Below are 288,358 nucleotides of genomic sequence, written 5' to 3'. Positions count from 1 at the left end.
CGGTAGCGTATCTCATATGAATATATCTTCGATACGATAGTATTTGTCCATCTGAGTATTTGTCCTGACAGCATCTCGATCGAGTGCTTGGTGCTCCGTATATACCTCAAAGTGGTATCCCCAGTGAATTGCCAGGCACACTTTTATGTGGTTGAGTACTTTTGTTCTTTCTTCATAAGTTAATGACTTGTGTATAAAATGACCTGTACCTCATTTATAAACTAACTCTTTTATAACTGCAGAAACTTTCTCTCGAGGTCTAGGGACGCCAGGACTGGTGCCTTCACAAGTGCCTTATTTAATATAATATATAATATTTGTTACGTCGGCGTATTAGTACCCGAGTTCTGGAAAAGTACTAGGGCCGAGGGAGAGGCATCCGATGTTCAGGCACCAGGTTGCCAGCGTAAGCTTGTCGTATTTGGTCGTGGGATCTGGGTAAGCCTCTCACCTCTCCAACATAACGAGAATAAATATTTGAAGTACCTGTACAAATAATTACATTCGTACCGTTCGTCAGTCCTCACTGCCCCACAAGCTTAGCTGTCTCTTGATCGTAAAACGATCGGGCAATGTTATAGCCACATTCCCTCCCCTTTACACGTCCGTGTGTCAAATGATTCGTCTTGGGCCGCTCAATACGATCCCTTTTTGTCAAGGTTATCCATCAGACGTTATGTCATAATTTTTGACCTACCCCACTTCTCGCCTCGGCACCCCTTGTGAAAAATGTTCACCTACTTATTTTGTTGTAGTTAAATTAATAATATGCTATTATTGATTAAAATATTGCTGGCTAGTGCCACGTGGAATATAAGATAATATAGATCTTAAGATGTAATATACAAATGATCTAAGAAGTTAATAACAATTGTCTTAGCGGAGAGTATCGAATTCACCACCGGACCACGGTGCACACGTTAACAAAAATTGTTGGCTATTCACGACTATAAACGTCGCTCTGAGGGCTCTTATCTTTTCGTATCAAAAACAAGGCGGATACTCGCCGCTGAGAAGTTTTTTTCATTTTTACCCATGACATATATTGCCTTCGAAGAGGCTAACAATGAAATATCCCTTATGCCTAATCCCTTTTGGTTACCTCTATTACAAGAATATGTATATAATATACTATTGATATTGATCGTAAGAAAGTAAAATTGGCACGAAAATATATATAAATTAATTTATTAGTAGTGGGTCAGGGGACGGTCCCCCGCTGCAGTCACTGCACTTTGGCCGGTTGGCCGATGAGCGTAGCCCACAGGTAGCGGGCGGTCGTTTCTCGCTCCAATTGGAGATCGCTAAGAGCGCTTAGCCGGCTGGCTGTAGTTCCTATGTTGGAATGGGAATATTATGTTGGAAGGGGAACTACCCTTCTTAACTGCTGGCCTAGAGACACAGTCAGTTTTCAAAATGATAGAAGATATTTAACGGCTGTTGCCAGAGTAACTAGCTCTTTATTAGTAGAGGTCTCGCTTATAACTGAATACAAAGCATATGGAAAATATGAATTTACCCTAGCTCCAATGCATCACGCCATAAGCTCATGGTCGGCAAGCCGACTCAGCATTTATGCAGCGCAGTTCGGTGCCCCGGCTACTGGGTGTCCGATTGCTGACCGTTCTTAGCGTGGAGCGCTGAACTTAGTTTGGGGGCATCATAATTTTTTATATGAAGCTACTTAGTTGCTAGGGCATTATAAACGTGAACTATGTAGCTGCTTTTATATTGGTCGCTCTATCAGTTGTAAACTACTCCCCCCCTCAAATTATGACCGTCCTCGGTTATATTAAGTTTATCGATGGTTTGTTGTATCTCGACGGAGGCTCGCCTTTTCCTTAATGCCAAAAAAAGGAGGAGTGAACAGATCAGACCAACGTTCAGGATTACTCCAGCCACGGACCAAAGTTTAGGGGAACCCGCGGCGTCAACCTCGTCCTTGAACCCTTGGATAAAGCGCAGGTTGTCGTTGTTCATGCGGTGTAGCAAGGGCATGCTCAGTACCGGGTCGTGGCCGACGATGTGAAGTAGTGGTGATCTTACTATGCCAGGCTGCTTGTCTATTGTTTTCCGGAAATTTAGGAATTCCGTTCCGTTGATGGTAGCTGATCGCTCGAAACTTACCAGATGCGTTCCTTTGACGAGCACCTCTGGGACGCCGTCTGTGCTGACGCGGGCTGTTGCCTCGTGAATAATAACAATGCCGTCATCTATAGGCATTACTGCCCTCAGGTGGCTGGGTTGAGTATGGCATTGGGCTGTGCTTCCCGCATGGAGCGAGCTAGCGCAGGTTTCGCATCGAGACCGCTCGCAGAAAGTGTTGTGCGTGGTCTCCATGTACTCGGTGAAAAGGTGTCTTCTTCACATTCTGCCAAGGTGTCTTCGTTGAGTCGTAGGATTACTTGATAATGTTATACTGGGTACATGAGGACTTTTTTACATCTGACCATGACTCTAGGATAGGCTATTAGTATATGGATAATGTTATCGGACTGAAGGACCCTAATTTTAGAGGCTTCTAATAAACTAACTACTGGGGTGTCTTGTTCAATTAGTGATTTCAGATCGACATGATCAAGGATAGTGGGATTTATTATGTAAGCTTTCGCCAATGTTACAGTGAGAATTAAATTTTCAGCATTCTATTTCTCGCTAGTAGTGCCTCGTACAGATGCGGAGTGTCAACCAAATCGTTACTTCGGGCTTTAATAATTTTGTTAATGGTGTCGGTCAGTTTGTTTATCTGTTTTTGAGTTTCGGAGTTTATGTAAATCTGCCTGGAGTTTGAGTCCACTAGCTGGGCTTCTGTCATTTTGATTTTTAGGAAATCTGAGGCGTCAGGAGTTCCCGCAACTATCTTAAGAGCAGTACCCAAGAAGTCTAAACTTCTTGCAATTCGGTGCTGTATTTTTAGAACGGACAACAAGTTTCTAAGATGATTTGTATCAACATCTAATAATTTGCGCATATGGGACTGTGGAAAAGATTCGGACAATTTTTTTGTCTCATCTACCATGCTAATATATTCAGATAGGTTTCTCGAGTGCCTCAGGCAGTCACGATGTTCATACACCAGTAGATCTCTATCTACGACGGGAATTTTTGTCGTGAGAAAAGTCGCCACTGCCAGGGTGATGAGCGTTATGAAGGCGAACCTGCAATCCAAACGTAGAATGAGACCACGACGTATTTACTTAAATCTGGCTTACTGTTAAGGAATATGCAAATTAAAAGTGGGAATTGTCCTTGTGGACATTATCTCCTTTTATTATAATTTCTCTATTTCTTATGCCATTTTGATTTAAAACCATTTTTGATAGTTTCCAAGTTAAAATAATATTTCGCTCTATATAAATTACTCCAAGATTATTATGGATTTTAGAATATCTGCAATCTGCTGGTGTTTGATTTAGTATAGAGGTAATACACTTATTTAATATTGTTTCTCTGAAGTATTGTTTATAAACTTCATTATTTTGAATGTAAAATTTATCATGAACATCTTCTATTAGTATTTTGTTATCTTTGTCTGGGTATGGTATAATATTAAAAAGTGCTGTTTTAATTATATCTCTAGGAATATGGGAAATAATAAGTATTTCATTTGAATCGACCATGTAGAAGTTTTAATGTTCAACAATTCTTCGGAATTTACATGTGATAAGGGATCGTGTTTCAATAATTTGGGGTTAAAAATGCCTAGTATTGTATGTTGCATACCGAGTTCTATCTCTTCAATGTATTCCGCCAAATGTTGCAAATTGAATATTAAACGCCCTAAAATTACGCTTAATTGATTTATTACTTCAATACCTCTATGATTTTTTGTTCAAATTCTTCTTTATCATTCTCATCTAACGTGCCAAAAAGATATTTATATGCGGTACCCATAATATTAATTAAACCACGATCACTGCTTTTTATTATTCTTATTCCATTTCCATTTATTCATTTCCCTATCTAATTTTTCTGTTAAATATTGTATTTGGGCTATACTGCTTTAATCTTCAGTTTCTTTAATTGAGTCGTTAAAAGTTTGTTCAAGTTTTGTTAAATTTATGGACAAATAGTGATATTCATACTTAATAGGTACGTTAATTGATCCTGTGGTTAATATTAGATATCCATTCTTAACTTGTATTGGGTTCACTCTAGGTTTTGACCGCGGACGATTTGGACAAAACATATTATGAGGGTGTAGTGACCAACTTAACTTTACACTGCAAAAACTCTTCAAGACACCCTCGCCCTAAATTATAGCAGCTTTTGTGTAAAACAAAAAGCGAGAGAATTGTCTTAGACTAATCAGAACAGAATATGATCGTACGATTATACAGTTAGGAAAAGAAAAGCTATAACAGCGACCACCAGCATGCAGCTTCCCAGAGCTTAAATGATTGTCTGATAAAACGTCGTGGCGAACGCTCACAATTTTTGACGCTGCCCATTTAAACTTCATACACGTGGAAATATAATTTAGTTATATATATCCAATCTCATAAAAACAAGAGTTGGGATATTTCAATAAATTTCCGTGTTCGATTTGTGTGAAAGTGGCAACGAGATTCGACCCCAAGGCGTAAGGAAGGCCCGGTCTATATAAGAGCATTTGATTGCTCTACAGCCGACTACCCCCCGTTTCGTCGACCCCCGCATCAGCTCATGGTTTAAACCCCGTCGCTCCCAGAAGAGGCCACGAGGCGACATAACCTTCAGCAACAAGTTACGCAACCGGCCACCTGCCGAATGATAACTGGCCAAATATATTGGAAGGCTAGAGTTCATCCAGATTATTCAGCTATACAGAAGTTTAGACGACCGGAGCAGATTTAATTATATTTGAACATCATCATCGTCACGCAGTGAAGATCATCTCCTATGACCAACGGAGGTCTAACTTTGTGATTTCGTCTTATCGCAACGCAGCGTAGCAACCAGCGGTTTCCTAAGGTCTTATCGCTGCAGCACTGCAGTTATATTTCGTGTTTTGTTTTGATTCTTGATTTTCTTTTGTATTGCGATTAATAATGAATTAAATACTCGCAGATTGACGGAACTTTTGGCATTTGAATAGGAATTTAACTTAGAACCTTTAAAGTTTGACCTACAGCTCGACAATGTCAACGTGAACTTGGGCCCAACCTTACGCACATCATGGAGTGGATATTTAAGGTCGTGAGTACTACAACAACAATGATAAAAATCTTATTATGAATCACCTATAATTAAAATTCTAACAAAATGCCACTCGAACGTCTAATTAAAATAATATCTGCATTTGAGTAAAGATTATATAATTATATTTGTTAATTTTATATTCAATTACTTATATATATTTGCTTTATACTTTACTTTTATATACTTTATTTTACCCATTGAATATAAACAAAAATGAAGAGTTAGAGAATGACTAGGATAATTATGCGTAGGTAAAAATATTGTTAGTTTGTAAAAGAGATTTAATGAAACCGCTTATTAAACTGAATTTATATAAATGGAATTATGATTGAAGATATATTGAAAAATAATGAATTGTGAATAAATAGATTTAATGGTTTGTCGAGTACTTATGTTGAACACTTTCTAAAATATGTGGTAGAGTTATTTTGAACTTGGCCAAGGGACAATGTAAATATTTTAAGTAGCATTGTCATGGTAGGGAGGGTAAAGACTTAGGGAATCATTAACATCCAAAATTCCCAATACTTATCAGAATCTGTAGCTTATCTTCACACGTGTCGGCGTGTATCATTAGTATCAATATAAAGCCATTTCTTTTATTAATCGGTAGTCCAGTTTTGAATATTGTTTATGAGTAAGACGCACTTATTAAAATGTAGTAGCGTTTCGTACTATCCTAAGCTAAAAGAACCCCGACCTACGGCGAGCTAGACCCGAGCATAGCAAGAGTGCGCATCCCTACTTTTATTAATATACTTAATTAATTTTAATTAATACTTTTATTAATTTTCTTTTGTTTCTTGAATTTAGATTTGTAATGCTCTATTTTTATCCCAGCCATCGATGAATTTTGTCAAAATGGACCCATAGTTGACGTAGATTCTCCACATTTCAAATCCACTGAATACTTGGACTTAATAAAGACAATATCTAACAATCAATCAAGATTTCCCGATCTACAAATCAGGGATGGATATATTTACAAAAGAACTACTTTTGTATCAGATGATATAAAGCAAGAAAATCCATGGAAACTATGGATACCTTCAGCTTTAGTACCCGATATATTGTTTCAGGCTCATGATGCACCAAGTTCATCTCATTGTGGCATGAGTAAAACTGTAGAAAAACTAAAAAGATATTTGTTTTGGCCTTGCATGGTTACGCAAATACGCAACTATATATCTAATTGTGTAATTTGTCGTACCACGAAAAGTCCAAACACGGTTCTAAAACCGCCAATGGGTAAACCATTAACCTCAGACAGGCCATTCCAAAAATTATATATTGACCTCTTAGGCCCATACCCTCGCACAAAAAAAGGTCAAATAGGTTTGTTGATTGTCGTTGACCATAACACCCGTTTCCACTTTTTGTTACCTCTTAAGAAGTTCACCGCTCCTAAAATCTGTGACTACTTAAAGGGGGCTATATTCTACACGTTTGGCGTTCCAGAAGTAATACTTTCTGATAATGGAAGTCAGTTTAAGTCAAGCTATTTCCAAGCTTTCCTTACTAGTTTTGGCGTACAGCAAAAACTTACAGCCATATATTCTCCACAGGCGGATGCGAGTGAAAGACTTAACAGATCGGTATTAGCCGCTGTAAGAGCTTATATAGGGAAAGATCACACAAATTGGGATGACAACTTAGACGCTATTAGCGGATCTTTAAGAGCATCGTTGCATAGAAGCACAGGTTCGTCACCTTACTTTTTGACATTTGGACAAAATATGATCCTTAACGGCAAGGACTATAGTCTCCTGCGTACGCTAAATATGTTAGCGGACGACACTCGGTTATCTAAACCGGAGGCTTTAGAACTGCAGAGACGGCAAGCTAAACTGAACCTAAACCGATCCCATGAAGAAAACGCGAATAGATACAACCTACGCACACGGCAGATAGAATTTAAAAACGGCGATTTCGTTTATGCCAGAAACTTTACACAAAGTAATGCCGTAAAGATATTCAGTAGTAAATTGGCACCCGTATTTATACCAGCTAAAGTTTATAAGAAACGTAGCTCGTACTACTATGAATTAGAGGATGAGAGAGGAAAGAAATTAGGAGTATTCCATTTGAAGGATATACAAGCTAGAAAACAAGGAGTTTCTTCAGATAAGGCTTCCTTGAAATAGTCTCGTTACCCTTATCTGTGGTGTAGTGACCAACTTAACTTTACACTGCAAAAACTCTTCAAGACACCCTCGCCCTAAATTATAGCAGCTTTTGTGTAAAACAAAAAGCGAGAGAATTGTCTTAGACTAATCAGAACAGAATATGATCGTACGATTATACAGTTAGGAAAAGAAAAGCTATAACAGCGACCACCAGCATGCAGCTTCCCAGAGCTTAAATGATTGTCTGATAAAACGTCGTGGCGAACGCTCACAATTTTTGACGCTGCCCATTTAAACTTCATACACGTGGAAATATAATTTAGTTATATATATCCAATCTCATAAAAACTAGAGTTGGGATATTTCAATAAATTTCCGTGTTCGATTTGTGTGAAAGTGGCAACGAGATTCGACCCCAAGGCGTAAGGAAGGCCCGGTCTATATAAGAGCATTTGATTGCTCTACAGCCGACTACCCCCCGTTTCGTCGACCCCCGCATCAGCTCATGGTTTAAACCCCGTCGCTCCCAGAAGAGGCCACGAGGCGACATAACCTTCAGCAACAAGTTACGCAACCGGCCACCTGCCGAATGATAACTGGCCAAATATATTGGAAGGCTAGAGTTCATCCAGATTATTCAGCTATACAGAAGTTTAGACGACCGGAGCAGATTTAATTATATTTGAACATCATCATCGTCACGCAGTGAAGATCATCTCCTATGACCAACGGAGGTCTAACTTTGTGATTTCGTCTTATCGCAACGCAGCGTAGCAACCAGCGGTTTCCTAAGGTCTTATCGCTGCAGCACTGCAGTTATATTTCGTGTTTTGTTTTGATTCTTGATTTTCTTTTGTATTGCGATTTATAATGAATTAAATACTCGCAGATTGACGGAACTTTTGGCATTTGAATAGGAATTTAACTTAGAACCTTTAAAGTTTGACCTACAGCTCGACAATGTCAACGTGAACTTGGGCCCAACCTTACGCACATCATGGAGTGGATATTTAAGGTCGTGAGTACTACAACAACAATGATAAAAATCTTATTATGAATCACCTATAATTAAAATTCTAACAAAATGCCACTCGAACGTCTAATTAAAATAATATCTGCATTTGAGTAAAGATTATATAATTATATTTGTTAATTTTATATTCAATTACTTATATATATTTGCTTTATACTTTACTTTTATATACTTTATTTTACCCATTGAATATAAACAAAAATGAAGAGTTAGAGAATGACTAGGATAATTATGCGTAGGTAAAAATATTGTTAGTTTGTAAAAGAGATTTAATGAAACCGCTTATTAAACTGAATTTATATAAATGGAATTATGATTGAAGATATATTGAAAAATAATGAATTGTGAATAAATAGATTTAATGGCTTGTCGAGTACTTATGTTGAACACTTTCTTAAATATGTGGTAGAGTTATTTTGAACTTGGCCAAGGGACAATGTAAATATTTTAAGTAGCATTGTCATGGTAGGGAGGGTAAAGACTTAGGGAATCATTAACATCCAAAATTCCCAATACTTATCAGAATCTGTAGCTTATCTTCACACGAGTCGGCGTGTATCATTAGTATCAATATAAAGCCATTTCTTTTATTAATCGGTAGTCCAGTTTTGAATATTGTTTATGAGTAAGACGCACTTATTAAAATGTAGTAGCGTTTCGTACTATCCTAAGCTAAAAGAACCCCGACCTACGGCGAGCTAGACCCGAGCATAGCAAGAGTGCGCATCCCTAGCGAAGGAAGTACAAGTTCCTCTTTATTAGTAATTACCACCCACTATTAAAAGACCCACTAGTTAAAAATCTATCGAACTACGTACACTACACATTTTTGGCGCCCAACGCCAAAGAAATACACTACACATTTTTTGAAGCCCAACGAGTGGAGCACGACAAGTACTATACACTTTCGGCTCAGACGTGAAGCTCGAAAAGTCCGTAACTTGTTATAGCACACTAAGCTCTAAAGTAATCCATCCACAGTTAAAACACAATATAACTAATTCCAATAAATTAACATATTGGATTGAGAGTATCTATTTGGAAGGGATAGTAAAACTTAGGAACATGCGATTCAATTTGAAAGAGAATTGATCGACCAAGTGGAACTGTTTCGAATCCACAGAAGCTCATCACCATACGTTTCTTTACTCAACTTTATTTACAATTTGATTTTTCTGGAATACATTATACTTACACTTCAATAAGTCCGTATATTGTCCGATTTTCAAATGAATAAAAGCATGAGGCAATAGACCAGCTACAATCCACTAACAAATAGAGATACAACTAAGATTCTGATAGAAGTGATCGACATAAAGAAAGACAAACCAAATAATTACAACATATCTTAACAACAATAATATGGCAGCCAAGAATAGTGCAGGTAATGCAGTTGAAGTTTCACAAGGCGTTGAAAATAGCTGTGCCATATGTAAAGAAATCTTAGCACCAACCGTTTTGTCAGCAACAACATCGTGCAGGCATACATTTCATAAAAAGTGCATTATAAACCACTTAAAAAGTACACAAACATGTCCAATTTGCAATGCAGATTGCAACGAATCGAATTTATCTCACTCTAATAACACTCTGTTCGCTGAATTAGATGCTGCAACAGCTGGCACATCCGGCGTAAGCGAATGTCAAGATAATAATGATATTTTCCCATTAAGGAGAAATACCAGATCAGGCAGGATCCGAGGTACACCTCCTAGACGAGGAGTGTCTACCAGAAATACTTACAGAGGAAATTTGGATAGGATCTTAACAGAACCACCAACGAATTCCAGTATGGCTCTTAGTACTCAACCAGAGTTGATGAACTTTATACAGTTTACTGTTAGCCAACAACAGGCTCAACTCATGGATAACCTTACCTCTTATTTAGGGAAGACTATAGAGACATCTATTAAAAGTCATTTAGACAACTTACAATTATCTCAGCCCACACAGACAAATTACACACCTGACAGTGTCCAACCAAATACAGATTTGAGCAGGAACGATTCCAATCAAAATCGGTATTCTCAGAATTTAGACAATAATGTAGAAGAAAGAGGCGGAAACAGGAGCAATGCAAGCTCATATGTTAGCCCGGAAAAAGTATCAGGAATCATTCAAAAATGGGGATTAAAGTTCGACGGTAGCAAAACAAGCATCAGGATAGATGAATTCATTTACAGGATATGCTCACTCACCAAACAAAATCTAGGTAATGATTATGGACTTTTATGTGACCATTTGTACCTTCTGTTTGCCGGAAAAGCAAGCGATTGGTATTGGAAGTTTCATCGAAACAATCCAAATTTCGATTGGAACACATTTTGTGGCGAATTTAGGAAGAGATTCGAAGATATAGAGACAGATTATGATATTTGGGAGGGAATCCGAAAACGCAAGCAAGGAGAAAATGAAGCATTTGAAGATTTCCAGGAAACCATGGAACGGTTGATTGACAGACTGCAAAATGGAGTTTCCGAAACACAATTAGTTGAGTTATTGGTTAGAAATTCGAAGCCTAGCTTACATCATGAGTTGTTGCATCTTAAAATCCCAAACAGAACACAACTCCGATACGAAGTGCGCAGGCATGAACAGTTTTATAACAATCTCAGGACGTTTAAGCCGAAACCTTATCGCTCCTGCGTGGCAGAATTAACCACCGAAGAAGAGGAAACAGGTTTAGTAAGAGTAGGTGAAGAAGTAAACCAAATTCAACGTCGAAACACCACAACTTGTTGGAATTGTGACAAACAAGGCCACAGATTCGATGATTGTATGGCTAAAAGAATTATATTTTGTTACGGTTGCGGACTTAAAGAAAAATACAAACCGACTTGTCCAAACTGTAATCCGGGAAACCGACAAAAGGATGTTTCTCTGAGCAACAAGATACATCCGTAGATTCAGAAGTTGCTAAGTCGAAATCAACCACTGAAGCCCGTGAATTTCAGGAGATAAAACCTTTAGGTCAGCCTGATATTCATTTTTCTTTTATACCCTTACACATAAGAATTCAAAATTACAATAATAAGCGCAGAGAAATATTTAGTAAAGTAGCTAGTATAGGAATTAATTTAAAACCCAGACGATCTACTAGCCGATTGAGAGAATTTTGGAAGAAGGTTCGTCGTGACCGACAGAAACTTATTTCCGCTATAGTACTTAGCTCTGACCAAAGACTCTATACGGATATCAATATCGAGGGTCAAACTTACAAGGCTTTATTAGATTCTGGAGCAACAATAAGTTGTGTAGGCGGATTAGCTGCTCAGAACTTCCTTAAACACAACAACGTAAAAAAATGTTCTGGCGAAATTCGCGCTGCGAACGGAACAAAAAGCAAAGTAGCGTCAAAACTTATAACTTCCATTAAGTATGGAGAGACGATAGATAATCTTGAATTATTTATAATTCCAGAACTTCAACAGGATGTATATTTAGGCATTGATTTTTGGCAAAAGTTCGGATTATTAAATAAAATTACGAGCAATCCGACCATCGCTGAATTAGACATCGGTACTTTGGATGATGAAGATTCTCCAAAATATCATGAGCTGAACGAAAGAGAAAGACTTCGGCTGGAGACAGTAATAAAAACATTTCCATCCTTTGCTTCCGAAGGTTTAGGTCGTACTACCTTGTCCACACATAGCATTGATGTAGGAAATGCGAGTCCTGTTAAACAACGGCATTGGCCAGTTTCACCTGCCATTGAAAAGCTGATGTTCGCTGAAGTGGATAACATGCTAGCCTTAGATGTTATCGAAGAGTCAACTAGCGCTTGGAGTAGTAATTGCGTGTTAGTAAAGAAAGGAGACAAGTACCGTCTATGTCTTGATTCTAGAGAGGTAAACAAGGTTACTCATCGAGACGCATATCCTCTACCTCATATAGACGGCATCTTAAACCGGTTACCACCAGCTAAATTCATAAGTGGTATCGACATGAAGCATGCATATTGGCAGATACCGCTCGACGAAAATTCTAAGCAATACACTGCGTTTACAATACCGAATAGACCGCTATATCAGTATAAAATGATGCCCTTTGGTCTCTGTAACGCGGCCCAAACTCTTTGTCGTCTTATGGATCGAGTCATTCCAGCTCATCTTAGGAATAGAGTATTTGTTTATCTTGACGACTTATTAGTTTTGTCTGAGGATTTTGAATCTCATATGCTTTTACTACAAGAGATAGCTTTATGCTTACGTAAAGCAAATCTCACTATCAATGTCAGCAAATCCAAATTTTGTATGAAGGAGATCATATATCTCGGTTTTATAATTGGGAATGGACAAATAAGAACCAATCCAGATAAAGTTAAAGCGATAGTAGAATTTCCACAACCAACTTCGATTAAGCAGTTACGAAGATTTCTAGGATTAGCGGGATGGTACCGACGGTTCGTAGAAAACTTTGCCACTATTAGTTTTCCTTTAACGGAACATCTTAAAAAGAAGAATACGCTCGAATGGAACGAAGAGGCTCAAACCGCTTTTGAAAACTTGAAATCATGTCTTACTGCTTCACCAATTCTCATAACACCAGATTTTTCTAAGCAATTCATTTTGTTGTGTGACGCCAGCTCTTTTGGTGTTGGATGCGTACTAGCTCAGGAACGAGATGGAGTAGAACTTCCGATTTCGTATATGTCCGAAAAATTGTCCAAAGCACAACGTAACTATTCAGTTTCCGAATTAGAATGTCTTGCCGTTATAAAAGGAATTTAAAAAATTCCGCGCATATATTGAAGGACAGGATTTCCTAGTCATAACAGATCATGCAGCCCTTCAATGGCTAATGGTGCAGAAGGATTTATCAGGAAGGTTAGCTCGATGGTCAATGAAGTTGAGAGCGTTTACGTTCACTATAAAACATCGTAGCGGTTCTCAGAACGTCGTTGCAGACACCTTATCCAGACAGAACGACCCAGCCATCGATGAATTTTGTCAAAATGGACCCATAGTTGACGTAGATTCTCCACATTTCAAATCCACTGAATACTTGGACTTAATAAAGACAATATCTAACAATCAATCAAGATTTCCCGATCTACAAATCAGGGATGGATATATTTACAAAAGAACTACTTTTGTATCAGATGATATAAAGCAAGAAAATCCATGGAAACTATGGATACCTTCAGCTTTAGTACCCGATATATTGTTTCAGGCTCATGATGCACCAAGTTCATCTCATTGTGGCATGAGTAAAACTGTAGAAAAACTAAAAAGATATTTGTTTTGGCCTTGCATGGTTACGCAAATACGCAACTATATATCTAATTGTGTAATTTGTCGTACCACGAAAAGTCCAAACACGGTTCTAAAACCGCCAATGGGTAAACCATTAACCTCAGACAGGCCATTCCAAAAATTATATATTGACCTCTTAGGCCCATACCCTCGCACAAAAAAAGGTCAAATAGGTTTGTTAATTGTCGTTGACCATAACACCCGTTTCCATTTTTTGTTACCTCTTAAGAAGTTCACCGCTCCTAAAATCTGTGACTACTTAAAGGGGGCTATATTCTACACGTTTGGCGTTCCAGAAGTAATACTTTCTGATAATGGAAGTCAGTTTAAGTCAAGCTATTTCCAAGCTTTCCTTACTAGTTTTGGCGTACAGCAAAAACTTACAGCCATATATTCTCCACAGGCGGATGCGAGTGAAAGACTTAACAGATCGGTATTAGCCGCTGTAAGAGCTTATATAGGGAAAGATCACACAAATTGGGATGACAACTTAGACGCTATTAGCGGATCTTTAAGAGCATCGTTGCATAGAAGCACAGGTTCGTCACCTTACTTTTTGACATTTGGACAAAATATGATCCTTAACGGCAAGGACTATAGTCTCCTGCGTACGCTAAATATGTTAGCGGACGACACTCGGTTATCTAAACCGGAGGCTTTAGAACTGCAGAGACGGCAAGCTAAACTGAACCTAAACCGATCCCATGAAGAAAACGCGAATAGATACAACCTACGCACACGGCAGATAGAATTTAAAAACGGCGATTTCGTTTATGCCAGAAACTTTACACAAAGTAATGCCGTAAAGATATTCAGTAGTAAATTGGCACCCGTATTTATACCAGCTAAAGTTTATAAGAAACGTAGCTCGTACTACTATGAATTAGAGGATGAGAGAGGAAAGAAATTAGGAGTATTCCATTTGAAGGATATACAAGCTAGAAAACAAGGAGTTTCTTCAGATAAGGCTTCCTTGAAATAGTCTCGTTACCCTTATCTGTGGTGTAGTGACCAACTTAACTTTACACTGCAAAAACTCTTCAAGACACCCTCGCCCTAAATTATAGCAGCTTTTGTGTAAAACAAAAAGCGAGAGAATTGTCTTAGACTAATCAGAACAGAATATGATCGTACGATTATACAGTTAGGAAAAGAAAAGCTATAACAGCGACCACCAGCATGCAGCTTCCCAGAGCTTAAATGATTGTCTGATAAAACGTCGTGGCGAACGCTCACAATTTTTGACGCTGCCCATTTAAACTTCATACACGTGGAAATATAATTTAGTTATATATATCCAATCTCATAAAAACAAGAGTTGGGATATTTCAATAAATTTCCGTGTTCGATTTGTGTGAAAGTGGCAACGAGATTCGACCCCAAGGCGTAAGGAAGGCCCGGTCTATATAAGAGCATTTGATTGCTCTACAGCCGACTACCCCCCGTTTCGTCGACCCCCGCATCAGCTCATGGTTTAAACCACGTCGCTCCCAGAAGAGGCCACGAGGCGACATAACCTTCAGCAACAAGTTACGCAACCGGCCACCTGCCGAATGATAACTGGCCAAATATATTGGAAGGCTAGAGTTCATCCAGATTATTCAGCTATACAGAAGTTTAGACGACCGGAGCAGATTTAATTATATTTGAACATCATCATCGTCACGCAGTGAAGATCATCTCCTATGACCAACGGAGGTCTAACTTTGTGATTTCGTCTTATCGCAACGCAGCGTAGCAACCAGCGGTTTCCTAAGGTCTTATCGCTGCAGCACTGCAGTTATATTTCGTGTTTTGTTTTGATTCTTGATTTTCTTTTGTATTGCGATTAATAATGAATTAAATACTCGCAGATTGACGGAACTTTTGGCATTTGAATAGGAATTTAACTTAGAACCTTTAAAGTTTGACCTACAGCTCGACAATGTCAACGTGAACTTGGGCCCAACCTTACGCACATCATGGAGTGGATATTTAAGGTCGTGAGTACTACAACAACAATGATAAAAATCTTATTATGAATCACCTATAATTAAAATTCTAACAAAATGCCACTCGAACGTCTAATTAAAATAATATCTGCATTTGAGTAAAGATTATATAATTATATTTGTTAATTTTATATTCAATTACTTATATATATTTGCTTTATACTTTACTTTGATATACTTTATTTTACCCATTGAATATAAACAAAAATGAAGAGTTAGAGAATGACTAGGATAATTATGCGTAGGTAAAAATATTGTTAGTTTGTAAAAGAGATTTAATGAAACCGCTTATTAAACTGAATTTATATAAATGGAATTATGATTGAAGATATATTGAAAAATAATGAATTGTGAATAAATAGATTTAATGGTTTGTCGAGTACTTATGTTGAACACTTTCTTAAATATGTGGTAGAGTTATTTTGAACTTGGCCAAGGGACAATGTAAGTATTTTAAGTAGCATTGTCATGGTAGGGAGGGTAAAGACTTAGGGAATCATTAACATCCAAAATTCCCAATACTTATCAGAATCTGTAGCTTATCTTCACACGTGTCGGCGTGTATCATTAGTATCAATATAAAGCCATTTCTTTTATTAATCGGTAGTCCAGTTTTGAATATTGTTTATGAGTAAGACGCACTTATTAAAATGTAGTAGCGTTTCGTACTATCCTAAGCTAAAAGAACCCCGACCTACGGCGAGCTAGACCCGAGCATAGCAAGAGTGCGCATCCCTAGCGAAGGAAGTACAAGGTCCTCTTTATTAGTAATTACCACCCACTATTAAAAGATCCACTAGTTAAAAATCTATCGAACTACGTACACTACAAGGGTTATTGTGATTAGCTGTTTAATTAGGTTCCATTTGGGTTTCGGGTGTTGAGCTGGAGTTGTATTTACTTTTATTAATTTTCTTTTGTTTCTTGAATTTAGATTTGTAATGCTCTATTTTTATCCCTCTATTTGTTTCCTCGCAATGTTTAACATCTGTTTATTCTGTTTGCCCTATTTTCTTAAAAGAGTTAGTAGTTTTACTCTTAACTAACGGTGCTTGTCTATATCTAGTATCTACTTCGTAACTATTGTAACATATCTACCCTACCAATATAGTAAATGATTGGGTATAACTTAGCGTCAATACATTGTGACAGCTCAAGTGGTCAAGCTATACATAACATATGCATGCCTTCTGCATACATATGTATATGTATATATGTAATTAAGAATACAGATATAAGCATTGTATGTGCGGGTTAGCTGAACCCAACATCAGCACTCATTGAACATTAAAATAAAGAAACTCAAACAGAGCAGAAGCTCTTCGCTCTTTAACAACAAAATACACTTTTATCAACTATCATTCGTTACATGGCGCTCGTGACAATGTTCACTAGTCCACAGTGATTGTGTTGTGCCAATAATTACAGTCGACTGACCTTAGTTCGACTATAAACTAATTAAATAACTAAATAAATAACAGAACGGCTATGAAAACGGCTATAACAATATAAAAAAAAAACAATAATTGATGGCAGAGGAGCCACAATTCTCGACGGCTGTGCCCACCTAACAGAGGGACTTGCCGACGCTGAAAGAGGCCTTGGAGGAAAATCCAGCCGATGGACCCCGCCCACTCACAATAACTGAGTACCGGGCCGGAGTACCGGAGTACCGGAGACAGGAGAAGAAGGCACCCCAAAAAACACAAGAGAAGTGGACAACAGGTAAAATTACTACAGCAACGGCGACTGGTCAAGGAGATGACCCAGTTGGCAAAGGACGAGGCATCCCGACAACGCTACAAAGAGCGTCTCGAAGAAATAGAAAAAAAAGTTTCGCAAAGGTGCGAAACAACGCAAACGGGCTGCATAAAAGCCAATGCCCCAATTTACCTTACTTTAATTTCCAAAATCCAAGCCGAGACGGGAAACCGCTGCTTGGAAAATACTAATATCTGTTAGGCTTTTTACTAACAATGCGGTTGGACAATTTTTTTTAATTGTAAACAAATATGTTAGCCAACCACATTTATTAACAACTAATATTTCCACGTCTCTGGTACTGAGTATATATATACTCAGCTGCAAAATTTTTTGTGAAATATGTGAAAATATAACAATTCTTATCTTCATTAGTATAAAAAAATTTTACTTTTATTTTTGATTTTCAAGAAGAAAATACATATAATTTTTCTTTTAACGATACGTTTCATTGAATATATATAAAACCACATAATGGGATGACTTAGCGATTCTAGCGAATCAAAAGATAATACTGCCAACGTAGTGAATAACGTCAAAATAATAGATCACTGGGACGACATAAATTCGTCGTGGATCTTATTATTGATCATAACAACAGTGTTAGTTTTCAATTTTTGCTTACAATTCATGTTAAGCACAATAAAATTATTAAGAAGCGTTATATAGGTAGAGCAAACCATTTAGATCATATTTAAAAAAAAAACGATGAATAAGAAGAAAGCTTCAGAAATTCCAATACAAGAATGGAATGGAGTGAAATAGCGAAACGTATAGACGAATTTCGCTACAAGTTTGACAAATCATATAAATGCATAAGTAAAGATGCAGGAATAAAAGCAGAAACGTTGAAAAACCATACAGAGATAGTAGTAGGAGAATACAATAATATAGTTACCTTAGTAAATAGCTATAAAAATAGATTCACTCCTGAGCACTGTAACAAATGTTTAAGGGTAATAAAATCCCTAAACACAAGATTAAATAATATCAGAAAAAGAAGACATATTCTGATTAATTGGTCAATTGGTAGAATTCGATCCCAACCAGTTCAAAGGACTAGACGAATCTATTCAATCAAGCGACGCTGAATGCGATAGTGACATTGAAACACTAGAAGGAAGCGATCGAATTGAATATAAGCCAGAAACAATAACAATTTCCGAAATGGCACAGACATTAGCAGAATTTATCAGCCTAGCCACATCTCTGATACCAGAGTTTGATGGTAGGCACGAAAATGTACGAAGTTTTTTAGATGCTCTAAGTCTATTAGACACCTTAAATGACACGCGTGAGACGACAGCGATAAACCTTATAAAAACTGAACTTAAAGGCAATGCAAGGAATCTTATAAGTAATGAGCGGACAACTGTTGCAATCATTACTCAACTGTCAAGTGCAGTAAAAGGAGAATCGGTAGAAGTTATATCTGCCAAGCTTCTCAATCTGCAACAGAAAAATAAAACGGCTAACCAATACACCCAAGAGGTGGAGAAACTGACAAAGGCCCTTGAAGGCGCCTATATCAGTGAAGGTCTCAGCCAATCCCTTGCAAATAAATACAGCACTACAACAGCTGTAAAAGCCATGACACAAAATTGTTCCATTGATAAGGTAAAACTTATCATGCAAGCAGGCACATTCATAAAAATGAATTATGCCATTTCTAATTTCAGGTCAAAGTAACACTGTACTCTATTATCGACGAGGTGCAAATAACAATAATAGAGGAGGCCGAGGTTATAATTGTTCTAGAAATAGCTACCACAACAATTACAACCGAGGCATCAATTACAACAATAACAATAATAATAAGAGACCGAGGTAACTCCAACCAGGGCAACAATAACAACAATGTGAGAATGGCGCAAAATACGTCGGAAAACTCACAGAACCCTTTAGGAAACAATCAATAAATGCAAAAGTTCACTCCATTAATTATAGTCTTAATATATTCGTAACTTTCTATAATCATTCAACTAACATTCCTCATAGATACTGGTGCAGATATCTCACTTTTAAAAGTAAATTCTGATAACTTCAAAATTCAGGATGAAAAAATAATAAACATCCAAGGCATATGCCAAGATGTAATAAAGTCTCAAGGAACAACCTCAATAGAACTTCAATTAACAAAATATATTATTCCACATGAATTTCATTTGGTAGACTCAAATTTTTCAATACCATGTGATAGAATAATAGGCATTGATTTTATAAAAAAATTAAATTGTCAACTAGATTTCAAACCAAGTAAAGACTGGTTTATAATTAGGCCCCAAAATTTATATAAAAAGCTACAGAAGCCCGCATAGCCATATTGACGAAATTCAAAAACAAGTAGGGAAATTAATTATCGACAAAATCGTAGAACCGTCTGTATCTGAATACAACAGCCCACTCTTGTTAGTTCCGAAAAAGTCATTACCAAATTCAGAACAAAAGAAATGGCGATTAGTAATTGACTATCAATAAAAAAACTACTTTCTGATAAATTTCCTCTCCCAAGAATTGATGACATTTTGGATCAACTTGGTCGAGCCAAATACTTTTCATGCCTTGACTTGATGTCAGGGTTCCATTAAATATAATTTGAAGAAAACTCAAGAAATATAACATATTTTTCAATGAGCAATGGCTCATATCGGTTCACGCGATTACCATTTGGTCTTAAAATAGCACCAAATTCATTTCAGAGAATGATGACTATATGATTCTCTGGTTTAGAACCTTCTCAGGCATTCCTTTATATGGATGACTTAATGGTGATAGGATGTTCCGAAAAACACATGATTAAAAACCTAACTGATGTTTTTAATGTATGTAGGAAATATAACCTAAAGTTGCATCCAGAAAAATGTTCATTTTTCATGCATGAAGTGACATTCCTAGGTCACAAATGCTCCGACAAAAGAGTATTGCCAGATGACAAGAAATATGACGTGATCAGAAATTATCCTGTCCCTTATGATGCGGACAGCGCAAAACGATTTGTAGCATTCTGCAACTATTATCGTCGATTTATAAAGAACTTCGCCGAAAAGAATGTTCCTTTTGAATGGTCAAGCGAATGCCAAAACGCAATCGAATACCTTAAAGAAAAACTCATGCACCCCACATTATTACAATTTCCTGATTTTCGCAATAAATTTTGCATTATAACGCATGATAGTAAACAAGCTTGCGGAGCGGTTCTAACTCAGAACCGTGACGGGACTCAGCTCCCAATAGCTTATGCATCTCGTTCATTTACAAAAGGGGAACAAGAACAAGAACAAGAACTAGCGGCAATTCATTGGGCAATTACCCATTTTAGACCACACATTTATGGCAAACATTTCACTATTAAAACGGACCACAGACCATTAACGTATCTATTTTCTATGACTAATCCCAGTTCTAAATTAACTCGCATGCAGCTAGAGCTTGAAGAATGTGACTTCACTGTAGAATACCTAAAGGGAAAAGATCATTTTGTAGCAGACGCACTTTCGCGTATAAATATAAAAGAACTCAAAGACATGCAACATAAAGTCCTGAAAGTCACTACCATGCAACAAAGTAGACATGATAAAAACTGTACAGTAACAAATAAGGAACAAAATATATCTAAGGCCAATGTACACGAAGTCATAACAAATGATGATGTACGAAAAGTAGTGACCTTGCGAATAACTGATTCTATTTGTTTACTAAGACGACGAAATAAAGTTATTGCAAGAATTGATGTTGACGATTTATATACCAATGGAATTCTAGATTTAGGTCAGTTCTTCCAAATTGGCACCGAGTGAAAAAATCTTTGAATCCATTTCAATAGATACTTTCAAAAATATGTGCAACAAGAAATTTAAATCATTAAGAGTAGCGCTACTCCAGCCGGTGACCATTATCCAAACTGAAAAAGAGATACAATCAATACTGTCTATATTTCATGACGATCCAATTCAAGGAGGTCATACAGGCATTACAAGAACGCTAGCGAAAATAAAAAGACACTATTATTGGAAAAATATGACTCGTCATATAAAAGAGTACATACGTAGATGTCATAAATGCCAAATGTCGAAAACAACGACACATACAAAGACCCCAGAATATGGCAATGAATACATCGTCACACTAATATATGATCTAACAAAATATCTAGTAGCCATACCAGTAGCAAACAAGAGCGCAAATACTGTCGCGAAAGCTATATTCGAAAATTGTATACTAAAGTACGGTCCAATGAAGACGTTCGTTTCGGACATGGGTACCGAGGTAATTTTAGATATGTGTAAATATATGAAGATTGAAAATCTTACATCCACCGCATATCATCATTAGACTTTAGGGACAATAGAAGGAAGTCATAGAACATTCAATGAATACATTCGTTCATACATTTCTGCAGACAAAACTGATTGGGACGTTTGGATACAATATTTTACCTATTGTTTCAACACAACACCATCAGTCATGCATGAATACCGTCCATATAAACTAGTCTTTAGAAGATTACCAAGACAGATTTTAATAAATCAGATAGAATAGAACCACTATATAATGTAGAAGATTACTGTAAGGAAATAAAATTTAGATTAGAAATAGCATATAACAGAGCTAGACGTATGTTAGAAAAAGCTAAGTCTTATAGGAAACAAAATTACGATAAGAAAACTTCAGATTTTGAATTAAAAATAGGAGATAAAGTTACACTAAGAAACGAAGCGGGTCATAATTTAGATCCAGTATATTTAGGTCCTTATACGGTAGAAACCATAGAAGACAGAGATAACATTATAATATTATAATTAGAGATAAAAAGCAGAAGAAACAAAAAGTACATAAGGATAGGTTAAAAATATATAATCAATGAAACGTTTCATTTAAGAAAAGGTCTGATCAACCCACAAAAAAAAACCGAAAACAAAAAAAAAATATTCTTCTAAGAAAGTTAAACATAATACAAAACATAACGTAACCGAATATACACAAAAAAAAAAAGTATATAAAAAAAATTTTTTTTTGTCATTACACACAAATGCTTTGAGACAAAACCATTGCTAATAATTAAGTATATAATAAGAAACAAATCAATATTAATTCAAAAAAATATATACTTTTTAGCACAATATATTAACACTAAAACAAAATGACTACATGTATTAGGTCATTTCTTTAAAAAAGGAGGTGTTGCATATCTACCCTACCAATGTAGTAAATGATTGGGTATAACATCAATACATTGTGACACTTTGTCATAATAAATACAAATATTCAAATACCCAAATGACCTATAACTACATAGGCATTCCAGCGCAAGTAATATGATCTAACGCTTATATGTACATAAGCCGATCGCGGAGCGTGAGAATGTTGAGCATGCAAGTTAACAACAGAAACTTGTTACTCCCCTCGACCGATACAATAAATTACTAGTACTTTGCTTGCAAGAATTGTGCAACAAAGTATTCTAAGAAAAACAAGAGTTCAAAATCCTAAAACAACAATATTGTAAACATCCGCCGCGACGAACCCACGCAACGCCGAAATGGCAGAGATTGCAATTCGATCCAGTTCAATCAAGTTCAAACCACTCCAATTCTTCGCCTAGCTGCCGATCACGCCATCAGAGTCGACGCCAACGTTCTGCCGACGCCGCTGCCAGACACCCACAGCTAGCTCAGGACTTACTTTAAAATTCAATGTTTAGTTCTTATTTGGAATCCGTAATAAAAGGTCATCTTTTACGAATTGGACTCGTGTTTTATTTTGCAAAGTAAAACATTAACTGGCGCCCGAACAGGGACCTGATGAGTAGGAAATCTTGTTAAGTCAGATTAGTACATCAGTACGACTCCATCAGTCTCAAAACCTCTGTTGCATTCTTTGGTACGCGGATTTACTAAAGGCAACCCATAGGCGGACTACGCGTTCTGTCAAGGTCCGACCGCAGAACACCCTCTACGTGTGTGCATCGCAGGATCCCGAGTAAATAAGTAAAAACGACAACATCCGGATCACCAGGAGGAGTAGCCGTATCAAGTTAGCAATGTAAGTAGAGTTAAGTGAACCTAATTATCTAAAGTGAAATAAGAAATTAAGAAAACTAAGGCACGAATAATTCAAAGTAAAAATAGTGATATGTTAAAAGTAAAACAAAGTTAAAGTGATTAAAGAAATTGACGAAAGTTTGTGAACAAATAAATAAGCGTAAAGCGATCAAATAAAAAAAAAATCACTGCACTACAAATAAATAAAGCAGTATATCAAGCTCAATCTTGCGAATCCCAAGGGACCCTCCAAGGTAGAAGAGCAAAACCAGACACTGGTTTTCAAAATTAAAATAAAATAAATTCACTCTAAACAAAACACAGTTCTTCGATCACGTTCCTTTTGCTAAAGTAAATAAAGTAAAATTCGAAATTAAAAGCAACTACAATTTATGCAAAACTAAATAAGTTTAAATAAGTTTTATAATTCATAATTTAAAGTAAATTTCAATTAAATAGAATTTAATGCGCGACTAAATTTTACTATTAATTAAAATTAAGCTTCAATTTTAACGTGCTATAAACTTTGCTATTAAACATTATTGATTATTAAATAAGATCTAATTAAGTCGTAAAATCAAACACAAATTAACTAAATAATTGTAAGGATTTATCAACATATCTTAAGTGACACAATCTAAAATATTTTGATTCCCGCATTCATTTTATACACTTAAATAATTGATCCCATTGCTATAACCATACTTAATTACGCGTAACTTGCCTTTATGGCAAATTTCAACAATTTAATTAGACCACCAGTGCTCAACTTAGAAACAGAATCTTAGGCAGTAAACCGAATAGAACCTAACACACATAATTTAATACAACAACACAGACAAGTCGCAAGACAAGAAACACACCAACAAAATAGAAACATAATGGCACAGCACGAACAACTAGCCGAAATCATTCGCCAGATTCTGGCTGAACAACTCCCAACTCTCTTGCAGCAAAGTCAAAACTCTAGCTTCGATTTCGCAAATGTAGATAGCCAGGGTATTAACCCAGAACACCTACATAATTTACAAGATTTAGACAAAGTCCACGATATTGTAAAATTTTTGCATGATTTTTCCGGTGACCCAGCTGAATTCGGTTCCTGGAAAAAGAGTGTAGATAGAATACTAGAAACTTATGCTCACACCATAGGTACAGCAAAGTATTTTGGTATTTTGCACACAATTCGAAATAAGATAAAAGGCAACGCTGACATTGCCCTCGATTCTTATAATGTCCCGTTGAACTGGGCAGCAATCTCAAAGTGTTTAACACTACATTATGCAGACAAACGAGATCTTGCCACTTTGGAATATCAAATGACAACAATATTCCAAAAGCCCAATCAGACAGTTGAAGAATTCCATCAAGTCGTTTACAGACATTTGTCTTTAATACTCAATAAAATAAGTTGCATGGAATTGGGCAGGGAATCAGAATTGCTTATGACCAAGTTGTACAGGGATAAAGCCTTAGATACCTTTATCCGGGGTCTCCGTGGCGACCTCCCACGTTTGCTGGGCATTAAAGAACCCACTGACTTGCCATCTGCTTTGCACCTGTGCTTGAAGTTAGAAAACCAGACTTACCGTACCCATCACGCTTCGGCCAAACTTCAACAGAACACCTTTAGAAGCACACCTCAAGGGCCGCTTCCACGACCACTACCTATACCCAATAAATTGGGTTACCAAACCAGACCAATGCTACCCCCCAGACCCATACCAGTAGGAGTGTCTAATGCTAACTTTGGACACCCACAATACCGACCAGCACCGAATAATCTTGGGCAACAATTTCGACAAGCTCCGACAGCACAAGCCCCATCGCACCAACCGTATCCACCACCTCGTCCGATCGCAACAAAACCCCAACCACGACCAGAACCAATGGACGTGGATAGAAGCCTTCAGTCTAGACAAATTAACTACATGAACAGACCTCAACTTGACACCTCTGGTAAACGACCCTATGAACAAACACTCGGTGAATACACAGAAGCGGTTGACAGCAATGACCAAGAACCACAACCTGACTATTCCTATCTCAATTTTTTAGAGTAACTGACTCCTCACTACCATACTTCGAATGTAAGGCTCTTATGACACCGGCTCTAATCGAAATTATATTCAACCAAAACATGTCTCAAACCCGTTACCAAACAAAACCATATTCAATGCTGTCTCTGTAGGTGGCGATATAAAAATAACTCATCACAAAAACACTAATTTGTCTAACGATCTAAATACAATAGTTACATTTTTCCTATTACCAACTCTCAAAACTTTTGACGCGATATTAGGCAATGACAGTTTAAGAGAATTAGGCGCAGTCATTGACACAAAAAACAAAATAATGCACTTAAAAAGTGGCACAAATATTCAAATTAAAGAAAAAAAATTTGAATCAGTCAATGTAATAATACCAAGGTCGGATCACCTTACACACAATCAGCGAATCGAATTAGGTCGCTTACTCAAAAATTACCCAAACTTATTTGCCGAACCGGATGACAAACTGACCTATCTCACAAACGTGAAAGCCGAAATACGAATAACTACTGACACACCTGTTTACTCTAAATTTTATCAGTACCCAATGGCCTTAAAAGCTGAGGTTGACAAACAGGTTAAAGACCTTTTAGAAAATAACATAATACGACCATCACGTTCCCCATACAATTCACCTGGGTGGTGCTCCCAATGTAAAAAAATATAGAATGGTCATTGATTATAGAAAACTGAATAGTGTAACAATACCCGACAAATACCCTATACCTGACATAAACGGAGTCATTGCACAGTTAGGTAATAACAAGCTTTTTTCCGTTTTAGACCTTAAAAGCGGATTTCACCAAATTCCATTAAAGGAAAAAGATATAGAAAAAACAGCATTTTCCGTAAACAATGGCAAGTACGAGTTTACCAGGCTCCCCTTTGGTTTAAAAAATGCCCCTTCAATATTCCAACGCGCCATTGACGACATCCTTAGGGAACACATAGGAAACATTTGCTACATTTATATTGATGACATTATCGTTTTTAGCAAAGTCGAAGAGTCTCATTGCAAAAATCTGAAAACCATTTTTGAAAAACTAAGTGCAGCAAACGTTAAATGCCAACTAGACAAGTGCGAGTTCTTTAAGAACAAAGTAGAATTCTTAGGATTCGTTATATCGGATAAAGGAATAGAGACTAACCCAACAAAGGTAGAAGCCGTAGCTAACTATCCAAGACCAAAGACCTTAAAGGAATTAAGATCCTTTCTTGGGTTATCAGGATACTACAGGAGGTTTATACTGGGCTATGCTATAATAGCCAAGCCACTGACTGATTTGCTTAGAGAGGAAGACGGACGCATTTCAAAAGGAATGTCGTCAAAAAAATTGATTCACCTAGACGATAAAGCAATAAGAGCATTCGAACAGTTGCGCAGTAAACTAATATCCAAAGACGTAATACTCCAATACCCAGACTTTGATAAGGAATTCACACTAACCACAGACGCCTCTGACTATGCGATAGGAGCAGTATTATCGTAATCCAACAGACCAATTGCATTTATATCTAGAACACTTTCTAAAACTGAAGAACAATACGAAACGGCAAAGAAAGAAATGTTAGCCATACATTGGGCTGTTAATTTCTTTAAGGGATATCTTTACGGTGGTTCAAAGGTAAAAATCTATACCGATCACGAACCACTCACACACGATTGCAATTGGAAAGGCGGAATAGCTATTAGAAGGTGGAAGTCTTATTTAGATGAATATAATAAAGAATTGCTCTACAAGCCAGGGAAAGAAAACGTAGTAGCAGACGCACTATCGAGGGCACCAAGGCAAGTTGAAATTAATTCATTGACAGCAACTCAACATAGCGCTCAAAGTTCTAGCCACAATTTGATATCAAGTGTTGAATCTCCGATTAATGTTTTTAAAAACCAAATTTTTATACTTAAAGAAGAACCACCTGATTACAAATTTACCCTTCCATTTCCCACATTCCATAGGCATACAATTACTCAGTTGACATATTCGGACGACGATATAATACAAATTTTAAGAAAACACCTTTACCCCACAGTCATTAATGGCATTCATACAACAGAAGATATAATGGGTCAAATACAAAGAATTTATCCAGACAATTTTGCATCTTTTAAAGTCAGATTTAGCCGAAAACAAGTAGAAGATATAACTAATCAAACAGAACAAGACGAGCTTATTCTAAAAACTCACAATAGGGCACATAGAAATGCTGAAGAGAATAAAATTCAGTTAGTCGAAAAATGCTACTTTCCCAAAATGAAATTTAAAATTGTAATCTTAGTAAAACAATGTCAAGTGTGCAAGGAAGGAAAATATGATAGGCATCCCACAAACCCAGAAATAATGGAAACCCCAATTCCTGAGTTTCCGGGACACACAATTCATATAGATATTTTCTCTACAGAAAAAAAACTGGTACTTACGGCAATTGACAAATTTTCGAAACTTGCGCAAGCAAAATTTATAAATTAAAAATCAATAGAAGACATAAGAAAACCTTTACATGACATCTTATTCTATTTTGGCATACCAAAATACGTCGTAATGCATAATGAAAAATCTTTTAATTCCGCTACAATAGCTTTTATGATGAGAGACCAGCTGGGCATACAAATTTTTAAAGCACCCCCTTATAAGAGTTCTGTAAACGGACAAATAGAACGGTTTCATTCCACCCTCGCCGAAATTATGAGATGCTTAAAAACCAAACAGGTACACCGAACATTTGAAGAACTATTAGATTCAGCTGTCTACGAATACAACTTCACAATTCACTCTGTAACAAAAAAACGACCATTAGAAATATTTTTTGGCAGAAATATAACCACTGACCCAGGAAAATATGACGAAAGCAGACAAGACAACATCGAAAAACTGAAATCAAAACAGGCAATAGACTTAAAAAGCCATAACGAAAAACGTAATAAGATCAAGGATTATGAGCCAGGGCAAATAGTGTTTATAAAACAAAACACAATACTAGGTTCTAAACTGTCCCCACGGTACAAGAAAGAAACAGTAAAAGAAAATAGACATACAACTATTATCACAGAAACAGGTAGAATTGTTCACAAGAGTAACATAAAACAAGAGTAATAATAATAACATTTTTTTTTTCTAGTCCGATACTGCCTAGGGAAACATGTCCATATTCGACTGAAGTAAGAAACATAAAATGAAATGAACATTTTATACAAACTATCCTCTAACTCACAATTGTTGTCCGCTTACGGGTATCGATCCGATCGTGAGGGATCGGCCCATACCCTCAAAAAAACTAATTCGTTCACCGAATAAATGATTGTTTTTTCTTCCTCTCCTCCCTTTCCCCATTACAGAATTTTTTTAATTTTAATGCTTCTGCCATTAGCATTGGCAAATATGGAAATCACTAATTACACCGACGCTCAAACCATCTCAGTGTACAAAGGATTAGGAAAACTACAGATATCATCAACTAAACTAATCCATATAATAGACCTAGAACAGCTAGAAACAGAATTGTATAAAATACGAGAACACACAATTAAAGACTTAAAGGAAAGCTATCTCTACCATACACTAACACACTAATATTAAATATGCAATTCAATGGGCTAAAATTAACGTAATTAACACACTCCTTTTAAATGAATTTGAATTAAATGAAGTAAATAAACTTTTTCAAAAAAACAACATAACCTCTTTATCAATCGAGGAAATGCTAGAATTTTTTGATGTTTCAGTATTACACAATAAAACAGCAATTATCTATATAATCAAAATACCAGAACTAGACCCCACTACTTATAAAGATATGTTAATAAAACCCGTTATAAAAAATAACTCCATTGTACACTTAGAAACGAACGAAATATTTGTAACACAAAACGAAATTATTAATGTACCCAAAAATTGTAAAATATCCAATTACTTAAAAATATGTAAAAAAGAAAACACTGTTAATCTTAAACAAACAAAATGTCACCCATAGAAGTGGAAAGACTTAAAATTTTATCATTAGAATCACTGGAGGCCCTCAACATCAAGAACACAAAGCACCTAAACAACATAACAACACATTCTACCATAAACCGCATCGCAATCTTGTGCTTACTGGCCACTATTATACTTTTTTCAATAATCTCCAAAATTTGTTTTAAATCCAGAGACAAAGTAACCCTTCAAATTCAACAAGAGCTTCCCACGCTCAATAACAAACTTAAAATAAATAATTTAAAGCCAACGCCGATACAACCCGAGTTTAACAATATTCCATATTTCTAACACCCACTTGAGGACAAGTAGGATTCTGAGGGGGGAGAGTTAACAACAGAAACTCTTGTTACTCCCCTCGACCGATACAATAAATTACTAGTACTTTGCTTGCAAGAATTGTGCAACAAGGTATTCTAAGAAAAACAAGAGTTCAAAATCCTAAAACAACAATATTGTAAACATCCGCCGCGACGAACCCACGCAACGCCGAAATTGCAGAGATTGCAATTCGATCCAGTTCAATCAAGTTCAAACCACTCCAATTCTTCGCCTAGCTGCCGATCACGCCATCAGAGTCGACGCCAACGTTCTGCCGACGCCGCTGCCAGACACCCACAGCTAGCTCAGGACTTACTTTAAAATTCAATGTTTAGTTCTTATTTGGAATCCGTAATAAAAGGTCATCTTTTACGAATTGGACTCGTGTTTTATTTTGCAAAGTAAAACATTAACTTGCACTTTGCAGGTCAAGTGGTCAAACTATACATAACATATGCATGTCTTCTGCACACATACCTGTATGTATATGTATATATGTAATGAAGAATACATAGATATAAGCATTGTATGTGCGGGTTAGCTGAACCCAACATCAGCACTCATTGAACATTAAAATAAAGAACCTCAAACAAAGCAGAAGCTCTTCGCTCTTTAACAACAAAATACACTTTTATCAACTAACATTCGTTACACTATGTCTATTTTCATTCAGCTTATCTATTCTATTGATATTTTCGTGCTGGGTGTCATATGCGGGTGTTCTTGCATAAATGAAGATATCAGCTTGTGTTTTACCAGTTGTATTATGTTTAGTTTCATGATTATAGAAGTTGTGTTTGGAGGGCACACACAGCGGTGGGCTAGAGTATAGTTTAATTTCTGGGTCGGACTCACTATTTATGATTCTATACTTTTCGTTAATAGTTTTATGGAACCTTTCAATGTCAGAAATTCCATTTTTACTTGTTGTGACATTTTTGTTCACATTTTCGGACTTTAGCCAATAATGTAACACATGAATGCTGAATCTTTATTGGCTTTTATTTCGGGCGGTTTTCCCATGTCATTAAAGATTTTGAGTAAAGCTTTTTTTGCTTAAAGCCAGTCTCTAGAGCTGACTTCAATTAAGGCGGCGTATTTGGAATAAATGTCTGTCCCGGATCGAACATTGTAATCGATAATCAGTATTTTTTAAGTGAACTTATGTTGTGAACCAGTTTAAATGTGATAGGATTTGTTAGCTAAATGGCCACTGTTTTATCGGCGTCACTAGTTGGAAATTAGCCGGAAAAAATTAGCATTTTCATTGTCGTGCGAAAGTTTGGAGGACACACTGCGGTGAGCTAGAGTTAAGTTCGTTCCAATTGTTATAACCATGAATTCTTACAGAATAAAGCGAGCGGCCTATTGCGAATTAGTCTCTCCCTTTCTTCCATGATCCATGGTGGAGTAGCCGTTTAAGGCAACTCCGTTCGCGCGACGACAATGTCAATGCATGACAAAAATGTTTTTTTGTCGATTAAATAAAAATCGATAACATATTTTTTTCTTGGACTAAAAATTTTTGAAGTTAATTCATAACTAAGATTAGTGTCTATATATTCTGTATTGCACATGTTCTGTATTAACTTTTGGTAATCTGATGTTGCATTCTGACGGTGATCGATAGCCGCGGCGAAACAAATATCGCCCAGAATGAGCACCTAAAGTAGGTTGGTATGGGCGAAGGGGAAATCTGACCCAGTAGGCGAAATTGGCAATCCCACGAGGAGAGGGGAAAGTGGAAGGCAACCAGAGCGCCCCCTCCGTCCACACCCCAAAAAAACGGGAAAGTGTGGATGGTATGTGCCATCGGGATGGGTAAAACATGTATGGAGTGCATCCACACACACTAAGATAGGAGCGGATCGATGGCCTTGGAGTCGGTTCTCGACCTATGGGAGAGGGAGAGGAATGAAAAACAGGGGAAGGGAACCGCCAGAACCGAGTCCATATATAGGGCAAGGTGATTGCCATGCGGGAAAGGTGATTGCCATGCGGGCAAGTTCAAAATTTGCAACCGAACGAACCGCCGCCAGGAAAGGGAATATACACGGGCGTGAGAAAATCCTCGCGGGGCACAAGAAGAAAAAAAACTTGTGAGTTCGCGGCGTTAGTGGAGGTGAAACTCCTAGCTCCAGAGAAATTAGTGAGGAAAACCCGATCTAGAGATCGACGTGTTAACCAGGACAGGAAGAGACTAGGCAACCGGGAGAAAAAGGCAAAAGTGAGTCCGTTCCGAATGGAATTCAGAAATAGGAATAAGAAGAGTTATCTGGGTTTCAGAGGCAGAACCGCCTTCCAGCGGACCGTGATAGGCTCTTTTGTAGCCGGGATGGTTCCTTTTTGAAGTCCAAGAAACAAAATTAATTTTAAAAATCTAATTGTCACTATACAACATATATGTATATATTCGCAAGAAGACCGATCCTGTGTGTGGTTATGAGTATTGATTAAAAGCCACCCAACCCGTCTCAGCCTCTTATCCACATTGGAGCTCCAGTTAGGGTGGAAGCTCTGAAATGAAAGTAAAGGTTAATTTATTCCATTAATATATATTTAATTACACGTTCATAATATCCGTATGTCAAAAAAATATAATTTTATTTGACCGAAATATTACAATTGTTCTGGGATTTAGTGACAGTTTTATTCTTATCTATGGGCTGAGTACATAAAGGGTAGTATGGGGTATGCTGATTTACAATTGTGAAGTGTAGGGCAGTATTGGGAAGTATTGTTGTGTGTGTAAATAAGTAGGCATATACTTAAGTCTAGGGACTTATGGATATGTCACTCCCCCAACGATTCTTTTTGGCCTGTCCTCAGGCCACTAAATTTGGACAATTTGGGTATAACATGTGATTGAATTAAATTGTTTTCTGATTGAATATTATCATTAGTTACTGGTGGCGGATCTTCTTTTGGTTTACAATATTTTACCATTATTTTCTTAGGAATATTTTTAAACTTATATGTTGAGTACAGAATTAGGCTTATAGTTGTAATTACAAATGTTGTCACACATATTATTTGGAATACATTGTAATATTTTACATGTGAATTTATTATTTCCTTGGTTTGTAAATACTCTATAGGTTCTAATTTTGTAACATTATTAGTAATGTAAATTGTTTGTGTGAAATCTGCTAGATTGTTTGAAATTATGAGTTCATCAATTTGGATTGTACAATTTTTAATCTTTACAATATTATTTCCTGATATTACAATTTTGTTGTTAGTGCAATCTTGATTGATAGTTGTTTCTGGTAGATTCCATGTAATTAGTATATTTGGTTCTATGTAATTGATCTGAAAATTTTTATGAGTCTTAGTGTATTTACACTGAGTTTCTTCTTGTTTGATTAGTCCAACTATGCATTTGTCATATATTACTAACTCTGTATCCTTATGGTATACTTTATTATTGAAAATATAGAACTTATCGAATATTTGCTCGGTTAGAATATTATTATGTTCATCTGGGTACGGGACAACTTGAAAGATTGGAACTTTTGTGACTTCACTTGGAACATGAGAAATAATTAAAATTTCGTTTGTATCTGTTTTAAGCCAAGTTGATGTTTTTATTTTTAACATTTTTTCTGAGTTTAATTGTTTCAAGTAATCATGTTTTAATAGTTTCGGGTTAAAGATTCCTAACCTAGTTAGCTGCATTCCTAATTCGATATCTTCTATATATTCTGTGAATTGTTGTAAATTGAATATTAATATCGCGATCTGTTGGTTCTTTCTCTACTCTGAGCTTGTTAATAATGTCTACTCCGCTGTTGATTACGTCTATAACCATGTTTAAGTCATGGGTTTTCACGGAATTTTCTGAAAGGTTATTGATTTTTTCTTCCAACTCATCCCTATCGTTCTGGTCTAAGGTGCCAAATAAATATTTATACGCTGTTCCTACTACATTTAAAAGGCCTCTTTTACTTCGTTTAATTATAATCCATTGATTTCCCGTTTTAATTTCTCAACTAGATATTGAATTTGGGGTACATTTGGAAAAAAGTTTGCCTCTTCTACTAGGTTCTCAAACGTTAGCATTGTCTTCGTTATGTTTATGCTTAAGTAATGGTATTCGTAACTTATCGGAATTTCTATTGTTCCTGTTTGGAATATAAGGTATCCATTCTTGGCATTGAGTGGGTTTACTTCTATATTACTGGATTGGACCATGGTGATAAAGGGTATCATACAAATAAGTAATATGGGAAGTATATGGCATCGCTTAACTCTCTTCGGGTGGTCTGGAATTATCGTATTTACTATTATTAATTTTCTTCTGCTTTTTGAATTTTGACTTATAGTGTACGATTTTCCTACCGCGATTTGTCTCTTCGAAATGTTTTTCGTCTAATTGTTCGATTTGTCCTGTTTTCTTGAATGGGTTGGTTACTTTGCTTTTTACAAGTGGGGTTTGTCTATATCTCGTGTTAATTGCGAACTCATGTCTCTTCTCATTAAGTTTATTAATTTTGTCAATTTTGTTTTGTTGGACATTAAAGTCTGGGCTTCCTGCATATAAAAATATGTCTGCCGGAGTTCTTTTGGTAGTGTTATGTTTAGTTTTATGATTGTAAACGAATAGGATTGTTTCAAATTTTGTACATCTATCCTCTATATTTTGTTCGCTGCCAATGATTCTTAGTTTCTCGTTTACTGTTTTATGGAACCTTTCTATATCGGATACTCCGTTTTAACTTGTAGTGACGGATATGTTTACGCCTTCAGATCTTAACCAATTCTGCAGAGCTATGCACATGAATGCTGAACCTTTGTCCGCTTTTATTTACACGCTTCCTTTAGCGGTTGCCTTGACAGGGCGTCCGCGATGACGTTCAGTTAGCCCTTCCTATACGAAATATCGAAATCGTACTGTTGAAGTTCCAGTGCCCACCTTGCGATTCTTCCGGACGAGCTCTCGATGCTATTTAGCCATTTCAAGACCATGTGATCCGTTATCACTTTAAAATGGTAACCCTCCAGGTACGGTCTTAATTTCCTGACGGCCCACACTATCGCTAAACATTCCTTTTCCGTTGCAGAATAATTTCTTTCCGCTCCGTTCAGCGTTCTTCTGGAGTAGGATATCACCCGCTCGCCTTGATCGGAATGTTGTGTGATGATAGCGCCAAGCCTATAGTCGCTGGCGTCTGTCTGCAACACGAACGTCTTCGAGAAATCCGGGCATGCAAGGATTGGGTCGGCAACCAGCCTGGATTTGACGGCCTCAAATGCTTCTTGGTGAGCGTCTGTCCACTCCCACCTTGCCAGCTTCTTGAGGAGCGCATTCAGTGGCTGTACCAGCGTCTCAAAATCGACGCCACTCCCAGGTACTGCTTCAGCTCCTTCACGTTTCCTGGGAGCTTCAGCTACGCTATTGCTGCTACCTTTTCTGGGTCCGTTCCAATACCTTGATCCGTCACGCGGTGACCCAAGTATTGCAGCACTTTCCTGAAGAATTTGCAGTTATCCGCATATACTTTCAGGTTCACCACCCGCAGCATCCGTAAAACTTCCTTCAAGTTGCGCATATGGTCTTGCAGTGTCCGTCCGATCTTTATGATATCGTCCTGATATGCGGAAGCGTGCGGCATTATCTCGGGTCCTATCACCTGGTCCAACGCCCGCTAGAAGGTTGGAACTCCCACAATCACAGTTGGGCGCCAGATGTAACGAACTGTTTTCCTTGGTTCTGCTCGCTACGAATTGCAACGGCTAGCTCAGAGAGTTTGTTTGTTCGTCCCACCAAATTTATGATTTTTGTGATTGCCCGACCAAAGAGAAGACAGAGTTTTAGGGTAGAACAGCTTTATTTGTAGACTTCTCGTCGTCCTTCCTTTGTTCACGATCGCTTGCCCATGTCGGCTCGAATGGAGCTTAGGATGTTATGGTGGAGAGGTGTATCGCCTGTTAGGTCAAGCTGACGTTCTTCCCCGAACCACATTTTCCGATCACTGACCCTTCTGAACGTGTCCAGTTTTCCACTTGCAGGGACCATCCTCCTGTGCCTCTCGCGTTCTCACTGACTATTCACTTATCCCAGGGTACAGCTCTTCGCGTACTCTGTGCCCTTGGCCAGCTTGAGTCCAAGGTCCAGCGCGGTACCATTCACGGTCTCTCCGCTTTGCTCGGGTCCAAGGTCCATCATTTCCCGTTTGACCTGGTTGCCCTTGACTCCTACTCCATTGCAGCCTTCTTTGCTGTTGCTTTGCAGCTCTCCCGTACCTCGATTTGTGGGGAGTTTTAAGACTCCTCACATGGATGTGTGTGTCATTAGACCACAGCACAGCCTCTAAGTAATATTACCATGGCTCCTGTATCTATTCCATATGCTTCAGCTAGTTCCCCCATCCTAATGATAAAATCTTCTGGGACACCAATGTTGTCGTATTCCTCTTACCAACTGCGTATTGTTCCCATTCTATCTTGAAGTGGGTGCTGCAACCGTATTCTCCATGTACGTAAATGATGTGCGCTTGGTATTGGGTTGTTGGGGCTTCTGCCTCGCATCGCTCATTTGCCGTTTGGATAATGCGATTATTTGGTTGGCACCTAACTTGTTCGGGTTGTGGTGATGGGTGTCATTTTCTCGTCTGTTGTTTATGAACTCCGACCTCTGCCTCTGAATATTTTCACACAGTGATTCTGCTTTTATCCCGAATTCGTATTTATTGTGTTTTGCAAGCGTTATACAGCAACCTTGTTAAGGCAGGTATTAAATGATTTTATGGTCTCTGATTTGGACACCGCCTGTTTGACAACTGGCTCTCTTATTTATTTCTCTTATTATTATTATTTATTATTTCTCTTATTGATTCGACATTCCAGATGTTTACCACAGGGTGGAAAAGAAATTAGTATTCTAGGAATGTAGGCGTGCTTTGGTGAGTATTGTATCCGTTCTACGCTACTGCTGACGGGGTTCTTCGTTTTATGTAGGACGTTTCGGCGCTGTGGCAAGGCTGATTATTGCAGGTGAAGACTATGTCTTGATGCCGTTGAAGTGCTGAGCTTTGTTCGTCGGTGACGACGTAGTAGCTTCGTCCTAGCAATCGTCCTTCGTCCTAGAATTAGCATCGTTAATTGACGTGGCAAACATCGTTAGTTTCGACCTACCACTAATCCTTATCGTTTCCGGGTCGTGAGTAGAACAACTGTATATTAAGGAAATTGAAGGTAATTTGATTCAGACATTTGATGATGTCAACATTCGCTTATCATCAGCGTGCAATCCGGCACTGTACCCAAACGTCTTAAACTCTCGATATTCGCTGGGGGTTATGATCATTTGTTTTATTTTTATTCTAAGTTTGCTAAGATCATAACCATGATTTAACCGATATTGCATTATTTTCGTCAAAAGAGTGATTTGCGTCCTGTGGTGGGTTGCAATTTTAGAGCATAAAATAGCATTTTTTCCAAAATATGGATTGGTTTCCATTTTCCCTATCCATGAACAAATTCCTCGTTTCGAGTGTTTCGAAACTTTCATCACCTTTGTCATTGTCATCTGATGATTCGATATGCTTATTTTGATTTTGTTAGGATTTACGTTAAGGAATTACAAAATATAGCACATAAGTATTAAATTAATTTGAATTGATATTTCGCCCTACGTCTTAGGACCGCACTTCTATCTTGTTAATCGTCGTTATTCGGCTTCTTTATGAAACCCAATATGGCTTCCTCGTCGTTCTCATTTCGCCTTCGTCGATCTCTCTGCACCACGAAGCAAACACACTCCCCACATATTTATATGTATGTATGTATGTGTATATGTATATAATATATATTTACGAATTCAGACCGAGGGTTTAATAAAAAAACACACGATTGAGTTTTATGTTTATTTTCGCTTGATATTATTCTTAATATTTTCGTATTTAGGCGGTGGTTTTGGTTATCTTCTTTTTTTTTTTTTTTGTTGTAGCGTGCGTTTATTTATTTAAGATCTGTCCGAGTGGACAATAATTAAATGGTTTGGCGGGTGACTTAACTTCAGGGATACTACTAAGCGATACTATACTATGTATTTGGGGCGGGTTTTAAATTCATTTGTTATTGTTGTGGTAGGTCAAGGGGATGTCTCCTCACTAGTCGTCTGCTGGTTTGGCTGGTTTATGGTGAGGTGGTTGGGGTGGTTCCCAAGCCCTTTAAGGTATCTCTCGCTGAGCCTGGAGATTTCTTCTGAGACTGATGGGATTCCAAGTTATCCATGTATTGCAACGTTCTCGTGGTAGGGATGCGCATTACAGGCGATTCTCAAGCACCTGTTCTGGAACCGCTGTATTATCTGGCGATTCGAATGGCTTGCTGTGCCCCACAGCTGTATCCCGATTGGCTTGAGAATTGCCTTGTACACCAGGCAACTCAGAGGTTCTTTTGTTCTTCTGCCAATGGGATTATGCAGATCTCTTATAGTGTGCCCCTGACTGCAAAGGTCTTCGATGATTTCGTCACGGTCAGTGGAGTGGTGGAGTCCTTTGATGACTACCTTGTAGGCTCTTTCGTCTTTCGGTTGGAAGGTACGATGCCTTTTATTTTGAGCCACAAGCTGGTGACGCAGAGCAGTGTAGGACTCCTTGTCCGGCATCATGACTCGCACGTTGTTTCCGTTCACGGCCTTATATGTGAAATTGTTCCTCTGGCCCACAAGCGTCGTGATCATCTTGATGAGTGCCGAGATGTTGGTCACATCAGGAATAATTATCGGAGGTGGTTTGATAATCTTCGAGGTGGGTTTTGTTTTTTCGGGGGTCTTGGGTTTAGTTTCGTCTTTAGCAGGTCCGAGTTCATCCTCAGAACTTTCTTGGTCGTCATCGTCTTCTTCGCTCGAAAGCATAGCAAAGGTGTTGTTGGCCAGCTTTTTGCGCAGCGCTGCGCTAGTGCTTGGCTTGTCATCCAGCTCCTCTCCCTGCGTTTTCTTAGCCGGTTTGCTCTTGATCTCGCCCGGCTCTGAGTGTGCGGTGCTTCCCTCTCTGCTGGAGCTGCTTTTCCGTACTCTGAGAGCCTTCTTGCATGGTGTTGTTCCAAGCTTGTGGGTGCGCGGAGGTGCCTGCCAGTCCATCCTCTCCAAGGTTGGCACGGAGTGAGGAGGGGGAGAAGTTGGGCACCGTTAGCCGGTGTGCCATCTTCCTACAAAACGACGCTATGCATGATTAGTTTGGATATTGCGTTCAACAGTTATAGACGTGTAAACATGGAGTTCGTTAAAGGCAAATCGGCCAGAGAAACGTTCCGTGAGATTAATGGTGTTTTGGGGGATGGTACTCTATCACTTCGAACCGCGGAGGAATGGTTTCGACGATTCAGAGCCGGTGAAAACGACACCATGGATAAGCCAGCCGGCGGAAGACCTGTGACGACAAATACCGATCAAATCATGGAATACATCGAGTTAGACCGGCATGTGGCATCTCGTGACATCGCCCAGGAGATGGGAGTTAGTCACCAAACCATTTTAAACCATCTGCAGAAGGCTGGATACAAAAAAAGCTTGATGTTTGGGTGCCGCATGATTTGACAAAAAAACCTTCTGGTGGTCGAAGGCCGGTGAATCGTCCCAAACAGTGGCCAAGCCGCTATTGACGGCCAGGAAGGTTTTGCTGTGTGTTTGGTGGGATTGGAAGGGAATCATCCACTATGAGCTGCTCCCATTTGGCCAGACGCTTAATTCTACCATCTACTGCGAACAATTGGACCGCTTGAAGCAGGCGATCGACCAGAAGCGTCCAGAATTGGCCAACAGGAAGGGTGTAGTGTTCCACCAGGACAACGCCAGACCACACACTTCGTTGATGACTCGTCAGAAGCTACGGGAGCTCGGATGGGTGGTTTTATCGCATCCACCATATAGCCCGGACATAGCGCCAAGTGATTACCACCTGTTTCTGTCCATGGCGAATGCCCTTGGTGGTGTAAAGTTGAACTCAAAAGAGGCTTGTGAAAAGAGGCTGTCCGAGTTCTTCGCAAATAAGGAGGGGGGCTTCTACGAGGGAGGTATTATGAAGTTGCCGTCTAGATGGAAACAGATTATCGAACAAAACGGCGCATATTTGAACTAAATCCGATCACTGTAACACTTTTTATAAAGCATTGAATAAAGAGCAAAAAAAGATATTTGCCAACCTATTATTATGTGATTGAATTAAATTGTTTTCTGATTGAATATTATCATTAGTTACTGAGTGCGGATGTACCTGGATATCCTGGGATGGATGTACCATTATTTTCTTAGGTATATTTTTAAACTTATAAGTTAAGTACAAAATTAGGCTTATAATTGTAATTGTCACACATATAATTTGGAATACATTGTAGTATTTTACATGTGAATTTATTATTTCCTTGGTTTGCAAATGCAAATGTTCTAATTTTGTGAAATTATTAGTAATGTAAATTGTTTGCGTAAAATCTGCTAGATTGTTTGAAATTATGAATTCAATTTGGATTGTACAATTTTTAATCTTTACAATGTTATTTCCTGATATTACAAATTTGTTGTTAGTGCAATCTAGATTGATGACTGTTTCTGGTAAATTCCATGTAATTAGTTGTGAGGAGTCTTAAAACTCCCCACAAATCGAGGTGCAGGAGAGCTGTGTAGCAACAGCGGAGAAGGCTGGAATGTTGAAGGAATCAAGGGCAACCAGGTGAAACGGGAAATAATGGACCTTGGACCCGAGCAAAGCGGAGAGACCGTGAACTAACGGTACCGCGCTGGACCTTGGACTCAAGCCGGCCAAGGGCACAGAGGTCGAACGGGGACGGTGGGGACTTTGGACAAGCACAAAGAAGACGCACCGTGAACTAACGGGACATCGGTTGGATCTTGTACCCAAGCGGGCCGTGCGCAAAACGGGGAAATGACGGGATCCGCGCGGCCTATAAAAGGGTCTGCGCAGGCGCAGCTCGAGACTGTCAGCTACATACGCGGAGGTCGTAGGTGCGAGCGGTTAATCGACACTCAGCTAAATACGCGGAGGTATATGTGCGCCATAGCGAGCGCTCTAGGGATCAAGCTGGAGGGCTTGGTCGAGAAAATGCGGAAGACACTGTCAGAATTCTTCGAACAGACGGTAGACGAGCCCGAAACGGTCGCCGTACTGGAGGCTCTACAAAAGGAGTACGGGAAGAGACCGGCCGTAGAGGTGAATGTCACCGGCGTTGAGGGGCTGGTGAGGAGCCTCGATTTCACCAGCATGATGGAGGCCAGCGGAGGCAGATCCGAAAGGCAAGTCATGAACGGCGGGAAAACAGCCGTTCGAGGAGAGAGAGTCGGGAGGCCAGCCGGGATCGTCGGGATACCACAAAAGCAGCCCCCAAGATTACGCAAAGGTGGCGAAACAGGTGCGAGAGTGGAGTTTCCGGTACGGCGGGCACGAAAAGCCGATGGAATTCCTGGAGCCTTAAAGTGGTGCATTGCCAACAACAGGTTCTGGGAGACATGGGCAGAGTTCATGCAGAGCTCCCAGGAATTCTTCCTGCCCAGAGGCTTCATGGCGAAGCTGGCGAACCAGGTCAGGCAGAGGAAGCAGCGACATGGCGAATGCTTCAAGGACTACATGGTGGACATGCAGACTCTCATGGGACCCTTGGGGTTGTCGCAGAGAGAGACACTGGAGCGGGTAAAGGAAAACAGCACCCCAGCCCTGCGCATGTTTGTTCGTCCGTACGAGTGCCGGAACCCTAAACGGCACACATAAGCGACTTGAAGCCGGGAAGCGCGGGCGCCGGCGGGCCAGAGGACACCAAATGCTGATGTAGCGAAATAGTAGCGAAACCCCTTCATCACGGGGGGGAAGACGATACGGGGTATCGAAAGCGCATATGAAAGTCACTCTACACATACAGCCGTTGGAGCGCGAGAGTGGGACAGGGAGGATATGCAGCTGCAAGCACCGTTAGCGGTTAACGCACATAGCTGCAAATTCCGTGGGAGGCAGGAGATCCCGTTACCGGTATGGGCCTGGCGGAATATTTGCAGTGAGAACGCGAGCGGCGCAGGAGGACGGTCCCCGAGAGTAGAAACAAGGCGCGATCAGGAGGGTCAGTGGAGTCATTGGTCGGTCAAGGTGATCCGAACTCACGGACGATACACCTCCCCACCATAACATCCTAAGCCCCAAGCCTAAACACGGGACCGCGGTCGAGGACACGGCAGGACAAGGAAGGGCGCCGGCGGCGCGCAGGAACCTAGCACGGTCAGAAGGGTCAGTGGAGTCATTGGCCGGTCAAGGTGATCCGGACTCACGGACGATACACCTTCCCACCATAACATCTTAAGCCCCATTCGAGCCGACACGGGTGTGAAGCAAAGGAAGGACAACAGGAGAGCGACACCGCGCAGGAGAACGGCGAGAACCAGGAATCTGTCATTAAGGAAGTCTGCAATAAAGCTGTTACAACCTAAACTCTGTCTTCTCTTTGGTCGGGCAATCACACAAATCACAAATTTGTTGTTGATATATAAATTAACTTCCTCGTACATCTCAACAGTTTCGTGAAATTGTTAGGGCTTATGATTTCAGTGAATGCCCTTTGGAAAATTAGAAAATCTTCATCATTAGGGATGTAAGTTGCACTTTTCTTTGTGCGCACATATTTCTTAATGAGAGTCTTGGCGAGTTCAAGTGTCATTTCATTATAGATTATTTTAATCTTTAGTTTTTGGAAAAAGTGATTTACACTTGTTGTGTAACTGTCACCTTTTTCTATCTCTATTTGTCTAGAGAAGAAATTGATTGGTCTTTCCGTTATGGATATATAGTTTAAATTATCTTCATTGGCACTATGTATGGTTGCGTCTGCGCTGCCTGCGACTTCGCCAACCATAACTTCTTCTATCTTCGTGCGGGAAAGAGCATTCGCGACATAGCTTTCTTTGCCTGGAAGATATTTTATTTTATAGTCGAATTCGTTTAATTTTTCACCGTTGTAATTTCATATTCGACTCTTTGATATTATTAAGCCACACGAATGGTTTGTGGTCCCTCATTATTTCAAATGGCCTGCCAAATAGGTATGACCTCCCCCCCGCTGCAGGCCCTGTACTTTGGACGGTTGGCCGATGAGCGTAGCCCACAGGGCGGTCGTTCCTCGCTCCAGTTTGAGATCGCTAAGAGCGTTTAGCCGGCTTTCTGTAGTTCCTATGTTGAAATAGGAAGATTACGTTGAAAGGGGAACTACCCTTTTTAACTGCTGGCCTAGAGAGGCCTAGAGTCAGTTTTCAAAATGATAAAAGATATTTAACGGCTGTTGCCGGAGTAGCTAGCTCTTTATTAACAGTTAACATTGACAGTTATCTTATTGAGATTTCTGTAATCAACTACGAACATAAACTTGTTCATCCCAGAGGCGTCTGTCTTCTTGGGGACCACCCATACAGGAGAACAATAGGGAGACTTTGATTTTCGTACAATCCCTTGCTCTATAATTTCTTTAATTTGTTTGTTGACTTTTTGGTCAACGCTTTGGGGGTACTTATAGGGTTTACGGTATACTGGATCCTCATGCAGAGTCTGGATGACATGTTTAATAGTACTTGTGAAGGTCAAATTTTCGCCCTCTTTGTACTGAATGCCTCTATAATCGTATAGGACCTTCTTTAAACACTCAACTTCCTCTACATTTAGATGTTCTAATCTATATTCGTTGCATTCACGTAACTCGTTGTTGATCGCGAAGTTAACTATATCGTTGTCAACGGACATGGGGTTGAGATGTGTTACACCGTTATCCACTGTGTCATTAACAACTTTTGAACTGAGGCATTTTTCGAAAGCGGTCTCCTTCTCTTGTTGTATTGAAGTTCATACTAGGCTGGTTTGGATTAGTGAGTCATGTATTATTCTGGTATGTTCCAGGATAATGTGTGTTGAAATCATAGTTTCTGTCGTTGTGATGTCTTTGATTGTTATTTTGGCTATGATTTCCCCTGTTTCTATGTCTGTTTCCTTCTGATTTGTTAGAACTTCTATTTTCTGGACTAGCATCATAGAGTCCTAGATTCTTTGTAACTTGTTTTAATTTACGTATAGTGTCAATATCTTCGCGTGCCAGTGACATATAAATTCTATCCGGCAAATTTCGACTTATTACGGTCTTAACAGTTCTTCTTAGCATTTCAGTATAATTTATTTTATTAATGGGATCGCTTTCTAATTCTAACTTATCATACATATGGTATGGGAGGTATGGGATGCAACAAATCCGTTGCTGGCGGGCCAAGCCGTTAAAGAGTCCGCTATCATAGGCATGAGACCTGCAAGACAATGACAAGGAACGTTTAGAGGCGGTGAAGAAGGAGTTCTTAGCTTTCGAGCACGTCGGTCTGGGCAAGACATCGGTGGAGACACATCGGATCCAGCTCGTATAAGGCGCAGAGCCGTTCAAGGGTCGGCATTATCAGGAGTCGCCAGCGATGCTGGAGATTGTGTGGACCGAAGTCGATAAGATATTGGAGCTTGGCGTGTTCGAGGTCAGCGAGAGTCCGTGGAGTAACCGCACGACAGTGGTGGGAAGGCCGGACAAAAATAGGTTCTGCTTGGAAGCACGGAAGCTAAACAACCTTACCGTGAAAGACGCTTATCCGCCACCATGCATGGAGAGAATACTGCCCAGAATCGAGCAAACCACTATATATCAAGTGTGGACTTGAAATTTGCATTCTGGCAGGTGGAACTGGACCCCGAAAGCCGACCGTACACGGTGTTTACGGTTGCCGGGAATCCCTTGTACCAAGGCGTTAAGGCTCTGTCGCCTGATGGACAAGGTGATTCCCGCGAAGTTGAGATCGAACGTTTTTGTCTACCTTGACCATCTGCTCATCATCGTACCGGACTTCGAAACCCATCTGATGTACGGCATGCCTGAAAAAAGCAAATTTATCTATAGGTCTTAAGAAGTCAAAATTTTGCTATAAGGCGTTAAAATACCTCGGATTTATAATCGGTGGAGGTACACTTCGGATGGACGTGGACAGTATTATCGCAATCCAGAAGATCCCCGAGCCGAAGTCGGTGAAGGAGCTACGAAGGTTCTTGGGAACGTCGGGATGGTATCGCCGGTTCATCAAGGACTTCGCAACCATGGCGGCGTCGCTCACCGATGCCCTGAAAAAAGGAACCCCTGACCTAAAAAAAAGGCGTCATCGGTTCGCAAGGCGGACGATTCCTGGTACCGTCTATTCCTGATGAATAGAGTTTCAAGTGCGATGTGGTTCCTCAACCAGCACGCCAAGGCCCATACGATTGCCGGATTCCTTCAAAGCAGCGTCCTTGGACCCATTCTCTACACCCTGTTCACAGCAGACCTCCCAATAATAACCTCCCAATCATACCCTCCCGTAGCCACCTATGCAGACGACACCGCGTTCCTTGCCACCGCAACAAACCCACAAGAAGCATCAGCCATCATCCAGAGACAACTGGATGCTCTGGACCCATGGCTGAAACGTTGCAACATTATGGTGAACGCGGAGAAATCCTCCCACACAACAATTTCGCTACGCAGAGGAGAATGTCCCCCCGTTACGCTCGACGGTGACACCATCCCAACCACCAGCACCCTTAAATAGCTAGGGCTAACCCTAGACCGAAGGCTCACATGGGCCATGGTATGATACATGGTATCTAGGCCAACATAGGCCCCCAACTCCACTGGCTCATTGGAAAGAAATCCAAACTGCGAGAGAAACTCAAACTGCTCGTCTACAAGACTATTCTCAAGCCGATCTGGAGTTAGGGAATCCAGCTGTGGGGCGCTGCAAGCGCTTCGCCCCGAATAAAGATCCAGCGTTTCCAAAACAAATGCTTGAGAATAATCTCCAACGCCCATCCCTACCATGAGAGCTCCATCATCCATGAAGAGCTCGGGATTCCATGGGTGAAAGACGAGATCTATCAACACAGCGACAGATACGCAAGAAGACTGGACAACCACCCCAACCACCTGGCTAACAAACTTCTGGACAACAGCCAATCCCGTAGACGTCTGCTCAGAACGCACCCTCTTGACCTCACCCAATATTAAATTTAAACCCTACACAAGTAGGTACTCCCCTTATGTTAAACTCATATAATCTGATTTGCCACCATTGATGTTTCATATTTGGTTCCTTTATTGAATCGAGCCATACTAACGGCATGTGATCGCTTAAGATCTTTCTACCAAAGTGATAATGTAACAAACTTTTTTTTCTTTAGTTTGGCTCGCTACGAATTGCAACGGCTAGCTCAGAGAGTTTGTGTGTTCGTCCCACCAAACTTATGATTTGTGTGATTGCCCGACCAAAGAGAAGACAGAGTTTAGGTTAGAACAGTTTTATTGCCTTCTTTAATGACAGATTCCGGGTTCTCGCCTTCGGCTGCGCGGTTTCGCTCTCTCGGTGTCCTTCCTTTGCTTCACGACCGTGTCGGCTCGAACGGGCTTAGGATGTTATGGTTGGGAGGTGTATCGTCCGTGAGTCCGGACCACCGTGACCGAGCAATGACTCCTCTGACCCTTCTGACCGTGCTAGGTTCCTGTGCGCTGCCGATGCCATTCGTTGTCCTGCGGCGTCCTCGATCGTGGTCCCGTGTTTAGGCTTGGGGGTTAGGATGTTATGGCGGGGAGGTGTATCGTCCGTGAGTCCGGACCACCTTGACCGACCAATGACTCCACTGCCCGTGCTTTGTTTTCCACTCTCAGGGACCGCCCTCTTGCGCTGTTCGCGTTCTCACTGAAAATTCGCTTGTCCCGGGGCATAGCTCGTTGCGTACTCTCGCGTATTCTCCCTGACTGATTGGATGTCCTCTGGCACGTACGGCTCTTCGCGTGTTTAGCTGACTGTCTGCCCGAATATCCTCTTGCACGTATGACTTCCGCGTATGAGCTGCGCTTGCGCAGTCCCTTTTATAGACCGCGGGGATCCCGTTATTTCCCCCTTTTGCGCACGGCCCGCTCGGGTCCAAGGTCCAACCCAGGTCCCGTTAGTTCACGTGGAGTCCTCTTTGTGCCTGTCCAAAGTCCGCACCGTTACCGTTCGACCTCTGTGCCCTTGGCCGGCTTGAGTCCCGTTTCCTGGTTGCCCTTGACTGCTTCTATATTCCAGCTTTCTTCGCTGTTGCTAGGCAGCTCTCCTGCACCTCGATTTGTGGGGAGTTTTAAGACTCCTCACATCTCCCCCTTCCTTCGGAAGTTTTGAAAAGATGGAGCCTCCGGCGGTCCTCCGCTTCGGTGTCTCCTCGCATAGGCAGTTTCCTCGTCTCTCCTCTCGTCGACCCTGCGCCTTTTGTTCTGGCCCCCAGCCTGGAAGTCTCAGCCTAGTAGACCCTGTCGTTTAGCGTCTTGACTTGGCATCTCGATCCTCGATATAGCTCCTGGCTCCTCTCGTCGACCTGCGCTTCCTTGATTTCAGCCCGGCAGTCTCAGCCTAGTAGACCCCGTCGTTTAGCGTATTGACTCGGCATCTTGATCCTCCCGCCCTTCTCCAGCTTCCTTTATCTGATGCCGTCTGCTCCTCGTCACCAACTCTGTACTTAAACTTCCCGCCCCCTTTTGAATTTTACACCCCTTCGTGTCCGGCAACTCCGACGACCCTCACCATTATCTATATTGGTGGCCGGCGTTGCCTGTTTATGTCGATATTCCTGGGGTTGCCATGTTGTGCCGATTGTTGCCAATAGTGTGACCACGTGTTGAAAACCTATGTGTATCCAGTATTTTTTTTCCCTATCGATCTCACTATCGATCGACCGCACTATCGCAGCGCTCTCATCCCGATTTTCTCAACATGTGCTTTCGGTGTTGCAGCTCAATGGAGGTATGTATTGCGGTTTAATGCGTAAATTTTCCGCCATCCTTACCAATCCTCTTTTTCGATTGCAGCTCCACCGTCCATGGATGCCCCTTCATGCTCCGGGGTGGCTGGCCCTGGACCCAAGCGCCCCGGAGGCCTACTTGCAGCAAGAGCCTCCCTTCGTTCTCGCGCCCGCGGCTGCATCGCGTCGTTCTGCCGGCCTGCGTGCCTGGCCGCGCGTCAGCTCCCCTCGCGCTCATCGATCGCGCTGCTGCGGATGACACCCGCACTTTTTGTTATTGTGTAGTGCAGTGCCACCCTTACCCTCCCCTGACCCAATCAATACACATTGATTAACGTCCGCCAATTTATTCGGCCCTCAAAACCTTGGCCTCCCCTCCCCTCCGCACCTTGTGGCGGTAGCGCTGGCCGTCGTGGAGGAATAGTTTGGCCCAGCAGTCCTTCCTAACTCGTGCCGCCTGTGCCTCCTCGGCCACTTGGGGTGGCCAATTCTCCCTCGGCAACTGCCTGCGGGGGCTGGGTCGCCGCGGTGGTGGGCGTGCCTCGGGGCACGAATCCTGCCGTGAAAGCTTCAGCGGCGGCGGCGCCTCCTGTGGTGCGGGCCACACCCACGGTCCCTTCTCCGGGCTCTCCTCCTCTGGGCTGTCGTCGACCGGCCGGGCGCACAAACGCGGACCACCTTCTCCCACACACGGGACTCCGGCTTCTCCTCCGCCGGCGCGGGCCACGTCCACGTCCTGCCCGACGTGCGCCTGGTCCACCTCCCAGTACTGCTGGCGCTCGCACCGTGGCTCTTCCTCAGCCTGGGTCGGTGGCGTCCGGGGTGACGGTGTGGGTGTGCGTGTCGGTGGCGGTTGCGTCGGTGGTGTCCGTGAAAACGGCGACGATTGCGGCAACGGCGGCTGCGTCGGTGGTGGTGGCGGTGCCTGCGGCTGTGGCGGCGGTGGTAGTGGTGCCACAGCGCCTCCTCTTCCTCCTGCAGCCGGGCCAACCGCTCTTGCCACACGGCCCGGTCGGCGGCCGCCTTCCGAGCCTCCACTAGCTGCTGCAGCCGTCGCAGAGTGGCGTCTCCATAAACCTCCGCCGGGTCCTGGCCCGCGCCACGCGTACGGCATCTTCCACATCCGACGACACAACCGGGGTGACCGTCTCACCCCCGTCGTCCTCCTCACTTTCGGAGGAGAGGGTGACGTTCTCCACCACTCCCTCCGTCTCCGTTGTCGGTTCGTCATCCGACAAACGCACGTCCGGAATCTCCGCCGGGTTCTCCAGCTGGGATGGGGATGGGGCTGCCGGTCTCCCGCATCACTCGGTCGTTTGCGTCGCCACGTGCTGCCATCTCTTAAGATCGATTTTGAAAAGACGGACTCGAGCCACCCTCTCCGCGAAGAAACCCCGTTTCTCCCATCTGCTCCTTGTGCCGTTATTCCGCGGTGCATATACCGGTAACGAGATCTCTCCTCCGTGTACCTGCCTCCCACGGAATTTGCAGCTATGTGCGTTAACCACTAACGGTGCTTGCAGCTGCATACCCACCCTGTCCCACTCTCGCGCTCCAACGGCTGTATGTGTAGAGTGACTTTCATATGCGCTTTCGATACCCCGTATCGTCTTCCCCCCCCCGTGAAGGGGTTCCACTACTATTTCGCTTCATCAGCATTCGGTGTCCTCTGGCCCGCCGGCGCCCACGCTTCCCGGCTTCAAGTCGCTTATGTGTGCCGTTTTCACCTTCTTGATTGCCGCGTGTTCCAGGATGCAGATAACCGGTGAAGTGAACTTTTTTATCGTGAACGGCCCGTCGAACCTTGGCGCCAACTTCGCTGCAAAGCCATCGCTTGCCTTCGAAAAATGGTGCTTCTTGGCCGACACTGTGTCCCCCACCTTGGGTTTCCACGGCCGTCTCCTGAGATTAAAGTGGCGCGCTTGGTCCTGCGCCGCCTTCTCCATATTCCTCCGCACCAACTCGAAAATATTCTTCAGCTTTTCCGCGTTTTCTGCAGGCGTCTGTGTACACCGGCCTGTCCCAGTCGTATGCTCGTCAAACAACGTGTTCGGCAGCCTTGGTTCCCTTCCCTGAGTGATAAACGCTGGCGAGTATCCGGTGGACTCCGCCACACTCGTGTTCACTGCCAGCTGCAGCTCCGGCCAGTTGTCGTCCCACCTCCTTCGATCGGCCCCCGTGAAATCCGCGATCATTGTTTTAACGGTCCTGTTAGCCCTTTCCGTGGGGTTTTCTTGAGGGGTATATGGAGTCGTGAGCTGGTGTCGCACCCCCATCTCCTCCAGAAACCTCTAGAATGCCCTGCTGGTGAACTGCACTCCATTATCCGTTATCATGACCTTGGGCACCCCGTATATGGCCACTATTCGCTCGCGAACAGCCTTTCGTAACGTTTCGGTGGTTGCCCTCCTCATCGGGACGATCTCGGTCCATTTGGAGAACTTGTCCAGCAGGACCAGCAGCATCGAATTCCCGTGCTTCGACCGTGGCAAGGGTCCCAAGAAATCCGCACACACGGTGGCCCATGGCCCCTCCGGCACCTGGGTCAGCATTTTCCCGACTGCCTGTAGTTGGTTCGGCTTATACTTCATGCAGCTTTCGCAGCTCCGCACGGTAACGGGCTGCCACCCAGGTGTCCAGCCGTTGGTATGTCGTGGTTCTCGGCCATGACGCGCTGCCTCTCCTGGGACGGAACACACAGCTTCCATGAGGCCACGTCCTGCGGAATGTGGCGGTACAGCCGGCCAGCCTCCTCCAGATAGTCCTGGTATTTCTGTGGCTCCTGCTGCACTTTCCTCCGCATCCCTTCCGTCCACCTGCATCCCTGCTGCTCGTCTGAGTGTCCGTTGTCCTCCGTTCTTACCCTTCGGCACGCTTCCTTTAGCGGTTGCCTTGACAGGGCGTCCGCGATGACGTTCAGTTAGCCCTTCCTATACGAAATATCGAAATCGTACTGTTGAAGTTCCAGTGCCCACCTTGCGATTCTTCCGGACGAGCTCTCGATGCTATTTAGCCATTTCAAGACCATGTGATCCGTTATCACTTTAAAATGGTAACCCTCCAGGTACGGTCTTAATTTCCTGACGGCCCACACTATCGCTAAACATTCCTTTTCCGTTGCAGAATAATTTCTTTCCGCTCCGTTCAGCGTTCTTCTGGAGTAGGATTATCACCCGCTCGCCTTGATCGGAATGTTGTGTGATGATAGCGCCAAGCCTATAGTCGCTGGCGTCTGTCTGCAACACGAACGTCTTCGAGAAATCCGGGCATGCAAGGATTGGGTCGGCGACCAGCCTGGATTTGACGGCCTCAAATGCTTCTTGGTGAGCGTCTGTCCACTCCCACCTTGCCAGCTTCTTGAGGAGCGCATTCAGTGGCTGTACCAGCGTCTCAAAATCGACGCCACTCCCAGGTACTGCTTCAGCTCCTTCACGTTTCCTGGGAGCTTCAGCTACGCTATTGCTGCTACCTTTTCTGGGTCCGTTCCAATACCTTGATCCGTCACGCGGTGACCCAAGTATTGCAGCACTTTCCTGAAGAATTTGCAGTTATCCGCATATACTTTCAGGTTCGCCACCCGCAGCTTCCGTAAAACTTCCTTCAAGTTGCGCATATGGTCTTGCAGTGTCCGTCCGATCTTTATGATATCGTCCTGATATGCGGAAGCGTGCGGCATTATCTCGGGTCCTATCACCTGGTCCAACGCCCGCTAGAAGGTTGGAACTCCCACAATCACAGTTGGGCGCCAGATGTAACGAACTGTTTTCCTTGGTTCTGCTCGCTACGAATTGCAACGGCTAGCTCAGAGAGTTTGTTTGTTCGTCCCACCAAATTTATGATTTTTGTGATTGCCCGACCAAAGAGAAGACAGAGTTTTAGGGTAGAACAGCTTTATTTGCAGACTTCTCGTCGTCCTTCCTTTGTTCACGATCGCTTGCCCATGTCGGCTCGAATGGAGCTTAGGATGTTATGGTGGAGAGGTGTATCGCCTGTTAGGTTAAGCTGACGTTCTTCCCCGAACCACATTTTCCGATCACTGACCCTTCTGAACGTGTCCAGTTTTCCACTTGCAGGGACCGTCCTCCTGTGCCTCTCGCGTTCTCACTGACTGTTCACTTATCCCAGGGTACAGCTATTCGCGTACTCTGTGCCCTTGGCCAGCTTGAGTCCAAGGTCCAGCGCGGTACCATTCACGGTCTCTCCACTTTGCTCGGGTCCAAGGTCCATCATTTCCCGTTTGACCTGGTTGCCCTTGACTCCTACTCCATTGCAGCCTTCTTTGCTGTTGCTTTGCAGCTCTCCCGTACCTCGATTTGTGGGGAGTTTTAAGACTCCTCACATGGATGTGTGTGTCATTAGACCACAGCACAGCCTCTAAGTAATATTACCATGGCTCCTGTATCTATTCCATATGCTTCAGCTAGTTCCCCCATCCTAATGATAAAATCTTCTGGGACACCAATGTTGTCGTATTCCTCTTACCAACTGCGTATTGTTCCCATTCTATCTTGAAGTGGGTGCTGCAACCGTATTCTCCATGTACGTAAATGATGTGCGCTTGGTATTGGGTTGTTGGGGCTTCTTCCTCGCATCGCTCATTTGCCGTTTGGATAATGCGATTATTTGGTTGGCACCTAACTTGTTCGGGTTGTGGTGATGGGTGTCATTTTCTCGTCTGTTCTTTATGAACTCCGACCTCTGCCTCTGAATATTTTCACACAGTGATTCTGCTTTTATCCCGAATTCGTATTTATTGTGTTTTGCAAGCGTTATACAGCAACCTTGTTAAGGCAGGTATTAAATGATTTTATGGTCTCTGATTTGGACACCGCCTGTTTGACAACTGGCTCTCTTATTTATTTCTCTTATTATTATTATTTATTATTTCTCTTATTGATTCGACATTCCAGATGTTTACCACAGGGTGGAAAAGAAATTAGTATTCTAGGAATGTAGGCGTGCTTTGGTGAGTATTGTATCCGTTCTACGCTACTGCTGACGGGGTTCTTCGTTTTATGTAGGACGTTTCGGCGCTGTGGCAAAGCTGATTATTGCAGGTGAAGACTATGTCTTGATGCCGTTGAAGTGCTGAGCTTTGTTCGTCGGTGACGACGTAGTAGCTTCGTCCTAGCAATCGTCCTTCGTCCTAGAATTAGCATCGTTAATTGACGTGGCAAACATCGTTAGTTTCGACCTACCACTAATCCTTATCGTTTCCGGGTCGTGAGTAGAACAACTGTATATTAAGGAAATTGAAGGTAATTTGATTCAGACATTTGATGATGTCAACATTCGCTTATCATCAGCGTGCAATCCGGCACTGTACCCAAACGTCTTAAACTCTCGATATTCGCTGGGGGTTATGATCATTTGTTTTATTTTTATTCTCAGTTTGCTAAGATCATAACTATGATTTAACTGATATTGCATTATTTTCGTCAAAAGAGTGATTTGCGTCCTGTGGTGGGTTGCTATTTTAGAGCATAAAATAGCATTTTTTCCAAAATATGGATTGGTATCCATTTTCCCTATCCATGAACAAATTCCTCGCTTCGAGTGTTTCGAAACTTTCATCACCTTTGTCATTGTCATATGATGATTCGATATGCTTATTTTGATTTTGTTAGGATTTACGTTAAGGAATTACAAAATATAGCACATAAGTATTAAATTAATTTGAATTGATATTTCGCCCTACGTCTTAGGACCGCACTTCTATCTTGTTAATCGTCGTTATTCGGCTTCTTTATGAAACTCCTCGTCGTTCTCATTTCGCCTTCGTCGATCTCTCTGCACCACGAAGCAAACACACTCCCCACATATTTATATGTATGTATGTATGTGTATATGTATATAATATATATTTACGAATTCAGACCGAGGGTTTAATAAAAAAACACACGATTGAGTTTTATGTTTATTTTCGCTTGATATTATTCTTAATATTTTCGTATTTAGGCGGTGGTTTTGGTTATCTTCTTTTTTTTTTTTTGTTGTAGCTTGCGTTTATTTATTTAAGATCTGTCCGAGTGGACAATAATTAAATGGTTTGGCGGGTGACTTAACTTAAGGGATACTACTATTTGGGACGGGTTTTAAATTCATTTGTTATTGTTGTGGTAGGTCAAGGGGATGTCTCCTCACTAGTCGTCTGCTGGTTTGGCTGGTTTATGGTGAGGTGGTTGGGGTGGTTCCCAAGCCCTTTAAGGTATCTCTCGCTGAGCCTGGAGATTTCTTCTGAAACTGATGGGATTCCAAGTTCTCCATGTATTGTAACGTTCTCGTGGTAGGGATGCGCATTACAGGCGATTCTCAAGCACTTGTTCTGAAACCGCTGTATTATCTGGCGATTCGAATGGCTTGCCGTGCCCCACAGCTGTATCCCGATTGGCTTGAGAATTGCCTTGTACACCAGGCAACTCAGAGGTTCTTTTGTTCTTCTGCCAATGGGATTATGCAGATCTCTTATAGTGTGCCCCTGACTGCAAAGGTCTTCGATGATTTCGTCACGGTCAGTGGAGTGGTGGAGTCCTTTGATGACTACTGACTGTAGGCTCTTTCGTCTTTCGGTTGGAAGGTACGATGCCTTTTATTTTGAGCCACAAGCTGGTGACGCAGAGCAGTGTAGGACTCCTTGTCCGGCATCATGACTCGCACGTTGTTTCCGTTCACGGCCTTGTATGTGAAATTGTTCCTCTGGCCCACAAGCGTCGTGATCATCTTGACGAGTGCCGAGATGTTGGTCACATCAGGAATAATTATCGGAGGTGGTTTGATAATCTTCGAGGTGGGTTTTGGTTTTTCGGGGGTCTTGGGTTTAGTTTCGTCTTTAGCAGGTACGAGTTCATCCTCAGAACTTTCTTGGTCGTCATCGTCTTCTTCGCTCGAAAGCATAGCAAAGGTGTTGTTGGCCAGCTTTTTGCGCAGCGCTGCGCTAGTGCTTGGCTTGTCATCCAGCTCCTCTCCCTGCGTTTTCTTAGCCGGTTTGCTCTTGATCTCGCCCGGCTCTGAGTGTGCGGTGCTTCCCTCTCTGCTGGAGCTGCTTTTCCGTACTCTGAGAGCCTTCTTGCATGGTGTTGTTCCAAGCTTGTGGGTGCGCGGAGGTGCCTGCCAGTCCATCCTCTCCAAGGTTGGCACGGAGTGAGGAGGGGGAGAAGTTGGGCACCGTTAGCCGGTGTGCCATCTTCCTACAAAACGACGCTATGCATGATTAGTTTGGATATTGCGTTCAACAGTTATAGACGTGTAAACATGGAGTTCACTAACGCCGAAATTCGCGCTATTTTAAAGTTTTCCTTCGTTAAAGGCAAATCGGCCAGAGAAACGTTCCGTGAGATTAATGGTGTTTTGGGGGATGGTACTCTATCACTTCGAACCGCGGAGGAATGGTTTCGACGATTCAGAGCCGGTGAAAACGACACCATGGATAAGCCAGCCGGCGGAAGACCTGTGACGACAAATACCGATCAAATCATGGAATACATCGAGTTAGACCGGCATGTGGCATCTCGTGACATCGCCCAGGAGATGGGAGTTAGTCACCAAACCATTTTAAACCATCTGCAGAAGGCTGGATACAAAAAAAGCTTGATGTTTGGGTGCCGCATGATTTGACAAAAAAACCTTCTGGTGGTCGAAGGCCGGTGAATCGTCCCAAACAGTGGCCAAGCCGCTATTGACGGCCAGGAAGGTTTTGCTGTGTGTTTGGTGGGATTGGAAGGGAATCATCCACTATGAGCTGCTCCCATTTGGCCAGACGCTTAATTCTACCATCTACTGCGAACAATTGGACCGCTTGAAGCAGGCGATCGACCAGAAGCGTCCAGAATTGGCCAACAGGAAGGGTGTAGTGTTCCACCAGGACAACGCCAGACCACACACTTCGTTGATGACTCGTCAGAAGCTACGGGAGCTCGGATGGGTGGTTTTATCGCATCCACCATATAGCCCGGACATAGCGCCAAGTGATTACCACCTGTTTCTGTCCATGGCGAATGCCCTTGGTGGTGTAAAGTTGAACTCAAAAGAGGCTTGTGAAAAGAGGCTGTCCGAGTTCTTCGCAAATAAGGAGGGGGGCTTCTACGAGGGAGGTATTATGAAGTTGCCGTCTAGATGGAAACAGATTATCGAACAAAACGGCGCATATTTGAACTAAATCCGATCACTGTAACACTTTTTATAAAGCATTGAATAAAGAGCAAAAAAGCGGAAGGGAGATATTTTCCAACCTATTATTATTTAGCCATACAAGTGGCCTATGATCGCTTAATATGTCGAATTTTCTACCGAATAGGTAAGATCTAAAATATTTTGTTTCCCATACTATAGCTAATAGTTATTTTTCTATTACTGAATAGTTAAGTTCGTGTTCGTTTAAAGTTATGCTTGCTTAACAAATAGGTTTATGTTCTTGAGATAATACAGCGCCTATAGCTATATTACTTGCGTCTGTCGTTAACGAGAATTTCTTTTCGAAGTTGGGGTATAAAAGGATTGTATCGGACGTAATGAGTACTTTTAGTTTCTCGAAGGCGGACATGTAGTCATTATCTTTTGTGGGATGGGGATGGGGCTGCCGGTCTCCCGCATCACTCGGTCGTTTGCGTCGCCACGTGCTGCCATCTCTTAAGATCGATTTTGAAAAGACGGACTCGAGCCGCCCTCTCCGCGAAGAAACCCCGTTTCTCCCATCTGCTCCTTGTGCCGTTATTCCGCGGTGCATATACCGGTAACGAGATCTCTCCTCCGTGTACCTGCCTCCCACGGAATTTGCAGCTATGTGCGTTAACCACTAACGGTGCTTGCAGCTGCATACCCACCCTGTCCCACTCTCGCGCTCCAACGGCTGTATGTGTAGAGTGACTTTCATATGCGCTTTCGATACCCCGTATCGTCTTCCCCCCCCGTGAAGGGGTTCCACTACTATTTCGCTTCATCAGCATTCGGTGTCCTCTGGCCCGCCGGCGCCCACGCTTCCCGGCTTCAAGTCGCTTATGTGTGCCGTTTTCACCTTCTTGATTGCCGCGTGTTCCAGGATGCAGATAACCGGTGAAGTGAACTTTTTTATCGTGAACGGCCCGTCGAACCTTGGCGCCAACTTCGCTGCAAAGCCATCGCTTGCCTTCGAAAAATGGTGCTTCTTGGCCGACACTGTGTCCCCCACCTTGGGTTTCCACGGCCGTCTCCTGAGATTAAAGTGGCGCGCTTGGTCCTGCGCCGCCTTCTCCATATTCCTCCGCACCAACTCGAAAATATTCTTCAGCTTTTCCGCGTTTTCTGCAGGCGTCTGTGTACACCGGCCTGTCCCAGTCGTATGCTCGTCAAACAACGTGTTCGGCAGCCTTGGTTCCCTTCCCTGAGTGATAAACGCTGGCGAGTATCCGGTGGACTCCGCCACACTCGTGTTCACTGCCAGCTGCAGCTCCGGCCAGTTGTCGTCCCACCTCCTTCGATCGGCCCCCGTGAAATCCGCGATCATTGTTTTAACGGTCCTGTTAGCCCTTTCCGTGGGGTTTTCTTGAGGGGTATATGGAGTCGTGAGCTGGTGTCGCACCCCCATCTCCTCCAGAAACCTCTAGAATGCCCTGCTGGTGAACTGCACTCCATTATCCGTTATCATGACCTTGGGCACCCCGTATATGGCCACTATTCGCTCGCGAACAGCCTTTCGTAACGTTTCGGTGGTTGCCCTCCTCATCGGGACGATCTCGGTCCATTTGGAGAACTTGTCCAGCAGGACCAGCAGCATCGAATTCCCGTGCTTCGACCGTGGCAAGGGTCCCAAGAAATCCGCACACACGGTGGCCCATGGCTCCTCCGGCACCTGGGTCAGCATTTTCCCGACTGCCTGTAGTTGGTTCGGCTTATACTTCATGCAGCTTTCGCAGCTCCGCACGGTAACGGGCTGCCACCCAGGTGTCCAGCCGTTGGTATGTCGTGGTTCTCGGCCATGACGCGCTGCCTCTCCTGGGACGGAACACACAGCTTCCATGAGGCCACGTCCTGCGGAATGTGGCGGTACAGCCGGCCAGCCTCCTCCAGATAGTCCTGGTATTTCTGTGGCTCCTGCTGCACTTTCCTCCGCATCCCTTCCGTCCACCTGCATCCCTGCTGCTCGTCTGAGTGTCCGTTGTCCTCCGTTCTTACCCTTCGGCACGCTTCCTTTAGCGGTTGCCTTGACAGGGCGTCCGCGATGACGTTCAGTTAGCCCTTCCTATACGAAATATCGAAATCGTACTGTTGAAGTTCCAGTGCCCACCTTGCGATTCTTCCGGACGAGCTCTCGATGCTATTTAGCCATTTCAAGACCATGTGATCCGTTATCACTTTAAAATGGTAACCCTCCAGGTACGGTCTTAATTTCCTGACGGCCCACACTATCGCTAAACATTCCTTTTCCGTTGCAGAATAATTTCTTTCCGCTCCGTTCAGCGTTCTTCTGGAGTAGGATTATCACCCGCTCGCCTTGATCGGAATGTTGTGTGATGATAGCGCCAAGCCTATAGTCGCTGGCGTCTGTCTGCAACACGAACGTCTTCGAGAAATCCGGGCATGCAAGGATTGGGTCGGCGACCAGCCTGGATTTGACGGCCTCAAATGCTTCTTGGTGAGCGTCTGTCCACTCCCACCTTGCCAGCTTCTTGAGGAGCGCATTCAGTGGCTGTACCAGCGTCTCAAAATCGACGCCACTCCCAGGTACTGCTTCAGCTCCTTCACGTTTCCTGGGAGCTTCAGCTACGCTATTGCTGCTACCTTTTCTGGGTCCGTTCCAATACCTTGATCCGTCACGCGGTGACCCAAGTATTGCAGCACTTTCCTGAAGAATTTGCAGTTATCCGCATATACTTTCAGGTTCGCCACCCGCAGCATCCGTAAAACTTCCTTCAAGTTGCGCATATGGTCTTGCAGTGTCCGTCCGATCTTTATGATATCGTCCTGATATGCGGAAGCGTGCGGCATTATCTCGGGTCCTATCACCTGGTCCAACGCCCGCTAGAAGGTTGGAACTCCCACAATCACAGTTGGGCGCCAGATGTAACGAACTGTTTTCCTTGGTTCTGCTCGCTACGAATTGCAACGGCTAGCTCAGAGAGTTTGTTTGTTCGTCCCACCAAATTTATGATTTTTGTGATTGCCCGACCAAAGAGAAGACAGAGTTTTAGGGTAGAACAGCTTTATTTGTAGACTTCTCGTCGTCCTTCCTTTGTTCACGATCGCTTGCCCATGTCGGCTCGAATGGAGCTTAGGATGTTATGGTGGAGAGGTGTATCGCCTGTTAGGTCAAGCTGACGTTCTTCCCCGAACCACATTTTCCGATCACTGACCCTTCTGAACGTGTCCAGTTTTCCACTTGCAGGGACCGTCCTCCTGTGCCTCTCGCGTTCTCACTGACTATTCACTTATCCCAGGGTACAGCTCTTCGCGTACTCTGTGCCCTTGGCCAGCTTGAGTCCAAGGTCCAGCGCGGTACCATTCACGGTCTCTCCGCTTTGCTCGGGTCCAAGGTCCATCATTTCCCGTTTGACCTGGTTGCCCTTGACTCCTACTCCATTGCAGCCTTCTTTGCTGTTGCTTTGCAGCTCTCCCGTACCTCGATTTGTGGGGAGTTTTAAGACTCCTCACATGGATGTGTGTGTCATTAGACCACAGCACAGCCTCTAAGTAATATTACCATGGCTCCTGTATCTATTCCATATGCTTCAGCTAGTTCCCCCATCCTAATGATAAAATCTTCTGGGACACCAATGTTGTCGTATTCCTCTTACCAACTGCGTATTGTTCCCATTCTATCTTGAAGTGGGTGCTGCAACCGTATTCTCAATGTACGTAAATGATGTGCGCTTGGTATTGGGTTGTTGGGGCTTTTTCCTCGCATCGCTCATTTGCCGTTTGGATAATGCGATTATTTGGTTGGCACCTAACTTGTTCGGGTTGTGGTGATGGGTGTCATTTTCTCGTCTGTTCTTTATGAACTCCGACCTCTGCCTCTGAATATTTTCACACAGTGATTCTGCTTTTATCCCGAATTCGTATTTACTGTGTTTTGCAAGCGTTATACAGCAACCTTGTTAAGGCAGGTATTAAATGATTTTATGGTCTCTGATTTGGACACCGCCTGTTTGACAACTGGCTCTCTTATTTATTTCTCTTATTATTATTATTTATTATTTCTCTTATTGATTCGACATTCCAGATGTTTACCACAGGGTGGAAAAGAAATTAGTATTCTAGGAATGTAGGCGTGCTTTGGTGAGTATTGTATCCGTTCTACGCTACTGCTGACGGGGTTCTTCGTTTTATGTAGGACGTTTCGGCGATGTGGCAAGGCTGATTATTGCAGGTGAAGACTATGTCTTGATGCCGTTGAAGTGCTGAGCTTTGTTCGTCGGTGACGACGTAGTAGCTTCGTCCTAGCAATCGTCCTTCGTCCTAGAATTAGCATCGTTAATTGACGTGGCAAACATCGTTAGTTTCGACCTACCACTAATCCTTATCGTTTCCGGGTCGTGAGTAGAACAACTGTATATTAAGGAAATTGAAGGTAATTTGATTCAGACATTTGATGATGTCAACATTCGCTTATCATCAGCGTGCAATCCGGCAGTGTACCCAAACGTCTTAAACTCTCGATATTCGCTGGGGGTTATGATCATTTGTTTTATTTTTATTCTAAGTTTGCTAAGATCATAACCATGATTTAACTGATATTGCATTATTTTCGTCAAAAGAGTGATTTGCGTCCTGTGGTGGGTTGCTATTTTAGAGCATAAAATAGCATTTTTTCCAAAATATGGATTGGTATCCATTTTCCCTATCCATGAACAAATTCCTCGTTTCGAGTGTTTCGAAACTTTCATCACCTTTGTCATTGTCATATGATGATTCGATATGCTTATTTTGATTTTGTTAGGATTTACGTTAAGGAATTACAAAATATAGCACATATTTCGCCCTACGTCTTAGGACCGCACTTCTATCTTGTTAATCGTCGTTATTCGGCTTCTTTATGAAACCCAATATGGCTTCCTCGTCGTTCTCATTTCGTCTTCGTCGATCTCTCTGCACCACGAAGCAAACACACTCCCCACATATTTATATGTATGTATGTATGTAAGTGTATATGTATATAATATATATTTACGAATTCAGACCGAGGGTTTAATAAAAAAACACACGATTGAGTTTTATGTTTATTTTCGCTTGATATTATTCTTAATATTTTCGTATTTAGGCGGTGGTTTTGGTTATCTTCTTTTTTTTTTTTTTTTGTTGTAGCGTGCGTTTATTTATTTAAGATCTGTCCGAGTGGACAATAATTAAATGGTTTGGCGGGTGACTTAACTTCAGGGATACTACTAAGCGATACTATACTATGTATTTGGGGCGGGTTTTAAATTCATTTGTTATTGTTGTGGTAGGTCAAGGGGATGTCTCCTCACTAGTCGTCTGCTGGTTTGGCTGGTTTATGGTGAGGTGGTTGGGGTGGTTCCCAAGCCCTTTAAGGTATCTCTCGCTGAGCCTGGAGATTTCTTCTGAAACTGATGGGATTCCAAGTTCTCCATGTATTGTAACGTTCTCGTGGTAGGGATGCGCATTACAGGCGATTCTCAAGCACCTGTTCTGAAACCGCTGTATTATCTGGCGATTCGAATGGCTTGCCGTGCCCCACAGCTGTATCCCGATTGGCTTGAGAATTGCCTTGTACACCAGGCAACTCAGAGGTTCTTTTGTTCTTCTGCCAATGGGATTATGCAGATCTCTTATAGTGTGCCCCTGACTGCAAAGGTCTTCGATGATTTCGTCACGGTCAGTGGAGTGGTGGAGTCCTTTGATGACTACTGACTGTAGGCTCTTTCGTCTTTCGGTTGGAAGGTACGATGCCTTTTATTTTGAGCCACAAGCTGGTGACGCAGAGCAGTGTAGGACTCCTTGTCCGGCATCATGACTCGCACGTTGTTTCCGTTCACGGCCTTGTATGTGAAATTGTTCCTCTGGCCCACAAGCGTCGTGATCATCTTGACGAGTGCCGAGATGTTGGTCACATCAGGAATAATTATCGGAGGTGGTTTGATAATCTTCGAGGTGGGTTTTGGTTTTTCGGGGGTCTTGGGTTTAGTTTCGTCTTTAGCAGGTACGAGTTCATCCTCAGAACTTTCTTGGTCGTCATCGTCTTCTTCGCTCGAAAGCATAGCAAAGGTGTTGTTGGCCAGCTTTTTGCGCAGCGCTGCGCTAGTGCTTGGCTTGTCATCCAGCTCCTCTCCCTGCGTTTTCTTAGCCGGTTTGCTCTTGATCTCGCCCGGCTCTGAGTGTGCGGTGCTTCCCTCTCTGCTGGAGCTGCTTTTCCGTACTCTGAGAGCCTTCTTGCATGGTGTTGTTCCAAGCTTGTGGGTGCGCGGAGGTGCCTGCCAGTCCATCCTCTCCAAGGTTGGCACGGAGTGAGGAGGGGGAGAAGTTGGGCACCGTTAGCCGGTGTGCCATCTTCCTACAAAACGACGCTATGCATGATTAGTTTGGATATTGCGTTCAACAGTTATAGACGTGTAAACATGGAGTTCACTAACGCCGAAATTCGCGCTATTTTAAAGTTTTCCTTCGTTAAAGGCAAATCGGCCAGAGAAACGTTCCGTGAGATTAATGGTGTTTTGGGGGATGGTACTCTATCACTTCGAACCGCGGAGGAATGGTTTCGACGATTCAGAGCCGGTGAAAACGACACCATGGATAAGCCAGCCGGCGGAAGACCTGTGACGACAAATACCGATCAAATCATGGAATACATCGAGTTAGACCGGCATGTGGCATCTCGTGACATCGCCCAGGAGATGGGAGTTAGTCACCAAACCATTTTAAACCATCTGCAGAAGGCTGGATACAAAAAAAAGCTTGATGTTTGGGTGCCGCATGATTTGACAAAAAAACCTTCTGGTGGTCGAAGGCCGGTGAATCGTCCCAAACAGTGGCCAAGCCGCTATTGACGGCCAGGAAGGTTTTGCTGTGTGTTTGGTGGGATTGGAAGGGAATCATCCACTATGAGCTGCTCCCATTTGGCCAGACGCTTAATTCTACCATCTACTGCGAACAATTGGACCGCTTGAAGCAGGCGATCGACCAGAAGCGTCCAGAATTGGCCAACAGGAAGGGTGTAGTGTTCCACCAGGACAACGCCAGACCACACACTTCGTTGATGACTCGTCAGAAGCTACGGGAGCTCGGATGGGTGGTTTTATCGGATCCACCATATAGCCCGGACATAGCGCCAAGTGATTACCACCTGTTTCTGTCCATGGCGAATGCCCTTGGTGGTGTAAAGTTGAACTCAAAAGAGGCTTGTGAAAAGAGGCTGTCCGAGTTCTTCGCAAATAAGGAGGGGGGCTTCTACGAGGGAGGTATTATGAAGTTGCCGTCTAGATGGAAACAGATTATCGAACAAAACGGCGCATATTTGAACTAAATCCGATCACTGTAACACTTTTTATAAAGCATTGAATAAAGAGCAAAAAAGCGGAAGGGAGATATTTTCCAACCTATTATTATTTAGCCATACAAGTGGCCTATGATCGCTTAATATGTCGAATTTTCTACCGAATAGGTAAGATCTAAAATATTTTGTTTCCCATACTATAGCTAATAGTTATTTTTCTATTACTGAATAGTTAAGTTCGTGTTCGTTTAAAGTTATGCTTGCTTAACAAATAGGTTTATGTTCTTGAGATAATACAGCGCCTATAGCTATATTACTTGCGTCTGTCGTTAACGAGAATTTCTTTTCGAAGTTGGGGTATAAAAGGATTGTATCGGACGTAATGAGTACTTTTAGTTTCTCGAAGGCGGACATGTAGTCATTATCTTTTGTGGGATGGGGATGGGGCTGCCGGTCTCCCGCATCACTCGGTCGTTTGCGTCGCCACGTGCTGCCATCTCTTAAGATCGATTTTGAAAAGACGGACTCGAGCCGCCCTCTCCGCGAAGAAACCCCGTTTCTCCCATCTGCTCCTTGTGCCGTTATTCCGCGGTGCATATACCGGTAACGAGATCTCTCCTCCGTGTACCTGCCTCCCACGGAATTTGCAGCTATGTGCGTTAACCACTAACGGTGCTTGCAGCTGCATACCCACCCTGTCCCACTCTCGCGCTCCAACGGCTGTATGTGTAGAGTGACTTTCATATGCGCTTTCGATACCCCGTATCGTCTTCCCCCCCCGTGAAGGGGTTCCACTACTATTTCGCTTCATCAGCATTCGGTGTCCTCTGGCCCGCCGGCGCCCACGCTTCCCGGCTTCAAGTCGCTTATGTGTGCCGTTTTCACCTTCTTGATTGCCGCGTGTTCCAGGATGCAGATAACCGGTGAAGTGAACTTTTTTATCGTGAACGGCCCGTCGAACCTTGGCGCCAACTTCGCTGCAAAGCCATCGCTTGCCTTCGAAAAATGGTGCTTCTTGGCCGACACTGTGTCCCCCACCTTGGGTTTCCACGGCCGTCTCCTGAGATTAAAGTGGCGCGCTTGGTCCTGCGCCGCCTTCTCCATATTCCTCCGCACCAACTCGAAAATATTCTTCAGCTTTTCCGCGTTTTCTGCAGGCGTCTGTGTACACCGGCCTGTCCCAGTCGTATGCTCGTCAAACAACGTGTTCGGCAGCCTTGGTTCCCTTCCCTGAGTGATAAACGCTGGCGAGTATCCGGTGGACTCCGCCACACTCGTGTTCACTGCCAGCTGCAGCTCCGGCCAGTTGTCGTCCCACCTCCTTCGATCGGCCCCCGTGAAATCCGCGATCATTGTTTTAACGGTCCTGTTAGCCCTTTCCGTGGGGTTTTCTTGAGGGGTATATGGAGTCGTGAGCTGGTGTCGCACCCCCATCTCCTCCAGAAACCTCTAGAATGCCCTGCTGGTGAACTGCACTCCATTATCCGTTATCATGACCTTGGGCACCCCGTATATGGCCACTATTCGCTCGCGAACAGCCTTTCGTAACGTTTCGGTGGTTGCCCTCCTCATCGGGACGATCTCGGTCCATTTGGAGAACTTGTCCAGCAGGACCAGCAGCATCGAATTCCCGTGCTTCGACCGTGGCAAGGGTCCCAAGAAATCCGCACACACGGTGGCCCATGGCTCCTCCGGCACCTGGGTCAGCATTTTCCCGACTGCCTGTAGTTGGTTCGGCTTATACTTCATGCAGCTTTCGCAGCTCCGCACGGTAACGGGCTGCCACCCAGGTGTCCAGCCGTTGGTATGTCGTGGTTCTCGGCCATGACGCGCTGCCTCTCCTGGGACGGAACACACAGCTTCCATGAGGCCACGTCCTGCGGAATGTGGCGGTACAGCCGGCCAGCCTCCTCCAGATAGTCCTGGTATTTCTGTGGCTCCTGCTGCACTTTCCTCCGCATCCCTTCCGTCCACCTGCATCCCTGCTGCTCGTCTGAGTGTCCGTTGTCCTCCGTTCTTACCCTTCGGCACGCTTCCTTTAGCGGTTGCCTTGACAGGGCGTCCGCGATGACGTTCAGTTAGCCCTTCCTATACGAAATATCGAAATCGTACTGTTGAAGTTCCAGTGCCCACCTTGCGATTCTTCCGGACGAGCTCTCGATGCTATTTAGCCATTTCAAGACCATGTGATCCGTTATCACTTTAAAATGGTAACCCTCCAGGTACGGTCTTAATTTCCTGACGGCCCACACTATCGCTAAACATTCCTTTTCCGTTGCAGAATAATTTCTTTCCGCTCCGTTCAGCGTTCTTCTGGAGTAGGATTATCACCCGCTCGCCTTGATCGGAATGTTGTGTGATGATAGCGCCAAGCCTATAGTCGCTGGCGTCTGTCTGCAACACGAACGTCTTCGAGAAATCCGGGCATGCAAGGATTGGGTCGGCGACCAGCCTGGATTTGACGGCCTCAAATGCTTCTTGGTGAGCGTCTGTCCACTCCCACCTTGCCAGCTTCTTGAGGAGCGCATTCAGTGGCTGTACCAGCGTCTCAAAATCGACGCCACTCCCAGGTACTGCTTCAGCTCCTTCACGTTTCCTGGGAGCTTCAGCTACGCTATTGCTGCTACCTTTTCTGGGTCCGTTCCAATACCTTGATCCGTCACGCGGTGACCCAAGTATTGCAGCACTTTCCTGAAGAATTTGCAGTTATCCGCATATACTTTCAGGTTCGCCACCCGCAGCATCCGTAAAACTTCCTTCAAGTTGCGCATATGGTCTTGCAGTGTCCGTCCGATCTTTATGATATCGTCCTGATATGCGGAAGCGTGCGGCATTATCTCGGGTCCTATCACCTGGTCCAACGCCCGCTAGAAGGTTGGAACTCCCACAATCACAGTTGGGCGCCAGATGTAACGAACTGTTTTCCTTGGTTCTGCTCGCTACGAATTGCAACGGCTAGCTCAGAGAGTTTGTTTGTTCGTCCCACCAAATTTATGATTTTTGTGATTGCCCGACCAAAGAGAAGACAGAGTTTTAGGGTAGAACAGCTTTATTTGTAGACTTCTCGTCGTCCTTCCTTTGTTCACGATCGCTTGCCCATGTCGGCTCGAATGGAGCTTAGGATGTTATGGTGGAGAGGTGTATCGCCTGTTAGGTCAAGCTGACGTTCTTCCCCGAACCACATTTTCCGATCACTGACCCTTCTGAACGTGTCCAGTTTTCCACTTGCAGGGACCGTCCTCCTGTGCCTCTCGCGTTCTCACTGACTATTCACTTATCCCAGGGTACAGCTCTTCGCGTACTCTGTGCCCTTGGCCAGCTTGAGTCCAAGGTCCAGCGCGGTACCATTCACGGTCTCTCCGCTTTGCTCGGGTCCAAGGTCCATCATTTCCCGTTTGACCTGGTTGCCCTTGACTCCTACTCCATTGCAGCCTTCTTTGCTGTTGCTTTGCAGCTCTCCCGTACCTCGATTTGTGGGGAGTTTTAAGACTCCTCACATGGATGTGTGTGTCATTAGACCACAGCACAGCCTCTAAGTAATATTACCATGGCTCCTGTATCTATTCCATATGCTTCAGCTAGTTCCCCCATCCTAATGATAAAATCTTCTGGGACACCAATGTTGTCGTATTCCTCTTACCAACTGCGTATTGTTCCCATTCTATCTTGAAGTGGGTGCTGCAACCGTATTCTCAATGTACGTAAATGATGTGCGCTTGGTATTGGGTTGTTGGGGCTTTTTCCTCGCATCGCTCATTTGCCGTTTGGATAATGCGATTATTTGGTTGGCACCTAACTTGTTCGGGTTGTGGTGATGGGCGTCATTTTCTCGTCTGTTCTTTATGAACTCCGACCTCTGCCTCTGAATATTTTCACACAGTGATTCTGCTTTTATCCCGAATTCGTATTTACTGTGTTTTGCAAGCGTTATACAGCAACCTTGTTAAGGCAGGTATTAAATGATTTTATGGTCTCTGATTTGGACACCGCCTGTTTGACAACTGGCTCTCTTATTTATTTCTCTTATTATTATTATTTATTATTTCTCTTATTGATTCGACATTCCAGATGTTTACCACAGGGTGGAAAAGAAATTAGTATTCTAGGAATGTAGGCGTGCTTTGGTGAGTATTGTATCCGTTCTACGCTACTGCTGACGGGGTTCTTCGTTTTATGTAGGACGTTTCGGCGATGTGGCAAGGCTGATTATTGCAGGTGAAGACTATGTCTTGATGCCGTTGAAGTGCTGAGCTTTGTTCGTCGGTGACGACGTAGTAGCTTCGTCCTAGCAATCGTCCTTCGTCCTAGAATTAGCATCGTTAATTGACGTGGCAAACATCGTTAGTTTCGACCTACCACTAATCCTTATCGTTTCCGGGTCGTGAGTAGAACAACTGTATATTAAGGAAATTGAAGGTAATTTGATTCAGACATTTGATGATGTCAACATTCGCTTATCATCAGCGTGCAATCCGGCAGTGTACCCAAACGTCTTAAACTCTCGATATTCGCTGGGGGTTATGATCATTTGTTTTATTTTTATTCTAAGTTTGCTAAGATCATAACCATGATTTAACTGATATTGCATTATTTTCGTCAAAAGAGTGATTTGCGTCCTGTGGTGGGTTGCTATTTTAGAGCATAAAATAGCATTTTTTCCAAAATATGGATTGGTATCCATTTTCCCTATCCATGAACAAATTCCTCGTTTCGAGTGTTTCGAAACTTTCATCACCTTTGTCATTGTCATATGATGATTCGATATGCTTATTTTGATTTTGTTAGGATTTACGTTAAGGAATTACAAAATATAGCACATAAGTATTAAATTAATTTGAATTGATATTTCGCCCTACGTCTTAGGACCGCACTTCTATCTTGTTAATCGTCGTTATTCGGCTTCTTTATGAAACCCAATATGGCTTCCTCGTCGTTCTCATTTCGTCTTCGTCGATCTCTCTGCACCACGAAGCAAACACACTCCCCACATATTTATATGTATGTATGTATGTAAGTGTATATGTATATAATATATATTTACGAATTCAGACCGAGGGTTTAATAAAAAAACACACGATTGAGTTTTATGTTTATTTTCGCTTGATATTATTCTTAATATTTTCGTATTTAGGCGGTGGTTTTGGTTATCTTCTTTTTTTTTTTTTGTTGTAGCGTGCGTTTATTTATTTAAGATCTGTCCGAGTGGACAATAATTAAATGGTTTGGCGGGTGACTTAACTTCAGGGATACTACTAAGCGATACTATACTATGTATTTGGGGCGGGTTTTAAATTCATTTGTTATTGTTGTGGTAGGTCAAGGGGATGTCTCCTCACTAGTCGTCTGCTGGTTTGGCTGGTTTATGGTGAGGTGGTTGGGGTGGTTCCCAAGCCCTTTAAGGTATCTCTCGCTGAGCCTGGAGATTTCTTCTGAGATGGGATTCCAAGTTCTCCATGTATTGCAACGTTCTCGTGGTAGGGATGCGCATTACAGGCGATTCTCAAGCACCTGTTCTGGAACCGCTGTATTATCTGGCGATTCGAATGGCTTGCCGTGCCCCACAGCTGTATCCCGATTGGCTTGAGAATTGCCTTGTACACCAGGCAACTCAGAGGTTCTTTTGTTCTTCTGCCAATGGGATTATGCAGATCTCTTATAGTGTGCCCCTGACTGCAAAGGTCTTCGATGATTTCGTCACGGTCAGTGGAGTGGTGGAGTCCTTTGATGACTACCTTGTAGGCTCTTTCGTCTTTCGGTTGGAAGGTACGATGCCTTTTATTTTGAGCCACAAGCTGGTGACGCAGAGCAGTGTAGGACTCCTTGTCCGGCATCATGACTCGCACGTTGTTTCCGTTCACGGCCTTAAATGTGAAATTGTTCCTCTGGCCAACAAGCGTCGTGATCATCTTGATGAGTGCCGAGATGTTGGTCACATCAGGAATAATTATCGGAGGTGGTTTGATAATCTTCGAGGTGGGTTTTGTTTTTTCGGGGGTCTTGGGTTTAGTTTCGTCTTTAGCAGGTCCGAGTTCATCCTCAGAACTTTCTTGGTCGTCATCGTCTTCTTCGCTCGAAAGCATAGCAAAGGTGTTGTTGGCCAGCTTTTTGCGCAGCGCTGCGCTAGTGCTTGGCTTGTCATCCAGCTCCTCTCCCTGCGTTTTCTTAGCCGGTTTGCTCTTGATCTCGCCCGGCTCTGAGTGTGCGGTGCTTCCCTCTCTGCTGGAGCTGCTTTTCCGTACCCTGAGAGCCTTCTTGCATGGTGTTGTTCCAAGCTTGTGGGTGCGCGGAGGTGCCTGCCAGTCCATCCTCTCCAAGGTTGGCACGGAGTGAGGAGGGGGAGAAGTTGGGCACCGTTAGCCGGTGTGCCATCTTCCTACAAAACGACGCTATGCATGATTAGTTTGGATATTGCGTTCAACAGTTATAGACGTTAAATTCGCGCTATTTTAAAGTTTTCCTTCGTTAAAGGCAAATCGGCCAGAGAAACGTTCCGTGAGATTAATGGTGTTTTGGGGGATGGTACTCTATCACTTCGAACCGCGGAGGAATGGTTTCGACGATTCAGAGCCGGTGAAAACGACACCATGGATAAGCCAGCCGGCGGAAGACCTGTGACGACAAATACCGATCAAATCATGGAATACATCGAGTTAGACCGGCATGTGGCATCTCGTGACATCGCCCAGGAGATGGGAGTTAGTCACCAAACCATTTTAAACCATCTGCAGAAGGCTGGATACAAAAAAAAGCTTGATGTTTGGGTGCCGCATGATTTGACAAAAAAACCTTCTGGTGGTCGAAGGCCGGTGAATCGTCCCAAACAGTGGCCAAGCCGGTATTGACGGCCATGAAGGTTTTGCTGTGTGTTTGGTGGGATTGGAAGGGAATCATCCACTATGAGCTGCTCCCATTTGGCCAGACGCTTAATTCTACCATCTACTGCGAACAATTGGACCGCTTGAAGCAGGCGATCGACCAGAAGCGTCCAGAATTGGCCAACAGGAAGGGTGTAGTGTTTCACCAGGACAACGCCAGACCACACACTTCGTTGATGACTCGTCAGAAGCTACGGGAGCTCGGATGGGTGGTTTTATCGCATCCACCATATAGCCCGGACATAGCGCCAAGTGATTACCACCTGTTTCTGTCCATGGCGAATGCCCTTGGTGGTGTAAAGTTGAACTCAAAAGAGGCTTGTGAAAAGAGGCTGTCCGAGTTCTTCGCAAATATGGAGGGGGGCTTCTATGAGGGAGGTATTATGAAGTTGCCGTCTAGATGGAAACAGATTATCGAACAAAACGGCGCATATTTGAACTAAATCCGATCACTGTAACACTTTTTATAAAGCATTGAATAAAGAGCAAAAAAGCGGAAGGGAGATATTTTCCAACCTATTATTATTTAGCCATACAAGTGGCCTATGATCGCTTAATATGTCGAATTTTCTACCGAATAGGTAAGATCTATAATATTTTGTTTCCCATACTATAGCTAATAGTTATTTTTCTATTACTGAATAGTTAAGTTCGTGTTCGTTTAAAGTTATGCTTGCTTAACAAATAGGTTTATGTTCTTGAGATAATACAGCGCCTATAGCTATATTACTTGCGTCTGTCGTTAACGAGAATTTCTTTTCGAAGTTGGGGTATAAAAGGATTGTATCGGACGTAATGAGTACTTTTAGTTTCTCGAAGGCGGACATGTAGTCATTATCTTTTGTGTTAATTATTGCTCCTTTTTTCAATTCAAGTGTCATGGGTTGTGCTATTTTTGCAAAATTGGGAATGAACTTACGAAAGAATCCGCAGAGTCCAAGGAAAGATTTTATTCCTTTTGTAGTTTTTGGATAGGAAAATTAGCAATTGCATTTATTTTGTTAGGGTTTGGTTACCGTCTGTCGTGATAATGTGACCGAGAAATTCTGTTTCCTTCTTCAGAAATTCACATTTATCAAGTGTTCCTCCAGTGAAGTGGAGTAAACGATAATATCATCTAAGGATACTAAACAATCCTTATAGATTAAATCTTCTAGAAGGTTGTTCATGCAACGTTGAAAGGTTGCTGGTGCATTTTTCAAACCGAAGGGCATACGGGTGTATTGGTATGTTCATGTTTTGTTGAGAATGCGGTTTTAGGTATTGACTGTTTGAATTTGAATTTGATGGAAACCTTTAGCTAGATCAATAGTTGTGAAGTATTGACAGCGTCCACGCTTGTCTAATATTTCATCCATTGCGGGAATAGGGAATTTGTCGTCAATGATTATTTCATTGAGATTACGATAGTCAATGACTAATCGAAATTTTGGTTTGCCAGAAGCATCGTTTTTCTTTGGGACAATCCAAATTGGAGGGATTTAGATTTCATAATTATTTTTTGTTCTATCATTTCATTGATTTGTTTATTAACTTCATGGTCAAATGCTTGGGGGTATATATTATGGTTTTTTGTAGATAGGGTCTTCGTGCTTTGTGTGAATAGAGTGTTTAATCGTACTTGTAAAGGTCAAATTTTCACCTTCTTTGTACTGAATATCACTGTATTCGAGCAAAACGTGTGAAAGTTGTTCCCTTTCTTCCGTATTTAGATGTTCTAATCTGAATACGTTGGATTCTCTTAACTCGTCGTTTAAAGCGTAGTTAGAGGATGTTACTAGAAGGGCTTCTTCTATGTAAGGGGTAATAAGACGGCTTTCCTCAGATTCAGAAGATTTGAGACACTCATTGGTAGTCTTGAATTCTTCCGGATTAGATGGCTTTGGCTCATCTGGTTTTAAGTGGGTTTTCCGCTTAATTTTACGTATGTAGAGGGGTTTCCTCTATGTTAGATGACTTGGGGTACTCATTGGTAACCTTTGACTCATCTGTTTGGACGTGATCGTACCACATTTTAAATGGGTAGCCATTTATGTTGACTGTTTGTGTTGAATAGTTAATTTGAGTGTTGGTTGACTCTAAATAGTTTCTGCCTAATAATAAATCATATTTTTCTGAGAAATTGTGAATAAAGAATGTTTGTTTAGTCGGACAAAGTTTGCTTGAATGCAATAAAACGCTTTGGTTCAATACTATAGTGCCATTTATAGTGTGGACTTTCATTTTAGAGAATTTGATTGGGAAATTAAAGAAACTTTGTTTCATAATATTGATAGACGAACCAGTGTCTACTAGGCATTTGAGAGTAATATTATTTAATTTAATTTTTAGGAATGGATTACCTACTCCTCTGGATCGCTTTCTGATTCCGAGGCTGGTTGAAGAAAATTTTCGCTTGTGTCCATTTTGTATTGGTCACTAGCACTGCCGTTTGGTGGGTTTGGAGGGTTTGGTGCCTTACTATTTTGTTGTGGGTAATTTAAAGGGTTCTGGGCTCTACCCAGATTTAGCTTTTGCTTAAATTCATGCATAATCTGCTGGTTTGATACAATAGGTTTTGAATTATTGTTTGGATTTGATTTATTTGTGTTGTGAATTATTCGCGAAATTTTGATAATTTCCTTTATTCTTAGAAGTTTGGGGTGGATTTGTGTTAGAATTGGAGTTATTTTGGTGTTTCGTTCGGTCATTGAAGGTTATTTCTTATACACCTTCTTGTTGTGCTATTTGTTTGAGCTTAGATACTGTCGTCATGTCATGTCTAGCAAGAGTCATAAATAACCTATCGGGCAATTTTCTCATGATCACATCTTTAACTGTGTTGTTTAATGCATTTGTGTATAATAAGGTGTAGTTAACGTTATTTTCTAGCATAAGCTTATTTGATATAGTGAGTGATTTAGTCTTCCGTTGAAGGGTGTATTGTAGAGGCGACGGAGTAATTCTTCACATGGTATTTGCGTTTTATATTCGCTGATGAGTGCGTTCATTAGAGTTGGCCAGGTTGTTGCTCCAGATAATTGTGACACTCGTTGAGCATCTCCTGCGAGCTGCATCTCTATTGCGCTGAAGAATACATGTTTTTTTCTGGGATCCGTTGTTGGATACAGTTGGAGTATGAACTCTATCCTTCGTATAAAGGCACTGAGCTCTTGGGTGTCTCCACTGAATGAAGATATTTGCCTTATTTGACTTAAGGCTTGACTTGATTCAAGTGAGATTCTGATAATAGTTGGATTTGTTCAGTTGCCATAGTTGATTTCGTTTCTGTAGAGTTTTTTTGTTTTTTTTGTTTTTACACTTTTATTAATCGTATGCTGTAGGTTGACTATTGTGTGACAACCACCGATTATACATAGTTCTTTTGCGGATAAATAGAGCTTATTGTATTACGATTTACGTTTACTTAGCGCGAATTCGCGTGGTTCAATCATTAAAAGATACGCTCGTACAAGGATCTTTTGTCACTAGATTGATATTTGTAAACGAGTCGTACAACTTTTTCTTTTTATCGCCGGCTGCGCCATTTACGAATTCAGACCGAGGGTTTATTAAAAAAAACACGATTGAGTTTTATGTTTTATTAAACCTTTTTTTATTTATTCCATTTAAGGAAAGAACTAGAGCCTTTTGATTATCACTAAGTTGAAAGTTTAAATTGGCTTTAGCGGAGTTATCGCGGTTGATAACGTACTCAGTACTGAACTGCTGCATGGAGGCATGCTTGCTGTTTTATAGGCCATTTGGGGAAGCCAAAGAACGAAGTTTAAGAGAGTTGGGTTGTAAACCTCTATTTTCCTGTTCTGAGAAATAGGGATAATTGGAGATTTCTGGGACAAGTGCGTAGGCGTAGGCGCCGATCGCGAAAGTTTATTATTTTAGTTAGCTCGCCAAGTGGTCGAATGCAAATAATTAGGCGACGAGAATCTATGTTTATAAAGGCGACAAGTGTCTATGTTTATGATAAGGCGATCTGTGAGAAAAGGTGGCTTTGGAACATGACGCTGTGTACAAGGTTAATCGAAGGGCTCTTGTTCTTTATATACATTTTGTGCTTAGACTTAAATATTTTGTGTTTATACTGTACCCAAACGTCTTAAACTCTCGATATTCGCTGGGGGTTATGATCATTTGTTTTATTTTTATTCTAAGTTTGCTAAGATCATAACCATGATTTAACTGATATTGCATTATTTTCGTCAAAAGAGTGATTTGCGTCCTGTGGTGGGTTGCTATTTTAGAGCATAAAATAGCATTTTTTCCAAAATATGGATTGGTATCCATTTTCCCTATCCATGAACAAATTCCTCGTTTCGAGTGTTTCGAAACTTTCATCACCTTTGTCATTGTCATCTGATGATTAGATATGCTTATTTTGATTTTGTTAGGATTTACGTTAAGGAATTACAAAATATAGCACATAAGTATTAAATTAATTTGAATTGATATTTCGCCCTACGTCTTAGGACGTTCTAGTTTGCCAGAAGCATCGTTTTTCTTTGGGACAATCCAAATTGGAGGGATTTAGATTTCATAATTATTTTTTGTTCTATCATTTCATTGATTTGTTTATTAACTTCATGGTCAAATGCTTGGGGGTATATATTATGGTTTTTTGTAGATAGGGTCTTTGTGCTTTGTGTGAATAGAGTGTTTAATCGTACTTGTGAAGGTCAAATTTTCACCTTCTTTTTACTGAATATCACTGTATTCGAGCAAAACGTGTCGTCGTTTAAGGCGTAGTTAGAGGATGTTAGAGGATGTCTTCTATGTAAGGGGTAATAAGACGGTTTTCCTCAGATTCAGAAGATTTGAGGCACTCATTGGTAGTCTTGGATTCTTCCGGATTAGATGGCTTTGGCTCATCTGGTTTTAAGTGGGTTTTCCGCTTAATTTTACGTATGTAGAGGGGTTTCCTCTAGGTAAGATGACTTGAGGTACTCATTGGAAACCTTTGACTCGTCTGGTTTTATGTGGTGTTTCCGATTAATTTTACGGAGGGTTTTCTTCTTTTTTGGGGTATGTAGAGGGTTTTCCTCTAGGTTAGATGACTTGGGGTACTCATTGGTAACCTTTGACTCATCTGTTTGGACGTGATCGTACCACATTTTAAATGGGTAGCCATTTATGTTGACTGTTTGTGTTGAATAGTTAATTTGAGTGTTGGTTGACTCTAAATAGTTTCTGCCTAATAATAAATCATATTTTTCTGAGAAATTGTGAATAAAGAATGTTTGTTTAGTCGGACAAAGTTTGCTTGAATGCAATAAAACGCTTTGGTTCAATACTATAGTGCCATTTATAGTGTGGACTTTCATTTTAGAGAATTTGATTGGGAAATTAAAGAAACTTTGTTTCATAATATTGATAGACGAACCAGTGTCTACTAGGCATTTGAGAGTAATATTATTTAATTTAATTTTTAGGAATGGATTACCTACTCCTCTGGATCGCTTTCTGATTCCGAGGCTGGTTGAAGAAAATTTTCGCTTGTGTCCATTTTGTATTGGTCACTAGCACTGCCGTTTGGTGGGTTTGGAGGGTTTGGTGCCTTACTATTTTGTTGTGGGTAATTTAAAGGGTTCTGGGCTCTACCCAGATTTAGCTTTTGCTTAAATTCATGCATAATCTGCTGGTTTGATACAATAGGTTTTGAATTATTGTTTGGATTTGATTTATTTGTGTTGTGAATTATTCGCGAAATTTTGATAATTTCCTTTATTCTTAGAAGTTTGGGGTGGATTTGTGTTAGAATTGGAGTTATTTTGGTGTTTCGTTCGGTCATTGAAGGTTATTTCTTATACACCTTCTTGTTGTGCTATTTGTTTGAGCTTAGATACTGTCGTCATGTCATGTCTAGCAAGAGTCATAAATAACCTATCGGGCAATTTTCTCATGATCACATCTTTAACTGTGTTGTTTAATGCATTTGTGTATAATAAGGTGTAGTTAACGTTATTTTCTAGCATAAGCTTATTTGATATAGTGAGTGATTTAGTCTTCCGTTGAAGGGTGTATTGTAGAGGCGACGGAGTAATTCTTCACATGGTATTTGCGTTTTATATTCGCTGATGAGTGCGTTCATTAGAGTTGGCCAGGTTGTTGCTCTAGATAATTGTGACACTCGTTGAGCATCTCCTGCGAGCTGCATCTCTATTGCGCTGAAGAATACATGTTTTTTTCTGGGATCCGTTGTTGGATACAGTTGGAGTATGAACTCTATCCTTCGTATAAAGGCACTGAGCTCTTGGGTGTCTCCACTGAATGAAGATATTTGCCTTATTTGACTTAAGGCTTGACTTGATTCAAGTGAGATTCTGATAATAGTTGGATTTGTTCAGTTGCCATAGTTGATTTCGTTTCTGTAGAGTTTTTTTGTTTTTTTTGTTTTTACACTTTTATTAATCGTATGCTGTAGGTTGACTATTGTGTGACAACCACCGATTATACATAGTTCTTTTGCGGATAAATAGAGCTTATTGTATTACGATTTACGTTTACTTAGCGCGAATTCGCGTGGTTCAATCATTAAAAGATACGCTCGTACAAGGATCTTTTGTCACTAGATTGATATTTGTAAACGAGTCGTACAACTTTTTCTTTTTATCGCCGGCTGCGCCATTTACGAATTCAGACCGAGGGTTTATTAAAAAAAACACGATTGAGTTTTATGTTTTATTAAACCTTTTTTTATTTATTCCATTTAAGGAAAGAACTAGAGCCTTTTGATTATCACTAAGTTGAAAGTTTAAATTGGCTTTAGCGGAGTTATCGCGGTTGATAACGTACTCAGTACTGAACTGCTGCATGGAGGCATGCTTGCTGTTTTATAGGCCATTTGGGGAAGCCAAAGAACGAAGTTTAAGAGAGTTGGGTTGTAAACCTCTATTTTCCTGTTCTGAGAAATAGGGATAATTGGAGATTTCTGAGACAAGTGCGTAGGCGTAGGCGCCGATCGCGAAAGTTTATTATTTTAGTTAGCTCGCCAAGTGGTCGAATGCAAATAATTAGGCGACGAGAATCTATGTTTATAAAGGCGACAAGTGTCTATGTTTATGATAAGGCGATCTGTGAGAAAAGGTGGCTTTGGAACATGACGCTGTGTACAAGGTTAATCGAAGGGCTCTTGTTCTTTAATTACATTTTGTGCTTAGACTTAAATATTTTGTGTTTATATAATAGGTTGGCAAATATTTCCCTTCCGCTTTTTTGCTCTTTATTCAATGCTTTATAAAAAGTGTTACAGTGATCGGATTTAGTTCAAATATGCGCCGTTTTGTTCGATAATCTGCTTCCATCTAGACGTCAATTTCATAATACCTCCCTCGTAGAAGCCCCCTCCTTATTTGCGAAGAAGTCGGACCGCCACTTTTCACAAGCCTCTTTTGAGTTCAACTTTACACCACCAAGGGCATTCGCCATGGACAGGAACAGGTGGTAATCACTTGGCGCTATGTCCGGGCTATATGCTGGATGCGATAAAAGCTTCCGTAGCTTCTGACGAGTCATCAACGAAGTGTGTGGTCTGGCGTTGACCTGGTGGAACACTACTCCCTTCCTGTTGGCCAATTCTGGACGCTTCTGGTCGATCGCCTGCTTCAAGCGGTCCAGTTGTTCGCAGTAGATGGTAGAATTAAGCGTCTGGCCATATGGGAGCAGCTCATAGTGGATAATTCCCTTTCAATCCCACCAAACACACAGCAAAACCTTCCTGGCCGTCAATCCCGGCTTGGCCACTTCTTGGGACGATTCACCGGCCTTCGACCACGTCCGTTTTTGCTTGATATTGTCGTATGTGATCCATTTTTCGTCGCCAGTCACCATCCGCTTCAAGAATGGGTCGAGTTCGTTCCGTTTCAGCAACATATCGCAGGCGTTGATTCGGTCCAGAAGGTTTTTTTGCGTGAAATCATGCGGCACCCAAACATCAAGCTTTTTTTTGTATCCAGCCTTCGATCGCCTTGTATCGCGGTTCGAAGTGATAGAGTACCATCCCCCAAAACACCATTAATCTCACGGAACGTTTCTTTAGCGGATTTGCCTTTAAGGAAGGAAAACTTTAAAATAGCGCGAATTTCGGCGTTAGTGAACTCCATGTTTACACGTCTATAACTGTTGAACGCAATATCCAAACTAATCATGCATAGCGTTAGGTTGCATAGGTTATGTCAAGACCTTTCAAATAATGTATAGTATTGCCAGATACGAGCTCTGTAGCGCTTTGTACATAGCCGCGAAATTCAAAAGACAAAAAGGCGGAAGTGTGTGTTGCTTATAATTATCTTATCGTGAGTTGTGGGTGTAAGAATGGATATGTTACTATATGTATGTATGTATGTTCGTAATATTCAAAAGTCCAAAAAAATTATTTTTATTTACAGAATAATTACAAATCTTTATTTTGAAGAACACCGAGCTTTTTAATTTGGCTATTAAACTGAACTCTGCTTATTGATCTAGATTGATTGACATTCAAGCCTCGGTTTCGATCTTTTCAGATATGGACTTTGGGTTTTAGGATTTAGAGATTTTGTTTATTTGAAATTTAAAACTTTTGTTTTCGAGTCCGAACTTTGAACGTGGGAACGTGACAATTATGTGAGGGTTTAGGCAAGGAAGGTGTTCACACATGAACACGAACATATTTAAAGGCCAGCTCCTTTAAGCATTGCTAAGTTAATCTTGCAGCTAAAGGTAGCAAAAATAATTGACTCTTGTTTCCCCCTACCAAAGGTAAGGAACAGAGTATAAATATAAAAGCAAAAAGATACAAAAGAATCTTTTATGTTTTAAATAAAACAAGCACCTTATAGTCTATAGCTAAAGGTTGCTTTGTATACCATTATAAATTGTGGTAAGGCGTGTTGAGGCCATACATCAGCAATTGTGAATTTTACATTTGGTCAATCGAGCCTTAAATCGACTCTGCAGTTGTCACAAGCCACGGGATGTGTACAGACCCAGACATGGTAGCAGCCATAGCCCATATAGAAGCACCCTCGTCGGTCAGTAAGCTAAAACAATACCTTGGAGGTGCGTCATGGTACGGAAGTTTGCTGCATGACTTTGCGTGCATCGTGAAGGCACTCAATGATCAGCAAGCCGTTTAGGAGTTGAAAGACTGGTTACAGTCCCAATCCTGGGTTGCCCCGACTTCGAAAAGATGTTCATTCTGCAAACGGACGCCAGCGAATACGTAATAGGCGCTAATCTCACACAGCATTTCGAAGAGGTCGAAAAAGTTGGCCAATACTCTATCCGGACCCTAAATGGTGCTGAGAAAAGTATTCAACAACAGAGAAGGAGTACTTGGCAATTGTTTGCGCGATTTATTAAAAAAAAATTATTTATGCAGCTCCATTTTTGTAAATTTTTATAAAAATAAGACATTTCTATTTTGGTACTATTAATTGGTACACATTCACCAAAACAAAATAAAGATGCATGAAAACTTTATCTTTAAAGCAATAGCGTGGCCCATTTTTAATTTTAATTTGGACTTGGCCGTGGCTAGTTTTATTATTGTAATAATTAATTTATAAACATAGACTGCAAATTAAGACTTAAAAACCTACCCGTAATGGCCCTAACCATTATGTAAATCTAGTCCACTATCTTTTAGTGAAATTCAAAAATAGGAAGTGACAAAAGCGGTAACTCAGGAATCATAACATATTTTAGTATGTTTGTGCCATTTTTTCTTATTTCTACTTTTTAAATTTAACAGAATTTAACAGAGCAAGCATACGTCGCGTACTTTCCAGGGACTGAAACGAAAAATAAATTGTTACCACTTTTACAGAAAATTTCTATACGTAAAGGACGGTATAAGCATTATGTTTCTAAAAAAATTAAGAACATATATTTTGTAAGAGGTTGAGTTAATATTAAAATATTCCTTTTACAGATATGTTAATAACGGAAGAATAAATACCGTGTTTTTTTTAATTTTGAAGACATTTCAGCATATGTTTCAATTAGCATTTTTTCTACCCTTAAATTCTATTGTTTTGTAAAATTCGTATATTATTCTCCGTGACAGAAAGTTTGCACTACGAAGACAGTAACAGAATGTGCACAAGTTCTCTAAACGCACAGACTGATAGATAGGCGAGCAAGGGGACAGACAGACAACGGATATGCTATGTTGTTTAAGATAATGATGTTGTTCATGTATTACAGTTAAAAGCAGTCTACGTAGTGATTCCAAGGATCATCGCTGGCGTCGGTGGCGCTCTGGTGCAACCGAGGCTGCCACGACATTGACCCCGACTACTGGTTCTTTTTCGAGCGCCTATGGATCCCCAGATGGGATACACACCCGCTTCCAAACTATTAAGCGCAAGATAATACCAGGCGCTTCTCCAAATTTTGAGAGGAAATAAGTTAACCCGGTCAAGAAGGATGACATCAAATCGTTTCGGATTTCTCGCGGACACGCCACCTAACTTAGAAGCTGACCTTGGAAGCGACGAGCAGCCCAGCACTAGCCGCCAAGATGCTATAGCTGCGCAGCAAACGGCTGCTACTAGCAAAGCGCAACCAAAACCACCACCAATTGTGCTTGAAGGCGTCAACGACGTCAATTTGCTGATGTTGGGCATTAAAACAGTGGTAGATATTAGCAAGGTCGAAGCTAGAGCATCACTGGATGGTGTCATGCGACTTTACGCTGCGGATGCAAGCACGTTTCGTAATATTGTCAGCTGGCTCAAAGACGAGAAATACGAGTTATACGTGCAATACGAGCAATACAGTCATTGAAGAAACTCAGGACCAGTTAACAGAAGCGCTTCAAATAGATCTACCAATCACGCCGTTTGAACCTTGCGGGATAGCCGATATCATTGCGAGCCAGAGTAACAATAGAGCACCAGGACAGGACGTTATCTGCAACGACACATTGAAGGCACTGCCCAGTCATGCGTTGGTTTTTCATGCTTTTGTGAGGTTGGAATACTTCCCCCATCAGTGGAAGCTCAGGATAATCTCCATGATCCACAAACCTGGCAAGCCGAAAGTCCTACCAGCCGATCAGTCTTCTCCAATCAATTTCGAAGGTGTTTGAGAGACTGATTGCTGCCCGTATTGTAAGGATCATGGAAGCCCAGGGGATTACTCCTGAGCACCAATTTTTCGTGCTAGCCACTGTACTGTCGAGCAGCTCCATCGGGCCGTCGAGCAAATTCTGACTGCTTATTAATAATATTCCTTATTGTCATTATTGCAACAGTCTCTTCTTGGACATTCGAGAAGCGTTTGATCGAGTGTTGTACATTGGACTCCAACTAAAAATTAAACAGACGCTACCTGCTCCATATTTTTGCTTGTTGAAATCATACCTGGAAGGAAGGCGATTCGTTTCCATTCAGCACTTTCCACCGAACATAATGTGGCAGCTGGAGTTCCGCAAGGTAGTGTCCTCGGCCACCAGCTTTACTGCCTGTATAGCCACGACATCCCGCAGCCAGATGTAAGCCTATACAGGAAATCTATGTTGGCCACATTGGCCACTTACAGGTCCCGACGCGAGCACGATGCAGCCGATGGTGTCCAGAACTTTGCAGATCGGTTCTCGGTATGGAGAAGGCGTTGAAACATCGGCACCAACGCCTGCTGTACTCTAAAGCGGAGATCGCCACCGACCGTCCATATCGAGGGAGCCCCCGTACCACAGCCGAACGCAGCAAAGTACTTTGGAGTGCTGCTGGACCGCAGACTCACATTTGCCAAGCATGTGACTGCCATCAGAGCACGCTTACGTGCTAAGGTGGCGAAGCACTATTGGCTACTCTGCTCGCGCAGAAAACTGTTACTCTCCAACAAGCTGACAATTTACAAACAGATCATAGCACCAAACTGGAAGTACGGGTGCCAGATCTGGGGCTTGGCATGGCAGCCAAATCAAAAGGATCCAGGCTATCCAAAATAAGGTCGCAAGACTCATCACCGGCTGCGAGTGGTTTGTGCGAGACACCACCCTGCACAGAGACCTCAAACTCGCGACGGTATTTGACGAGATAAACCAGCACTCGAGACCATGATAGGCTGGAGCGCCACAGAATTCGACTTGCCAGCGCTCTAAACAGATCTCGCCCACCAAGGAGGCTCAACAGAAGGCAACCGAGGGATCTCATTTCCCGATCTCATTTGACTAGGGCCAGCAGAAGCTGACCCTTATCATAAATTATTTGTTATCTGTGATTGTTTTGTTATTGTTAAAATTTTGTTAAATTGATTAAGCTAACTAGACTATAGTTAGCCGCGCGCCCAAATGGGCTGAATCAATAGAGAAAAAGGACATAAAGGGATTCCCAGATTTCCCCGTACGCCTAAATAAAGCTTTAAGAAAAAAAAAAATCTCAAATGGCATAGAGTCTTCACTGCTAGGATCGCTTGTTATTGGCCTCAGCGGCAATATTGATGAAGAATATATTGACTGGCTTATTTGTGGGAGTGTCAGGCTCGCTGCGCTTTAGGGGCGTATGTACATCAAGCACCTTGTGACCAACTTTTTCAATCTCTTCTTTGATCTGGCTGGACAGTGTGCTATGGTGAAGACCTTTTATGCAGATTTTGAGATCGAAAATACTCAAATCGAGATCGTTAAGAACGGTTTATTCTCTGCAAACCAAAATACCACAAAAAATAGGTGGGAAGTGCTCATAAAAATGCTAACAACTTTTTTGCATGCTTTTAGGAAGTAATATTTTCCATTGCATACTTTTACCAAGGGTATATTTCCCATTGCATACTTTTACCAAGAGTAAATTCTACAGCATCTCCAAGTTACTTTTAGAGAGCGCCCAAATTGGCTGAATCAATAGAAAAAAAGGACATAAAGGGGTTCCCAGATTTCCCCGTACGCCTCAATAAAGCTTTAAGAAAAAAAAAAAATAAATAAAAAAAAAATACAACTTTTAGGGAGTATTATTTCCCATTGCATACTTTTACCAAGAGTACATGTCCCGTTGCATACTTTTACCAAGAGTACATTCTACAGCATACCCCAAGTTACTGTGAGGTGCCCAAAGGAATAAAATAATAAATAATAAACAAGAGAAAATTATTCCTTTGCGCAAACCTTTTCTTTTGAGGGAAGAGTTTTTTCGTCGACTTCTACTTCTCGCGCACGTATAGCGCCGGCTCTCGAAAACCGATCAACTGTGCTCGGAAAGAATTAATTGTGCGGTGTCAACCAATGGTCAATGAGTTGGGCAGGTGCATATAGAGATATCAAGGTCGAGTACGATAGTGACGACGGGTGGGATTTAGAATCAGAAGGCTTTCGTCCTACTACGACAGATAACATTACAGACATGGACGCTGCCCAGTTACAGGCAATTATATCTGGAGCTGTAAGCCAGGCTTTAGCCCAGCAGGAAACTAGATTGAAGCAGGCGTTCCAGTCACAATTGGACGAGGTGAAACAACAAATGTAAAACTTGCGCGTGGAAGCACCACAAGTGGAAGCTTACTAGAAAATAACCGTAGACCCAAGCATTCGGTGTGAAGTCAAGCTTGACATCGTTAAGACCATGCTAGATTTTACGGGAGAACAGGATGACTATGTATCATGGCGGCAGTCGGCCGTAGATGCATACGAGATCTTCAAGCCGTATCACGGCAGAGAGGCACACTACCAGGCAGTGTCGATCATCAGAAATAAAATCAGGGGAACGGCAAGAGGGCCACTGGTTGCGCATAACACAGTCTTAAATTTCGATGCCATTATTTCTCGATTAGACTGCACTTACGCGGACAAAACGTCGTTGCGTGTCCTTAGACAGGGACTTGAAACAGTTAGGCAAGGAGAACTTAGCCTAATGCAGTACTAGGACGACGTAGAAAAGCGATTGACGTTAATAACGAATAAAATCGTTATGACACACGAACCGGATAGTGCCATTCTGTTTGATAATGAAGTTAGAGAGGATGCTCTCCATGCATTTATTGCTGGCCTTAGGAAACCCTTGAGGGTCGTAGTCCCTCAGCTTTGGCTTTAGCTAGGGAGTCCGAGGCTACCATAGAGCGCACTACCTTTGCAGCCACATATGCAAAGGCTTTGGAGGACAAGGCACTCACCTATGAGCACCGAAAAAATTAAAACCGCTCAAGGGAAAAAATAGCAGGGCCGAAGATGGCCAAGGGAAGAACCCCCATTTTTACAAAAAACGTAATAGACCCCAACAAAATAGTTCTGCCCAAAACGCGGGCAGCTATCGTAATCAGTCGCCTGAGCCTATGGAATTAGGCTCTACCATGACGCAACATAGGCAGCCGACTTCCTTTGGAAGCGGTCAGCCTACAAATACCAAGGCCGAAAGTGTTCGGGGCCATAAAAGATTTGGATCCGCACGTATGACCGGTCAAAGGCTTCAGAGATTGCAAAACACTATGCAACAGGCTGACGATAAAAATGACAGCGAATATGAGGGCGCGGCCGCAGCGGCCGTGACCGAGATAGACGATGAGTCTGAAGAAAATGATTTTTTAGGGAGCGCTCCCGACTGCCGTTCATTGAACGCCAGCTGCAAGGGAGACAACTAAAAATTTTAATCGACACAGGGGCGGCAAAAAACTACATCAAGCCCGTAAATGAGCTTAATAATATGGTGCCAGTCGATTCCCCTTTCACAGTTAGTTCCATTCATGGTTCTAACAGAGTTCACCAGAAATGTTTAATGAATATTTTTGGAAAAACATCTCCGTTCTTTCTTTTAGACGAGCTGACCCCATTCGATGGTATTATTGGATTTGACCTCTTAGCTCAGGTGGAAGCAAAACTCGACGCAGAGAAAGGTACAATAAATTATGGTTCTCTTTCTGAAAAGCTTCAGCATCATAATTGCGACAATGTAAATTTTACTAACATAAATGACATCGTCGTACCGGAACGTGTAAAAGTTCAATTCCGAAACATGATCGCAAACAGATCTAAGGCATTTTCAGCTTCTAACGAGGCACTGCCGTTTAACACTTCTGTTGTTGCCACAAGTCGCACAAGCGATGATAAGCCGGTATATTCCAAATTATATCCGCACCCCATGGGTGTATTTGAGTTTGTTAAGCGAGAAATCGCAGACTTACTGCAGATGCCTTTATTACAACCTCAAGGTCATCGTACAACAATCCAACATGGGTTGTGGACAAAGAAGGCCATGATGAGCTGGGGAACAAAAATAAGCGTTTGGTTATAGACTTTAGAAAACTTAACGAAAAAACCATCGCTGATAAGTACCCCATGCCAAACATTTACAACGTTAGATTTGAAGTCCGGCTACCACCAAATATACTTGGCCGAGCATGACCGTGAGAAGACCTGTTTTTCGGTTAACAGCGGAAAGTATGAATTTTGGTCGATTACCGATCGGGTTGAAGAATGCGGGAAGCATCTTCCAAAGAGCGATCGACGACGTCTTACGGGAGCAGATTGGCAAATCGAGCTATGTTTACGTAGATCACTTTTTTTTTTACTGAAAATGAAAACGACCATGTTAGGCACATAGATTGGGTTTTAAAAAGCCTGTGTGATGCCAACATGAAGGTATCCAACGAGAAGACGCACTTTTTTAAGCAAAGCGTTGAATATCTGGGATTTATTGTCACCAATGGAGGTGCAAAAACCGACCCAGAAAATGTAAAGGCCATAAAGGATGTAGTGACCAACTTAACTTTACACTGCAATAACTCTTCAAGACACCCCCGCCCTAAATTATAGCAGCTTTTGTGTAAAACAAAAAGCGAGAGAATTGTCTTAGACCAATCAGGACAGAATATGATCGTATGATTATACAGTTAGGGAAAAGAAAGCTATAACAGCGACCACCAGCATGCAGCTTCCCAGAGCTTAATTCATTATCGGATAAAACTTCGTGGCGAGCGCTCACAATTTTTGACGCTGCCCATTTAAACTTCACATACACGTGGAAATATAATTAGTTATATATATATCCAATCTCATAAAACAAGAGTGGGATATTTCAATAAATTTCCGTGTGCGATTCGTGTGAAAGTGGCAAAGAGATTCGACCCCAAGGCGTAAGGAAGGCCAGGCCTATATAAGAGCATTTGGTTGCTCTACAGCCGACCTACCTAAAGTTTGACCTACAGCTCGACAATGTCAACGTGAACTTGGGCCCAACTTTACGCACATCATGGAGTGGATACTTAAGGTCGTGAGTACTACAAACCAACAATGATTAAAACCCTTACCTATATTAAAATTCTACAAAATGCCACTCGAACGTCTAAATAAAATAAGATCTGCATTTGACTAAAGATTATGTAACTATAATTTTATATTCAATTACTTATATATATTTGCTTTATACTTTACTTTTATATACTTTATTTTACCCACTGAATATAAACAAAAATGAAGAGTTAGAAAATGACTAGGATAATTAAGCGTAGATTAAAAATTGTTAGTTTGTAAAAGAGATTTAATGGAAACGTTTACTAAACTGAATTTATATAAATGGAATTATGATTGAAGATATATTGAAAAAGAATGAATTGTGAATAAATAGATTTAATGGTTTGTCGAGTACTTATGTTGAACACTTTCTTAAATATGTGGTAGAGTTATTTTGAACTTGGCCAAGGGACAATGTAAATATTTTAAGTAGCATTGTCATGGTAGGGAGGGTAAAGACTTAGGGAATTATTAACATCCAAAATTCCCAATACTTATCAGAATCTGTAGCTTATCTTCACACGTGTCGGCGTGTATCATTAGTATCAATATAAAGCCATTTCTTTTTTTTAATCGATAATCCAGTTTTGAATATTGTTTATGAGTAAGACGCACTTATTAAAATGTAGTAGCGTTTCGTACTATCCTAAGCTAAAAGAACCCCGACCTACGGCGAGCTAGACCCGAGAATAGCAAGAGTGCGCCTCCCTAGCGAAGGAAGTACAAGGTCCTCTTTATTAGTAATTACCACCCACTATTAAAAGACCAACTAGTTAGAAATCTATCGAACTACGTACACTACAAGGAACCTACAAATTTGTATGAGCTAAGGTAATTTTTGGGTCTAGTCAGTTATTACCGTTGCTTCATTAAAGACTTTGCGGCGATCGCGAGGCCTTTGAGAGGCTTGATGAATGGAGAAAACGGCTCTGTCAGCAAGCACATTTCCAAGAAGACTCCTATCGAGTTCGGTGATGCACTCGAGAGACTGAGAAATGTCTCAGATACCCTGATTTCAGGAAGCCATTCGATCTATCGACGGATGCTTCCGCGAACGGTATTGGTGCGGTTCTATCGCAAGATAAAAGACACATCACTATGATCTCTAGGACCCTAAAATAGAGGGAGTCACACTACGCCACGAATGAAAGAGAATTATTGGCCATAGTGTGGGCTTTAGGCAAGTTACAACACTACCTATACGGCGCTCGCGATATTAACATTTATACGGACCCGCTGACTTTCGCGAAGATAAAAAGGTGGAAAGCGTATATTGATGATCATAACGCAAAACCCACTACAAACCCACTACAAACCGGGTAAAGAAAACCATGTGGCTGACGCTCTTTCCAGGCAGAACATTAATGCCCTACAAAATGGGCCTCAGTCAGACGCTGTGACTATTCACAGCTAACTGTCACTGACCTACACGGTCGAAGCGACGGACCAACCAGTAAACTCTTCAGAAATCAAATTGTTATAGAAGAATCACGTTTCCGACTAAAGCGAAGCTTGGTGTTGTTTCGTAGTAAAACTCGCCACTTAATCAATTTCGCCGACAAAAGCACCATTTTGGAAATGCTGAAAGAGATCGTGAACCCCGAAGTCGTAAATGCGATACACTGTGATCTGCCCACCCTGGCAAGTTTTCAACATGATTTAATTGCTCATTTCCCGGCTACGCAGTTTCGATACTGTAAGAATATTGTGATAGATGTTACCAATAGAAACGAGTAGTTGGAAATTATCACGACAGAACACAATAGAACACACACGACAGAACAATAGTGGAAGTCACAGGGCCCCCGCTTCAACTCGTAAATTTGATCCCCAAAATTCAAACAATATATTGCGACAATGAAGCCGCCTTTAATTCGGAAACTATCACCTCGTTACTTAAAAACAGCTACCATTGACATTGTGAACGCGGCCCCGATGTATAGCTTGTCGAACGGTCAAGTAGAACGATTCCACATCACCTTGACAGAAATAGCCAGGTGTCTTAAGTTAGACAAAAAAAAATCAGCGATACGACAGAACTAATATTGAGGGCAACGATAGAATATAATAAGACCCTACATTCTGTCACTCAGGAGAAACCGGTCGAGATCCTCCACACGGGTTCCGATGATCGCGGCCTAGGCATTAAAGACAGGTTGATAAAGGATTAGCAAAACAACATCGAAAGATGCAACCCAGCCAGAAATAACCGTATTTTTGAGACGAGTAGGAGACGAGGTTTTTGTCAAAAACAATAAAAGGTTAGTGTAAAATCCCAAATGAGAAGACTTTACTCGTTGAGTTTTTGTAAGAAACTGATTTTATTTGGAAATATCTTCGGTTTAAATAGGTGACATGAGAATCGCATCTTAGAGTAAATGGCCTACGCAGAGGCCTAAGTAAGTAGTCCCCGCCTTATCGAGGTCCCACGCTCCGGCACGTCTGCCTATCTTGAGCGGCGAGGACCTTATCTGTGGTCTCCCACTAAGGGACTATTTTAGGAGGCGGGGAACGATCTCAAGTGACTGACTCAGGTAGTGTGCACTTAGATTACATGTTATTGAGCACTGCACCCATGTCGCCTTAGATAACAAAATCCTAAATATAAATGATCGCTCTCGATTCATTTACATAAGATATGAACGGAGCCCAAAATTGTAAGTCTTTAAATATATTCGTGTTCATGTGTAAACAGTTAGGAAACAAACTAACTCCATTGTGCACAGAACAAAAAGTGCAGGCAGACCTGGGAACGTCTGTTCTTATTCAGGGGAAGGGTGGTCCATAATGACAACCTCAAATAAGATTCCCACTTTTAATTTGCTAATACCATATTCTTTAATAGTAAGCCAGATTTAAGTAAATACGTCGTGGTCTCATTCTACATTTGGATTGCAGGTTCGCCTTCATAACGCTCATCACCCTGGCAGTGGCAAGTGCACGGATTACCGACTTTTCTCACGCCAAATACATTCCCGTCGTAGATAGAGATATACTGGTGTTTGAACATCGTGACTGCCTGAGGCACTCGAGAAACCTATCTGAATTTATTAGCATGGTAGACAGAAAAATTGTCCGAATCTTTTCCACAGTCCCAAATGCGCAAATTATTAGATGTTGATACAGATCATTTTAGAAACTTGTTGTCCGTTCTAAAAATACAGCACCGAATTGCAAGAAGTTTAGACTTCTTGGGTACTGCTCTTAAGATAGTTGCGGGAACTCCTGACGCCTCAGATTTCCTAAAAATCAAAATGACAGAAGCCCAGCTAGTGGACTCAAACTCCAGGCAGATTTACATAAACTCCGAGACTCAATAGAAACAGATAAACAAGCTAACTGACCATTAACAAAATTATTAAAGCCCGAAATAACGATTTGGTTGACACCAGATGTAAAAAAGTCCTCGTGTATCCGGTATCACATTATCAAGTAATCCTACGACTCGACGAAGACACTTTGGCAGAATGTGAAGAAGGCACCTTGGAGACCACGCACAACACCTTCTGCGAGCGATCTCGACGCGAAACCTGCGCCCGCTCCCTCCATGCGGGAAATACAGCCCAGTGCCATACGCAACCCAGCCACCTGAGAGTAGTAGTGTCTATAGATGACGGCATTGTTATCATTAACGAGACAACAGCCCGCGTCCGCATGGATGGCGTCCCAGAACGCATCTGGTAACCTTCGATCAGCTACCATCAACGGAAAGGAGTTCGTAAATTTCCGAAAAACAATAGACAAGCAGCCTGGCGTAGCAATATCACCACTACTGAACATCGTCGTCCACGCCCCGTTACTGAGCATGCCCTTGCTACACCGCATGAGCTACTCCGGCACTTGGCCGTAAAAATGCCATTTGTTTATATTGAACATTCTCGCTGAGCCAAAAGGCCAGCGATGGACCAAGGGGGCAAAGTCACATCCTCCATCCTAAACTCCATAAGAAGTCATCACTCTCTGGCTTAGCAGCCGGACGCACCGTGGACTCCGGAGGAAGACATTCCCAATTCATCACTCTCTGGCTTAGCAGCCGGACACACCGAGGACTCAGGAAGAAGACATTCCCAGCGTCTGGAGTCGAAGAAGACATCCGGACATGAGGAATAAGCTAATTTATAGGCACGCCGAGCGCGAATCGAGAACAGACCCGGGCGATGGCCCGTCAGTCCGATAGTGCTTGAACAGACAGACCCTTATGCGTGGAGGGATTGTGGTGATGTCCCGGTCGACAATTGCGGAGATTTCATAACGTAAACCGGGCGGTTTCCCGAACTTTTGTAAAAGACGAGCAGCCGTTGTACCCACGCGACCGGTCAAAGCAGACGTGGAATTGACGTGTTGTTGTTTCGCCCCTTGAAGACGCAGCCATTAGCTACCTTGAGTTCGTGTATGACAGCAGTTTCTTGCCTAAGTTTCCAGCAGCCAGCAGCGCAATCCGCACTATCCAGGACGACGAAAGATTTGGAGAAGATACAGAATGATACAGCCTTGACGTTTAGTTAATCAGCTTCACCTTAAGAAAACAAAGTTATCCAATTGTGTTATCGGAGTAAGCGATTCTGGTTTTGAAAAAGCTGGCTTTCAATACGGAATACTTGACCGGCATCACTGACGTTATAGCCTCCAATATTACCGAATATCAGCCCAGCTTTAACATCACATTTGCAGGTACTTTAAAATATTGAGCTAGTGGATAATGGTCTCGGCGCATAAATTTATTGATTTGCGCCAGTCTCTTCCACGAACGGCTTCTATGTCAAGTTTCTACCGGGATTGATTGTAATTCATGACTACATCACTGCTCTTATTGCATCTGATATTACCAAACGTCAGCCCGGCTTTAACATTGACATTTGCAGGTAGAACAAACCATAAAATCTTAGGCTAGTGGATAACGTCCTCAGGCCATAAATGTATTCATCTTTTACGAACTGCTGTTCGTTGGTAAAGTCAAGATTATTTTTTTAACGACATTAGGGACTTACAGAACAAAGGAATAGTACAGACATCTAGTTCGAGTATCATGAGATGCAGGGGAGTGCATACGTGTTTTTATTGTGCTCTGCGTCAAAAATAAGAAAAAATATACAAATAAGTAAAATATATTTAACAAAAATTATAAATTAAATGTCATCGAAAATAAACCTTTAGTGATTTTAAATTGCTAAACTATATATTTTATTGTATGTTGAAAGATAAAAACATAAAAAAAACCCGAAACGCACTGAGAGCGTCTCTCTTAAGGACTCCTCATTGAAAACGGCGGTAAACTCTGTAGCTACCAGTACAATAAACTCAATATGTCAGGAATATAATCAGCATTAGAAATTATTGAGAAATTATTATATAAAGGAGAAGAAGAAAGGAAAAAAGAGACGCAACCACTTTAAAGTCCAAATTGAACCATACAGTGCAGTGCACCAACAGCGTACTGCACCCTAAAACCTATGTGCGTCGTTTATAGCGACGCTCACAATACCATGAACTGTCCTAAGAACAAGGATGATGACATTGCTTACAGGGAAGTTAAGAGTCGCCTTATCAATCGAGTGATTTTAGCTAGAGATCGTACCACACTTATAATAATACTGAGCCATCATAATCCACGCCGAAATTAACATTATCCAGCTACATGTTAATCATTGCGCAGCTGCTTAGGGCCTGCTGGCTCAGACTGCGACGGAGCGCGATGTAGACATCTTGCTCTTAAGCGAACCCTACGCCAGCAGCTACTTGCTGCTTCAGGAATTGGCTGGCAGCTGCTATGCTCCGTCCAGCGACAGCCCTGACCAGTTCGAGGAGATGCTGGAGGTGCTTGTGAGCCATAATCGGAAGATTATTACTGGAGATTTTAATGCCTGGGCAATAAAATGGGGCAGCAGTGTATCCAACCCCACAGGTCGAGCCGTGATAGACGCTATGGAAATGATGGACATGATACTGCTGAACGACGGACGGAAGCCGATGTTTAACAATGATAGAGGTACTTAATTTATTGACATTACGTTTATCAGCAGGGGGCTAGTGGCTAACTCTAGCTGGATAGTCCATAACGTTGTTACGCTGAGCGACCACCCCCTGATTTTCTTCAGCCTTTCACCGGTGGGCACGACTTGGAGACGGCGGAGAAGAACAGTCGGGCCAGCATGGAACACTAGGAAAATCGATTAGGACATGCTGGCATACCAAATGGATTTCCTGAAAATCGCAAATGGTCACGCAGAGACTATGACGGCTGACCTTGTTCATAAGCAATTTGTAGCAATTTGCGGCGCAATCATGACTAGGTGGAAAAAGGAGCAGCGCAAACCACCTGTATACTGGTGGAGTGCAGCTATGGTCTGATTGCCTCAGGGCTAGCAGAAGGGCGCAACGAGCCAAAGGTCTCATGGTGTCTTTTTAAAGGAAACGCTTAGAAAATTAGAATTCAAGCACCACATAGCGGCTGCCTAAGCGCGTGCCTATAAGGAACTGCCGAATAGCGTAGACAACGATACCTGTATCCTTCCCTATAGGCTCATAACCAACAAGTTAAGGAAGAGTTGGGTAACGCCATTGTACTCCGATGCCCTGCCTAGCATTGTAGTGGAACTATTCCCAATGTAGACAACTTCATTGCGGCCAACAGCACAAGCCCCTGTCTTTGAATTCTCGAGTCGTCGAAGCAGCCAGGCGAATCAAGCCCAAAAAAGCTCCTGGCTTGGATTGAATTTCTGGAGCAGTTGCCAAAACAGTGGCTTTGGGTACCACCTTTCAGCAATGTCTTTTGGAGGGGATCTTTCCCGCGAGGTGGAAAAGCGAGAAACTAGTCCTGTTGCCGAAAGGCAAGGAACCAACACATGCTGCAAACAGCTACAGCCCATTGTGCGTGCTGGATATCCTTAGAAAATTATTCGAACGAATCCTGTATACTCAAATAGAGTAAATAATCGAAAGTATCAACGGCCTAGGAAGTCAGGAATACGGAGGAAGGGCACAAGGACGCCTTCAATGCCAGATGGTCCGAAGGGCAACGCTGATATATGGTGCACCAGTCATGTCACTTAGGCTCATTAGAGGATTCAGGACTATATCCGAAGACGCATGTGCGTCCGTCTGTCCGTATGAACGCCTCGACCTCAGGAACGACAAAAGCTAGAGTGTTGGATTAAGCACGCAGCTTCCAGAGACATAGACGCAGCGCAAGTTTGTTTCCAAAATGGTACAACACCCACTCTAACGCACACATACAGCACAAAACTGTCACGCCCACACTTTTGAAAAGTTGTGTGATATTTTTTTCATTTTTAAATATATATTGTAAATTTCTACAGATTTGCCAAAAAAAATTTTGCCACGCCCACTTCTACGACCACAAAGCGCCCAAAGCTGTCACGCCCACACTTTAAAAAAATGTTGATATTTGTTCACTTTTTTATATAATATATCCTGTAAATTTCTTTAGATTTGCCAATATACTTTTTTTGTCACGCCCACTCCTACGCCAACAAACCAGAGAGGTATATGAGGAGTAGGATGAGGAGGAAGAGGAGGAGGAGGAGGAGGAGGAGGAGGAGGAGGAGGAGTATTATTATTATTATTATTATTATTATTATTATTATTATTATTATTATTATTAATATTATTATTATTATTATTATTATTATTATTATTATTATTATTATTATTATTATTATTATTATTATTATTATTATTATTATTATTATTATTATTATTATTTTATTATTATTATTATTATTTTTATTATTATTATTATTATTATATTATTATTATTATTCATTATTATTCTTATTATTATTATTACTTATTTTTATTCTTATTATTACTATCTTTTCTTACTTCTTATTCATTCTTCTTATTATTAATTCATTATTCTTCTTCTTATTATTCTTCTTCTTATTCTTATTATTATTACTTATTCTCTTCATTATTATTCATTCTTCATTATTCATTCTTCTTATGATTAATTATTACTTCTTATTTATTATTATTATTATTAAATTTATATTGCATATTTATTTTATTATATTTATTTTTATATTTATTTATATATTTTATAATTTATATTAAATTTATTAAATTTCTATAAGTTTGCCAAAATACTTATGCTAATCCCACTCTAACGCCGACGATCGTTCAAAACTCTGACGCCCACACTTAAATAACTTTTAAGTTTTTTTTCATTTTATTATTTTTTTCACAACTTCTACCGATATTCAAGAAAATTTTGAAATTTCTGTTAGCACTTCCACGACCTGAGTAACGGGTTTCTGATAGTCGGGGAACTCGACTATAGCATTCTATCTCGTTTATGGTTCAAATTATACCTCCATTTCAGTAACAGATTATTTATTAGAGACTACATAATTTGATTTTACAAGGGACATTTTAAGTGAATTACTCAGTAATAAAGTCTGGCCAATATGTAGTATTTTTGTCAACACCATTAAGTAAATGATCCTCCAAATGAATATTTGATTCTACCTCAGATTCTTCAGACAGTTCTCGTTTCAGAAACTTTCCGACTTTCGGAACCTCCTTTGCGTCCAAAAGTTTTTGTGTAATCTTTAATACTCTCTGCAGCTTAAGGGATATTACAAAATTTAATATTTGAACAGAATAAAACTCTACACAAAACCAAAAATTGCCTCATAATAAAGGCAATATTTAAAAAATTTAAAACAGAAGAGAACGCAATATCCGTAACTCAGCTAGTGGGAGTGGGAGCGATAAACTTCAACAATCTCTTTGTCATATCAATAGAAATTGGAAAAAAAAAAAAATTTAAATAAAAAAAATATATAAATATATATATATATAAAAATATAAAAATATTCACAATTCTCCGCTCCGAATTTATTTTGCTTTTGCCAAAACCAGCCAAAACCAAAAATTATTCAATAATTATATTTTGTACACACAATTAATAAAACTCCGTTAGCTTGGCGAGTGAATCTCTTTTGTTTTGTGCACTATTTCAAACAAATGAATTAAGCCTTTGGTTTTTTTTTAGCTTTCGGTTCTGTTTACTTCCTTTTTTGTGCGTTGTCCATAGTGCTGTTTGGTGTTGTTTTCCAAACAAACGCCGTCAGCTAATAAAGCCTGAGCCAACGACTTGTTGGCTGTGTGATAAAATGGTAAGATCGCAGCTAATCCTCAAATATTGGCAACATCGGCAGCTAAAAAATATTCGTTTCATTCCGTTGTAGAGGTAGCCCAATTTGGGATTACTAGAGATTCAGATTTGTCGGCACAGATTTCTTAACCAGGAATTCCACCTGTCCTGTTAAGCTTACGAGTATAAAGGAATATTGAAACACAGAAACACAATCTGCAGTGCCAAAACCCCTCATGTTGGTTCCACTAAAGAATCAAATTTTCGTTCATCGGCTTTTCCCTGATCGAACATCATCTGATGTATTGTCTTATATACCGGAAAAGACAAAAGCAGAAACATGAACGTGGAACAATTTTATTTTTCAAGATAACTGACCGTCTTTCAACTGTCCCTAATGAGCTACTTTCGACCATATGTTCTGGTGATTTTTTGGGCGGAAGTTAAGATCAAAAATAAAAAAAAAAAGGGGTCGTTAGAATTAAAATAAATTGTATTAAATTGTATTCTGATTGCCTTTCCTTTGCCAGCCATATCATTATGTTTACAGAGACTGGGTTAAAGCCAGAGACACTTAACTCACGTATGTACAGGCACAAACGTCCCTCCAGGCGGAAAGGATGAGTCTTAATTGTGGTTAGGTCTACCCTCACGTCAGAGGAGGTATTTTTTTATGAGTTTCGTAACGTAGAATTCATATGCGTAAATATGCCATTTTCCGATATTCCGGTTGTACTTGGCTCTCTTTCACCCTTCATTGACCAATTTGGACTTCTTCGAGTAGATGATTGCCTGAAAAAATCTTTATTGGATTTCCATTTTAGTCACCCACCTATTGACATAGTTATTGTAGGCCATTTTGCAACAACCCCTTTGCGCACAAAAGACCTCCTTTAAAAGGCTAGGAACGAGTTGGTTGAATTATGACGCCTAGTCTTTAGCGATGTGTGCTGTTTGGTGCCTCGGTATGGTATGACACCGCCGCACAATTAGCTGCCAGGAGGCGACTGGCCTCCTGCCATAGGCTGATCCTGCTTGGATGCCTATCGGTATGCCGAACAGTGTCCACAGCGGCATTGCAGGTTCTTGCTGGAGCCACCATGCTTGACTTGGCTGCTAAGAAATTAGTGAAAGAAATACAACCTAAAGCGTGGATACCCGCTGGAACGACTGGCTCTATGGCGAGGACATTGCGTGTCTAAGTCGGGAGCAGAAAGAGATTCGCCTAGAGGAATGCTTGCTACTGAATTGGCAAAGCCGATGGGACGACAACAGCGAACCAGGACGGGTGACGCACAGGTTCATCATCTTGTCTATCGGGATCCAAATTTTGGTTTCTTGCTCACTGGGCACGGGTCGTTCAACGCATTTCTGCACGGGAGAGCCCTCAGCGATACCACTGCTTGCGCATGTGGTATCACCCATATCTCACCCATACGAGAATTTGATGCATGTGTTGTGCGCTTGCCCCTATATGAAGGTTTGCGAGACCTCGATGGACTTGGAGTGCAGCGCGTTGGCGAAAACTAGACTTTTGAAAGAATCCTGGAGGATCGGGAGAGAACCCAACGGCTTGCAGAGTTCGCTGAGGAGGCGAAGGAGACTGACGCTTCGCCGTGTGATTAGTGGGCGAGAATACTGCCACAGCTTGCCGCAGCTTGTCGTAGGAGGCGACTAATACGGCAATAGGTCACTCCGCCCGTGCTTGTCGGAGCCAAAGAGTGAGGCCGACCGAGCCTCTAATTTTCGGTACCACGGGTTGAGCAGTTCCAAGACTGCTCATTGAGGTCGGCCCCCTTGTGGGAGTCGCTGTTAGAGCCTTCGTGTTCGACGTTTGAGTGACGGCGCTGTTTGCCGAACACTCGGGTGCTGTAATCCATAGAACAGTAAAGATTTTAGGTAGATCTCGCTCCTCAGCAAGGGGGAGTGCTTGCCCGGCAAGCAAGCACTCGAATTGCTACCGGGGTGGTTGCTATGTACATAGCTATAGCTTCCAGACCGGGACGTTTGTCTAGCGTATCTAGACACACGCATCATATGCTCACTTGTGGGTGTAGAGGGTGCCATGGTTGTGGAACACGACACCCTTCAATCTGTCCCTATCTACTGTCATACTGTCCCTATCTACTATCTAGCGAAACCACAGCCAAGGGAACGGGCTTGGAATAATTAGCGAGGAAAGAAGACCCTTTTGAGCTTGACTCTAATCTGGCAGTGTAAGGAGACATAAGTGGTGTAGAATAAGTGGGAGATATTAGACCTCGGTTTGGTATCGTTAATGAAATACCACTACTCTTATTGTTTCCTTACTTACTTGATTCAATAGAACGTGTATCATTTTCTAGCCATTATACGGATATATTTATTATATCTAATGGTATTGGGTTTTGATGCAAGCTTCTTGATCAAAGTATCACGAGTTTGTTATATAATATAATCGCAAACAAATTCTTTAATAAAACGATGCTTTCATGTGTTTTTCATTTGAAAATTTAGTATAACTCCAATTACTCAGGTATGATCCAAATCAAGGACAGGTAGGGAGTTTAACTGGGGGGAGTTTAAACGGAGGTGTCCTAAGGCCAGCTCAGTGCGGACAGAAACCACACATAGAGCAAAAGGGCAAATGCTGACTTGATCTCGGTGTTCAGTACTAAATCATTGTCGAATTTTTGCCTGGCGGAAGACATAAAGTCGCGTCTTATTCCTCCTCGATAACTTCGCTTTGTCGGTTGTTTAAGTGTGCAGTGAAGAAGGCCAAACCTAATTTTAAAGTGCTTCAGTTCGGATATTCGATACACTGAGATCCATTTCTTGCCACATATATGCGGCAATATAAATTTCAGAAAGCCCTGGCGATCTCGATGTTTTAAGTCCAGCACATTTTTGGATTGGTGGCCAGCCTTCGTCGTTCATTGAGCCGGATGGGACAAAAGAATTTCAACCGCTAGTATGGCTGGCAGCGCGTCTCATCCAACATAGGGGATAATGTCGAGTTTCGTAGTCGCCATCAGATCTTAAATTTATTTGTTGTAAATATTACAACCTTTTAAACACAATTATGCTCTACGGCATCTCAGCTGTGGAATTATATAATTTCTTATCTACGTAAAGATGCAGAGGAGCTGCGGGAGCATCTAAGCTCGCGTTCTATCTCTCTCCTCCTCCCGTACTTTCGAGCTTGCACTATTGCCTTATCGTTCTGCTGATCGCTCTGCAAAATAAAGTCCCTCATATCATACGCTTTTCTAACCTATCCATATGAACATCGCTGCTAATAAATCAATTTTTTAATTTCAACCATAGCTTTTATAATTATACTATATAAAATTTAAATAAAATATAGAATCAGTTATAAATCGTTTCACTGCCTAAGTAGGGAACGGTCCAAATAATTTTGCATAGAAACGTCTGCCTTGCAAATCAGTGTTGTCTTATGGTTCTCAAATTTTCATTCATTTTCATTCTCAGTACCTTTGTCGAATGTCATAATGGCGCAACCCCAGACAGAAGCACAGAATACGAAAATTCTGAAGACGCCACAATGTACTATTAGGTAATATTAGGAAAACTAACAGAAAATTAAAGCTTTATGCACGAATTTTATACTACGGAACGCATCCACTAATTAATATTCACACACGATCTCGACCTTTGCTTATTGTTCCCTAGCATTGTGGGCACATGTCGTTTTAAGTTATTTGAAATCAATAATTTATGGTTCTACCGCAATTCAAATTATACCTACATTTTACTAACGGATTATTTATTAGAGATTACATAGAATAAAATTAAAGTAATTTGATTTTACAAAGGATTTATATTAAGTAAATCACTTAGTAATAAAGTCTGGCCAATAATTTATGTAGTATTTTTGTGTTCTTCCATCAAACAATCGCTCAAGCCAATTGTCAAGACCATTAAGTAAATTATCCTCCAAAAGAATATTTGATTCTGCTTCAGATTCTTCAGAGACTTCTCTTTTCAGAAACGTTCCGACTTCAGGATCCTCCTTTGCGTCCAAAAGTTTTTGTGTAATCTTTAATATTCTCTGTAATTAAACAGGTGATACAAAAATTTAATATTTGAAAAGATTAAAACTCTATTCAAGCCCACGAAAATTGCCTCATAATAAAAGCGACTAATACTTAAAAAATTAAAAACTACTCAGCTTGTGCAAGCGCGAAACTTCAGCAGTCTTTTTGGCATATCTATAGAAATTGGAAAAAAACAATAAACTTACAAGAAAATTAAGAAAAAATCATAATAAAACTTCTGACTTCAAAACGAACAGTCGTGTTCTTTCTCCGCTCTGAATTTATATTTCCTTTGCCAAAACCAGCGGTGGTTTTTAATAAATTCTTTAATAATTCTATTTTTTACAGATCATTATTAAAACACAGTTCCCTTTGCGAGTGAATCTCTTTTGATTGTGCACTATTTCAAACAAATTAATTAAACCTTTGTCTTTGTGTTCTGTTTACTCTCACTTTTATGCGTTGCACGCCGTGTTGTTGGAAATTTAACAGCTCTATTGCAAGTTTTGATTTTGTGTCGTTGTACAGTGGTCTTAATCAGAAAACTAATCTTGCCTGTTTGAGCAGCCAAAAATGTCTTATTGGCTGCGTAATAATATGGTTTTAAGTGCGCTGGTTTTAGCGGCCAAACAAATTTGGGATTGCTAGAAATTCCGATTTGTCTGCACTAATTTCTCAATCTGTGATTCCCACCTGTCCCGATTTAAAGGAATATTGAGTGCGGACTACCGGCGCAAGGTGGTCCTTCAAAAACTCAATCTGCAGTGCCAAAACCCCTAACGGTGGTTCCTTTGAAGAAACTAATTTTCGTTTTTCGGCTTTTCCCTGATCAATCATCATTTAATTTACTGTCTTCTATACAGGACAAGGCAAAAGCCGCGCACAGATCTTACGAACGTTGCGGGCATCCGCCCGGTTTACGGTCTTCTAGCTCGATGTTGATTTTCACTGTAGCTTCCTTGATGCTAAAGTTTCTTCGTCATGTTTTAACTCCTCAATGCGAATAGACTTGTTTCTCCTAAAGCCTTCTCTTAAACTGAACACAGTGGTTAGGAAAGACGACAGTTAACCACAGCAGGATTCTTCCTGTTCAAAATCATTGGCTAAGGGGGACGACAGATGCCTGTTTGTTAATTGAAGTAATTACTCAACTAGTTTCCACCACTCACGATTTATTAACTGGCGCAGCCGGAACACATATAAGGACCAAAAAGTGACGGAAAAGTTATATAAATTAAATTATTATTAAATAATTAATTAATAAATTAAATAATTTTATTAAATAATTAATTAATAAATTAAATTATTTTATTAAATAAATAAAATTTATTAGAAAATAAGCGCAGGTAATTAACCTTAAGCAAGAGTAAAATATATTAATCAAATGTATAAATTAATATAAGTAGAGTGCTGCAGGGGGGATCCCTCGCCACAGTCACTAGTATATTGCCGTTTGGCCGATGATCTCCAGGTGTCCCTCGTACGGAAGCGGGGGGTAGTGAATTCACTTTCTTTTGGCTTCTGGCCTAGGGACTCAGATATCTATGGTAGTTTATAATGATAACGACAGATGTCGGAGTAAGTTTTATGAGCTTGTGCACTTTATTATTGGATTGACCTAAACGAACTGACTTAAAAGCTAACATAGAAAAAACTTCATAGCGGCCTCTGCCAATGTGCAGAGCTTCTGCCGGCTATGTGCGAGCTTGCGGCCAAATGCTTGGTCCACAATTTGGCCGGTGCTGGTGAGCGGACGATCGGTCCGGTTAACTTAGTTAACTTATATATACAGTGGACGTGAAAAAAGATTTTTGGTAAATCGATTGAAATTTACCACACTAATAAAAAAATGAAAAAATATCAAAACATTTTTGAAAAATGTGGGCGTGGTTTTGTGGTTTTGTGCGGTAGAGTGGGCAATGAGTGGCACAATGATATTTGGCAAATCGATACAAATTTACAAGGCTAATCATAATCATAATACATCATCTAATGTATTGCCTTATATACAGGAGAAAACAAAAGCAGGCTACATAAAAGTGAAAAAATTTAATTTTTCTAACTGATGACATTTCATCCCTACTGAGTTATCTTTGACCATATGCTCTGGTGATTTTTGGGCGGATAGTATGGTTGTGAAAGAGTTCGAAGCTAAGATCAACAAGAGAGAATGCTATAGTCGAGTTCCCCGACTATCAGATACCCATAAATCAGCTAGTGGAAGTGCCAACGATAAATTTCAACATTTTCTGGAATAAAAAGTGACAGTTTTGCGCGGCTTGTAGGCGTTAGAGTAGGCGTGACAAAAAGTTTTTAGGCAAATCTATAAAAATTTAGAAATTATTTAAAAAATAACACATTATTTAACAAAACTGCGGGCGTGACAGTTACATGCGGTTTGTGGGCGTAGGAGTGGGCGTGGCACAACGTTATTTGACAAATCTATAGAAATTAAAAAAAAAAAATATATAAAAAAAAAATGTAAAAAAATTACAACTTTTTTTTAACGTGTGGGCATGACACTTCTGGGTTTTGTAGTTCCTGAGATCGAGGTGTACGGACAGACGGACATGGCCAGTTTGACTCGGCTATATCCTGATCAAGAATATGTCTACTTTATATAGTCGGTAACGCCTCCTTGTGCCTGTTACATAGTTTTCAACGAATCTAGTATACCCTCTTACTCTACGAGTAACGGGTATAAAAATAGGAAAAAAGGGCCGTGAGTATTATACTTCCCTCACTTCTTCTTACTCTTCTTCAAAAAACGAACATCTAGCCTCACAATCTACTATTACGCTAACTACATTTTATTCTGATAGCCTTTCCATTGCCTCTCATATCATTATGCTTACAGAGACTGAGTTAAAGCCAGAGACATTTAACTCTGAAGTTTTTCCAAGGTATGCACACTTAGTTGCGGTTGATGAATCCCGTAACCTAGAATTCATAGGCATAAAGCTGTTCTTTTCCGATAACTCTGTTTATATTACGTGCTCTTAGATTTTGGCGTCTTCTACGTCCCAAAATATATATTATTTAAATCTTCTCTCTGCTATCTAAGCCGTCTCAAATAAGCTGTCCGAGAGGGACAAGTTGGTAGCTCTAGATGATTTTAATATACTTAATGGTCCACAGAAGAAAAATTGAATATCCTTCTCCCTATCGCACAACACGACTTTATTGACGGCTTGCTCAACTTATCGTTGTCGCTTGTTAATTATATTCAAGACACTCTTGATCGAATTTTGGGTTTATGTCTTGTAACAAGTCCTGAATGTGTGTTTCTGTCCAGAGTAGCACTCCTTACTCAACTAAAAGATCCATATCATCCAACTTTTGAGATGACAATCAATACAGTTACCGTAATAAAAGAAAAATCAGAGAAGTCAACCAAGCGATTATCGTTTTCGCAAGGCAAACTCTCTGAGTCGAAATAATTTTATCTGGCTTTAATTGGTCCGATTTTTACTCCTGCAACATAATGGCAATCAAATCATTTGTTAACTCTTGTGTTCCGATGTACTATCCGTCTATATCCAATAAAGAGTTGACACACCTAAAGATATTCTAAAATTCAAAGATACCGGTTCTCAGTCTATGTTTTCTAAATATTTAAGGGCTCGTTTAAATTTTACCGTGATTAATGCTTAGTTCTAGTAACAGAACTATTTAAAATGTTGTAAGTTCCAGTTCGCACAGGATCGAAACAGCTTTATAATTTCTTTGACACTAAGCTCTGCGGCCTTAAAATTGGTTCTCTTATCCGAGTTATTCCAGCGGCGATCCTCTCCGGCTGATAAAGTTCCTAATTGCCCTCAGGCACGAGGCGGTGTCTAGTGAGTGCGCCACATACAAATGCACTGCCCTTATAGAAAGGCATTGAATATGAATATGAATATGACACCCCAGCGCTTCTCACTTCGGCGAACGACCGTGACCAATTTTGGCGCGAAGTAGTCAATGCCCACATATGTGAAAGGGCGGCTAGACGAGCGGCTGGCACGGCCGCCATTTGGGGTAGTCTGGCCCGGCGCTCTCAATCCTACACCTTGGGCAGGATTTGCGAATATTTTTGTAAAGAACGCGCAACCGTGGGATGTAAAAGGTTCTTCGAATTCGGGTTATGCACTTCCATTTCGCGTTATATAGTTCCTATATGGTAGCACAATCTGTTGGCTGTTGTTTAAATTTTCCGCCCGACCGCGGATTCGTAATAGCTTATCGTCGTCTAGAAAGATGTTTAAACATATTAGTTTTTGCATTTACCTTGATCCAGGCTTTGGGTGTCCTTGGCAAACTCGGATGAGTGCGCGTAGCGCCATAATATGATTTTGGCCCGTTGTACCATCTGTCAAGAAACGCTTTGTTTTGGTGTCGTCTTGCGAGCTTTAGCTTGAAGCCGCTTGATATATAGTAAGAAAATCGATATAGCGCGATATAATCTCCACCAGTCGGACATATATTCTGCGTTTTGTCTTGTAGTAGGAATTTTGGACCGTTTAACCACTTGTCGACGTTCTTTAGATCAGTGGATTTCGTTGCAGGATCGGCGGGGTTCACTTGGGCAATTGATTCACGTTTGTGGTTTCTAACACTTCACCAACTCGATGCTTTACGTACTACTGAAATTTTCGTGGATCCATGCGAAGCCAACTAAGACGGTTTTGAAGTCGGACCAGTAGGGACCGATAACAGACTAAGCGGCGCAACTTTCGCCTCTGACGCTACAAAGCAAAGGTATGTTTCCTTCCCTTGGCATACTCGTAGGTAGCAGACTGCAGCGTATGCCATTTCGCTGACGTCGACAAATGTATGTACGTTGCTTTCAGGGTCTCCTTTATTGAAGTAGCACCGTGAGACTTGTATGGTAGCAATGATAGGTAGCGAGCGTTTTCATTGTGTCCATTTGGGTGTGAGATCTTCAGGTAGGTGTCAACCCCAGTCAATAGAGCTTCACTATACGTCTTGTAAAAGGATTTTTTGAACGATTGTGTAGCATGAGATAAATCCAAACTGGTCGTACATACACATTAGTACTTGCAAGAGCTCATATTTGGTTGGTGTCTCATCTCCTTCCAGTACTTTGTGTCTCAGCCAATTAGCGAATTTGAACTGAAAAACTAACTCGTCGGGCTCCGGCATCCAATACAGACCGAGCACCTTTTCCGTGGTCGTAATTTCAACTTGCTTCAACTCATTGGATGTCCAGTTACGTATCTTAAGGCCTCCCGATGCGCAGTAAAGAGCGCTCAATTCCAAAGGTAAAGCGCTCATGGAGTACGATATACGCTAGGCGGTTTTGTGTCGTCGCCGCGATCCCACCATAGAAACCTTTGCGGGTCTGCTTCAGTGGGTCTCACCCTGATCTGATGAAACATTTCGGTTATGTAGCCACAAACTCTGAATGAGATTAATAGGTCGAAAAGGTGTTTCGACAAGTCGGGTCCTCGGAAGCACTCAAGCCGGGGGAAAGCGCCGGGGGAAACAGCTACCAGTGTTTGCAAGTGGGGTTGATGCATCCTTAAAATGAAGACCGACTTCGTATCGGCTGTCTTTGAAGACAGCAGTTGATTGTAGGTGGTAAAAAGCTTGAGTGTCCCCTCCCGATAGCATTTCCCGTGGAGTTGATGTTTCTATGTAAAACGTTTGGTTTATCGCTTCGTGAATATTGCTATCTAAATGGCTGCAACTGCAAGTGTGTATGTTAACACGCCCCAGTGTTGTCTGACTTACATTGCAGCTTTGTGGCGTTCATCCTAGTCGGGTTTTCGATGCTATGGGTTGGTTCTATGCTCCTTCGCGTATCTTTAGAGGTTAGATTCCAGCGTTCTAAAATGATTCTATAGGAAGACCTTTTAGGTACCGAAATCTCAGAATCTACCGAAATACGTAAGCTGTGTACGTCCCGCAACTTGTACTTAGTCCGGTGCGAGCGTTGGATATGTTGAGTCGTCGGTGTGCGTAGAGTGATTTGTCCACCGTAGGCACAGTGTTTGCCTGACTCCCCTAACACCTAACCCCTAACGAAAATTGGTGTTATGCATATGATGCACATACCTTCGAACTCTGGACAATCTTGCACTTTATGTTCCGCCCTTTGGCAAGCTGCGCACTTTGGCATGTAGATCTATGGCTCACATCTCTCCATATGGTGTTGTAGAAAGGCACTGTGACCTGGCTCGCTGCCTCAGCGATTTCATATAACCAATCACTCAAGATCTGCACGGAGGATGCTTTGCCGTCTGTGGTATAATATATATCGCCCATAGTAGCTTTAGTTGGGTGAGCAGCTTGTCCACCAGCTCTTGCACGAGCATCGCAAGCTTTCATCGTCAGGTAAATATTCCGTACGCCCAGCTTATCCCTGGGTGGCGGGATTTGTTTGACCTTGCTTACTAAGTGGTTTAAGCCTGTCGGGGTTATGTATGTATTTGGTGGCAATCCCTTGTAGTGTACGTGATAAAGACGCTTATAAAAAGACGCTTCTAATAGCAGCATTGTGAAATTTTTGTCTGGCGAAGGAAATTGTCTGGCGTTTCATTCTTTCTCGATCGATGCTGTGGGCTCCTCCATTCTGACCTTCCATGAGCTGAGAACTCTTCTTTGACAAATATTTGCAGTAGTTAATTTTCCACCTTTATAAAAGATTTCAGAAAGCCTTGCCGATCTCGATGAATTTTTTGAAACTTAAAAATCAATCGCTTCCCAATGAAAGTGGCGCACTCCTAAAGCTGGTTTTTGTGGATGACGTGGTCTTGTTAATAATAAGAACTTGCCATCCATGAAGTGGCCTTTAGCGAGAGTCGTTGATTTCACGAGTGCCGGACCTATACTATTACCTAACGCCCATACTATAGCTAACAATTCTGCTTTATTTGTGGCATAAAATCACGTAAAATATAAGAGAATAGGGTTGATACCACTCGCGGGCGCATCCGTTGTCAAATCGAATTGTTTCTTGACATCAGGGTATCTGAGAAGATAAGACATTTCTCAACCTCTCAAAGTCCTTAAAGAAACATCAGTAATAACTGCCTAGACATTAAAATAACCTAGATTCATACAGATTTTTTTTTGGTTCTAGTGAGGACAAGTGTCCATAAGCATGGGTTTTACTTTCAATGTTTCGGTCTTTGCACCCCAGTTGCTTCCTATGAACCCAAAGTATTCAAAAAATTTCTATGAACCTTTGCTTGAAAAAATTGTCTTCTTGTTGGACACTTTAATTTAAGAATCATATAGGCTTTTTAAAACTTAATATTTTTCCTTAACATGGCCTTTTTTATTCTCGAAAAAATAACCACATCATCAACGGAAGTCCACAAATCTCATATTTTCCGATATTGACTGATTCTTCAGTCCTGGGAATATGTTTACCTCAGTTTAGCGTACTATTCTGAATTGACGAAATCTAGTTGGCGTGTGGAAATTTCTAAATTGCAGCAATAATATTGAGCAATTGTGGTCTCTATCCAACATTTCCCTATGCACAGAATTCGGCTAACATTAGCATATTATCTATATCCTGTTGCCTATAAATACCGTTAGGTTTACTGAATAAAATCAGTTACAGTTTTCCCCACAAAGAAAAGCTTAAGTCATTGCATTCAACAGAGGCTGTCGCTGAGCTGTCATATGCCATATACACAGTCCAACTGGTATATGTTCTAGTTGCGACGTCCTAAAGCAGACGGTTTATGTACTGTATGCCATGCATCTAAACCGACAAATCTGAGTTTTGGAAACCCCGACAGGTTTCCGTACCAATTGTTGAAACCAACCTGATAACTCTTTCTCAACGACAATTTGAATGATTTTGTTATCATTAACTCCGTATCCAGATGGAACACAATATTAATTGCCATAAAAAAAGTCATTGTCTCTCCAGTTATCGATTGGTAACAGGAAGATAAATTTCCAACATAATTGGATTTGTCATTAATAATGTTTGTTTTTATAAATCTATTTATATCGGTGCGGTTAAAGTTTGGGGTAGTTATTAAGGGCGAGTTGTTGCTTCTTTAGCTGCGGTGTCTGCTTATTCATTGCCTTTGATGCCGATGTGACTGGCGACCCATAGAATTTTGACTTGACGAGCATATTTAATAAGTAAGTCACGGATCGTTGAGATGTAGAATGTTGTATTGCGTATATTGGTAATTGATTCTACTGTGGAAAGGGAGTCGGAGCAGATTCAGCTTTTCCCTCTTCTTGTTAAGACTATTTTTAATGCTTCCAGAATGGCTATGGCTTCTGCTGAGAATACTAAGGAGTAGATTGGAAGCACTGCTTGTTTCAGTGTCTCGTCTTCTGTAGTTATTGCAAAGCCTATCTTGTTTCGAGAAGCATCTGTGTAAAATAGTGTATAAGTGTTGTTCTTAAGTTGATCCTTGATTTGTAGAATTGTTTATTGTAGATATCCTTGTTTGTGTTTGCATTTTTTAGGCTGCATAGTTGGGTGTCTATTGACTTTATGTCGAAAGACTAGGGTGGATTAGTTGATTTGTGTTTATAAGGTAGAGAGGTGATTAAGTTAAGTTAATTAAGTTAAGTTAAGTTGCCCTTGTCCGTCTGTCCGTATGAACTCCTCGATCTTAGGAACAACGAAAGCTAGAATGTTGAGATTAAGTATGCAGCTTCCAGATACATTGTTTCCAAATGTTGCCACGCCCTCTCTAACGCCCACAAGCCGTTCAAAACTGTCATGCCAACACTTTTGAAAAATGTTGTGATCCTTTTTCACATTTCTTTATATCTTGTAAATTTCTATAGGAAAAAAAAAAATTTTAAGTTTTGTTTTATTTTTTTCCCTATTTCTACCGATACTCCAGAAAATTTTGAAATTTCTCGTTCGCACTTCCACTAGCTGAGTAACAGGTATCTGATAGTCGGGGAAGTCGACCATAGTATTTATCTTGTTATTATGTGCACCATGATATGTGGGTGGCTATTGTATCATAAATATTTGATGATGCTTAGCGATTTGTTTAGCGACTTATGTAGTTTTGTTAGGTGAGGTTTAAACTTGTATTTTGTGCCAAAGAATAAACCTAAGGGAGTGAGTTCGTTCACATTCTTAATATTTGTTGTTGGTGTTGAAACTTGGCATGCACATTGTTTTTTCCGGCAGATGTGTATATGTCTGCATTTTGTAACTGATAGCGTCGGTCCCGACTTTTGGGTCCATTCACCTATTTCAGTAAGAAGGGGATCCAAGTTAATAGATATATGTTTTTCTTTCTTGAAGTCGATGATTATGTTATAGTCGTCTGCATAGGCTGTGTGCTTGAGAGTTTCTCATATACACATACTCTGATTTTCCTGTTGGTCATGAAATTTGGGACATATTTTTTTATTATTGGTCCACAACCCCAAACCGTGAGCTGTTTGATGATTGTGTGTAACCCTACTATCTCAAGGGCTTTCGCAAAGGCTAGAGAGATGATGGATAAATGTCTCTTTTCGGAAAGGGCTCTGTTAATAAGAGCGTCTACATATAGTAGACAATCCATAAACAGTGCATTGTGTTTATTTTTCATTTCTCTTGCATAAATGACGGGGGGAATTGAGTATCTTCTGAGAGTAGGGACCAGTGGGTAGCAAATGTGTTGGATATTTCTTCCAGGCAAGTAAGGAGGTCTGAATTCTGAGATTCATGGATTGAATTCATACAAATACGTGTATTTGTGTGGAATTGTGAAGCCCACAGAGCTTTGTTATATTACTCCAAATTACTTCTGGTTTTGATTGTGGTGAGATTGTGGAAGTGAATTTGAAGAGACTCTCGGACTTACACTCTTCTCTTCTATATTTTTAGATTTCATGACGAGAATAAATTTTTGGAGTTTTTCAATTTCTACTACGTTTTGTGATCTGAGGTTTTCAAATGTCATTTTCGTCGATTCCTCTAAGATCGCTTGAGTTAATAACCCCTTTAACACAATTAAGACTTTGGTGTTCTGGTATTTTAATTGGTATATTGACGTTGGGGGTGTTTGAAGGCAAGCTGATAAGGTTTTTAGTTTCTCTGCTTGCAATATGTTTTTTGTTTGGATGAGAAGTTTTCCAACTTTTGATTTTTAGCAGTCTTTAACCTCACCTTGGATTATGAAGTCGATTGTTTGATTTATTATAAAGGGAGAGATGTTTGCCAGCGATTCCTCATCTGTTCTAGACGGTACTAGGAAGATACCGTCCGGAGGTTGCTTCCTCCAGATGTCTGGCGGGTCAGACACGTTAAGGGTCCCCAAACTTAAAGGCTTCTTAAGAGCTGCCGAAATTGAGCGTCACTCTGAGCAGAATGCAAAAAAGCACTCTGTATCTTTCGTTTGTTTTGGGTTTGGATTCGGATTTGCATGCAGCGCTACGAAAACGTCTCGCGGAAGAGCGCGACCGATGGCTTAGGCTGTCGAATGTGAACTGAAAGTCACGGGTAGTGTTTGATGTTTTATACAAAATGGCGAACTCATTAAATGACATATTTCATACTGCACCCAATGTCCAAAATAAGCTATTTGCAATCTTTATCCGCTTTTAAACCGACAAATATGTACGTGTTCACAGCGGAAAAATAGAAAAAATGTATCGCCAGGTGTGAATGCACCGCAATCACCAGTTTTATTAACTAATCGCCTGGGGGCATAAAAAACACATCTAAAGAATTGAATTGCCTTACTCGAGCAAACAGCGTAGTGGAAGCAGTCAAAATGCAACAGGAGTTGCACAAAATATTGTTTACCTCCGGATCCAAGCTGTGGAAATGGATCTCCAACAATAAACAGGTTCTTGCGAAATGCCCAATGAGGAGAAACACGTCGAAGTTCACGGTCCACTGTGGACAGCCATAACCAAGCGAGTGGTAAGCTCCGAATCAGAAAAAATTTGATTCATTGGGCGAAGTCAAAGATATTTATGCAGACGCTATGGGGACTGAACCAGCGATTTACTACTCGTTGGTCAAACAATTCTGAAACATTTATATGTACTTCTGCTGACTTTATCGGTATGACATCACTGCTGATTTCATCAAAATGTACAGACACTTCCAGACAATATTCTTTGCACGTTCGATTAAACACTATGACATACGGTACTGCTTCAGCCTTGCATCATCTCACTGAGATTCATCGTAACGGCTTTGCAGTCATTACATCGTCATTTTACGTGGATGATATGATCACCGGACCATTTCAAGTAATTGAAGTAATTCAATCCATTCAAGTAATTTTTGCCGTGGCCACTTTCACTTAACTAGGTGTTATTCCAATCACTCTGATTCTATGGAAAGACATGCAAACAATGATCTGAGCACACATCAAGACGAAGTGACAAGCTTCTGGCGTTCCAGCTCCACGGATTTTGCGAGTAATCAATTCAATTCGTAAATAGTTCTGGCTGACCTAACAGAGGATCCAGTTGAATTGTATCTTGATGCAGTCATCTGCAACTTGGTCACCTTAAATCGTAGACACTGATGCGGACGTCGTCAAATCAGAACACAGAAAAAGCACCTCTAGCACAACAGTTGTCTATAACTATGTTCTTTTAAAGTTAACGAACATTAGCTCGTACATTCAGTGTTTACGAACAATCACATACGTGTTTCGTTTCCTACGATCTACAAGGGGACCACAAATCTTAGCATACAAAAATCTTTATCAATTGCATAGCTTCGGCGCACATCGTTCTTCATGAATTCTACCGTCGTCATTTGTATCTGTGGAATTGGACCCAAGGGTCTATTCGAACGCTCCTGGATGGAATCAACACCTGTCGAACAACCTAGTCGTAAAATCTTGTTTCGTAAAATAGATAGGGCTGAAAAAAAAACGTCTTCCATTAGTACATTATTTCATTGCGATTTCAGGGGACTCTCTCCAGCTGACGTGCTTATCTCATATAAATTAAACATAGGTCTGAATACTTTCACTGCTGTAATTGGGTAAGTCTTCCTTGCTTCTATACTTAATTGTTTGGTTAAGGATTCCGGGTTATCTGTTTTTTTTTTTGTTGTAATAGTTCGTTTGGGATGTCAGTCTTCCTACTCGGCTAAATTGTTCGTTACGGTTGTGAGTATTCTTTTTTGATCTGCTTTGATTGCAGTATTGTTGTTCTGTTTCTGATTTTAGAGCTTCTTTACTGGACCTATTTACTGCATGTCTTTCCTATTTTCATTCTCCGCAAATTTAGAATGAACCATTGAAGTGAGCATACTTTCTGCCGGAATGACTGAACTTAGCCACTAGTGTTCAGAGCTGCACAATATAAATGCAAATAAGCCTGTAGAAGCAGGAAAAAATATAGTAAATCATTCTAGGCAGCTTGGATCATCATTTGACGAATGTAGCAAATTGTATTTGGTAAGCTTAAATAGAAATATGCGGAAGATGTGAACAAATTGTGATGAGGTCAAATGAGAACGTATTTATGATGTTACATTAAAACCAAGCATCCATTCTTGACACTACTATTAATGTAGTCAAGAACACCAAATCTGCTAACGGTATCCCTCCTACAAAATTAAGTTTGTGGTTATTGAAAAGCTTCGGGAAGCTCAAACATTCGATGAGAAATATTTTGAAATTTAAAAATTTGAAATTCATTCAAACGAGATCATGATTATCGGGTTTGAATATGTATGTATTGTAACGATTTTGTCAGCAAACCGCTGCTGTTGCCCAAAAATGCTGAGCTAGATATTTTTCCCATCCGCTACATGCCGATTCTGTTGCAATCGTCGGGGGCGTCAAACTAGGGGTTAGGCCATATCTGGATGGCCAATTCTGGAGTGGTCGCTGAAAGTGTCGTAGGGTCTTTGGGTAAAGGGATGGTAACTATGGTAACTCGCGTTTCGCAAATTCACTCCCACTCATCCTTTGCTGACGGCATTTCGTGTGATTGTGGTCATCAGCAGCGTTCATTCCGGACTAGGGCACCGTCGCTACCCCCTCTTGAGCTTCCAAAATTCGCTGAAGGCTATGCTAGCTGGCTAGACTACGATTATAATAGATCTACGTAATCTACGAATCTGTCTGAGGGACAACGGCTTTGGAAACCATTCGCTCACTGGAAATTTCGGAGGACAACTATACTATAGCTCTGGAATTGTTACAAAACTGATTTTCTAATCGCAGTTTATTTTTTCAGGCGCATTTCATTGAAATTCTGGGTAGTGCAGAGTGGTTCGGTTTCAATGCTTCGTGAGATGTCGGATAAATTCACCGCTCATATTCGTGCTCTAAACGGAATCGGCTCTACGAAACAAATCCCTGGATGCATTATCGCCCAAGTACTTGTCCAAAAGTGCATCTCCGGCGATTCAGGCGAGAACATTTGGAGGACTCAGTCTTCAAAAATTCAATTCTAACGTGGGAATCCATGTAATCGTTTCTGGAGCAGCGATGCAGGTCGCTGGAGAATATGGAGTTCGCCATGGCACGCTATGCGCCAGGCAGTCGATGGATGTAACAGAATATCTGATTTACGTAGGTCGGCGCTTCTTGCTTCAAGTCTCAGCCCTTCGACCTGTGCGTTCTGCAATGATTCAGGGCTCTCAATATATTGTTCCCAGAGCTTCAAAAACGAAGAAACGCTTGCCTCTGACTCACATCATGCCGAAGAACCCTCTGCATTGCCTGGAACGTCTGCGGCTCTTCTTGCACAGGATCTCAATAAAGATTTTGTGCTCCTAGCCACTGCCACCGTATTAGTGCAGAACCGTTCAGGAATCTTCGTTCCTTTCCGTGCTCTGCTCGACTCTGGATGTCAACTGCACCTAATAACTTCCCAGCTTCAACGAAGGCAAAATCATCATTATGAACGGAGACATTACTATTTGGAAGGATTTTCAATACCTAAAACATTCAACTAACCTTACCACACTCTGCAATAGTAGAAGAAACAAAACATCTGCAAAGCCATTTTCCGCAGTGGCCTATATTTTTATACCCGTTACTTGTAAAGTAAAAGTGTATACTATATTCGTTGAAAAGTATGTAAGAGGTAAAAGTAAGCGTTTCCGACCATAAGTATATATATCCTTAATCAGGATCAATAGCCGAGTCGATCTGACCTGATCTGATAAAGGGATTAAGATTCCAGGCATATAGATTCCAGACGCATCGCAAGCTTGTTGACCCATACGGGTCAATATTGCCACGCCCACTCGGACGCGCACAAACCGCCCAAAGCTGCCACACTTACACATTTGAAAAATGTGTTGAAACTTTAAAATTTTATTATTTGTCTTACCAATTTCTATAGGTATACCAAAAAATGGTTTGCCATGCCCGCTCTAACGCCCAAAGCGGCCATGCTAACACTTGAGTTGAGTTGAATACGTCTTTCTTTACCACATCACATATTCTCTGCAAAAGTGTTTAGAGTTTTAAAGTGTTAGAGTTTTGGAGTTCTTGATAGGACAGCGCCTAAACCGAAGGAAGAAGTATCTGTTGTAATTGTGTTGTCTTCCTGTAATCTGGGCATAGCAACATTACATTTTCGAATACCTAGCGCTGAAAGTATAAAGCCCATATATTCGATACTTTCTTTTCTTTGGAAAAAAAAACAGTTTTTTACGCAAAACTCTCAGATTGGTACAATTAATGTAACACCTCTTGTTTTCTGTAAAGATAATCACGTCGTCGGCGAAGACATAACCATGTCGGGACTATCAACTTCACCACGAATCAGGTTACAAATAAGAAGGTAATATAAGGTTTGCATCCCAATTTAGGCGCCGTAAGGCAAACAGTAAGACTTTTTTTTGAACTGATTCAATGCGGTATGCGGTCCAAATATCACGTTATCCAAATATTACATATTTGAAAGCTATTTAGATCGGATTGTAAGTCCGAATGGCAAGAAATGTCCTTTCACTGCAGGCATAATTTAACATCGTCTGCGTACATAAGAACACGCAAAGTTTTATTGCTAAGGGAACATGTTAATAAATAAGGTAACAAGTAGCGGACCAAGATGGCTCTTGACAAGAAAGAGAAGATTAAGTGGAAAAATTTATTAAATCAGTTTTCCTAACCAAAAGTGAATAATTAAAAGAGTCAAATGATTTACTAGTCAGTGTAGATGACATCTGTTGAAAATTATTTTTGAAGCCCTCTATTACTAAGGAATATAGCTCCAAAAGGTTGGTGGTTGTTGATCTGCGTTTCATAACTGCAAATGAGGAGTGATAACATTTTCAAAAAGTTTAGGAATAGCCGACAATTTAAAGATTCATCTGTAATTGCTTGCTTCCAATTGGTTACCTTCTTTAGTACAAAGTAATCCATCCATATAGGGGGGAACTATGAAGATTCCAGAGATAAGATAAACAGTTTTAGTAGAGGCTAACACAAGGTTTTCGCACAGAACCTAAGCACACAGCCAGGAACTCCGTTGGGACCTAGCGAATAGACAGTCTTAACACGCTGAAAATCGTATAGCAGTAAGCTTTTGCTTTTTGCTTTGAGACAAAGTAGCGTGACAGAAAATATTATTATTAAAATTCGACTTTGATACCGCGTAAGAGTAAGGCTGTTCGGAATGAGGTCACGTAGAAAATGTGTATTGAACAAACTGCGCAACTAAATGGGAGATTGCCTGATTCGATCTTACAGTTGTACTTTTAAAAAATAATGAGGAAGGGTAAGAAACTGTTTTGAGCTTAGTGTTAACGAAATTATAAAGCTCTTTCGGATCCTGTGCTAACTGGAACTTACAACGGCTTAAATATTTATTGTAACACTGAGCATTCAAATTTAAACGAATACTTAAATATTTAGAAAACATAGACTTAGAACCGGTATCTTTGAATTTTGAGTAAAGTCTGGACGTAGGTGTGTAAACTACAAGCACATTACACATACACAAGCATTAACAAATGATTTGATTGCGGTATAAAAAATATTTATGGCATCCGCCTTTATGTTGCAGAATTAAGGACCAATTAGCCAGATATCAAATTATTTAGCCTCAAAAAGCTTGCCTTGCAAAAACAATGAATTCGATTTGTTGACTTCTCTGATTTTTCTTTTATTACGGTGTCTGTGTCGATTGTCACCTCAACAGTTAAATGATATGGATCTTCAGGTTAATTAGAAAGTGCTACTCTCTTACAAGACATAATTTCGAACTTCGACCGAGAGAGTTTCGAATATAATTAATATGCGACAACGATAAGTCAAGCAAGGATACTCAATTTTCCTTCTGTGAACCACATATATTAGTATATATTATAGTATATATAATAAACTTTTTAGGTGATAGATTTAATTAAAAAAATGTTTTTTTTTTCTTGTTGTAATTTTATTTTATTGGATTATTATTATTTTATTGGATAAGTTTCACCAGAGGTCAGTTATGAACTGATTTACAAATGTAATCTTTCGGCCCAGCAAGCCTTTTACAGAGGATTAACATAAGCCTTTTAAGTTCTACTTTGCTTTATAAGTCAAGCTTACCGGATCATTAAATTTGTTACCGTTAAGAGGTTGATGTCTTGGGAGAATGTATGAGGCTTTTGAAGAGTGGAGCCTTCCAAAAGATCGGCATTATCTTTTTATATGAAGAGTGAATAAAAATCACCTAGAACTACCAACTAGTGCCTGTCGGACAGCTTATTTGAGACGGCTTACAGAAGATTTAAATATTTTGGGGAATAGAAGACGCCGAAATTTAAGAGCCCGTAGTATAGCAAGGGGAAAACTTGAGAGTTCAGAATCTCTGTCTTTAACCCAGTCTCTGCAAACATAATGATTTGGGAGCCAATAGAAAGGCTATCAGAATACAATTTAGTTTAATTAGCTTGCTACGCAAGCCTCTTGCATTTTGATAGGAGATAGCGAGACTGGATGTAAGTCTTTTGAAGAAGAAGATGAAGGAGAAGTAGAGAGGAGGCAGTGGACTGGCCATATAATATATGTATATAGTGGATATAGTTTTATTCCCACTGAATTTTTTCATCTTTCACCACAATCCGCCCAAAAATCATAAAAAAAAAGCTCATTAGGGACAGTTATCTTGAAAAATGAAATGTCCCTAGCGTAAGAAAAGTTAAATTTTTCCACTTTTATGTTATCGGGTTTTGTTTTGTCCTGTATATAAGACAATACATCCAGATTATGTTTGATCAGGGAAAGCCGAAAATTTGCTTCCTTAGTGGAACCATCATGTGGGGTTTTGGCACTGCAGATTGTGTTTCTGTGTTTCAATATTCCTTTATACTTGTAAGCTTATCAGGACAGGTGGAATCACTGGTTGAGAAACCTGTGCAGACAAATCGGAATCTCTAGTAATCCCAAATTGGACTACCTCCACAACGGAATGCACGAAATATTTTTTAGCTGCCGATATTGCCAATATTTGAGGCATTCCCCTTAGGCAGCCTACCAAAAACGGCTTTCTTGCGCTTTGGCGTTTCCTCTAATAGCTTAGGGCTATTAAGCTGCGAATCTAGCGTGGAAAGGAGATCATCAGCTAGACAAAACCTATCTCTAGCCACGCCAAAACTGCGAGATCAGTCCTTTCAAGCCACCTTTAGTTTGGCGCATAAACGATTTCATCTCGCGCATCAAACAGTATTTTAAATTTAGGCCCTTAGCTGCTATGGCTAAAATCAGCGCATTTAGTGTGCACCACACAGACAACAAGTCATTGGCTCAGGTTTTATTACCTGACGGCGTTTGTTTTGGAAGCAGACAAAATTAGTTTTCATGTTTTTTTTTTATTCATACCACTGTAAAAAGATACGAAATCCAAACTTCTACGTGAGCAGTTAGCACGCATACAACTTGGATTATGTGTGGGATAGTGAGAGAGCGGGTGCACAGTGCAGTTAATTTGCATACAAAAACAAAACCAAAGAGCACTATGGACAATGCACAACAAAAAAAGAGTAAGCAGAACACAAAGCTAAAAAAAAACAAAAGGCTTAATTTATTTGTTTGACATAGTGCACAAAGCAAACGAGATTTACTCGCAAATCGAACGGAATTTTTATAATTATGTGTACAATATAGAATTATCAAAGAATTTATTAAAAACTACCGCTGGTGTTGTCAAAGGCAAAAAACAATTTTCAGAGAATTTCTTTGGTATTGGTAACAATATAGGTACGTTAATACTTTTATAGACAATGAGCGGTCCGTTGCGATAACACGACCGTTCGCTTTGAAGTCAGAAGACTTTTGCGTAGTCCCGCAAAAGATGTTATTAAAACGCTAACATTTAAAAACTTACCTTTGTTCCCTGAACAGACTCTGGATGCTTAGCATGGTACATACAAAAATATTTCCGGTGACCATTTAATGCCAGAACAGTACCAACGCAATTTCGGGGATTGACTTGCAAATGTCGATTTTTACTTAATGATAAACGAAGAATTTCAGCAAACCAAGGCAATCCTTTTTCAATTACCATATGCCCAAATAATAATGTTTTGGATTTCCTGTACGGCCAAACTGCCTTGTGAAAGTACGGAATAAGTTTTTGCCGACTTTGACAATCGGTGATAAGAAGTATGGTTCGGCATCCGGGCTTTAGTAGGCGAACCATCCCATTATATTTTTCAGCTCTTAGCTCATATAATTTAAGTTCCGGAAGCAAATTGTTGTGGCGCTGACCTGAAATTGAGAAAATGAGTTTTGTGTAAGAGCTCAGAGAAAACTTGTATATTTTAATGAGCCTTTATTGTAGATGGTTACCCAAAAGTATACCAGCAGTGCCAAAAATCGCCGTATCATTAGCTGAAATAACCAGCCTCACATTAGCTAGACGTTTTATCAGAAAAAAGTTGACGTATAATAAAGACGGTTTTAATATAGATTTATTGATTTGCCCTTCAGAATTATCCTTTTTCATATGGCCCTAATAAGAGCACATCAAAACATTTTAATTTCTTGATTGCTAATTTCTTTTCCTCCACCAAAAATTTACAAAAATTGTAAGTGTGGGCGGGACAGATTTGGGCGGCTTGTGGGCGTTAAAAGAGGCGTGACCAAAATGTTTTTGGGTATACCAATAGAAATTGGCAAGACAAATAACGAAACGAAAAAAAAACCCAACCATTTTTCAAACCCGTGGGCGTGACAGTATTAAGCGGTTGTTGGATGTTAGAGTTTTCGTGGCAGCATCTGATAACAAACTTGCGCTTTTTCTATGACTTTGAAGTCTGCATGCTTAATCTCAACTTTCTGTTACATGTATGTATTTTTTTGTACTCGACTTATGGATTGGCAGAAGCTATTAGTAAAACAAGATAGAATGCTATAGTCGAGTTCCCCGACTATCAGATACCCGTTACTGAGCTAGTGGAAGTGCAAACGGAAAATTTCAACATTTTCTGGAATATCGGTAGAAATTGGGAAAAAAGTAATAAAATTAAAAAAAAACTTAAAGTTATAACTTTACAAGTTATAAAGAAATGTGAAAGAGGATCACAACATTTTTCAAAAGTGTTGGCATGACAGTTTTGGACGGCTTGTGGGCGTTAGAGAGGGCGTGGCAACATTAGGAAACAATGTCTCTGGAAGCTGCATACTTAATCTCAACATTCTAGCTTTCGTAGTTCCTGAGATCGAGGTGTTCATACGGACAGACGGACATGGCCAGATCGACTCGGCTATTGATCTTAACTTAACTTACTCTCTACCTTATAAACACAAATCAACTAATCCACCCTGGTCTTTCGACATAAAGTCAATAGACACCCAACTATGCAGCCTAAAAAATGCAAGAGTTTTGTGCGGTTTGTTGGCGTTGCAAAAAGTTGTTTGGCAAATATTTCGAATAGGAATTGAGTTAGCTCAAGTTTACGTTGTGGAACACTTTTGGCGTTCCACATAGCTATACGTAGGGAAGATCATTATTTGTGATACAAGCATTTCAGGAGGTTTTGGTATCGCATCATGTCTTGCATGATAACGACATAATATCGATATAAACTCCATCATGAATGAATCTCGTATCTTTTTAGGTGTTTGGTTTCAGGTTCGAGCTCGACCTTAAAGAGTGGTGTGTTTAATTTCGTGGATTGTGCCCTTTACTAGTGAAGTTATGTGAAAATTGTTCTTTCCAATGAGGTCAACCAGTTGATTCACTACAGCGCTTGAGCTCTATTGTCACGTATGATTTTGGTTTGTTCCCCGTCTGCAAGGTCGACCCTACGTTACAAGCATTTCAGGAGGTTTTGGTATCGCATCATGTCTTGCATGATAACGACATAACATCGACATAAACTCCATCATGAATGAATCTCGTATCTTTTTAGGTGTTTGGTTTCAGGTTCGAGCTCGACCTTAAAGAGTGGTGTGTTTAATTTCGTGGATTGTGCCCTTTACTAGTGAAGTTATGTGAAAATTGTTCTTTCCAATGAGGTCAACCAGTTGATTCACTACAGCGCTTGAGCTCTATTGTCACGTATGATTTTGGTTTGTTCCCCGTCTGCAAGGTCGACCCTACGTTACAAGCATTTCAGGAGGTTTTGGTATCGCATCATGTCTTGCATGATAACGACATAATATCGATATAAACTCCATCATGAATGAATCTCGTATCTTTTTAGGTGTTTGGTTTCAGGTTCGAGCTCGACCTTAAAGAGTGGTGTGTTTAATTTCGTGGATTGTGCCCTTTACTAGTGAAGTTATGTGAAAATTGTTCTTTCCAATGAGGTCAACCAGTTGATTCACTACAGCGCTTGAGCTCTATTGTCACGTATGATTTTGGTTTGTTCCCCGTCTGCAAGGTCGACCCTACGTTTTTGTTTGCATTTAGCTGAGGTGGCTACGCTGCAGTTTCGTTTTGTTTGTATACATAAGTTGCGGTTGCTGACCCAGTGAGTTCTGTTGACGAAATTAGGTGAGCTGTCGCAGCCGTTTCCGTTATTGTTATAACTGCCTTTGCGGTAGTTATGGAGGTCATTGAATTAGTCACTGTCGGTAAGCGAAGTGCAATTTCGGGAATGTTTAGCGAAGTTTTTGGAGTAGCTTTCAGTTGCTGTGATTGGTTAATGAGGGAGGGTAATGAGGTAATGAGGGAGAACAAGGTCGTGCTCTTTCTTGCTTTGTTGGTAGAAGTGCAATTGAAGAAATTCCACACCAACTCCAACGAATCCACTACTCCTGAAAGTATCAGGAGACTCATGTAAAGTCTTCATTTGCCGATTTGAGATCGCTGGCCGTTAACCGTTTCCTGGCAGCATGCTTCTGATTTCTACTCTTGCGCACATCCAGCAGAACAGCAACAGCTGGTTCCGGCAGCCTCTTGCTTCAGTTTGGTTTTGACCCTAGTTGCCCCCTGGTGTTGGTCCATGGTGTCTCTGGGCCTCCACAGAGTTGCGTTCTGTCGCCTGGACTAGTTCGGGTTAGATTGTACCCTCTGCTCCTAGGGGTGTGTTTCTTGCCCATCCGTTTCCTTACACCTTCTACACGTGACCTGTGCTGCAGCCGGGGTTTTGCTTCGATTAAGTTTGTGCTCTTCCGCGAAAGCTTCCCTTTCCTTGTGCATCTCCTCGTACTCCTCTGCCAAAATCATGAGTGCCTCTAGGTTGTCCACGTGATAGGATCTCAACGCCCTCTAGGTTGTCCACATGGTAGGATCTCAACGCTACACGTAGGTCTGGCGTGATTTTCATTGATGATCTCTAACGTCTCCTCCTTTCCGAATCCCTTTAAGGCCTTATTAAGATCTGTATCTCAGCCATTTAATCCTTGAATGGTTCCCTTTACCCTTGCTTCCTTTGTCTCACCTCGGCGTAATCCGGCTGGCTGGTCTGGGATCTCTTTGAACATGGCTTTCATTCTGTGCTCGACTCTCTTCCCTTGCTGCATTTCCTCCATGCTCAGACTTGCAATGAGGACTTTGCCCTCGGGGTTTGTCGACCTTATGCTCGGAACTGGTCCGTCGGGGTATGCGGCTTGCAGTTCTGTCCAGATTTCAGCGAACATAATATTCAGCCAAGACCTTTCAAATGTCTTCTGTTCTTTCCGACAGCGATGCACACATTATATTTTTTTTGTATATTTCGCGATTAGTTAAACATCTTTTTTATAGGGGAGAGTATTGAAATTGCCACCGTGACAATGCACACGTCAGCAAGGCTGCTGACTATTCACGATCACAAACGTCGCTCTGAGGGCTTCCTTTATTTTTATTGCCATTTAAAAATGCATAGCTATTTTTTTTGATTTGCTTTTCTTTATACTTAGCTGTAATTATTTGAGTTTAATTTAGTGGCTTTTATTTATTAATGCCACTACACTGTTTAGCGGCCACTTTACAGATTTCTTGTATGTATCGTTAAAAACACTAACACTATGACGATGAAATTAAGAGTGTGCTGCAGACCTTGTGGTCTATTACATCCACAATATTGGCGGTGATTTCGGAGGCCATGGATTGCTTGCCGCCCATCTTGGAACTTTCTCTCTACCGGTTCAAAATGTGGGATGTCCCTCAACTTTGTCCTTTTGCGATCCCTTCTGGACACGAAATTTTAGTCCCTCAGAAGTCGGTGTCCCTTCTGGACTTGAATTCTTTTGTCCCTTCGATTTTTAGTGGGCTGAGGTATTTTATACTGGCCTAGAGTTTTTCTTTTTTTGTATACTCCCGTAAATAGTTTTAAGGACTACCTAGGATTAATATTTCACTATTTCGCCCTTTTTTGGGGATCAATGCCCAACTGATGAACTTTGCCAATTACTGGAATAGAATTTCCATTTGAACGACTGTGGCAGTTGGACTGGTTGTTTGACACTTGTTAATTTTCGTGCTGCATTTTCTTTGTTGCTATCGGTCTGATTCGATATCATCCACGACAAAGTGAAATTTAAATGACCCACTTTTTAAAAGTGTGGCGTAGCAGTTTTGGTCGGTTTGTGGGCGTTAGGGTGGGTGCGGCGACATTTGAAAACAAACTTGCGTTGCGTCCATGTCTCTGAAGCGAAATGCGCATCTCTTTTGCTTCTATAGTTCTTGAAATCGAGGCGTTCATACGGACAGATGAACGAACCGCCGGATATAGATCCTGACCAAGAATATATATGCTTTATATGGTTGGGAACCCTTCGTTCCGCCTGTAACATACTTTTCAACGAATCTACACTACCCTTTTTGCTCTACGTGTAACGGGTATAATAAGTGGTATATCGATAAAAATTGAGAAAAAGAAATAATTAAATTAAAATAAATACAAAAATATTAAAAACTGTGGGAGCGGCAGATTTGGGCGGTTGTTACTACGTCTGTGGAATCTGCATGCTTAATCTCAGCTTTTTAGCTTTTATACGGACAGACAGTTAAAAGGGCAGATGGACGGACATGGACATTTGACCCTATGCAGAGCAGAATGCAAACCACTCAAAATGTTGTGAAAAATTCTAAGAAAGTAACGGCTACAAAATTATGCACTGAAGGAGGTACAATAAGGTTTGCATCCCAATTTAGGCGCCGTAAGGCAAACAGTAAGAAGTTTTTTTTGAACTGATTCAATGCGGTCTAAGTGAACTCCGTATTGTGGACTCCAAGCATGTGATCCATACTCAAGAATCGGACGGGCTTGCGAAATGAATAAGGTTTTAGTCATGTAAGAATCATCAAATTCCATTGACCACCTTTTAATAAAACCAAACACACCCCTTGCGGTATTGATAATAGACGAAATATGGTATGAAAATTTTAGTTTAGGGTCTAGAAGAACAGCTGGAATATAGCGACGAAAGAAGATCATCAGCTCGTCGAAAACTATCTCTAGCCACTCCAAAACTGCTTATCAGTCCTTTAAGGCCACCTTTATTTTGGCGCATAAACGATTTCATATCGTTCGCATCCCCTAGGCAAGCGAAATGATCATCTCAGGGCTATATGCGACAATGACTACAATGGCTACAATGACTACAATGACTACAATGACTACAATGACTACAATGACTACAATGACTACAATGACTACAATGACTACAATGACTACAATGACTACAATGACTACAATGACTACAATGACTACAATGACTACAATGACTACAATGACTACAATGACTACAATGACTACAATGACTACAATGACTACAATGACTACAATGACTACAATGACTACAATGACTACAATGACTACAATGACTACAATGACTACAATGACTACAATGACTACAATGACTACAATGACTACAATGACTACAATGACTACAATGACTACAATGACTACAATGACTACAATGACTACAATGACTACAATGACTACAATGACTACAATGACTACAATGACTACAATGACTACAATGACTACAATGACTACAATGACTACAATGACTACAATGACTACAATGACTACAATGACTACAATGACTACAATGACTACAATGACTACAATGACTACAATGACTACAATGACTACAATGACTACAATGACTACAATGACTACAATGACTACAATGACTACAATGACTACAATGACTACAATGACTACAATGACTACAATGACTACAATGACTACAATGACTACAATGACTACAATGGCTACAATGACTACAATGGAAACAATGGCTACAATAATTACAATGACTACAATCACTACAGTGTTAAATTGGAAATTAGATTAGAAAATCTGATTTGTAACAATTCCAACTCTGTAACATAGTTTCCATCTGATATTTCCAGTGAACGAATGGTTTCCAACGCAGTGTCCCTCAGACATGATCGTAGGTGCTACAGCTTTTATATGTTTGTGAGGTCGGAATGGCTATCTATAATTATAGTAACGATAGAATCATAGAAACAAAAATCTTGACAATTAGAGTAGTCTTCAGCGAATTTTGGGAGACCAAGAGGGGGCAGCGACGGTGCCTTATACCTAAGTGGACGCTGCAGATGGCCATAATCGCACGGAGAAGTGCGAAGGTTGAGTGGGAGTGCATTTGCGATGCGCGCTTTGCATTCTGCCCCCGAACGGAGGACTTAAGCGTAACTAGAAAGTCAACAAACTTCTTACTCAGGTTACTTTCAATTTATTCAAAATCCAGTTTTTCGAGCTCGTCGAGAATTTTTCCGAATGTTTTTTGTGGCTCAACGATCAGCTCAAACCTCACATGCAGGATATGCGCAGAGCTTGACAAGGAACCCACTAACCGCTACACTCAATTAAAAATTGCAAACGCCTTGCTCCTTAAATATGTCACACATTTTTTTCGAAACAGCGAAAACAGCAAACCGACAGAAACAGCGACTCGAAATCGGTTCAAGCGGGAAGATGAGCGCAAAGAATAATTAGCGGTCTTATGTACATGCCATCTTGCGTAACCAGCGGAATTACTTATAATGTTCACTGCCTTTAATCTTGTCTGAATATTGCAGACACAAATTCTTGTTCAGCCAACGCACTAGCAACCACAGTGATTTAATTAAAGTTAAAGCTATAAACAGCTTTGTATGATTTGTACTACGTATTGTTCATGCACAAATCACGGTGGGGGTCACCAAATGTTGAGCTAATTTGCTTTTTTATTAGATATTTTTTATAGAATAAAAATATGCAGCGACACAGGTTGATGACTAAAATACATACCTTGTATATCGAAAAGTTGCCCTTGCGCCTTAAGATTTTCCTCTTCAACTCTTACGAAGTAAATCAATACATATCCAACAGCAAACATAAATCCAAAAGTTCCTAAAAGCGAAAAAACCGCAAGGAGGTGCTCTTCTTCAATATTATCTGATAGGTAATCGACCACATATAAGAACTGAGAAATCCATTTAGTTATAATTCCTTCTGAATGCTCGTTAATTAAACTCTGAAATATGTAATTTATTGTTAATTTAGATAAAGTTACAATATGATATTATGTACCTCTACAAATGCTTCGTTGCATAAAGCTTCAGAATTTTTTAATAACTTTTTAACTGTATTGGAAATTTCGTTTTTCGTTGAATTTATTAAGTGTCCAGGTGAACTGCTACCATTCTGTTTGGCGACGTAGACCCATTCGTACTTTATACGTTTCTTATCTCGCCGCCAAATAATGACAATTTGTACAAGACTGTCCATAAACGATCCTTTGGAAATTGCTTTAATAAAATCCGGTTGACTTTCCTGAAACGCAAGTTACATTCATTTACTTGTCTCGTTTTGTTTCTCGTTGTAATGGATTTTTATAGATTTAATTTAATATTTAAAAAAAAAATAGAAGCATTAAAATAAATAGCAAATTTTAAAATGTAAAAATTGTGTTACTGTTACAAAAGAAAAAAAAGGCAGACCACAATAGTCGAGTTACTATCAGATTTCCGTTATTCAGCTAGTGAATTCCAGTAGCAAGAAATTTTAAGAAATACTGACAGACTGTCGCTGGAATTTTTAATAAGACTGCTCGTTAGAAACATAGCTCTCAACAAATCACAGGTTGAAAGAGGTGCGAAGATGCAAGCTCGACCATGATGGTGAAAAAGAAGACAACTACATAATTGATAAATATCTCTACCAATATTAATATGTCTACCTATTAAACCGTATAAATTACAATCTCGACCAAAGCTTACCTGTAGCCTGGCAACTGTCAAATTGGAACTCTCTAAAAGGAACGAGCCAAAAGTTAACCTTCTTCACGTTTCCTGCAAAGGGCTCATTTCAGTGACAAGTAATTTGGACAACATTCTACATCTGATGCGTTTCATCGAGTCCTGGACCAGGTAATTAAATCGAAAATATCACCCCATGCCTTCTCGTATCCCGTCAACGGTCCGAGGGATATTTAGGCATTGCGCGACTTCGCTTCGTAAATCCGCTCAACGCGTAAATCCGCTCAATTGAAGTGAAACTAAAGCAAGAGATTCCACAGGCTTTATTTTGGCGCAGTAGAGGGATGACGGCAAATAGATCTTTTTATATTCCACGATCTGACAACAGAGGCGAGAAGAATTATTTTACGATATAAAAGGAGTGCTTGTGATTGTCTGCGCAATACGAGTATTAAGGCCATAGCTGGAGGACTTCCATTTTAAGATAGTGTTGAACCACATGGCACTGAATTAGTAACAAAAAGTAGTAGTAGAGCCGCCAGATGGGTGCTAGAGCTGCAGCAGTACGACTGATAGCAAATACGAATAATAGAGAAAGAGACAAAGTCGAAAACAGAATACAGATAGGTCACGAATATGCGCAGAAAGAAAACCACAGATACTCGAATTAGAAGTAACCGTTTTATTGTTAAACGTTCTGATCGTAGGAAGCATTGTTTAAATGATCACGGAAAATCGAAAGCTACCCGGCTACTTTTACCTTACATAAGCCCGGAGCGTCTGCTTGAGCTAAGCAGGCGTGGTAAGCTGGACAATAAATTGGAGCAGACGTGAGGTTAACGTTCCTTAACAAAAAAATATATAACAACAAAATTAAAAATATTTTAAAGTTGTGGACGTGAAAATTTTTGGCGGTTTGTAGGCGTTAGAGTGGGCGTGGAGAAAGTTATTTTTGGAAAATTATTCGCTGTTCTGCGCTTGTAAGCCACGAGAATGTTGCTGATGTCAGGCGTTGTGGTAGCACGAAGCACCATAAAATCACTACTGCTCCCAAGCTCCCAATAGTTCTGATATGTGCAGCAATATGTTTGACTTATGTGACCGCTTCACCGGTCAAATATGTTTTTGTACCCGTTACTCGTAGAGTAAAAGGTTAAAAAGTTCGTTAAAAAGTATATAACAGGGATAAGGTATTCTTGATCAGTATCAATAGCCGAGTCGAACTGGCCATGCCCGTCTGTCCGTATGAACGCCTCAGTCTCAGGAACTACATGCTAGAATGTTGAGATTAAGCATGCAGCTTCCAGAGACATAGGCTCAGTGCAAGTTTGTCTCAAAATGTTGCCACGCCCACTGTAACGCTCAAAAACCGCGCAAAACTGTTATGGCCACATTTTTGAAAAATGTGATATTTGTTCACTTTTTTATATATAATATCTTGTAAAATTCTTTAGATTTGCCAAAAAACTTTTTGCCACGCCCACTCCAACGCCCACAGGACGACCAAAACTCTTACGCCTACACTTTTAAAAATTGTTGTATTTTTTTTCATTTTATTATTGTTTTCCCACTTTTTACCGATATTTCAGAAAATTTTGAAATTTCTCGTTTGCACTTCCACTAGCTGAGTAACGGGTATCTGATAGTCGGGGAACTCGAGTATAGCATTCTATCTTATTTTTTTTTTTAATTAGCTCTACCTATGGAGAACTAGTGGACATCGACGACCTGCTTCCAGACCCTACAACTATCGCTCAAAAATGCCAAAAAGAAGCTGTTGTTTTCTTCAGCTTCTTTTTAGCTTCTAATGCATCTAATGGATGACTTAATTCCTCCGGATTTAATCAGTCGGTTTAAATCGGTTTCTTTCAAATCAGTGCTTAGATCTGCCTACAGCTATCGCTCGAAAATGCGAAAAAGAAGCTGTTGTTTTCTTATTATCTCATATCTCATTAAGTCATCCATTAGACGGGACATCGTCGAGGGGGCATTACATAAGCCAAAAGGCATGACCGTAAACTGGTATAATGCTCGACTTGGGACTCTAAAGGCGGTCAATGGTTTCTCTTCCTTTGTCAACGAAATTTGCCAGTAACCATCTGTAAGATTCAGCCAGTGTTGCCTCGTCTATATCTGCTCAATGGATGTTCGGCATTCGATAGCTGGGCTACTCTTTGTTAATGATATTTTAAACGGGAACGGATTAATTCTTACAAATATTCCAGTAAGAAGTTTCGCACCTTGGTCTCATTTAATGAAGTCACCGTCAGGATCATTTATGCGCGAAATGAACACATCTTTAGGGCCTTGCGCTTATTTAACTCTTTTCCTGCAAGCATTCGCTTTCGTTGGGGAGCTGATAGGCTTAAGTTCAAAGAAGATCTTATTAAGTATTTTTTGTAAGATAGATGCGTAATGAATATTTGTAAGTAGCCAGATAAGGATCTATCTTTCCATTGGCGTAAATAAATACAAAGTGCAATACGTAACTGCTTAGGGTTGTTACGAACCAAGATTAGGCAGTCGTGGTAATTTCTAGTATAATTTGTTGCAAAAAGTTTCTAAGGTTTTTTTTATTTTATTTTATATATAATTTTTCTGTTGATTTATTTGTGGTGATCAAATCCCGTGCCAGGGTCCGGCGGTGAACCTCAAACTGCTGATCCTTACAAGCATAATAAATCAGCTATTTGGATAGCTTCCACATCTTTTTTTTTACAGCCGAGACCGCTTGAAGATCTTATCATTCTGTATCACAATTTGTAAGCGAACAGCTTAGCTACAACTACAATTAAACTCAAACTAAACAGGCGGATGACGTAACCTTCCGGGACAGGAGGTTACAGCCAGCACGGCTAGCCTTAATACCTGAGGCAGCAAACATCACCCAAGCAGGGTTAGATCCCGCAGTGGACAAATCATTCCAAATATACCACGAGAGATAATAAAGACCGTTGAATCTGAAAACTGCAAAGTATTGTTACTGATATGCAGCCAATGGCACATATGGGAAAGAAAACCGTGACATTCTTACTTTGACTCCGACGACATTCATCTGAATCATTCATAGTCCAAAGGAATTATCGCGGCCGATTAAGTGCTCGAACTATCGTTAAGTCGGGAACTCTTTCCGACCGATACGAGGAAAAGGCTCAAAAAAAAAAGGCTATAAAAGCACGACCGCTGACACTGAAAGATCACTCAGCTACAGACAGCGATCTAAAGTGGTAAGCCTGTACCTTGCCCAATGTGTTGTGCGTTATGTATTGTAAATTCGACAAAATATACCCTTTACTTTATAGGTTCTTGGAATTTAAAGCTTTATTATCTTTAATCGATTGCCACAATAAAAAAACTCGTATTTTGCATTGCCTTAACATGGTAATAATTTTAAAGCAGTATAGAAATAGTAACGGCTATATATACAGAATAATACATATTAAATTTCATACAATAATTTGTGTTAGAATTATTGCCATAAGAGTATTCAGCTTGCGACGTGTGCAAAATATGGGAAAGGCAATTTTTTAAGGTGCTTTTGACCTCCCGTCTTGCCTTAAGAAATCAATTTTGTAATTAAAAGTGTTGGGTCAAAACCCAATTATTATAATTTGTTAATATTTATAACACTTGTTATAATGTTGCTGCCAGCTCGTAAGACTGATTGAATTTTTTTTACATATGGCACTATCCAATTATATATTATTCAATAAATTTATAATGTGAAATGAAATATATGTCAGAATAAGTTATTTTACAGGACAACGCACTACTATGCAAACGTATCAAATTGGCGCCCTAACGAAATAACTTTTCGTATTTCGTATTAAGGAGTAGTGTTCAACACTTCTATTTTGGAATCGATTTTTTGGAAAAGTTTGACCTAACATTCCTCAGGAAGATAGGACAAGAGTTTGCGCCTCTAGAAGTTCGAACCAAGAGGGATCTTAATTAAGACTTGGATATGGTTGACACTCATACGCCACTACCGCCTACACCCCACATCATCTCACATAAGTCATAATTTGGAATCACAACATCGTTGCCTGCAGCATATAATGGACTTAACAAATAAGGATCTACCGATAAAGCAACGTCATTATCAAATATCACCAGCAAAACAAAAGTTGCTATATGCTCAGTTTGATCGCATGTTATGTCTTGTCGTGATCGAAGCCGATCCCGAACCCTTAAAGATGCATACCCTTTGCCATATATTGACGCTCTATTAAGTCGAATAAATGAAACTTAATATATTTCTGCATTTTGGCAAATACCACTAGAACTCAAAAGTAGAGAGAAGAAGGTAAATTAGTTTACTGTCATTCCGTCCTGCTTATGCAACGCCGCACAAAGAAAGTGCCGACTAATGAAAAAAGTTATTCCGGCAGCGCTACGCGATCATATATTTGTGCAGCTTGACGACCTGCTATTCTCATGGAATGTCCTTTAATGTAATTACTGAAAACGCAAATCTAAAATAGCTTATGAACCAAAGGGATCTGTCTGGGAGATTAGCAAGATGGAATATCAAATTACATGCATTCGACTTCACAATTGAACACCGCCGAGTCTCACTGAACGGGGTTCTAGATGCGCTATCCGGAATCCATATGAATGAAGTACAAAAAACCTGACGCCGAAGATCCAAACATCCACATCGAGCTATAATCTACCTTCTTCTATCCCCGGAAAACCTTAAACTGATACAGGACCTCGAATTTAACGCCCGGATATTCAAACATCAGCAGGATTTTTTGCAAACGAATGGGTTTTCGCAATAATGACGCTATTACGATGACAGAGTTTTGAAGCTCTGGGTACTCTCAGAAACGACGACTGCAGGGGATGGGGCTTTACACAAATCCTTATTAAAATTACGAATGGTTTATTATTGGAATTCCGTTATTTTTGTATGACTTGATCATTTTTCGAAATTCGTTTGGTTACAGCCTATGAAAAATGCAGTTTTAACAGAGGTAGTCAAATTCCTTGAAACAAACATCAGTATGCCGTACCCGAATACATAAACATCGATAAAAGAAAACAATTTGTTTCCAAAGCATTTACTAATGACTATGGTATCCAACATATAAGAACCGGGCTCTATCCCCCAACAGGCCAATACTGTAAACCGATCAGCGCTGCAAATTCTACTGGCTACAATTACAACTATTCACAACTCCGCCGAAATGAATTTAAATTATGTTTTAAGTGTTTGCCCTGTCGTGTAATTCGCGCCGCACTGCTGGGGAAAGGGGGGTGAGGGCGTCTGCTCCGCTAGGGCTGCTGTCGGAGACCTTCTTCTTCGGGATGACGTAATCGTCGATGTAGCCGGCTTCTCGGCTAGGTAGGGTGGTGCGCTGGCCGATGCGCGGCGCCGTTCCTGAATATGATCAGTATGGTGGGAGAACTTTCTCCGTTATTATCGGTTTAGGAGCGACTGCTCTTTATTACGATAAAATCCAAACTGAACTTATTCTATTTTACTCCAGCTATTCGCGGCCGGCAAGTCGACCGCTCGTCCAGCAAAGTGCTGACACTAGCAAAAACTGCATATCTCCCAATACTGGGAAACCGTTAGGAACCAGGCACGGCCCCTAAGGCTTTTATGCTGAATCTGCATATAAAATACTAGGGTAGCGACCCTGAACTTATACCGACTTAAGTTTACTCATTAACCGGGTTAACTACTCCCCCCTTGAAGTATGACCGTCCTCGGTCATCTGGAACTTGTCAACGACCTTTTGTATTTCCCTCGCATCTCGTCTCCTCCTCAACACCAAGATGAGCAGGATGGAGCAGCTAATGAAGACGCTGATTCCCACGCCGACTGCAAACCAGATGTCAGTAGATCCAGCCGATTTTACTTCCTCCTTAAGCCCTTGGATAACCTCCAAGTTTTCGTTGTTGATCCTTTGGAGAAGTGGTATGCTTAGCCTGGGATCGTGGCCGATGATGTTTAGCAATGGGGACGCAGCCATGCCCGGTGTTAGTGCAGTGCTCCCCGCGTGCAGGCCTCGAGCGCAGGTATCGTGGTTAGCCAGCTTACAGTACGACGCGTAAGTTGTTGATACGCAATCGGTGACTGCCAGAACGTCGTTGTTGCATTCCGCTACTATGTTCTCCGTTAGTTGCAGAATGATGTGTTGGTGTGATACAGGAAAAATTGTGACCTTTCTACAAGTGGCTTTAGTATTAGGATATGCAATTATCACATGGATAATACTATCGGACTGGAAGACAGTGTGACGGTAAGCATTAAATTTTGAATATCGGTTATTAATATTCTGTTTCTAGCCAAGAGTACCTCGTACAAGTGGGGAGGGTCAACCATATTATTTTGTTTTGCTCGAATGATTTCGTTAACTGCTTCTGAAATTCGTTAATCCTGTTTTGAGTTTGCCTATTAATGACCACTTGCCTATTATTTGACTCTATTAATCGAGATTCGGATATTTTTAGCATTTCAAAATCGGCTGCATCGGGGGTGCCTGCTATTACCTTAAGTGCGGTGCCTAGAAAGTTTAGGTTTCTGGCAATCCTATGATGTACTTTCAATACGGACACTAAACTTCTGAGATGGTCGGTATCGACGTCTAACAATTTTCGCATATGCGACTCTGGAAACAGCTCGGACAACCTACTAGTCTCTTCTATCATCATTTCGAATTCGGACAAATTACTAGAATGCCTAAGCCAATTTCTCTGTGCAACACCGTCTGTTATGGGGATGTAATTAGCATGAGAGTAGTCCGTAACCCTAGCGTTAACTATAGCTAACGTAATTAAAATGATTCCGGCAATCCTTTAAGAAGGGGGAAGGATAAATTGAATGGGCATCTAATAAAGATAAGTATTCTTAAATATAAGGTGCATGAATAAAGACATAAAAATTGTGGGAGATGTAAATTCAAGAGGGTATTTTTTATCTAAGGTTGTCCTTATGGACCACCCTCCCTCTAATGAGGACAGACGTTCCAATGTCTGCTTCTACACGCTCTTCTGTATAGAGTGCGGTTAGTTTATTTCCTAACCTTTTATTGTTTCTGAGGTAAACCTTTTCACCTACCTCAAAAATTCGGTTTTGCCTAGTAGGGTTACACCTCGCTAGCTTAGCCTGTTGCGCTTTTACTGGTTTTTATTGCCAGCCTCTGAGCGTCGCTTGCAGAATGTAAGGCATGTTTAGGTTGCAAATTTGTGACTGAGTGTAACGTTTTGTTATACTCTACCGTGGCTCTCATGATGAGCTCGACGGTGTCGTCAACTTTTTTGTCAATTTTAATGCACCTAGCTATTTCCGATAGGGTGCTGTGGAATCGCTCCACTTGCCCGTTGGAGCAGCTGTGTAAAGGGGGTACATTAACGATGTCAATGTCATATTGGTTTTTCAATAACGAAGTTATGGTCTCCGAATTGAAGGATGCCTCATTATCGCAGTATATGGTTTTGGTATTTGGAAAAAAATTTACCAATTGTAGTATGGGGCTGCGTACGTCAACTATGGCCCTAGAATTTAATGGCTGTACTACGGCGAACTTTGAGAATTTATCCACACAGGTTAAGAATAACTTTTTATCCGTGGAGTAGATGTCTATATGCAGCATTTCGCCCGTATATGAAGGAATTGGGGTGATACCCAATTCTTGCTTCTTGGGGTGCCTGTTGTACTGGGCCTTGGTACATGTCTTGCAATTTATAACCACCTCGTTGGCGAGTCTTGCCATATTTGGAAAATAGTAGTCCTGAAGGACTTGTTTAACATTTTCCTGGGCAGCCCTGTGGCGCGGTTATGCTCGCATGTAATAATTTCCCTCTGCTCATTAGCATCAGTGATATCATTAACGAAGTTTTTGCAATGCCAAAACTTAGTTGCTGGGAATTCCGTAACCAAGGCATGCTAGATGCATGCTAGTGTGGGGAGGTTGCAGTAAATAGCATTGACAACATTTACGTTTACAACTTCTTTAATCGATCCAAGCAGCGAGTCCTTCTTATCAAAGCTGATAATGTGTCGGTTTTTGTTTCCAAAAACAATAAAATGTCGCCGTGAGGGCTGGCCTGCTTCTTCCAGGATTATTTGATTCCTGTAACAGTTCAAAGGTTTATCGGTGGTTTCGACCGTATAGGTCAGCGACAGTTCACTATGCACAGTGGCTGCGTCGGAATGGGGTTCACTTTCCAAGGCATTCATTTTCTGACGGGACAAGGCGTCGGCCACAAAATTTTCCTTTCCAGGCTTATAGAACACTTTGGCGTTGTGTTCTTCGATGAATGCTTTCCATCGTTTTATTTTAGCGTTAGTGTTCCGCTCGGACACAGCGAAGGTGAGCGGCTGGTGGTCCGTGTAAATCCGGATTTCTCTGGTGCCATATAAGTAATTTTGCAATATCCCAATAGCCCATACAATGGCTAGTAACTCCCTTTCGTTTGTTGCGTAATTAACTTCGCAGTCTTTTTATGTGCGAGATATCATTGTGATTGGTCTGCCCTTTTGGGATAGTACCGCACCAATACCGCTTGCTGAGGCATCGGTTGTCAAATCGAAAGGAAGTTTGAAGTCTGGATAAGTAAGTATCACATCTTCAGATGACAGTATATCTCGCAGGCGCTCAAACGCTCTGCGTTGGGTATCGTCAAATTCAATAGCGACCTTTTTTGACATTACTAACAGTGCCATTCTCTCCCTTAAGTATGGAGGTAAGTGGTCTAGCTATAGAACTTCTGTAGTAACTAGCCAATCCAAGAAAAGACCTGAGGCTGAACAATTTTTTACCTTTTCCGGATCCATTTGATGTGACAATAAAACCTAAGAATTCAATATTTTCTTTGAAGAATTTGGTTTTTTCTGGGGCCACTCTCATGTTGACTTGACATAGGCATTTAAGAACTGTGTCAATGTGTATGATGTGGTCCTCAGCATTTTCGGAGAAAATTATCACATCGTCTACATACATAGACGTAAACAATTTTTTTTGGAAGATGCTTCCTACATTCTTTAGTCCAAAAGGTAGACGGCAAAATTCATACTTTCCTCCGTTTATGGAGAAAGCAGTTTTTTCGCGGTCTTTTTCAACCAGATAAATCTGGGGGTACCCCGATTTTAGGTCTAGGGTAGTAAAAAATTTTGCCTTTCCTAAGTTCGCTAGAATATTAGGAATACTTGGCATAGGGTAAACGGCAATGGTTCTTTCATTCAGTTTCCTGAAATCGATTACCAGTCTTTTTTTTTTGTTGCCGTCGGCATCGGTCCCTTTTTTGTCTACAACCCATGTTGGGCTGTTGAATGGCGACCTAGAAGGCCGAATAATGCCATCCTTTAACAGCTGTTTGATTTCTGTGTTAACAAAATCCGCTGCTCCCATGGGATAAGAATATAGCTTGGAGTATACGGGTTCGTTAGTCTCCGTACGAATTGTGGCAATGATCGAGGTGTTAAATGGAAGCGCCTCGTTAGAGTGCGAAAACACTTGTTTCCTCTTAAGGATCATTTTTTTAAATTCAGCTTTCACTGAACTTGGGACTTCCACGTCATCGATATTTGTGAAGTTTACATTATCGCATTCCTGGTATCTTAGCTTTTCAGATACGTTTCCATACCTGATTACGTTGTTGCGTAAATCTAATGCTGCTCCGGCCTGCGTTAGCAAGTTGAAACCTATTATGGCATCAAATGTACTAATGGTATGAAGTAAAAAGAATGGGGCCGTTAGGCCAAATATGTGCATTAGGCAATTTCTTTTTACTTTACTGGAGCCATGAATGGAACTCACAGTGAATGGGTAGTCGACAGGTGTTATGTTTTTGAGCTCCTTTAGGGGCTTTACATAATTTTTTGCCGCTCCAGTATCTATGAGGATTCTTAAAACTCTCCCCGCCAGCCTTCGTTCAATGAAGGGCAAGCGGGCCTTCCTCTAAAAAATTAATGTGGTCGTTGGACTCCAATGAGTCACTGTCGTCCTCAATCGCATTGAGAGCGGGTTCAGCCGCGTTTTCGTAATCGTCATCTTCCTCCGCGTTAGCGGCTTGTTCGACCTTGAAAACCCTCTGGCGTCTTTGGCCAGATTTTCTCTCAGAAGAGTTTGATCTTTTAGGGGCATGTTTACTACTTCCCTGCCTAAAGTTTGTAGGGAGTCGAAGTTTTGAAGACGATGGATCTATGTCCATTGGTTCTGGGGACTGATTTTGTTTGGGATCAGGGACCCAGTCGTCCTGTTTGCGCCATGAACCGTTATTTTGATTCTTGTTTGGCTTTTTGAAATAGTGCGGGTTTTTTTCTGGGCCGTGGTCGGCCCCAAAATTTTTGACTTGTTTTTCAGGCGCGCGGTGGCCCTTGTGGAAATCAGTATTCTGATTTCTTTGCTCCATCGCCTTGGCATATGTGTCCGCGAACATACTTCGCTCGATACTGGCCTCTGCCTCTCTTGCTAATGCCAGTGCTGCTGGCATTAAGCAATGTGGCTCTTTCGTCATCATATGTCATGACGAGTTTTTTAGTAACGAGGGTCAATTTTCGTTCGACCTCATCCTAGTATTGCATTAGGGTCTGGTCGCCCTGACGGACCGACTCAAGACCCTGTCGAAATAGGCGCAAGGATGTCTTGTCTGCATAGGAGCAGTCTAGACTGGCCAAAATGGCGTGAAAGTTAAGCACTGTGATATGTGAAACTAGCAGCGCGCGCGCTGGCCCTTTAATTTCGTTCCTAATAATTGTAATGGCTTGGAAGTGTCCGCTACTACCTGTATAATCTTCGAATAGTTCATAAGCACCGGTGGCCGATTGCCTCCATGCCACGTATTCGTGTTGAATACCGGTAAAATCGGGGATTGACTTTACAATATGTAACGGAATATCACACGGAGTTGCATTCGGTTTTACAAATACTCTTTGGTAGGTCTCTACCACTGGTACTTCTACACGCAAATCTTTCAACTGTTGATTAACAGCACTAATTTGATCTTCAAACTCGGCTCTGAGCCTCTGTTCCTGATTGGTCAATGCGGCCTGAATTAACATTTCAATCTGGGCCGCGTTCATTGTGTACTTGTTTTTTTCCTCCTCTTCACTATCTAAATCACGTTTTTTTTTCCTATATGGGCCTGGAAAACTCATAAGGCCCTAGTAACACTAAGCACAAGTATAGACAGGCCGAATATTTCAATTCGACAGAAGGTAATTTGGCGTATGAAAATATTTATTTAATTAATATTTGCATTAATATGCGAGTCACCTTTACAGTCACACTTATTTAAATTTAATGTGTTAAAATCTTTTGATTAATAATTCGTAGGGATCAGCACTGTATTGAAAAAATTTTTTTGGTAAATAATAACTATTTTTATTTTTATTTTTTTCCCTGTGTATTTGAATCTGTATTAGGTTTGATCAGCCCACTTACATTTTTTGGGGGTCGTGAATTCTTCTTTTGTTGGGTGCCAATTATGTTTTAAGTGTTTGCCCTGTCGTGTAGTCCCGCGCCGCACTGCTGGGGAAAGGGGGGTGAGGGCGTCTGCCGTCTGCTCCGCTAGGGCTGTCGGAGACCTTCTTCTCCGGGATGACGTAATCGTCGATGTAGCCGGCTTCTCGGCTAGGTAGGGTGGTGAAAAAGTGCATACAATCCGCAGACCCCGAGTTAAGACTACCGGATAAAATGACACTTTTTCGGGAAAAAGTGAACCAGGGGCTTAACAGGACACACCAAAGAGTAGAACAGCAGCAAGCCGGTAGAATTTTTAATTAGACAAGTTGTCTATACAAAGTACTACAGGCAGAGTTACAAAGCCGAGAGTTGCAAATAAACTTTGCCCAAATCGGTTGAACAATGCCCAGGGCAAATGTGTCGGGGTTTTCCATGCGAAAGAGTATGCTAACAAAGTATGTAACAAGTATAAAGAATATATATTCTTGATCTTGATCAATAGCCGAGTCGATCTAGCCATGTTCGTCTATCCGTCCATCCGTCTGTCCGTATGAATGTTGAGACTTCGAATGCAGCTTCCAGAGACTTAGACGCAGCGCAGGTTTGTTTCCAAATGTTGCCAAGCCCACTATAACGCCCACAAGCCGCACAAAACTGTCACGGCCACACTTTTGAAACATGTGATATTTTTTCACTTTTTTATATATTTTGTAAATTTCTACAGATCTGACAAAAAACTTTTTGCCACGCCCACAAGCTCCCAAAACTGCCACGCCCACAAGCTCCCAAAACTGCCACGCCCACAGTTTTGAAAAATGTGATATTTTTTCATTTTTAAATATATTTTGTAAATATCTATAGATTTACTAAAAAACTATTTTCCTAACTAACTAACGCCCACAAGCCGCGCAAAAATCTCACGGCAACACTTTTGAAAATTGTGTAGATAATTTTTCATTTTTTTATTATCTTGGTGTATCTTGGTGTATCTTGTATACCAAAGTGGTAACCCCAACGCTGGAATTTTGATATTTATACGCATGACGCCAGCCGAAATACTTCACCGAAATTAATTTCGATTAATGCCGAAGTCACGCTACAACTTGCGTTCATTGATCCCTAGAAGACTTGAGATCCAAAACAACAACACCAACAAGACCAAATCCCAACGATGTTACGGCCCAGATTCGGGAGCTTTAACCGTTTGGGAGGAATCAGATTTGGACAAACTTGCTTAAGTGCTCGATAACATGCTCAAAGCATCGATGCATCAGCTACTATGCAATTGGATCTGACAACTCTTAGCCTTTGGATAATTCCGTAAACGCAGTCGAACAAGCTAGAACCATTAAAGACGTTGCAAATTCGTTAGGCGCCTTGACACAGAAGTTGAATATCTTGAAAGACGAAATCAAGTGTATTAAGACATAAACATCGAGCCGGTTAATATCGAATAATTCTGGAGGCAATAGAGGTCGGAAAGAAGCAGATTCTGAGCTTTGTTTCTATTACCAAAGACTTGGCTCCAACGCTAGAAAGTTCAGGGAACCATGCACATTCAGTACGTTATTAACTAGTACGAATGTGATAGGGCCACGTCAATTACGCTGGTTGACGACAGCATCCGCATTTCCAGCGATTACCAAAAGTAAGCCAATCAACCAATACCAACCGACCATCTACAATAAAAAAATCTTATTGATTCATTTCAATTATTCATTCATACTCATTAAGAAAAAATCATTTTCTTATTTTGGCCCCTTGGTTTTTGTTAGTAGTTAAACAGAATCCGAAGTCCAACAGTGTGTTGTTGTATGTAGCCAACCAAACTTTGAACAACACATTTGGACCTTCAATGCAGCTTCACTTCGATGACGTTTAACACTTTTTAAGCTTCTTATCGACTTGCTGAACAGAAGTTTGGTTGCCTTAACAACGGGTCTAAGAAGCACCAAGCAAATCAAATATCTGTCTCAACCGCACAAGGGCCACATTATCTTCAGCATTTAATGCGAGAGCTTGTCTCAGAGACAGAATCAAGCACCGATGAAACTCCACTTCATGACGTTCGCCATTTTATTGAAAACAATGGTAGCTCGATTGACCCCGTCGTTTAGAGGTGGAAAAACTCGCCGCCTCCATGGCAGAATATGTATATATGATATATATATGATAAACATCCTAATAGAGCGCGGAATATGTCCAAAAGCCCTTGGTCCAGCCCACCCCATATTATAGCCAAGAAAGGTATGATAGCCAAGCTGGTGGGCTTGTGGAGACTACCGAAAACGGAACGGAAATACGGTACCAGATAGATAACTTTTTACCGAACAACTCAACGAAAAAAATGTATTCTCCGCTTTGGATTTGGTAAAAGCATATTACCAAATTCCTACGGCTGAGCGCGACATAATATATTATTCGAATTCCTATACATGCCTTTCGGGTTGAAAAACGCAACACAAATATTTCAAAGATTAATGGACAACATCTTTTGGGGCACCGAATATGTTTATTGTTACTTCGATGACAATTTAATCATGTCAGATTTAATTACAAATGTCAACTAGCTCAATCAGAAGTACGTTTCCTAAAAACGTAATAGTAATGGGAATCATATTCAGAGCCAAGACTTACGCTGTCCCTGGAATCTGCACTTTATAATAATAATCTTAACTTTCTAGCTTTTATAGTTCCTGAGATGTCGGCGTTCATACGGACAGGCGGTCATGGCCAGATCGACTCGGCTATTGATCCTGAAAATATATTCTTTATATGGTCGAAAACGATTCCTGCTGCCTGTTACACGCTTTTCAACGAATCAATTTAACCCTTTACAGTATATCTTACTGTTTGCGTGTCTTACTAAACCATTAAAATTATAAAAAAAAAAAACAATAAAATTAAATAAATATTATAAAATAAACAGAACTAAAAAGTTTCAATTTGAAAAACAGTTTTATTGCTTCCACTTCCTCTTACCCAATATAGCTTTATTTACCCAATATTTTTTTAAATGTAAAATAGTACATTGTATTAAAGAATAAACTTACCTTGAATATATAAGCAAATCGAACTCTTTCTGAAGGGTGCCCAGTATTTAAAGCGATATCCCTTAAAGCGACTCTTTCAAAATCGTAATTTCTATCATTCTCTGTAATAAGAATAACGCACAACCGTTTTCTTTGTCGGTTCCATTCAGTTGGGCACACACCTATAAAACAATGTAAAAACAATTTGCTAGAAATCAATATTTAATAAGTTTAATGTTTTAACGTGACTTATCTACAACGAACCAAGAGAGAACTTTATAGTCGTGTTCCGCAACAATCTTTTCGGCATATCAATAGAAATTGACAAATAAAAATCATACAAGTGTAAAATATCAAAACATTTTTCAAAAGAAGTGGGCGTGGAAGTTTTGGGCTATTGATCCTGATCAAAATTATTTACATCGGAAATTATCGGAAATGCTTCCTTCTACCTATTACATACTTTTCAACGAATCTGATATACCCTTTTACTCTACGAGTAACGTGTATAAAAATATTGTATGTGAATTGTGGAATACAAAAAACGCTCAGGCTTTGTCAGTGTCATTGTTCACGGCGTTTAACTTCTTAAACCTCATTTACACCTTAGATTTTTTTTTATATTTCAGGTTATTGGTTGAGAAATAAAAATAAAGTTACAATTTCTTTATAAATAATACCTTTTGTGTTTGCCGGCTCGAACTCTGGTTAAGAAAACCAAATTTTTCTACACGAAAATCATTAGGACCAAAATAAATTAAAACCTGTTTTCTTCTTACTCCAGAAACAAGAATTTTTTATATGTAGACAAGCCAACTAACAAGTTATAAGAAAAAGGGACATTCAAGCCCAAACTTTGATTTTTCCCCCTTTGTATTAGTCGTACTTTTCTCTATTTATATGCCAAAAACAGTTTTTCTTCGCCAAGTCTTCTATTCTCTGATCATCTTGCGTTGTCTTAGTCTCAATAATCTCAGGTGTATAATCGTATCCAATCATGTGTAATCTAAACTTTCTAGCTTTTACAGTTACCGCGATATTTGCGCTCATTCGGTCAGACAGCCAGGTGAACACGGTCAGATCAACTCTGATGATCCTAATTAACAGTTTATATGCTTTGTAGGGTCAGAAACGCTATCTGTTACTATGTTTTCAACGAATATAGTAAACCATTTCTCTCATTAATGGGTAGAATATTTCTGTGTGCTTTATGGGCGTTAGTGTGGGAAACTGACTTTTATAGTTTCCACGATCACAACGGTTGTACAGACAAACGAGCAGACAAATGGCCAGAGAAACATGACCAGATAAATTTTAAAGATTCTTGGATACCCTTATAATGAATAAACCATTTTCTTATTTTTTCTTCTTCTTCTTTAACCAGCTGAGTAACGGTATATAGAAAACTGTTACTGTCACATTTTTTTCGTTTATTAGAACGAAAAGCATTCGAAAAGCATTACTAGAAAAAACATTCGAAATTAGAGAAAGCCTATACGAAAAAAAGTAATTAAATATTAGTGGCGGTCCTGCGCCATAAATCATAAAATATATGGGCTAGTGTAACCCAACCTTGTAGGCTGTGCGATAAACTGGTACACACTAAGTGTGCTAGTTTAAGCGACTGAACAAGTGTTGAACTAGCTAAGGGCCCAAATCCAAAGTACTGTAGCGATGCTTGCGTCCGAGTTGAGAGAGATGAAATTGTTCATGCGGCACACTATAGGTGCCGTGGCTAGAGATAGTTTTTATCTGCAGTGGTCAAACCCTCTTAGTGGTTTCACTAAAGAAACAAATTTTCGTTTCTTGGCTTTTCCATGGTTAAGCATCATCAGATGTATTGCCGTATACAAGACAAAACAAAAGCCGATAACACAAAAGTGGGAAAATTTAACTTTTCTTATGGTGTGGTGTGGTGGTTAAAGATTTTAAAGTTCAGATCAAAAATTCTCTCACATAACCAGACTGCACAATCCTCTTCTACTTAAAGAAAACTGTCCGCACTGCCAGCTTTTTGGCAGATTAATTTTCCAATTAACAACTCAGCCTTAATTGTGCCAAAAAAACGACCTCCGCTGCCGGTTGATATGCATTGCATAGAAAAGCCGAGAAAGAGAGATGTTAATGCTGCGGCCTTACAATATAATGGGCATAGAAATAAAATTGTTTAGTATTAAGTGTCTATGGAATTCGGTTTTGCTGTTAAGAAATCATAAGGAGTTGACTGCTGTCGACAAAACCTATTATATAGCACGCTAACTAAATTGTATTCTGATAGCTTTCCTTTGCATCATTGTGTTTACAAACACTTGGATAAAACCAGAAATACTAAACTATATATATATAAATAATTTCCCAGGTATGTATACAATATACATGTACAATAGGCGGGGAGGTGGAGCCTTAATTGCGGGTTGGTCTACTCTCACATCAAATAAGATTTTTTCGATCAGTCTGGTAACGTAGAATTCATATGCGTAAAGCTGTTATTCTCCGATAGCTCTGTTCATATTACGTGCTCCTACATTTCGACATTTCTACGTCCCGGAATATTTAAATCATCTGTCCGCTACCCAATCCGTCTAAAATAAGCTGTCCGACAGGGACCAGTTGGTCGTTTTAGGGGATTTTGATATATTATAGTACGTGCTTCACAGAAGGAAACTGGAATATTCTATAGCACAACACCACTTTATTGACGACATATCATGAAAAACATTTGAAGATTTCGTAATAACCTATAATCTTTTCAAAGAGTTAAAAAAAGCCGTCATAGTATGGAGACTTCACGATCGATTGATGAATAAACGCGCAGTTAATCCCTCCTATATATGAATACCACAACCTTTGATTGGTCGGATATTCGACGGAAGAGCCGTATTAATTGATTTACTCGTTCCGCTGCGTTGAATTGAGGAGCGTAGGTAGCTGCAAAAATTTGGTGGACTCCGTATTTAAGAGTAACGGCTGCAAATTCATGGCTTTGAAACTACATGGCATTATCATTAACCAGTACCTCCGCAGTTCCGTAATGAAATTTAAATAGTAGTTAACAGGCAGAAGGAAACGTTTCCCCATATAAAGGATATATATTCCTTATTAGGATCAATAGCCGAGTCGAACTGACGTCTGTCCGTCCGTCTGTCTGTCGGCATGAATGCCTCGTTTCCAGGAACTACAAAAGCTAGAAAGTTGAGATTAAGGATGCAGCTTTCATAGACATAGACGCAGCGCAGGTTGTTGCTAAGCCAACACTTTTGAACCTTGTAAATTTGTATAAGTTTGCCTGAAAACTTTTTGCCACGCCCACTTCAATGCCCACAAACCGCACAAAAAAGACACGCCCACACCTTTGAAAAATGTGATATTTTTTTTACGCTCGAATCGCAGTCGTCAGATCACTAACATGTACACAGAGGCAATATAAGGAGCGGATACAGTAAGAATAGAAAGGTAGCTTCGCAAGCAGTACCCAATTAATACGGCTATTCCGCCGTATATCCGATCCGATCAAAAGTTGTGGTTATCTTATATAGAAAGGATTAACTGCGCCTTAAAAAGCACTATTAACCAATCGATCGTGAAGTCTCTGGTGAACTCTTTGAAAGGTTGTAACGAAATCTTCAAATGCTGTCGAGATAGCTGGCTCATTTGAGTTTCCGCGGATGCGATCCGTAATTACTGTGCAAATACTTTCGTACAATGAAAGCGTTATAATTATCCCTTGGGCCTCCGCTATACAAAATTTGAGGTAGGCCAGAAAGTCATAAAGAAAAAGTTTGCGATAAGCAACCAAGCGAAAAATTACAATGCCAAGTTAGCACAAGTTCGGAATACGGCCATAGTATAGGAAAGTCGAGGCCCGTATTTCCTTGATGACAACACCCGAACGGAACTAGTAATTTTTAAGGCGAAGGCTTTTTGGGAACCCTTCTTTAGCTTTCACGAACTTAAATGCTTTCGTCCGTAAAACCTGTGGTGTGAGGGTATAGGGTTCAGTTACAAGAAATTGAAAATAATTAATTTTATTTTTAAATTTAAATAAATTTTAAATAATAGTAAATAAAAAACATTTATCCACGCACATTAAATCATCATAACACAGAAGTCTTCATGTCATTGATTGCCCCAACTGAATGCACATATAGAAAGTGTAGCACTGGACTCCGAACTAAGGTGCTGGGACCGATTAATTCGCAATATAACTGCCCAGTAGGAAAATGTCCCTGCAGTTAGGATAGAAAGTTAACTCAGAAAGCAGTACAAAATGTTTATGGGGTTTCTTATAAGAAACTTAATAATGAGAAAAACACTTTCTTGATGTCAAATGGGTCTTTAAAATCTATCCCTCTGTATGTGAAAGTAAGGCAAAAGGCCACTTGTTCTTTTGGGACGCAAACATGATCTAAGACCGAAAAGCTTTGTAAAGAATACTGCCAACATTGTTTATCGCAAGTTTCTGCAGATTAATTTCTTACATAAAGATCTCCCACACTCTAGTAAAAGCGGGAGACAGCATGCTGCATCAAACAGTTTGGCAATTGGGAAAGAACCGTTTTATGCGGGAAGATTTAATTTCTGAACGTTACCTCCAAACAAACAAAAAGGCTATTAGCATAAATTTCGAGGAAGTTCGAGTCCTAGCTCATGAGCTAATATTACCTTTTTATTGGAGGTCCACTTTGTGAACGGCAAACCTGCGAAATTAAGAGCGCATGGATTCGTTTTCTTTAACCAACTTGGTTAATATATCCTCCACATCGGGGGTCTGCGTGAAAAAGAAGGAAATCCTTTTTTGTGGTGAAGAGGACAATCGGTTCTTGCCTCAGATGTTGTTCATTCGCCCATTAGTTCTAGCTTATAACGAGAGAGTGCACTTTGGAAGTTTTGACGAAATGAAGTAAACGAGAAAGCAGTCCAGCTCTAGGTTTTAAAAAGTTTTAAGTTTTTAAGTGTATATTTTTAATCAAGATCAGTAGCCGATTCGATTAGGCCAGATCTGTCCGAGTGAACTCCTCGATCTCAGGAACTGTAAGATCTTTACAGTAAGCATGCAGATTCAAGACACATTAATGTCCAAATGTTTCCCATTGCCCATTTAACGCCTACAACCCACGCAAAACTGCCATGTAAAAAAAAAGGCAGAAAAAATTATTCTTAGGGGTCATGCAACTGAAAGTTAGATCTACAATGATTTAAAATTAGGTTAAGTTCTTCTGAATCTGCATGGAACTAACTAGCCGACTAACCAAGTCGGGACTATTAACTTCACCACGAATCAGATTACAAATTAAGACTATTCTAAGCATCGTTCTACGGTTAGCTAGGAAAGGTAGACCCATAGTCTACTGGAAGGTATAAGATAACGTTTGGATAAAAAAAAAAGTTTTTTTAAACCGATTCAATGCGGTCCGACTGAACTGTTGTAAGCTTGCCCTAAACATTATTGTATATGTTTCCAACAGAAGCTCGCGTCCGATTAAGAGACTGGATGTAGATTTGTATTTTGAAGTTAGAAATGAGAACAGTGTAGATATTATTTAGAGATGCTTCCAGAAGGGCTTCCGGAAGAAACCACCATCAACTTTTTTTAATACTTGCTGAGTTACCTTTCTATTCTGACTGCAGGGAAGTTTTAGTCCCTTCCACTCCTCATATTGCCTCTGTCTACATATTGGTGATGTGACTAATGCGATTCGAGAGTCGAAGCAGAAGAGTGGTAGCAGAAAATATTTGTTTCCATATTTTGTTTAGAATCAAGTCAATCCCATGGATATTTAACTATTCCAGAAGACGAAAAAAAATACCCTTTCTTGAAAAACTGTGTTGGTTCTCTTTGTCTTGGCCATCCCAGCCTGTAAAAACAAAATATATTTGTTGCCGTTACCCATTTACAGTGAACTCGTTTAGCAAAGGGGCCCATTGCTTGGAGCGTTCTTCTTGTGACAGCACTTTTTTCTACGATCACTGTTGGGCGAATATTAGCGCGAAAGGAATAAAAATCGTTCTTGCAGAGAACTATGCAACTACCTCGACACTCCGACTTATTCCTACTGGGCAGGTACATTGCAAATTAATCGGCCCCAGCAGCTTAGTTCGGAGTCCAGTGCTACACTTTCTATATGTGCATTCAGTTGGGGCAATTTATGGCATGAACACTTGTGTGTTATGTTGATTTAATGTGCGTGGATTAATGTAAAATTATTTATTTTAATTTTCTTGTAACTGAACCCTATACCCTCACACCACAGGTTTTACGGACGAAAGCATTTAAGCTCGTGAAAGCTAAAAAAGGGTTCCATACCAAATAGCCTTTGCATGAAAAATTACTAGTTCCGTACGGGTGTTGTCAACAAGGAAATACGGGCCTCGATTTTCCTATACTATCGCCGTATTCCGAACTGGTGCTAACTTGGCATTGTAATTTTTCGCTTGGTTGCTTATCGCAAACTTTTTCTTTATGACTTTCTGGCCTACCTCAAAATTTGTATGGCGGAGGCGCAAGTTATAATTATAACGCTTTCTTTGTACGAAAGTATTTGCACAGTAATTACGGATCGGATCCGCGGAAACTCAAATGAATCAGCTATCACCACAACATTTAAAGATTTCCTAATAACATATAATCCGTTCAACGAGCTAACCAAAGCCGACATAGTATGGAGCATTTACGATTGATGTATAGAATTTTTCAACGCGCAGTTAATCCTTCCTATATAAGATAACCACAACCTTTGATCAGATCGTATTAATTGAACGAGGATTAGGTAGCTGCGGATTTGTGGATTCGAAAATGCATGCTAATATCCTTAACCAGTACACCCAAAGTTCCGAAATGATCTTTTTGTGGTGTTTACTTTTATACGTGCCTCAGCCAAGTGAATTTAGGAAAATTATCCAGTAGAATTAAGATGCCTATAGTTGCCTTCCTTGTGCTGGACAATAACATTTGTACGAAGTCGTTCCAAGCACACTCGGCCGATGCAAGGGGGAGGACTACCATTAAAGGCCAGAAAAATATATTTTTTGCAGCCGATTTGTAGGGAAATAAAGACTGTTCAGCTAATAAGAACATATAATCGCACAGCTGAGGCGCCTTAGAGAAAAATTGTGTCTCCAATGTTGGCAATAAGCACAACCGAAAAATTAGTAATTGCTGGCGGCTCCTTCACTGCTCGCTTCGTCCATCCTGCTGCTGTATGATACGATGATTGAGTTTTGATCTCTGAGTCCAACGATGACTGCTGCATCTGAACATATACTCCACGGAGACCATCTTGGTCAACGAAGGGTGAAGGCAACGTGCGAGGCACATTGAGAACGATAAAAAACTGGGACCGCGAGTTTAAAATTGTGGGGTATGTTCCAGCTGCAAATGTAAATGTTTGAGCAGAGTTGATTTTCGATAATATTAGAGTCAATAACACAGTGATGTTGGTCGGGTAGTAAGACTTTCCAGATCGCATTGAAATATTTACCGACGAACCATCTGTCTCAAAACTAGAACCTCCTATTTCGGTATCACAAACTGATGCTTTTTCCTTCTGAAGCTGAAGCTGATTTGCGATTCCGGATGTAATAAGGTGCAGTTGAGATACAGAGTCGAGAAGAGCGGGACAAGGAACAAAGGTGCCTGAACGGTTTTTTACTAGCAGGTAGCAGTGGATAGAAGCACAACATCCTTACTAAGATACTGTGCAGGAACGCAGCAGACGTTCCAAGCAATGCACAGGGTTAGACAGTATGATGTGAGGTTCTCCAACCTGTGATCTTTCTTGTGGCGAAGGTGAAGAAGAGTGTTGTGCTTAGATCCGCCTGCAAGGCAACTGACGGAGTTGCACTGTCTCAGTTGATAACTAGTCTTTTGCTTCTCTAAATCTATTAGCCTGGGTCAGGTTTTTAAAACTCTGGCAATAATATATTGAGCATTACAGAAGGCACAGGTCGAAGGACTGAGACCTATGTCGAGCAAAGCGGGCCTACGCAAATCAGGTGTACGATTACTTCGAACCTGGTTGCCTGGCGCATAGCTTGCCATGGCGAAATCCATAGTCCCCAGAGTCCTGCATCTCTGCTCCAGAAATTATGCCATGAATTACCACGCTCCCATTTCGCCTGATTCGCCGGATCCAGCTTTTGAGGAAGTACTTGGACGATGATGCATCCAGCGATTTGTTCCGTTAAGCCCATTCCACTTATGGTGCGAATATGAGCGTTACGAAGCATTTAAACTGAACCACTCTGCACTGCCCTTAGCTCCAGAATCTCATTAATGTGTTTCTGAAAAGCCAAACGTCGATTAGCAATAAATCCAATGCTATTAAATTAAAGTTAAAGCTTTAAACAGCTTTGTATGATTTGCACTATGTATTGCTTATTAACAAATCACGTCGGGGTCACCATATGTTGAGCTAATAAGCTTTTTTATTAGCCAAAGGTGCAAGCAAGTACGAGATTAGATAAGGAAAAAAACCGCACAGCTGAGGTGCCGTATGTGTAAGTTGGGCAATAAAATTGTTAGGCAATAAACAAATTCATAAATTTAGTAACTGCTGGCGGCTGCGAAACCCAACTAAGACAGTCGTTTTCAAATCCATATATTAATTATTTATAGTGCCTAAGGTAATAAAACACACTTTTTTTCAAAAGTGAAAATTTAAATAAACCTAATTTTTCAAGGGCCTAGTAATCATATCGTCGCTGACATTGTAGATCGTGGTGGACACCTTTTCAGTCAGAAATCGACAATCCGAACATTTTCTTACTTGCGAGGGGGTCGATTAACAAAAATGTTTGCGAAATTCAAATACTAAAACTGTCAAAAAGGCACCGACAAATAAAATTTTCACCAAAAATTTCGTTATAATTGATGTCAAAAAGGGTCTAAAAATGTTTTGTTTTTAAAATTTGTAGGTTATATAGAACAATTTTGTATGCCCATTAAACTTAATGATAGATGATAAAAATGGTTCACTAATTCTTTTATCATTACATATACTATTATGAAGAACATGGTTTCGTGAAAAGGGCTCTAAAAGTTTGGTCAAGAAAAGATTGAATGATTAGTGACGACCCAAAATTTATGGGAGTCTACATACATTTGAAACTTTTGTATGGCTTCTACAACCGTAAGACAGTCTAATTCGGTAACTATGTAGCTATGCTGAGCTCCATTTAAGTTTTGTGACATAAAACTGAGCCAACTCTGCATATGGCTGCATCGGATCGTATTAAAAATGACTTATTTTACGGTGATCAGAAAACGCGTGAAGTATTACTTAGTCTTGTCTTTTTCTTTTTCTGAAAGTATGGTTACGAAGTAGATCCGTAATTTGGCTGTGATCGTTGAGTGTTGAGACATAAATCGTAAGTACCAACCGCATACACAAAAAAAAATCGTCATAGTTGTAGGATTTGAGGGATTGCAAAACACAGTTCTAACCTGACCTTATTGTGACTTCAACAATAATATAACCAATATATTTAACTTACCGTTGTAAGGTGGAAAACGTCTCTCTCAAATTATGAAAAGAAACTGTTATGGTTTATATAATGGATTTTTATGTGATTGATAATTCTAGTTGTCTATTCCGCAAATAACATCTTGGGTTATCTAGGGTACGACTAAGAATTCTTATATTGGCAATAGTATTTTTCCACGGCTATGCTTTTCCTCCTACTACGTTTTTGCCCCACTATCCAGTAAACATAAATACTATTGATTTTATATGACATTGTCTACGTAGTAAAATATGTTTGGAGTATCTAGATGTAATAATTCATGTCCTAAGGCCGATCTAAGGTTTCTCCTAACCGCCTGAACCAACTCTGAATCTGATATAGGCTCTGATAATGACGCCTTCCCTAAGATAGAATAAAGGAATTTTGATCCCACATTGCCAACAGCAATATATTCTCCGTCAAGAAAAAAGGGAAAGAGCAAGCCTTTTATACACATTTAAGTTGGTACTGTTGTCCATATTGCATATGACACCGGGCCTTTTAACAATTAATAATTCATTTAATATACTTTTTTTTTGTATTTGGGAATACACTAAATACAAGTCCGTCCTTTAAGCTAACTTCCGAAGAATTAAATTTCTCTTGAAACTCACAAAATCACGTTGATTGATGATTTCATGTTAATTGAGATGCGGCGGCAGCTCGGACACGTCCAGTTAAGGCCACCCTGTTGTTTAAGCATGTCAACAAATTAGCCACTAGTGAATCTAGTTCTACAAAGCAAGGTTGCGCTATGTTACCTCGAATCCAAAAAAAGACAACGGACATGAGGTTATTTAATTATTGAAAAGCACACGATACTGTTACATGCTAACATATTAAGTATTCACTGTATGCAGTCTTTATCTTTTTAATAATATGAAACATAAGTACAAACACATTGTAGCATTTAAGTAAAGAGCATTAGTTCAAATACAATATGATTACCATTTTGAGTACCACTCGACGTAAATGCAGATTTAACGTTCGCACGCTGACCAAATACATAATGCTTTCTTAGGTTTTTCACACTTTTTGTCACCCAATAACATACAGAAATAGGAAAACTGAATAAAATGTGCGAAAAAAAAAAATTAACTCTAATTTTTTAGCACCTACGGGTCGTTAATTGGCAGCACACGACTAATAAGGGTCAGATTATCTATTACTGCGCAAAAGATCCCGCAGGGTGAAAAATTCTACGATTTGCGCAGTCCGACAAGATTGTAGGTAACGATTTTTATACCCGTTACTCGTAGAGTAAAAAAATTCGTTGAAAAGTATGTAACAGGTAGAAGGAAGCGCTTCCGACTATATAAAGTATATGTGTTCTTAATCAGTATCCGTATGTCCGTCCGTAAGAACGTCGAGATCTCAGGAACTATAAAAGCTAGAAGGTTGAGATTAGGCATTCAGCTTCCAGAGACATAGACGCAGCGCAATTATGTGGCCACGCCCACTCCAACGCTCACAAACCGCCCAAAACTGTCACGCCAAAACTTTTGAAAAATAAAAACTTTTTTTCCCCAATTTCTATCGATATTTCAGAAAATTATGAAATTTCTCGTCCGATTTTCCACTAGTTGAATTACGGGTATTTGATAGTCGGGGAACTCGACAATACCATTGTCTCTTGTTTTAAATTAGAAAATAAATATGTTAAGATTGAAGTTGCAATATTACTTACTTTCCATCATGTCCTGTGATGATAATCGTGGTAACACCAGGAATTGATTAGTAGATACTATATTTACCAATGTTTGAGTTGGGATTTCTTGCATACAAATACTTGCTGTGAAGCTCGTCGTATCCTCATTAAATAATATTAGTGTATCCAGGCTTGTATTGACTTTAAATCGAGCTATTATATTACTTGATTCCCTACTAAACGTATTCACAAACCTGGAATAAATAAAATAAATTGTGGTTTATTTAAATCAATAGTTTAGTTTAAATGTTTGAAGGGTTTCTAACTTTTAAGATTTAAATTGTTTTATGAAATATGTTTTTTTAATACAGGTACTTGAAAATTGTTAAATCAAATCAAAAATATTTCGGTCTCCTATAAAACTTACTAGTGTGATGCACGACAAAAAAAAAAAAATCAATGTGTCAATAAATTTAGCGTATGTTAGATTCGGTGAAAAGTATGTAACAGGCAGAAGGAAGCGTTTCCGACCATATAAAGTATATATAATATTATTATATATAAAATGATAAAATGATGTATTATTATATATATTATATATAATAATTATAATTAATAATTATTATATAATAATTAATAATTATATAATTATATTATAATAATTAATAATTATATAATTTTATTATAATATTATATTATTAATATATATTATTATATATATTATTAAGGTATTAGAGGTGTCGCCAAAGCGAAAAAAAGCCGACGGTGTTAGGCTTTTATAGGGGAACGCCCAGATCAATTCGTTGTTTAAGATTGCTAGAGATTCAACACAACAAGTCACCCCACGTGTCCTGATTTGTTCATCACCACAAAAGAATATAGACAATATAGGACTACCAGCACAAGTTGGCCCTTCAGAAAACTCACTAAAGAAACAATGTTTATACCCGTAACTCGTAGAGTAAAAGGGTATACTAGATTCGTTGAATAGTAGTTAACAGGCAGAAGCAAACGTTTCAGACCATATAATGTATATATATTCATGATCAGGATCAATAGCCGATTCGATCAGGCCATGTCCGTCTGTACGTCCGTATGAGCGCCTCGATCTCAGGAACTAAAAAAGCTAGAATTTTAAAATTAAGCATGCTCCCAGAGACATAGACGCAGCGCAAGTTTGTTTCCAAATGTTGCCACACCCACCTCTACGCCCACGAACCGCACAAAACTGTCAAGCCCTCAATTTTGAAATATGTGATATTTTTTCATTTTCGAACATATCTTGTAAATTTCTATAGATTTGCAAATAAAATTTAGCCGCGCCCACTCCATCGCTCTTTTGAAAAATGTGATATTTATTCACTTTTTTTATATCTTGTAAAATTTCTATAGAATTGCCATCAAAACTTTTTACCACGCCCACAAACCGCCCAAAACTCTTAATACACACTTAAAAATTATTATTATTTATTGCATTTTATTATTTTTTCCCCACTTTGTACCGATATTCAGATATTATGATAGTCGGGAAACTCGACTATAGCATTGTCTAAACATGTGTTTAGACATGATAAGTAGACAATCTATAAATATGTTCTATTTAAGGGCTGCAATAAACATGTCACGGGACAGCATAAGTGGCAACTACAGATAAGTACGGTTGCAGTGGTCTATTGCCGAAGTGTCAAGAGATATGATCACGCGGGAGGTGACTAGCGCGGTCATAGGCTTCAAACATAGATTTGAGATAAACCTCAGCTGCATTGACCAACGCAGACTGCAGCGTCTTACAAGCGCTGCATTATATAATTAGATGATAAGAACCTATGTAAGAATGAATAAAAGGCGATGCCCTCGCAGTAGCGAGTCAGTTAGATTCAAACACCCGAATTGAACTCATTAAGTGTACGCATTAGTTTATAGTGTGAACATTTTGGTCCTTCGAGCCGGATTCGACTCTACAGTTTCCCCCTATATGGTAAGGGATTCAGAGAAAGGCCAGCTCCTTTAAGCATTGCTAAGTTAATCTTGCAGCTAAAGGTAGCAAAAATAATTGACTCTTGTTTCCCCCTACCAAAGGTAAGGAACAGAGATAAATATAAAAAGCAAAAAGATACAAAAGAATCTTTTATGTTTTTAAATAAAACAAGCACCTTATAGTCTATAGTTAAAGGTTGCTTTGTGTACCATTATAAATTGTGGTAAGGCGTGTTGAGGCCATACATCAGCAATTGTGAATTTTACATTTTGGTCCTTCGAGAAATTCTGTTGTTTTCCCCCACCAGTGGTAAGAAGAAAAAAACCAGCGCTTCAAAGTAAAAAGAGCAAGGTTATTCGAGTGATTCTGTTGTTTCCCCCACCAGTGGTAAGAAACACAGAATAAAAGACCACGCCTTAAAGTACTAGGACTATAAGGTGAAACATTGTGTTCTTGCTTTTCCTTGGCTGATCAATCAGCTGTGAGTCGAGGCACAGCTAGGTCAACTGGGCGACCAATCAAAAAATCCTCCAACGGATCACGCCAAAGAATATAAGCAGAAAGCACAAAAAAGTCACAGTGATTGTTTTCCCAACATGTTGTCGGAAAGATCTGTGAAATTGATGCAAGACCAAGGAGAGCTGCAGAACAAAATACTGCAAGCAATCAAGGAAAAGGCATCTATACCAGCAATAGAAGCATTGGTAGTTCGATTTACTACTAACAACAATGCGCTGGTAAAATTGGGAGTTGGCGATCATCAATATTTTAATGATAAAATATTTATTAAAACTATGGATGCTGTCAAGGCCTACAAGGAGTCGCAATTAAAGGTAGAAACACTTGAAGAAATAAATATACAAAGTGGATCAAAATTATCTGATAGCGCATCAGCTCGGAGCTCCAGTCCAGTTGATAATCTGGTTCAACTGGTGGATAGAAGAGCGGACAGGGTGAGGCAACAGATGAGCCTAATCTACGAAACCCTGGATAGTTCAAGTGAGATTGAACTAGTCAAGCAGCTGGCAATGATGAAAAGTCATTGGTCCAACGTGACGGACACACTGAAACTGCTTGAAAACAAGTATGACAGAACTGTCTTCGATCAAGATGAGGCAGACATTCTGCAATCTGAAGTTGCCGCACTAGAGATGGTACTTCAAATGAAGTTGGAACAGTTCAAAAGTTCCAACTGCGACGTGCCAGAACTCCCAAAAGTGGACCTTCCAACGTTCAATGGAAATGCGAAGGAATGGCCAAAATTTTTCGAGCTGTTCTCTGAACTAATAGACAGCAGGAAGGAGCTCAGAAACACAAGGAAGCTGGGATACTTAAGAGCCTGCTTAAAAGGAGAAGCTCAAATGGTGGTTAGCCATTTGATAACGGGATCAGCAGCTAGCTATGCAGCAGCGTGGGAGCTTATCTGCAAACGCTATGGGAATAGCAGAAAAATATTCTCCCAACACTTCAACAAATTAATGGAATTGGAGTGCTTGCTGCCCCATGATGAGAAAAATTTAGGGAAGTTTTTGGATACTGCGACAGAGAGCATATTCATCATAAAGCAAAAAGGAAAAATAGGAAGCTCTGCTGACGTAATTTTAGCAGAAATTCTGCTGCGGAAATTTTCGCCAGAAGCCTTGCAGCTGTATGAACAGCATGTAAAAAAGGCAAGAGCTATACAGTCCTTACAAGACGTACTGGGGTTTATTGAGCAACAATACAACTCAGTAAATGCCATTACCAAAAATACCGCTCAGCTTGCTACAAGAAAAGTGCAAGTTAGATCGTGTGCCTTTTGCTCTAAGGATGGCCACGATATGATAAAGTGTCTCAAATTCAGAGCACAATCAATCGAAAAAAGAAGAGAATTCGTTCAAAAGAACAGCATGTGGTTTAGATGCTTTGGAAAGCATAATGCTATCGACTGCAGAAAGGAAATTACATGCAATCGATGCTCCAAAAGACACAACAGCCTTCTGCATGAAGACACAAAACGCAGTATCAACAGCAATAGCCTTAAGCAAGGCCAAGACACACTATTGGCTACAGCTGTTGTTTTAGTGAAAAACAAAGCTGGAGGTTACAACGAGTTGAGGGCGCTTATTGACGGTGGATCCCAGAAGACGCTGATTTCAGAGGAAGCAGCACAAATATTAAGGATTCCCAGAGTAAGGAATACTATAGAGGTCGAAGGTATCTCCCAGACTACTCAACTATCAAAAAATAGTGTCCACCTAACGATCAAACCAAAAATTCCAAGCAGCTTCAAAGCATCAACGGAAGCATTGGTTTTACCAACACTCCATAGAGCCCTTCCCAGCAAAAAGTTTGATATTGATATCAACAAAGAGTGGAAGGGCTACAGGCTAGCAGATCCACGATTCAACGAGCCAAGCAGATAGGTGTGGATAGGTGTGACATAGTGATAGCTGTGGATCTATTTCCCCTGATTATGATGGAGAAAATGAAAACCGTAAATGGAATCTTGGGACAAAAAACCAAATTTGGATGGATTGTGTCCGGAAATATAACTCGAGCAGCAAAGCAAAAAATTATAAGTGCCACTACATCAATAAATCTAAAGGACCTGAAACGCTTTTGGGAATTGGATAGATGGAAGCTGATTCAACGCATCAGAGGTGATTTTTGGAAGAAATGGAAAGAGGAGTATCTGGTGTCATTGCAAAAGCGAACCAAATGGCGCCAAGAAAAGCCAAATCTGAAGGAGGGACAGCGGGTTCTTATAAAACATGAGAACACTCACCCTGCAAGATGGCCAATGGGAAGAATCATTAGTACGACTAAAGGACAAGATGATAAAGTCCGGGTAGTCACGGTTAAAACAAGCGATGGGGAAGTAAAAAGATCGCTAAACAAGATCTGTCAACTTCCTGTTAGCGAAGCAAAACCAGCTGGAGCTGGAACGCATAAATGATAGACGACTACTGGCCGTACATTTTCCCCCCCGGAGAATTTCTAAACATGTGTTTAGACATGATAAGTAGACAATCTATAAATATGTTCTATTTAAGGGCTGCAATAAACATGTCACGGGACAGCATAAGTGGCAACTACAGATAAGTACGGTTGCAGTGGTCTATTGCCGAAGTGTCAAGAGATATGATCACGCGGGAGGTGACTAGCGCGGTCATAGGCTTCAAACATAGATTTGAGATAAACCTCAGCTGCATTGACCAACGCAGACTGCAGCGTCTTACAAGCGCTGCATTATATAATTAGATGATAAGAACCTATGTAAGAATGAATAAAAGGCGATGCCCTCGCAGTAGCGAGGCAGTTAGATTCAAACACCCGAATTGAACTCATTAAGTGTACGCATTAGTTTATAGTGTGAACAAGCATTTTATCTTGTTTGTTTCTCGACTTTCCCCTGATCAAACATAATCTGATTTATTGTTTAATATACAATACTAAACAAAATCCCATACAATTAAAGTTAAAAAATTAAACTTATATTTTCAAGATAATACAACATATAGGCACGATCCAGGTGAAGCATAGTCACCATTGTCAAGTAGAAGAAATTCAAAACCAAGCTTAAAAGCTAATTGACGACAAAATAGTCGAACCGTCAGTACTAGTAATATAACAGTCCACTTTTGTTTCAAAAATAACAGTCACAGGAACAGAAAACAGCCACGTTAAAAAATGTTTTGATATTTTTTTGTTTTATTATTAGTCTTGTCAATTTCTATCGGAATACCAACAACATGATTACTAAACTAACACGCGACTTACACTTCAGGTGGGTGCTCTTCTCACCCACTTGTTGATCATTTCGGTGTTCTTCTGGACCTAATACGTATATTTTTCAATCATATTTTCGTACATAGTCAATAAAGCCAGGCGTAGTGAAAAAATGAATTTGATGATCCTTATTTTGATTCTTGAGCATGGATCACCTGCAATAAAGTTCGTATTGCATTAAATCGGTACATAAAAACATTTTACAAATTGCCTTACAGCGCGTAAATTGAGATGCAAACCTGATCGCCGTAGACCACTGTTAATTATCTTACCGTTCGTAGGCAACGGTGGAATGATGCTTTGAGCCGTATTTCTTCGTAATCTTTATTTCTTTGTTCCTTACTGTTACCCTCGCCAAATAAATTACAAACAAGATAGAATGCTATAGTCGAGTTCCCCAACTATCAGATACCCGTTACTAAGCTAGGGAAAGTGCAATCGAGATATTTAAATATTTTCTGGAATATCGGCAGAAATTGCATTAAATAAAATAATAAAATAAAAAAATGGAAACATTTTTTAAAAGTCTGGGCGTGACAGCAACATTTGGAAACAAATCTGTGTCTCTGGAAGCTACATGCTTAATCTCAACATTCTAGCAATTGTAGTTTCTGAGATCGAGGCGTTTATACGGACAGACGGACATGGCCAGTTCGAGTCGGCAACGCTTCCTTTTGCCTGTTACATACTTTGCAACGAATCTAGTATACCCTTTTACTCTAAGAGTAACGGGTATACAAATAAAATCTAGGCTGAGCACATTACACACGCATTATTGTAGAAATACCAGTTTTTGCCGGCGAGACTATCTTCAGATATTGTATGATGGCCACGCCGATCGAAATGAGTTTATCTATGATAAACTATCGCTGAGGGTTAGGTTTATCAAATTTTTCAGCCGAAGCCTAATAATAGGTTGGAAAATATCTCCCTTCCGCTTTTTTGCTCTTTATTCAATGCCTTATAAAAAGTGTTACAGTGATCGGATTTAGTTCAAATATGCGCCGTTTTGTTCGATAATCTGTTTCCATCTAGATGGCAACTTCATAATACCTCCCTCGTAGAAGCCCCCCTCCTTATTTGCGAAGAACTCGGACAGCCACTTTTCACAAGCCTCTTTTGAGTTCAACTTTACACCACCAAGGGCATTCGCCATGGACAGGAACAGGTGGTAATCACTTGGCGCTATGTCCGGGCGATATGGTGGATGCGATAAAACCTCCCATCCGAGCTCCCTTAGCTTCTGACGAGTCATCAACGAAGTGTGTGGTCTGGCGTTGTCCTGGTGGAACACTACACCCTTCCTGTTGGCCAATTCTGGACGCTTCTGGTCGATCGCCTGCTTCAAGCGGTCCAGTTGTTTGCAGTAGATGGTAGAATTAAGCGGCCATATGGGAGCAGCTCATAGTGGATGATTCCCTTCCAATCCCACCAAACACACAGCAAAACCTTCCTGGCCGTCAATCCCGGCTTGGCCACTGTTTGGGACGATTCACCGGCCTTCGACCACGACCGTTTTCGCTTGATATTGTCGTATGTGATCCATTTTTCGTCGCCAGTCACCATCCGCTTCAAGAATGGGTCGAGTTCGTTCCGTTTTCCTGGTCGATGTCACGAGATGCCACATGCCGGTCTAACTCGATGTATTCCATGATTTGATCGGTATTTGTCGTCACAGGTCTTCCGCCGGCTGGCTGATCTATGGTGTCGTTTTCACCGGCTCTGAATCGTCGAAACCATTCCTCCGCGGTTCGAAGTGATAGAGTACCATCCCCCAAAACACCATTAATCTCACGGAACGTTTCTCTGGCGGATTTGCCTTTAACGAAGGAAAACTTTAAAATAGCGAGAATTTCGGCGTTAGTGAACTCCATGTTTACACGTCTATAACTGTTGAACGCAATATCCAAACTAATCAAGCATAGCGTCGTTATGTAGGTTATGTCAAGACCTTTCAAATTATGTATAGTATTGCCAGATACGAGCTCTGTAGCGCTTTGTACATAGCCGCGAAATTCAAAAGACAAAAAGGCGGAAGGGAGATATTTGCCAAACTAATATATCGATTCTATAAGCCCACAAGTAAGCCCACGGCAATCGTTTCTCCCAGTCCGCTGATCGCCGGCTACAATCTTTGCAATGCAATTTAGCTTTATGCGTTTCAAACGTTTCACCATTCAGTCCAGCATGAAAGAGTGACCTCGACAGAGTGTAATACAAAGTGTACTTAATAGTACCGATTCAGAAAAAGCTCTAGCCACTGTTTCTGCCGCTTGATCGGGCAGTGCAAAGTATTCTTCGTAATATAACAGATAATGACCGCTATGTGAATGTTGCCAAGGTAATCTGTGGTCGAGGATTAGTACTTTGCCCAAGTATCTATTTTGTAATATATTTTGTGATAATCTTTTTCATGTTTAGTTTGAGTTTTAGTTGTTATTTCACATTATTCGTCATATGTTACTAAGTTTGTCTGAACATTAACATTAATGTTATATGTGTTGAATTTAGCCGCAGAAATTTTCAGACAAAGGACATGTTTTTGACTATTGCGTTGTTGCTTTGTCTTGGTCTTTCATATTTGTAATGTTCTTACCATCTTATTTGAAACATTCTTTTAATTTTTCTGCTTGTCCGGAGAAGGGATGCTATTTTTTTTTTGTATTGCTCTTATTTACTGATTTAAAATCTGTCCTAGTGAACATTAATTAAATGTTTTGGGGAGGATGTACTTGTTTAGGGATTAAATTTATAATTTAATGTTGGGTGAGGTCAAGAGGGTGCGTGTTCAGCAAACGTCTACGGGATTGGCTGTTGTCCTGAAGTTTGTTAGCCAGGTGGTTGGGGTGGTTGCCCAGTCTTCTTGCGTATCTCTCGCCGTGGCGATAGATCTCTTCTTTCACCCATGGAATCCCAAGCTCTTCATGGATGATGGAGCTCTCATGGTAGGGATGGGCGTTGGAAACTATTCTCAAGCATCTGTTATTGGAAGCGCTGGATCTTTATTCGGTGCGAAGCGCTTGCAGTGCCCCACAGCTGGATTCCGTAAGTCCAGATCGGCTAGAGAATAGTCTTGTAGACGAGCAGTTTGCATTTCTCTCGCAGTTTGGATTTTTTTCCAATGAGCCAGTGGAGTTGTTTTAGACGTATGTTGGCCTGGATACGCTTTTTGTTGAGGTGAGGGCCCCATGTGAGCCTTCGGTCCAGGGTTAGCCCTAGGTATTTGGTTGTGCTTGTGGTTGGGATGGTGTCACCATCGAGCGTAACGGGGGGACATTCTCCTCTGCGTAACGAAAATGTTGTGTGGGAGGATTTCTCCGAGTTCACCACAATGTCACAACGTTTCAGCCATGGGTCCAGAGCATTCAGTTTTCTGGGGGGAACTGGGAAGATGGGACTTAAGCTTGGATAGGAGTCCAGGGTGCCACATTTTGTCAAACGCCTGTTTGACATCCAGGAAGACGGCACAACAGTATTGCTTGTTTTCGAAAGCGTCCAGAATGCAGAAGTGATACTCATCCTCAAACCTGGAACACCAAACTGGTGATGAGGGATCAGTCCAGCCTCGTCCAGTATTGGCAACACTCTGCGCAGAATTACTCTTTCGAGTATTTTGGATAGGTTTGCCAGCAGACTAATCGGTCTATATGAGGCAAGATTGGCTTCAGGCTTTCCAGGCTTGAGGATGATTATCACTTCTGCACGTTTCCAAGATTTCGGGAAATACCCTAGGCTCAAGCAACTGTTGAAAATGTCAGCCAACAACTGGGAACAGCGAAGGAGCAGCATTTTCAGGGATGTGGCATCGATGCCATCCAGGCCTGGTGACTTGCTGGTTTTTATGGAGGCGATCTCCTGCGCTACCTCTTCTGGGGTGACGGGCTCTATTGGCAAGCTAGGAAGACTTGTACTGTCTAGGAACCTGGTGGTGGCCGCACTTCACCAGTGCATCTGTCGAAAGTGGTAAATACATTGTGAAGGTTGTCTGCAAAAGCTTCTGCTCTTTCGGCTTCAGAACGGCACCAGGAGCCATCCGCCTTGCGAACCGGTGACGCCTTTTTTGTAGGTCTTCTGATGGGACGCGTGACATGCCACAGGTTGTGCTGCGGATCTCCAGATTCCAGCTTCTCGAGAAATCTGTTGAAGGAGTCTTGTCGTAGGGTAGACAGCTTGTCCTTGAGTTCCTTAGTGGCTCCATTGAGTTCTGTTTTGTCCCTTGGGTTGCGCGAGGAGAACCAGATTCTTCTGAGGCGCCTTTTTTACGCCACGAAGGCCGCGATTTCTGCAAACCAAAGGTGAAGATATCTTTCGGGAGTTCTCGGGGTCGTTGGAGGAGGAGGGTTGGTAAATTTGGCAGCATTGTGCATCTCCTTGGTGAGTGTGTTGATCGCCGCATCAATGTTGCTTGGAGTGGAAAGATGGGGATTTGGGTTCAGGGAGGACAGCATCGAGAATGTGAACTTGGGGGCGACTGTATGTTTTCCAGTGAGTCTTCTGAGGACGTGGATGTTAAGGAGCATTTTTTTTGCGCTGTGATCAGATAGCAGCTTGTTGTAGATGGAGCATGCTAGTCTGGCGTGCCCTATGTCTTTGGAGATGGCGAAGTCCAGCAGGTCGGGTGGCTGGATGCCACTCCTAATGAGCATGGCTGCTCCTCCGCGGGCTCTGCCAGATGGATGGTTGGCAAGTATAAGGTCGTAACCGCTTATGTTGAAATGGGATCTGGAACAAAAGTGGGATTCGGATACTAGGAGTACATCTATGGCGTCTGTTTTAATGAGATGTTCCACCTCGGCTCTGCTCTTCTGCAGAATGTTCAGTCTTATTTGTATGATTTGGAGTTAAGGATGGAGGCAATCCGCTGCGTCATCTGCGAGATCATCTTTGCCATCATCCTTTCTATCATTCCTTTGAAATGGGAGGCAATGCGTTCAGGTAAGTGAGCGCTCAAATGAGGTCATGGAAATAGCACAGGAGAGGTGGAGGAGCGTTTGCGAGGATTATTTGTTCCACATATTTATTCCTGATGTCGCGAATAATTAAATATATAAATATAAGATATATAAATCATATATAAATCGGGAATGGTGCGTTTTGTGATTGTGATTAAACAATAGTGTGATCCATGTTAAAAATGGTGGCCCATGATGAAAACCTGCAAGGCATACACATGTATATATTGTAACAAAAACCGCACAGCCTAACGCCGCTCTTTCAGTGGGCTTTCGATACTAACCCGGTGGGAACCCTATAAGCCACGCAAAAATACGAACTATGACGGCCCGGAGGCCTGGTCCAGCTGGGCTCTCTTGTAGTGATGACTTGACTCCCTTTTCTCACTTCTTCTTCGTCGAAGGAGCCACGTGCGACCCGCAAAAAAAGTTTAGCTGGGTCTAATCAAGAAACTCGCTTGTGTGCAATTCAAGCTTCAACAAGGTGTAAGGGGATCGTGGCCAACACACCTATCTAAAAAATTTACACTCAGCTTTCAGTGCTCCCTAGGGCAACAATTCGGTAAAATATTTTCGATTTGATTTGTGGTGTAACAGAGCAAAAGAAATATCAATACTTAAAACATATATACTGACAAATATTTATCCAATTGTTTCTGACTTTGTGGTGGTGCGTTGCGCAGACTTTAGCTCAACCTAGGTGACATGCAAGAACATCGCTCTTAACATATGAACATCTTTGTTGATGAAATTAAGAAAGTTTTCGCAATCGATGAAAACGCTGACTTAAAGAAAAGAGTTTGGAATATGTAGATAAATTAATTTCGGCTGTCGGTAAGCTGGAGGGATTCTGGATCTCTGGAGGTCCACAACGCTTGGGAGTACCACCAAGGTAGCAGATTTATGGTTCCCACCTAAAAGGAATTGTAGGCGATTGAGAACCTTAGCTCGTCGTACGACTCAATTTCTGGTCCAGGTTCAACAGACCATACCAAACGAGATCTGGTGCATAATACCCAAGACAAGCAATGGGCATAAGTAACCTATGTTATCATTATAACGGCCGCTTGACTTAGGACATAGTGGGCAAAAATGAATTATGCTTAAGTAAGTCGTACTCGCTGCACAAGCCACAAGGGTCAACCTTAAAATGTATTTTAAAAGCAACCCCGAGCTATTTTTATATATGTCGTGTTAAAAATGTGGGAATGCAAAAAAAGGAAGAGACAAAGGAGGCTGCACGAAACTGGATTCGGGCAATAATTTTGGAGAAGGCAATACGGACGCAAATGAACTCGTTAATTTTGCACAGTTTTAAACATGATTATTAGTGATGGTAATATGGGGAAATCTTCAGACAACAACAATCCAAATCCTGACGACCCGACATAACCAGTGGGATCTGTGCCGCATCTTGCGTTTTCTAAGGAGCATTGTCGTGCAGTTGTCGAATACAAAATCAGAATATGGCGGAACTTGTAAAAATCATGCAGACTACTCTGGCACTTGGAAAGCAGCCCAGTCATGAGCCCTGATGCTGCATGCGTTGAGGCTGCAAAGGGGTGTTCAACTACCAATATAATTCTATCAGAACACCCCCTTCAAGGAAGATCATGGCACTAAGCAACTGCATGGAGGGAAACGAATCCTCCTGGCTTTCACAAATTTCGTATCATGGTATCATGGAGAGAGTTGCAGGATTTATTTCATGGGCTACCAAAAATCTTGTGAACGCGCCGAATTTGTCGGGAGTCAGAGATGAGCTATGACTTCTGCTCTGGGGACTTCCTGCTGCGTTGTTGAAAAAGAACGCTGAGAGGGTTGAACTATCTCTATCTTAATGAATTTATTTATGAGGTGAATACTTAAATCGAAAACAATGGTATTCAATTGATGTGATGAAAAATGCTATGCATCTCAAGTTGATCGATAGATAATCGATTGTAAAGTGAAACGTACACCCGTACACCTAGAGCTTTTAAATGCTCAGTTATTAACTATATATTCGAGTCTAAAATGCATTTAGAGAATGTTGATATAGTTTATCAGTATTATTAGTTTGCTCAAATGAACAATTGTTCGCAAATTTCGCAAAACCTTCCGCGAAAGTTGAAGCGGAGCTTCGTTCTATTCCAAAGATAAGTATATAAGTCTCTTTTCCCGTATAACGGGAATGAGAGTAAAAAGTTGAAAGATTGTTCAGATCGATGGCTATATGTACAAAGGTCGTTTATCTTTCGTTCATTATCATTTATGAAAGATAGACAGATACTTCATTTGATTGCTACGGAAGCGAGCCGTGCAACTGGGCAGGTGGAACGGGTGATAAGCACGCTGAAGAATTTGTTGTCAGTAGTAAAACCGAGCCAACGAAATGTACAGTTTCTCGTGCCACTAAGGCAAGTCCTTTATAGATATTAATTGGTAAACAGGTTCGACCTCTTGGGTCCCTTCAGAGGACCATTTTTGCTAACTTAAGCAATCGGCTATCGGTAGACAACAAGAAAACAAATCTTGACGACCAGACATATGTAAGTACGAGTATTTGTCAATTCCATCTCATTTCTCTCCTTCCTCGCTGTTTTTAACTCTGTTGCTGCCTCAAATGAAAATGACATTTGCAACCTGTTTGCTGATTTTTTTCAATCAACTTACTCAATGTTACTTTTACCCGATACATGCAGGGATTTTATTTATTCACATCCTTTTCCTAACTTTGATTCCATTTTTAGTCCAGTTATTCTTGAAGCTGATTTTCTCGAAAGCTTATAGTAATCTAAACTCCAATTTTCACCAGGTTTGAATCGAACTTTAGTGGTTGGTCTCAGTTTTCTTAATAAACAAGCAACTGATCTTACTTTTACGGATTTTTCTAAAACTTTTGGCTCGGTAAACAATAGAGAACTTATTTAAAAACAAGATAAAATGCTATAGTCGAGTTCCCCGACTATCAGATACCCGTTACTCAGGTAGTGGAAGTGCAAACGGGAAATTTCCAAATTTTCTGGAATATCGGTAGAAATTGGGAAAAAAAAAATAAAATGATAAATAAATTAAAAATTTTTTTAAAGTGGGGGGTGAAAGCTTAGGGGGGTTTGTGGGCGTTCCTCAACTATCAAATGCCCGTTAATCAGCTAGTGGAAGTGCGAACAAGATATTTCATAATTTTCTGGAATATCAGTAAAAGTTTGGAATAAAATTACAAAATTAAAAAACATTTTTTTAAAAGAAGGGGCATAACAATTTTGGGTGGTTTGTGAGCGTTAGAATGGGCGTGGCAACATTTGGAAATAAACTTGCCCTGCGTCTATGTCTCTGGAAGCTGCCATTACTCAGCTAGTGGAAGTGCAAACGAGAATTTATCGGTAGAAACTGGGGAGAAAATAATTAAATGAAAAGAACTTAAAAATGTTGTAATCGTGTGGGCGTGAGAGTTTTGTGCGGTTTGTGGGCGTTAGAGTGGGCATGGCAAAAAGTTTTTTGGCAAATCTATAGAAATTTACAAGATATATAAAAAAGCGAAAAAATATCACATTTTCAAAATTGTCCAGTTTTTCAGGTTTGTGGGCGTTAGACTGGGCGTGGCAACATTTGGAAACCAACTTGCGCTGCGTCTTTGTCTTTGGAAGCTGCATGCTTTATCTCAACATTCTTGCTTTTATAGTTTCTGAGATCGAGGCGTTTATACGGACAGACGGACGGACATGTCCAGATCGATTCGGCTATTCATCCTGATCAACAATATATACACTTTATATGGTCCGAAAGACTTGATTCTGCCTGTTTACTTTTCAACGAATCTAGTATACCCTGTTCCTTTACGAGTAACGGATATAAATATATTATTTTCATAAGCAGACTACTTAAGGAATCTGAACCCTTCTTACGGGACAAAGGAATCAAGTTTAATGAATAACATTACATTACATTAAATTACAATTTCTTAAAGAACCGGATAAATTATTATTTTCTTTTGGCTTAGAACTAGTATATGCTTACAACGCTTATTATATTTGTAGTGACTCCTATCTATACCTGTTACGGGTTTACTGGGTGTTCACACCATAAACTAATGCGTACACTTAATGAGTTCAATTCGGGTGTTTGAATCTAACTGACTCGCTACTGCGAGGGCATCGCCTTTTATTCATTCTTACATAGGTTCTTATCATCTAATTATATAATGCAGCGCTTGTAAGACGCTGCAGTCTGCGTTGGTCAATGCAGCTGAGGCTTATCTTAAATCTATGTTTGAAGCCTATGACCGCGCTAGTCACCTCCCGCGTGATCATATCTCTTGACACTTCGGCAATAGACCACTGCAATCGTACTTATCTGTAGTTGCCACTTATGCTGTCCCGTGACATGTTTATTGCAGCCCTTAAATAGAACATATTTATAGATTGTCTACTTATCATGTCTAAACACATGTTTAGACATTCTCCGGGGGGGGAGAAATGTACGGTCAGTAGTTGTCTCTCATTTATGTGTTGCCCCCGGATATAAATGGCCATTATAATTATAATAATCGTTGTCAACGTGTCCGCGTGCCGTGTGGAAAATCAAGTCATCAATGTGTACTTTGTTATTTTTCAGAGTCTTGATGCGCATTTGAAGATTTTGCAGTTCATTAGTGTTGTTGACAATCAAGTGCTTCAGCGGGACCACGTTCCATGTCTCCTTGTCATCTATAATTCGTAAACTGGGGAAGATAGACATTTCAGACGCTGTCGAAATTACTTTTTAAGGAGTAATTATTGTTGTATCCCCTAATATTGCTGTGCATCCTGCAAGTAGTTGTATAATGCCTTGATTGGGCAGTCTTATAACTTGATGCTGTTCGTTGCATCTTATATTAGCTGTTGTATTCCGAAACAGTCTAAATAGCCAACGGTTGGATCCACTTATCTCTTTGATGAACGAATTGCCTTGGAATTCCATCATTTCGCATGAGTGTGCCTTGCTTGGTTTCAATGGAGATATTTCGCAAGAGTGATCTTCCGCGTTTTTCCATGCCCAATTACTTTCGCAAAGCCATGTTGTCGAATCCTCTTGTCTGCATTGGTTAATTTCCATTTCAGACATTAGGTGATATGCGTTTATGTCTGTATTGAACGCAAAATATTTAGAATTCAATTTCGGAATAAGCTTTGTTCCGTTTGTCCACAGTGGTATTGGGATTACTTCAAAGAGATCCGTTTCCTGATTGTTGTATATCGGCAATTTTGCTTCAATGAATAGGACATTATCCTTCAACATAGCTTGTGCCTTCATCAGTTTATAGATCAGTGGTAATTGTATAACTGAATTTCCACCCGGTAGCTATTGTTTTCGTCCTAATTTTTTCTTAACTTTTTCGAGCTCCTGCAGCATTTTGTTAGGCGCAATTAGTGTAGGATGAATTCTTCCTTCACTAATGTCCGTTATCATTGAGATCGCTGTTGCTTGTAGGCTTTCTGCCTCTTCAATCCAGTTTCGCACTTGATTTGATAACATAAGGAATTTAATTGGCTCCTTATATACCATAATGTGCTCCTTCATGGTTTCTGCAATAATATTGACTTGTTGGGTCAGTTTTCCCAAATTCCGGTTTGCTTTTATCGTATTTGCTAATTCTTCCGTGGCATTGATGACCGAGGCCTGATTGTCAGCATATTCCATTAGATGTTTTTCGTTTTTTATGATCGTTTGCATATTTTCCTGTATTCTATTTGCATTTCCGATATCAAAGAACAGTATAAACCTTTTCTTTCGGTTGGTACGATGCCGTAGTATTTTGTCTCTTTCTTTTATGTTGTCAATTTTTGTCCGTATTGTCGTGCCGAAGAAATCGCAGTAGTCCTTGAAGTCTCCCATTTTTTTGCAAACCAAGCGGGATTTTTCCAGGAAGTCCTCTGATTGTTTTATGACATCAAAATAGGCTTGCATGTCATAATAAAACAATAATTGCCAACTGGATGTAGCGACTTCAATTTTACAAATTTTGTTCACCATAACTGCAGCTTTTGCGTCGATGTCGTAAATTTTCCCAAGTTCTTTGGCCTGTTTTTCAGGTTCCGATTTTTCTGTCGCAGTTGTAGCTTGCAATATCAATAAACAGCATAGCACAGTAGCTATGCTTCTAGTGCCATTCCTTTTGTCTTTTGGAACTCGCTGCCTAAGCTTCTTGTCCTTGCGTAGCTGCATTGACTCCGTTATAAATGGCGTTGCAGCTCCAGCTGGTTTTGCTTCGCTAACAGGAAGTTGACAGATCTTATTTAGCGATCTTTTTACTTCCCCCTCGTTTGTTTTGACCGTGACTACCCGGACTTTATCATCTTGTCCTTTAGTCGTTCTAATGATTCTTCCCATTGGCCATCTGGCAGGGTGAGTATTCTCATGTTCTATAAGAACCAGCTGTCCCTCCTTCAGATTTGGCTTTTCTTGGCGCCATTTGGTTCGCTGTTGCAATGACACCAGATACTCCTCTTTCCATTTCTTCCAAAAATCACCTCTGATGCGTTGAATAAGCTTCCATCTATCCAAAGAGCTGATTGTCTTACTTTCGTCAAAATGTTCAGGAGCTCCAGTTAGAGGTCTTCCCACCAGAAAATGACCCGGCGTTAATATGTTTTCACCATCGTTTTCGCTCCTTACAGTGACTAATGGACGCGAGTTTAGCACTGCTTCGATTTTACAAAGCATCGATGCCAATTCTTCATATGTAAAGCTGTTTTCACCAATATCTCGTTTAAGGTGATGCTTCACTGATTTTACACGGGCTTCCCATAAACCTCCCATGTGGGGGCTTCCCGGGGGAATAAAGTGCCATTTAATTAGAATATCGAATATATCCTTTTGAATCTTAGGACCAGCTATAATAACGCCAATTAGGCTTAGTTCAATTGTCGTCTTTGCGGATGCGTCAAAAACTACTCGTAACTTCGTAGTTAAGCTTCCAGGCCTGATGATTGCTTGATGGGGTAAATAGTATTTACCTTGACCCGTTGTCTTTACAGATTCCATATGTCCCATCTTAAGGTATTCTTTCATGAATTCGTTGTATACAGCCCAGTTCTTTGGGTTTCTTTGAAACTTCTTTTCCATTTGCATAAGCCTTGCCATTGCCTGTTTGCGAGAGTCCCCAAGCTTTGCCTCTTGGTGGAATGGAATTGAAACCACAAATCTGCCTTCCTCGTTGATGACAGTTGTTTCTTGGAATTTTCTTTCGCATTCTGCATTGTCTGTAATCGTCTCATCGCTTTCATTTTCCAATTCCCAAAAGCGTTCCAGGTCGTTTAGATTTATTGTTGTAGTGGCACTTATAATTTTTTGCTTTGCTACTCGAGTTATATTTCCGGACACAATCCATCCAAATTTGGTTTTTTGTCCCAAGATTCCATTCACGGTTTTTATTTTCTCCATCATAATCAGGGGAAATAGATCCACACCTATCAATGTCAATTCTGCTTGGCTCGTTGAATCGTGGATCTGCTAGCCTGTAGCCCTTCCACTCTTTGTTGATATGAATATCAAACTTTTTGCTGGGAAGGGCACTATGGAAAAGTGTTGGTAAAACCAATGCTTCCGTTGATGCTTTGAAGCTGCTTGGAATTTTTGGTTTGATCGTCAGGTGGACGCTATTTTTGATAATTGAGTAGTCTGGGAGATACCTTCGACCTCTATAGTACTCCTTACTCTGAGAATCCTTAATATTTGTGCTGCTTCCTCTGAAATCAGAGTCTTCTGGGATCCACCGTCAATTAGCGCCCTCAACTCGTTGTAACCTCCAGCATTGTTTTTCACTAAAACAACAGCTGTCGCCAATAGTGTGTCTTGGCCTTGCTTAAGGCTATTGCTGTTGATACTGCATTTTGGGTCTTCATGCAGAAGGCTGTTGTGTCTTTTGGAGCATCGATTGAATGTAATTTCCTTTCTGCAGTCGATAGCATTATGCTTTCCAAAGCATCTAAACCACATGCTGTTCTTTTGAACGAATTCTCTTCTTTTTTCGATTGATTGTGCTCTGAATTTGAGACACTTTATCATATCGTGGCCATCCTTAGAGCAAAAGGCACACGATCTAACTTGCACTTTTCTTGTAGCAAGCTGAGCGGTATTTTTGGTAATGGCATTTACTGAGTTGTATTGTTGCTCAATAAACCCCAGTACGTCTTGTAAGGACTGTATAGCTCTTGCCTTTTTTACATGCTGTTCATACAGCTGCAAGGCTTCTGGCGAAAATTTCCGCAGCAGAATTTCTGCTAAAATTACGTCAGCAGAGCTTCCTATTTTTCCTTTTTGCTTTATGATGAATATGCTCTCGGTCGCAGTATCCAAAAACTTCCATAAATTTTTCTCATCATGGGGCAGCAAGCACTCCAGTTCCATTAATTTGTTGAAGTGTTGGGAGAATATTTTTCTGCTATTCTCATAGCGTTTGCAGATTAGCTCCCACGCTGCTGCATAGCTAGCTGCTGATCCCGTTATCAAATGGCTAACCACCATTTGAGCTTCTCCTTTTAAGCAGGCTCTTAAATATCCCAGCTGCCTTGTGTTGCTGAGATCTTTCCTGCTGTCTATTAGTTCAGAGAACAGCTCGTAAAATGTTGGCCATTCCTTCGCATTTCCATTGAACGTTGGAAGGTCCACTTTTGGGAGTTCTGGCACGTCGCAGTTGGAACTTTTGAACTGTTCCAACTTCATTTGAAGTACCATCTCTAGTGCGGCAACTTCAGATAGTAGAATGTCTGCCTCATCTTGATCAAAGACAGTTCTGTCATACTTGTTTTCAAGCAGTTTCAGTGTGTCCGTCACGTTGGACCAATGACTTTTCATCATTGCCAGCTGCTTGACTAGTTCAATCTCACTTGAACTATCCAGGGTTTCGTAGATTAGGCTCATCTGTTGCCTCACCCTGTCCGCTCTTCTATCCACCAGTTGAACCAGATTATCAACTGGACTGGAGCTCCGAGCTGATGCGCTATCAGATAATTTTGATCCACTTTGTATATTTATTTCTTCAAGTGTTTCTACCTTTAATTGCGACTCCTTGTAGGCCTTGACAGCATCCATAGTTTTAATAAATATTTTATCATTAAAATATTGATGATCGCCAACTCCCAATTTTACCAGCGCATTGTTGTTAGTAGTAAATCGAACTACCAATGCTTCTATTGCTGGTATAGATGCCTTTTCCTTGATTGCTTGCAGTATTTTGTTCTGCAGCTCTCCTTGGTCTTGCATCAATTTCACAGATCTTTCCGACAACATGTTGGGAAAACAATCACTGTGACTTTTTTGTGCTTTCTGCTTATATTCTTTGGCGTGATCCGTTGGAGGATTTTTTGATTGGTCGCCCAGTTGACCTAGCTGTGCCTCGACTCACAGCTGATTGATCAGCCAAGGAAAAGCAAGAACACAATGTTTCACCTTATAGTCCTAGTACTTTAAGGCGTGGTCTTTTATTCTGTGTTTCTTACCACTGGTGGGGGAAACAACAGAATCACTCGAATAACCTTGCTCTTTTTACTTTGAAGCGCTGGTTTTTTTCTTCTTACCACGGTTGGGGGAAAACAACAGAATTTCTCGAAGGACCAAAATGTAAAATTCACAATTGCTGATGTATGGCCTCAACACGCCTTACCACAATTTATAATGGTACACAAAGCAACCTTTAACTATAGACTATAAGGTGCTTGTTTTATTTAAAAACATAAAAGATTCTTTTGTATCTTTTTGCTTTTTATATTTATCTCTGTTCCTTACCTTTGTTAGGGGGAAACAAGAGTCAATTATTTTTGCTACCTTTAGCTGCAAGATTAACTTAGCAATGCTTAAAGGAGCTGGCCTTTCTCTGAATCCCTTACCATATAGGGGGAAACTGCAGAGTCGAATCCGGCTCGAAGGACCAAAATGTTCACACTATAAATTAATGCGTACACTTAATGAGTTCAATTCGGGTGTTTGAATCTAACTGACTCGCTACTGCGAGGGCATCGCCTTTTATTCATTCTTACATAGGTTCTTATCATCTAATTATATAATGCAGCGCTTGTAAGACGCCGCAGTCTGCGTTGGTCAATGCAGCTGAGGTTTATCTTAAATCTATGTTTGAAGCCTATGACCGCGCTAGTCACCTCCCGCGTGATCATATCTCTTGACACTTCGGCAATAGACCACTGCAATCGTACTTATCTGTAGTTGCCACTTATGCTGTCCCGTGACATGTTTATTGCAGCCCTTAAATAGAACATATTTATAGATTGTCTACTTATCATGTCTAAACACATGTTTAGACACTGGGTGTACTAGATTCGTTACAATTATGTAGCAGGTAGAAGAAGTGCTTTCGACTTAATAAGTTAAATATATTTTTACTCTGAATCAGTATGAATCAGTATAGTCTTTTACTCTTACAATAAATTAAATTAATTTTTTCAACGTTTTATGCCTTTACCTTAACTGTAAGTAATTTTCGTTGCGCCGTGACCTAAGAAAGGGCCGTTCAAACTATTTATATTTAATCAGAAGACTTCCTGAAACTTGTTGACGAGGTGGAGGACATTGAACCATTGGTCACGCAAGGAATGCAGTCGGAGCTGAACAGGCCATGCAGCCCATTCTTATGGATTGTTATAAGAAGGTTGTTTTCTTGCGTATTCAGGATAAACTGTTTCAGAAGAATGAAATGCGGCAGAATGGAAGCTGAAAATGGCAAGCATCAGGCTCGAAAAGCGCGCTGAGCAAAACGAGATAGCGGATTAAAAAAAATTAAGGAAAACCTTTAGCGTGGTATGGCATATCCTGTCAATTCCTGGAGCTGTGTTTCGGCAGTATTTTGATTATTTCAGATATTTATTCTATTCTTATTGGCTTAATAGGCCAAGACATCTGCAATGGCATTTGTAGGTACTGGTGAGACTCTCTTATCTGCTCTGTCGTGGCGAAGTCATAAGGAGTGAAGCGATCCTCTAGGTGGTAGCTGAATGCATTAGCCTGTTCCACGTCAGTTTATACAATTTTCCCACCTGGACAACGTACAGGCACCCATAGAAGTGGTTGTCGTTTAAGTGCTTTTGTGCACTTCCACAGCGAATAGTTTGCATCAACGGTGTAATCCATGGAAGATCAATTTTGCTCTAAGAAATCACTTGTGTTGATTTTGAGTTGCTTTGCTGCTCGGCTCCACAAGATTCTGTCCCACGGATCCTGAGTTCGAATTGCTCTTCTTCGAAGACGTCTTTTAGTTCTGATCAGTTCTCTGGCCTCTCTTGTTAGAACAATGCCATAACTCTTGGGCATGTCTCAGACTCAGACTGACCCTGGGTTAATTGTACGAATCACCCCATAGCCAATGTCGGGCGTTCCAGTCCTCACCAACTAAATACCTTTGGCCACAAGAGACAAGTATGTCACTGAAGTGCCTTTCTTCAATTCTATTTGTTGGTGGACAGTATATCGCACTAAATACCATTTCTTTAACTGAAGACATCTGAATAGTTCTCGTTCCAATAACCCTTTGCAGGAAATGACGAAGTAATTCTGTATTGTTCCCGATTCAAATAAAATAAATCCTTGATTATTTTCAATAGGATCATAATACCATTATTACTATAATGCATTCGATGATTGAGTTGTGTCGGTTGGCTGTATGTGTGTTCTAATTGTGTTAATATTTATTAATATTTTTTTTTTTTTTAATTTACTTTTATAATGTTCTGCCAATTTCCCTATAAGGATTTTTAGATTTTTAACGTGTAATGGTGGCTTGTCTATATTTTGTGTCAATTTCATAGCTTGGTCGGTTTTCATTAAGTTTCCCTATTTTATTTTCTTTAATCATTTGGAAATCATAGGTAGGTGTGCCTGCATAAAGTATAATGTAAGCTGGTATCTGTCCGGCTGAATTATGTTTAGTTTTATGGTTGTATGTTTCTACACTGGTTTCCCCCCTTTCTCTATTATTTTCAGCAGTGCTCGTATATTCCAGTTTTGCTTGTGGTGAATACCAATTTGTATTCCTTTATTGATTAGCTTATTAGATTAGATTAGCTTATTATTGATTAGAGTTGCTCATAAGCACTGAGTATTTGTCTGCTTTGGCGTTTCTTACCATTTCAAGTATACATATGAATATCTTCTTGATTATGCTCAATTGCCGAGTCGAACTGGCCATGTCCGTCCGTATGAACACCTCGATCTCAAGAACTAAGTAATCTAGAATATTGAGATTAACGCCCACAAAACGCCCAAAACTGCCATGCCCACTCTTTTGAACAATGTTTTTATATAACTTAATTTTTTTATTAGCCTTATAAATTTCTATCGATTTTCGACGACTACGCCCCCTGTAACGCCCACATACCGCGCAAAGCTGCCACGTTCAGACTTTTGAAAAATGTTTTGATATTTTTCATTTTTTTATTAGTCATGTACAGTTTTCATGTTTTCCAAAAAAATATTGTTTGCCATGCCCACTCTAGCGCCCATGACTGTCACGTCCACACTTTTCAAAATTGTTTAATTTTTAGCTGAATAACGGGTATCTGATGGTCGGGGAACTCGACTATTGCATTCTCTTGTTGTTTTTATAAGGGATGCCTATTTTGAATAAAAATGAATTCCTTGAATTCAGCGTTGTAGTTAATGTCCTTTAGTTTAATTATACTTTTTAAAATTTGTGAGTTACTGTGTGTTACTGTCATTGTCTATTATTTTATTTTATTAAAACGTCTTTTGCTTTTGGAGTATTCTTTTGCATATTAGTATTTTATGGTAATTTTAGTTTTAGTGTCTACTTGGTTTATGGAATCTTTTATAAATTCCATTTGTCTAATAAAATGGTTTATAGGTTTATTTGTGATTTGAATATGACATTCATTTTTTTCTGATACACTATGTATAGTTGCTGCTGTTGAAAAACTTTCTTCTTAATTTGCCATATTTTCTTTAATTTTAACTCGAGATAAACAAGGGGCTTATGATATTTCAAAACGGACTCCATCTAAATATGGATGGAAGTATTTGGTTGCCTAAACAATTTCCAATAATTATTTTTGCTATTTTTCTAAAACCTGAAATGAACTTGCGGTAATATCCACATAAGCCTAAAAATGATTTAATTTCTTTAGATGTTTTTGGAACGGCAAATATTTCAATTGCTTTTTCTTTATTGGGTCGTACACTATCTGGACATATGGTGTGACCTAAGAAATTTGTTAGTTTTTTCCAAAATTCACATATGTCTAACTGTTAGCTTATGGAGCTTAAGATTTGCCTCTTTAAGTTTCTGAAAAATTTTCTTAAATGAGTTCAAATGTACAGTGAGAGTTGTTGAGTAGGCGATAACATCATTTAAATATGATAGAACATATGTGTTAACATCATGCATCGTTAGAAAGTTGCTGGGGCATTTTTAAAACCGAATGACATGCGAGTATACGTAGTGGCTGTGATTAGTCGAAAATGCAGTTTTTGGTATGGACTTATGGTTCAATTTACTAAGTCGATTGTTGTAAAGTATTGACATTTTCCTAACTAACCTAACATTTCATCCATGTTTGGAATTGGGAATTTATCGTTTATGGATATATCATTTAAGTTTCGATAGTCGACGACCAATCTGAATTTTGGTTAGCCAGAGGGATCCATCCTTTTTCGGAACTTCGCTTTCACGTATAATGCCTTTTTGTAGCATTTCCTCAATTTGCTTGTTAACTTCTACTTCGTAAGCCAAGGGATATGAATAGGGTCTTTAATATACTGAGTTCTCGTGAACGATTTTTATTTCGTGGCGTATGATGTTTGTAAAAGGTAGGTTTTTTTTTATAAGAATATCTTTAAAATCTTTCAATAATTGTGTAAGTTTATACTTTTCTTTATTGTTTAAGTGGTCTAGTCGGGGTGTGTGGTCTAAGTTAATGTCATTGTTTAATAAGTTGTTTATTTCGGCTGTAAAATGGTTTTCTTGTATAAATGCTTTGTTAACACTATAAACTTGTGCGTACACTTAATGAGTTCAATTCGGGTGTTTGAATCTAACGGACTCGCTACTGCGAGGGCTTCGCCTTTTATTCATTCTTACATAGGTTCTTATCATCTAATTATATAATGCAGCGCTTGTAAGACGCCGCAGTCTGCGTTTGTAAATGCTGCTGAGTTTTATTCTCAAATCTATGTTTGAGGCCTATGACCGCGCTAATCACCTCCCGCGTGGTCATATCTCTTGACACTTCGGCAAAAGGCCGCTGCAATCGTACTTATCTGTAGTTGCCACTTATGCTGTCTAGTGACATTTTTATTGCAGCCCATAAATAGAACATTTACAGTTTGCCTACTTATCATCTCTAAACACATATTTAGACATTCTCCTGGGAGGAAGAATGTACGGCCAGTAGTCGTTTCTCATTTATGCGTTGCAGCTCCAGCTGGTTTTGCTTCGCTAACAGGAAGTTGACAGATCTTGTTTAGCGATCTTTTTACTTCCCCCTCGTTTGTTTTAACCGTGACTACCCGGACTTTATCATCTTGTCCTTTAGTCGTTCTAATGATTCTTCCCATTGGCCATCTGGCAGGGTGAGTGTTCTCATGTTTTATAAGAACCAGCTGTCCCTCCTTCAGATTTGGCTTTTCTTGGCGCCATTTGGTTCGCTGTTGCAATGACACCAGATACTCCTCTTTCCATTTCTTCCAAAAATCACCTCTGATGCGTTGAATAAGCTTCCATCTATCCAAAGAGCTGATTGTCTTACTTTCGTCAAAATGTTCAGGAGCTCCAATTAGAGGTCTTCCCACCAGAAAATGACCCGGCGTTAATATGTTTTCACCATCGTTTTCGCTCCTTACAGTGACTAATGGACGCGAGTTTAGCACTGCTTCGATTTGACAAAGCATCGATGCAAATTCTTCATATGTAAAGCTGTTTTCACCAATAACTCGTTTAAGGTGATGCTTCACTGATTTTACACCGGCTTCCCATAAACCTCCCATGTGGGGGCGCCATTTGTGCCATAAAGTGCCATTTAATTAGAATATCGAATATATCCTTTTGAATCTTAGGACCAGCTATAATAACGTCAATTAGGCTTAGTTCAATTGTCGTCTTTGCGGATGCGTCAAAAACTACTCGTAACTTCGTAGTTAAGCTTCCAGGCCTGATGATTGCTTGATGGGGTAAATAGTATTTACCTTGACCCGTTGTCTTTACAGATTCCATATGTCCCATCTTAAGGTATTCTTTCATGAATTCGTTGTATGCAGCCCAGTTCTTTGGGTTTCTTTGAAACTTCTTTTCCATTTGCATAAGCCTTGCCATTGCCTGTTTGCGAGAGTCCCCAAGCTTTGCCTCTTGGTGGAATGGAATTGAAACCACAAATCTGCCTTCCTCGTTGATGACAGTTGTTTCTTGGAATTTTCTTTCGCATTCTGCATTGTCTGTAATCGTCTCATCGGTTTCATCTTCCAATTCCCAAAAGCGTTCCAGGTCGTTTAGATTTATTGTTGTAGTGGCACTTATAATTTTTTGCTTTGCTACTCGAGTTATATTTCCGGACACAATCCATCCAAATTTGGTTTTTTGTCCCAAGATTCCATTCACGGTTTTTATTTTCTCCATCATAATCAGGGGAAATAGATCCACACCTATCAATGTCAATTCTGCTTGGCTCGTTGAATCGTGGATCTGCTAGCCTGTAGCCCTTCCACTCTTTGTTGATATGAATATCAAACTTTTTGCTGGGAAGGGCACTATGGAGTGTTGGTAAAACCAATGCTTCCGTTGATGCTTTGAAGCTGCTTGGAATTTTTGGTTTGATCGTCAGGTGGACGCTATTTTTGATAATTGAGTAGTCTGGGAGATACCTTCGACCTCTATAGTACTCCTTACTCTGAGAATCCTTAATATTTGTGCTGCTTCCTCTGAAATCAGAGTCTTCTGGGATCCACCGTCAATTAGCGCCCTCAACTCGTTGTAACCTCCAGCATTGTTTTTCACTAAACCAACAGCTGTCGCCAATAGTGTGTCTTGGCCTTGCTTAAGGCTATTGCTGTTGATACTGCATTTTGGGTCTTCATGCAGAAGGCTGTTGTGTCTTTTGGAGCATCGATTGCATGTAATTTCCTTTCTGCAGTCGATAGCATTATTCTTTCCAAAGCATCTAAACCACATGCTGTTCTTTTGAACGAATTCTCTTCTTTTTTCGATTGATTGTGCTCTGAATTTGAGACACTTTATCATATCGTGGCCATCCTTAGAGCAAAAGGCACACGATCTAACTTGCACTTTTCTTGTAGCAAGCTGAGCGGTATTTTTGGTAATGGCATTTACTGAGTTGTATTGTTGCTCAATAAACCCCAGTACGTCTTGTAAGGACTGTATAGCTCTTGCCTTTTTTAGATGCTGTTCATACAGCTGCAAGGCTTCTGGCGAAAATTTCCGCAGCAGAATTTCTGCTAAAATTACGTCAGCAGAGCTTCCTATTTTTCCTTTTTGCTTTATGATGAATATGCTCTCGGTCGCAGTATCCAAAAACTTCCATAAATTTTTCTCATCATGGGGCAGCAAGCACTCCAGTTCCATTAATTTGTTGAAGTGTTGGGAGAATATTTTTCTGCTATTCTCATAGCGTTTGCAGATAAGCTCCCACGCTGATGCATAGCTAGCTGCTGATCCCGTTATCAAATGGCTAACCACCATTTGAGCTTCTCCTTTTAAGCAGGCTCTTAAATATCCCAGCTGCCTTGTGTTGCTGAGATCTTTCCTGCTGTCTATTAGTTCAGAGAACAGCTCGTAAAATGTTGGCCATTCCTTCGCATTTCCATTGAACGTTGGAAGGTCCAGTTTTGAGAGTTCTGGCACGTCGCAGTTGGAACTTTTGAACTGTTCCAACTTCATTTGAAGTACCATCTCTAGTGCGGCAACTTCAGATAGTAGAATGTCTGCCTCATCTTGATCAAAGACAGTTCTGTCATACTTGTTTTCAAGCAGTTTCAGTGTGTCCGTCACGTTGGACCAATGACTTTTCATCATTGCCAGCTGCTTGACTAGTTCAATCTCACTTGAACTATCCAGGGTTTCGTAGATTAGGCTCATCTGTTGCCTCACCCTGTCCGCTCTTCTATCCACCAGTTGAACCAGATTATCAACTGGACTGTAGTAAATCGAACTACCAATGCTTCTATTGCTGGTATAGATGCCTTTTCCTTGATTGCTTGCAGTATTTTGTTCTGCAGCTCTCCTTGGTCTTGCATCAATTTCACAGATCTTTCCGACAACATGTTGGGAAAACAATCACTGTGACTTTTTTGTGCTTTCTGCTTATATTCTTTGGCGTGATCCGTTGGAGGATTTTTTGATTGGTCGCCCAGTTGACCTAGCTGTGCCTCGACTCACAGCTGATTGATCAGCCAAGGAAAAGCAAGAACACAATGTTTCACCTTATAGTCCTAGTACTTTAAGGCGTGGTCTTTTATTCTGTGTTTCTTACCACTAGTGGGGGAAACAACAGAATCACTCGAATAACCTTGCTCTTTTTACTTTGAAGCGCTGGTTTTTTCTTCTGTGTTTCTCGAAATTTCAGAATTTCCCGAAGGACCAAAATGTTCACACTATAAACTTGTGCGTACACTTAATGAGTTCAATTCGGGTGTTTGAATCTAACTGACTCGCTACTACGAGGACTTCGCCTTTTATTCATTCTTACATAGGTTCTTATCACCTAATTATATAATGCAGCGCTTGTAAGACGCCGCAGTCTGCGTTTGTAAATGCTGCTGAGTTTTATTCTTAAATCTAATCGCCTCCTGCGTGGCCATATCTCTTGACACTTCGGCAATAGGCCGCTGCAATCGTACTTATCTGTAGTTGCCACTTATGCTGTCTAGTGACATGTTTATTGCAGCCCATAAATAGAACATATTTATAGTTTGCCTACTTATCATGTCTAAACACATATTTAGACATGTTTAGAAATTTCTTGATCGATTTCTATCACATAGCTCAAGTTCTTTATAAAGGAATGTTTTTCCACTGATACCCATTTCTTTTCTAAAATAGTCGATACAACCCTTATTTTCCATTAATTGTCTATGTATTAGCATGTCATAAAATGAAAACGAATGAATATAGAATTTCTATGATTGATGCATTAGCCCATTGGCTGGATGATTTACAAGTTTATTCAATTTTGAGTAGCCTGTCATACTTCGGACAACTATTTGCTTATCGTGAGCTTAAATATTGAAAAAGTTTGAGTTCATTATGCTTATTGATACGCCTTTTTTTGTTGATCTTCATGTAACTGTTTATTGTTCTAATGCTAGAGTCACCAACAATCTGTAAGGAAGTGTGCGTTGAATAGTATTTTATATTGTGGTTGCTACTGCTTGTGAATAAACTAATGAGTTATATTGGTTTCTTTCTAAGGCTAGCTTATTAATAATAATAATGTCAACTATTCTAACATTGTTTCATTATTTCTTCTAACTGTTTACAAAATTGAAGTGAACAACCTTTGTATGGCGTTCCCTACAAACTTCGCAAAAGTTCCATAGGGGGATTTGAGTTTATAACTCGACAAAAAAATCTTCTCTTAAGGGCGAACACTGGTTTTGAAATCCCAGTTGGCAGACCTTCTCGGCATCATCTGTAGTTCAATGTCTCCAAAAAGTTACGGCTTTCTGTCGAACATCATTTGTTGGGTATAAGCTGAGAAGGTATTCAATTCGTCTTATAAACAAACTGAGGTTGCTTGGCTCTCCAGAGAACTTCGGCACTTGGCGTAGTTGTCGTATTAGTTGGGTTACATTATCAACAGATAATGCCAATTTGCTTATAAAACGTTCTTTGTTATGTAGCGGTCACACTTGTTTTTTTTCAAGCGGGTTACTGTTCTTGTTTACAAACTTCTACAGTATGTCGAGTCTTATGTCTTATGTGAACTACACTGTGTACTTTGGTATATTATCTTATAACGTATTTTAATATAATAAGAACACACAGGTTCTTGCTCGGATACCAATAGTAAAAACTACCGATTCGCTTTGTTGCGCCAAATTTGCATGCACAATCAAAAGGATATTTTTTTGGTCATACAAATTACCACTTTCACTTGATTGTCAACGGACTACGAATTTACTAGCACTTTTTTTTGGGTATCCTACCGGCTGCGCCCATAAAGTATTTAGGTGTTCATTAAAAAATAATATAATTTTATAATTTATTTGTAGTTTATTACACCAAAGTCACTTTTTAACTGATTGTTCGGAGCAGAGCGGCAACGCCTAGTCATGCGCGCATAGGTGTACCACTGTACCTGCAGCGCTCTTCATTCTTTTTGCCCCGTTTGGTGACCCCGACGTGATATCCGGAATCTGCAAGTCGGTCTTGGTATTGTTTAATATCGTTTAAGCAAAGCGCACTTTTTCGCTGTCATTTGCGATCATTTGGTCACAACCACACGAACATACATACATACATATGTAGCCGGCCGCTTAATTTTTCGAACATTACACACTGTAAAAAACCAAAACTGTGTTGTGCATGAAATTATTAACTAGAGTGAATCGCATTTAATCTTGTTAATAGGGCATATTACATATACATATATATGTAAGTTGTTAGTTTAATATTTTAATACTTTATTCTCCGCTCTCCCATTATGGCGAGGGTTTAAATCGGATTGTCGGTTCTGGTGGTCCGTGATGTTGACCGTGGCCATGGCCGAGACAGCGGGTTTCTTCTTCGAATTTCCCAGGTGGTGGATGAACGAGGTTCCGTTGAGTGCCACTCTATCGGAATAGGTTACCAGGTGTTGTCGCCGCTGCTGCCGTTGTAGCTGGTACTGTTGTTGTTGGCGCAGCTGCCACTGCTGCTGCCCCTCTCCGATGCGGGAAGTCTTGCGGTTCCCCTTTGTAGTTTGTATGTCTTTATTTTATCGTCGGGGTTTGTTTGCCGACGGCATTTGGTTTCTGGTACCGCTGCTGTTGCCCCTTGCCGTTGCTGCCGCCGGTACAGACGCTGTTGCTGCTGCTGCTGTTGCCACTGGTACCGCTGGTATTGTTGTTATTGCTAATGTTCTTTTGCACTTGCTTCATTTTTAGTCGCGTGTAATCGCTGGGCATCGTTTGTTGGGCGCCAGTTAATATATCACTCAGTTGTTAGTTTAATATTTTAATAACTATTCTCCACTCTCCCGTTAGGGCGAGGGTTTAAATCGGATTGTCGAGGCTGTTAAACTCCGGAGTACAAGTTTAGACTGAATTAACGAGCTACCCATTTCCCAGCTTGAGGCCTCTGCCTCGCTGCAGCGCAGTCTCCGAAGCGCCAGGTCAGCATTCCGATATCCGGTGTCAGTTACTAGCTCTGTGAGTGCTCCGACCGGGCTCCGGGCAATTGCCTTTGGAATTCGCGATCAGCAGTTCTTCCAATGCGCGTGTAAGCCACCGGATATGGTGGCCTGCAATTCGACGGTTTCTCTCCGTAAGAAACGCCTGTGCTAACTTGTACATATAGCCACCGCCATCGTCTACCAGTTATATTGGTTGTTGGCAATATATAGGCTACATAGGCGAGCAATTTGCCGGCAAGAACAACAACAACAACAACAAAGCTAACGGTTCCGTTGCATCTCGGCGACGTTTGTTACCTGTACAATTGCGCGTTAAAAGTGTTGTGCCTTTGACGCGTTCAGAAATTTTTTTTTATTTTAATTGGAAAATGTAATCTCGTAATCGTAATTGGAAAATGTCTGATTCAAAAAACTCGGTTCGCGCTCAAAAAGAATCCCCATGTGAAGTTGACTCTTACCGAGCCAAAGCCCAATATATATTGCGGCAAATCAACACAATGAAATTATATTTAAACGCTGATTCGGTTTGACGAAGTTGGCGCGATTGGAATATATAACGTTCTCCAAACGATATCTCGGCGCAGACATCTTTGAAAAAATTGGATCTTACGGAATTGGATTTTGGACTCGTGAAGGCGAAGCTAAACCGAGAATTAGCTGCTCATCGCAAGTCGTAATTGCTCGCTTCAGCCGCTGCCAATTCAACATTGGCATTGACATGCGGATATTAATAATGCGGATCTTTCTTTTTAAACTACGAAGCCTCGGTAGCCAAGTCTGGAAATTCCTCGTTTTCATGGATCCTATTCTGATTGGCCGGATTTTCTTGCAACTTTCACCATGGTTATCGGAAATGATAAGCTAAGTGATATTGAAAAATATGGCGACTACGTAACAAATTTCGGATGGTGACATCGTCACTCGAAAACTGGATCAGAGGACGCGAGAAAAATGGGAAGAGGATTTACCAATCAATAAGCTGTCTACCTGGGATACTATGGAGTCGTTCTTGGAGAAAAGGAGCAGGATGATGGAAAATTTAGATTAAGCCTTGGTAACTCAAGCACCAGGCCAGCAGGTGATAAAAAACTTGCACAAATATAACAAAAACACACTTATTGCTTCTGCTACTAACTCAAATCCATCGTTATGTTTATTTTGCGATGCGAGGGATAAATATTTACCAAAGTGTTCTCGATTTTTAAATTTGAGTCCAAATCTTCGATATAAAGAAGCAACGAAGTTGCACCTTTGCCTTAACTGTATGCGGAAGGAGCAATGCCCCGTCATGTAACCCAAGCTTCAGCTCTCAGCTATTGCTATTTACTTCATTCGCATTCATCTTCGAACCTGATCATCAGTTAGCAAGGCCTACACCAAAAACCTCAAATATAATGCTGATCGATTACGTGTTGCAACTGCCATTATTTACGTCAGAAATAGAATTGGAGCACTTATGCTTTTTTCGGGCAATTCTAGATTCAGCCTCTCAGCTAAACTTCATAACTTCTCGCTTAGCTAGTCAACTGAATTTAAATCATAGAATATCCCAAACCTCGATTTTTGGGATCGGAGAATCTGCCATGATTTATGATGAGGCAGTCGATATTCTTGCGAAATTTCGGGTTGCAAGCTATCGTTCTTTATTTGAAGATGTTGTGGCTCACAGTTTCACGGATTATCAGCCCCATTTCTATATAAATGCAACATCATGTAAAACAAAGCATTTCTTTCGCTGATCCTTATTTCAATCAATGACAACGAATAACGAATAGTAAAGAGATTTTGGGAAATTGAAGACTAATCTTCGCATCATTGTTCAATGAAAATTGAACTCGACTTGGCAATGGTCAATACTCCGTTCGCCTCTTGCCTACTTCAGGATTCGAATCGATTCGATTCAAGGTGATTCCTATTACCAGGCTCGTCATCGTTTTAGGAGTTTGTAAGCTAAGGTGGGAAAAAAAATCAGACCTAAAATCTCAATATTCAGCATTTTTACGGGAGTATATCGGTCTAAGCCACATGTCTTTTATAACAAGGAACTATCGGACTATAACTACAGGAGAGCACGAGCACAAATCTTCGTGAGTTGTTTGATGGATCTGCTAAACCGACTTCTGGTAGCTATAAACAACTTACTTCTTGCAGGGCCAACAATTCAGCAAAAAATCTTTAATATACGGCTTCGCTTTCTTTTATAAAGTGTCCCTTTGTGGAGATATCTGCAAGATGTACCGTTGCGTGCGTGTTTCGTATCCGGATGACTTTTTGCAGTGCACACTTGGACTTTTAGAACTTCCTTCTTAGCTATAAGGACCATGCATCAGCTTTCTTATGATGAGAAGGAATCATTTCCAGCTAAAATTGTTCGTAGAGATTGCTATGTAGATGATTTAATCTTTGGATGGGACTTAGTTGATTTAAAGGAACTACTGTCGCGAGGCCACTTTCCAATCCGTAAATGGTGTTCGAATGAGTCAGCAGCCCTGGAAGAAGAGTCTGACTGCGACAAGGAGCAGTTCATTTAATTTAAAAATGGATCGGATATCGCCAAAGTATTGGGATTAGCCTGGGATCCAGTATCAGATCAACTTTTATTTATTTTTTTTCAAATACCGTCTAATCATCGACACACCAAGCAGATTGCATTGGCAACAATAGCCAAATTCTATGAAACCCTTGATCTAATAACCCCAATTGTCACACAATCTAAGATCTTTCTCCAATCTCTATAAAATTGAGATTACGCATTGCCAGTACCAATTCTTTCGTCATGGGAGCAGTTGACCGCACAGTTATCGGTCTGTTACGTACGCCCTATTCGTGAATTCATAAAGCAGTGGAAGGGGTACAAACATTTCGTTGAACTATACGAAATGCAACCCAGAAAATCCAGTTCGGCAATAAGATTACCAGTCCAAAGGCCGCAATCGACATCACGGAAATGCTACTCCAGTAACGGGCATAGTTCACCAATTGACTCCCAAAATAGTGGAAATATGTAATATGACTCCTAGGTGGGAACACTTGGCCTATCAGACCGATGACCAAAGTAGCCAACAAAAAGCTCTGAGCAGGTATAAAAAGACTTCGGCAAACCGAGATAGAAAGAGAGTGAAGTTCTTTCTTCTTCCGGGAGGTGTCATACTTGGCATGTCTGAAGACAAGGCAATGATTGCTGTCCAAAGTGAAAGGTATCAATCTCGTAGTCAGGAAGTCAAGAGAGCCCGGAGAGAACATCTTCGCTACAATCCTGCACAAAGTTACAGGATTCCAGAGCCCTGGATGGGAAGAACAAATGACGGGCCAAAAAACACCTCATCAAGGAAGATCCACTTTTTTCGAGGCAACTGACAGGAAGTCGAGCGGACGCCTTGCGAAGGAGGACCGACGGTTCAAAAGTAACATACAAGAATTCTCAAGATGGGCGGCAGGAAGTCCAAGGATGTATTAGCCAATGTGATCAACACAGTGGAAGTGATCGACCACAAAAACGAGATCCTGGGCGAATAGCGTACTCTTAATTTAATCGCTGTGCTAGTAGTGCTTATGGCGATATTCAGATTAGTAAAGACCTACAAGCGGTCAAGCATACTTTGGAAAGGATTGTGTCCAGCATTCCGCATCCTCAATAAGTGCTTCTGGAAGGGCGGAGTCCACGAAGAATGTGTAAGCAATAAAAGTAATAAAGAAATTAAGCTCGCGTTATAATAGCCAGCGAATATAAATAGTGAACCGATGCATTCTGTTTACGAATGCAACTAAAACAAAAACAATAACTTCCAAAACAAGTGCGGGATTCAAGTGATCGGTCAAAGCATGCCGCAGTGAAACAAATCATACCGTCATACCCTTATAATGTATATACTTATACTATACGTATACGCTATACTCAGACCCGATGGGTTACTTCGAGTCGCTGGAAGGCTTCAGAACGCAAATTCGGACTACGGTACGAGGCATCCGATACTTTTACTAAAGAATTATCCAGTCACCAAGGCCCTGATTGTTTATTATCATGAGAAATATTTGCTCCTGCATGCAGGCGTTGCTTGCCACATTACGGCAAAGGTTCTGGGCGATTGGCGGCCGCATGTTCGTTGCTAGTGTCATTAATAAATGTGACTTGGGAGCACGTAAAGCCTGCCAGCAAATCGAGTGCAGCCCAATCTCGCATTTCATACTACAGGGGTAGACTATTGTGGTCGATTCTATCACAAGGCAGAGACCAGAAACAAGGTACCCCATTAATGCTTTATCGCCGTATTCGATTACTTTTCTTCGAAGGTAGCTCATTTCGAAGTTCTCCAGGATCTCACGATAAAGTCTTTCATCGTAGCCCTGAGAAGGTTCATCAGCATCCAAGGCAGTATGCGTACTATTTGGAAAGAGCGAACTGCACACGCCACCGATAGCTTCCGCCTGCTTAGCTGATGGGATCGATTGAAAGTTCATCCCTCCGTGTGCCTCACACTTTTGCTTTGGGATGCTTTAGCTTATGGGAGGCTGCTGTCGAGTCGGCACTTCTACGGAGTCGACGGTGATTTCATCATAGCCATTAAAGAATTAAGAACTCTGGCGTATGAGATTTCTGCTATCCCTAATTCCCGTCTACTAAGTCCAATTATGGAAAATGGTAAAATTCTTGAGGTGCTAAATCCGGGGCATTTCCTAAAGGCTTCCAGATACACAAAATTTCCTGAGCCTGGCATCACTCATCTTCGCGAAGGCCGCCTCAGCAGATGGCAGCGAGTGACCAAGATGCATCAACACTTCTGGAAAATATGGAGCTGCGAGTATCTGTCCCTACTGCAAGAAAGAAGCAAGTGGCGCGTCGATACGTCTAACATCAAGGGTGGAAACATAGTTTTGCTGAAGGAGGACAGCTGAGATGGCAGCTTGGGCGCATCCAGGAAGTCATACCCGCATCAGAGTTGATATGGTCCGTATAGCTACTGGTCTAATCAAGACAGCCAATCTAGCCGGTCTGCCCATCGATTCCGATGAAGTTGGAACCGTACCTATTCCAACGGGGAGAGTATGTTCCGAGCAGAACGCCAGCGTCTAGTCATGCGCGCACATGTGTACCACTGCACCTGCAGCGCTCTTCTCTCTTTTCGCCCTTCTTTCTTCTCTCGCTATCTATTAAGCTAATCTACTTTGTAAGCTTATGCTTGTGATTTTTGCGACGCCCACAAGCCGCACAAAACTGTTTTACTTTTACTTGTTTTTTTATTTAATATGCTAGAAAAATGTGAAAAATTTCTTGTTCGCACTTTTATTAGCTGAGTAACGGATATCTTATAGTCGGGGTTCTCGTCTAAAGTTCAATTTTTAAATTACGCTCTCTTTCAACTTTACGTAGAGGGAGGGAAAAAGTGGCTGCATAGTGCAAAGTATGGTGTAATATGCCAAATAAGATAAGAGTTCTTCCAGCTGCGATCCTTTCCCTTGAACTATTAAGATGGAGGACTTGTCTTCCAGGTAGTTCTATCAAAATACGTACTCAATAAGAGTAAAAAGCGTGAGGAAATCCGACCAGTTAGTGTACATCGGCAGTCTTTAAGGAAAATTTGTAAAGAAACAAGGGTCCGTCGAGAAAGTGGCTAAGCCAGTCGGCAACGGAGTGCAAGTGCGAGTACACCCACTGAGAGAGAATAAGACACAGCGGAGTCTCTTCCTTCGGTCGGGCAATCCCACAAACATAATTTTGGTGAGACAAATCAACATTCCCATGACAGCTGCTTGACGCACGGTATTTTTTGTAAAGTGTTAGTATTATTTACTCGATTTAAGCACTCTTTAAACCCTTTTCGCCGTGTGTTTCTTGATCTTGTAGAAGCAATACTTGTGCAAGTTAGCTACCACAGCTACCATTCTAAAGAGCAGGTCATGTAATCAAAACTCAAAATTGTCATTTGGAGTGCACACGGGCTGTAATGGAGCAAGGCCCAAGTAAAGCCCGACCATCAATACAAACAAAGTCGACCTTCTCCTCGCCTCGTAAAACCCACTTCTGCCACAGATCCCAGTTGAATATCAGAGGTTATGACCTCATCCAAGCCAACCACCCATCCGGCAGTGCAACCTGTGTAACGAAAACACTCAATGAGCGTTGTCCACCTCAAGACACTTTGTCTACTTTTTTGACCAGCAGGCTCAGGGAAAACGGGCGTGGGTTTTGTGTTTCGATGAACAAAAGTGAGAGTATACAGAAATACGATAGCTGCAAATACGATAACCAAAAGGATAAGAATCAGAAAAGAAAATGTACCTGTGGAAGACGAGGACCAGATTTTATTGGCCTCAATCTATATCCACTATACTTGTGAATCCATTCGGACTCCACCTCTGCTTTATCATATTCGACTACATACAAAGATAATATTTCGATACATTTTCCTAACCTATTCCTTAAGCCTTAGGCTTAGGTATTTACGTTAAGAAACTTCTTAGTGAGTTGTTATGTTTAGTTACAACAAATGGAAGGAAAAACAAGAGAGAATGCAACAGTCGAGTTCCCCGTATATCAGATACCCGTTACTCAGCTAGTAAAAGTGAGAACAAGAAATTTCAACATTTTCGGGAATATCGGTAGAAATCGGAAAACAAATAATACAATGAAGAAAACTTAAAAAATGTTTAATAGTGTGTGACAGCTTTGCGCGGTTTGGGGCGTTAGAGTGGGCGGGACAGCAAGTTTTTAGGCAGATCTATAGAAATTTAGAGTCGACGTGGCAAAAAGTTTTTTTTTTTTTTTTTTTCAAATCTATAGAAATTTACAAAATATATATATAAAAAAATGACAAAATATCAACTTTTTTCAAGCGTGTGGGAGAGTTACATTCTTTTCAACGAATCTAGTATACCCTTTTACTCTACGAGTAACGGATATAAAAAAAAAAATAATAATTAAGATAGGAATACAAATTTAACCAGTTAAATTTACAGCGTCAAAACCAGCATTTTATCACTGGGATCACTGGGTCGTGCATAAATATTTCCGAAATGCGCACGGATAAAGAAGAAAACACGCCGATCCGATAAGAAGAAGAAGAGGTCGCACGGCGATCTGCTTTTCCCTTGCAGCGACGAAGGACTTGAAAAAGACACCAACTCGGGGTGATCCGCGATCTGCACCTGTTAAGCAGCAAATACGGGAAAACACAGCATTCCGCTGCACGCGGCGGGTGCTCCGGTTGCACGCAGATGTAGATTTTTGCTGCGATCAATGAAGCCACAGAAAACTGCACACGTCAAAAGTCGAGGGCAAAAAAACAATGTTAGCCGCTGAGGCGTTGCGACCAATAAGTCTTCTACCTTCAAATCGTAAGACGGGTAATACACGCATCTTAGGTTTTCGCCTTGAAAAACTCTTGTCCGGTCGACACGATTCACGTGGATTAATAATATTTAGGGACGATACGAAATGACAAATGCACTCATCACGCCTTCCAGAAAAAAAGAACGGAAGTATGAAGAGACAATGTGACCACAATCCTACTCCGGGATTTTTTGCGGTATTTTATCGGAAAATATTCAGTTCGCTAGGATCTGGACTTTGCTACGATGGTTCACATATGGGGTTGCCATCCTGACTCGGCTCCCTGTGACTAACAATAAAAACTGGAAAAGGAGTTAAAAGCAATTACCAAATGTACTTGGCGTTCATGTCCTCTAAGAGATAAATTGACTGACCAATCCGTTCATTGGCTCGAGCCTTGATACCGACAGGAGCGATATTCACATTAAATTTATTCGCTGCGTTACTTAGTGCGAAATTCCTTTTAACAACTTCTTGGATAAACTCAAAAAAACGGGGTCTTGTTTTAAGATTAGAAGACTTCTGGTTTTTCTCATAAGACTTGTTTGGCAATGTTGGAGCGAATTCTTTTAAATTCGTCAGTCCTTGACAATTTTACGTCACCCTTTGCGAGTAAATTAAGTTAGCGCAACAGTTATAAACATTACCGTGGGATATCATATGTTGACCGAAAACAAAATGATAAGGCGATATACCGATAAATTGATGAATCGAGTTATGAAGAGAACAGTTGATGCTACTGAGGAATGCGTCCCATTCGCGTTGGTCGGAGCGAATGTAAGCTCTTAAAGCCGCATTAATAGAACGGTTAACTCTCTCAGCTCCGTTGTATTGTGGAGCATATGCACCGGTAAACATATGACGAACGCCATATTTCGAAAGAAAGTCAGAGAGATCACGGTTCTTAAATTGAGTTCAGTTGTCACTCACGACTGTTTCGGGTACACCAAAGCATACAAATATTTCATCCCGCAATATATCCATAATTATTTTGATTTTAAAATTTTTCACAGCTTTAAAAAAGTAAATTTGGAAAAGTGATCCAGAATAATCAATCTACTAATGTTGCCAGATTTAGATCGAGGAAATGGAAAAAAAAAGATAAAGTCTTTGGAAAATTTTATCGCTTTGCACTTGGGCTCTCATTCGTTGATTTAAAGAACGATTGGGATATCTGGTGGTCTGACACGTTTTGCAATTTCGAATATAATCACGAACGTTGATAACCATGTTTGTCCACTAGAAACGCCTTCTTATACGCTCTAAACATTAAGCCCCCCACAATGAGCAGATGTGGGTTTACATGAGCCGAAATTATTACACTTCGACGTAACGACTCAGGTACAAGCAATTTCCAGCAATCGTCTGGTAAAACGTCATTACAATTGGGGAATGTTCTGCGATTGTAAGTAAACTCATCCATGACTTTAAAATCAGGTAGTTTTAAAGAAATTTTCTCTGAGAGCAGAGTACTCTTCTGACTGAAATGCTCTGGAAGATAGATCAATTTCGGGGCGGATTTCAAAATCTGTTCCAGCAATATCATCGATATCCTCGAACGATCGAGACAGAGCGTTCGCAATCGCATTTTCGATTCCCTTGCGATGTTCGAATGAGTAACCCTAAGGTTTCATAGCAAATTTTGCCAATCCACCGGTTAGATCTGATTGGTTCATTAGCCATCGAAGACTTGAGTGGTCGGTGACTGCTTTAAAACTATGACCGGTATCTGAATTCTTTTTCATTCTTTTTAATTAGCAGAACCACTGCCATGTATTCGAGTTCTGTAACTGTATAGTTCAGTTGGGCTCTATTCAGCTTCTTAGAAATGACGTTCACAACCGGAATTATCCGGTTGCAAGTGTGTTGAATTAAACGAACGCAGTATGGAGGTGCGAATGGCAGGTAGTCGGTACCCGACGACACGCTCGGATCAGCTTCGGACAACCAACAAATATTCAAACATATGGAAGCTGTAAGCAAAACAAAGGGGTAGTCCTCGGCAGGAAAAAAGTGGGATAGGAGTCTAGCATCCGATACCGCCATCGAATTCAGAGATAAAGACAAACAAGGCTCAGGTCAGATCTAGGAATCTAGCGGCACGGGATATACGATATCTGGATAAATTGTGAAAGTGTGCCTGGTTTTTAATCCATAAATAATGCAAGAAATCTTTTTAAGTTCATTGACTATGTCGCAATATCTTACAAATCTTTATTGAGCGGTTTGTTGCACTGAGTTTTTAATAAAAGAGTCACTGGGCTTGGCGATGTAGAGGTGAAAGCTACGATATAGGCATTTTGGCCACCATATATCAAAACGATGTATAACAATAGGTCCCTTCTCTACTATGTAAATTTAATTTTTCTTTTGGCTCCTCGACGATGCTCACACTATAAAACTTGAGCTTAGGATTCTAGATGTGGCCTTTATTTAGAGGTCGTACAGCGTCAATAGACCAATATTTTTATTAATTTAAGATAATATTAAAATCAAATGTCCACGGACATTTAAATCATTATAAAATAATTTAACAAATACCTAGCAAGATATAAATAGTTTTTCCGTAATATTAATTAAAATGTCACTTGAAATATTTAGTTATGTATCTTACCCAAATGCAACTCGGTCGTAAAATTCAAAAGCGGTTAGTAGGTATCGTAGCCTACTTAAGCTTCGAGGTTCAAAAATTAAAGCTCTTGCTCTATTGTCCATCCATCCTCCCAGAAAATCATTTAAATTGTCATGTCCGATGCGTTTAAAAATTTTAAATGGTATTTTTTTGCGTATAAAATCTGTAATAAAAAATTAAACCGACAACTGTGGTCATTCAGAAATTATAAGTAGAATTTACGAAACATAAAATCAGAAAACCTTGGATCAACAATTGAAACTTAATATTAGACTTAATAATAAATATTATTTTCTAAAATAAAAGTAAAGTATCTATGTTTGCATAATATTTATACCCGTTATAAATAGAAGGAAGACAGAAATAGAATTTAGAAGGAAGGGTTTCCGCCCATTTAAAGTATATAAGTTAACTAAAGCTAACCTCGCTCCCACGGGCGCATGAAATACGACAACATCGGCATACTGCAACGTAAGCATTATGCCGGATGTCGATACGTAGCCGGTAGACACTGCTTATTGCGTGGCCGCTACGAATATGAGATCGCAACAATATGTTTCGTTTTCATGCTAGCTCCTAAGTTTGAATTCTTGTATCTTATATTCAGTTCTGATTTTGCCTCCGAAGCTACAGCTCTGCTTGGCTCGGTATAATAAAGCTTGACAGTGCGTTAGTCATTACCCACTAACTTAAAAATCTCTAAAAATCTAAAATCTAACTAAAAGTGAATAAAACTCAGCCAAGTCAACAGGGCTGTAGTGACAAACATCAAGTGCCAACAACAAAAACAAGTGCTTGTGACCACTGTTGCTTACAACAGAACAATCTGACAAGTGGCTGCTGCTGACCTACGTCAACACAGGCAGCACAGCGGAAACGTCATTGAACTCGCCTCTTGAGTGCAGTTGGCTGAGGTGCGCTATAGCGCAAATTTAATTTCACGTAACACCGAAGCCGCTGGATCTCTTCGGGCAGCGACTTATCGCCAGATTAGCGCGCAAGCTATCTGGACAGCGGGGAGGCAGAGACAAGCAGTGTACAACAACAGACACCGACTTCAGTTCGGGACGCAACACAACACCAAAAAATGTAAGTGGGAACCTTTCTTTAAACTGCTCTTAAGCCTGCGAAATAAAAATAAGCATATAAGCACAGTTTTTGCACATGCGCCCACAAATATTTTTTTCCGTCTGCCTTTGTTTCGTTTGTTTTGTTTGGTCGTTCAACGTAATACGATCCGTGGAATTTTGCAACTTTATTGCCCCCATCCTCAAGCGTTGTGTTCGAGTTTTCGTTGGTTATATTAGAGGCATATGACTTCACCCTTCCTCTTCTATAGAACCACTCGCCGACAGTGTAGTGATTCTGACTCTGATTGCGACAATCATCGCATTCGCTTTCCAGTGCCAAGACGCACACCCTCACCCCCACCTCGTCCTACAGACAGCGTCATGGACCCAGACCAGTTGAAACTCATAATACAGGCAGCCGTCACCGCCGCCTTAGCTGAGCAAGCCGCTGCAAATAAGGCCTTGCTTGACAAAGTCAACTCAATGTCTCAGCAGCTGGCGGCAGCCACCAGAGGTGCAAGCTTATGCACCCATAGAGATAAGAAATGATATCCGCTGCGACGAGCCATTGGATGCCGTCAAATGCTTGCCCGAGTTTGCAGGCGCACATGAATCGTATGTTTCATGGAGACAGGCGGCTCTCGCAGCCTATCGTATTTTTAAGCCGTGCGACGGCAGTTCACGCCATTATCAGGCGGTTATAATTATAAGAAACAAAATCAGGGGGACCGCGGACGTTGTTCTAGCCTCTTTCGGCACAGACGCGATTATAGGTCGCCTCGACTTCACGTACAGCGACAAACTTCCACTTCACGTAATCGAGCAGGAGTTGGGCACGCTGAGACAAGGCAGCATGTCTCTACTGCAATATTACGATGAAGTCGGCAAAAAACTTACATTGTTGACTAATAAAGTCAACATGTCATACGATCCGGTCCTAGCAAAGGGCCTCTGTGAAAAGTTCCGCGAAGATGCACTACGTGTGCTTGTTTCGGGACTCACAGATGTGCTGTTTTCAGCAAAGCCAAGGGACTTGCCGTCAGCTCTGGCACTCGTGCAAGAGGTGGAATCGAACCATGAAAGATATGCGTTCGCTGCCAACTTCGCGAGGAGCATTGAAGAAAGAGAACACAAGGCAAGTGCCCAGCAGCGGGTCAAAACACCCCAACAAGCAGAAGCGCAGGCAAGCGGGTCAAAGAACCCACATTTTAGTAGGCAGAACAAGCCGCAAGGCCAATCCGGCCAGCGAAATGCCGAGCAGCAAACTCGCGCCAGTGCTCCAGAGCCAATGGAGGTGGACCCTTCGCTGTCAAAATTTAGACAGCCCACCCAGGCCTCCGCTGGCGTCAGCAAGCGGTCGGCCATGTCCGATCGCTCTAACGGAAAGGGCAAGCAACAAAGGGTGAATCATGTAACCCAAGATGCAGGACAGGGGCAGAACTCGTACGCCGAAGCCGCCAACGGCGCTGTGGCGCAGATCGAGGACGATGCCGAAAGCGATTCTGACGCCCTCAATTTTTTAGGGGAAAATCCCTGCTACCCGTCATTAGACGAAGAGTAGCAGGGCAGGATATGAGCTTCCTCATCGATACCGGCACGTCCAAGAATTACATCAGACCACACAAGGGGTTGCGTGGCGTCCGTCCGGTTAACTCGCAATTCACTTTGCATTCCATCCATGCCTCTACCACCGGCACACAAAAATGCTTTGTTGCGTTGTTCAACGTAAAAGCAACATTCTTTGTTCTACCAGACTTGTCAACCTTCGATGGGATAATCGGTCTCGACTTGTTAGCTCAGGCTGGGGCGTCACTCTGTTTGGCCTCCGGTCAGCTCAAGTAGGGTACGGAAGTTAAGAAAATCTCCTTCCACAAATGCACTGATGTCAACTTCACCGATGTGGATTGCTCAGATGCGCGGCTTCAGTGCGGGAGACTTTTCGAAAATTATTAAAGGCCAGGAAAAAGGCCTTTGCAGACCCAAAGGAGGCCCTGCCATACAATATGGTCGCCATATGGTCGGTGGTCGCCACCATCAGAACGGTAAGCGAAGAGCCCATCTATGCCAAGCTATACCCATATCCCATGGGCGTAGCCGACTTCGTTAATAAGGAGATCCAAGATCTTTTAAGAAACGACATAATTCAGAAATCGGCATCTATAAATAAAAAGGGCACCGATGATGCGGGCAACCGCAAGAAGCGCTTGGTGATAGACTTTCGCAAGCTTAACGAGCACACCATTCCCGACAAATACCCCATGCCAAATATATCAATGATACTAGGCAATTTGGGTAAAGCCCGCTATTTTTCGACACTGGATCTCAAATCAGGATATCATCAGGTCGTACTAGCGGAGCACGATCGCGAGAAAACTTCTTTCTCGGTAAACGGGGGAAAGTATGAGTTTAAGAGATTGCCGTTCGGCCTCAGGAACGCCGCCGGCATCTTCCAGCGAACGATCGATGACATCCTACGGGAACAAATAGGCAAATTTTGCTATGTTTATGTTGATGATGTGATCATCTTCTCGCAAGACGAGGAGGCTCACATCAAACATGTAGTGTGGGTGTTAAAGAGCTTACAAGAAGCGAACATGAGAGTATCAATCGAGAAATCGCGTTGTTTTAAGAAAAGCGTGAGCTTTCTTGGGTTCATAGTCACCAGTAACGGTGCAACAACGGACCCAGAGAAGGTCAAGGCCATAAAATAATTTCTAGAGCCTAAGACGGTATTCGAAGTCAGATCGTTTCTGGGCCTCGCGAGCTACTATAGGTGTTTCATCAGAGACTTCGCTGCTATAGCAAGACCCATCTCAAACTTATTAAAGGGCGAGAATGGACAGTTAGTAGGCATAGATCAAGAAACATTCAGGTGCATTTCTCTAAGTCCCAGCGAGAGGCGTTCCAAAAGCTGCGCAATATATTGGCATCAAAAGACGTCATGCTCAGCCCGGACTATAAGAAGACATTTGATCTAACGACAGATGCTTCAGCCCATGGTATAGGTGCGGTGTTGTCTCAAGAGGGCCGCCCTATAACAATGATGTCAAGAACTCTTAAAGACAGTGAAGCCAACTACGCGACTAACGAGCGCGAGTTATTGGCCATCGTTTGGGCCCTGGCTAAACTGCGGCATTACTTGTATGGAGTGAAAGATATAAATATCTTCACTGACCATCAGCCGTTAACATTTTCTGTGTAGGAATCAAACCCGAACGCAAAAATTAAGAGATGGAAGGCCCGTATAGACGAGTTCAATGCTCGTCTATTTTACAAGCCCGGTAAAGAGAACCTGGTAGCGGACGCCTTGTCCAGACAACAGCTTTATGTGCTGGAACAAGAGAACAAGAGCCCGAATCTTGCACAGCAACGATTCACAGTGAGGTGTCTCTCACCCACACAATCGAGTCAACGGACAAGCCATTGAACGCGATAATACTGAACCCGATAATTCCAGAACCAGATAATACTGGAAGAAGCACGTTCCCCGTCTAAAACTACCTTTATTCTATTCGGGAATAAAAGACGCCACACGGTTAACTTCGTCGACAGGGGATCTTTATTAGACGAACTGGTCGACATAATCGTCCCAAGGGCCGTAAACGCCTTCCAAGATGATACAAGATGAGATAGTCCGGAGGTTCCCAGCCACAAAGTTCTGGCATTGCAGGAACCGTGTCGTGGACGTACTCAGAATCGAAGAAAGAAGGGAAATCTTAATTGCTGAACATAATAGGGCGCACAGAGCAGCGCAAGAAAATCTAAAGCAGATATTGTCGGAATACTATTTCCCGTAAATGGCCAAGCTGGTCAACGAGATCGCGCAGAATTGCAGGACTTGTGCGAGGGCAAAGTATGACAGGCACCCGAAAAAACAAGAACTCGGTGAAACACCAATACCGTCACACACCGGGGAAATGTTGCACATCGACATTTTCTCTACCGACAAAAAGTTTTTCCTCACTTGCGTCGACAAGTTTTCTAAATTTGCCGTCGTGCAACCCATCGCCTCGAGAACTATTGAGGACCTGAAGCCAGCGCTGCTTCAGCTCATGAACTTTTTCCCAAGGGCAAAGACCATTTATTGCGACAACGAACCTTCCTTGAGGTCGCACACGATCGTGTCCATGCTGTGTAACAACTTTGGTGTAAGCGTTACAAACGCACCACCACTACACAGCACCTCCAACGGGCAGGTGAAGCGTTTCCATAGCACATTACTGGAGCTAGCCAGATGCATAAGGATAGACAAGGGCATGAGTGATACGGTCGAGATAGTAATGTTGGCCACTACTGGCCACTACTTCTAACACACCCTGATGAGCCACAGGTAGAGATCCACAGTAGGATCCAGAAAGCTCAAACCGCGCTAAGGGCCAGAGAAAACGCCTGGCTCACGCCGTTGTGCGAAGAAAGAACTGTAGAAGCGGACATGGGGACCACGGTCCTTATTGAGGGGAGGGCGGTCCACAAGGACAATTTAAAATGACGCGCCCAGTAGCGAGGTCAGTGTACCGCTTAATTTTAAATTCTTTTAGCCACTTGGCGTAATTTTTAATAGATCTAAGAGTAGCGCCATCCGCGCACATCATATTCTTAAGCATTTTTATTATTATTGGTGTTGGGTTCCCCTTGTCTACAGAACAGAAAAATCAAGCAACCTTATCCTTCTCGTATCCCTATCATTGGCATCGGCTCACATCACCGATTATTCGCGCGCCAAATACATTCCCATAGTCGATGGCCAGATCTTGGTGTGGGAGAATTCCGCCTACGTGAGGCACTCCGCGAATCTTTCGGAGTACGCACGTGTGGTAGAGGAGACGGTCAGTCTGCTTGATCACTTCCCGCAGTCACACATGAGAAATTTGCTGAATGTAGATTCAGCACACCTCCGGGACTTGCTGGATGCGCTGGGCGCGCACCATCGAGTGGCCAGAAGTTTGGACTTCCTGGGCTCCATACTAAAGGTTGTAGCCAGCACACCTGATGCCAGCGATTTGCAAAACAGTAGGGTCGTAGAGGCGCGATTGATCGACGCGAACAATAGGCAAATAGAAATTAATACAAAAACCCAGAGTCAAATTAATAAACTAACTGCCACCGTCAACTTAATCCTCAAGGCAGCAAAAGCGTCACAAATTGACACCGGTCATTTGTATGAAACGTTGCTCGCGAGAAATAGAATGATCATGATGGAGCTTCAGAATTTAATGTTGGCCGTGACACTTGCAAAAATGAACATTGTTAGCCCAAATATTCTTGATCACGCAGATTTGAGTTCAGTTTGGCTAGAGGAGCCCACCAACACCCCCATAGGGGACCTCATGTCCGTATCGTCCGTAAAAGTTCTGCAGTCCAATAACGCATTACACTTTATCATTAAATTTCCGGTAATTAAGTTCGCTTGTAAGAAAATCACTATTTTCCCCGTCAGTCACGAAGGAGCCATGCTACGTTTAGATGATGGCGTTATCGCAGAGTGCGACAACGAGATCTACACCGTCAAAACTTGCACCGCATCAACCAGCGCCACCTTCTGTCAGCTATCATCAGGCAGCTCATGCGCGAAAGAACTTCATGCAGGCGGCGCGGCGCACTGCGAAATGCAACCCAGCAGCCTGGATCCCATCACCTATGTAAATGAGGGGATCGTCATCATCAACGACAGGGCCGCCAAGGTACAAGTTCACAACAGCTCTGAAATCTGGGTGGATGGTACGCACCTTGTTACCTTCACCCGACGTGCCGTCATTAACGGAACCCTGTACGTCAACCAGAACCGGGTCCAGAACAGAGTACCGGGGGTAGCAAAATTCCCTCTGCTGAACATCACCTCCCGCCAAAGCGTGCTCAGTCTCCCGTACCTTCATCGCCTAAATGAAGGTAACTTAGAGACAATCCGGAGGTTCAGAGAAGAATCCAACGCCGAACGACCCCAGGAAGGCCAAGAGGTCCGCAAGACAACTGAACGTGGCGATTGCTGAGTTAAGGTCGGCCGAGGGCGGCCTCCGTCTTGAAGGGGGGTAGTTAACTAAAGCTAACGTCGCTCCCACGGGCGCATGAAATACGACGACATCGGCATACTGCAACGTAAACATTAGGCCGGATGTCGTTACGTAGCCGGCTGACACTGCTTATTGCGTGGCCGCTACGAATATGAGATCGCAACAATATGTTTCGTTTTCATGCTAGCTCCTAAGTTTGAATTCTTGTATTTTATACGACGCTACAGCTCCGCTTGGCTCGGGATAATAAAGCATTAAAAGTAAACTCCTTATCTTCTTATTGTCACGGCTCCGCCTGACGTTCGATTAGTAAAAGCCGCGCGCGTTAACCGCCGGCAAACCTTTTTCATAATTTATATATACTTTATATGGTCGGAAAGGCTTCCTTCTGCCTGTTACATACTTTTCAACGAATCAAGTATACCGTTTTGCTCTACGACCAACAGGTCGTAGAAATAATAAAGGCACCATATACTATGGTACATAATTTAAAAAGGAAAACTTGTAGCTAAAAATATAATACAATTATATAGTGAAATAAGCGCCATCGCTTGCTCCGGATGTGGATTGCTTACATCGTGTGCACACTCTGCGTATTCTTATTTCTTCGAATATGTGAATATGTCACTCCCTCCCCATAGGGTTGCCTATGCGCTTGTGCTGGCATTACAGGGTACAATGCAGGCAATTGTGTCGGTTCTATTTCTTGTTGGGGTTCTTGTTGGAGTTCTTGATTATTTTTTGCTTGTTTTCTAAATTTTGTATCTAAAAACGTAGGTGGATTTAGTATATATCTGGTCGTCAGGATATGGGGTGTTGTCCATAGGTTCTTCCATAGTTAATCAATTTTGTAAGGCTGCGCGCATAAACGAGATTACTTGTCTGCTTTGTCTGACGATCTCGCCTCGAACATGGTTCATCTCCTATTTCTCTTGTAGCATTTCTTTTTGTCGTATCGCTACTTCACTCTAACCAAGCAGCACAAGTGACCACGTTCAGCAACAGCTCTATAGATCTCACTCTAACACATTTATTCCCATTCTCAGATAATTTGTCGCTTTACTCCCATACATTGACAATAACTGAAATAAGCTGAACATCAAAGAGAACATCAAGGAGAAGAGAAAACAGTACAGTCTTGTACACCCGTTACTTTGCCATTAACGCAATAAAAAGCAAATACCGATTATGTGCATGCACAATAATTTCGCCACAAGATATACAATTTTTTGATAAGACAAGAAAAATGGTAAGAGCAATAACTACAATTATTATGGTTACATAAAATGTGGTATTATTTTCAAAAATTATTTTTAAAAATTCATTATGTTCTATTATTTTCATCCTTGTTACATTAATCGGTAAGTACAATGGAGATAAATCGAATTCTGTACTTAACGAATTTATGCTTAAAATAACATTTCCAATCAAAGCTTTACATTGCTTTATTCTTATAATTTTGCTTCCATTTATTTTTATATCGCCAATTAGTTCTGGACAATTTTGTGCGATTGTAGTTTCTTGTAGTTCCATGTAAGTATTGTATTTGGTTCAACGTTTTGAATCATTTCTTTTGAGGGAGTTAGTATGAAATTACAATTGGATTCTTTCTCTTAATAATGTTTTTAATGCATTCATTATTAACTTAATTTTTATCTTGATTATAAATTCTATTCTAATCTTCAAATTATGATTGTTGATCTGAATAGTCTAACCCATAATGGTCAGAATAGGGAATTATTTGAATGGTGTTAATAATTTTATAATTAATGAGGATATGTGAAATTAGTAATAATTCTTTACTTTTGTTGTCATTCCAAGTTGATGTTTTGATTAAAAGTATGTTCTGGTTGTTAATGCTTTCTAATTGAGTAATTTGGTTTGAAAAGCCCAAGACGTTTATATGAAAACGTGAACGTTTATTCGATTTCCGTTAATTTAATTCTTAGTGATGTTCATATGCTACTGGTATTTGAATTACTTGATAATAGGTCAGAATCTGGGTTGGTATTTGGAATTTGTTGATTGCGGCCCGTGGTAAATAATAGGAACAACATCATTATACTGTTTCTTCCAGGAGTAATTTTGAAATCAGCATTTGAGGTCGTCTTTCCGCTTCTTTGCAGAATGCTCTTAGATTTCAACGTAGAATGTACATGTTACTAGCGAGTAAAGATATTGATACTATTTCCAAATTAAAACAAGCTACAATGGATCTAGGTCTATATGATGCTAATTCTGAAAATCAGTATATTAATAAATCAGAAGGGCATAAGTGAAAGAATCAGGGGTATATGAATCAAAGCAATAATAAAAAAATACTTTAACCGCAGACATCAAATTTATGGTCCCTGTTACCCTGTAAAAAATCTAAATCCATGCAAACTCCGAATCAAGTTATGTCAAAGCAAAACCAGTACTCGACTCGTCCTATACCTGTTAATCAGAGAGCAAATTACAACAACTTTAGCAGGGATTTAACTCAAGGTAGGCTTTTTCCTTTTACCATCCGAAGAAAGCTAAGCGATGTCACATACTTCCCATATTACTTATTTGTATGCTACATCTTGCCACCATGGTCCAATGCAGTAATATAGAAGTAAACATATCCTTTATATAAATTAACAAGACCGTTTATTTTAAGTAAAGGATCTTAATTTGATTTATTTATTATATCTCGGCAAAGTAACTTTATTTGTTTTTATTAATTGTACTTGACAATTGGAGAACAAAATTAAAACTGTCCTTTAGGGCCAACTCCGTCGGACCACGAAGCCGCCGCTGCCGCTGGAAAGTCGGCTGAATGTTGAGTCAGCGTCTGCAACGGGCGGTCCGGCAGCTTACGCGTGCGAGTCTCTGGTTTCGGCTGCAACTTTGTCACGACGGCATCCGGCGTAACAGCGTTGTCAGCAAACTTAAGCTTGCGCGTGTTAACTCCTCCCCTACTAGTTTGAAACGCGTCTTCGGGTTTCTTCTTTCTCATTCTGCGCTGGTACAATTTCCAGGTGCCCAGGAGGAGTAGGAATAGGGCGATGAGTGCCAAGCCGCCATATGATCGTGAAGATAATCCTGTTCTAAGATCCCCGATATGGCGGAGATTCTTCATGGTAAGGTCATGTAGGAATGGGAGGCTCAGATGTTCTCTAAAAAGGGTGACGTTGACCACGGTTGACGTGGATACAGCAGGTTTCTTCTTCAGGATGCCTCGGTGGTTCACGTAACGGGTGTCATTCAGTGAGACGTAATCGTCGTAAGTCGCGAGGAAGGTTCCCGCGATTATCTGTTTGTGTCCAGTGCTGTCCACTACATTAATGGTCGCGTTGTTTATTACTGCAATGCCCTCTCCGATTACTATCACGGGCGCCAGGTGACCGGGGCGTGTGGCACAGTGTGCGACGGCTCCAGATACCAGTTGCTGCGCGCATGAAGTATTTTGTAGTCTTCTGCAGAAAGTGGTGCTCACAGTAGCAGCGCAGTCACGTACAGCGTAGGTCCTTGTTCCGCAGTCGGCCACCGTATTACCCTCTTCTAGATCTAATATTACGTTATTATGCTGGACAGGAAGAATATCTATTTTTTTACAGCTTAACAGAGGTTTTGGATATTTGATCAGAAAGTACAATAATTCAGAATTTTGAAAAGCTTTTATATGAGAGACCTCTAAAAGGTCGGTTATACTAATATTGGTGAGTTGTTCATTTAATAATTCTTTAATGTCGATGCTGTCTAGTATAAGGGGGCTGATTAAATTTATTTTTGCGAGTGTAACAGTAAGGATTAAGTCCTCAAGGTTAGTAATTATCATTCTATTCTTTGCCAAAATAGTTGTATAAAAATGTTCGACCTCTGCATCTGGTTTCAAAATGTTATTGATGGCCCTTGAAACGTCATTGAGTCTTGTTTGGAATTTAGTGTTGATCTCTATCTGCCTGCTTTCGGATTCTATTAACTGATTTTGTTTGAATTTTATTTGTTCCCAGTCATCAAAATCTGGGGTTCCTGCAATTGCCTTAAGGGCACTGCCTATCATGTTAATGCTACGTGCTTGTCGGTGATGAATGTGCTGTACGTCCGTTTTCAATACCTGTCTCATATGATCTTTGGGTAGTTTGTCTATTAGTTTCCATGTCTCGTCGATGTAAGTTTCGAAAGATGTCAGGTTCGTCGTGTGTCCCAAGTAAGTGTACGAGTCCCAGATTGTTACGTCTCCGTCAACTATAGGTATGTAGTCCGCGTGGGAGTAGTCGTTGAGTCTCAATGTCGCTTCGGTCAAGGTCATGGTTGCTATTATTAAACTGAAAAGATATAACCTAAAAAAATGTAATTAGTTAAAAATGATTTTCCAAACGTTAAAAGCCTATTTAAGATTGTCCTTATGGACCACCCTCCCTTTAATAAGAACCGTCGTACCTAGGTCTGCTTCCACTATGCCTTCTGTGAATAGGGGTGATAGTTTATTTCCTAATCGTTTATTGTTTTTTATCCAAACCCGATCGCCTACCAGATACGACTTATAGACTCTTTTTATATTCATTTGGTCAAGTGTCTTTTGCTGAGCTGACGCGATTTTTTCTTTGATCTGGACTGTACTATCTTTGGAGGCTGCGTGAATTATGTCTATGGGTCTCTCGTTTGTCACCGAATGGATTGACCTGTTGTACTTTATAGTTGCAAGGAGAATGTTTTCGACAGTGTCCTCTACCTGTGTTTCCAACTTATAAGAGCGTGCTATATCCCCAAGAGTGCCGTGGAACCGCTCGACTTGTCCATTAGAGAGACTATGCAAGGGTGGGGCGTTTGAAATCACGATGCCAAAGTTATTGTTGAGCATTGATTTAATGGTTTCTGAGTTCAAGGATCTCTCATTGTCGCAGTAAATTCCCTTTGTTTTGGGGAACATGTTCAAAAGTTGCAAAAGTGGAGCTTTTATATCCACAATTGCACGAGACCGTATGGGTTGTACTACTGCAAACTTGGAAAACTTATCGATGCAGGTTAGAAAATATTTACCGGCAGTGGAGTAAACATCTATGTGCAACATTTCTCCGGCGAACGACGGTATCGGGGTTTTCCCTATTTCCTGTTTTTTTGGGTGCCGATCATGTTTACTCATAGTACAGATTCTACAGTTTGCAGCTATTTCTGAGGTTAAGTGACCCATTTTTGGAAAAAAGTAGTCCCTAAGTATTTGTTTCGCATTTTCTTGCGCTGCTCTGTGCGCGCGATTATGTTCGGCTGACGCAATTTCCCTCTGTTCCGTTGGGTTTACAATATCTGTTACCAAGTTCTTGCAAAATCTAAAGGTGGTGGAAGGGAATGCCGCGACTAATCCGTGTTGGATGAAAGCCAGTATGGGTAGCTCGCAATGAATTGCGTTGACTACGTCAGCGTTTACTGCATCTTTAATGCTTTGCAATAATGTGCTGCGGTCAGAGAAATGTAGTATGTGACGAGTTTTTGTCTTAAACAAAATAAGCGTCTTCTGATGGGGAATTGTTCCTTCTTCCAAAATAATTTGGTTCCGGAAACAGTTCACCGGCTTTTCTGTGGCTTCAATGGTATACGTGAGGGATTCTTCGCTGTGGATGGTGGCGACATCCGAGTCCTCTGAGTCCTCTAGTGCATTGACATTTTGGCGAGACAGGGCGTCTGCTACCAAATTCTCCTTTCCGGGTTTATAAATTATGTTCGCGTTGTGCTCATCAATAAAGGCTTTCCAACGCTTTATTTTTGCATTCGGGTTTTTGTCCGATACCGAAAAGGTTAATGGCTGGTGGTCTGTATAAATGTTAAGATTCTTAACACCATACAAGTAATTTCTGAGGTTCTTAAGTGCCCATACGATGGCGAGAAGCTCACGCTCATTTGTGGCAAAATTTACCTCATTACCCCGCAGTGTTCGCGATATCATCGTTATCGGGCGGCCGTCTTGAGACAGTACCGCTCCCAGTCCGTAGCCAGACGCATCTGTTGTGAGGTCAAAAGGCTTTTTGTAATTTGGGTAGGACAACATTACATCTTCGGAGGCCAGTATGTTTTTTAGCCTATCGAAGGCTTCATATTGCTCTGGTGACAACTCGATTATCACCTTTCTTGAGTAGTTGGCACTTACTTTGCCATTTTCGCCTTTCAAGATATCTGTTAGGGGCCTTGCGATGTTGGCAAAGCCCGCTATGAAGCAGCTATAGTAGCGTGCTAGACCTAAAAATGACCTAAGAGCGAATAGTGTTTTTGGTGGGGGAAAGTCCTTAATAGCCTTAATTTTATCGGGCGAGGACTGAATCCCGCCTCTGCACACTGTAAATCCCAAATATTCCACGCTTTTCTTGAAAAACCTGGATTTTTCTTGAGACACCCGCATGCCTGCGTCCCTAAGGTTTTTCAAGACCCACTCAATGTCTCTGACGTGGTCTTCTTTGGACTTGGAGAAAATTATTACGTCGTCGACGTAAACATAACATATCCTACCAATTTGTTCGCGAAGCACATCATCAATGGCTCGTTGAAAAATACTTGGGGCATTTTTTAGCCCGAAGGGGAGTCTACAAAACTCGTACTTCCCGTTGTTGACAGAGAACGCTGTCTTTTTCCTGTCTCTTTCAACCAATTCGATCTGGTGAAACCCTGACTTGAGGTCCGGCGTAGTAAAATACTGAGCCTCGCCCAAATTTGACAATATAGTCGAAATGGATGGGATAGGGTATTTGTCGTCGGTTGTCTTATGATTTAGTTTCCTAAAATCAATAACCAGGCGCTTTTGTTTGTGACCCGCTTCGTCGATGCTTTTTTTGTCGACGACCCATATCGGGTTATTGTAAGGAGACTTTGACGGTCGTATTATGCCGTTCGCTAGAAGTTGTTTAACTTCTGCATTGACAAAGTCAGACACGCCCTTTGGATACGGATACAGTTTTGAGTAAACTGGTTCGTCATCCGTTGGTATGGTGGCAACCGTATTTATGTTGTACGGTAGGGACTCATTAACGTCCGCAAATGCCTTTACCATTTTTTTTATCATACTATCAAAAGTGAGTCTGATAGCAGGAGGGACATCTGCGTCATTAATTTGGATATGGTTCACCTGTTGACATTTGGTGAACTCGATTTTTTCTATCCCATGGTCATGTTTAATGACGTTGTTTGTCAGATCTATTTGAGCATTGACCTGTTTTAAGAGGTCAAGGCCAATAATGCCATCAAAGTCATTAAGTGACTCTAGCATGAAAAAATAGGACTTTACATCGAAAAGGTGGATGAGGCATTTCTGCTCGATCTTAGTGTGCCCATGAATTGATTTGACTTGAAAAGGGCTGTCAACTGACACCCAATGTGCCAGTTCGGGAAGGGGTTTTATATAATTTTTTGAGGTCCCTGTGTCTATCAGAAGTCTGATAATTCGCCCTGCAACCGTTCGTCTTATGAACGGAAGCAGGGAGCTTCCGCTAAAAAATTACAGCTTTCGGCTCCGGACAAATCGTCCTCAACCTGTGTCGTTTCATGCTGTGACCGTGACTCGTAGTCACCGCTACTATCTTCTTGGGGTAGATGATTCAGGTTTTGTTGGGTCCTCATGGACTGATCGACGTAAATGTGATTGTTCCTGTAGCCCTGTGCGGGCTGCCTATAGCGCGAGGAGGGATCCACCTCCATTGGCTCGGGGACTCGCCCCTGGAACTTTTGGTTGTTAAAGCGCTGTTTTGTGCTATTTGGGTTTTGCTGGTCATTTCTATCTTTTTGGTTCTTTTGGAAGTAGGGATTCCTGTTTTGAGGATTTTCTTCCTTTTCCTGTTGGGCGTTCTGACGCCAGTTCTGAGACTTTTGCGAATTTTGTTTTTGGGGTTTTTCCTCAAGGTGTTTTGCAAAATTTGCTGCGAAAATGCCTCTTTCGTTGCTTGATTCGGCCTCTTGAGCTAGAGCTAAGGCTGAGGGTTGCGCCGGGAAGACCGCCCACTTCAAAGATTTTTTTAATCCTGAGACGAAAACGTGAAGGGCGTCGTTTCTAAATTTTTCGTTTAATATAGCTGCTGCGACGGGGTCGTGCGTCATTAGTGTTTTATTTGTCAATAGTGTGAGTTTTTTTTCGACTTCGTCGAAATATTGTATTAGTGGCAAGTTGCCCTGCTGAAGCGTGCTTAGTTGCTGTTGGATTACGTGAACCGGTGTCTTGTCCGCGTATGTGAAATCTAACCTAGCAATAATGGCTTTAAAATTCAACACTGTGTTGAATGAGGCCAGCACAGCATCTGCTGGTCCCCTTACTTTGTTTCTGATTATAGCTACTGCCTGGTAGTGTCTTGAGGTGCCGTTGTATGGCTCGAAGACTTTATAGGCTGCGGAAGCGGCTTGCCTCCACGAAACGTAGTTTTCTATCTTTCCGTCAAACTCGGGGATGGATTTTGCTACATCTAAGGGCTCGTCGCAGCGGGTCCCTGACACTATTTCAATTTCTTGGAAAATTTCTATCTGTGGTGCAGAAACTCTAGCCTTACTAAGCTGGTTTGTCAGTGAGGCTATCCTCTCTTCAAATAAGCGGCCTTGTTCCTGAAGGGCTGCCTGCACCTTTGCCTCCATCCGGGCAACCTGTTCAGTATTCATTTTTTTTGATTGCTCTAAAGTCCGCTCTAGGTATGAGGGTATTAGTTCGTCGCCACTACTGTCGTCCGCCCTTTCTTGGTATTGCCCCGGACGCAACATAAAAGATTCAAATCGTTTCGGAATTAATTTTTGTTTAGGCTTATAGAGGTTCTTCAGCACTCTATTGCAACAGGCAGAAATTTACTTAAGTTTGTTTTAATAAACACTGAAATCTCACACTAGACAGCAATGAGTATTTTATTTATTTTATTTTAAATAAAAATGAACATCTCACTTACATTTTTTTGACATGAAATTCTAACTTCGATCAAGAGGTGGGGTGGCCGCTGCGATATGCTGTTTCCCGCCGGCCGCTCGTATTGTTGATTTAATTCGTTCAGCTCTTTTGGCTGGGGGTCTTAATTTTTTGTATTCGTGTATTGTGAGTGCGTATTTTTTGCACTATTTTTGCACTATTTATTTTTTTTTTTTTTTGTTTTTTTGCGGTTTTTTTTTTTCACAAAATTTGTTTTGTTTTTTTTTGTTCACTTTGAATCGTACCGCAACTCTTTGCGTTAGCTCGAAGAGTTATTTCAGTTAGATAATAGAGTAACTGTTCACTTGTTGATTTGGTTATTCACTTTATTGAACCGTACCGGGACTCTTTGCGTTAGCTCGAAGAGTTATTTCGGTTAGATAATAGAGTAACTGGGTTATTTTCCGTTTGGGCGCCAATTAACAAGACCGTTTATTTTAAGTAAAGGATCTTAATTTGATTTATTTATTATATCTCGGCAAAGTAACTTTATTTGTTTTTATTAATTGTACTTGACAATTGGAGAACAAAATTAAAACTGTCCTTTAGGGCCAACTCCGTCGGACCACGAAGCCGCCGCTGCCGCTGGAAAGTCGGCTGAATGTTGAGTCAGCGTCTGCAACGGGCGGTCCGGCAGCTTACGCGTGCGAGTCTCTGGTTTCGGCTGCAACTTTGTCACGACGGCATCCGGCGTAACAGCGTTGTCAGCAAACTTAAGCTTGCGCGTGTTAACTTATATTCTGTGAATTGGATATCAATATCGTGATCTGTTGGTTCTCTACTTTGAGTCTGTTGATAATGTCTATTGCGCTGTCTCTACTAGGCTGAGACAACAAGGCTGTCAATGGTTGAGTGGGAGTGCATAAGCGAGGCGCGCTTTGAACTCTCCCCACGAACTGAGGACTTAAGCGCTACGAGAACATCAAATTACCTTCAATTTTGTCCAAATCAGGTTCTTCAAGTTTGCTCAGACTTTTACCAAATGTTTGTTGTACGCGTTTCGCGTTAGGCATTCCTATGTACGCGCAAAATATAACTTCTTATGTATATGCACGCTTGCGTAACCACGGAACTACATTTAATATTCTGTGCCTTTAATCTTGCGACAACGCACTGAGCAGCAACAGCGATTTAATTAAAGTTAAAGCCTTAAATAGCTTTGTATGATTTGCACTATATATTGTGTTGAGTTAATAAGCTTTATTATTAACTAATTTTTAAATAATAAAAAGGCGATATGTGTTTGCGATTTCGAACGAATAGATTATTTGTATTGTTAGAGCGAGAGTCTGCATCGATGCGCGTAGTTACGAAAATGATTGATGTGAGCGACTTAAATGCAGAGCGAACAGCAGATCGTAGATTGCTAAGCCAGAGAGACAAGCTCAGATAGAGCGCGAGAGAGACAAACTTAGATAAAGAAAGATAATCGCACACTGTAGAAGCCGTAGAGATAAATTGTGCCCCCAATGTTGGCAATGAATATAACCAAATTTTTAGGTACTGCCGGCGGCTGCGAAACCCGAAACTTTTTTTAAACAGTCAAATACATCCTTGTTTCAATAAAAATATTGCAATATGATCCCACATCCCACCTATGCCGAAGGCCTGATAGGGTAGGTACCGTTTTATATAGCTGGAAAGTGCAATTTCAGTAATAACTCGATAACTTCTCGATCCTTACTTGCAATGTCAGAACTTTAATGAACAGGCCACAAGCAAACCAGAAATTTCCGGCTTTGAAGGTTACTGAATGCGTATTTTTTGTGGGAATCTGGCCTCTGAAATGGTCGATGCCATAACAATCATTGTTGATGATAATAGCAGCTGTGAAGTTGACGTACATCTGCAGGAACTACCATAAAGACCACATATAACAATAAAAAAACAAACAACAAAGACAAGACAAGAGAATTTTATAGTCCTGTATAAAATATCACTAAAAACGGAAACTACAGATTTCGTGACCGGTCTGGACGAGGTTTCGAGTCTAGATTTCTAAGCAGTCGAAAGAAAGTTCCAAGATGGGCCAACGTGATCAACACTGTGGAAGTAATAGACCAAAAGGACGAAATCCTAAGCTTGAATCACACCCTCGATTTCATCGACATGATGTTAGTATTCCAGATCAACTTGAAGAGCAACAATGTAATAATGTAAAGAAGATCTGTACAAAGGCGGCAGGACCTCTATCATGCCCTGGAGATGGTCGTATCCAGCATCCCCCATCCACAATAAAATTTGAAGTCCACCTAACACATACATATGAACAGTGTTTGTACCGTGATAAACCGAAAAATTACAACTCAAATAATTGCAATTGTGCATAATCAGCAAAGGAAAATAGTGAATCAATGCAATTTATAAAAGGCAAGCTTATATAAAGCAAAAACAAAACAACAAAACCCAAGACAAGTGCAGTGCATGAGAAATTGCAGAAACCGATAGCTGCACCACAGCTGGAACGTGCCGCAATGAATCATACATATTTTCTTTGTTTTTTTTTTTTTTTTGTATGTGTATAATTTATATTTATCTATAATGTATTTATCTATAATATATTGGCTATTTTTAAAGAAACGAAACGACAATTAATGTGTGTAACGGTTTCAAATGATTATGTTTTTTTTGATGGTTTGAACGAGATTTGGCATCGATGCACATATGCATGAGTTACGAAAGCGAGTGATTATGAGCGACTTATTTGCAGAAGGCTAGGCCAAAAGTGCAAGCTCGCGAGTACAAGAGAGAGTGCACAGAGTGCGGGAGAGGCAAGCTTAGATGCTCTCGCAGCTTCTCTGCATAGATAACTAAAGATTACCGCACAGCTGAGGGTCCGTAAAGATTAAATGTGTCTCCAAAGTTGGGCAACTGCAGGCGGCAGCAAGTCACTTAATGTAATATTCGAATATTTCTTGTCAGCCCCAGCTTACATTATTATCAATGGCCATGCCTCTCGATTAACAAATTTCATGTAGCCCATCTGTGGCCCTTAATAGGAATGTGAATTTCCTTATTATTCCTTATTTACTATAACGCAGTAGGTATTTTAGACATTTTTTGGCACTCATCCAGTTTCCGAAAAAATTGAGTGCACTGATTAGTTTTTATATTGAAAATATTTTTGTACTGTACTTTTACGTGCTCCAAATTCATCCATAACTGCTCGGTACTGAACATGTTTACAAATGCATATGGGAACTGGTATTTCCAGTTACACAGGAATCCTTATAAATGAGTCCTATTAGAGTTTTTATTCTAATTCCGTGATTGGTTGGAATGGCTAAGTGTTCCCTCTTATAATTAAAAGTTCGCTATGTCCCCTATTTTAAGAGTCCATGTCCGACAAATGCACTTTGCCAATTACCGGAGTAGAATTCTTCTTAGGGAACAATTGTGGGTGTTGGTTTTCCCTGCCCATCTGCGTTTTCTCTGTTGCTATCAGCCCGATTCAATGATCGAGTTGCACCCTTCCCTTCTGCCAATTTACATCGATATGCCAAAAACACTTTGTCAAACTGTATTAGAGGGAAAAGCGACATGTGAATCAGAACTAGCCAAAGTAGTTTACACAGTTCCCGAAACACAAGTTAATCAACACAAAAATTAATCAAATTATAATCAAATAAAATATAATAAGCATTAAAATTCAAAATATTGCTCACAGATCAAAAATGCGACCTCGAATGCGAGGTATAGGGGTAATTACTTTTTGTAAATAATTTTTTTGTAATAAAGTAAACGTGTACTTCGATCGCGTACTTCGGACAGGTGATAGCTTTGTGTTCCTACTTTTCCTAAAAAGTGTTCTACTTTTCCTAAAAAGTAAAATATAAACCATTAATGTGGTCCTTGGGTTCTGTTTAACGACAAATACTGCTGCGAATACGTATTATTCGACTTCTTTTATTATTAATATTTCGCTAAACATGTGTGTGTTGTTTTAAGCTTTACTGAGTTTACAACAGTGTGTTCGTTCAATATGCTACGCTTGAGATCTCGATACCGACTGGACTCGTAATTACATTAATCTCTATTCTTTCTATTCTCTCACGTTCTTCGAAGCGACGACAATCGCCGTGTCTCTCGGCCTAGTTGCTCTTTCGGTTTTTTTTCGGATTCCTACATAAATAATCATTATTTTTGAGTTATATTTGTTAACAAAAATAATTATTACTTTAAAGTTTTATTTTCAGTAAGAATCTAATAAATATTTTTGAATATAAACAACAAAACTTATTTAAAAACAAAAGATATATGTTACTCAGCTAGTGGGAGTTAGAACAAGAAAGTTCAGCAATCTTTATGGCATATCGATAAAAATTGGCAAACAAAAATAAATAAAATAAAAATATTTAACAAAATTTCAAAAGTGTAGGCTTTGGCTGTTAGAGTAGGCGTGGCCAACATTTTTTTTTGCATATCGATAAAAATTTGAAAGACAATTAGGGAAATACAAAAATTTCAACACTGTTTTTAAAATTGCGTTGCAGTTTTAGGCGGCTCAGGCGTGACAGTTGACGTGGCAAAATGGGCAAACAAAGTTGCGCTGCGTCTATGTCTCTGCAATGTACATGCTAAGTCTCAACTGGCTAACTATAAATCGAGATCGTTCATATGGAAGAACAGACGTGCATGCAGAAATGTTTTTATACTACAATATTTATTAAATTATCTCGATTTTATCTTTTTACTGCTAGGGTATATAATCGTAGGATTGGCAAATCTAGCTTTCTTTCTTGTTTGTTATTTAATTACTCATACTTATAATATATTAGACGGTAACGGGTGTATATTGTACCTTAGTTAAAATACGTACATCTTTTTGTAGCAAGAAATTATTTAATGTGATTATAGTTAAATAGAACTTACCAACAACTTTTTGCGGGGTAAAGCTTTGATCGCGATATAGGAAATACTGATTGTTTAAAATCAGAACCAATTGTGGCACTTCTCGGGCGCCACATTTTCGAAAAATGGACTCTTCATGCACTGCATTGACTGTTGCGAAGTTAATACCTTAAAAAGTAATGGGCAGTGAGTTGGCACTTTCAAAATTAATAAATACCTATTGGCTGAAGTAGATCAAGTATCTTTTTGAAGGCTTCAACAATTCGAGTGCACTGAAAACACCAATCATTGTAAAACATGACAACGTGCACTTTTTTGGCATTTTTTGATAAAATAATGTTCTCAAAGTAATTTGCTGTTATTGATAACTTATGGTAAAATGCAATATCTTGGTTTATATTAAATCGTTGTTCAAATTCATCGTCATCATGATTTAATGCAAAGCGATTGTATTCACTATAATCATGTTTCGTTTGAAGGTACTGTGAGTTGGTATCCGATACACCATACCGGTCAAAAATTCGTCGTCGATCCATGTCTGTGAGAAGTTCATAAGCTTGTTTAATTCGTATAAACTTTTCGGCATCGTTATCATTTGGAACTTTATCTGGATGCCTGTAATATAAAAAAAAATTAATTTTAAAATTAAAATAATGATAATAAAAAAATTTGAAAGACTAACTTGACTTGGAAGTCAAAATGGCTAAAAAAAAAAAATGCATGGGAGCCCCAGCTTACATTATTATCAATGGCCATGCCTCTCGATTAACAAATTTCATGTAGCCCATCTGTGGCCCTTAATAGGAATGTGAATTTCTAAATAAATAATGATTCCTTATTTACTATAACGCAGTAGGTATGTTAGACATTTTTTGGCACTCATCCAGTTTCCGAAAAAATTGAATGCACTGAGGAGCTCGCTATATAAAAAGGAGACATAAAAAACAATCTTTACTTTGCATTTTTCAAAAGTGTGTTCGGTTTGTGTGTGTTAAAGTGGGCGTGTAAGTTTTGGGCGGTTTGTGGGCGTGGCAAACATTTTTTTGGCAAGTCGATAGAAATTTACAAGACTATCAAAAGAATAACAATCTGGTTTGTTAATTTCTATCGACTTCCCAAAACATGTTTTCCACGCCCACAAACCGCCCAAAACTTACACGCCCACTTTTTAAACAATTTTAAATTTTTTTTTATTTTTCGTTTTACACGTCCAAAAGCTAAGTAACGGGTACCACGAACATGGCCAGACCGACTATTCAACTTGATTAAGAATATACATATTTATATGGTCGGAAACGCTTTCTTTTACCTGTTACATACTTTAACGACATACTTTAACATACTGTAACGAAGTATAAATAATAATAGGAGATAACCTTTTTTTAACCGGTCTAATATATCTTAAAACAGTAGATATAATAATTTAATTCATTATCATAATAATATTACTTTTCACTGAATATTATAAAATTTGGAAGATTCACAGAAGACGCATTCAAAAACGGTATAAGTCGGCAAAATTACCGCAATAGAGTCTAATTGTTATGATGTAAAAAATATAAAAAGTATATATAAAAAAAAACAAAATTTGAATCCTTATTGGATTGGAATAGCAAATTTGCTGACATTAAAAAGCTCCGTGAAGAATTTCATAAATCTCTTAAGTTACTTAATAAAAAAGTTACTTAATAAAAAGTGTACATTTATCACATAATACATAATAGATAATCTATGACTACTAATAAAAAAGTAGAACGAACAGCGTGACATAAAAATAAAAATTCCTAATTTTCGACATTACAGCTGACACAGGTAAAATATATATATTATTATCTGGAACTAAGGAACGGGTTACAGATATAAGTATGAGTTTCAAAAATGCGTTAAATCGTCATAATCATAACATAATGTAATTTAATGTTCAATAAGGCTCTAGCAGTAAATGTTAAAACTTCATACTAAAAGGTCATGCTACGAATCTGATCCGACCTCTAAAAAAAGATTCAATTTACAATAAAAGAACAAAACCTATATAAACACGAGGATGACCTATTAAGCCCTACAAAGCGCTAGAATATAAGCGATGGATTGACTCCAAAATGGGCAAATAAATAAGTACAGCGAAGGCCATAATCCCTGATCCACACTCTCTACAAAGATATTCAATTTACAATAAAAGCACACTGCGATGCGCAACAAAGTGACCTGCATCCCGTCACTTACGTGGACGAAGGAATAATCGTTATAAATGACAGACCAGCAGTTGTGCGTATGGACAACGATACCATCGTTCATGTAAGAGGTACGCACCTGATTACCTTTGTAGAACGTGGCATGGTTAACGACACCATCAATCAGAAGGGGACCGCAAGGGTGGCCAACTCGCCCGCCCTGAACATCTCTATGAGACACGAGATCCTGAGCCTCCCATACCGTGTAAGTGAACGTAACCTGGAGCACATCAAGAAGTTCGGGGAGGACATCGACAACTATCGAGTGAGCCAGGTAGCGCTAATTGCGGGAGCCATTTTTGGCGCATTAATCTGCATCGGCCTAGCCAACCAACAAGCCACAAGGGCAGAAGATCCGCAGTCCAGCTGAGGGAAGTAATAGCATAGCTAATTCGGAGGGGGGAGTAGTTAACTAAGTTAACCGGCGACTGCAACGACCGATCGCTCCCTGACCACCAACGGCTAAACTGCTGACACAGCGTCTGGCCGGAAGCTCGTGCACTATCTTTCTATCTATAAAGAACTGCTATGTTAGCTTCTAAGTTCAGCCTTGTTTTTGAATCCTTGTGTTTTGAATAAAGGGCTAAATCATATAATCTTAATTTCGACGGTAGTCGTTAAACCTGATCTATTTACTCTGCTAGACCACAAGGCTAGCGGTTAAAAGGGGAAAGTTACCTCTCACCCTAAAATCCAGTCATCGACAGAAGACACTACTACGACGTTCTCCGCTTGCAACAGCAACCCGATGACATCATGGCGAGGTAGCTATCATCCACAAATATAAACTTGATTGGCGCCCAATGTAAAATTCCGTTAGCAGGAAATTGTTTTAAAACATGTAAATAAGCTCTTCCGTACATAAATATACACCCTTCGCCATAGAAGGTGCCTTCATGGGTAAAACCCATGAACCCATCGGTATGTATTTCTACGCTAGGGTAAATTAGCATATGTAGCTTCAAATGAGCAATCCATTCCGACAGTTAGGAGTAGCAAACAATTCACCAGCGACTCGGAGTCCGAGGCCGAAGGGCCAACAATAAAAAGGTCATTTGACGCGGAGCAAATAAAATTGGATGTACAGGCTGCCATTGTCCATGCGCTGCAAGAATCAGCTGCAAAAGGCCTACGTAGGAAAAATGAACTACGTTAGACAATTCGAGAACTGGCCAGCCAGGTGGCGGCTGTGCAAATTGCAAACACTCAGGTAGAAGACCCCCAAATTAAGGTTTACGAACCTATTCGAATTGAAGGAGATATCCCTTGTAATGAACCGCCTGACGCGTCAAGTGCCTGCCCGAGCTTATGTGGACGCAGAGACATGCGTGTCCTAGCGGCAAGCGGCAGTAGGCTCGTAATACGTCTTTAGGAACTACCATAATAGCTCTCGCCATTATCAGGCGCTCATTATTATTAGAAGCAAAAATTAGAGGCTCTGCCGATGCCGTGCTATCCTCGTTCGGAACTGTTTTGAATTTCGATGCGATATTCAGGTCACGATGTCACATATAGTGACAACCGACCGATATACGTTATTGAGCAGGGGGGAGCCTCACGCTCCTTCAGTACTATGACGAGGTAAAAAAAACTTCACCTTGCCCACTAATAAGGCCACAATGCCTTGTGCGACAAATTCAGAGATGAATAATTGCGCGTTTTCATCTCAGGACTTAAGTGCAGCCTTAAGCATTAAAGGCATGCCGTCAGCGCTCGTCTTAGCGCAGGAAGTGGAATCTAAGATGTACACCCTGTTCCACGTAGCAATAGGCCTCGGGGAAACACACCGTGGCCAAGTTGGCCCTTCACTGTCCAAAATGTTTTAACCATCCAAGGCCCCGGCTTACTCAAAGCCGTCCGTGTCCAGTCACTTGGTCCTCACAATAGTCAAAGAGTCAACCACATTGCTCAGGACGCGGACAGCTCTGACACGGCATATGCACCCGCAGCTTCCAGGCAGCGGAAAAAGTCGGCTACTAAGCTCTTTTAAAATACGACTCTGACACAAATAATTTTTAGGGGAAAATCCCTGCTACCCGTCATTAGACGAAAAGTAGCGGGGAGCGTCATTGAGACTCCTGGTTGACACGGGCGCGTTAAAAAATTTCATCCGACTATTCAAGGGGTTGAAGGCAACCTTCTTTATTTTACCAGTCTTGACTTCCTTTGACGCGATCGTTGGCATGGACCTTCTAATACAGGCCGGCGAAATAGAAATAATAATAAGAATAAGAAATAATAGAAATACGGACGAACAGACAGACGGACGTACAGATGGACATAACAACCCATCATTTATATGGTCGCAAATGCTTCCTTCCTACTGTTACATACTTTTTAACGAATCTGGTAAACGCCTTTGCTCTACGACTAACGGGTATAATAAACTGGATGCTACTGACCGTCATCTTTAGATTCTTGCAATACAATTACACCAAAACCGTCGATGGAAGCGCCTGTGTGTACTTCAGTTTCATGTTTTTGATTGTAGGTGCTGAAGACAGAATTATTGACTAAGAGGCTGTCCTTTGGAACCATGATAAATTTGGTGTTGTTCTTGTTCTAATAAATTTCCGAAAGTATACTGTCAGTCCCAAAAATTTTTACAGCTGCTGTAAGGTTTTAGTTGAATTTAATTTCGCAACAGCAAAAATTTTTCAGGGGTTGAAAAGTCTTCTGGTTCTCAATGATATGGCCTTTGATATGAAATTAAATTATGCATTTAAAAAAAATGCGTTTTTAATATTTATGGCAGCTTACGAAATATAGTATTAACGTGCCGCTGGAAAACTTAAGAAGAGTTTGAAAAGCCTTAAAAATCGGATATTGTGCACTCTGGGCGACAAAATGTGTAATTTTTCGGCTGGACTCAGAGACAGCTAAAATGAAAAAATCCATTTTCAAGTCGATAGTGTGGAAAATCTTGACATCTTGCAGTCTATCCAGCAGGTCATCAATGAGTGCCATAGGAAAATGATCTTTAACGATTACGTCACACAGTATTTTACTATTACATCAAGACTCTGCTCTAATTCTATTTGCTCCTCTACCAAATGAGTCTCAGCAAAAGACAGACGTCATGGTCTGGAAAAATCGGTTTCGATTATGCGCATTACGTAATACATTCCGATTAAAAATAAGTTCAGTGTGAAAACAGAGTTCGTCGCCGACAAATAATTGAAACTACATAGAAATGTAATATGAACTCGTCATTGTCAATGAGAAGTTGCCAATTGAGATACACTACAGTCATGCAGTCTCGGACATCGCAGATTTTCATACAGATCTTCGCGGACTTAGTTAAACTACTTCCAGTGCCAAGAAGAGCGGTGCACTTTTTGTCAGCGAGAGTAACTTCCTTGCTCGTGAAATTACTTTTTGAACATACTCGGTGTGTGTTCACTTTGTTGTTCTCTGCTTTTGTATTTGATAAGAATTGCACGAATATGTCAGATCTTAAATCATTTTTTGCCTCTTTCCTGATTCGGAAAGGCGTCCTTTTGATCTTGTTAGAAATTGAAACTTTTTTGTCGTTGAAAAAGTGATCATTACGCTTCCGCTTAAAGCGGAAGTTTTGACTTTTTTACGTTTTTTACTTTCGAAGTTTTTTAGACTTTCTTTGAACTCGTTAATATTTATTTCGCCGTAAAGGATAGTTTTCTCAATTTCAAGACTAAAAAGTCTTGATTATGTACTGAGTCACAATTATCACCACGATTTCACCACGGTATCAAAACGGAAAACAGCATTCATCTTTTTCTCGTTTGCTTTTGCTTAATTGCTCGTGAATTTTTGTTTGCTGTTAACTACACTTTTGAACTCATTTAAGAGAGCGCTTCTGCAATTTCCAATCGATATTATCTGACTACTGCAGTTGGCTATGATGTTGTTCAATGATGTTGTTCCGGCGGATGTGTAAATTAAGAATTCTCTTAGGAACTTATTTAAGAAAATATATTTTTTAGTTTTTGTATTATTTATTGAATATTTGGAAATACATTGAGATTGACTACGCGCTAGCTTATGCTAGTTGGAATTTGATGCAATTTGCACAACCGTTGATCTTCACGGTGTCGAATTAATTGAATCTAGCGGATCCAGATTTCTTCCAACGAACCTCGGCCAGATAGTCTTTACTTTATTTTTTCTTTTGCAATTGAATTGAGCTAGGCTCAATTCGACTTGTGATGACATTCGATTGTTTTGCGTATGAAACTGGTGCTGCACTAATGCGCAGTAGAAGCGGAAGCTTCTGTTTATGTTTATGTTCGCTGGTGGTCCAGCTGAAGGGCATGGGCAACGATAAAAGTCAAAGCTGTGTGAATTGATTTGAAGGCTAAGGCAAAAGCCAATTGCTAGATACAAAGGCAACGAATGAACGGACTTGTTTTGGACGAAAGTGTTTATGTTTCCAATGCGGGTCACTGTATTAGGGGTTATATAACTCTCCGCCATCTAAAATAGATCGTCCCGATTCATTCTGAATTATATGTAGGTGATCCCGTAACTCTGCTAAAAATTCTGTTTGATTCAAGCTGTTTTCTCGTTCTGGACGTGGTTTTTGGTTACAAATATAAATTTTTTTATATTTGAAACTTAGATATATGATTACAAAAATGATGTATAAAACAATTACAATTAATAATAGAAGGGAAAGTGATATCTTGGTGTTATTAATTTGAATGAAAGGGTTTAGAATGTTTACATTGTCTAGAGAGAGTTCCGAGTTATTTGAGAAAATGTAATTGGATATTTCATAACTTGTAAAATTGTTTGTAGTTATGTAATCGAGGATTTTACTTTCTGAATTGGTATATGAAATGTTGTTAATTGTGGTTGTACTATTAAATGTGCTTAGAAATGATCCATTTAAATAGGAGTTGTTAACAATATTGTATCCACTAAGAAAAATGGCACCGTCTTGGATGATATCTAATTTCTTATTTTGTTCTCTTATTTTCTTACAAGTCGATTTCTCTCCATTTAATAACTTGGTAAAACAGGTTTTTTTTCTGATTTATTATACCGTAATTGTTAAAGAGTTCGGTCTTAAATGTAGTCATTTCATAATACGTATCGTCGCATTTTGCGACTTGATTGCTTATTACTAGTTTTCCATCGCTTTGGGAGGATGGCTTTAGCATAATATATATCGCACCTGTTATCAATTACCCTATAATAATTTTATATAAATTATTAAGAGTTATTTGTGTAGTGCAATTTTGAATACTGATATATCCATTAGGTCTGCAAAGATTACCGGTCTTTGTTCGTGATTTAGTATTTCTTCATCATTTTCGCCAATGTGCTAGTATCGATTAAATTTTGCAAATCAAATGTTAAATGTTAAATTAAATGTAAATGGTAAATCTGGATCGATAAATACATGTTTAAATTCATCCGAAAGGGATTCTATTTCTTTAAACAATTTGGAGTTGATAATAAAATGTTTATTATTATTTTCTATTAGGTCATTGATTTTATTTTGTATTTTGATGAAGTCATCATGGTCTGGAGTTCCAGCTAACCATTTCCACACAGTGCCTAACTCGTTAATTCCCCTTTTTGGTCTAGTTGGTATTAACTGTGACAAAATTAATTCAATTACTTCTAAGTCGTACTTAATTTCCAATTGTGATCTTTTATTAGTATCTTTCTTAATGTTTTGTGATTCAATATTTATTATTTCCTTATAAAAACTTAAATTGGTTACGTGGAATAAATCATTATAGGACTTATAAGTAAGGACATCCTTTTTGTCCTTGAACAAAAAGAACTCATGGTTTGAGTAATCGATAATTTCGGAACTGGCCAATATAAAGATTGATACTAAGTGTATTAAGGAATGCATTTTCTATAAATTCAAAAAAGGAATATATTACATTTTGAGATTATCTTTATGTATTATATATTTATGTATTATTACTCGGTTTCTATTATGGATTATTATTTTATTAGGTTTAACCTCCTTAACTACTTGTTTTTTGTATCTGGGTTTGAGTTTATTTCTTTCCCCAATTTTCTTTTCGTAAACTACTTGTCCGATGTGATAATCCTTTTTGTTACGATTTTTATTATGAAAGCTTAACATTTTTTCCTGGGCGTCCTGTAGTGTTTGTGGTACGTCCGCGTGTGGGATTCGGTTATAGAGTTTTTCAAATGGTTTTTGTTTAGTCGTGGAGTGAATTGTTTTGTTGTATGCCTGGGCGGCTCTAATTAGTATCTCTGAATGATCTACTAATCTGAATTCTTCTTTTATACAGCGAGCTTCGAGCATTTTTTTAATTTCGTTATTAACGAAATTGGATACTGATAGCGCATAAGGATATTGCTTACTGTATATCGGTCTATCATGGACCGTGTTGATTTCCCCTCTTACGTCTGTTCTGAATGGAATGAGGGTATCGATTGCTGTATGCTCATTTTGTATTGTTTCAATAATTTGTCGCTCCAATTTTTCAGTTTGATTGGAAGGGATTGGAACATTATTAATACTATTAATATGATAAGTGTCGGAATTATCATCGACGGCGTGTTCCGGATTTTGTAATCCGAAACTAGTGTACTTTTGATTAGCGGAAGGAACATCGCTGGCGTTCTCGGGATTATTGAATCCCAAGTTGGATACGCTATTATTGGTGGCGGATATTTCTACGCCAGTATGCTCAGGATAACTCGATCCCGAGCTATCTATACTATCCTCTACAATAATTGATTCTGTTGTAAGTGCTTCCTGTTTCTCGTAATATTTTTTTAGGATAAATTCTCTCAAAGGGAGAATATTGTTCTCTTTTGTTAATAATGCTATATTCGATGCATTATCGTCATCGAAACGTAATTTTTCCTCTTTTCCGTTGTATTTTATAATCCCCATTTGTATATCGATCTTAATACCTTTCAAGAGGTTACATCCTATTAATAAATCAGATTCTAAGCCCTCTACTTCATAGAATCTCTGTCTAACGTTAAATATAACTATGTTATGGTAATATTTAATAATGGTGTGACCATTAATGGTCGACACCCTTTTGTGTATTGGTAATTCATATTTATTCGGGTAGATTCACTTTTTTATATAACATGCTGTGGCTCCAGTATCAATTAGTATTTTTAGTTCTTTGTTAGACTTTTGATCTACCCTTGTTAAGTAAGGTAGTCCTGCTCCTGGCTTTGGTCTACAAAATGTTCTTCTTCATTATTTATCCTCATTGCCTTTGGTTCCGGTTAATTAATTAAACCGATAGGCATTCTCTTTAACGGTCCGTTTTGTTGATAATTTTTTTGGTTCTCGGTGTTTACAACCGGTGGTTTATACCGGTTGGAACTATTTCCTTGATTGTAATGATTTGGGTATTGTCTGTAATTTCTGTTGTTATAGTCACGTCTGAAATTATTGTTTTGGTTATAACTGACGGGCGGTCGGTTTTGAGTTTTAATGGACTCGTCAGTCTCCATTGGTTTTGGAGTTGGATATTGGGGATTATTATTGGGTTTCCAGTTATTATTCTGGCCCCATTGATGACCCCATTGATTCTTGTTAAAATCTTGGGTCGGTTTCTGATTTTGTTGTGGGAAATTGTTTTTGTTGAAGCTTGTATCATTACGGTTGTGCCGGTAATTGGGACCGGGTTTGTTTTGAAAATTCGAATCATGATATCTCTGATTCAATACAGTGAAATTATAAGCAAATTTTGCTCTCATCTCGTTGCTTTCCATCTCCTGGACCAATGCCACTGCGTTTGGCAAGTCGGTCGGATTCATGGAGTATAGAGTGGCTGATATTGGGCCGTTCAGGCCGGTTATGAAAACTCTTAAAGCGTTTTGCCTATGTCTGTTATTAATTTCGTTAGTAATAGCTTGGTTCCGTCCATATGTCATAATGGTTTTATTGGTCAGCAAAGTCAGCTTCCTATAAACTTGGTTATAATATTCTATAATGGTCATTTTCCCTGTGTCAAGATACTTAGTTCCTGCTCTATTATATGCAGTGGTCTTCGGTCACTGAACACGAAATCTAACCTTGCTAAAATGGCATCAAAGTGTAATACAGTGCCATGTATAGTCAATGCGTCGTTCGCTTTTTCTGTTATTTTGTTTCTGAGGATTGATAGCGCTGCGAAGTATCTTTTACTTTTGATAACATATTGTCCCATCGCGTTTTCTGCGGCCTCTCTCCAACTAACGTACTGTTCTATTTGTCCCTTAAATTCAGGTACCGATTTGATTATCTCATATGATTCGTCACATACTTAACTATGGTTCTATCAACTTCCTGAGTTTTGTATTCCTCCACCTTGTTTTCATTTGCTTGTAGTTGAAATTTCAATGATATTATCTCCTGTTTTAAGGAGTCTACTTCGGTGGTTACTATTTGTTTTATGAGTTCTGATGTCAAAAGGACCTGTTGTTGTAATTGGGCATTTGCCGAAATGCTGCCTGATGGATTACTCGTATTCGCCATTTATAATTGGTTAAATTGCTTTATTAAATCTTCCAGGGTGAATTTACTTCTTTTACGTAATTTCTCTTAATTGCTGATTGCTTACACAATTTTTTTTTTTTTTTTTTTTCCTTCAACCAAAATTTTTTTAATTCGCCACAATTGTTTAACTTAAAAATTATTTTATTAGTATTTTTTTATTTTTGCTCACAGCAGATCCGTCTCGTAATTGTTGCTGATTCTCTAGGTGTTTGTTTATTGGTAGCGAGGGATGGCCCTCAGCTCTTCCTTCCTTCTTTTTTTGGGTTTTTTTTTGATTGAATGGTGTTTTGGCGAGGAATTGCCCTCAGCCCTTCCTTCTTGGTAGATGGTTTGTTTTTCGCAAATTTTTTGTTTCACTGGTTAAGATGTTGTTTTTTTTTATCTCTCTGTATAGCTTCTATTTATCGACATTTATTTTTTATATAAATTGTCTGGTTATAGCACTTAATTCTTGATGATGGTGTGATTTTTTATCGTCCACCTTTATTTCTCATCAGAATTTTCACTATTATTGGTTTGTGTATTTTTTGTATTTTTTCACAAAAAATATTTCACTGTAGTACTTAGTTTGTGGTGATGGTATGACTTTTTATCATCTACCTTTGTTTTCACCTGAACATTCACTACTGGGTTGGCGGCGCGAGTCCGTGAATTATGATTCGACTTTTTATTCACCGAATTTTTTAATCCGAACTTTCGTTAGCACCGCCCCACGTTGGTCGCCAATTAAGAATTCTCTTAGGAATTCATTTAAAAAAATATATTTTTTAGTTTTTGTATTATTTATTGAATATTTGGAAATACATTGAAATTGACTACGCGCTAGCTTATGCTAGTTGGAATTTGATGCAATTTGCACAACCGTTGATCTTCACGGTGTCGAATTAATTGAATCTAGCGGATCCAGATTTCTTCCAACGAACCTCGGCCAGATAGTCTTTACTTTATTTTTTCTTTTGCAATTGAATTGAGCTAGGCTCATTTCGACTTGTGATGACATTAGATTGTTTTGCGTATGAAACTGGTGCTACACTAATGCGCAGTAGAAGCGGAAGCTTCTGTTTATGTTTATGTTCGCTGGTGGTCCAGCTGAAGGGCATGGGCAACGATAAAAGTCAAAGCTGTGTGAATTGATTTGAAGGCTAAGGCAAAAGCCAATTGCTACATACAAAGGCAACAAATGAACGGACTTGTTTTGGACGAAAGTGTTTATGCTTCCAATGCGGGTCACTGTATTAGGGGTTATATAACTTGTATGTCTATAAATCAATTGTTTATGATAACGCGAACGAAGTGGTTATTGTCACTGTGGTACATACATATGTACTACGTTTCTGTGTGTGTATGTATTTGTCAAGTGGTTCATATATACATACATATGTCACTACCCCACTTTTGGAAATTAGCCTGTCCTCAGGCGGATAATCTAGGATACAAAATGGGATTTACATTATTTTCGTTTGCTGTTACATTTTCTATTGGTGTATTATTTGGTTAATGTATCTGTGTGGCATTGCCGTTTTTATAATATATTTTACAATTATTTTTCGGGGAATGCCTTTTATACTTATAAATAAAATATGTTGTAAGTGCAAGTATAATAATTATACGTGTTACTTAATATTGGTTCTCTGGAGTATTGTTTATAAACTTGATAATTTTTAATGTAAAATTTATCATGAACATCTTCTTATAGTATTTTGTTATCCTTGTCTGGGTATGGTATAATATTTAAAAGTGCTGTTTTAATGATATCTCTAGGAATATGGGGAATAATAAGTATTTCATTTGAATCCGATTTCGATAAGTTTTTAATGTTCAACAATTTTTCGGAATTTACATTTGATAGTTTGGTCATGTTTCAATAGTTTGTGGTTACAAATGCCTAGTCTTGTAAGTTGCATATCGAGATCTATGTCTTCAATGTATTCCGTGAAATGTTGCAAATTGGATATTAAAAGTTCTAGCCCTTGATCACCTTCATAAAAAACTTTCAATACCTCTATTGACTCATTTTATTGCTTCGTTTAATACATTAGTTTGAACTGAGGGAAAGATTATTGATTTTTTCTTCAAGTTCTCTTTATCATTCTCATCTAATGTGACTCATAATATTAATTTAATCACGCTTACTGCGTTTTATTATTCTTATTCAATTAATTTCCCTATATAATTTTCCTATTAAATATTGGATTTGGGCAATACTGCTATATTCTTTAGCTTTTTTAATTAAATCGTTAAAAGTTTGTTCAGTTTGTTAGTGATATTCATTGTTTAAAGGTATATTAATTGAGCCTGTGTTAAATATTAGATATCCATTCTTAGCTTGTATTGGGTTCACTTCTAGGTTTTGACCACTAACGATTCGGACAATATATTGTGATTAGCTGTTTTATTAGGTTCCATTTTTGATTCGGGTGTTGAGCTGGAATTGTATTTACTTTTATTAATTTTCTTTTTTTTCTTGAATTTAGATTTGTAAAGATCAATTTTTTTTCCTCTATTAGTTTCTTCCTAATGTTTGTCATCTGTTTTATTTGTCTTGGCTTCTTAAAAGGGTTAGTAGTTTTACTCTTAACTAACGGTGTTTGTCTATATTTAGTATCTACTTCTTAACTATGTCTGTTTTCATCTATTTCGCATTCATTAATAATGTTCTATATTAACTTTTGGTATTCTCGGTAGTAATATTTTTCTTTAAAAATGTTAATTTGTTTCTCAATTCCTGGATGTAAAAGTTCTCTGTGGGCTTTTATTGTTATTTCTTTAAATTCAGAATATGTTTGGATTTTTGCTTTTAATTTATATTATTATATTTATATTTATTATATTGTTATATTTTTTTATATTGTTATATTGTTCGGACTGACAATTTCTATATATGAATTTGATATCAATTTGAAATGTAATGAAATCTGTTTCGTTGTGAAAGTAAATTATGCTATTCTTTGTGCACATGAAGTTTCATATTTGGTTCCTTTATTGAATCGAGCAATACTAACGTCTTGTGATCGTTTAACATCTCGAACTTTCTACCGAAGAGATAGGACCTGAAATTAGTGGCCCAAACGACTGCAAGGAGTTCTTTCCCTATTTCGGAATAATTAAGTATGATAATTTAATACTCGTTTAGAGTTCTACTTGCATAGCATATGGGTTTATGCGGTTTCGCTATTTTTGCGAAGTTGGGAATACATTTTCTGTAAAAACCGCAAAGACAGAAATGATTTTATTTCTTTTGTGGACTTTGGTATAGGGAAGTTTACAAAGGTTTCAGTTTTTATCGGGTTTCGTCTGATACTATCTGTTGATATGGACTTATATATGGAATCAAAAATTCATTTTTTTTTTAAATTCGCATTTATCTAGTTGTAGCTTTAGGTTGGCTTCTCTAAGCTTAAAAAATACCTTTCGCAAGGACAATATGTGCTCTTCCAATGAAGTGGAGTACACAATTATGTCGTCCATGTATGTATATATTGGGTCCTCAATAATATATTTTATATATTGGGTCCTCATGTTATGTATTTATTGAATGTTTTATTGTACTAGTGAAGGCTTAGTGATCTTTACTAGTGATCTTTAAACTCATGCAAAACCTTTGTGAGGGCTATTTCCTCTTCCTTGTTTAAATGGTCAAGCCTGAATTCATTAATTCCCTTAACTCATTTTGTAACGAGAAATTCTGCATCATTTGGCGACGGCGGATCAAGCCATTTTAATGCAGTCTCGTCCTCAGAATCTAAATCTTCTTTACTTAAATTATGCAATATAAAGTTATGATTATTTAATTTAACGGTTTGTTCTGCATAGTCTATAATGGCTTCGCAGTTGTATTGTTTCTTCTACTATTGCAGAATAAGTGGTAAGGTTAAGTTGAATGTTTTAGGTATTGAAAGTCCAAATAGTTACGTCACCGCCCATGATCGTTATGTAGTTCAAGCCAATTTAGTCAATAATTTTAGCAGTTACTGGTATGGTAAGAAGGGGTATTGTGCATATCGTGGTATGTCTCTTCCTCAGTCTCTACGTACACTTCCTAAGTGTTTTTCTAGCTTTTGATAAAAATTTTTCTCTTAGATAGCGAGTGTGCTTGAGACTGCGGCCTCTATGATAGCTTTAAATTGTTCGCTGGCCATTGCCATGTTGAGAGAGCACTGGTTTTCTGAATTTATCTAGTAGGCATTCGAACTCTTTAGCAGACATACATATGTCTAAACACAAAGATCAACGCATTTTTGTTTTGTTTTTGTTTTTCGATTTTTCTTTTGATTTTATAAGAATTTTCCTAAGATCGTGTCTATAATCTTTCGGCTCGCACACATAGTTTATTTGAATTTTTATTACTTTATGTATTTTTATTCAAAAAGCCTGTTAAAAAAAAATAGAGTAAAGAAAATAACAAATAACACTCCACTTGCATTATTTGTTTATAAATACTAGATTATGTATGTACGCCTGCTGCTGCCGATTTATGCTCTTCGTTTTTTTTTTGCTGCCGCTGTCTCCTATATTATATCGTTATAGCTATATCGTTTGATTTTTATATCCGTTTCTCGTAAATAAATGGGTACAAGATTCGTTAAAAGTATGTAACAGGCAGAAGGAAGCGTTTCCGACCATACAAAGTACATATATAAATTCTTGATCAGGATCAATAGACAAGTCGAACTAGCCATCTTTTTTTATCAGTCCTGTACTTATCTATCGATTTGCCAAAAATCGATCTGCTACCCCCACACGCCGCCCAAAACTGTCACGGCCACACTTTTGAAAAATTGAACTTTTTTTTTTCATTTTTTATTTACGTTTGCAATTTCTACTGATATCCAGAAAAAGTTCTCGTTCGTACTTCTAACAGGTATCTGATAGTCGGAGAACTCTATAGCATATTATCTTGGGTTTAAATGTTTTCATTGCAAAGCTGCAGGTTGCCAAAATTACAATCTTTTCTTAGGAAAAGAGTATATTTATTAAAGAGTATTTTATTAAAAGTGTATATAATTATATGTTGGTAATTTCCATAAGTCAAAAAAATATAATTTTTATTTAACTGAATAATTACAACACTTTATTTTTGGAGAACACCGACCTTCTTAATTTAAGTCTCAAACTGAACTCCCTTATTTGATCTAGATTGATTAACGTTCAAGCCTCGGGTTCGAGCTTTTCAAATATGGACTTTGGATTTTTAGGATTAGGGATAGAGCTTTGGAGTTATCTGCATTTCTCTTGGATTCAAGTGCGTTCGCTCTTGGATACAAGTGCTCTTAGATTCTTAAGATTTTGTTTATTTGAAATTTAAAACTTTTGTTTTCGAGTTTGCGAGTCCGAACATTGAACGTGGGAACTTGACAATTAATGTTGACAAAGAATGTTTAGTCTACCAATGGGTGATTTGTTTAAATAACATCCTGTATTCGTTTTACTTGGGGTTTTTCCGCTTGGCTTTGGTTCTGGGATTCTGCTGACGAGCTCATTCTTATCTAGGGGCTGAGTGCATAAAGGGTAATATGGGGTATGCTGATTTACAATTGTGAGGTATCGGTTAGTATTGGGTATGCTTGTTGTGTGTGTAAATAAGTAGGCATGTGTTTAAGTCTAAGGGACTTATGGATATAACCACCCCCAACCTTTGTATTTGGCCTGTCCTCAGGTCACTAAATTTGGACAATTTGGGTATAGCATAACATTATGTGATTGAATTAAATTGTTTTCTGATTTAATATTATCAATAGTTACTGTGTGCGGATGTTCTTCTTTTGGTTTACAATATTTTATCATTATTTTCTTAGGTATATTTTTAAACTTATATGTTGAGTACAGAATTAGGCTTATAGTTGTAATCACAAATGTTGTCACACATATTATTTGGAATACATTGTAATATTTTACATGTGAATTTATTATTTCCTTGGTTTGTAAATACTCTATAGGTTCTAATTTTGTAACATTATTAGTAATGTAAATTGTTTGTGTGAAATCTGCTAGATTGTTTGAAATTATGATTTCATCAAATTGGATTGTACAATTTTTAATCTTTACAATATTATTTCCTGATATTACAATTTTGTTGTTAGTGCAATCTTGATTGATAGTTGTTTCTGGTAGATTCCATGTAATTAGTATATTTGGTTCTATGTAATTGATCTGAAAATTTTTATGAGTCTTAGTGTATTTACACTGAGTTTCTTCTTGTTTGATTAGTCCAACTATGCATTTGTCATATATTACTAACTCTGTATCCTTATGGTATACTTTATTGTTGAAAATATAGAACTTATCGAATATTTGCTCGGTTAGAATATTATTATGTTCATCTGGGTACGGGACAACTTGAAAGATTGGAACTTTTGTGACTTCACTTGGAACATGAGAAATAATTAAAATTTCGTTTGTATCTGTTTTAAGCCAAGTTGATGTTTTTATTTTTAACATTTTTTCTGAGTTTAATTGTTTCAAGTAATCATGTTTTAATAGTTTCGGGTTAAAGATTCCTAACCTAGTTAGCTGCATTCCTAATTCGATATCTTCTATATATTCTGTGAATTGTTGTAAATTGAATATTAATATCGCGATCTGTTGGTTCTTTCTCTACTCTGAGCTTGTTAATAATGTCTATTCCGCTGTTGATTACGTCTATAACCACGTTTAAGTCATGGGTTTTCACGGAATTTTCTGAAAGGTTATTGATTTTTCCTTCCAACTCATCCCTATCGTTCTGGTCTAAGGTGCCAAATAAATATTTCCTACTAAATTTCCTACTACATTTAAAAGGCCTCTTTTACTTCGTTTAATAATTCTTAATCCATTGATTTCCCGTTTTAATTTCTCAACTAGATATTGAATTTGGGGTACATTTGGAAAAAAGTTTGCCTCTTCTACTATGCTCTCAAACGTTAGCATTGTCTTCGTTATGTTTATGCTTAAGTAATGGTATTCGTAACTTATCGGAATTTCTATTGTTCCTGTTTGGAATATAAGGTATCCATTCTTGGCATTGAGTGGGTTTACTTCTATATTACTGGATTGGACCATGGTGATAAAGGGTATCATACAAATAAGTAATATGGGAAGTATATGGCATCGCTTAACTCTCTTCGGGTTGTCTGGAATTATCGTATTTACTATTATTAATTTTCTTCTGCTTTTTGAATTTTGACTTATAGTGTACGATTTTCCTACTGCGATTTGTCTCTTCGAAATGTTTTTCGTCTAATTGTTCGATTTGTCCTGTTTTCTTGAATGGGTTGGTTACTTTGCTTTTTACAAGTGGGGTTTGTCTATATCTCGTGTTAATTGCGAACTCATGTCTCTTCTCATTAAGTTTATTGATTTTGTCGATTTTATTTTGCTGGACATTAAAGTCTGGGCTTCCTGCATACAAAAATATATCTGCCGGAGTTCTTTTTGTGGTGTTATGTTTAGTTTTATGATTGTAAACAAATAGGATTGTTTTAAATTTTGTACATCTATCCTCTATATTTTGTTCGCTGCCAATGATTCTTAGTTTCTCGTTTACTGTTTTATGGAACCTCTCTATATGGGATACTCCGTTTTTACTTGTAGTGACGGATATGTTTACGCCTTCAGATCTTAACCAATTCTGCAGAGCTATGCACATGAATGCTGAGTCTTTGTCCGCTTTTATTTACTGTGGTTTTCCCATGTCATTAAGTATTTTCGTTATAGCCCTCTTTGCTTCTAACCAATCTCTACTTTTTACCTCAATGAGTGATGCAAATTTCGAATAGATGTCTATGCATGATAGAAATAATTTGTTTCCGGTGAGATAGAAATCTATTACGTATTTTTCTCTTACGTTGAATATTTCTAGAGTTGTTTCAAATGTCAATTTCGTATTTCTGTGTTCTGTTTTCGCTATATTACAGATTTCGTATTCATTAATGATATTCTGGATTAATTTTTGGCTATCTGGGAAATAGTATTCTTCTTTAAACAAGTTGGTTGTTTTTTCTATTCCTGGGTGTAGAACTTCTTTATGTCTTTTCAATATTAAATCTTTAAATTCGGCGTAGGTTAAAATATCTATTAGTTTTTTGGTACATCTTAGTAATTTAGTAAAACTGTTGGGGCTTATGATTTCAGTGTATGCCCTCTGGAAATTCAGAAAATCTTCGTTATTAGGGAAGAAAATAGCGCTGTTCTTAGAGCACAAATATTCCTTAATGATGTTTTTGGCGAGTTCAAGTCATTTCTTTATAAGTTATTTTGATTTTTAACTTTTAAAAATAATGGCTTACGTTGGTCGTGTCGTTATTTCCTTTTTCTAGTTCTAACTGTCTAGAAAAATAATTAGGTGGTCTCTCTGTTATTGATATGTAATTTAAATTATCTTCACTCGCGCTGTGGACTGTTGCGTTTGCGCTATCTGCGACTTCACCTAGCATGGCTTCTTCGATTTTTGTGCGGGAAAGGGCGTCGGCTACATGATTTTCTTTGCCCGGAAGATATTTTATTTTATAATCGAATTCGTTCAATTGTATTTTCCATCTTTGTAACTTCCTGTTTGGCTCTTTTATATTATTAAGCCATACTAAAGGCTTATAATCACTTAATATTTCAAATGGTCTACCGAATAAATATGACCTGAAATATTTCGTTGCCCAGACGATAGCTAACAGTTCTTTCTCGATTGTAGCGTAATTAATCTCATGCTCATTTAGTGTTCTACTGGCATAACAGATGGGTTTATGATTCTGAGAGAGCACAGCACCAATAGCTAAATTACTTGCATCGGTTGTCAGCGAGAATGGTTTCGAGAAATCTGGATATATCAGTCTATTATTAGAACTTTTAGCCTTTCGAATGATTCAATGTAGTCTTTATTTTTAGTGTCGATTACTGCACCTTTCTTTAGTTTAAGGGTCATAGGCTTAACTACCTTGGCAAAGTTAGGGATGAACTTGCGATAGAACCCAAAAACGAGTCCGAGTTTATCCAATATCTCATCCATTCTAGGAATGGGGAATTTATCGTTGACAGTTATTTCGTTGAGATTTCTATAATCCACAACTAACCTGAATTTCTGTTTCCCAGAGGCGTCTGCCTTCTTAGGGACCACCCAAATGGGAGAACAATAAGGCGACTTCGATTTGCGAATTATACCTTGTTCTATCATTTCACTAATTTGTTTGTTGACTTCTTGGTCAACACTTTGGGGGTATTTATAAGGTTTTCGATAAACTGGATCTTCGTGTTGAGTTTGGATAACATGTTTAATGGTACTTGTGAAGGTCAAATTTTCTCATTCTTTGTACTGAATGTCTCTATATTCATAAAGGACCTTCTTTAAACGTTCGACTTCTTCTACATTTAAATGTTCGAGTCTGTATTCGTTACATTCGCGTAATTCGTTATTTATCGCGAAGTTGACTATATCTTCGTCAACTGACTTTGGATCAAAGTTTCATCATTGTCCATTGTGTCAATGTTTACTTTTGGAGCGAGGCATTTTGTTGATGCGGTCTCCTCCTTTTGTTTAAGCTTGGGTTTAAGGCATTTTGCGGGTGCGGTTTCAACTTTTTCTTCTTCGTACCTAAATTTGTAGGTTCTTGAACCTAGAGTTACTGTTTCTTTTTCGTAGTCAATTTTTGCTTTTGTTTCTTCGAGATATTTTCGACCTAACACGAAATCATAACTATCGGAAAAATTATGGACATAGAATTTTTGTACGGACGGACATACTGGAGTGGGTTTCATTATAATGCTTCTTTTTAATTTTATTGGCCCTTTTATGGTATATACTATCAAATCTTCTTCTGATTCGTTTTCCCGCGTTTCTTGAGTTTCCGAGGCAGTCTGATGAAAATTTACATCCATCTTCATTTGCCCACTCTGACTTTCTCGTTGTCTTTTTATCGGCCTATTATTGTTCGCGTTTGAAGTTGAAGGTTGAAAATTGAGAGAAAAATTGAGAAAATTGATTTTGATTGGTCATAAATTGATTTGGGGTTTGCATGTTTATATTTTGATTTGTTACAGGGTAGTGAGTGCCATAACTATAATGTCTGCTGTTAAAGTATCTTTGATTCATATTTCCTGTGTTCTTCTGCTTATGCCAGTCTAATTTATTAACATATTGATTTTCGGGGTTACCTTCGTATAAACCTAGCTCCATCGTGGCTTGTTTTAATTTAGCAATAGTATCAATGTCTTTCCGCGCTAATGACATGTACATTCTATCTGGCAATTTTCGATCTATAGAGGTTTTAATTGTTCTCTTTAACATTTCAGTGTAGTTTACCTTATCTATGGGGTCATTTTCTAATTCTAATTTGTCAAAAATGTTCCAGTATTGTAATTCTAATTTTTCTATGAACTTACTTATGCTACCAGGGTATGTTGTTTCTTCCAATTGCCTCACTAAGGTGACATATGGTCTATGGTCCTTGAATGATGTTGCCAGTGTTGTTTTGATCTCCATCCATGTTGTTGCTCTTGCTTGAATTACGACTTCCAGTGCTGAATCCGTGATCAGGCGTTTTACTGCTCCATATATTACGTGTGCCTGCCTGGCATCTTGGGTGGGATATAGGCTTAGTAGTTGCTCGACCTGGTTAACAAATCCAGATAATTTGCCAGGTGTCCCATCGTAGTAGTGTAGTTCTTTGATCTGGCCCAATAGTTGATTCAGGTGGTTTTCGGAGAGTTGTGGAACTGCCATATTGTAATTTGTTGAATTTTTTTTTTTTTTTTTATGCACAGAATTTTTGTGATTTGGTTTATTTAAGCCCACAGAAAAATTTTTATAGAATTTTGTTTCTGACCGCACGGGATTTTTGATTAGTTTGCAGAGTTTATCTGACCACACGGGATTTTTTATTTTGAAATCTACACGCACGTAGATTCTTTTGCGGATCCATTTAATTTTGAAATCACTGTTATAATTCGCTGGTCAGGTTAGCTAGTTGTATAGCATATCCTGTAAATGACCAGTACCGTACTAAAGGACTTCGTATTTAATGATGATCCTACCGACTGCGCCAATTATAATATATGTTAGTAATTTCCATAAGTCAAAAAAATATAATTTTTATTTAACTGAATAATTACAACACTTTATTTTTGGAGAACACCGACCTTCTTAATTTAAGTCTCAAACTGAACTCGCTTATTTGATCTAGATTGATTAACGTTCAAGCCTCGGGTTCGAGCTTTTCAAATATGGACTTTGGATTTTTAGGATTAGGGAGAGAGCTTTGGAGTTATCTGCATTTCTCTTGGATTCAAGTGCGTTCGCTCTTGGATACAAGTGCTCTTAGATTCTTAAGATTTTGTTTATTTGAAATTTAAAACTTTTGTTTTCGAGTTTGCGAGTCCGAACTTTGAACGTGGGAACTTGACAATTAGGCAAAGAATGTTTAGTCTACCAATGGGTGATTTGTTTAAATAACATCCTGTATTCGTATTACTTGGGGTTTTTCCGCTTGGCTTTGGTTCTGGGATTCTGCTGACGAGTTCATTCTTATCTAGGGGCTAAGTGCATAAAGGGTAATATGGGGTATGCTGATTTACAATTGTGAGGTATAGGATAGTATTGGGTATGCTTGTTGTGTGTGTAAATAAGTAGGCCTGTGCTTAAGTCTAAGGGACTTATGGATATGTCACTATATATATTTTTAGTATATATAATGATATTTCATTTGAAAATTTTAAAACTGTTGTAGCACAATTACTATGCAGACTTACCATTTTTTAGCTAATTGCTTGTAGGCTTCCCTTATTTCGTATGTAGTTGCAATTCTGTTTATTCCTAATATGGCGTACGGGTCATTTGACGAAGAACAAACGCATATATTGGATGTTGTACACAGGACCAGAATTGTGATAATGCAATTACTTTTAAAAAATGAAGTCATCTTTTAAACTTTAGCTATAAGTATAAACATTAAGAAAAATAATTAGGATTGATTTCGAAAAGTTAATTCTTTAAACTAATGAAAGTTTACAAAGATTTACATAATTTTAAAGTCCCGTTCCTGAGCCCATGTCCTCAAGGTTTGGTAGCTCTGTAAGAAGCACAGACTATTGTACTGTACGATCCGGAATGAAAACAAAATGCAGACGTTCACAGATAGTTTGATATTAAATAACATTTCCTGTTTCGTGTATTTCTGTCCTGTTTTCAAAAAGCGTAGCCTCTTGGCGAGAGCGAAGTGGTCAAGATGATAAAAGTCAACATATACATACGTCATCATATAGTCAACAAAATTTTAGTATAAACTGCAATTTTATTATTTGCCTATTCACAATAAACATTAAAACATTATGTCGGCTCATGGAAGGAATTGAATGACTGAGCGTTACGCTTTTATTTGTGCTTTCAACATACAATATATGTATACTCAAAGTAAAAATTTAAATCGGTCCCCAAGCACTTCGAAACAAAACGAAAATAAACTTGCAAAATCGACAACAACAGTTTTTACTGGAGGTATATTGTACTATTGACAAAAGGTATAAGCAGATCCATTCAGCGGAACTGCCATACGTAGTACCCCAGGCAAAGCAGCCAGCAGCAGATCCAGCAGTACGCACTAACTTGCCTCAAAAACCAGTATACAAATTGTCGGGTGACATTGTCGTATGGGTTTTACGACGCATTCTTACATATGATTTATCACAACATATAAAATAACGATAATCAATTTGCTTTGCGACAATCAATTTAGCGACAGATCGCCGATCTCTGCTGAACACCGTAAACGTTTGCAGGGGAGGGCTGCCCGCATCACTGGATCCCCCAAGGAACCTACTCATTGGCTAACTGAATTGCCGAATGAATCACCATCTATTTTCGACATGAGCAGTTCTTCAAAGATTGAATTGTCACTATCGATGCTATTGAAAACCGAAACATTTCGTTTGAGCAGCAATCCTCGGACTCCGCTAAACGTGTTCAATGACATAACGCGTAAGTTCGGGTATCCACAGCCATTAGAGATTTGAGATTAAGCATGCAGCTTCCAGAAACATATACGCAGCGCAAGTTTATGTCCAAATGTTGCCACGCCCACTACTACGCCCACAAACCGCACAAAACTGTCACGCCCACAATTTTGAAAAATGTGATATTTTTTAATTTTTAAATATATTTTGTAAACTTCTATAGATTTGCCAAAAAACTTCTTGCCACGCCCACAAACCGCCCAAAACTGTCACACCCACACTTTTGAAAAATGTACTATACATATCTTGTAAATTTCTATAGATTTGCCAAAATAATTTTGCCCACGCCTTCTCTAACGCCCACAAACCGCACAAAACTCTTACGTATGAAAAATAGCCAATAAAAAAGTCGGATGGCTATCTATAATTGTAAACATAAAATAAAAACGCACGGAGGAATGCCGTTAGCAATGGTTGAGTGGGAGTGCAATAGCGAGGCGCGCTTTGAACTCTCCCCACGAACTGAGGACTTAAGCTAACATCAACATTAAGATAACATCAAATTACCTTCAATTTTGTCCAAATCAGGTTCTTCAAGTTTGCTCAGACTTTTACCAAATGTTTGTTGTACGCGTTTCGCGTTAGGCATTCCTATGTACGCGCAAAATATAACTTCTTATGTATATGCACGCTTGCGTAACCACGGAACTACATTTAATATTCTGTGCATTTAATCTTGCGACAACGCACTGAGCAGCAACAGCGATTTAATTAAAGTTAAAGCCTTAAATAGCTTTGTATGATTTGCACTATATATTGTGTTGAGTTAATAAGCTTTATTATTAACTAATTTTTAAATAATAAAAAGACGATATGTGTTTGCGATTTCGAACGAATAGATTATTTGTATTGTTAGAGCGAGAGTCTGCAACAATGCGCGTAGTTACGAAAATGATTGATGTGAGCGACTTAAATGCAGAGCGAACAGCAGATCGTAGATTGCTAAGCCAAAGAGACAAGCTCAGATAGAGCGCGAGAGAGACAAACTTAGATAAAGAAAGATAATCGCACAGTTGAGAAGCCGTAGAGATAAATTGTGCCCCCAATGTTGGCAATGAATATAACCAAATTTTTAGGTACTGCCGGCGGCTGCGAAACCCGAAACTTTTTTTAAACAGTCAAATACATCCTTGTTTCAATAAAAATGTTGCAGTATGATCCCACATCCCACCTATGCCGAAGGCCTGATAGGGTAGGTAGCGTTTTATATAGCTGGAAAGTGCAATTTCAGTAATAACTCGATGACTACGCGACCCTTACTTGCAATGTCAGAATTTTAATGAACAGGCCACAAGCGAACCAGTGATTTCCGGCTACTGAACGCGTACTTCTTTTGGGAATCTGGTCTCTGAAATGGTCGAGGAGTGATAAGATGCCAAAAATCGTACTGCTGCTGGAACTACCATAAAGGCCTCATATAACAATAAAAAAACAAAGAAACACATTATATTATCTTTGAAAGTTATTATTTATTCAAAATAGATTAAACCTATTTTGACTCAACACAACGATTGGAACGATCAACCAGCGCATGCATAGATTTTTTTATGTGATTTATGTTCTTCAGTACCTCGGTTGCTGCTTCTTGAATGGCTGGGATAATGCTCCCTTCATCTTGGTTTTCAGTTTTGGAAATAAAAAATAGTCACATGGTAATAGATCAGGCGAATACGGAGGATGGTCGATGAGAGAAATCCCTTTTTTCATTAAAAGGGATGTGACCACCATGTGAGGTGGTGCATTATCGTGCATTAAAAACAGCTCTTTCCGGCTGGATATTTTGGTCTAACACGACCGATTCTTTTCCACAAACGATGTAAAACGCCTAAATAGTATTCTCCATTAACAGTTTGACCTTCTAGAACAAATTCCTTGTGGACAATACCCTTCGAATCATAAAAAGTAATCAACCATTAGCACACATTTGAACCCTTAGCACACTTTTGGTTTAGGTGCGATTGAAAGAGGATGAATGTATATTTTCATTGTTGCAAATTATAGATGGCGCTTATTTTTGGGACACATTATTATTATAAAATATTTTCTTTTCTTTTTTTTTTGTAAGTGTATAACTCTTTTATCTATAATATGTTGGCGCTAGTATGTGGTGGATTGGTGGAGTGTTTATTGTTGCCTAAGAGGTTAACAATAACTAAATCGACATCCGCTTTTACAAAACTTTGCGTGCGCTTCCTTACGCGTGTCTTTTCAAGCCCGTCTTCTTCTTACCCATCGGTATCGATCATCATACCACTTAGCTATCGACTACAAACTATAGGGTTTTCCTTAAATTATTCCTGGACAACAATCCGCTCGTTACATTCGGCCTCTCCTGACGATTGCAGCGTCCTCGTGTGATTATTGATCTGGGTGCTCTTCGTCGCCTTTATCTGGCTCATCGGGTTATCATCTTGTCTGATAAATACACTGTCTCTGTTTTCGTTGTGCATGTGGGATATCTTCAACTAGATATCGGATATCGGTTGGGCAGCACGTTAGATACAATAAAAGGACCTTTGTATCGCGGCTCTAATTTGCGCGACGCGCCCGTGCTAAACGTCTCGTTCTCGACCAATATAATGACCAAGACCCAGGGCTATCGACAGTCGGCTTGGAATGGGTGGCGTCGTATCTCTTCTTGGCAATTGCTCTATGGTCGTTAACAGTGGTCGCAGCGTCAGCTCGGAGCTTCTCTAATTCGGCATCAGTCATCACGCCTCGCTCTTGGTTCTGGATCACGCTCGTCAGCGTGTATTTAAGGACATCTCGGGGCTCAACCATATAGAAGCTGGAATGGGGAGCATTTAGTAGTGCTTGGTAGTAGTGCATGGTATTAATGCTCTACTAGATTGATCGCAGCATTTCGTCCCAACGTTTCTCGTTTTCATTTGAAGGCAAAAGCATTGACAAAATAATTCGATTTGTCCTCTCTGCATGACTGTTGGCTCTTGGTGTTTTCATGGCGTTGAGTATATGCTTCACATTATTCGACTTGCAATATTTCTTAAAATCTTTGGATTTGAATGCGGTACCTCGATTGGTAATTATTCTATCTGGCATTCCAACGTAGCTGGTGACTTCTTGTAGGGCATCGAGGACGAGCTTTGTTGCTGTACTTTTTACTGCTATGGTAAACTTAGTGAAAGCGTCGACAAGGACTAAAATATCGTCATTTCGCTTTGAACTTTTCGGAAACGGTCCCAGGTGATCCATGTGAACAGTGAAAAATGGAATCATCTTCTAGTCATCGTAGTGGTACTGACCTTCCTGGCGTCCACCTGGTATTTTATACACTACGCAGCCTATATATAGCTTTTTACAGACATACGCATTCGGGGAACCAAACAGATTTCCAAATCCGACTGATGGTTTTATCTGTGCTCATGTGTCCGGATTTGTCGTCTCATTCGTGGAAGATATGGAATCTCAACTGCTTCGGCACAACCCAAAGCATCTTGTTGTCATATTTGCGAAACAGGCGATCTTGCTCGATCAATTACTCGTCATTTTCAGATATCTTTTCGGCTTTCATATCAGCAACTATTTTCTGATCTTCAAGGATGCTGTCTCCATCTCATTTGATTCTTCAACTGGCGCTCTACTTAACGCGTCAACGTGGCACATCTGAGTTCCTGCTCCATGAATAATATCGATGTCAAACTCTTGTATTCGCAACCACCATCTTGCAATTCGTGGTATTAGCTCTCGTTTTTCCATGGACGTTTTTAAAGCGTTGCAATCAGTAATAACATTTACCATTTTTTCATAAATGTAGTATTTAAATCGTTTCAACGTTTCGACGACGGCAAAGGCTTCTAGCTCTTCTTCGGTACGGGGAAAATTTACTTTCTGATCAGCTTGCTCACGCGGCAGTAATCGATGCAAAGTCGATCACTACCGTTCGGTTTCTTGATGAGCACCACCGGACTGGCGTTCTCTGTTGTGGATGGAGTAATAATGTCTCGCTCTCATAGTTCGTCGACCATCTTGGCAACAACTTCCTTCTACGGCTCGGAGACTCGCTTGAGAAACTACTTGGCAGAACTACTTGAGAAACTTACTCAACAACAATTTGTGCCTGGACGACGTTTGTCTTGCCTATGCCTTCCAATCCTGTGAAAAAAATGTCTGCAAATGTCTGTTCTTCTTTCTGAAAATGAACAAGAAGGTTTTTTAAAATACTCTCGGTCAAAAGTATTACTCGGTTGAGAGTATTACGTGTTACTGGCTGATGAACTGCTCTCTTGACTTCTATCTCGCTTGGCTCACATTTCCACAATAATTCAGCGCATGTGATGACATCTTGGCCCAACAACAAATCCTCCTGCAACAGATTGTCGTCGGCGATGTCACCATTTTTCCAGCGATTTCGATATCCACTACCATAGCTTCGGTAAGGATACGTGAGCCTCCACATATGCTAACAATATTCATGAAGCACTCCTGACGATCTGCGTCGATCTCGTTGGCTTCCAGTATCAATGAAAGCGTTATAGCCTTTCTCGTTGATGCTGATTAAACGTGTAAACAGCTTATCCTGATTGGATGCGCCAAAACGCATCACCTGTGCGGCTTGGCAAATTAAATCGGTGGCATGAAACTTATTGCATTTGGCGCAACGCGTCTTTTCCCTCTCCTTTGGGCATGAATTAGCAAAATGTCCGACGTCTCAGCAATTGAAGCATGCACTAGCTTCTCTTGGCTTTGATTGTTTCATCTCATTCTCCAGCTTTGCCTCGAAAGTACTGGATTTGGGTAAGAACTATTTCTTATTTGTATTGGGATTCCCCCTATTTATAAAATATTACTCGGTAGCGTCGCGAAACTCCTTCATCGAGGAAAAATCAATAACTGCAATACTGTTTTGCAACTCTCTATGCTCTAGTCCCGTTCTAACATATCGGATGACTGCCGCTTCACTAAGCTTAAATCACATTCCAAATGCTGACATACGGAAACAATACTCCTTTACGGTTGCCTGCGATCGTCTGGTTGCATTTTCTATGATGAAATGAATTTCTGCCTCGTCCGGCTCTGATCCCAATTCCTTTCGGATTGCTGTTCCAAAACTGTTCCATGTTGTGTGTAAAATCTGCGAGGAATCGAGCTACATTTTGGCGGGACTCTTAAGCTTTGTGTATATAGCAAGAAGTAAACATTTTTCGTTCCATTTATACGCATCTACCCATTGACCCGATCGATGATAATCTGATCCGGGGTCATAATCTGGTAAGGAATTCGCAATTTGGTAGACAAGCGTCTACCATGGCTGATCACCGCTTGATCTCCAGGGTTACGGTTGATAAAATCATCTATGTCAATTTCATCTTCCCGTTGCTGCCGCTGCTGCTGCTTATTAGCTGTTGGCATATTATTGACAAACTGTGCCATCATGTTTGTCAGCGTCGTCATTTGCTGTTGTAGTTGTGAAATCGCAGCCGCTTGTGCTTGGAATGATTCCCCTTATTGGCTCATAATTCCAATTGCTTGTGGCAAATCAACTTCTTCCGAATTCTCGTGTTCCACTAGTCTTTGCACTAGTTCACTCTGGAGCCTGAAACTCCCAAGTTCCTCTCTCTTAGCAGATACCGCAATTGGTCTGCCTGGAGCTCCGCTATCTTGACCATCTTTTTCAAAAATGATCGCTCTTGTCCGAAAACTTTGACTGTTTTCCTACCCATGTACGCACAACCACAATCGTTTGCACGCACAATCTCGCAACCACGAGCATCGCCGTATGCCCGTCTGCAAGGGCGATCGCTATTTCACCACAATTCTCGTGAATTTCACCTTCTGTGGATTTCACCAGACGCTACACATACACACAAGCTTTTTGTATGTATACCTTCAGGTTCACCAAGGTTCCTGAGAGTTCCCACGCCGACGACTCTGCTGCCTCTGCATTTCCGTGTCCCTCATACTGTTACTGCCTCTTTAACATTTTGCTTAAATTATTCCCGGACAACAACCCGCACGTTACATGTATATAGAGTATGATTCCAATATCATGGGAAGTAACACACAGGATCCAACGCCTCGAGATCTCATAGCCCAGGATTAGATTGATTTAAGTTTTATGGGACCCAGTTTCTTCTATATTTTCGAACTTATTGCTGTATATAGTTGTCACTAGTCAATAAATGTATAATGTGAAATGAAATACAATAAAATGAGTCAGTGAACACATTTTAGAAAAGTGCAGACGCGAGAAGTGGAGTAGGTCAAAAATGATGACATAACTTTTAATGAACAACCTTGATAAAAGGGTGTCGTATTGCGTGACCCGCGACGATCTATTCGGCACACGGACGTGTGAAGGGCAGGAAATATGGCCGAAACATTGCCAAACATTTTTACGATCAAACGTCAGCTAAGGTTGAGGGGCAGTAAGGACTGATGACTGACGAACGGATCTAGTTATTTTAGAGGCACTTCTAATATTTTTGTCGTTATGTTAGAGAGGTGTGAGGCTTACCTAGATCTCACGACACGAATAGGTAAGCTCGCTGAATATCGGATGCCAATCTCTCTCGGCCCAAAACCCCTTTTCAGAATATACGCACTAATTTGCACACTTAACAGAATTGGTGCCCAACGAATGGACTTTTCGTATTTATTAAGGAATAGAGTCATTTGTAGAGAGAGATTTGATTAGAGAAAACGTGCGTAAATAGTTCAGAATAGAGGTATGACTTTGAGATCACTTTTGTTTATCATCTTTCAAAATCGTATGTTCTTTGTTTTTTGGAAAAATTGATTTTTAGTCAAAATTTTAACTTAAATCAAAACAAGAGAGAAGCTATAGTCGAGTTTCCCGACTATTAGATACCCGTTACTAGTTGAAGTGTGAACGCAAAATTTCAACATTTTCTGGAATGTCGGTAGAAATTGGGAAAAAAATAAAATGACAAAAATATCACAACTTTTTTCAAACGTGTGGCAGTCGTTGGGCGTTTTGTGGGCGTTGGAGTGGGCATGGAAAAAAGTTTTTTAGCAAACTTATAGAAATTTACAAAATGAAAAAATATCACAAAATTTTCAAAGGTGTGGCAGTTTTGTGTGGTTTGTGGGCATTAGAGTGGGCGTTGCAACTTTTGGAATCAAACTTGCGCTGCGTCTATGTCTCGGGAAGCTGCATGCTAAATCTCAACATTCCGGCTTTTGATCGAGGCCTGAGGCCTGAGACCTGAGATCGAGGCGTTCATACGGACAGACGGACATGGCCAGATCGACTCGGCTATTGATCCTGATCACGAATATATATACTTTAGATGGTCGGAAACGTTTCCTTCTGCCTGTTACATACTTTTCAACGAATCTATTATACCCTTTTACTATACAAGTAACGGGTATAAACAAGTGAGATGTGCTTATTATAATACTAACTAAATGCAGACTGACCTTTTTAATTAACGTAAATATAATTTGTATGTGCTTTTTGGCCGACGCTGACGATATCCTAGGGTAAGACCAGGTCGTTTGAGATGTTCGAGTCCGAAAAGATCAGTAACGCAGATAAAGTTGTAACGTATTTAGCGATGCTGTGCGGATATGTCGATTGTTTGTTGATCCAGTACAGAGAGTGCGTGGGAACTGACCGGAAAACGTAAAGCCGACGCTGCCGACATACTAGGCTAAGGAGCCAGGTCGAGTCCTTATGGCTTTCTATGACTATTTGGGGCGTAGGACGATTTTAGTTTATTTGGCCGATTTGCCGACTAGGCCAAGTAGCCAGGTCCTTTTTGTGAGGCTCGAGTCCAGGGAAATAGGAAAACTGTTGTGGATTCCCAAGGCTTAGGTCAAGCTGGATAGGTGAATGCGTGGGACCATTTTAGTTTATTGGGCTGACGTTGCCAGGTTTGAGATACCTTGCTACAACACGAATCGAGACCCTGGCTTTGACCGGCAATTGTGTTTAAACAGGCGGGGCAACTCGTAGCAAGGACCCGCGTGCTAGGCGGGATTGTGGTGAAGAAACGGTCGACTGTGTCGGGGATTGCGTACGAACGCCAGACGTTTGCCCGGAGCGTTCGTAAGTACCGAGCAGACGTGAAAGCGGCGCGACTGGTCTGAGCAGGCGTACGGTTAACGAGTTCATTCACCCGGCGCTTGCCAGGAGGACGCAGCCGTTAGCTACCGTGAGTCCGCATACGACAGCAATTCCTAACCTAAATGTCGAGCACACAACACCGCAGTCCGTACCATCCAGTACGACGGCGAGGCCGGCGAGCAAACCCGTCCAGGGTGGAGAGGTTAGGGTGGAACGTTTGCTTTTTCTAGGGCGATTGAACGGAGCGTCAGTGGGAACTGAACAGGCGTCTGGCCGGACCGCGTGGCACAAAGCAACCGACAGGAGGTTGCGGCTAGCACGGCGCTCGTCTTGAGAGCCCAGCACCTGTTCACCCTAGGTTGCGAACGGAAACGCTACCCTAACCCAACAACCCACCTCATCACCCGGGGCCGCGGCAGTATCTGTGTGTGCCAGCACTTTTTCGATGGAGGAGAAAGACAACATGGCAGCAGCACCTGTGCTTGTCACCCCTGACTTTAAAAGGCCGTTCGATGCGATGCATCCATGCCTAACTAAACAAGCCACAGAGGAATTACAGCATAACCGAACTGGAATGCTACGCCGTTATTCTCAGCATCACAAAATTCCGTGTTATGTGGAAGGGATGCCTTTTAATGTGATAACTGACCACTCTATTTTTAAATGGCTTATGCCCTAAAAGGATCTGTCGATCAAATAGAGTCTCAAATTACAGGCCTCCGACTTCACCATTAAACACAGCCGAGGATCACTGAACGTGGTTCCCGATGCACTGTCTAGAGTCCGTAAGGATGAAGTACAAAAATTTGACGCCAACGCTCCAGACATCCACATCGACCTATAATCGACTTCCTTCAATCCCGGGAATACCTTAAATTGATACAGGGTTAACCGATATGTGCTTCAAATTGTGCTGGCTACAATTGCAAGTAATCAACGAAGTTGGGACTCACAACTCAGCCGAATTGAATGTACTTTTCGCAGTGGCATACATGAGTCGATCTGTATGGAGCCATACAGGATGTATGGATTCCATGCTTGGAATGCGGATGATCACCACCGGTTCTGCCTATACGGTTTCGCGAAAATTAGGAGGCAAACAATCCGCAGACCCCGAGTTAAAGCTACCGTATAAAATGGAACTTATTCGGCAAAAAGTGAGCCAGGGGTTTAACAGGACACACCAAGGAGCAGAAAAGGCCCGCAGCAAGCCTATAGAATTTTTAATTGGACAAGTTGCCTAACAAAGTAGAGAGCGTTGTATTGCAACGTAAGGGTACGTTATATCAGCTGGGCAATGCCCAGAGCAAGTGTCGGGGTGAACCTGCCCAAAAAATTACCGATATATAATACGGACCACTGAGCACAGTCAGAGAGAGAGAATGGCGCGTAAGCGCCCAGATCCACCTCCCAATGCGTACCTTGACAGGTGCGACACAGCACTAGGGTTTATTTGTCGGGAGGAACACCTCCTACACTAAAAATCATAGTGGAACAAAAAAAATAAATTTTAATATATATTGTGAAATATACATAAGACACTTAGACTTAAGCACATGCCTAATTAAGACTAACACAATTTGTAGCCAACACACCCTTCACTGCCCCTTATGTACTCAGTCAATAATAAAAACAAGATTGCCATATGAATTCTCAAGACAAGGTTGAATGGAATAAACCCTATGTTGTACACAGGATGTAACTGAAAACTTCATACAGGTCATCCACTGGTAGACTTAACATGTATTGCCTAAGCTAAACATTTCTTAACTAAAACCTCACACAATTGTCACGTTCCTACGCTCAAAGTTCGGATTTGCAAATTCGAAAACAGAAGTTATAGATTTCAATGAACAAAATCGTAACAGTCTAAGAGCGCTTGTATCCAAGCACTAAATCCAAGAGAAATGGGACAATCAAGGACAATCAAAGTCAGTATTTCCATAGCTCTCTCTCTAATCCAATGTCCATATTGGAAAAGCTCGAGACCGAGGCTTGAACGTCAATCAATCCACAATAAATAAATGAGTTCAGTTTGAGACCTAAATTAAAATGGTCGGTGTTTTTTAAAATATAAAGATTGTAATTATTCAGTCAATAAAAATTATATTTTTATACCCGTTACTCGTAGAGTGAAAGGGTATACTAGATTCGTTGAATAGTATGTAAGGCAGAAGGAAACTTTTCCGACCATATAAAGAATATATATTATATTCTGGATTAGGATCAATAGCCGAGTCGAGCTGGCCATGTCCGTCTGTCCATCCGTCTGTTTGTCTGTCCGTATGAACGCCTCGAGCTCAGGAACTACAAAAGCTAGAATGCAGATTAAGCATGCAGCTTTCAGAGACGTAGACGCAGCGGAAATTTGTTTCCAAATTTGGCCACGCTAATGCCCACAAATCGCACAAAACTGTGATATTTTTGTATATACTTTGAAAAATTCTACAGATTTGCCACGCCCACTTCTACGGCCACAAACCGCCCAAAACTGTCACGCCCCACTTTTGAAAAATGTTGTGATATTTGTTCATTTTTTAATATACTTTGTAAATTTCTATAGATTTGACGAAAAACTTTTTGCTGCGCCCACAAACCGCACAATTCCCCAACTTCTAGCGATATTCCAGAATATGATGAAATTTTTTGTTCGCACTTCCACTACTAGTGCTTATCTGATAGTCGTAGAGCTCGACTATAACACTCCCACTTGTTTTTTGCTTAGATTAGAATCAAAATTTCAATTTTAATTAAATATAAGGGACGGTACCACGCCCACAATTTTAGGGATTCGAAAAGATATGGTGTAGTTTATCAATGCAAAAAAAAAAATATCTTTCTTAGTTCTGGAGTAATAAACTATACAAAATATAAGGGACGGCGGCACAAGTTTTGGTATCATAAGATAAATGGGCTAGTGTAACCCAATAGAAAAAACACAAACTTAATTTCCGTTTCCGTTTTGGAGTTATTAATTTTGGCCACAATAGATACCTTTTCAGCTTGCTGAATCCGAACATTTAATGTTTTTATTATAATTATTATTATTATATTATATTGTCCTATTGTCTGCTGGAAGAGGTTTAACTATTTTGATTTATGGTCGAGTTACTATTAATTATTATTTATTAATTAATTTATTATTTATTAATTATTAATGTTTTAATAATTTAATTTAAAATTTGTATTCTTTTTTTTAGTGTCCTTGTCTTTGAAAATAACTTGTGCCGAGGGAGAGGAATCTCATGCACCAAATTGCCAGCGAAAGGTCTTCGTCTTCGTGAGATCTTGAATATCAAGGCATAGCCCCTCCAACATAATAAGAAAAAATATTAGAAGTGCATGTATATCAATTAGATTCGATCCGTTCGACAGTCCTCACTGCCGCACAAGCTTAGCTGTCGCTTGATCGTAAAACGATCGGGCAATGTTATGGCCACTCGTAGAGTGAAAGGGTATACTAGATTCGTTGAATAGTATGTAAGGCAGAAGGAAACTTTTCCGACCATATAAAGAATATATATTATATTCTGGATTAGGATCAATAGCCGAGTCGAGCTGGCCATGTCCGTCTGTCCATCCGTCTGTTTGTCTGTCCGTATGAACGCCTCGAGCTCAGGAACTACAAAAGCTAGAATGCAGATTAAGCATGCAGCTTTCAGAGACGTAGACGCAGCGGAAATTTGTTTCCAAATTTGGCCACGCTAATGCCCACAAATCGCACAAAACTGTGATATTTTTGTATATACTTTGAAAAATTCTACAGATTTGCCACGCCCACTTCTACGGCCACAAACCGCCCAAAACTGTCACGCCCCACTTTTGAAAAATGTTGTGATATTTGTTCATTTTTTAATATACTTTGTAAATTTCTATAGATTTGACGAAAAACTTTTTGCTGCGCCCACAAACCGCACAATTCCCCAACTTCTAGCGATATTCCAGAATATGATGAAATTTTTTGTTCGCACTTCCACTACTAGTGCTTATCTGATAGTCGTAGAGCTCGACTATAACACTCCCACTTGTTTTTTGCTTAGATTAGAATCAAAATTTCAATTTTAATTAAATATAAGGGACGGTACCACGCCCACAATTTTAGGGATTCGAAAAGATATGGTGTAGTTTATCAATGCAAAAAAAAAAATATCTTTCTTAGTTCTGGAGTAATAAACTACACAAAATATAAGGGACGGCGGCACCCACAAGTTTTGGTATCATAAGATAAATGTGCTAGTGTAACCCAATAGAAAAAACACAAACTTAATTTCCGTTTCCGTTTTGGAGTTATTAATTTTGGCCACAATAGATACCTTTTCAGCTTGCTGAATCCGAACATTTAATGTTTTTATTATAATTATTATTATTATATTATATTGTCCTATTGTCTGCTGGAAGAGGTTTAACTATTTTGATTTATCGTCGAGTTACTGTTAATTATTATTTATTAATTAATTTATTATTTATTAATTATTAATGTTTTAATAATTTAATTTAAAATTTGTATTCTTTTTTTTAGTGTCCTTGTCTTTGAAAATAACTTGTGCCGAGGGAGAGGAATCTCATGCACCAAATTGCCAGCGAAAGGTCTTCGTCTTCGTGAGATCTTGAATATCAAGGCATAGCCCCTCCAACATAATAAGAAAAAATATTAGAAGTGCATGTATATCAATTAGATTCGATCCGTTCGTCAGTCCTCACTGCCGCACAAGCTTAGCTGTCGCTTGATCGTAAAACGATCGGGCAATGTTATGGCCACATCTCCATCCCTTCACACGTCCGTGTGCCATATGGATCGTCGCGGCCCGCCCAATAGTAGTAGTTTATAGTAGTTGCATTCATATTATATTTTTATTGATTATTGATTATTGAATACAAAAATTAAATTCTAGTATACAAAATAATTGAAAATAATTGGATAGGCGTAGAGTATCGAATTAACCACCGGGTGCTGCTTATACACGACTACAAACGTCGCCCTGAGGGCTCTTGTCTTTGTGAATCAAAAACAAGGCTTATACTCGCCGCTGAAGAGTTATCTTTATTAATAAAAATTTTAATTATTCAACATTTTATTTTAATCAATGGAATGCATTGTCTGGAAGAGGCTAACAATAAGATATCATCAACAAAAATATAGGTTGGAAAATATCTCCCTTCCGCTTTTTTGCTCTTTATTCAATGCCTTATAAAAAGTGTTACAGTGATCGGATTTAGTTCAAATATGCGCCGTTTTGTTCGATAATCTGTTTCCATCTAGATGGCAACTTCATAATACCTCCCTCGTAGAAGCCCCCCTCCTTATTTGCGAAGAACTCGGACAGCCACTTTTCACAAGCCTCTTTTGAGTTCAACTTTACACCACCAAGGGCATTCGCCATGGACAGGAACAGGTGGTAATCACTTGGCGCTATGTCCGGGCTATATGGTGGATGCGATAAAACCTCCCATCCGAGCTCCCTTAGCTTCTGACGAGTCATCAACGAAGTGTGTGGTCTGGCGTTGTCCTGGTGGAACACTACATCCTTCCTGTTGGCCAATTCTGGACGCTTCTGGTCGATCGCCTGCTTCAAGCGGTCCAGTTGTTCGCAGTAGATGGTAGAATTAAGCGTCTGGCCATATGGGAGCAGCTCATAGTGGATGATTCCCTTCCAATCCCACCAAACACACAGCAAAACCTTCCTGGCCGTCAATCCCGGCTTAGCCACTGTTTGGGACGATTCACCGGCCTTCGACCACGACCGTTTTCGCTTGATATTGTCGTATGTGATCCATTTTTCGTCGCCAGTCACCATCCGCTTCAAGAATGGGTCGAGTTCGTTCCGTTTCAGCAGCATATCGCAGGCGTTGATTCGGTCCAGAAGGTTTTTTTGCGTCAAATCATGCGGCACCCAAACATCAAGCTTTTTTTTGTATCCAGCCTTCTGCAGATGGTTTAAAATGTTTTGGTGACTAACTCCCTTCTCCTGGGCGATGTATTCCATGATTTGATCGGTATTTGTCGTCACAGGTCTTCCGCCGGCTGGCTTATCCATGGTGTCGTTTTCATCGGCTCTGAATCGTCGAAACCATTCCTCCGCGGTTCGAAGTGATAGAGTACCATCCCCCAAAACACCATTAATCTCACGGAACGTTTCTCTGGCGGATTTGCCTTTAACGAAGGAAAACTTTAAAATAGCGCGAATTTCGGCGTAAGTGAACTCCATGTTTACACGTCTATAACTGTTGAACGCAATATCCAAACTAATCATGCATAGCGTCGTTTAGGTTATGTCAAGACCTTTCAAATTATGTATAGTATTGCCAGATACGAGCTCTGTAGCGCTTTGTACATAGCCGCGAAATTCAAAAGACAAAAAGGCGGAAGGGAGATATTTGCCAAACTAATATATTTACAATCAATCAAAAAAGAAATTAAAAAAATCAAATCGAATTTTTTGAAATTTTTGGTACGAAACAATAAAGTCTAATCCTGTAATAACACAATGACTGCATCAAAACTTAATATTAGGACTTTTGAAAAATATGTTTTTGGCCAAGAAATAACTCAGCATATATTGCGGTAATTTTTTCGCAATCTTTGTTTTGAACATCTACATTATTAATTTTGTATCTGGCCTTGCCGGGACAACCCACACCAAGTTACTCGCAGTCGGCTGTCACCCTGGGGTGGAACTAACGGCAGCCGTCCTGTCAACATGAATCCAAATCCAACATACCCGTCTCTGTAGTGCCGGTGGAAGACGTTCCTTTCAAATTGCATAGGAACTATCCACGAAGTTAGTTCTGTCTCAAAGTGGAATCATGTTCCTACCCGATTGCGCAACACGCGTTTTAGCCCCAACACAGCTGGCGCAGCATAAGCTGTGGTGGATCGGGCCAAGTTGGCTACACCAATTCGAAGGCAGGTCAAAATCACACCTCCAGAACCGATCAAAGTCGTAACAGAACAAACAACTACACAGATCAAAGTGCAGACTTGTTCCTCTTCTGATTCATTCCTTTTCTTTGTATAACCGACTTATAATCTTCTCCGGTTATATCCACAGATTTGCTCACAATGCTCGGAGCAAAGAAACGGAGCGAATCTGCAATAAAAGTCCCAGAATTCACAAGGGCGCTGTTCATTTTGGTACGAATAGTTCAACGCAACGCATTTGCGGAGAAGTTATCACGGCTACAATCATGACAAGCAGTCCATCCAACCAACCAACAAACTCAACTCACTATCACCATCCATAGACGACCAAGGGCTCATGAGCGTTGGAAGGAGGCTAGGAAATGCATTGCAACTCATCACTTAACAACGTAATCCCATCATCCTTCCCAAACAACACCTGTTCACTTACTTGGTCATAAAAAACGCATACTTGAATACTCTGCATGGAGGAGTACAACTCACCTTGGCAATCACTCGACAACAGTTTAGGATTGTCAACGGCAAGCAAGCGGTAAAAGGAGCACTAAGCATATGTGCGCCCTGCTTTAAACATCTCCCCTTTCGGCAGCTGATGGGTGATCTACCGTTTCACCAAAGACACTAGAATAATAAGATGCGTAACGCCATACGATTTTTTTCCACACGATTTTTTCGAGCTGGCTCCAAGCTCTCTCGAATTTTTGTTCAAGAGCCAGAGAGAGAGCGCTCTAGAGCCAGCAGCTCTCTTGTACGCATACAGCGACAGCCGAGCACTGTATGTGTGCACACTTATACTCATATATTGTAAATTTGACAAAATATGCCCTTCACTTCAGAAGTTCATGGACTTTCAATCTATATTATTTGTACTCAGGCAATCGAGTACAAGGTACTGTAAGTAAAAAGTAAAAACTCTAATTTTGCATTGCCTTAACATGATAATTATTTAATTACATCATAGAAATAGTAATGGATGAATAAATGTACATAATAATACCGAATTATTTTAATAAATTACTTTATACTAGAAAATATGTCGTTAGAGTATTCACCTTGCGACGTGGAAAATATATTTGATCTTAGTGCATACAGGTTGCATATGAAGTTTTTTAACTATTTAGTGTATTTATTGGTACAAATTATTAGTATACACGTAAAAAAATGTGCAAACTTATGTAGATGGCCAATTTTCAGTATTTGAAATGCAAATATTATTTTGTTGAATGATTTTATTATATTCAAATTTGATATTTTCAAAAACCTCGCAATTTTGGGCGCTAATTACCCATTGAATTAACTTCGAGTAGATATTTTGTTGGATATATTGCTAAGGGATACAGTTGCGATAAATGCAGATCGTTGATTTTAAAAGAAAGCGAGCATTTAACAGCTCCATCTGAGCTTTTCATACATGAGAAAAACTACTCGATGGAATCGGACTTTGGAAAACTAAGGCACCATCTGATCTTTTTCTTAATATCTGCAAAATACACATTAAAGTTTTTGAAAATATTTTTAAAAATAATAAAAAACAACGGTGTATAAAACAATTTATTGTAGAGCAATGCATTAAGTGCACAAATGAAAGTAGCGATTTCTCATTATGGTTTCACTCAAATAATGACTGTTATGTGCATAAAATTGATATTTTAAACAAACTTATAAAAGTTTTACTTTTTAAGCATTGCAAGTGGACTGTGACAGCTGATAAACAAAAAAGCAAGCAAAACTCACCATTCTGTCTCATAAATGAAAAATTAGGGACGACTAAAAATAAATATATACGTAATATTTAAATATATAGTAAAAAATTTAATAAAATAAATTTAAAAAAATGGAGCAAATTATATCGAAAAGCAATAGTTAGAAAACTAGCTTAGATGGGGAACATGGAAATATTTTAATATTTTACATTTATTATTTCAAGTCGACTCGAAGGTCATATAAATATACGACCCCATTACGATTGTAATGACCTCCCCGTGGTGTTCCCTGGGTACCAAAAATTACATATATTACAGATAATTAATATTAAAAATATTTAATTCAAATTTTAAATATTTTTTTATTACCTCATATTACAACGAAATTGACCAAAACATTAATCAAATTCATTTCTTAGACCAAAATTGATTTCGAACCGAAAATCGTCTTCTAGCACAACTACGTACACATGCACACTGTTTTCACTCACACAAGTAAGTGAATTCTATTTTTAGATTTTTATGCTCTCAATTTTACGCGAGCGGGGAGAGCAATTATTGCCGCCACCAAAAAAGTGGCTGCATAGTGCAAAACCGATGTATGGCCGTTACGCATCTTATTATTCTAGTATCTTTGGTTTCAGCGTGTTAATACAACCAAACGGGCCTTTCAGGCCACTTGTGTTTATTACATAGGATCAATTGAAGTCATAGCAACAAGGTTCAAAGGACATACGATATATAAAGCATAAATAGCAGTATTTATATGTCTAGCGAGTAAAGCTACCCATTTAGAGCTGGTCACCGGTGTCAGTGCTCAGTACAGCGACCGCGGTACTAATATCATCGCTGCAAACAAGTCTCTCCAACTGTGGACCGATGTTTTCCGCCAAGAAGTCATCTTGGCCAAAAACACATTTTCATCGTTCCTTCCAAAGAAACCCAATGACGTACGAGCATTTATCAACTGTACTCCTCCAGATAGAAGCATGCCTCAATTCCAGACCATTTAACTGCAGACAAGGATGATCTGTAGACTCTAGCACCTGCACGATTTCTTGCCGAAGACTGGCCCCTCCAGCAGCCAGGATAAAGGACAGGCAACGGATTCAATGACAGTTCTGTAAACGATGAGGTTGAGACTGGCTCTCACACTTACAAGCACGTTCCAAATGGAGACAGGAAGAAACCGATTTAAGGGTCGGTTACACCGTGACTGTCAAGAATGACAGGACTTCTAAAGGCATTTATAAGCAATGCACATCTAAAATATGTCGCTTACCCATCCCAAACTATACTAAACACACGATGATTGCAAGTACCAATTGCAAATAAATAGAAGATAATTTATTTATTTTAAAAGTATGTTATTCGGACCAGAGGTCCGTATTTATTTGCACAAAAATTGGAACTAAATCTGAATTACAACTTTGGGTGATATTTATGCCCCAGCTGCGTCGCTGCCTCTGCCTGCTTCGGTGCTGTTGGCTGCCGTCAGCGCTCCAGACGCTGATCTTGCATCTTTCGGTTATTGCAACTGCAAGGGCGGATGCGCGTGCAAGCTCTCGCTATTGTGGTTCCAAATCGAGTGTCCCCACTCGTTGCGGTCGTTTATCTGCTTGTCATCGGGGGCTCGGTTGATATGGAATTTTGTAACCTTATTAATCAAGATGCGGATCGTTATTACGACGATTCTGGTGATTATGACTCAGCTCATCAGAATTTCGGATATGTGGGAGGTTGTCTTTAACAGCTCTAGGGTTTTAGTATTATTGGCATTTAGTTCCTTGACAATTCTAGTGATAGTTTCTCTTCCAGATTTTTAATTGTTATCTCGGTTTGGAGGATTGCCGGCATAGGTTGATGGTGTACGGTGTACTTGTTCGTGAAGACTTGTTCATCAATTTCTATTGTGGTTTTGCTGAAGTTAATGACAAATGACCCATTAAGCGTTGACGTTGTTCCGTTGACTGAGATCTTGCCGCTGAACTTATTGAGTAGGATAACTCCGGGTACGATTTCATCGATTGTGGGGATGTGTTGGCTGTTGATTCCAGTACATGTGGCAGGGCGACTTTTTAGGAGATTTGGTAGGCAAGATGAATTACTAATGTCTATCATATTTTAATGTTTACAAATCGTTATTTCATTATAGTTATTACATTTTGCAGTTTTTGCAAATATTTTTTTCTTACATCTAATTACATTTTCGGTTTCTATTTTATTGACATATGGGCAAATTTTTATTGGTTTAATTAGAATTTCTTCGTATAGCTTGGTATCGGTTACAGGGATTTATTAAATTTCTATTGCCCAAAGTGATTTTATTTATTTTGTCAATGATAAGCCTATTAAGAATAACCTGGTTATTGTAGGTAGCTAGAGCTGCATTTATTTTTTCTTGAATTATTTCAAAATCTCTGCTATCTGGGGATCCAGCCAGCCATTTCCAAGCACAACCTAGATTTTAGATCTATATGTCTTCGCCTTAAACTCCTGACTTTCAAGACTGACTTTTATAAAGGCTGTATGGTTCATTTTATCAATGGTATTTTTATATTCCTCTATGTCAATAGATCAATCTAAAGATCCCTGTTTGAACCTTGGCTAGTCCTGTAGTCATTGTCACAATGTCCGAATTAGTGTAGTCCGTTATTTGTACGTCCGCAGCACACACACAGTGAGAAGGGCTCTGTAAATGAGGGTGTTTAATTTCGAATGAGTTTTTTTATAAATAATTCTCTCGCTTTCTGCTAGAACAGTAGTGTTTCTGTTTTCCTTGACAATTTCTTTTTTTGTATCTGGCTGACTACTTGGTGCCTAATCTTTTATTGTTTTGTAAGAACATCTCTTGTCCAGGACAAATATTGTCAAAATATCTCCCTTCCGCCTTTTTGTCTTTTGAATTTCGCGGCTATGTACAAAGCGCTACAGAGCTCGTATCAATACTATACATAATTTGAAAGGTCTTGACATAACCTACAAAACGACGCTATGCATGATTAGTTTGGATATTGCGTTCAACAGTTATAGACGTGTAAACATGGAGTTCACTAACGCCGAAACTCGCGCTATTTTAAAGTTTTCCTTAGTTATAGGCAAATCCGCTAGAGAAACGTTCCGTGAGATTAATGGTGTTTTGGGGGATGGTACTATATCACTTCGAACCGCGGAGGAATGGTTTCGACGATTCAGAGCCGGTGAAAACGACACCATGGATAAGCCAGCCGGCGGAAGACCTGTGACGACAAATACCGATCAAATCATGGAATACATCGAGATAGACCGGCATGTGGCATCTCGTGACATCGCCCAGGAGATGGGAGTTAGTCACCAAACCATTTTAAACCATCTGCAGAAGGCTGGATACAAAAAAAAGCTTGATGTTTGGGTGCCGCATGATTTGACGCAAAAAAACCTTCTGGACCGAATCAACGCCTGCGATATGCTGCTGAAACGGAACGAACTCGACCCATTCTTGAAGCGGATGGTGACTGGCGACGAAAAATGGATCACATACGACAATATCAAGCGAAAACGGTCGTGGTCGAAGGCCGGTGAATCGTCCCAAACAGTGGCCAAACCGGGATTGACGGCCAGGAAGGTTTTGCTGTGTGTTTGGTGGGATTGGAAGGGAATCATCCACTATGAGCTGCTCCCATATGGCCAGACGCTTACTTCTACCATCTACTGCGAACAACTGGACCGCTTGAAGCAGGCGATCGACCAGAAGCGTCCAGAATTGGCCAACAGAAAGGGTGTAGTGTTCCACCAGGACAACGCCAGACCACACACTTCGTTGATGACTCGTCAGAAGCTACGGGAGCTCGGATGGGGGGTTTTATCGCATCCACCATATAGCCCGGACATAGCGCCAAGTGATTACCACCTGTTCCTGTCCATGGCGAATGCCCTTGGTGGTGTAAAGTTGAACTCAAAAGAGGCTTGTGAAAAGTGGCTGTCCGAGTTCTTCGCAAATAAGGAGGGGGGCTTCTACGAGGGAGGTATTATGAAGTTGCCGTCTAGATGGAAACAGATTATCGAACAAAACGGCGCACATTTGAACTAAATCCGATCACTGTAACACTTTTTATAAAGCATTGAATAAAGAGCAAAAAAGCGGAAGGGAGATATTTGACAACATATAATTTTTTTATCTGATCTCTACTTTTATTTTGGTGAGCTAAATCTTTTTCCTGCGTGAACTTGATTTTGTCCGAAATATTCTGTCTTTCTGTCTACTTTTCTGCCAAAGATACTTTTCTGCCAAAGAATAAATAGACCGGTTTCCTGTATTGAATAATTATACTGGACGACTGATCTCTCTAAAGGGTCGTTTAATGAACTATGTAATTTCTCGGCCTTTTGGCATCTAATAATCTCTGAAAGAGTTGAATGAAAGCGTTCTATCTGACCGTTGGCTGAAGTGTTGTAGGGTGGTGCTTTATAGACCTTTATATTGAACTGGTCTTGCAGCATCCGTATTATGGGACCTGATCCAAGGGATTTTGCGTTATCTATTATTACTGTGTCTGTGATATGTTGGAAAAACAATTTCGAATTTGTATGATTTTTCTCCCAAAGATAGCACTATTTGATTTTTGAAAACATTTATTGGTTCTGCTACCATAGGTATTAGTTTTTCGGGAGAGCTGAAACTACTGTGCACGGTTGCTGTCATTGCATTTAGTTCTCCATGCGATTGCAAGGGACGTATACTCAATGCATCGGCAACCACGTTTGCCTTGCCAGGTTTGTGTAAAAATTCTAAAATTGTTTTCCATCTTTTCATTTGGTCGTTATGTTTTTTTGGATTAGTTTTTTACAAAAAATTACGAAGAGTTTGTATTGACCAAATTATGGCCAGCATTTCTTTCGTGTTTGGAGCGTAACTTTCTTCTGCCTTATTTAAGGTTCTAAAAATAGACATTGCTTTGTTCTCCTCAGCTAATACAGCTCCTATGGCATATTCTGAAGCACCGGTGGTCAATTGGAATTCTTTACTATAATCCCGATAAGCAAGCATGACTTCTTCGGAAGCGAGAGTTTGTTTAAGCTAGTTGAATGCTTCCCTACCGTTTTCGTCGAGGTAGATTAGCGTTATGCTTGAGTCATTTTTTGACCATGATATTCCTAAAAAGGAACGAAGATCCTTGAGGGTCTTTGGCTCGGGATATTCTACGATGGCCGTGTATTTTTCGGAATTCTTTATTATTCCAATATCGGCCACTAAAAACCCTAAGAATTCAACTTAATTTTTGGCGAATTCGCATTTTTCAAGCTGAATTCGCATATTTGCTTTTTCCGTCTGATCTCTCTAAAGGGTCGTTTAATGAACTATGTAATTTCTCGGCCTTTTGGCATCTAATAATCTCTGAAAGAGTTGAATGAAAGGGTTCTATCTGACCGTTGGCTGAAGTGTTGTAGGGTGGTGCTTTATAGACCTTTATATTGAACTGGTCTTGCAGCATCCGTATTATGGGACCTGATCCAAGGGATTTTGCGTTATCTATTATTACTGTGTCTGTGATATGTTGGAAAAACAATTTCGAATTTGTATGATTTTTCTCCCAAAGATAGCACTATTTGATTTTTGAAAACATTTATTGGTTCTGCTACCATAGGTATTAGTTTTTCGGGAGAGCTGAAACTACTGTGCACGGTTGCTGTCATTGCATTTAGTTCTCCATGCGATTGCAAGGGACGTATACTCAATGCATCGGCAACCACGTTTGCCTTGCCAGGTTTGTGTAAAAATTCTAAACTTGTTTTCCATCTTTTCATTTGGTCGTTATGTTTTTTTGGATTAGTTTTTTACAAAAAATTACGAAGAGTTTGTATTGACCAAATTATGGCCAGCATTTCTTTCGTGTTTGGAGCGTAACTTTCTTCTGCCTTATTTAAGGTTCTAAAAATAGACATTGCTTTGTTCTCCTCAGCTAAAACAGCTCCTATGGCATATTCTGAAGCACCGGTGGTCAATTGGAATTCTTTACTATAATCCCGATAAGCAAGCATGACTTCTTCGGAAGCGAGAGTTTGTTTAAGCTTGTTGAATGCTTCCCTACCGTTTTCGTCGAGGTAGATTAGCGTTATGCTTGAGTCATTTTTTGACCATGACATTCCTAAAAAGGAAAGAAGAACCTTGAGGGTCTTTGGCTCGGGATATTCTACGATGGCCGTGTATTTTTCGGGATTCTTTTTTATTCCAATATCGGCCACTAAAAACCCTAAGAATTCAACTTAATTTTTGGCGAATTCGCATTTTTCAAGCTGAATTCGCATATTTGCTTTTTCCAGTGTATTAAATATTAACTGGAACTGGATGTCTATTAGATGGTTTTCCTAATTTTTGCTAATCATCGACGTATACAAAACACCTAATCCCTATATGTTCCCTAAGGAACAGCGACCAGCGTCCGTTGAAAAATTTAAGGGGCATTTTTGAGGCCAAACGGTAATCTGGTAAACTCCAATTTTCCCTGGTTACCTGAGAATGCGGTTTTTTCGATATTGGATTTCCTTAGCGGATTTTGGTGAAAGCCGCTTTTGAGGTCAATGACGGAGAAAAACTTATTCTGTCCTAGTTGTGCAAGTTAATGTCCGGTATGGGGTATCTGTCTGAATTGGTAACCATGTTCAATTTTCTATAATCGGTTACCATTCTGTGCTTTTTTTGTCCTGATGCATCCATTTTTTTTGGGACAATCCATATTGGGGCGGTATATGGAGACCGTGAGGGTCTAATTATGGTGTTTGCGAGTAGCTCTTGTACGGGTAACTCTGGGTAAGCGTAATGTATTGAGTATATTGGGCCCTCGTTTGTACTTCGTATAGTAGCTTCTACTCTTGTCTTGTATGTCAGTTTTTCATCCGGGTCTCCAAAAAGATTTTTAAAGTTTGAGCAAATAGTTCTTAAATGCCTCTTTTGAGTTTCTGTAGCGTGTTCTACTTGAATATCTAATTTGTTGACTTCGCGTGACGTTTTCTGTTTTATTTTAATTTTTTTTTTTATTCGGTATTGAAATATACCCCTTTTGCATATTAATTTGGGCTTTTACTTCGCGCAGTGTATCGTTTTCGATAATGGGATCGAAGGTCTTTAAGGTGCGTAATAGATAAAATTTGATAAAAGTATATTTTAGGTCGAAAGGATTGGCGATGATTTAACGAAAAAGACTTGGTTGTTTTTGATTGGTTTCTTATCTAATCTTGGTTGGATATATAATATTTGTTGGATCCGGTGTCTATCAGAATTTTGATCATCTCTCTATTATATGCTTTAGATTGGAAGTAGGATAACGAAGAGGGTTCTACTCTAAATAATATAATCCAGTATATTCTGCGTCATCTGTTTCCTGCTCGAAATCTGGGGTTTCTAAATAGTATTCATCGAGTGTTGCTTCGTCAGTTTCTAGTGGTTCGTTGTTGTACTCTGTAATTTGTTCTTGTTCCAGACGAAAATTTGTAGTCTTTGTTTTTTGTTCTTGTGGTGGTGGTCTCTTTTCATGCTGTCCAAATTTGGGTCTGTTCATGTAGTTTATCTGATTTGTCTGCATACTTTTATCTATTTCCGTAGGCTCTGGCCTAGGTTGTGGCTTTGGGGGCCGATGGGCTTGGTGGCTCTGTTGGCAGGTTAACAGAGTATTGTTGGTAGTGCCCACCATTATAAGTTATAAGGTACATAATAAGTTACTCTAGGGGTGTGTGGAACATGAGCCAAGTGTGAAATGAATGGTTGTCGACCTGTGTTTGAAAATTGTTGTGCGGATTTTCTCAGTAGGGTGTAGGGTACTAGGGCCTTCGAATTTACTTGAAGAGGTTTGGCTATTGTTTGCGTAGTTATTCCTAAATTGTTGGTTTTCTAAGTTCCCGCATAGCTGCAGGCTCTTTGCTTCCCAACAGTCTGGGCCGTGCAGGCCTCTAATGAAGTATAATCCCTGTAGGATTTGGCAAAGAGATCTATTGATTCTTTTTTCCATTTCCATGCAAGTAATTTTATTCCAAATAAGGGATAGGTAGGTATAAACTTGTTGGTATGAATTTGTCCCTGCATATTGGCTACGTTAAGTAGGGCAAGCCTAATTAGGATTTTTGGGTTTGCCATGATTATTTATTAAATATTTTTTTCTTGGTATTATTTGTTAAGGGCAAAAAATTGTATTTTCTCGTATAGATTTTGTATGTTTTCAGAAAATATTTTTGTTTATATTTTCGAAGTATTTTTTATATAGATTTTGTATGTTTTTCAAATATATTTTTTTCCTATGTAATTTTTGTTAAAACAATTGCATTTTTTGTATTTTCGAAGTATTTCTCTTGTATTCTTATTTTTCTTATTATTTTCTTCACTTAATTAACTTACAGTATAAAATACATCCTGGACCGGTTACTTGGTATTCTTCCTTTTTGCTCCTAGGGGCTACTGGGGTACTTTCGTAACACTCCAGTCGTCTGCGGCGATAGCCTCCAGGCCGATGTAGGTGAGTTCTTTCTTTGCAAGATCCGTCCCACGATGAATATGATATGAGCCAATATGATGCTCTTACAGATTTGTTGTTTTTCCAAGTTCGCTAACCAGCCTATGGGGTGCTCTTAAAGGTTTTTTTTTTTGCGATTTCGCGTATCGTAACCAGGGCAGCCTATGGTGTGCACTTACAGGTTTTTTTTTTTTTTGTTAAGGAATTTTTCCGCGGCAGGACCCTGTTAACGTTTGGCGCCAGTTAAATAAATGATAATTTATTTATTTTAAAATAATGTTATTCGGACTAGAGGTCCAGATTTATTTGCATAAAAATTGGAAATAAATCTGAATTACAAGTTTGGGTGATATTTATGCCCCAGCTCCGTCGCTGCCTCTGCCAGCGTCGGTGCCAACTCCGTCGCTACGTCTGCCTGCGTCGGTGCTGTTGGCGGTCGTCAGCGCTCCCACGGGAACCGTTCCTGATCTAGCATATTTCGGTTATTGCAACTGCAAGCCCGGATGCGCGTGCAAGCTTTCGCTGTTTGTGGTTCCAAATTCTTTTGGTGTTAACTTACACTTCTTTCTTTTCCCGCACCGTTAGCAAGTATTTGGGGCAATCTTTTGCAATCGATAATCAATTGATCAACTACCGGCCCGAGAAGGAAGAAGGGGACATCGCTAGAACAGCTGGTCAAGAATAGTTTTTTTTTCAACACATCAATTGAATACCATTGTTTTAGGTTAAGTATTCACCACATAGATAAAATCATCAAAATTAAGAAAGCTCATCTCTCTCAGCGTTCTTTCTCAACCACGCTGCAGCAAGTCCCCAGAGCAGAAATTATAGCACATCTTTGACTTCCGACACACTCGGTGCAGTCACAACAAATTTTCTATTGGAATTTTATGATTTTTATTTAAGATTGACAATTTATTTTTTGTACTATCATGATAATATTTGCAGAGTTCTTCTAATTCTTTTTGAGCATTTGAGTGAATCTTCAAAGTCTTATGATCTTAACAAGAGGGTCTAAGTAACAGCCTTGAAGTGATCGATGCGGTGACGTATGGAATGACTTCACAAAAGAATGAATATGGCCGGACTTGGGGTCCTTTATCCTTTTTTTTTTTATAAGGACCCACTCCCACTTCGACCCACTCCTATAATCATTAGATTCAGGTTCTACCGACTGAGCTAGCCGGGCTATGTGTATATATATATATAGTGGCCAAACCGGCCAACTCAATTATTTCATAGAATAATGAAGAATAAAGCACCATTCTTGTAAACAAATCTTAAAGCGTGATCTAAGCAGTTTTGCCTGCTCTCTTTGAAGCTCTCCTCAACTTCTGAAGTGAAGGGCATATTTTGTCAAATTTACAATATATGAGCATACGTGTGCACACATACAGTGCTCGGCTGTCGCTGTATGCGTACAAGAGAGCTGCTGGCTCTAAAGCGCTCTCTCTCTGGCTCTTGAGCAAACATTCGAGAGAGCCTGGAGCCACTTCTAGAGCCAGCCCGAAAAAATCGTGTGCAAAAAAATCGTATGGTGTTACGCATCTTATTATTCTAGTGTCTTTGGTATAACTAACTATACATATAACTATACCATAACTACCATTTTTCAAGATCCAAAACCAGATATATTAGTTTGGCAAATATCTCCCTTCCGCCTTTTTTTCTTTTGAATTTCGCGGCTGTGTACAAAGCGCTACAGAGCTCGTATCTGGCAATACTATACATAATTTGAAAGGTCTTGACATAACCTACAAAACGACGCTATGCATGATTAGTTGGATATTGCGTTCAACAGTTATAGACGTGTAAACATGGAGTTCACTAGCGCCGAAATTCGCGCTATTTTAAAGTTTTCCTTCGTTAAAGGCAAATCCGCCAGAGAAACGTTCCGTGAGATTAATGGTGTTTTGGGGGATGGTACTCTATCACTTCGAACCGCGGAGGAATGGTTTCGACGATTCAGAGCCGATGAAAACGACACCATGGATAAGCCAGCCGGCGGAAGACCTGTGACGACAAATACCGATCAAATCATGGAATACATAGCCCAGGAGAAGGGAGTTAGTCACCAAAACATTTTAAACCATCTGCAGAAGGCTGGATACAAAAAAAAGCTTGATGTTTGGGTGCCGCATGATTTGACGCAAAAAAACCTTCTGGACCGAATCAACGCCTGCGATATGCTGCTGAAACGGAACGAACTCGACCCATTCTTGAAGCGGATGTTGACTGGCGACGAAAAATGGATCACATACGATAATATCAAGCGAAAACGGTCGTGGTCGAAGGCCGGTGAATCGTGCCAAACCGTGGCCAAGCCGGGATTAACGGCCAGGAAGGTTTTGCTGTGTGTTTGGTGGGATTGGAAGGGAATCATCCACTATGAGCTGCTCCCATATGGCCAGACGCTTAATTCTACCATCTACTGCGAACAACTGGACCGCTTGAAGCAGGCGATCGACCAGAAGCGTCCAGAATTGGCCAACAGGAAGGGTGTAGTGTTCCACCAGGACAACGCCAGACCACGAACTTCGTTGATGACTCGTCAGAAGCTACGGGAGCTCGGATGGGAGGTTTTATCGCATCCACCATATAGCCCGGACATACCGCCAAGTTATTACCACCTGTTCCTTGAATGCCCTTGGTGGTGTAAAGTTGAACTCAAAAGAGGCTTGTGAAAAGTGGCTGTCCGAGTTCTTCGCAAATAAGGAGGGGGCTTCTACGAGGGAGGTATTATGAAGTTGCCGTCTAGATGGAAACAGATTATCGAACAAAACGGCGCATATTTGAACTAAATCCGATCACTGTAACACTTTTTATAAAGCATTGAATAAAGAGCAAAAAAGCGGAAGGGAGATATTTGCCAGCCTATTATAAAACGAAAGTATTAAAAGAAATGAAAATAAAGTTCTTAAATCATTATTAAATGAACTAACTGACTTACTGCTAACAATTTTTCCATATTATTATTTTTTGGGTTCAAAACTGGCACTCACGCTTCAAATTTGTATTTAAAAAAAAAGCATTTTACAACAAATGTTCTGTTATTCAACAACAAACAGGAACACCTAACCTCCAGACTTGGGACGCACTAATTCACGACTGACTTGAACACAATAATGTCAACTCAAAAGTAAAAGTAAATTAATGAAATGTATTTTATGTCAAAAAACTATTATACGATTATTAATGGCAGCGTGTGCAAGCTCCCTCGTTTTCCACGTTTAGTTAACCATCCGGGCATTTATGTATGTATTGGGGTCCTGCTATTCGCATCAAAGTTTAAAATAATAATACTATCAATAGGAAAAACTAGAAAGATAAAACAAATGAAGAATATTGTTTAATAGATAAATTTAATTAACTTAAGAAATAATATTTTTATTTTACCTGTTGCCGTTTTAATATAAATTGCAAGTAAATGGAACAATTTTATATGCATAAATGGTATAAGTTATGGCTTATCGCTAGTGTATTCCCACTTAAAAAAACATTTTACTAGATCTACTCTTTGTGAATGAGTACACTACACTTTTTCAACACGCTGTAAGTGAAGCGTAGGTATGATTAATGATTATTTGATAATAAATTGATAGTAAACAGACCTGATCCAATTTATTGATACTTTATTATCTTAAAAGTCATATTCCCGAACTAATACTGAACACAAAGGGCCTTTTTCTTTCCTATGGTTCTTGCCTTTCGTCTGAACCTTAGAACCTCCGAACGCGACAATAGTCAAATCTTTCAGCAACCGTAAGGTTTAGCGTCCGAATTTCCACATAGTCTTTAATTCGGCACCACATATGCCTCAAATGATTCAAATGTAGTAAACTTAAAAAATTTTGCCAATTTTCGGTAGTCACTTCCAAAACCCTTAAATAAAGTCTTCCTTTTTTCCAAATTTTTGGAAAATTTTCTATGTAAAAAGGGGAGATATGAGTATATGAGGTATAACTTAACTCAGTATTGCATTTTGATTCTCACTCAATATTGCAGATAGACTTGAGTAATATTAGATGGTTTCATCAGAATATGTTTTTAATAAGTCCCGACACAAATTAAGGCCACAAAAAGAACCGGAGAAATGTGTAATGAAAAATTTACAAAAACTCGATGAGCTGAAGTCAACGGGAGACTCGCCGACAGATAAAGTGGAGATATGCGACATTACATTTTTTTGTTACGCATCATTTAAACAGTAGGACATAATGACTATTATATAACACCAAAAAACTAAATAATGGAAGTTTAGGTCCTATTGATATCAAGTCCGTTATAAACTTATTTAATACTAAATTTACTCCAATAGTAAACACTGCACAACATTTTATCATTTTTATTTTGAAATATATCTACTCACCGTATCGTACTAGCACAGACACAAGAATAATAAGATGTGTAACGCCATACGATTTTTTTCGTGCTGGCTCCAGGCTCTCTCGAATTTTTGTTCAAAAGCCAGAGAGAGAGAGAGAGAGCGCTCATGTACGCATACAACGACAGCCGATCACTGTATGTGTGCACACGTATGCTCATATATTGTAAGTTTGACAAAATATGCCCTTCACTTCAGAAGTTAATGGACTTTCAATCTACATATATTAGTTGTATTCGATTGCCACCAATTAATAAACTTTTTAATTTTAAATTTTGCATTGCCTGATAGTTATTTAAATAAATCAAAGAAATAGTAATAGGGGAATATATGTACATAATAATATCTAATTAATCTTCTAAATTACTTTATACTAGAAAATATGTCGTTAGAGTATTCAATTCGCGACGTGCGCTGGTCCTGCCTCAAGCATTCAATTTTGGAATAAACAGGTTGCATATCAAGTTTTTTAACTATTTAGTATATTTATTAGTACAAATTACTAGTATATGTAAAGGTCTATGTATATGTAAAAAAAATAATTTTAAGTATTTGAAATGCAAAATTTATTTTGTTGAATGTTTTTGTTATATTCTAATTTTATATTTTAAAAACAGCGCAATTTTGGGTGGGTAAAAAAACGCCCCAAATTTATTGTTTCCTTTTCTAGTTCTTCTAAATCCGTTTGCCTAAAGCTGAAAAATACATAGATCTCAGCGTTTGCTTCTATTTTTCCAAATTTTAATAATATATATCCGTATTTATATTCAATAAAAGTTTATATGTAAAGCAGTTGTAAACGGTAGCTAATTCGAGCGGCGATTTTAACTAACGAATATTAAAATAACTTCTTTTAAAAAAATAATAGTCAAAACATAAATTTTTAAATAATATTTTATTAGATCATATCTAATGCACACCTATTTGCTTACTGTTTTCACTCACACAAACAAGTAAATTCTATTTTTAGATTCTTTTCATTTTACGCGAGCGTGGAGAGAGCAATTATTGCCGCCATCAAAAAAGTGGCTGCATAGTGCAAAACCGATGTATGGCCGTTACGCATCTTATTATTCTAGTGTGTTTGGTACTACTATATCATATACATAGTTGCCATATAAATTATCGGTATCATACGATTTGATTGTATAAATAACCACATCCATTTTTCTTTCTATTGCATTTACTTTATATAGTTGCCTTAGTAATGTAATAGTCGTTTCCCGGCTTTCAGAAACCCGTTACTTAAGAAGTGTAAGTGCAGTGAGAAATTTTGGCATATCGGCAGAAAATATCAAGACAAAAAACATTTTTAACATTTCTGAAACGCACTTGCGCAGCTTCCCATGATCTCGACCTAATTTCGAACGGAAATGGCGATATAAACTGGGCTAGAAAACCTGGTCAAGAAAAACTAAACTTTATAGAAAAATGGACATTTTAATTAGGAAACTAATAAAACAACGGATAGAAAGCTCTTTACATAAGAACCTACAGTCCAATATTTATAAATAAATCGTTGTAAAAAAAGTATTACAAAATTATATTTTTTGTAGTATTATTTGGCATTAGCGCGACATATTTTTAGTGGTTTTGTTTCATCAATGCTTGTGATTATATTCACAAACAAAATGCCAACGGGTACCAACTGAAAAGCTCTAAAAAACGAATAATCTTACATCTACATAATCGAGTATAATCCAGGAATTCCCTGGAAAATCTATCCCTGTCTTGCCGTTCCTCATCCGTCAGATTTCTTATCTTAAAAAAATATTGAACATGAATTTTTAATACAGGGAGAAAGTCATATTTGGTTGTGAAAACAAATTAAAGGTATTCGAATCTGATAGAAAAGGAAAAGAGTGGCAAAAATCAGGGGAGAAAGAAAGTTAATAAAAGTAACACCAACAGTGAACATGGAGAAGGTTCCGTGTGACTGTGGCCTGCAAATCCGTTCGAGGAGATAAAAACTTGGTTTTTTAACGGAATTATGAATACTGAAAACTATCAACAAATTTTAAAGAAATGTTTCTCTCCAGTGCCGCCAAAATGGGTATTGGAACATTTTCCAACCGGAGGACTCAAAAATACTGTTGGAACGTCATGATGGGGCTGATGCACAATACAAAATATATATGTTAGGTGGGGCGGTTTGTGAGCGTAAAGAGTGTGTGTGGAAACATTTGGAAACAAACTTGCGATTCTTCAATATCTGGAACTTGTATGCTTAATCTCAAATTTCTGGCTTTTATAAATCCTGAAATCGAGGCGTTCATACGTTCGGACATGGTTTTACTATATAAGTTAACTAAGTTATCCGGCGACAGCAATGACCAATCGTCCGCTGACCAGCACCAGCCAAACTGCTGACAAAGCGTCTGGCCGGAAGCTTGTGCACGCCGGCAAGCGCTGCATATTGACAGTGGTCGATATGAAGAACTTCTATGCTAGCTTTTTAATTGTTTTTGAATCCATTGAATAAAGAGCTAAGGCTCATTAACTTAACTCCGACGGCAGTCGTTAAACCTTGTCTATTTACTAGACCACAAGCTTAGCGGTTAAAAGGGGCAGTTCCCCTCACCCAAAATAAAAAATGGACGACAGAAAAGATGGAAGGACAACTGATTGTGAATAGTTTTGCGAGCTAACTATTACCGACCAATATTAATTTGATTTATGTCTTATGACTTATGTCTCGTAAGTTTGCTTCCAAATTTCCCCTCGAACACAAACCGCCCAAAACTGCCAAACTCACACTTTTGATGTTTTCTTTTGCCAAAAACTTTATGCCCCGCGCTCACTAACAATATCAACAGCCTAAAACTCTCACGCCCACACTTCTGAAAAAAATGTTTTTTTTGTTTTATTTGCCTTGCCAATTTCTATCATACAGAAAAACATTTTATCCATACTTTATTATTATTATTTTTCCCTAAGTTCTATCAATATGACAAAAAAAAATTGTATGTAACCGCCCGATAGTCGAGGAACTCGACTACAGTTATCTATTTTTTGTTTAATTTGAGATGAAATCAAATGTTTAGGTTGAAAGTTCCTAATTTTGTTTAGATGAATGGTAAACCTAATCTGGTTTTCCATGAATGGTAAATGTTTAGGTTGAAGGTTCTTAATTCTGTTTAGATGAATGGTAAACCTAATCTTCACTATGTTTACATTTCATTTTGGTTAAATTTTTAGAAAATATGTTACAAGTTTTGAATGTCCGAATGTTCTGCAAATTGTACGTAATTCGATGTGCATTGTATTGTATGTACATAAAGTGCACATTGATTTAAAACATTCATGCGTGTTGCAAAACCCCTAAACTCTAGTTCAGAAAAAAAAAAAATTTTTATACAAAATTTAAGAGTTGTGTTAAATTTAAAATACCCCATCAACATTTTTTTGAAACCTCCAAAAGTGGGACGGCGTTGACGATTTTTATTTTATTTTTCAACTGCAAGAAATAAGCTGTGAATCACTGTACATCGAAACCCCATCCATTGACCTGTAGGTAAATCTTGTGAAAAAGTGACGCAGTATTGGATTCCTCACCACTATATGCTTGTTTTCGTACGTTTACAGCCGCTTATAAGCAGTCATTACCAAATAAGGGATTAGAAAAAAAAACCGGTATTTATATTTACAATTTTTTTTTGTTTTAATGTTAAAAAAAAAAAATATTGGAGTTTTTATAAAAATATGTATATATACAAATTAATCTACGCTAATCAGATATAACCTGTGCCAACAATTTAATCTGTCCAAAGACATTAGAATATAATGCCTTTGCTCCGTCACTGTATGTTGTAGGAATTTCTTTTTAGAATAAGTCCTAAATTGACGTTTTTTTTAATAAAAAGAATTGGTAAACGAAAATTAATTTTGATGTTTTATTTTTCAAGGTAATTCCACAATAATTTACTTCCTAATTTTAAATATGTTTATAAATCTACTTACTTTCTTTCTCACTAGCGATAAACAAAATTGTACTCCTTATTGTTGCACATAATATGATTAAGTTAACGCAAATTCTCGTATGTGAGATTTTTGAACATGAAAAAACACTACTAACTTTAAATAAACCCTTACCTTTTACAAACAATACCTACCTTGTGGGACCAGAGGCGATTAAAAAAAAACTCCCTAATTTAATAAATATACTGGAAATATTCAGTAATACGTTATTCAGACTGCTGATTTATTGCATCTGCATCAACGAGCAAGGTCCGCAACAACATTATGCGTTTATTCAACAACTCTGATTTAATTTACTTTGTCTCCGAGAGTTTTAATTCCTTAATCTCATTCAAATTACTTTTATGTCATATACAAAGCATTTAGTTAAATCTTGTATATTACATAATGTGAGATAGTGCCTAATTGCATTCGTGATTTGCTTGTGGTTTCCTAATATTAATAAATATTTGCGAACTTGAGGAAAATATTATATATACATATATGTATTATTATTATTCCAATATAAAATCTTGAGTGGAATTTCGATAATGCTTACACTGAAGTAGTGATGTGTTTAACAATTGCCTCAGTAACTACAAAAGTAGGCGCTTTTTTTATATGATCAATATGATATTTTCGATATTGCACTATGATCTCCTATATATCCCTTTGATACTAGTATCATATGCTAAGCCTATGTAAATAAAGTGTGTCTCATAAAATGCAACTAAAGTGTAAACACCCCATCAAGCCAAATTGTTATATCCAAGGAACGGACCTAATAGACTGCACCAACCGTCGATGCACCTGTATCAACAATGGCAAGGACGACTTGATCATCACCGCACCTTGCAAATTTATAATTGATTTGATAAATTTGATAATTGACTGATAAATGACCGGGTGAACCAAGTAAATATTTCTATAAGTCGTGACGAATGATTTATTTATAAAGTATTTGCCAAATCAAATTCAATTTTTATAAGATATCGCGACTTTCACAATTGAGAATTGAGAACGGCAATTATTGAGTAGTAGAAGTGCAAAGGAAAACTATCAACATTTTTAATTATATGTGGGCGTAGCCGTTTTGAGCGATACACTGGGCGTGGAAAGAAGTTGTTAGGTAAATAAATAGCAATTTACAATACTAATAAAAAAAATGGAAAAGTATCAAAAAAATGTTTTTGAAGTGTGGGCGTGACAGTTTTGGGAGGTTTGAAGACGTTAGAGTGGGCGTGGCAACATCATTTAAGAATCTTCCGGTGCGATTAAGTGATTGAAGTGAGTTCCTCCTCCGAAGTTTTCCAATCCCTTCCTCCAGTGGCGGTAGCTGGTTCTTCTTTGTCTCTTCAGCATTTGATAGCGGCCCTTCAGCTGCTATCACTGCCTTGGAGTGAGTGAGCTTCAGGTGGTTTGTCTGAATATTAGGTTGGAAGGCTGACTGGCCTTCTGTTGTTAGTCTTGGACTTAGACAACGAATGAAAGATATGATATTTACCACCAAGACAAGTCGGCAAGCCGACTCAGCAATTCATGCGGCGTGAAGCGAATCTCCGAATACGAAGTCAGCTTTCCGCTGCCGGATGTTCTTTGCGCGGAGCTCCAAGCTCAATTCTGGAGCGTCAGCATTAACTGCGTAAAGCTAGTTAGTTGCTATGAGATTTTAGTTGTTAACTTATATAGCCGTATACTTAATATAGTCGGAAATGCTTACTTCCACCTGTTACATACTTTTCAACGAATATAGTATACCCGTTTACTCCACGAGTAAAATAAATCCTATTAGCTCAATATTTGGGGAGCCCGACGTGATTTGTGCATAAGCAATATCTATTGCAAATTATACAAATTTGTTAAATTTACTAAAATCGCTGTTGCTGCTAAACAACAAACATTTGTCTGCAACAAAAAGAAATTCCCGTTGATTACGAAAGATCTCATATGTATATGTATATGTATGTATACAAGTAACGGATTGCTGCTGTTAATTTTCTTTTCGCTTTTTAATTTCTAGTCGCTGTTGTCGTGGCTGCTGAAAATTCTGGAAACCTTACGGCTGATCCAAAAAAGGTGACTTTTTTAAGCTCCATGCGACTGCTATATATAATAGAGTGGACAGTTTAGCGGAGTAAGAAAACCCCGATATTTAATTAAAGGGCTTAACTAAGTTTATTTCCAACCAGGGAGTCTTACTCGATCAGTGACGCGTGGGGAGAACCCGAAGTCCGAGCGCAGGAGACACACCCACCATTCTTAGAGCTTTCTCTCTTTCCTGCAAAGAAGGTAGCAAACCAGTAGACCGCCATGCTTAAAGCAACGCCTTACTGAAGCCATTCGCAAACTGATCCGGGCTCTGAAACAAGAAATGCACAACTAAAATATATCGAAAAACTCTCGCCAGCTAGTACAAAGCATCCCTTGTGGAGGCTCACTCAAATCTAAGCTTTCCGATTGAAACCGTCACCCCGCTAATAAATTTTATAGGTTGCTGGGCCCGCAGCGCCAAAGACAGAGCCGAAACATTTGCCTTACATCTCAGGGGTTATTCCGTGCTATTTCGCCGAAGCTGAACCTACGCCAACATCATTTCGGCTGTACGAGATCACAAAAGTCATCAGGGACCTAAAACCAAAAAAAGGCTCCAGGCGGTGTACAAAAATGATAATGGAACTTCCTTACAGTGCTATTAAGGTAAATGGAAAAAATCTATTATCATAATGATACCGAAGCTCGGGAAAGATCATACAATTCCATCAAGATCGAGCAAGTTAACAAAATAACATCAGAACATCGCACAGCCTTCAAGCATAGACAATATTGCAGCGCGATATTCCTCGATGTATGTGAATCATTCGACCGCGTCTGGCTCAAAGGTCTCATGCATAATATACGCTTAATATTAATACTTTTAATATATTATTATAATATACTCGGCTACTCTTAACAGACAAACTTACTCTGCTCTGACTAAATAGCACTCAGAATACCCAAGTCAATAAAATAACGTGTCTCGGCATCCACTTCGCCAGTCGTTTAACCTGACGTAGACATATCGAATGCAAGAAATTACATCTAAAACAAAAAGCCAGCAGCCTACACTAGATTATAAACGCCCGATCGCCCTTGTGTCTGGACTACATGGTCGTGCCCTACAAAACCACTCGTAAGCCAATATGGGCGTATGGCTCCTGGCATTGGCGGAATGCGAGCATAACCGACATAGCCATCATACAGATCGCTCAATCATAGATCCTGCGAACTATCACTGGGGTCACCATGATATTTTCGAAACCAAAACATCCACAGGGATCTCGGCACTTACGCATTAAAAGATTAAATAGACAAGCAGAAAGCGTCCTACAATAAAAAAACTTTCTGACCACCGAATTCCTCTCGCAAGGTACTTGACTCGAGTTTCCAACCGAACCCGCCTGTAACGTGCATACTATCCAACCCAGCTATAATTTGTCATTTTTACTGATCCAGTCTACATGACTGATAGTAAGGTTATAGTATAAGATTTGATATTGTGAGTCTCGAAATTGCTTATTATATAAATTTTTATAAGTTATCTGAAAGAAGTCAATGCGTTGCCGTGAAGAATTCTGGGGGTTGCCATGCAAATTAAGACGGCTAAAACCGACATTGTAGGACCTCTGATGAGTAGATATGTGTTGATTGCTCTACAAAAGGAAACGTCATACTTATGGAACGGTTGTTGTGGAAGATCGACAGGTATTTATACAAATTAATTGATTCTCCAGTTTGGGTTTATACAGAGCTTGTTCTCTGGCGTTTACAACCAGTATTTTAGGCGGATTGTAACCACTGCAGCCTTTGGTCCTGCATGACTGCATGTCCTGATTCCGCAAATGTAAATGACGAGCGTAGATCCACTATTTAATATGATTTACCGGTCAGAAATATCGGGTGCTCCTCGGATTCAGGGATGTCAGCGTCAAAAATTTTCCCCGCCCAAAAACCGGACAAAACTGCCATGCCCACTCTTTTGAAAAATGTGATGAAAGTTTTTTTATTAGTCTTGTATATTTATATCTATATGCAAAAAAAAATGTCGGCCACGCCTGCTGTAACACCCACAAACCGACCCACCAACGTCTCCTAATTATTTCTAGTATTAGCCAAAGACTCATTGTAGACTCATTCAACGTTTAATTTATATATTCTTTGTTGGAAAGAGAGTTTGTAAGAGCATACGTACATAATGTAATCTCGTGTAATTCCATAATTCAACGTCACCTGCAACTACGTCACTAGACCTGCTGACTACGTAGAAATTTCATCAAAATACGGCACAACCGCTCACCTTAAAAATTGTTGTGTGATTCCTCTAAAAGTCATATCGGTCTATTTCCGTTGTAGATTTGTAAATTTATGTTGGAATTGAGATCTTTGTGCTTCTATAATAGAAACAAAGCAAGAAGCATCTGTTGTCAAATCAAAGGCCTTCATGTAATGTCATTTTCAGATGCAAGAACCCCGTTTTCGAAACTCAGAAACTATAAAAGCTAAAAAGTTGAGATTAGGCATGCAGATTCCAGAGACAGACGCAGCGCAAGTTTGTTAAAAATGTTGCCACTGTCCAAACTGTCACGCCCACACGTTTGATAAATGTTTTGATATTTTTAAATTTAAATTTCTTTCGATTTGCTAAAAAAATTTGTTTGTCACGCCCACTTTACCGCCCAAAAACCGGACACAGCTGTCACGCCCAAAACTTTTGAAAAAATTAAAATTTTTTTTCTTTTTTTTATTTTATTTATTTTTGCATTTTCTGCAATTATAAAATTTCTTGTACGCATTTCCACTAGCTGAGTAACGGGTATCTGATAGTCGGGGAACTGGACTATACAATTCTGTATTGTTTTTGATTTAAACTATACTCTTGCACGACGAGTGCGCTTGAGACAGCAGCCACATAGCTTTAAATTGTTCGTTTGTCATTGCCATGTTGGTAGAGCCTTACATTTTACACTGATTTTCTGAGCCTCTAAGCTTTTTGAATTTATGTAGTGGGTTCTACAATTCCTCCAATAACAAAGAATTCTTTTTTCGGTTTCTTTTCACGTATGATTTATTGTAACAATAAGCCAACAATAAGAGACAATTGTGTCACATTTACCTAGACAATTTAGACATAGCACCTAAAACGGACCGTAAGTCAAATTCCACAGTACCCTGGTAGAGATCGCGCGGCTTCAGATCGAAAGAGGAATTGACGGCACAGTCGAACTTTTACTTCTCGCACCTATAGAAGACAACAAAACTCAGTTAGAAATGATTTACCTATTGACATCATTCATTCATCGAACACAGACTTAATGCGGAAATTAGGAACAACGTTTTAGGTGAACAAAATAACAAATTTTAGGAAATAAACTAACGACCTTGTATTCTGAAGAAACAGTTAAAGCTGATTTGGGGACCACAGGGGGCTGGTTTACAAAGACAATTTTAGATAATTACAGTGAACCAAACCCATCTTTCCTACTTCTTTCTTTATCGACGCACATGAACTTGGACAATTTTCCCCTCCGTACCAGTAACATCAGACATATATTGGACTCTGACTTTCAGACACCTGACCAAAAAAGGTTTTGATATTATTTAGTCTTGTAAATTTCTATTGGTGTGAAAACATTTTTTCCCCCGTCCACAGTTTTAAAAAACATTTATCAAATTCTCTCATAACCACCACGCCCACACTTTGAAAATTTTGATACCCATTACTCGTAGAGTAAAACATTCCTTGAAAAGTATGTAACAGGTAAAAGGAAGCGTTTCCGACCATATATGGTATATATATTCTTGATCAGGATCAAAAGCCGAGTCGAACTGGCCATGTCCGTCTGTCCGTATGAACGCCCCAATCTCAGGAACTACAAAAGCTAGAATGTTGAGATTAAGCATGCAGTCAGAAAGTTTGTTGAACCATGTTCCCACGCCCTTTCTATCGCCCACAAATCGCCCAAAACTGCCACGCCCACTCTTTTGGAAAAAGTTTTAATATTTTTTTAGTTTTGTTTTGGTCTTGCAAATTTCTAGCGTTTTTCCCAAAAACTGTTTCCCACACCACGCAAAAAACTGCGACGCCTACAGGATTGAAAAATGGGTTAACATTTATTAATTTTATTATTTGTCTTTTAGACTTTTATCAATATGCTAAAAAAAATTCGTCCACGCCTGTAACGCCCACAACACCGACGCCTTGAAATTTGTTGTATAATTTTTAATATTATTTGTTTTTTCCAATTTTTATGGATATTTCAAAAATTGTTGAACTTTCTTGTTCGCACTCTCACTAGCTGAGTAACGGGTATCTGATAGTCGATAAGCTCGTTTTTTGTTTTTGAACATGAAGCCTTAATGTTATCAGTCACACTAACAAAAATTCTCTTGCTTTTGAACTTTACCCTTAATGTTATCAGTCACACTAACAAAAGTTTTAATAAATGATCTCTCGACTTTACACTCCAATAGCTTATAAAATATAATAAATAAACACAATAAATAATATTAAAATTAGATACCTAATGGAAGAGCCTAAATTAAAGTTTACTACATTTTTTTTTAATTATTGATTCGAAGGTTATTAATTGTTTGTTGTCGGTCTGATTTGAGAAAATTTAGTTTCGTCAATTATAATCTATTTTTAAATACAAAACTTAAATAATTATTTAAAAATGAGCCGAGAAACGAAAAATAAATCTCTTCTGGAATCTGTTATCTGAATAAATCTGTTCTGAAGCTTTAGGAACAATTTAAGCTTACCAAATCACCGAAGCTTACGAAATCACTTACTGAACAGTTAAAAAAAGGTGTACAATAATGAATGTCTAAATTTTATGAATACTATTTCAACATTGATTACTCTCCCTAAAATATCACATCAGTCCGCATCCTCCTTGACAAACCTTATTGATACTGTTTCGTCGATTTATGGTTCTCTGTTATCGATAGAAGACGATACAAAAAGTGACCAAAATAAAAATGGGAAGAATAGCTTTATTATGAGACTTTGCCGCTTTGGTCCGATTTCGAGAAAATCTTTAATCGCCGATATTACCATTTATCAGCTGAAGAATCGTCAAAGCCGAAACAAGACAAATTATTGTCGAGCAAGCCACAAAATCGAGCTAATTTTTGTGTTCCTTCTCCAACAGCAAGCCTCAGCAAACTTGTAGCTATTGCAATGCAGCAGATCATTTACTACAGAACTGTAGCCTGTTTGGTCGTCTCACACCACATTCTCCTACATAGATACCCAATTCCTGAGAACAGTTTAGCGTTGCCACCCCCCAAAAGAGCATTTTTCCTCCTATTCAAGAATAGCTGTACTCCACTCTACTCCGCTTCCGGCTGCACAGGAATGCCATGACTGCAGTTGTAAAAAAGATGAAGCGAATAGGAAGTTTGAACTCATAGTGTTTAGGAGAGACCCCTCTGAATCCTTGAGATTATACAAGCTCAAAACCGTCACATATGTACCAGCCCCATTTCTGGCTATTCAGTGTTTAAAAAGGTTGAGTGAATCTGAAAAATGTTAATTCCCTAGAGCTGCCGACGTAATTGAATACGATTTTTACGTCGATGACATGTTAACTAGTGCTGCATGCGTAGAGGAACTAAGTACAATTAAGTGTCTCAGGTTCTTCAAACTGCAGGTTTTCGAACTCACCTGAGATCACTGCATCTGAGATCCCAGTTAAGTCGATACCTATCTCTGATTCAGAGTCAACTAAGGCTATACGAATATCGTGGTTGCCTAGCGAAGATGCTTTCAAGTTAAAAATTGACACTTCTGTCATGGGTCTCTGATGCATTTGGAAACAGCTTGGAATATGCTAAATAGCACTCTGTCTCAATTGGATGAGGAATAGATAATTCCTCGGTTCGTGCATACCGACCCGATGTCACCGGTACAGTTACATGCTTTTGCCGTCGCATCCATGAGAGGTTATGGAGCTCGCTTCTATATTCGTAGTGAATCTGCCGAAGGTTATAAATTATCGTTGTTGACTTCAAATGCGAAAGTAGCGCCGCTCAAGACCAAAAGGCTACCAGGGCTTGAGTAATGTGTCGAAACGAATTGTATACTGGTCGAAAGTTACTCTTCACTGGATTCGATCACATCCATCTTCGTTTGTTGACATTCGTTTCGAACAGGGTGGTGAATGGTCAGGAGAAGCCACATGCTTGTTCCCACCAAGCAGAACCCAGCAAAAAACGTTTCTAGAAGTTGTGACGCCAACGAATTTGGGCACTATTGGCCACTATTTTAAAGGGAAGAAGAGGAAACCGGGACCAAAAATGCACATTTCGAGCTGGGAGAGGATGACTTGCGTCAGGAAGCAAGGAAAACTGCGTTCGGACTGACCGCTTCTATGCAAACTTCCTTTTTGCTGGATGTCATAGAGGGCTTCTCGTCACACCTTAAACTATTCGCCTCTATGTTCTGCTTTATAAGAAAATGCAAAGTATAGTATCTGTCACAGAAATAGTTTAAAAGCACGTAGAATTCGTAAAGGCTTCCAGGTTGGCCCAAGTCTTCAGCAATTGAACACATTCATTTTGAGGACACGGGCACTTGGTGCAAGTTTTCGTTGTTGCGAGTTTCAGATTAAAATTTGCATTTTGAATTACCAATTTCATTAGGAATTCCACGAATTTTTATACCCATTACTCGTAGTAAGCAGTAATCAACATTCGTTGAAATGTCTGTAACAGAACGTCAAGATACAAAAATCCCGAAAGTACAAAAAATATAGTTAACCGTGCAGATTCTGGTGATACATATTTGATCAAAGTCAAACTCCGAGCCATGCCCGTGAGTCCGTTTGTCTGTCCGTCCGTTTCTGCGGAGACTATTATATAAGTTTGAATAGAACAATATATCATATAGCTGCCATGAAAATAATACAAAAAATCAAACAAAATTTAGTATTGTCGTTTATAATCAAAAAGTATTTTTATTCGATATACTACATTTTTTCCACAAATTATATTTTGGTTTTAATTATATAGGCTCATTAGGAAAATGACTAGCTAAATAATTAAAATGATTTGTTGCCTTCGAGCACCAAGGCTATAAATTTGGTATACACCAGTTTTTTTTGGTAACATACGAGTATATTCTCGGTTTTAAATTGATACTTCTCTGTAATTTAGCTGTAATTTTACTATGGCGGAGAATTAATTAAAAATATAAAGAATGAAAGCATATTTTCGGTTTTGATAGTATATTTTTCTACTTCTGTTTTCATTTTAAATATACAATTACTGCAAGGGTATATACGCTTAGCCAGTTTTTTCTTCTTCTATTCTCCTTTTTTTGTTTTTAAATTAGTTATACCTATTACTCCTAGAGTAAAAGGGTATACTATATGGTTTGAAAAGTATGTATTAGGTAGAATGAAGCGTTTCCGACTTTATAAAGTATATATATTCAATAGCCGAGTCGATCTGGCCAAAGACACTAGAATATTATCCCACAAACCGTCCAAAACTGTCACGCCCGCACTTTTAATAAAATGTTTTGATAATTGTTCATTATTTATATGTCTCCAAGAACTTTTTGCTACGCTCACTCTAACGCCCACGAACCGTCCAAACTGTCACGCCCAAACTTTTGGAAAATATTAAATTTTTTTATTTTATTATTTTTTTCCCAATTTCTACCGATATTCCAGAAAATGTTAAAATTTCTACTAACTGAGTAAACGCTATTTGATAGCCTTCTCTCTAGCATTCTCTCTTGTTTTAGCAGGTTGCCATTTCCATTATAACGCCTGCAATTCCATAAAAATAACACTCTTTACAACAATTTTATTTTATTTATTTTTATAATTTCTTTTTCCAAGTTCTAATGAAAATTATTTACCACGCCCTTTCTGTCGTCAAAAGCCGCCCAATAATTCTTTCTTTAGAAACATATTTCTTGATACGACCTACAATAGAATCGATTAATCAAGATGAGAGCTTTATGTCAAGGAGCGAATAACGCTAGACCTGAGTCTTGATTCAACTTGTCTCAAGATAGGTATAGGTACGTGTGTGGGCTTGATCATTAGAGTATGTTTTTGTGAATACCCAATATAATGAGTATAAAGTAATGTTTTTAAATAGGCATACGATATTTTAGTATGAATTAATAAACTGTGTGTTTGTGAATACATAATTATCATATTAGTGTTTAAGACTTTAGGAAAACAGCTGGTGACGATATGTATATTCAAGTGAATAAATTCGCTAAAATGCTTTGTTCTTCTTCGCTTCAGAAATAATTTTATTCCAGTGAACAGAAGCAGCCCTGACAGCCCGCGAAATAAAAAGTGTCTCTGCCGGTGATCTGATGATTCGTACGTTGAATGGGTTTTTATTTGCTACAAAAGAGCTTCAGAGTTACAAAACGGCAAATAAAACAGAACTAGTTTCTGTGTAGTTGTCAACAGAGCAAGATCACAATATCGATCTTTTTAAATGCACACTGCAAAAATGTTCTTGATTTGAAAATTAAATAATTTTATAGAACATATAAATTGGTGCCCGAAGTGATATTATAGTAGCCATTTTTTACATTAGCCCAGGTAATGCCTGTTTATGATGTTTTTTATTTAAGTGAAGGATTATTAATTTGATTAGTTTTTTTGTAACTTTAAGCAGATAGCTTTTGTGCAAAGGTATAAAAAGAAACACGCGAGCCATTTCAGGTTTGCTTCCACTCACATACATGTATGTATGTACATATGTGACTGCGATTCTTGCTTGTTTAGTATGCACTTATTCTGTTGTCTCTTCCTGCAATTATCACAAATCTTGAGTCATTTATTAATTTTTAATTTGTTAAATATTTTATTAATTTGTTGTCGAAAAAAAATATTGAATGTACATATATGGAATCTAATATATATGTATATTAATATATATATATATATATATATATATATATATATATATATATATATATATATATATATATATATATATATATATATATATATATATATGTATATATATATGTATGTATATGAGTGTATATGTTGAATATGAATTGCTGTGTATGATTCAAATGGTTCCATTATGCCAAAAAAAAGCGTTTTGTCACGCGTATACTAAATTCATTGATCGAAATGGCTAGTTGTTTTTAGTTGGTTAAAGTCTCCGTTTTTGTTGCGTAATAACTTTTATAGTGCCTTTCTACGTAATTGTGTTATAAATCAGAATAAAGAAATTACATTGTTAATTCAAAAAATATTTCTTAGATACACTCAACATGTCGGCCATATTGGCATTTTTTATGTTTTTAATTCATTACAAATGTCATCTAAATTACAGGGCTCAACTAATTTACTTTTACGTTAGGCTATGGCAATTTTGTGATCATTACTCTGTTTTTGCAAAAGCTGACTCATATAGATGAACTGACAGACATACAGACGTCTTATCTGATTTTCTAGTAGAGTTTTCATGCTGGGATAGAATGTTAAATTGAGATTGAATTTTGCCACCGATGTCTATCTGATTATTCGGAGATTATTAACTGTAATTGCTTTAACTTTATTTGTTCCCAGTTTTAAAGATGAAGCTTTGTCGTTAATGATATTGTCTCGTCTGCATAGGTCTCGTATTAGCTGTGGGTCCAAGGGATCAATACTCGAGGCGATTTCTCTATCACGATTTTCAAAGCAATGCCCTGAAACTACAGAAACTCTTCGCTGTGAATAGTGTCGACTTTCGAATCACCACTATCTTCTAAAGCGTTAATATTTTGGTGAAAAAGTGCTTCCGCTACCTGATATTGTTTGTCAACGAAATCGTTTATCATCATGCTTGTCGACAAACGCTTCCCACCGTATTATTTTGTCATTTGTATATTTTTACCCCGTATAAATTAGTTATAATCTATTATAATCTAGTTATAAGCTAGGAGTTCCTTTACATTTTCCGCCAGATGTTCTTCGTCTTTGCAAATTGCAAGTGAAATTATGTCATTAGGTATTTTACCTTTCGACAACTATGCCATGCTGTGAGGCATCTGTACTAAGATTTTAGGGTGAACTGAAATCCGGATACATGAGTGTTACTTTGCCTAATAATAATGATATAATAATCTTTATTGGTCCGAGCTAAATTTATATTTGTATTGATTTTCCTAGACTGATTCGCATCCACTTTAGCATTGTCGCCCTTTACTTTGTTTGTGAGAGGACGAGTAACTGTAAGAACATCTATAGGATTATGACCTTACTTTTTCTAGGAACGTTCTTATCCCCTCTCGCGATACTACAATTTAACCCTTCCATTCAAATAATTTAGATTTTCGTGAGATAGGCGCATACCAGCATTGATGTAAACGGCTTGGAACCTCATCAGCATATGTCAAGTAATAAAGTTTTGTTTCAGATATAATGATGACGTCACCTATGCAGACGTAACAAATCTTTTCTATGACGTCTCTTAAAACGTCATCAATCATCAAAACTCCGGAAATTTTATAATCCCGCCAACTCTATTTGGTGAAATCCAATTTTGTTAAAAATTTGGGTTTTCCTAAATTTTATAGTACCGATTTTTCCGTTTTTCTATTTAGTTTTATGTTGTGTAATTGTGTAATTATTTTCATATGCCAGGGTCTTAAGTCTTGTGGGCTTGGTCATGCCCATCCTTAACGTATTGCGGTTAAGATGACTGACAGTGTTTTCTCATTCGCCTATCGTTCGCCGCCTCGTTTTCTTGTGCGAACATAAACGCAGCTGGCATATCTTTTGGGTTAGTGCCGGAAATGCCGCCTATTTCAATGGTTTTTTTTAGTCCAAATACAGAAGTATGACAAGCATCGCCTTACATTTTTCGTTTAGCACGGCGGCAGCTGTGCATTACAGTTTAATTAGTATTTCATCAAAGCTCCCCGTCTTTTTGTATCTAATTCCGCGCAACAGTAGCGTCAAAATTTAAAACTGTGTTGAAGGAAGTGAGTTATGGCTACTGCTTGTTAGTGCCTTCAACTAACTTTAAAAAGTTTGAAAGTTTATCCAGCGGCTGCTGCTTGTCTCCAAGAGACATTATTTTATGTTTTCCGTTATATTCGAATTGATAATTCCAGGAATTTTCGTTCAAAGCCCTAATGAGCCTGTGAGCCGTATCGCGTATATTCCGATATATCACTATTCGATATGTTTACTCTATTTCCTTTGTTATTTTCAGCATCGCCGTCTGATTTGTTTAACAGGCAGAAAGAAGCGTTTCCGATCATATAAAGTATATATATTCTTGATCAGGATCGATAGCCGAGTCGATCTGGCCATGTCGTCTGTCTATCCGTACGTCTGTCTGTCCCTATCAATGCTTTGATCACGGGACTATAAAAACTAGTAAATTGAGATTAGACCTGCAGGTTCAAGTGACCAAGTGACGCCTACGCTGTGAAAGTTTTTTTCAGAACTTTACCACGCTCACTGCAATACCCACAAACCGACCAAAACTGTGATGCCCAATGTTCGGAAAAATGTATATTTTTTTCATTTTATATTTGCATTAAAAATTATGACCACGCCCAAACCACAAAAAGCGGTGATGCCTAAGTCTTAAAAACGCATAGATTTTTAATTTTACTTTTTTGTTCTCCATTTATAAAATGGGTTCTCACAATCCCTGCGGACACCAAGCGGATAGTATCGACTTCGTTAAGTGGAAAACAAAATCGGTAATTGGGAACGCCTAAGGACCATACAACGACACAATAGACTTTTAACTTCATCCGAGTCAACAAATCGAGGAGCAAAGGTCATCCCCGAAGAAATGGATATTTAACTATGCATTATATTAAATCCAGGTAATGGAAGTAAGAACAAGAAATTTTCAAAAGTTTTTGGAATATCGGTAGAAATTGGGGAAAACAAGAATTAGACGAAAAAACAAGATAAAATGTTACAGTCGAGTTCCCCGACTATCAGATACCCGTTACTCAGATAGGGGAAGTGCTAACGAGAAATTTAAAAATTTTCGGAATAGCGGAATAGAAATTGGGGATAAAATAAGATGTAAAAATCTCTGTAAGCTGCGTGCTTAATCTCAACATTCTAGCTTTTGTAGTTCCTGAGATCGAGGCGTTCATATGGACAGACGGACATGGCTCGGCAATCGATCCTGATTAAGAATATATAGACTTTGTATGGCCGGAAACGCTTCCTTCTGCCTGACATACTTTTCAACCAATTTTTTTTATTATTTTTATATTTTATAAAGATCCAAAAAGCCCCTAGTGAAGTATCTGGACTTGGTCAAATCTTTTACCAATGCGAAAAAAGTTCAGTTGCATAACTGCAACAATAGATGCCTATATAACAGAATAAGATCGACTTCTGTCTGCCATTTTATAAAAAAGTAAAAATTAAAAAAAAGTATTTGTATTCTCTTTGAAATTCGTATTGGTGCGACCCTTTCCCGTTAAAAAAAAAAGAAATTGACAAGCCAAACAATAAAAAGAAAACAATAAATTATTCAAATTATTAAATTATTATCCAAAACAATCTTGCACTGTTGAATTTAGAGTGAAAGTTTTTTATCTTTAATCAGCGGTTTTCGATCGAGCTTTTCTTTCATTCGATCCAAGTGGTCTTTAGTTTTCTTATTTCTGTTACTTTTGCACCTTGCAAAAATCTTCTATACAAGTGTACGTATAAAAAGCGTACTAAGCTATACTTGACATACTTGTCGGCAATATTGCTCCAGGGGCTCCCAGGCTGGGCGACAATCATAAAAAAGAAGACAACCTCTTAAACTGGATATGACACTTCCAGAACTGCCCCTAACCTTTGCGGACAATCCCTAATTTATTACAACCGCCTCTAATCGAAATATTTATGCTTAGCCGTGCATCGTGATCTCAAAATGGTACCTAAAAACATTGTGTCTATATTCAATCTCAGAGACGGAAACTTTCTTATGCTGGTTAACACCCCAAACCGATGCCGATAAATTCGTCAACACAACTGAGCTCACTGGAATCTGCAAAATGGCATGCAAGCTACACCAGTCTCTTAATTTTGTGCACGGCATGGTTGATGCCTCCTACCTTCGCGATGTTCCTTAAAAAGAAATTGTTGACTAGCTAAAGACTCAAAAAGTCAATCGACGGTACGTCTGGTGTCATCCTGCTAACTTTTGTGCTTTTAATATTCCATATGACCATATTCGTTCAAAGTGCGCCAGTACACAAAAAACGGCATGAGGTGCAAGTCTTCTTGCTCGGACAAACATACGGACTCAACTAATTATTCAAAAATATATTGTGCTAATTGTTTCGGAGTTTATTCGCCCTCTTCTCGGCGATGTCTCAAATTTCAAGAGCAAAAATAAAACCTGAACATTAAAACAGTGAAAAAATGCACATTGCGCGAGGCCAAATCTATTTACAAAACGAAATCATCATACTCAATAAATAACATTTTCTATTCCTCAGTAGTCCAGACACTATATCATCGCAGCGATAACGGTAATCAAAGCCAAACCCAATACGATAAATACCAATATAAAGTATCTTCCTTTTATCAAAACTTTCTGTTCATTCCTCCGCCGAATTTCTTCCCTCATCCCTTCTCCACTTACACTACTCTCTCTGATCAGCAAAGCCGAACCACATCTAGCAACATCAAAACAATTACAATTTATCTCCAAAGTTATTTGCCTATTTAAAAGAAATCTGTGCTGAATCGTGACACTGGTGCTATCGGTCGTTGTGATCCTTAAAATTGTAAATATGCAGTAGGGATCCATTCAGCGACGTCTGGATTACCACCATGCTTTGGAACATATAGTTTTTAGCAATTAATCAAAAGCTACCAAAAATTAAAGACACTTTGAACAGAATGTAAACAGGGAAGTGTGTGATATTTGTGGCCAAACAATTTCAATTAACTACTTGCAAAAATAAACGCTCATCAAAAAGAAACAAACAGTGAGCATATAATATCTTATTAGAATAAGCTTAAACATATTTATTCGGCTTTACAATATTATTTTGAATCACTTGTTCTTTTTATTTGTTAATTTTTCTGCGAACTCTACATAACTACTACTAGTAGTAGTCGAAAGTAGTTTCGAGTACTTTGCTTTGCATTTCAAATGGCGATCTGACTGTGGGTTGCCATACAGCTTAAACCAATTCAAGTTTTCTGCAAAGACAGCCCGCCTAGTTTAAATCCCACACTCGGCGCTCCTGACTGTTTATTCGCCTTGATTGAACATAAAATCGCCTTCATATACTCAGCATCGGTAAATTTTCTAAATGGATACAGAGGATCACATATTCGTTCTACTTTGTACCGCCAATGATCCTTAACAGCTAGTACCTTTTAACCTTATATAACCTTTATATTATATGACCTTAAGTTTTTCCGACTCTGTACTGGGTTCTCTTAATCGCTATATTTCTACATCAAGCTCTTTTACTGCAAGCTCCTGCATCAAGTCCTTTAACGAAAGGTAAATCACCTATGTCAATTGAAGTTAGAAACCCCTCTTGCCGGCTTTAGCATTTACGATAATGCATCAGATACAGCTCTCGACCATTCGTTCTACTCTACCGCCCACAAGCCGCCCAAAACTGCCACGCCCACTCTTTGAAAAAATGTGCTATTTTTTCATTTTTTAATAAGTGTGGTAAATTTCTATCTGACAGTCGGGGAACTCGATTATAACATTCTATCTTGTTTAAGATTCATTTCGACAGAAGAACTCTGTACTTTCTTTGGTTACTTTCAGAATGGTTCTGATTAAAATAGAATCGAAATTTGTGTCTTGATCTGAAATTACGTGAATCTCTACCATCATGTTTATTTTTTTAGTATAATCATACCCGTTGATTATACTTCCAACGTTTACACCTGACCCTCACTTATTCCCGTAAAGCCTTTCTCCTTTCCGTTGATTGCCTACTTCAATGGAAATGTTTCTGCGCATCAACCATAGATCTGCGCTTTTAGATCCTGAAAAGTCTTTGCCTTGTACAACATAATTTTGATTTGCAAAATACTGTATTAAGCTCTTTGTCTAGGTTGACTGGTTTCGCCATTTATCAGCGCGTACAAATATTCTTGTAGGGTTCTCTTGTCGCTTGCGCACGTTGACCTAACTTGCAATGAGCCTTAGCAGACGATTTTTTAAAAGAAAATTCTTTACGTAGTACTGCCTTGAGAGAATCCCAGTTTGGAATGTTAACCACCTGACTACAGACAATCTACTTTGCAGCTTCATTGAGCAATCGGTTAGAGTACATTAATATATGCAGGTGATCCCTCGCCACAGTCAAAGCGCATTCCGCTAACTACAGTATCCAATGATTTACATCTGGGTTAGCTGTTCCTGCAAAGCTAACTTCTACATCTTTAAGAGTAAATAGAGACCGACTAAGGACGCTGCCTGCAAAAGGACAATCGAGACAAAATGAACTTCATCTGAATCGCTGTTATCATCGGCGTTCTGAATACCAAATTGAGCAAGGTCGCAATCCTGTATATTGCGATTTCTATCTATACAATCTGTTTTACAATGGTTAATATTAAATATTATTAGTAAAAATATCTCCCGTCCGCCTTTTTGTCTTTTGAATTTCGCGGCTATGTACAAAGCGCTACAGAGCTCGTATCTGGCAATACTATACATAATTTGAAAGGTCTTAACCTACAAACTATGCATGATTAGTTTGGATATTGCGTTCAACAGTTATAGACGTGTAAACATGGAGTTCACTAACGCCGAAACTCGCGCTATTTTAAAGTTTTCCTTCGTTAAAGGCAAATCCGCTAGAGAAACGTTCCGTGAGATTAATGGTGTTTTGGGGGATGGTACTCTATCACTTCGAACCACGGAGGAATGGTTTCGACGATTCAGAGCCGGTGAAAACGACACCATGGATAAGCCAGCCGGCGGAAGACGTCTGGACCGAATCAACGCCTGCGATATGCTGCTGAAACGGAACGAACTCGACCCATTCTTGAAGCGGATGGTGACTGGCGACGAAAAATGGATCACATA

General features: G+C 39.9%; 1 protein-coding gene across 2 annotated transcripts; it reads right to left on the bottom strand.

Annotated features, from left to right (window-relative positions):
• Nucleotides 1–98,916: 98,916 nt before the first annotated feature.
• LOC6541859 (dnaJ homolog subfamily C member 16) lies at nt 98,917–270,492 on the bottom strand. Of its 2 annotated transcripts, XM_015159195.2 has the most exons (11): nt 270,302–270,492; nt 235,546–235,729; nt 213,338–213,735; nt 213,142–213,288; nt 192,284–192,464; nt 151,354–151,568; nt 140,187–140,347; nt 125,046–125,288; nt 124,764–124,989; nt 117,449–117,831; nt 98,917–99,222 (listed from the first exon to the last, which is right to left on the bottom strand). In XM_015159195.2, the coding sequence occupies exons 2-11, from the start codon at nt 235,713–235,715 to the stop codon at nt 99,004–99,006; spliced, it is 2,343 nt and encodes a 780-aa protein (XP_015014681.1). In that variant the 5' UTR covers nt 235,716–235,729; nt 270,302–270,492; the 3' UTR covers nt 98,917–99,003. The 2 variants fall into 2 exon arrangements, with proteins under 2 accessions (XP_015014681.1, XP_026839318.1); XM_026983517.1 differs by lacking the exons at nt 98,917–99,222; nt 117,449–117,831; nt 124,764–124,989; ... (2 more) ...; nt 192,284–192,464; nt 270,302–270,492 and having other exon boundaries at nt 151,516–151,568.
• Nucleotides 270,493–288,358: the final 17,866 nt, after the last annotated feature.

The sequence above is a fragment of the Drosophila erecta genome, unplaced genomic scaffold (assembly GCF_003286155.1).
Source record: "Drosophila erecta strain 14021-0224.00,06,07 unplaced genomic scaffold, DereRS2 tig00000305-arrow-arrow-pilon, whole genome shotgun sequence".
Classification (NCBI taxonomy): Eukaryota; Metazoa; Arthropoda; class Insecta; order Diptera; family Drosophilidae; genus Drosophila; species Drosophila erecta.
Note: the sequence above shows the minus strand (reverse complement) of the source record. Positions and strands in the feature narration are given on the sequence as shown.

Excerpts from the sequence above, each read along its gene's own strand:
- LOC6541859 (XM_015159195.2), bottom strand. The coding sequence starts at position 235,715 with ATGACTTCATTTTTTAAAAGTAATTGCATTATCACAATTCTGGTCCTG. Across the intron at positions 213,289-213,337 it reads TGATCTACTTCAGCCAATAG|GTATTAACTTCGCAACAGTC; the intron begins GTATTTATTAAT and ends TTACTTTTTAAG. Across the intron at positions 125,289-140,186 it reads GATTTGCTTATATATTCAAG|GAAAGTCAACCGGATTTTAT; the intron begins GTAAGTTTATTC and ends CTTGCGTTTCAG.